At 40.8% G+C, this 288,358-nt stretch overlaps 1 protein-coding gene across 2 annotated transcripts; it reads right to left on the reverse strand.

The window, feature by feature from the left end:
• Positions 1-50,411: 50,411 nt before the first annotated feature.
• On the reverse strand, positions 50,412-192,986 carry GLRA3 (glycine receptor alpha 3). 2 transcript variants are annotated; one of them, XM_074951174.1, is made up of 10 exons: positions 192,475-192,986; positions 165,236-165,363; positions 154,100-154,167; positions 115,217-115,440; positions 108,050-108,132; positions 88,175-88,312; positions 71,766-71,980; positions 67,764-67,910; positions 61,774-61,893; positions 50,412-58,069 (listed from the first exon to the last, which is right to left on the reverse strand). In XM_074951174.1, exons 1-10 carry the CDS (start codon positions 192,558-192,560, stop codon positions 57,800-57,802), a joined length of 1,479 nt encoding a protein of 492 aa, XP_074807275.1. In that variant the 5' UTR covers positions 192,561-192,986; the 3' UTR covers positions 50,412-57,799. The 2 variants fall into 2 exon arrangements, with proteins under 2 accessions (XP_074807275.1, XP_074807276.1); XM_074951175.1 differs by lacking the exon at positions 61,774-61,893 and having other exon boundaries at positions 50,413-58,069.
• Positions 192,987-288,358: the final 95,372 nt, after the last annotated feature.

Raw genomic sequence — 288,358 nt, forward strand, 5'->3', positions numbered from 1 at the left:
GCTCTGGGTTTGTGAATGTGTGTGTTTCTGCACACATTCAGAGCCCCTAGAGTGCCTACTCCGGGTTTGTGAGTGTGGACGTTTTCGCTCACAGTTTTCTCAGGGCTTGGTGCGGCGGTGGCCACTGAGGAACTGGAGTTGTGTTTGCATGGTTGCAATACCTTGGCATCGCAGGTGTTTTCAATCCTTGGTTTTTTATTCACAATCCCTAGAGCGCCTGTTCCGGGTTTGTGAATGTAGGCGTTTTCGCTCACAGTTTTCTCAGGGCTTGGCGTGGCGGTGGCCGCTGAGGAACTGGAGTTGTCTTTGCATGGATGTTTTTTACCAGAGTGTTTTGTTTTGTCCTTGGGTTTGACGTAAATGAGGTTTGGACTGGGCTGGTGCTTCATCTGCACTCTTGTGCTGTTTTGCGTTGTTAAAGGTCTCAAAGCAGATTCCTGGTTCTTTGGTGGTTCTCGGGGAGGGGTCCTTGTAGCTCCCACTACAGCCTTGTCAGAAGGGCTGCATATGCCTGCTTGGGGCAGGAGGGGGGAAAAAAAGCATTTTACAAAAATGTAACTTTGCCAGCTTTCTCACCCACATCTATGTATGTACTTAAAATACAAAACCTCATAAATTAACCAGACTAATAAGCAAAATATATTTACCCGGCTTCATCCATCCATCTGTCACTGATACTTGTGAATTTTTCTTTTCAATTGTCTCTTTCCTTTTTCTTTTGAGCATTTTTACCCGCTCAAGTTTTGACCGTGCTGTAAAGCAAACAACATTCTAATAAAACACATGAAACTGTCTAGTAAACTTTAAAATAAAATAAAATAATATCCATTAGAGTGTTTTTTCTATTTAAAAAAGTCATAGCTTTAAAACAAAATAATCCATTTCAGGCTGTACAACAATCACAGGTTTTGAGTTTATTTCTACCACTTTGAAAACAACCCCCACATATATATATATATTTTAAAAATACATCTCATTTTGCAAAGTAAAAACCCTGTTAATTGGAAACACACCATCACCATCAGTTTGTAGACATATACTTTTTAAAAACCGCCTATGTTTTACACACACACACACACACACACACACAGTTTAAAACACTGTTTGCAACAAAATACTTTTCAATAAACCCACATGCTTTTAAAAAGATCCCTGGTTGTTCTGGCCCCCGCCCTGCCCCAGCCATGTGTGCTTGGGGTCTTTGGGGTAAGAAAAACAAGCCAAAATGTTAGTTAGTATTAGCTCCCAAATCCCTATTCAACCTATGTAATACCTGAAGTTATTAAGCACAACTACAGTTAAAAATGGTTTTTACCTTGGCCTGGTGATGAACTGCAACTTAAAGTTACTGGCTCCATGCTAAACAGATCACACTGCAATACAGATATGCACCATTATTTACTAAGATAGCATGGCCAAAAAATGGCATTATATAATATAGATATATTTTCAGAGTTAAAAAAAAACCCAGGGAACATACCTCCACTTGCAGCCCAGCAGCAATTCAAGAGAGTTTCTGTTGAAAGAGACAGTCTCCAAGCTACCTGAGGTTTTGTTGTTTTTTTTTTTACACCATCCTAACTCTTTTGTTTCAAAATAGTTAGCAGGTTGATTGGATCACCCCTCCCTAGCATTCCCTTTTGTGATCGGGGGTGGGGAATAAGTTTTTCTGCACAATTGGGCTGCTTTTCTTTTTTTTTCTTTTTTAAGTTCAAATACTTTTTGTTCCCCCCACCCTGTAGGGCCTTTTTGATTTACACAATCCCTGGTTCCTAGCCCCGTTACAACCCCATCCCGACAGTCACTTCTTAAGCATTCATTTACCTGAGCGTTCATCTTGTCCACTAGTGACTTCCCCGAGCTGCGATCACCTTCCTCCTCCCGGGGGGTGGACAACAAGAGGCCATCACGCTCATCGTGGGGCCCCACAAGCGGCTGGGTTTCAGGGTCCGGGGTATCCATCAACGGCTGGGCCAAAGGGCCCTCCTCAGAACTCTCGCTGATGTAGCGCTTTCTCCATACAAGTCCAAAGGCCTTCGGGGCTAAAACAAAGTCCGAAGTTCTCACGGGGGTGGTGAAGGAGTCCATGTTTCCACGATTTCTAAAACACGCGCTCTTGGTAAAAGACAGCCTCTTCTGCCCGACGCTGGGCCTTATGGGGTGATGGTGCTGCGCTCTGATTGGCAGAGGGGTCATACGCCCCTCTTCTGGGTGGTTCACCCCATCCCAGAACCTGCCCTATTTTGGTCAAATCTGCTCTCGGGCCGGCCTGATTGGTAGAGGTTGGTGGGAGGAGTTGTTAGAGGGGTCACACGAATCATTTCCGGACGGGTCACCCCGCCCCCGGAACTCATCCTAATTGGTCAAATCTCCTCTTGGTCCTATCGGAACAAAACCCCTCCTGATTGGTAGCGGGGGTGGGGGGAGGAGTTGTTAGAGGGGTCACAAGACCCACTTCCAGAGAGGACACCCCCACCCCGGAACTCGCCCTGATTGGTCAAAGCTCCTCTCTGGGAGGTCCTACGGGGCAAAACCCATCCTGATTGGTGGGGGGGGGAGGAGTTGTTAGAGGGGTCACAAGACCCACTTCCGGAGAGGACACCCCGCTCCGGAACTCGCCCTGATTGGTCAAAGCTCCTCTTGGGGGGGGAAGTCCTACGGGGCGAAACCCATCCTGATTGGTAGAGGGCAGTGGGAGGAGTTGTTAGAGGGTTCACATGACATACCTTGCTTCCGGTCACGTGGCAGCCTTGACCCTGGAAGTAATACCCCATGGGGCAGGACTTCCGGTGGGGGGGGGGGCAGAGGTCAAGGGGTGGGGTTAAAGGGGTCAAGGGGTGGGGTGGGTGTCACATGACACACCTTGCTTCCGGTCATGTGGCAGCCTTGACCCCGGAAGTAATAACCCATGGGGCGGGACTTCCGGTGGGTGGGGCTAAGAGGTCAAGGGGCGGGGCTGAGGGGTCAAGGGGCGGGGCTGAGGGGTCAAGGGCGGGGTCAGGGTTTGATTGATGGTAGGGCCCTTATACTACTAATGACATGTCATTTGAAAATTTAAGCTAATTGGACTGAAAAAAAATAAGGTTACGTACATACAACAAAGGTCAACACTGAAATAAAATCCTTCAAAATTATCAAAATGACATATTTCAGCTGACCCCAAATGAAAACCTTTTGACTCATGAATCTTTTTCAAGTTTTTGAGTTTTTGTGCTGACTCGAGATGGGAAAAAAATCTCAAGCTCTCAAAAATATTAACGTAATGGGAAAAACCTTTCCCACCTAGCTCGAGTCTTAATATGAGAAATTGTCTTTTTCTGTGTAAGGCTGAGAGTACAGAGATCAACTGATATGGTCAGCATAACAGTCACTAGATTTGAATGTTTTCAGTGGAGAGACCTAGTGTAGGCCACAATCCAGAAAAGAATTTAAGCATGTACTTAATTTTAAACATGTGAATAGTCTTGTAAACCTCGTCTTCACTGGGGAAGAAAGGTGTGTTCTCAACTCATGATAGGTAATGTAGTAACTAACACAAGGTAAAAATCTTTGTGAATACAAGGCAATTTGTTGGTTTAACATGAATTAGCAGGTTGAGGTAAATCCTAGGCTCCTCCATTCTCTTTACCTTGAGCTGCTAACATATGAAAAACTAGAAACTGCCTTGTCTTCACTAAGATTTTACCTTTTGTTAGTTATCACATGCTACCTAACGTGAGTTGAGAACACACCTTATTTCCCAGTGAAGATGTATCCTATAAAGAGTTTGATTCTGTGGCTATGTCTACAATAGGAGCACTTTACCAGTATAGGAATGCTGGTATAGTATACTGGCAAAGTGCTCCTGGTAAAGATTCAGCTACTCAGACAAAGCAGTGCTCGATACCAATATAGTAAAACAACCCCACGCGAGTGAAACAAGCTATACCGGTAAAAGCTCAGTTTTGCTGATATTGCTGCATCTACACGAGGGAATTCTGCCCATCAGAGATCACACCTCTTCATATCCTTGACTAATATAGCTACACAGACAGAAGTCTATAGTGTAGACATAGCCTAGGTCTGGCAAAACTCAAATTCATTTCAGTAGTGCAGATCAAGCAGAGCGCCATTTGGACTCACTTGAAATTAAGCACGTGCTAAATGCTTTGCAGGACCAGGGCCTAAATTGTGGCATTTGTGTCCTCCATTGGTCTAATAAAGCCCAAATCTGATGATACAATGTAAAATATGCTCATTTTCTCAGATTTTTGCCCAAAGGGATGTAAAACATATGTTTTTGTTTAATTTTAGATTTGTTGTGTGTGTGTATTGTCTCTTTACCTTTAACGCCAGTTAGTTTTCTGGTGTTCTTGTTGAAATATGCATGTGTCTGGAGACAGTTCTGATGGGGACATTTTTAGAAACTAATGAAGAAAGTCATAATGTTGTCACAGGTCAGACAAATGGGCACTGCTAGAGCAGTATAGGAAAGTGGCATGAGTTGGTCCCTCAGCTCTAACCAGTGTTATCAATTCTTTATTTTCAAGATGCCAACAAAGCTCAGAAAAAGGCTAATATTACAGGATGTCTTGCACTTAAGAGCTGGAGGGCCTAGGGCTATGTACTCCTGATTACGAAGGAACCACACCTGGATTAGATCAGGTGATTCCACTGTAAGAACATCAGGCAGCTGCAGGGGTGGGGTTGGGTTGTAAAAATTGCCAGAGGTCTGTCAGTAAGCTGGGGAAGGGATGTCCCTGATTGTGCAAGACCAGCAGGGTAATTGTTATGTTTTTGTTTTCAGTTTTGGTTTGTTGTATTGGGAAAATGAAAAAGGAATGAAAGCCTGGCCAGAGGGGCCTGTGAAACTGTTTGCTTGGTGGGAATGTAATGGAAAGGCCCTGAAGAGGGAAGAAATTGTTAGCAAGGCACTGTAGAGGCATCTATGGCCATTGAGGGGCACATAAGAGTTGGCTGACCCCTGCTACAGGCAAGATTCCAATTGCTGTTCCTAGAACATGTGCCAGGAGCAATTAACAACATTTTTGCAGTAGGTAACGGTTCAAGCCTAATTTTACAATAGCTGTCTAATGAGGTGACAGTTCTCATTTTTTTTCCTTTGTTATGAAAGAAGGAAAACAAGCAATAGGAGGAGAGATCTTATCTCACTATCCTTGTTGTTTACAAGTATGGGATACAGCAATAGAATATAGATGGGGAAGGATACTTATTTTGTACTTTAGACAGGAAGCTAAGGGAGGTAGCCTTGGTAGGCACTATCAATCAGGTTGCACCTTTTCTGTTTTTTATCATGTAGTGATAACCTGTAATTAACAATAAAATATTAGCCTCATAGGCCTATAAGAGAGAAAATACTTCCAAGGGCAAAAATAATAATAATAATCATAAAAACATTTCAAGGAACAAAGTCATGTAATTTTTCTTCATCTAATTAAAAAAATCAAAATATTCCAATGTACATTAATGCAATAAATTGAAAAAGAGATTTATTGCTTACAAATGGATAGCCCAAGAATAGACAGGTTAAATTAAAGACTATAGAAATGCTACATGTAATCCTATCAGCTAACTAGGCCATCTAATTTCTGGCAAAAACATATTTTTGGAGTCTGCCTTTCACATTAGGGGCCCACTCAATTATCAGAGGTTTAATTACCTTAAATATGCATTTTGATAGTATATGAATCATTATGACAGACAATACTTGAAGAATGAAGAAATAATACACAGTGTTGGAGTAGATACTCTGAAAGTTCTGTTACTTAACTATGTCAGTATACATCACGGATAAGGTTCATATTATTTGTTTATGGCCAGATTCTGTGTCTGTTAAAGTCCTTGACAGTTTTGTCATTTACTTCAATGGGAGCAATATCAAATTCTTTGTGAGTGATGTTGAGTGCCTGCAGTTTCTGAAGGCTGAAGAGTTTGTCTGTGCCTTCATCGATGGCTTTAAACAGTAGTCCAAGAAAAGAAGAAATGTAGAACATATAGCCCACTTCAAAAGAAGCAATCATTTTTCCTCTGCCCATCTGGAGTACATGGTTCAGTGGTTCAGTACCACACAGAGTATTTCATACTTATGAGGAATCTATAGAAACTCAACTGTTGTTACCCCTGATACCCAAGTTCTAAATCCCTTTTTTCCTGATAAATTAATGTAGACAACTATACCAAGATATGACTATGTAGCCAGGAATTTTTGAGTTCTGGTGATAGTGACACAAACACACTGCTTTGGGCAATCTGGGGCAAACTTTGCTCTGATGTTGGATGTGTACTTAACTGGGGGTTCCACCTATTGCAAATGAGATCTAAATTTAGCTCCCTGAATCTTATTTTATTTGTAAAATGAGGATAATACTTACCAGCCTCTTGTCTTATAGGGATTAATTAATGTTTGTACAAGAGTTCAGACACATAAGGACTGATCTTCTCTTACATTGGTTTTACACTGGTGTAACTCCATTGACTAGAGTGGAGTTACACCAGTTACTTTGGAGTTACTTTGATGCAACTGAAAGCAGAATCAGGCCCATAAAGCACATGATATAGTCTAAATTTGATTTGAAATGTTATGTAATGTTCCCATTGTAACGCATGCTGAATCATATAACGTCATTGTGGAACTGGAGTCATGCTCTGGCTTTGTCATTATAATTCTGTAAATGATCTTCTCTACCAGGCTTGGGGGGAAAAAAAACAAGCCAGGAATTTAGGGCTAGATGTTAAAAACTATGTAAGTGCCTAATTCGCATTGATGTCAAGGGAAGTTAGGTTCCCAAATACTTCTTTTAAAAAAATCTGGCCCTTAGTGATATTTCTTCTTGTGACAGAAAGCTGCGAAAAATTATTTAATATATCAATGGTCACACTATAATGGTAGATCTATGTAACTGAGTAAAGTGATTTTTTTTCTTAAAAAAAAAACAAAACACTGACAGTTGCTGCAGCCAAGACTACAATTCTAGAAGACTGTCCTCCGAGTTGATCCAGTCCAAGCATTTTTCAAATGCTCGCTAGAGTCCTTGCATTAAGCAACATTGCCTGATTGCTGCATGCAAGTTTCATATATCTGAATGCAGTGTCAGATGTGGCTGCATTTTTACTGAGGTCAAGAAGTGCAAGGCCAGTTTTGTGAATTTGTAGCTTATACAAAAGCAGTATCTATCTGTGTACCCAAAAGAAATGATGGAGAAAAAGTTAAGCCGTGCTAAAGGCATTAAGGTGATAACTGTTTCAGGCTCTGCATCTTCTTCCATTTAATGCTGGAAATACTTCATTCTAACTTCAGTTTAAACCCTCTGATATTATAATACCTAATTAAGATTAGTCTTTCACAAAGCAAAGATTCCAGCATTCACTTTTATTTTGGGGTTTATGTATATAAAACAAAGGTTTAAAATAATTTTATTCTGACCCATGCTCAAATTCCCTACAAAAAGTATGCAGACGAATAGTCTTTAGAGCAAATATGAAAAAATGTGAGGTTTTTCAAATATTTTTGCTAAAATTATAGTAAGGGCCTGATCCTGAGAAGTGCTGAGCACTCCCAATGGTCAACACCTCTGCCTCAAGCCACTTTTGTGTGGATTACTATGTTTAGCTTTCTTTAGTGACCCATGGTTGAAAAAGGCAGACTACGTGGCTTGTTCAAGGTCACACATCAAGTCAGTGACATAGCCAGGATTAAAACTCAAAGTTCCTAGAACTGAATGATTTCCTAAAAAAAGTGATATCGTACTAGTAATTTTGGTTAGTTTGTGTATTGGCTAAGTGTTATCACTAAAATCAGTCGCCATAGGATCACTGGAAAGAGATGGAACCAAATATAAAAAGAGTTGGGTAAAGTTCCAACACAGAGTGGATCCTTGCACTGGTGCTCTGCCTAGCACTCTTGAGGCACTGAGGATTAGTATGAGGTTTCAGACCCTTATGGCTCTGCACGTTTGCTTGGTCATTGGACAGCTTGCATTTGCTTCAATTTGTTTTTAATAAAAGACTTTGAGAAATTTCCTCCCCGTAATGATATCCTTGGAATTGCAGAAAGGATTCATGAGACCCTTTTGGATGTTTGCTAAATATATAGATGGAAAAAAAACAAAACAAAAAAACTCCCCAAACCCAAATGCATGTGATGCTAGCATATTCTGTTATGCTGCAAAGCCAGTATCTGTGACCTTACTTGGCTTTTACATCTTTGGATGATACAGATAATATTTACTGAATCAAGCCCAGAGATGAAGTTATACATCTCTTTTGGAATACATACATACACTTGAGTCAGAGTTTGGCATATGCTTATTAAAGTTCAGATGAAGGTGACCCAAGTATCTTTGTGAAAAGACATCATTTCACTGATTGCTGCCTCACTACACCGGTCATGTTTCTCAATATACAGAGAGCAACCATATGGCTTTCCCTAAGAGACTCATTTTGAATTAAGAGAAACACAATAAGAAAGAATAAAGTGTCAATGAGAAAAGTGTTTCTCCCTTACACCATTCTGTGCCATTTCTTCCCCCAAAATGTCAGCTGCCCTGGCAGTTAGAGTTTTTAGAAATGTAAAGATGCAGTACAGAGAAATCAAATTAAATGTTGCGTATCAGAACACACCATACTACTCCCATTTGTTTCTGCAGGATACAGTTTTTATTTTTATTTTGTTTTATTACTCTGCAAATGTGAAAGCTAATAAATAACATGGAGCCATTTCTTGTCTGAGACATCCCATGCCACATATCTAGTCACAACCCCTGAATCATCCTTCCCAGCCTTTCTAAAATCCTAGATTCAGTACTGCTCTATTAATTAGCCTTCCCATCCTAACTTTTAATTTTATTCCATAAGTTTTATTGACACATTGAATGGAAAAATATCACGCTGCTTTACACCCTGATCTCATGACTTGTTTTGTGTGTGTTCATGTCAGTGGGACTTGGGCCAGCTGCAGAGGTCCAACTGCTCAGAGCAAGTTGGAGAATTGGGTACCTACTTTATAAAATGATACAATTTTACAAGAAGAGGGAACCCACTCCATTTATGTAAAATGGACAACTCTTCAGGTAGAGATGAAATGGTTATAGGCATCATAGTAGTTGTAAACTGTATTAATAATGCTCAAAATACAACTTGACAATTTTTTTCCAAAATTGGGACAGCAACTACTTTGAAAGGAGTGAAGCTTGAGTGAAATGGCATTGAACAGGTATTCGGAGTGAGTTACTTACACAGTGGAAAGTTGGATGGGAAAAAACAACAAACTGAAAGGTATGAGGTGGAGCACAGGACATGGAAAAGTTACATTCATTTTGCATACCCACTGAATACCAAAATGGTGCATTCATGATACAGTACTTTACTGCTCCACTCAGCATCTGAATGATGTATAACTTATATGATCATTTATACCAAACAATCTCCATGTAACTTTATTGACTTTGGAGTTACACTAGAAGTTTAGTCTAGGCCCTGCAAGTGGATGAAGATGCACACATCTTGTGCAATCAAAATGGACTTCTTAGCTCTGACTGCCAAAAAGGCAAAACATAGCCCTCTCTCAGGGCCTTATATACACATTTCTAATTAATGTGTATGTTTTTGTTTTGTAATGTGTATGATGTGCATGTGTATATAAATACATTAATAAATATCAGTATTTTGGAACTAGACATTATTGTGATTGTGTACTTCAACTGGGAGTGCTGCTGGAACTGTAAAATAAACAGTGCCGAACATAATGGCTCCTAATACTGATAGGGACTTGAAGATGCCTCTGTAATATGTATACATCATAATATTAAGATTGCATATGTTCATTTCACATCTGTTCTTGCTTTGCTTTCCATATGAGCCTAACTGAAAATGAGTTTGTCTTCACCCAGAAATCATATATTTTTTAAGGATCCTATTAATATGAAGATATTTGTTTATTGTAATGGATTTCTGACAATGATTAGCTCAGAAAACAAACAGTTTACATTAAATAAAAGATCTTGGAGAGGAAGCTATTAGCTCAAGCAGTATAACCTTTAGTTCTGGAACATAGCTGACAAAATCCGTTGAACATACTAGTGATTTCATATGTGCTTCTAACAGTGATAACAAAGTGTGATTTGAAACATATGGTCAGCACCATATGAGAGGCCAAGATAAATTTCCATTTTTCTTTGTTTCAGAGGAAACAAAATTATCAGCAACTGTCTTAATATCCTGTTTTTTATGGCTACAATTTAGCATATTTCTAAGTCCATTGGAAACACTTTTTTGGCACCATTGAGTACAAATTTATATTAAAATCATAACAAATGAACTTAAACTGATCTTTTCTTTTATACTAGAGACATTGATTTATATAGCATTGAATCTAACGGGACTAACTCTAACTTTAAATGATAGATGTGCTTACATTTTTTAGCTGAAAAGAAGTCCATATGAATAACGTCTATTTTTGAAAATTTATGCACTGATATCCTTCATCACACACTGATGCATTCTGATGGGTTTTTCAGGATGTAGGTGGAATTCTTCACCCAATTCTCCTTCTCCACATATGTGAGGCAAGGCCATAGTGAAGTGATGGGCAACCTGTGGTCCATCAGGGTAATCTGCTGTGGCTCATCCGGGCCGCAAGACAGTGTTTACATTGACCGTCCGCAGACCTGGCCACCCGCAAGTCCCAGTGGCTGGGAATGGTGAACTGTGGCCACTGGGAGCAGCGGGTTGCCATGCCTGTGGACGGTCAAAGTAAACACTGTCTCGCAGCCTGCCAGCAGATTACACTGATGAGCCTCAGGTTGACCACCACTGCCATAGTGATTGTCACAGGTGGGGTAGCATTTAAGGGAGAGATGGACTTATCCCCCACCTATGACTTATATGCTGCCTAGTAGGTGATCGCCTGCTGGTTATTTAGTCCGTAGTTAAGAGGCAAATAAGCAGCCCAGTTGGAGGAGAGAGACCTCGATGGAGGTCCTGGCTCAAGGGAAAAGGACCTGGAAATGTCCAAGCAGCAAGAGCTGGTTTATCTGTTTGATTTATGTTGGACTGTTTTAGTTTTGAGAAATAAACCCATCCTTGAAGAAAGAGACTGAAATCCTGTAAGCTGTTGAACTATTTTTAATGCACTATGTTGGCCTGTTGGTTTACAGTCCATCTCTACCCAGAACAGACTCTTCAGAGAGATGACCTTTTATGACTCCTCTAATGCAATCAGAGTGTTCCGGGTGTATGAAGGCAGCAGTAGACCTGAACATGGCAAGAATGGAAGGAGAGTAAAGGTCACTGGCTTCTCTTTTATTATATCAGTAGGGAAGTTGATGTACTATATTTAGAATTTGGATCTTATGTCTAATTGCAATCAGAATAGTCAGAATAGCATGTTTTTTTGATTCCTCTATCTGTAAATATATATATTTAAAAGTCACATGTAGTTAGCCAAGAACCTTCTGGCTACATGTGATAGAGGAACCAAAAGAGCATGCTATTCTGACTAAGGGCATGTTGTAATAATTTGGGCCTACACTTTACCCTAACTGTGAGTTTACTGTGAGAAGTGAAAGTTCATTAAATGTCACAATGACATAGAATGATACATTTTGATGGGGGAGGGGGAGATAGAAAAGGGAGACAGACTGAATTAGTACAAACTAAAAGGTCTACTGATATAATTCAAGGACTGTGTTAAGATCACGTGTGGTAAACAAGAAAAGTGTGGGACCAGAAATCAATGAACCAAAATCGGTATGTTGGAAATTAGGTCTAATTGGTGAACAAAATAAAGGAGGATGGGCTATTCCACCCATCACTCCCATTTTGGTCTTCAAAACCAACAAGAAGTGATTGCAACAGTTTGAGAGGGAAGCAGCAAGCTTTACCACCATCACTGCAACCCCAGCCCCCATCTCCTGGAATCTCTTGTGACGCTATTGGGCCTTCTTTGTTTTGATCCTAAGAGATGTCCAGACCAGACGGGACCAGAGGGTAGGACCTAGAAGATATTGCCACATCCAGTGGCTTGCTAAATCCCAACCATCATCTGGGATGTGAGACTTTGTCAGTTACCTCCCCTACCCGCACATCTACTGTGTCCTTTTCCTTCCCCAAGTTACTTTTTCTCTCTCCTTTTGCCTTCTGTCTAATAAGAGTTTGGCTTAGCTGGCCAAGACTGTATTTTAGAAAATTGACCAGAAAGTTTGTGACCAGAAAGACGCAACTAAAACCGATAGTCTATACAGCCTGATGGTGGTACAAGTTTTCCAGGTGTTGGAATGGCTGACAAAACCGTGTACCATGCCTATGTGTCTCAAGCAGTGAGGTTACAAGTGAACATCAACACCAGCAACAGAAAAGGCATTTTCTATTTTTTCTGTTCCTTTTCTTTCCCCTTTTTTGTGTGTGTGTCTTGTTTTGTCTTCTAGGATCAGACTTTAACAGCAGCAGAATCTCCAGCACATCTCAATTAACTTCTCTTTTATCCAAAAGGACAGGTATTATCATTTCTAATCCAAGAGACGGTCAGATGAGGGGGGTTCTTTCTTAAAACTCTCTCCAGCTGAAGGGAGAATATTGAATATTGTTATAATGAAAGCCTTACTTAATACTTTACATTTAAAATGTTTTAGCTTTTTTTTTCCTTTTTCTGTAACTATAATAAAATGCCAGAAGCAGATAGGAGTGGAGGAGCTTCATCACTGCCCTAAACACCAGAGGCGTAATGGTAACACGATGATGACAAAATGTTAAAAAGGATTTTTAGTAGTGTGTTTGCCATGGTATTAAGCAGGATGGGGTCTCTGTATTCTGAACCTTGCTTAAAACTGTTTAATATTGGACAATTTTAGGATTATGTTAACACTTTTGACTCCCTGGGCCCATTTCCTCCATCAAAATCAGTACAATAGGCTACTTTAGATAATGCTAAGAAATTTTACTCCAGATTTCATGTATATATTTCTCGTATTTGTAATCCTAGATCTGAGGTTACAGGTCAGGCCCAAACATAGAGGGGGAGTCAAAGGAATATTTTCCAATTCCAATTAAGAGGTTGTTAAACCGTTGGGGAAATTTCAACCAACACCTATAAAAAACAGATGCACTAATGATATTTCACTATTTGGGGCCAAAATCTCTTAAGAAAAAATTGTGAAATTTTGACTCCATCAAATCTGAACCATAGCCTAAATATAACTCATGTAGGATAGAAACACTGCTTCCTCTAATCAGCTGTAGAATGAACGTTTGTGGCTAATTCCATCCACTTTGAGAGGCCTCTCAGCAAAAAGGAATATGAAATATGGATCCGGAGAGCTTAGTGGAGAATGGAAGTGCAGCAGAAAATACTCAAATAGAGTTCTGACTGCAATTAGCCATTTAAACACACAAATACAGCAAAATTCTGGAGACCTCCGGGATCTAATGGTTGCAGGGGGGAGATGATGTATTTTCAAAAGTTATTTTTTAAGAATGATACATATGATCTGCCTATAGCTGGACTTTGCAGAGTCAATGAATTCAGAATAGTATCCAGCTGGTATAGAGGTACAGACTTTATCTCTATCATAGTTAAAACAAAAGTTGATCCATTGGGCATAAGGACTGGAGAAGCTTACTGGTTTAAAATATAATAATTACAAAAAGAAGGCACTCTATTAAATTAAAGTCAGAGCTATTCAAATGCATGCTAACAGGCTGCTGTGGCCCTAAAACGTGCCCTTGAAAAGTTGAATGTTTACTGCCATTGGCTTTAACTCTGTTTTATTTGTTATTTGCTCCATAGGGGCTGGCACTGAGCATACACTGCTCCTCCTTGACAGGCGCAGCCTGCACACCTCTTTTCTAATGGTGTTGAGGAAAAAGAGATTGAAACCCCCAGAAGTTTGGTTACTAGCATGCCTAAAATTGACATGATTGTGTTTATGCATATGATTTAAACACTACTCTACAATCCCACATGAACCGGTGTTTTGTAGGGGTTCAGGCTTTCTGGGTTTCCACAGCTACCATCTATGAATTCTAGGCATCGATTCATACAGCATAGTGTTCAACAGTATGACATTTGCATCCTAACAGGATGAGTGTTCAACATCATGACAAAATAGGAAGCCTGCAGATCTGAATCTGATCACGTTCAGGTTCTGTTCAGCAAATTCCTATCTGCCATATTGGAGTGGGCTCAGATTTCCTCTGATCTGTTTGTCCAGGCTAAAACACCTTTTGTCTATAGTTTCAGTAAAGTCCAAATTCTTGTTACCCTGTCAAAGAAAGCTATCAGGTTGGTTTGACATGATTTGTTCTTGACAAATCCATGCTGACTGTTACTTATCACCTTATTATCTTCTAGATGTTTGCAAATTGATTGCCTAGTTATTTGCTCCATTATCTTTCTGGGTACAGAAGTTAAGCTGACTGGTCTGTAATTCCCTGAGTTGTCCTTATTTCCCTTTTTATAGCTGGGTACTATATTTACCCTTTCCAGTCTTCTGGAATGTCTCCCGTTTTCCATGACTTCTCAAAGATAATTGCTAATGGCTCAGATATCTCCTCAGTCAGCTCCTTTAGTATGCTAGGATGCATTTCATCAGGCCCTAGTGACTTGAAGACATCTAATTTGTCCAAGTAATTTTTAACTTGTTCTTTCTCTATTTTAGCCTCTTCTGTTCCTACCTCATTTTCGCTGGCATTCAGTACGTTAGACATCTAATCACCACCAGCCTTCTTGGTGAAAACCGAAACAAAGAAGTCATTAAGCACCTCTGCCATTTCCACATTTTCTGTTATTATTTCCCCCGCCTCTCATTGAGTAACAGGTCTACCCTGTCCTTGTTCTTCCTGCTTCTAATGTATTTGTAGAATGTTTTCTTGTTACCCTTTATGTCTCTGGCTAGTTTGATCTCATTTTGTGCCTTGGTCTTTATAATTTTGTCCCTACATACTTGTTTATATTCATCCTTTGTAATTTGACCTAGTTTCCACTTTTTGAAGGACTCTTTTTCTGATTTTTAGATAATTGAAGATCTGGTTAAGCCAGGGTGGTCTCTTGCCATACTTCCTATCTTTCCTACGCAGTACCATAGTTTCCTCTTGTGCCCTTAATGTCTTTTTGAAAAAACTGCCAACTGTCTTTTATTGTTTTTCCCCTTAGACTTACTTCCAGGGGATCTTACCAACCAACTCCCTGAGTTTGCTAAAGTCTGCCTTCTTGAAATCTATTGTCTTTATTTTGCTGTTCTCCCTCCTACCATTCCTTAGAATCACGAACTCCGTCATTTCATGATCACTTTCACCCAAACTGTCTTCCACTTTCAAATTCTCAAGCAGTTTCTCCCTATTTGTCAAAATCAAATCTAGAACAGCCTCTCCTGTGGTAGCTGTATCCACCTTCTGAAATAAAAAAATTGTCTCTAATACATTCCAAGAACTTATTGGATTATCTGTGCCCTGCTGTGTTGTTTTCCCAACAGATGTCTGGGTAGTTGAAGTCCCCAATCACCACCAAGTCCTGTGCTTCGGATGATTTTGTTAGCTGTTTAGAAACATAAACAATACTTGCCTGAAAAACTGGCAACACTTCTTCTGAGAAATGTCACATGGAGTTTTTCACCATTTTAGGAGAATGAGCCCTTCAGAAGCAAAACACTCAGTTTGCAAAAAAGCATGCAAAGTATTGAATTTTTACTCTATCTCTTTCTTCAAATTGGCAGATTTTTTTACTTGGAAATAAGTTAATTGATCCAACGGCTCTGTTTTAGGAGTGGAAAACTTGAGGAAAAGTGGAAATTTTCAGCTACATGAATCTGATATTTAAGGCCATAATCTTGCAAACTACAGTTGCTAAGCATCTGGTTAAAGGCACCCTGGCAGCTCCAGTCAGGACTGCTGACTGGGTGGTTAAAAGTCTGGTCGGCAGCACAGCAGGACTAAGCCAGGCTCCCTGCATGCCCTGGCTCTGCGTGGCTCCATAAGCTGTCAGCATGTCTGGCTCCTAGGTACAGGGGTGGCTACAGTGGCTGTGTATGCTGCCCCAGCCCTGAGTGCCAGTGCCAGTTCCGGTTCTGCAACTCCCATTGGCCAGGAACTGTGGCCAATGGGAGCTGCAGAGGTGGTGCCTGCAAGGGCAGGCAGTGCCACAGAGCCCTGTGGCCCCTCTCCTTAGGGGCCAGACATGCTGACCACTTCTGGGAGCCACCTTAGATAAGTGCTGTCTGGACAGAGCCCACATCCTGAACCTCCTCCTGCATCTCAACCCCCTGACCCACGTAGGAACCGCATCCTGCACCCTAACTCCCTCCCAGAGCTCACACCCCAACCCTCTGCCCCATCCCTAAGCCCCTTCCAGCACCCCAAACTCATCTCTGGCCCCACCCCAGAGCCCACACTCCTAGCTGGAGCCTGAACCCCCTCCCACATCCCTCTGCCCCAGCCTAGAGCCCCTTGGTCTAGCCTGGAGCCTCCTCCTGCACCTCAAACCTCTCATCCCCAGCCCCACCTCAAAGCCCACACCCCCAGCCAGAGCCCAACCCCTGCCCCAGTCCCATGAAAGTGAGTGAGGATGAGGGAGAGTGAGCAGGGACAGGACCTCAGAGAAAGGCAGAATAGGGGCAGTGCCTCAGGGAAGGGGTGGGGCAAGGGTGTTTGGTTTTGTGCAGTTAGAAAGTTAGCAACCCTACTGCAAACTCTTACTTGCATATTTAACTTCACTTGCATGACTAGACCCAATGAAGTTACATGTAAGCATTTGAAAGACCAGAGCCTAAACTTGTAATCACGATAGCAGTTTTCAGTACATTTTTATTCTTAAATATAAAAACTCCTTTTGCCTGCACAGTAGGTTTCAGAATTGTGAGGGACTAGAGATCCCATGGTGTGACAAACATTCAGCTTACTCTCTCTGGGAATTGTTATATATATTTTTTTACTATAGGACAAAAGCCTGAAAGACTCCTTTTGACTTCATTGGACTTTGGTCACCCCTTCTACACCCAAAGTACTACTTTTGTTTGTCAGTAACAGGAAATAAAACACTAGTGAAATGTGACAATATTTATTTAAAGTATTCTTGTAAATATTTCACATCTACTTTGAGATTAATTGTTGCTCCTGTGTGTTGCACATAGTCACTGTGCCAAATTCTGTTAGCAAGGTAAGATTTTGCAGACATCCTCAAGTTTCCTCTCTTCCATTTCCATGGTAGCTGTTGTCACCATAGAAAATACATCCCTTCTTTCAGAGAATATGGTTGTAGGGAATTTGTATAAATGTACATACGCGGGGGTGTAAACTATGCTATTTTATGTAGTAATAGTACTACACCTTTTATCCAGAGAGTTTCAAATTCCCTAGAAACTGACTTACACATTTCCAGATATTTTAATTCAGAAGCCCCAGATTCTTTGAGTGTTTTCCCATATATTTTTCACTGACTGTGCATCTGTATTCTGTGCATTAGACTTCTGAGGCCTGTGATTTACAGTGTCCACTGGGGGCCATGCCTGCACCTTGAGAGTCCTTGTGCCTCCCACTTGATAGCAGAAAGGGTAAGGTGACCCCTAACTATCACTCAGTTTCTCCTCACCACCTGGGGCTGCAATTTGGCTGTAGTGTCTGAGTCTCTTCACTCACTGTGCAGCCATAATACCCTTTGCAAATAGTTACTGTTAGTTAAGGCCACAATCCTGCAAACAACTTACCTGCATGCTTAACTTTGCTCTGCAAATTGGTAGTTTAGTAATAAGATTAGTGTAGTGTTTCCATTTTCCTTCTCCCTATTTTGATTTAGTCTCTCACTTTGGAAACTGGTTTCCTGCAAAGACTGCCTGGTACCAGGTTCTACCTTCCCTAGCAGAACAGAAGTCTCTAGAGTTTGAAAATTGCCCCTGTTGCAAGGCAGTAATTGCCTCTTAATGATGGTCCCACCAGGTGCCTTGTATAGGGGGAAAGACATTGATGACAGGAAGAAAGGGAAGGAGGAGGATCTGGGGAACTACAGGTCAGTCAGCCTCACCTCAGTCCCTGGAAAAATCATGGAGCAGGTCCTCAAGGAATCAATTCTGAAGCACTGAGAGGAAAGATTAGGAATAGTTAGCATGGATTCACCAAAGGCAAGTCATGCCTGACTAACCTATTTGCCTTCCATGATGAAATAACTGGCTCTGTGGATGAGGGGAAAGCAGTGGATGTGTTATTCCTTGACTTTAGCAAAGCTTTTGATACAGTCTCCCACAGTATTCTTGCCAGCAAGTTAAAGAAGCATGGGCTCAATGAATGGACTATAGGGTGGATAAAAAGCTGGCTAGATCATTAGGCTCAACAGGTAGTGATCTCCATGTCTAGTTGGCAGCCCATATCAAGCTGAGTGCCCCAAGGGTCGGTCCTGGGGCCAGTTTTGTTCAATATCTTCATTAATGATCTGGAGGATGGCATGGATTGTACCCTCAGCAAGTTTGCAGATTACCACTCCTCCCAGAGTAGCGTCAGATTCGCAGGAGGATAGGGATAGGATACAAAGGGACCTAGACAAATTAGAGGATTGGGCCAAAAGAAATCTGATGAGGTTCACAAAGGACAAGTGCAGAGTCCTGCACTTAGGATGGAAGAATCCCATGCACTGCTACAGACTAGGGACCGAGTGGCTAGGCAGCAGTTCTGCAGAAAAGGACCTAGGGGTTACAGAGGACGAGAAGCTGGAGATGAGTCAGCGTGCCCTTGTTGCCAAGAAGGCTAACAGCATTTTGGCTGTATAAGTGGCAGCACTGCCAGCAGATCGAGGGACATGATCATTCCCCTCTATTCGGAGCTGGTGAGGCCACATCTGGAGTAGTGTGTCCAGTTTTGGGCCCCACACTACTAGAAGGATGTGGAAAAATTGGAAAGAGTCCAGCAGAGGGCAACAAAAATGATTAGGGGGCTGGAGCACATGACTATGAGGAGAGGCTGAGGGAACTGGGATAATTTAGTCTGCAGAAGAGAAGAATGAAGGGGGATTTGATAGCTGCTTTCAACTACCTGAAAGGGGGTTCCAAAGAAGATGGATCTAGACTGTTCAGTGGTAGCAGATGACAGAACAAGGAGTAATGATCTCAAGTTGCAGTGGGGGAGGTTTAGGTTGGATATTAGGAAAAACAGTTTCACTAGGAGGGTGGTGAAGCACTGGAATGGGTTACCTAGGGAGGTGGTGGAATCTCCTTCCTTAGAGGTTTTTAAGGTCAGGCTTGACAACCCTCTGGCTAGGATGATTTAGTTGGGGATTGGTCCTGCCTTGAGCAGGTGATTGGACTAGATCTCCTGAGGTCCCTCCCAACCCTGATATTCTATGATTCTACGACAGGTGCTCACTTTGTAAATTGTTCTCAAAGAAAATCCAAAAAGCTAGGGAGACAGCTGATGGACAAATCCATGCATTGCTCCTCAGACCCCACGATCTCTGGGGCTGAATATCCGGAGCAATTTTTTACAAGTTTTTTCAGATGGACATCCTTCTCTGCTGCTAATAGCTCTTACATCAGGGGAAAAAAAGCTTTCAGATCCTCAGGGGAAGAGATCTAGCTCTCCTTCATGGGACTCTAGCTCAATTGCTCCTCACCTCCAAATCTTCCCGTTTAACTTCAGAAAAGGATAGTGCAAGGCCTAAAAAGGATCCCTCTGCAACTTACTCGGACTCCAATCACTGAGCCTCAGTACAGATCTCCTCTGAGTCAAAAACATAGCCTAGTATCAGCCACATGGCACCAAAGTACATGCTACTGCCACTTTCACTACTACTCCATTACCAGTGCTGTCAATTCACCTGACTTCAGTACCAGCATTTTCAGTAAAGGAACTTAAATGGCACCAGGAGACCTATCTGTCTTCGTGGTACCAGACTCTTAGCTAGCACTTAGGTACCCCCTCCAGTGCTCAATGCTTCACAGACCTGAGTACCAACTATAAGTCACATTCAGTGAGGGTTGGAGTACCAAAACAGAGCATTGTGTTATGGAGATAATAGAACTGGGATACTCCACCCAGTTTCTCACCCTTCCCACCCTTTCCTTCCTTAGCCAAGAAATATTTACTAATTGTGGTCAACTCGCTGTAGGTCTTTTTGCAATGCCAAACAGCAAAAAATATTTAGACACGTGCTCCAGTGGAGGTCAGGATAATAGATCCATAGATTCCAAGGCCAGAAGGGAACACTAACTTTCTAATCTGACCTGCTGTATACCAGGCCATAGCGTTTCCCCCAAATAATTCCTGTTTGGACTGGAGCATATCTTTTAGAAAGTCTTGATTCAAAAGTAGCCAGTTATGGAGACTCTGCCATTAAACAAACTCCTAGCAACTACCGCCATCAAATTTGGCCACTGCTTGTGAAACACCATCAGTGGAATATACATGGAGAACCACTTGAAGAAGAAACAGACACTTACTTTATGGTATTACTGTGGTTCTTTGAGATGTCTTGTCCATACATATTCCACAATCCATCTGCCTTCTCCACAGCTACAGAGTCTTGTAACATCTGGATTCTGTATTGGAGAAGGAATGGCTGGACAGCTGGGGTTGCCCTGCCCTTGATGTCCTCTGGTGGGAGCCATGAGGACACTCAGGGTCCAAGCATGGCCTCCAACAGACACTATTGGCCAAAAGAATCTGAACTCAAGTGCACAAGGCTCATACATGCCATTAGTAGCACATATATGGACAGCATATCAACAATACTCACAGTTACTGTAAGGTAAGTAACCTGTTTCTTCTTTTAAATAGAATTATTCCCCTCTGTAACTTTAAATAGAGAGCAGCTAATCTCTTTAAATTTACTTCCCTATCACCAGCACGGTGGTGGTTTGTCATTAAGGTGCAGTACTAAACAGGGATGTGTGGCTTCTATTTACAGATTGCAAGATAAAGGGCTCAGCCTGTTCAGGAGAAAGTTCAACTGGTTGCTGAAGTACAAATATACTCACACAACAAAAACTCCCCAACAAACTACAAAAAGAAAGTGCCACTACACCTAACACTGCCAGAGAGAGTTATAGAAATGACTGTGTATTGGATAATGCCCAGTTTACATCAGGCTGTGTGAATTTAAAATAGTCAAAGGAATCAACTGCACTATTACTGCAATATCTAATTTATCAACTGCATCCGTTTCTAAGGGTATATCTGCACTTCAATTAGATTCCCATGGTTAGCCTGTGCCAGCTGACTTGGGCTTGCAGGATTGTTTCTCACAGCTCAGGCTAAGGGGCTGTTTAATTGTCATGTAGATGTCTGGGCTTGGGATGCAGTCCGAGCTCTGGACCCTTCCATTTTGCAGGGTCCCAGAGGCTGGGCTCTGGCCTAAGACCAAATGTCTACACTGCAATTAAACAGCCCCTTTGCCCAAGCCATAAGAAACAATCTTTGTTACTAACAGCATATACCTATGTGTTCTTGTTAATCCCTTTGGCATAGAGTGCTCAAAGAATCGCCCAGTGAGTTTCCATGTTCAGAACAAGAGGTTTTTATTGGGTTTGCAGAGTCTTGTGAAAGGTTCAAGCAGATTTTTTTCTCTTCTCACACTTCATCTCCTTTTATTTATAAAGGAGAGGAAAACAAATTACATGAAGCAGACCCTCGGTGAAGTTAAAGAACATTTACAAGCAGCTTTTTGCTCTCCAGTCCCTAGGTAAGTTTCTTCCCCCTTCCAGTTGTTTGGCTAGTGGCTCTCTAAACTTGTTGCCAGGACAGCCAGCCCTGCACTGGAGAGACTAATCCTTTGCTGCCTTGCACCCTGTGTAGATATTTGCACCAGTGCAAAAGGGGTGTAAAATGCTACCAAATCAGAATGGTAGCATTTTATAAGCACTTTGCAAAACTGTGACTGACTACAAAGGGATCAAGGCCTGGGGGAAATAAGGCCCAGAGAGCTCTGCTCACCTCTTTGTACCCTGATTTACAATATATTCCATCTAATCTTTTTGTTATCAAAGGGCTAGTGAGTTTTTATTTCTCAGTTAGACACAAAACACCAATCCAATAATGCTAAGCTCTAATTCCAATGGATTCAATAAACCATTCAGGTATTAACGTAAATAATAATACAGTTCCTTATACAATCAATAAACCTTTACCCCTTTTAAATCCAGGTCTTGAGCCTCATAAGAAAGAAATCCAGATGAAAAGAGCAAAAATGTTCCCCCCCCCCCTTAGAATTCCTAATAAACTGTTCCTCCCGCAGTCATTCTACTTTCCAGAGGCACAGAGTTTGTTCCTGATTTTCCTACTCTCAAACTGCAGAATAGCTTAGGTGTTAGGGCAGGCATGTTTGTTTACAAGGGGACAGACAGGGACAGTTTTAACTCCCTCTTCAATTAATTCTTGTGATTTCTTCTGAAGATGATCACTAATGCTTTCCTTCAAGCTTTTCCTTCATCTGTAATTGCCCTGGAAGATGGAAAGAGAAGAGGAAAAAAGGACAGGCTCAGATCAGTTATAATAGAGAGCTGAGATACATTCAGACCAGGATTAAACCGCTAGGTCAGGCATATACATTGCCTACAATTTCTTTTAGGCTATGGCCCTGATTCTCTACTGCCTAAACACCTCATTATTCTGATTTGGAAGCATTTTACCACCCAGCTGGCACAAGTGTAGTGACTATACTGGGTGCAAGGCAGTGGAGAATCAGGCTGGATGTCTTTTTTCTAGCTCCAGTGCTACATGAGGAGCCCCTCATACCGGGCCAAAAACCTTTTTAAGATGTTTGAGTTTGTGCCAAAAGAAGCATGGTTTTATTTTGCCTGAATAAAAATTTGGAATGCTACTTGGTTTTTTCCATGTGCTCTCTGAAATAGAGCTCTTAAATATCATCAGTAACCCCTGACATGCAGATCCATTTGGCAGGCCCCCAGAAGAAAGTCATTTAAACAAGTAGTGATTTTTACACTGTTTTCCCCTTAACAGTAGGAGTGTACAATAAATTTTGAAAACCCACACATGTGGACACTGAACTTTTGTCCTAATATTAATACATTGTAGCTTCCAGCTGACCTCAGTAGACTGTGGAATGAGCTGAGGGCTTCTTTGATGACAAAGACGACAAGCAGTCGGGACAGTATGGCAGACTGAGCAGGATCAACAGGGAATGATCCAGGGGAAAGACCTTGAGTGGCCAGAACCTGGGGGAAAACACAGGACCTATAACGGTGCTGGGTAGCCCCACAGTCTAGCAGAAACACTTATGGGGGTAGGGGCCTGTGGTATACTTCAGGTGGGGGCAGCCTGGGCACACTAAATGGCACTATCTGGTGATGGAATATTATTACCTAGGCTGTTTCTACAGCAAGACCAGATAGCAGGATTCCATTCAGAAAGTCAGGGAGGCCTGGCCATGGGTGGTACCAGTTCGGTTGGAGGAACAGTTGTTAAGGGACTTGCAGACTTGGGTTGTAGGTACACTTTTGCTCGGAAAAGTCAGTTAGGGTAAATAATCTAGACCCACATCTCCCAGTACACATCTCATATCAATGGCAAGATTCATGTCTACCCAACAGCAGAAGTCAAAGGTTCACAGTCAGAGAGCTCAACTGTGTATCAGGGTGATGAAGAGTTTCCCTTGGCCGATATTTCTGGGGAGAGACTGGTTAGATTTCTCAGTCCTCATATGGCTGGGACTAGAACAGCCCAGGACTGAAGGAGTCTGAGGTCAACCAGAAAAGGAAATAAGAGTGTTAGGAACCAGAGTAAAGATGGCAAAGAGAGGCTGAGATGGATAGCATGACCATTCCCAAGGACTGACTCAGCAGCTTAATAAGTGTAAACAAGAGTTGGATGATGTAAGCACCTCATGAGGTGGTGAGGATAGAACATTAACCAGCAAATGGTGGTAGAAGAGGAATGAGACCAGGTTCAGGTAGAGGCTAAGGAAGAGTAGTAACAATGCTTTATCCTGCAGAAAAGGATAGGCTGACCTCAGACAGACAAGAATCAATGAATGGAGGCTAATTGGAACCCAAACTCAGTAGTGTACCATAGGGACTGTAAAGGAGCAGACTCACCCCTGCAGCACCTCCTGCTGGTCATTGGGAATTAGCTCTTTTCCAGCTTAGAGCACCCTCTGCAGGCCAGTGATCCACCACAGCTCTGGCCCCCCCATGTCCCTCACAGACCCCAGTGCCCCTTTCTCTGGGGTTCTGCCCCCTGGCAGTACCCCCACACTCTGCCTCTGGGTCTCCCCTTCCAGGGAAACCCCCAACCCACTATCCCCACCTTGCCTCAGTCTGGGCTATTGCCAGTCATCACTAAGCCCCTGCTCCCTGGGACAGACTACAGTGTAAAGGCCACCCATCATAGACAAGGGGGTTCAGACCTGCTGCTTTCCTCTACCTCCCAGTACCTCTATGGGCCTTGGACCAGGCCCTACAGCCTAGGGAGTTGCCAGCCTCGAGCACCCCCGCTCAGCCTACTCCTTCCCCAGCACTGCATCACCCTCAGTACCCAGCCAGGCCCTACTCTCTCCCAACCTGGAGGAAAAACTCCTTATACTGCTGGCTCACAGCCTTTTTATACAGGCCAGCTGGGGCCTGATGGGGTGTGGCCCAGCTGCGGCTGCTTCCCCAATCAGCCATCACCAGCCACAGCCTTCTCCAGGGCTGCTTTTAACCCATTCTATTTTAGGAGCAGGGAGTCACCATTGTTACAGGGATATAAACAGAGTGTTAGACCTAGTGAGGAACTGTGGGGACCCAGAGAGAGTCCCAGACTCAGCAAGGTACTGTGGAGAGCTAAATGGATTTCTAAAGGGTACTGTAAAAGCCCAGAGTCCTAACAAGAGCCAGATTGGATTCTGCATTAAGCAAACTAGTATGGGGACTCAAACAGAACCACCCCAACAAACAGAGGCCCAGATGAAGGGTCAGGAATAGAAATAGGATTCTGGTAGGGGGAAGGAAGTAGTGGATACCCATGTTATGGCTCCTATCCTGAGGACTGGTGAGCTTATAGCTTGACTGGAAGTGAATGCAAATTACAGCACCTCCAACTCAAGAAAGAACAAATTGCCACAGATCTCTTGTTCACTATGCAGGAAAAAGGATATTTACTTCTCATAGCTCATGAACTTGAGACTAAAGTAGAAATTCTACACTCAGACAGAGAAAGGCCTCTGCATGCAGGGACCTTGCAGTTTTCACTACTTGGACTTCATGTTGCTTGTGTCCAGTGAATCTGGAGATGTGACTCTGACCCCACTGTATAAGACTCTGGGTGACTGAGAGTAGGGGTTTGTGCTGGAGTGACTGTCACCTACGACTGGGAGAACACTTTGTGACCTAGAGGAATTTAGGTGAAATGCTGTGCGAGGCGTTCATGATATGGTGAAAGATTAAGGGGAATGTTTTGGTTAGGCTGGGGAAACTTTGGGATCATGAAGTGTGTTATAAAGAATGTCTTTGTAAACAGAACAGAGAAGAAACAAATTTGTGGGGTTTCATTCTCTTTTCCTCCCTGAAAAGAGGGGAGGTGTGTCATAGGGTCCCTGGTCCCTGTGAGTAGAGCTGAGTCAGAGCAGGTGGGCCCATTCAAGTCAATTAAAGCAGGCTGGTCTATACCTGAGCCTACAAAAGACTGGAAATGAGAGGTGGTGGGAGGATGGTTGACGTAGGCTGAGCCTGGGGAAGAGAAACAAAGCCACAATGGAGTGGTGCTCATTCCAGGGGATGGTACCTTAAGCAAGAGGCTAGGTGCTCAGAGAAGCAGCCCTGTGGGGGAACAGCTCCAGGAAGGGAGCTGAGCTGGCTAGAACTGGGAAGCTGCCAGAGCCAGGAGTACTAGAGATCCCTAGGAGAGGTGGCCCTGAAGTCTGAGACAAAAGAGTAAGGTAAAGATTGTTCTCTGTTTGTTTACTTGTCTGTCTTAGGAAAAGAAGCCAACTTTAAGGAGAGTGGGAATGGCAGTGTGTGTGCTTGGAAGCTGGGGAGAAGCCCTGCCCAATGACACTTACCAGGAAGTAGATTGCTCTCATTTCTGTTTATGGACATACAAGTGAAAATGGGGTAAAGAGTTCCAGTGACTGTGGTGGAAGGGCATTCCATGTTCCTGCTGTTATGGTATGTGAGCTTGCTAAGTCACCCCATCATATGATGACATGGATGCTGCCCTTTTGAAAGCCTACCACTAATTTTGTCCATTTGAGTTTTTCTTATAACTTACAGACCTCTATTATCTCTTTTCAATGTTAGTTCTATATATTAAGTCTATTTGAGTCTTTGCTGTCACTTATGAAAGTTATGATAGTAGTAAATTATTTCTCTATATTAGGTATTCATAAGGTACCTGTCATCTTGCCTTGAGTGCCAATCATTTAGCACCCGTGAGTACATTTTACGTGGAATAGTCTAGCTATGTAGTCAGAGATCAATAAAATATTATTAAAAATTACATATTGTCAGAGGGAAATCTTGCTATATTGGTTGCCAAGGGCACACCAAGCTGAACGTAGGTTTTTGGTTGCTATCTGCCTTTAGCTGCAACTACCCTCAGCAATGAAGGCATTAATAATCTTGAATTTACAGTGAAAGTTCTTTTGAACTAAATTTGTATTAGTGAGGTTAACAGGATTCAAATTATTACAATAAAATATGAAGGGGATGAATAATAATTAATCTTTTTAATGTCTGCTTAATTTTTTTTTCTTCCAGCTTCATTGTAGCAGAACAGATTTTTTTTGCAGTACTTTTCAAAGCATGAGTAAGAAGCAGGCAGACATATAGTATTCTATGTGAGCTTTGATATTCCTCAGGTTTTTTTTGTAGTTGCAGCTTTAGTAACTTAAAGTGAAAGAATAAAAATTTGGCTACTGGGCCAGGGAAAGGTCAAAACAGATGTTAAAAGGTGAATCACTTTCAACAGTGCCATGTTGCTCATAATTTATAAATTGACGGTTACAACTGAAATTAACATTTTGAGTTAATCTGTATTCTTTTGCCTTCAGCTATCATTCTTGAAAAGTGAACTCCTTTGTGACACTAATTGTACAAGGAAGCTCAGCCACTAAGCCAGAAAGGTCAACTTTTTCTTGATAACTTTTTTTCCCTAAGTCCTCTTATTCAGTAGTAGTTTTACATATTTGTATTGTTAACACGTTTATAACAATTATGATTTAATGATGCATTTATAAAATCAACCAAGAAAAGTTCATTTTAAACAAATTATTACTTCAAAGGGAGTTGAATATTGATGCATCAAACTTAATTTCTAATTGTTCAGATGATTAAAGGAATCTATTGTTGTAGGGGCTCTGATCTTGCTGTTTGATCCAGATGATCCCTGGTGTTCATGCAGCACCCCTTTGAAATCGGCATGGTTCTGTGTGGCCCCACTTGCATAGACTCAATTGTGGGATCAGGGTGTGTGCGTGTATGTTTTAAATAGTGTTGGAGCCATGCTTCTGCTGGAATGCTGTGAGGGAACCACACCCTCAAGGCCATGTCCTTGCCAGCCTTTATCACCAGGAGTTTCCACTGAAAACAACATGAAGGCCTCTTTCCAAGGCACCAGTGCTGCGCTGCCAATATTTTAACTAGGGACTCTAGCATCAAAAGTCCTCTATACCTTGTGGAAAAACCTCACTGAGTATGTGTGAGACAGAGAATGAAAGACTGAGAAATCTACTCTCCTGCCTTCATTGTGGAGCTTTTTTGTTTTAGTAGGAAGACAAATATCTTACATTAAGATGCACTTTGCTAGAAATGTTTATAAATTCTTCCTGAAAAATACTGTTAATATAGCTCAATTTCCTGCTGAGGAGTAATGTGTAAGTCAGCTGCAAAGGGATGATTTAGTAGTGTTGGAAGATGGGGAGATCTCCCCCTGTAGTAGCGATGTCACCCTTGAATCTTCCTTTCAGCGTGGTGGTGGAAATTTAACAAGGGTCTCTTCTTCCTCAGTCGTAGGCTCTGAGTGCATTGCTTTTAGATCACTCCATAGATGGAGATTAGCATTTAAACTTCAGACTATTGCACGGTAGTACACTACCATTGGGCAACTTAGCTGCCTCATTGGTCTGTGTGTTGGTCTAAGGCCTACACTATGAGTTAATGTTGGATTTAGCAGCGTTAAAGCCGAATTAGCTCTGCATCCGTCCACACAACGCAGCCATTTTTTTTCAACATAAAGGGCTCTTAAAACAGATTTCTGTACTCCTCCCCAACAAGGGAATTAGCGCTGAAATTGACATCGCCATTTTGAATTAGGGTTGGTGTGGACGCAATTCGAAGGTATTGGCCTCTGGGAGCTATCCCACAGTACACCATTGTGACCGCTCTGGACAGCACTCTGAACTTGGCTACACTGGCCAGGTGTACAGGAAAAGCCCCGGGAACTTCTGAATCTCATTTCCTGTTTGGCCAGGCGAGCTCCTCAGCAGAGGTGACCATGCAGTCCCAGAATCGAAAAAGAGCTCCAGCATGGTCCGAACGAGAGGTACTGGATCTGACCGCTGTATGGGGAGAGGAATCCGTGCTATCAGAACTACGTTCCAAAAGACGAAATGCCAAAACATTTCAAAAAATTTCCTAGGCCATGAGGGACAGAGGCTACATCAGGGGCACAACACAGTGCCACGTGAAACTTAAGGAGCTCAGACAAGCATATCAGAAAACCAAAGAATCAAACGGACGCTCCAGGACTGAGACCCAGACAAGCCGTTTCTACGCTGAGCTGCAGGCAATTCTAGGGGGGGCCGCCACCACTACTCCACCCCGGTCTGTGGACTCTGATGATTTTGCAGATGAGGAAGATGAGGAGGAGGACGAGCTTGGGGAGAGCACACTGTTCTCCCCAACAGCCATGATCTTTTTATCACCCTGACTGAAATACCCTCCCAACCCAACGAAGCCGGAGAAGGGTCCTCTGGTGAGTGTACCTTTTTTAAATAGCATACATGCTATAGAAACAAGTGTTTTTTAATGATTAAGTAGCTCTGAGGACTTGGGATGCATTCGTGGCCAGTACTGCTACTGGAAAAATCTGTTAACATGTCTGGGGATGGAGTGGAAATCCTCCAGGGACAGCTCCATGAACCTCTCCTGGAGGTACTCTAAAAGCCTCTGCCAAAGGTTTCTGGGGAGAGCAGCCTTACTCCGTCCTCCATGGTAAAACACTTTACCACACCATGCTAGTAGCAAGTAATCTGGTATGATTGCATGACACAGCCTGGCAGCGTATGGTCCCAGTGTTTGCTGGCATTCAAGCAACATCCATTCTTTATCTCTGTTATCCTCAGAGTGATATCGTTCATGATAACCTGGTTGAAATAGGGGAATTTAATTAAGGGGACATTCAGAGGTGCATGTTCCTACTGCACTGTTTGCCTGTGGCTGAGAAGAAATCCTTTCCCGCAGTTAGCCACGTGGTGGTGGTGTGGTGCATTTGTGCTGAGCTGTTCGCGTATGGCTAGCAGGGATCTTCCCTGATACCAGCCAGGCAGTGGGGGGAGGGGTAAAGTGATCATCCCAGAGAATTGGATATGGGGAGGGGGTTAGTTTGGCTTCTGCTGCTGCACGTTAACAGGAAAACCACAGCACTAAATGGTCAACTCAACGGGCTTTGCTTGCTATGGGAAAGGAGGGCGCTGCTGTTATAAAGGTTGCAGAAGCCGAAAGACTATGGCTTACCATGGCCTCCTGCAAGCCGAATTCTGTTGCCCGGCACTGAGTGTGTGATCTCTAACACCAAAGCCGCAGGCACTCAATATAAGATGCAAAATGTGACCTTGTACCAAACTCACATGTGCTATGTAATGTGAATGGTGTTGTTCACCGTGAAAGAGTATAGCCATTGTTCTGTAAAATGTATCTTCACTCCTTTTTTCCTCCAGCAGCTGCAAATGTTTCAAGCCTCCCTCCTCCATCCCAAAGGCTATCTCAGATAAGGCGGCGAAAAAAATGCACGCGCGATGACATGTTCTCTGAGCTCATGCAGTCCTCCGGCACTGACAGAGCTGTGTGGAGGGACACAATAGCAGAGTACAGGACAGTGGCCGATGAATGTGAGGAGAGGTGGCGGTAGGAAGATCAGAGGAGGCATGAGGCAATGCTGGGTCTACTGTGGGATCAAACGGACATGCTCCGGCATCTGGTGGAGGTTCATGAATGTCAGCAGGATCGCAGACTGCTGCTGCAGCCCCTGCTTAACCGCCCTCTGTCCTCCAAGTTCCATAGCCTCCTCACCCAGACGCCCAAGAACGCGGGAGGGGAGGAGGCTCCGGGCACCCAACCACTCCACCCCCATGGACAGCCCAAGCAACAGAAGGCTGTCATTCAACAAGTTTTGAAGTGGCTTTTTCCTTCCCTCCTACCCTCCTCCCACACCCCACCTGGGCTACCTTGTGAGTTATCTCCCTATTTTTTATAACCAATTAATAAAGAATACATGTTTTTTTAAATGATAGTGACTTTATTTCCTTTGCAAGCAAGCTGTGATGGGAGGGAGGGTGGCTTATAGGGAATTCAGAGGCAACCAAGGGGGTGGGTTTTCATGAAGGAGAAACAAACAAGTGTCACACAGTACCCTGGCCAGTCATGAAACTGGATTTCAAAGCTTCTCTGATGTGCAGCACTTCCTGCTGTGCTCTTCTAACTGCCTTGGTGTCTGGCTGCGCGTATTCAGCAGCCAGGCGATTTGCATCAACCTTCCACCCCACCATAAACAACTTCCCCTTACTCTCACAGATTGTGGAGCACACAGCAAAGCAGCAATAACAATGGGAATATTGATTTCGCTGAGATCTGAGCGAGTCAGTAAACTGTGCCAGCAACCCTTTAAACATCCAGATGCACACTCTACCACCATTCTGCACTTGCTCAGCCTATAGTTGAACAGCTCCTTACTACTTTCCAGGGTGCCTGTGTATGGCTTCATAAGCCAGGGCTTTAAGTGGTAGGCTGGGTCCCCAAGAATAACTATAGGCATTTCAACATCCCCAACAATTTTTTTTCTGGTCTGGGAAGTAAATCCCTTCCTGCAGCTGTTCAAACAGACCAGAGTTCCTGAAGACGCGAGCGTCATGAACCTTTCCCGACCATCCCACGTTGATGTTGGTGAAACATCCCTTGTGATCCACCAGTGCTTGCAGCACCATTGAAAAGTACCCCTTGCGGTTTATGTACTGGCTGCCCTGGTGGTCTGGTCCCAAGATAGGGATATGCATTCTGTCTATAGCCTCACCACAGTTAGGGAATCCCACTTCAGCAAAGCCATCTACTATCACCTGCACATTTCCCAGAGTCACTACCTTTGATAGCAGCAGCTCAATGATTGCATTGGCTACTTGCATCACAATAATCCCCACAGTAGATTTGCCCACTCAAAATTGATTCCCGACTGACCGGTAGCTGTCTGGCATTGCAAGCTTCCACAGGGTTATTGCCACTCGCTTGTGATCGCTGAGGGTTGCTCTCATCTTGGTATTCTTGCGCTTCAGGGCAGGGGAAAGCAAGTCACAAAGGTCCATGAAAGTGCCCTTACGCATGCGAAAGAATCATTCCAGACCCGCAACACTATGCGGTCCCACCAGTCTGTGCTTGTTTCCCAGACCCAGACTCGGTGTTCCATGGCATGAGCCTGCCCCATTAACACCATGATCTCCAAATTGCAGGGGAACGTGGCTTTAGAGAAAAGTGTGTTCATGTCCTCAACACCGTGCTTCCGTCGCCTCCTCGTCTGGTTTTTCAGGTGCTGGTTCTGCATGATAATGCATGCGGTGTTTACAGTGGTCATAACTGCTGCCGTGAGCTGAACAGGCTCCATGCTTGCTGTGCTATGGCTTCTGCTTCTGCTCGGGGAAAAGGGCACAAAACGATTGTTTGCTGTTGCCCTGACGGAGGGAGGGGCGACTGACAACATGGCTTACAGGGAATTAAAATCAACAAAGGGGTGGCTTTGCGAGAAACTGAATGGCCCCCTCAAGGATAGAACTCAAAACTGGGTTTAGCAGGCCGTTTATTTCACGGAGGGAGAGAGGAGAAAATGAATGCAAAACAAATCTGGTCTATTTCTTGTTTTGATCCACTTCATCTATCTTAATACATCTTGCTGGCAGCAGACTGTGCAGTACGACCATTAGCCATCGTCATTTCCTGGGTGCTCGGCAGAAGGCGGTGCAGTATGACTGGCCATCGTCATCTCCTGGCTGCTCATTAAAAGACGGTGCAGTAGGACTGCCGGCAGGGCTGAATACCCATGAGACAAAACTTAAAAGGGTAATGATGTGGCTGAGTCACTCCCATGTTTGCCCAGGCGCCCCTGACCTCATCGAGGTTGGTTAAAAGAGCACCCTGGACTACATCGACAATGGCTACCTGTCATACTGCATTGTCTGCTGCCAAAAGGCAATAAACTGCTGCTGTGTAGCAATGCAGTACCGCGTCTGTCAGCACCCAGGAGACACATGGTGACAGTTAGCTGAGCGGGCTCCATGCTTGCCGTGGTATGGCGTCTGCACGGGTAACCCAGGAAAAAAGGTGCAAAATGATTGTCTGCCCTTGCTTTCATGGAGGGAATGGGGGGCCTGATGATATGTACCCAGAACCATGCACTACAATATTTTAGCCCCATCAGGCATTGGGATTTCTACCCAGAATTCAAATGAGCGGTGGAGACTGTGGGATAGCTACCCACAGTGCAACGCTCCGGAAGTCAACGGTTGCCTCAGTACTGTGGATGCACTCCGCCAACTACATGCACTTAGAGCATTTGCGTGGGGACACACACAATGGACTGTATAAAAATGCTTTCTACAAAACCGACTTCTATAAATTTGACCTAATTTTGTAGTGTAGACAAGGCCTGAGGCTATAGGCGAAGAAATTCTTTGCTGCCCTCTATTAGTGAATCAAAGGAAGAGACAATGAGCAAACCTTATTTGCATGTGTCTTACCCACCAACCCAATGTGAACATTTTATGTGTTTGGTTTAAAATTCTCTCTAAATTTGAGCTGTATGGATAAAGAAATTTCGTTATACTTATTGTGTGATTAAAAAATCAACAGAATTGGTGTGCCCTGAGTACAGAATCCCAATAATCAAAATCTCAGTCTTGCACAGCTCAATAGTGAGCTCAGATTTAAGCCAAACAGAAGTGGGTTAGAAAGTATGAATTCCTGCTGGAAAAGAATCTTCTCCGTGATCCTATGGACTATTGAAACCCTCTTCCCCTTTCACATTGTAACAACAGAGCTGAATGAACTGTGGTAAGCATTCTCCCTGTCTGGTGGCATTAAGGCTGAAATCCTATAACTGGGTTAAAGGTGGAAAAGGACAAACTCACCAAGCAAGCAGCAGTGTGCCCTACCCAGTACTGCTTAAATTATCACTGTAGCTGGATTAGGTGATTAAGCATCCGTGCCAGACCTGGCTAGAAACTATTGTGGCATGGTGAAGTATGGTACAGAGATAATGTTTCAGTGGGAGATGGCAGAGAGGTGGCAGCAAGGTGTCGTCATGGAAGTCAGACAGCATGCTTGCTAGGGGCTGGAAATGAACCTGAGTAGATGTCCATACTCTGGGACTTCACTAACCAGTGACAGAAAACTGTGGGTGTGAGACAGAGGGGAAAGTGATGTATTGTTTATGCTGTCAGGTGGGGAAACTGAAGTGAAAGACTACTGCCAGAGAATCTGTGGGGATGACTCTTTTAATTATATTAATTTGGGAAAATAGTGTTCTTTTCCCCCTTAATAAAGATTTCCTTGTCTTGTACACAGACTCAGAGCTTTAAAGATAGAAGGTATTGCCTGTTAAGGGCACCCAGTTTTGTTTGTGGAGACTTGAGCCAGTGGCTTTTGTTAACTTTAAGAGGAAGTCCTAGATATTTGAACATGACTTTTAGTTGCCAACAACACTTGGCAGAAGGGTGTTATATTTATTTTCTGGTGTGAGGCGGGGATAGCAACTATGGCAGTATTACACATTAAAGGGAAGAGGCAAGAAGTCATAGGGCTTCACTTTGTGATATTGGTGTAAATCTGGAGCAAGTCTGCTGAACTCAGTAATGTTGGTGTGACAACAGAATCAGGTCTATATTTGTCCTCTGTTGTGTTCTGTTGGAAATCAGCTAAGCTAAGAACTTAGCCAGTTGCTGTAATGATCAAGGCCCATTGTGTTCTGCAAAACATGGTGAGAATTGATAACACATCTTCACTTTCATAACAACTTCTGTGAATAGGTTTTTGATAATTCTGTAAACCTTGCAAATCTCCATTATCTCACATTGTTCTGCTTCAAAACCATATGGTAACTTCTGTCATTTAATATCTAATTAGAGTTAACTACATGTTCTTTGGGAAAAACAACACTTGATCTTCCTTGAAAACCATGTAAATGTGACCCTGGGGTCTGACTAGTTGGGCTAGGATTCAAATTAACTCCTCAAGACTAACTATGGTCTAGGTCCTTACATGGGTGAGTAGACCTCAAAGAGATCGGAAGGGCTTCGGCACTTCCCCCCCCCCCCCGCTATCTAATTGCAGTCTGTAGTAACTGAGCCCCTAGGAAAGATACAATATTGTTTAACTGTGTTCCAACAGCCCACCTACAGAGTAGTAGACTTGCCAAATGCATTAGTATGCCAGCTTGTAGACTTCTTTCCCTTGAGTACCTGGTATTAAATGTTTTAATTCTGCTAGAAGTCGTGCACATAGCAAGTAAAAGTAGACTCCAGGTGAGCTTGTCAATCAGGATATCTCAAACCTTTATCTGGGAAACCGGAAAAAATGGTGATTCCTCAGGAAAGTTAATACAACTAAGGTTTGTTTCATCCCTTTTGCAGAGTCCCTTCTCCCCTCCACAGAGGGACCTAGGGTACAGAATATTTTTGTAGGACTGTATTTTAGGACTTTGCAATTCAATTCAATACTGGAGGTTTGGGAAATTCCCACAAAAGTAACTTATTTTCATACAACTTCGATCTGCAATATCACTTCATCTAAAAAAAAAAAAATACCTGTGGGCATTTTTTCTCCATTTTAATCACATCTGTAAGATATTGTATTTTTGTTAAATAAATGCATGTGTATCATGCTTAACATCCAAAAGGCGTAAAATAAACTTGATTTGTTTGATTTTTGGTTAGTAGGTTGTACTCTGAGTTTAGACTGTAATTTTGAAAAGCTGAGAAATGACTTCATCATATAAGATACAAATATTCTCCGAGTAAGCTTCTATGCTTCATGTAGGGGTGTTACAAGATTAATACTTTTAAATCCATTATGATATTTGTGCTGCTATACTCATTTATATTTATGATAATTAGGGCTGTCAAACGATTAAAAAGATTACCATTTATTTAAATTTATGGATGTTTTCTACATTTTCAAATATAGTGATTTCAATTACAGCACAGAATACAAAGGGTACAGTGCTCACATTATATTTTTGATTACAAATATTTGCACTGTAAAAAAAAAAACAAAAGAAATAGAATATTTCAATTCACGTAATACAAATACTGTAGTGCAATCTCGTTATTAAGTTGAACTTACAATTATATACAAAAAAACCTGCATTCAAAAAATAAAACAACGTAAAACTTCAGAGCTTACAAGTCCACCCAGTCCTACTTCAGCCAATCGCTCAGACAAACAAGTTTGTTTACATTTTTTTGGGAGATACTGCTGCTGAAAGTGAGAACAGGCATTCACATGGCACTGTTGTAACTGGTGTCACAAGATATTTATGTGCCAGATGCACTGAAGATTCATTAGTCCCTTCATGGTTCAACCACCATTCCAGACAATGCGTGTCCATGCTGATGACGGGTTCTGCAAAAAGAAAAGGAGTACTTGTGGAGCCTTAGAGACTAACCAATTTATTTGAGCATAAGCTTTTGTGAGCTACAGCTCACTTCATCGGATGCATCCGATGAAGTGAGCTGTAGCTCACGAAAGCCTATGCTCAAATAAATTGGTTAGTCTCTAAGGCTCCACAAGTACTCCTTTTCTTTGTGTGTGTTTACCTACCTTAAACTTTCAAATAACTAACTAAACATTTATTAACTAAGAAATAGAGATAAGATAATTTATTAGAGGGTTGGCTGTAAGTGTTGTCTTCGGTGTGGGAGCTGAGGTGCAACTGACTTGGAGTAAGTGACTGGTCCTCTGGAACTGAAAGTAACCTGAATATTGCTGTAATAGACTATTTACCAAAAAGGCTAGCTTACCTGGATGGCAAGATAGATCAGAGTATCCAAGGGGACTGTCAGTGACTCCATGTTAAGGCTGTTATGCCCAAGGAGTTCACACTTGATGTTTGGTTGGTGAAATCTAAGTATAGAACTCAACCAGTTTGAGGTTTATGCTCCTGAGCCACTCCAGACCGCTTGACAGTGACATCAATAATACATACCTAGGCAGTTTTTGGAAGAACATTGGTATTCTATAAGGTTGGTCCCATGGCCAGTTTGCAATGTGAGTAATGTAATTCTATGTACTTAAATTCCCCCCTCCATTTTCAAATGGAAAAGGTATTCTTCGCTCGCTATCCTAAACCATTGTGAAATATTGTCAAGGTTCCTCCCCCACTCTGAACTCTAGGGTACAGATGTGGGGACCTGCATGAAAAACCTCCTAAGCTTATCTTTACCAGCTTAGGTCAAACTTCCCCAAGGTACAAAATATTCCACCCTTTTGTCCTTGGATTGGCCGCTACCACCACCAAACAAATACTGGTTACTGGGGAAGAGCTGTTTGGACACGTCTTTCCCCCCAAAATACTTCCCAAAAACCTTGCACCCCATTTCCTGGACAAGGTTTGGTAAAAAGCCTCACCAATTTGCCTAGGTGACTACAGACCCAGACCCTTGGATCTTAAGAACAATGAACAATCCTCCCAACACTTGCACCCCCCCCCTTTCCAGGGAAATGTTGGATAAAAAGCCTCACCAATTTGCATAGGTGACCACAGACCCAAACCCTTGGATCTGAGAACAATGAAAAAGCATTCAGTTTTCTTACAAAAAGACTTTTAATGGAAATAGAAGTAAATAGAAATAAAAAAAAAAATCCCCCCTGTAAAGTCAGGATGGTAGATACCTTACAGGATAATTAGATTCAAAACATAGAGAACCCCTCTAGGCAAAAACCTTAAGTTACAAAAAAGATACACAGACAGAAATAGTTATTCTATTCAGCACAATTCTTTTCTCAGCCATTTAAAGAAATCATAATCTAACACATACCTAGCTAGATTACTTACTAAAAGTTCTAAGGCTTCATTCCTGGTCTATCTCCGGCAAAGACAGAATGTAGACAGACACACATACCCCCTTTGTTTCTCTCCCTCCTCCCAGCTTTTGAAAATATCTTGTCTCCTCATTGGTCATTTTGGTCAGGTGCCAGCGAGGTTACCTTTAGCTTCTTAACCCTTTACAGGTGAGAGGAGATTTCCTCTGGCCAGGAGGGATTTTAAAGGGGTTTACCCTTCCCTTTATATTTATGACAAATATATTTGTCTAATCTGCCCTAGACACTGTTTAATGGGTGCCGCATTTAATGAGGGCGTGAAGTTTCTGGGTGTAATCCTGGCCCCATTGAAGTAAATGGGAGTTTTTCCATTGACTTGAGTGGGATCATGATTTCATTTTGAGGTGATTTTGAGCTGACCATTTACACCAGCTAAAGATCCCCTTCAATATATGTGTGTGCACTTTGCATTTCTGTTGAGTGCTAAGTCATAATCATATCTATTTACTAAGTACTTTGAAATACTTCAGGAAAAAAAGGCACTCTAGAAATGTAGAACAAGGCATGTTCCTAACTTTCATGCTTGTTGTTAATCCAGTGTCCAAAACTCTGCTAGGCACCAATAGAAAGTCCTTTTCCTGAGGTGCTGACACAGTGAAGAAGATGACAAAGAAGGGGTGGGAAGGGAAGAAGGGAAAGGTTATGAGTTTGCAATAAGAATATTTTTTTTCTAATCTTGCTTGACTCTGCATACTAAAGGTTTCCATGTGGATTTTTTGTGTGTCTCCTCCCCCCGCCCCAAGAAATACACTCTTGACGGTAGTTTGGTCTGATTGGTAAATACAGTTGCACCTAGTGTCTAAGTCAGTGACATCCCAATTCCCATTGAGGTCAATGGACGCCTTTCCACTGACTTCAGTGAGGTTGGATTTGGCCAGAACTGCTTGCTTCTACACTAATTCAAATTCAGATGCTGCTGCTGAGTATAAATGTCCTCAGAACCCCAAAGTTGTTAGAGCGGTAACTTGGATAATTGTGTTTATAATTCAACATTAAGTATTTACACCAGGTAACAGTCACAGGCCCTCTGAAACACTAGTTATACAAAGGATGAGTTTTGCCCATAGACTTCAGAGTGGTGGTTTATCTTTTAAGATGAGGATCCAGGAAGGTGATATTTCAGGTTTTTTTTGAAGCAATACTAATTAAGTTCCAGAGATAGAATAGATATCAAACTACTACTGCTTTTTATTAACAACTATATACTGTTTAATCCAAAGCCCTTCTAGAATGAATACACACACGTTCCCAATCACTTCAGTGGGCTTTGGATAAGTCCGATAGGACCGTATTTGGAATTACACAAGCAAGTTTGAGAGCTAATTCTAGTTCGGGGGAGATTCACAGAAACTCCACCCACTAAAACTGTATCCAAAGGTATTAAGTTGTGAGCTTTGCATCAGAACAAACTGTCTCATAGGCTGATCTTACCCTAACGATGTGACATTATAGCCTAGCAAATTGTGAAAGCTGACGAATACTTTCATGGGTGGCTCAGATGCAACACGTCATACTGCATAGCTTGCAGCATACTTGGCAATTTCATATCCTCCAGACTCACCATTAAGGTTCTTTCTCAAAATGATTTCTCAGCATGCTCAGGTATTCATATTATTTAAGGAGTCCCCAGAAGGAATGCCCTAACTTAGACTGGCATTATCCAAAGACATATTACTAATGCCTCTGTGGGAGTGAGAATAAGCCAGATATATTCCATCAATGCCTACTATCTGGACCAATAGTGTTATTTCAGAGAACCAGGAATGCCCTAGCCCTTTTACTACATGCTGCATCAGCTATTGAAAGTGGAATTCCATTTGCTATTGCCCCATCTTATTACAGCTGCTTACAGCAAGCCCAGCACTTTCTTCCTTCAGCAGTGCTTAACTTTGCTTCACTTTTTTTCATACAGGATGTATTTGGTGTTACTTGAGCAGAAAAATGGCAAATTTGGGAAGGAAGAGGCACCGTATGCTAGAATAGATTTAGGGGTACAGAAAGCATGCATTTGTTGGGTGCCTGTATATCTACTAGGATACAACTGGCCCATTGTCCAGAGTATTGGATAGGCACACTGTTAGAAACTAATATGCATACACATGCAAACCGTTTTTCTCAAGCATTGAATAAGGCTGGTACCGTATAGTGCATTTCATAAGTACTACCCATTTCTGCTACAACCTGTGTTAGCTCTACAGGATCTGAATAAACAGCTCAGGCCTCAAACTGAAGCAAAAGCTATTAGTTGTGAGATTGGAGGAGAATTTCCTGGATGAGCTGCACTGCTGCTTAATAGGAGTCTTGCCATTGACCTTAATGAAAGCAAGATCACATCTCCATATGACAGTGTTCTAATGCAAGAATGTGACACAATACCTTGCTCTTGCTCTATCCAAGAGGCAGGGCCGGCTCTAGGTTTTTTGCCGCCCCAAACTCAGGTGGGGCTGGGGCTCGCAGGCGGCACTGGAAGCGGAGGGAGTGATGTCACCATCTCCTGCAGGGGCTTTACCCCCTTCCCCGCCCGACTGCGCAGAGAAGCCCCGATATAAGGGGTGGCACAAGGCAGCGCAGCAGCCAGGGTGCAGATGAGGCAGCGCAGCCCCGGCTCCCCGGCAGGACTCGCCCTCTCCTCCCCAGATAGCGGCTGGGCCCTGGCAGCTCAGCATCCCGGGGCTGGGGCTTCCCCTTCCTGCTGCGGTTGGGGGCGCGGCGCCCTCGCCCCATCTAAGTGGCACAGCTCCGAGAGCGCGACTGCCCCGAAAAAAAAAGCATGGCCGGAATGCCGCCCCTGGAAATATGCCGCCCCTGGAAATATGCCGCCCCAAGCATGTGCTTGCTTTGCTGGGGCCTAGAGCCGGTCCTGCCAATAGGAACAGTGAAAGCCTCTAAATTTGCGTAGACAAACATTTTGTCCACACGAAATAGGTAGCCGTATATCTGCTCTGTCAAATCTTGGGTTCATATGCAAAATCTATTATGCATGCAAAATTGCACCTCTGTGCTATGGTGATTGGCTCACTGTGAAAACCTAAGACAGAAAACCTTGAGAGAGAAAATTACACTTGCAAACTTAGGAGCTCAGCTGAAAAATTTGGCTCTGAATCAGGAAAATATGATGGAAGAAATTATAATGAAAAACATTACCATTTTCATTGTGTTGGTGAGTGAATTTTGTTTAGGGGTTTTCTGCATATGCCAGAAGTAGCATGTGTCATGTTGCTATGGTTGTCATGGTAAAATATTCCATTGAAAGATAAAAAATGACTAACCTTATACAAACCCATAGGGCAGTAACTATTGGCTGCATCGTGGCTTTATTTGTGCAGTACAGACTCCTTAGCATCAGAGAGGAAAAGAGAGTAGAACTAATCCTTTAATTACAGAATTTTTCAAGTTCAGGAATCTGTCTTGAGGTTTATAGAGCACACAGCAGCACAGCATCTAGGTGATGTTTGTGTGAATCAGTGGGAGCTTAGGGAAACCAATGGGGGGATGGATCGGAATAGATAGTGTGGGAACCTCTATCTATGGTGCTTTATGGCTATCATCATTATACTAGAGCTTGATGCCTCATAATCTTGAATGTATTTATCCTCACAACATCCCAGTTAAGTAAGGAAGTGCTATTTTCCCCACTTTACAGATGGGGACAATGGCAGAGCTGGGAATTGAGCATGAACCTTGGTGGAATTGAGCATGAACCAAGGCCCAGCACCCTAACCACTGGGCCAACCTTCCTCTCCTAGGCAGGGACAGGCTGGAAGCAGGAAGCCAAGCAGTATCAAGATAAATGAGGTATGTGGAGTAGGAGTATAGAGATTTGATAGACAATGGTCCAGAGGATGTACCTTTGATGGCAGGTTGAGTGGAGGAGCTGCCACTGTGTGAGATATTCAGACTGATGCAGGAGGACAGATATTCAGAGGGTGAGTGGAGGTGCAGAACCATCTCTGAAAACTTGGCTTTGTTGTAGAAATGATTGTGGCACAGTGGGGGGTGCAGCTACCCATGGGTCAGAAAAGTCAACCCTGAGATGCCATCCTCCTGGTGTATTGTCATTAATAAAAGACTTAATGAAAATAGCTTCCAGCATTTTTAAAATTAACTCTAGCATTAATGGACTGTTCATAAGCCTGTTCAGCTGTGACCAAGTTTGAGTATATGAAGGCATTTATTTAAAGGATCATTTCCACACTTCAGCAGACATTCAAAAACTATTTTATCCAAGGCACATATAACTGTTATAAATCTTTTTTGTATTTCCTTTACCCACAGTGCTGATTTCCATATTTGTGTGGAAAATAACTTGCCTTTTGTACTCAGCCCCCTCTTCCTTGTCTTATTCAGTGAACCCCACAAACCACTGTTATTGACTGCAAGTCAGCATCGTGAAACTGGTTGTGATGTCAAACACTCCTTTTGAGTCATCAATGAACAAATCAGGTAAAGACAGATTGTGGGGGAGAGGGGAAGGAAAAGCTCTGAGAGTTTGATTGGATTGTGGTGAAGTGTTATGAACAGCTCCCTAAATGTGGCAATGGTTATATAACTTCTGCCAGACAATGCGTTGACTGCAACTAGATTCTGTGTAAATGGTCTCCATGTCCCGTGTTGACTAGTATCCATATCATAAAAACCACCACCAGAGTTGGCAACCTTAATAGCAATTTAACCACAGAAGCCAAAGAGTTTATCCTCAACTTTTCAAAGTACTTTCAGGTGAAATTTGAGGTACATTGACAAAGCAACATGGGAAGTCGGTACTGCTGCTGCTGCCGCCCATGTTGTACCTGTTCTGTAGATAAATAGGACATTTTAGCCTCTCTCTCATGACTGAATCAGGCAAACATCCACAGCACTAAGAGCCAGATCCAAGACGCACTGAAATCAACGGAAAGATGTCCACTGACGTTTTACTGGGCTTTGGATCAAGCCTTAAATTCACTGAAATTTTTGAAGACTGTTTTGAGCAACTTCTTTAAATCTGCTCTTGGTTTTCTGATTAAGAGGATTGCAATTAGTTGTTCAGCTTTGATTGTTAGATACATTTGTTCTTAAACTACTTAAAGCTTTTGGGTTTTACAAATACATCTATTGTATAAATTAAATATATCAAATGTAACACTTTACATTTATTTGTTACAATGCCCATGGGTCTGGCTTTAGCAGAATTAATATCTCAGTTCTGACAATGATATTTAACTCATTTTATTAGATTTACATCACCTTGAAAACTAGCTATTTTGAAAATAGTGCTACGTAGTATGTATAGTGCTTTATCCTTTCTACCTCCCTTCAATAATGAATGTTAGTATTTGGAATGTGTACCATTTTTACTGTAGTTTATTTAATTTAACTAAAACGGGCAGGCATAATACTCATGAATAGATATGAGAGAGAGCCATCTTGTGGCTCACCCATAGTGTTACTGACAAAGACTCAGAACAATGAAGAGTTTGCGGAGAATGAAAAATGTGAGTTAAATGAGGAGGAGCCACATGTTTAATTCTGAAATCACTGAAAATTTGATTAAAATGTTATTTACTAACTGGAAAATGACAGGTTTCAGAGTAACAGCTGTGTTAGTCTGTATTCGCAAAAAGAAAAGGAGTACTTGTGGCACCTTAGAGACTAACCAATTTATCTGAGCATAAGCTCTGTAGCTCACAAAAGCTTATGCTCAAATAAATTGGTTAGTTTTTAAGGTGCCACAAGTACTCCTTTTCTAACTGGAAAATGAGGCCCTGTGATTCATTATGTGATTAAGTTAAGCAGTACGACCAGCAAGCCTAGGAGAGTGATATAAGGGTTAGTTTCCTATACGATTAATCCTAGAAGTATAGAACTGGAAGGGACCTTGAGAGGTGTAGTCCACTCCCCTGCACTAGAGGCAGGACTAAGTATTATCTAGACCCTCCTGACAGGTGTTTGAAGGTTTTGATTTTTAGCAACAGGTTAGACAGTGATGGAAATTCCACAACCTCCCTAGGTAATTTGTTCCAGTGCTTAATCACCCTGACAGTTAGGAAGCTTTTCCTAATGTCCAACCAAACGTCCCTTGCTGCAATTTTAAGCCCATTGTGTCTGTCCTATCCTCAGAGATTAAGAAGAACAACTTTCTCCCTCCTACTTTTAACAAACTTTTATGTAGTTGAAAACTATTATGTCCCTTCCCTCAGTCTTCTCTTCTCCAGACTAAACAAAGCCATTTTTTCCAATCTTTCTTCATGGGTCATGTTTTCTAGAGCTTTTTGTTCTCCTCTGGACTTTCTCCAGTTTGCCCATATCTTTCCTGAAATGTGACCCTGAGAACTGACATGATACTCCAACTGAGGCCTTATCAGTGTGGAGTAGAATGCAAGAATTACTTCTTGTCTTGCTTACAATAATCCTGCTAATACACCCCCCCCCCCCAAAAAAAAAAATTTAAATTTTATTTTATTTTTTTATTTTTATTTGCAACAGTGTTACACTGAATCATATTTAACTTGTGATCCACTATGACCCCCAGATCCCTTTCCATGCTAGGCAATCACTTTCCATTTTGCATGTGTGCAATTGATCCTTCCGAAGAGGAATACTTTGCACTTGTTTTCATTGAATTTCATACTATTTACTTCAGACCATTTCTCCAGTTTGCTCAGATCATTTTGAATTTTAATCCTATCCTCCAAAGCACTTCCAACCCCAGCTTGGTATCATCTGCAAACTTTTTAAGTGTACTTTCTATGTCATTATCTAAATTATTGGTAAAGATATTGAACAGCCCCAGACCCAGAACTGATCCCTGTGGGATCCGCTGTGAACTATTGATAACTACTCTCTGGGAACGGTTTTCCAACCAGTTATGCACCCACCTTATAGAAGATTCATCTGGGCTATATTTCCCTAGTTTGTTTATGACAAGGTCATTTGAAACAGTATCAAAAGCCTTACTAAATCAAAATATACTACATCTATAGCTTTCCTGTATCTACAAGCTTGTTAACCTGTCAAAGCTTTTAGTTTGTCTTGATGCAATTTGTTGACAAATCCATGCCACTGTTACTTATCACCTTATTATTTTCTAGGTGTTTGCAAATTGATTGCTTAATTATTTGCTTCATTATCTTTCCCAGTACAGAAGTTAAGCTGACTGGTCTGTAATTTCCTGGGTTGTCCTTATTTCCCTTTTTATAGATTGGCACTATATTTGCCCTTTTTTCAGATATCTGGAATCTCTCATCTCCCATGAGTTTTTGAACATAATTGTTAATGGCTAAGATATGTCCTCAGTCCACTCCTTGAGTATTCTAGGATGTATTTCATCAGGCTCTGGTGACTTGAGGCCATCTAACTTGTCTAAGTAATTTTTAACTTGGGGAAAGAACAATTTTAGCCTCATTTTCACTGGGGTTCACTATGTTAGATGTCCAATTGCTACTAACCTTTTTGATAAAACTGAAACAAGTCATTTAGCTTCTGTTACTCTTCTCCTTCCCCCACCCTGCCTTGTTATTGAGTAACAGTCCTATCCTGTCCTTGGTCTTCCTCTTGCTTCTAATGTATTTGTAGAATGTTTTCTTGTTACACTTTATCTCTAGCTAGTTTAATCTTGTGTATTGGCCTTTCTAATTTTGTCCCTACATGCTTGTTTGTTTATATTCTTCCTTTGTAATTTGACCTAGTTTTTGTAGGACTTTTTTTTTTTAAGTTTCAGATCATTGATGATCTCCTGGAAAAATGAGGGTGGTCTTTTACCATACTATTTATCTTTCCTACACAGTGGGATAGTTCGCTTTTGCACCCTTAATAATGTCTCTTTGGAAAAAACTGCCAAAGCTCTTGAATTGTCCGCCCCCCCCCCCCCCCGGTTAGACTTGCTTCCCATGGGATCTTATCTTCCAACTCCCTGAGTTTGCTAAAGTCTGCTGCCTTGAAGTCCATTCTTTATTGTGGTGTTTTCCCACCAATCATTCCTTAGAATCATGAACTCATCATTTCATGATCACTTTCATCCAATTTGACTTCCACTTTCAAATTCACAAACAGTTCCTCACTATTTGTCAAAATCCAATCTAAAACAGCCTCTCCCCTCGTAGCCTTCTCCAACTCCTGAAATAATAAAGTCTCCAATGCATTCCAAGAAATTGTTGGATAATCTGTTTCCTGCTGTATTATTTTCCCAACAGATGTTTGGGTAGTTGAAGTCCTCCATGATCACCAAGTCCTGTTCTTTGGATGCTTTTGTAAGTTGTTTTTTAAAAAAGCCTCTACCCCTTGTTCCTGGTTAGGTGGTCTGTAATAGACCCCTACCATGACACCTTGCTTTTTACCCCTTAAACAGAGACTTTCAAAAAGTCTGTCTCCTATTTCCATCTCAACCTCAGTCCAAGTGTATACATCTTTGATAAAAGACAGCTCCCTTTTTCCCCTGTCTGCCCTTCCTGAGCAAGTTGTACCCTTCTATGCCAATATTCCAGTCATGTATTCAATCCAAGTCTCTGTGATGCCAAATATGTCATAGTTGTGATCATTCACTTGCATTTCTTGTTCTTCCTGCTTATTCCCCATATTTCTTGCATTTGTATACAGACTTCTAATACACTGATTTGATTTTTCCCTCTTGTCTCTCTCCCTTGTCCCTGCTATAATGGCCCATGCTCCTTCCCAGAGTCTGTCCCTTCTCCAGTCTCCACAGTTTTGACTTCCCAGTGGGCTTTTGTCTCCTGCCCTCATCAAACCTAGTTTAAAGCCCCCCTCGCTAGGTTAGCCAGTCTGTATCCAAAGATACTCTTCCCCTTCCTCTGCAGGTGGTACACATCTTTGCTCAGCAGTCGTCCTTCCTGGAACAGCATCCTGTGGTCAAGAAAGCCAATGTCCTCCTGGCAACACCATCCACACAGCCAGGCATTCACCTCCCAGGATGCATCTGTCTCTGCCTGGGCTCCAACCCTTGAGCAGGAGGATCAAAGAGAATGCCATCTGCACCTTACCCCTGGAGCCCTGTAGTCGTTTCTCATCTGCTTGGGGTCATACCTCACGGTATCATTAGTGCCCACATGGATGGGTAGCATGGGAGGGTAGTCAGAGGGCTGGATGATACTCAGCAAACCCTCTGTAACATCTTGGGTATGGTTCACTGGCAGGCAGCAGGACTCCCATCTATCAGCCTGGCATGCTATCCTGGGTGCCTCTGTCCCTTTCAGAAGGGAGTCACCAACCACCACTACCCTACGTTTCCTCTTGGGAGTGGTGACCACACTCCTCTCAGCTTTGGGGGTACACAGTTTCTCTTCTTCCACCTTTTGGGGGTGATTCCTCATCACTCATTGCCAGAGCAGCATAATGGTTCTTCATCACTATGGTAGGTGCGTTGGATGTAGGGGTGGAGCACTGCCTGCCATCAGAAGTAACTAGCAGCCAGTGTCCTCCCTGTGACAGAGCCATATCCTCCTCCTCCAGTGGTGTGAGCAGACCACTGAATTGCTTCCTCAGCCTTGGAGGTCTCCATATGAATACTCTTGATGAATTCCTTGTGTGTACAGATACTCATCAGCCCAGCCTCCTCCTCCTGTAGCTCTCCCACCTGTTTCCTGAGAGATTCCACCAGCAGATTCCTTTCACGGTAGTCAGTCTCCTGACCCTCCTTTTCTGTGAATGGAAAGGCAGGCCACAGTCTCTGCAAATCCATACCAGGATCTGGGTAGAGGAATCCATGGTCAGGTTCTCTGTCTGGATATGGGTTCAGGTGGTGGAGAGCGGAGCTGTGTTGGCACTGGCAATGGGGCCTTTCCTAAACATAGTGATTATATTATGACTTCCTCTTACAAACTCCACTGCTGTTGTCCCCTGTTTGCTAGCTTCCCTTGGTTACTTAGCCTCTGGCTTTTAAGCTTTTCTGTCCTAGGTCAGTCCTATCCCCTCATTAATCACACAGGGGGAAGGTGATCACAAGGCTGATTGAGGCTGATCAAGGGGACAAAGGCTCAAATGGTTGGTCCCCAAACACACAATCCCAACTGACACTAACTTTAACCTGAACAAGAGAAACTCAAACAGCCAAAATAAGACTCGCCCAAAGATTAGTATTCAACATCTTGTTCACTAGGGGATCTCCTTTACTCCTTCTCAAACTCCCCTGTTTGCTAGCTCTTATTTAAAGGAATTTAAATGTCCTCTTAGTTTAAATAGTTTCAGCCTGATTTGTTATGCTGGAAGGAGGACAGGAGACACTGGATGTGGTTTAATTAGTCCACAGTCTTATTCCTAAATGTCTGGGATTACCTGATGGATAAAATTGTACAGCACAGGTAATCACATAATCCCTTTCATATACCCAGGGGGCTATTCATAGCCCTCCCTCTTACCCATCCTGGTCCCCAGCCAACCCGTTACTAGAACTTGCCATTCCCCTCTCCCACCCTTGAATGAAGATTGGTCGAGTGACTTTATCTGATCAAGGTGTGATACTGTGTATAAGAAAGGTGATGATTTATATCCCTGTTACCACTGTTCCACAATTTCCATAAATCCTGTACAGAGTATGTCATATAAGTTAAGTTTGATTACCCTATTTATATGCACATATTATCATTGTATCTGAAGTTTTGAATATTGGCTATGTATCTGAATCGCAAACCTGTGTGGTTTTCCTGGGTGACACCCCACAGACTTACATCGGGGCTGATAGCTATATGTTGGTCTGTTGAGGACACTCAGCTCTCACAATGAGCCACTGAAGAATCTCATCCTGCCCAGTTGGTCTTCCTGCAGATGCTTCAGATAGCAAGGAGCCAATGGCCACCCAGTGATTCAGCAAAACATGAGCCTATTACATACCTCTTCATGTGACTCTGGTCTCCATTTTGGGCCAGTAACTTTCTATACACAGGCTGTGGGCTTTGTTTTGGACAGTAAATTTCTATGCACATGGCAAAGGATATAAAAGACACCTGAGATGCCTCCATTTTTCCTCTTTCCTGCTCTAATTCTTTGGACTGTGGATATACAACTAAAAAGAGTGTCTTGAACTAAGGACTGAGGACCTTCCAATCTTTTGGAAGTTACCAGAGAGACTTTTGCAAGCCAGCAGTCTTTTCCATCACTGCTACAAACCTGATATGAGGACTTTGCAATCATTGTATGTATCTGTTAACCATCTATAAGTCTTTTTTATTAATAAATCTTTAGTTAGTTTTAGTAAGGATTGGCTGACAGCATGGCATTTGGGTAAGATCTGAGAAACATTGACCTGGGGAAAGTGTCTGATTCGTTGGGATTAGTAAGAATCTAACATATACTGAATCAGGTTTTCAATAACCTCTCACTATGTTAGACCTGTTTGTCTGGATGGGAGCCATGGGCTGGAATGCCTAAAGGACTGGGTTTTTTTGCTTCTGATTAACCAGTGCAGTACTGCAGAAGTTCTTTTGTTTCTGGCTTGGTGAATCTAATTATAGAATAAACCATCAGTTTTGGGGAATTGTCTGCCCTGAGTGTGGCATTCTCAGTGTAGTCCATCCCAGGCACCTGGTATCAACATATCCATTCCCTGCAAAGTACCTGCACTGGCCTGCTGCTCCAACCTTACATAAAGAGTTGCAACATCATAGCCTAATCCTCCTTTTTTGTTTTTTTTTTTTACCCCCATTAAGTCCCCAACCCACTGTGGTAAGGTTAAAAAACCCAACCTTGCCCTAGCAAATCTGGTGAAAAAGGGGAAAAATTCATTCCCATTCTCCGCCCCCACCCCCCAAGAAAAAAAAAAAGGAGCAAATATCAAAAGCCCTCTGCCAATCATGACAAAATCTGGTACTTTAACTATTTTCAGGTGTGGGATGGTGGGTGTTGCTCCACTGGGTCCGGATGAAAACAGAGGTCTTTTATTGCACAAATGGGGGCATAAATACTATCTTCCAGTCAACTAGGGGGTGAGAGGATTTGTGTCAGCATCTCCATGCTGATCTGGTATGAAGCTGCCTGCCATGTAGCAGGTAACTCTTGCCCCTGACTAGCCAGACAAAAGCCCCAACCACTTAATGTGTGGTGAGGTCATTCTGATGTCATTGTAACTTGTTCTACACTAGTATAACTCCACTAACTTACAAAAGGCAAGTTATTCAAGGGATTGTTTTAAAAAGCATGTGATGCTTACCAGACCTATAGAATGTCTAATGAACAGGTATTTTTATGGTGCCAAGGATTGATGCAGTGTTGCCTGGTGCTCTTCACAACGGGTCGGGTTTATATTATAGTCCAGCCTTTCTGGCTTGTTAGTGAGCTTGATCCAAAACTCACTGAAGTTAGTGAGAGACTCCCAGTTACTTGAATGGGATTTGGACTAGCCCTATAGTACTGAAAGGGTTTAAATGGTGAGGACAAGTACATAGGATCTGACAACATTACAGGTGTGGTATGTGGGTTTTTTTTTGTTTTTTGTACTAACAATCAAATTGGTGAAATACTTCATTTTGTCAATTACAGAACTTGAAGTATAGAATGCATATTGATGTGATAAATTAAAATATTTCTTAATTAAAATTTTTAAAAAATCCTGGTTTATTTTCACTGACATAAATAGATGAATTAGAATGTCTGGTTCAAATTTATGACTCAGTAGAAATTTCCTAATTAGGGGGATTTTTGTATTTGCTTAACTCTAAAATTTGTCTTTCATACAGCCTCAATACATCATTAAAAGAATTGTTCCCCTGTTTACTAATGACTCATTTTAGTCCTTCTAGTGTCTGCAGAATCCTATGTTTTGTTACTAGCAATCTTCAAGTGGCTTACATTAAAAAGGAAGTGTCTTTTTATCACTATAATATCCGTTCACAACAGTATTGCATTACAGAAGTAGAAAAAATGTTGCAGCCCATCAAAGGCCAATATAATAAGAGAAATGGTTCTTTTTAAAATATAAATTAGTGTAGTAGGGCAAAATTATTCCTTGAGACGCACGTAGACTTCAAGGACTATGGATCAGGTCTTTAGATCCACTTGCTGGGGTCACATTTAGGAATTCTGTTTTCCTTACAAACACAAATAACCTATATTTCTCAAAGGGACATTCTGTGTATGCAGGGAGAGCAGAATATTGGAGTCAAGATCTTCTGTGTGGATCAAACAGAACTGATATCTGAAAACATTGAGCAGTATCCTGAAAAAAAGTTAGCTTTATTTTTTTTAACAAAATATCTACAATCACATGAATACCATAAACTGCACATGTTCTAACACCTCTGTCTGCAGAGAATGTTAGCTGTAGTGCTGAATATAAGGTATTTATAATACAAAGGAATTTAATTAAATTCATGCATGTCACTTCTTTATAGAACTTTACAAAAAAGAAATGCTTCTAAATGAAAACTGCCATTGTCTTTTTTTAGACAGAATTCACAGGAAGATATGTTTAAAAATTGACAAGTAATTAATACACTCATATTAATATATATTGATTTAGCCTCTTAAAAAAAGCTTGGATCACTATCACACAAGCTACTGTATATAATATTTTATGTTGAAAGCTTATGGCACAATTTCTTCATATACAGCTCACAATTACATATCCATGGAATGTCAATATTTACTTTAGTCCATTTAACTATTAAATTCATTCTATCATACATTTTAAAATACAAATGTAAGAAATGTCTCTTGCATATTTCACAAAGATGAAAGTGAAGAGTGCAATAATCAAGCATGTCAAGAATGCAGGATGAGCTGACACTCTCTTCTAGCATTACACTTACTGCTTCTAGCAATCTAACCTGCTTTCACAAGCCTGCCGAACTGATAATATTTCAGGAACTACTGTATGTAACGCGTTGCCTGAAGGCACCATTTCTATAACTATTGCAAAAATGAAAAATCTACTTCTTGTTAACAAGCAGTTTAATTTGTGATTTTTTTTAAAATATATTTTTCATCTTAGCCTTTTAAAAAATGTTACGCTTGTCTGACATAATTATCTTTATAAATCATGTGGCATCTTGTACAGTAAGATGTAGATAAAAATACTTTGCTAATTTACAGGGGTATTGTAAGAATTCATTAGCTTGTTCAGCAGTTTAGGGGTATAAGGCCAAATTCTGCTCTGTTTGATCAGATTAACTCCTACGATAGTCTACATGAGAGCAGAATTTACACATAAAGGGCCAATAAGTGCTAAATGTAAATACTAAGTGCATCACTTTCTTGCATCCAAGAAGTTTAATTGGGCTTGGTTATCATATGAACTCATTTTCATCGACTACAAAATTATTGCTAGAAAGAATACATTTGAATCCTTCTAGGGTTAAGGAAGACTTTCTTTTGCTGTTCTGAACTGTGTATGAGTTTTACTCTTTTAATCTTGGTTTCAACTACATTATCGAACAGTAGTTCTGGAATTTACCATGGTACAAAGTGGAAGCATTTCTTCATTCCTGCAGTCTAAAGTGCATATCTGAATTGCTTAAACAGAAGCATATCTAGGGTTTTAAACTGGACTTCTCTTAAAGCAGCCTACAAGAAAGGTGCAGCAAAAATTACAAAAGAGAGAAGCAGAGAGCTAAGAGATGGCAAACATGTCAGAGAATTCAGAGGGAGACTATAAACGGCTGATATAGCACAAAAGAAAAAAACAAAGTTGTTTGTGACTTCCACCAACACATTTAAAAAACTGGTGTCTGCTGTCAAGGTTCCTTGAAGCTACAATATGGTGATAGTAATGAGTTAGTTTAAATCTGCCCTTGAATAGATAACATAAATAAAAAGGACTCTATTTTCTTCTTTTGCCCCCCATCTTAGAAACATCAGGAAACTATGAACACTAATGTTTTCTTATTGGAAGTAACTATTAAAACCAACATGAGGTTTGCTTTGTTTAGGTTTCATTTGTGCCAGCGTGTGGCATTTAACCATATTCTAAGCTGCTACACTGAGGAATTTAACTGAGTAAGGCCCCACATTTGTGATATTGCAGAAATTGCAAATCCTGCAATACTAGGCTTTCACTGCAATTTTGATTTTAATTAGCTTGGTTTGAACAGTCCACAATTTTGTGTACATTTTGAGTATGTAATTAGCACTGCTCTAACATTCAGTGCCTATAAAATGTAAAAGGCTAAAGTGACGACTTGATTTCTACAGCAGTTGTGTAAGACTTTGTCTTCTGAATTTTATATTGTACCAGTCACTTTTTTTAAAAAAATGAATGTAATATAGTTACAGCAAAATGTCTGGTTATATATATTTTAAAAAATAGCTGCCATAATATAATACTTGAGTGTTTTATATTGTTCCAGCAATTTTTTCTCTTAAATATGTCTAATCTGGCTTTTCCAAATTACCACTAGCCATAGAGGTCCATTATTACTTTTCCACGTCTTGGCCACAACTCAGTGGCAACTTTATTTTGAAGATCATCTCGTGATTCAATTAGCACCTTAACTATGAGTTAGCTGCTTAAAAAATGAGGAGGCCTGTAGCTGTTTGAATACAATGATACACAGATTCATTTCCACTGAATGCATCCGATGAAGTGAGCTGTAGCTCATGAAAGCTTATGCTCAAATAAATTTGTTAGTCTCTAAGGTGCCACAAGTACTCCTTTTCTTTTTGTGAATACAGACTAACACAGCTGCTACTCTGAAACAGATCTCCTGGTGCTTCCTCTCTTTTTTTTTCCTCAAGAATGGAGGGTTTTAACAGGTGTTGTGGGCTGGAAACTCCAGTCTTCAACCCCCTGAAGAAAGCAAGTTCCAAGATTGTGCATCTCAGGGCAACCACCTAAGGAGCAAGGTCCTTCTGCTACACTGCTTTCTGTCCTTCCCCACCCTTTGGCTTAGTGCTCCTGAGCCGCGCAGCCATAGGCTCCTCTTCCTGCACTTCTGCCTTATTCCTCTTCCTGTGGGGTCTAAGCAGCCTAAACTCTCTTTACTTCTTCATGGGAATCTGCCATTTAAAAGGTGAATATGTAGAATACAGCATCTATTCTAAGGTCAGTAGTTTGCCCCAACACACTGCACTCCAAATGCATGGAGGAGATCCTGTGCCACTGTGGAACATGAGGAGCGTGCTACGTGATCACGGCTTCCTTTTCCATTATGCCTCCATCAGCTCTATGAGAATGGATTTCTTTCTACCTGTGTAAATAGTCTGGCACATTGGGCCCCAAATTATTTCTCTAGTCTCAGTGCATTACTTTGGCCCTCTAACTTTAAGTTACATGGCACAACCACAGAAAGCAGGAGTACACAAGCTGGCTTGCAAACAGTGTGGAAGGGACAGGGCTTTATGTGGGCAAGAAGCCTGCCGTCCTTGAGTGGTTAACCAAAGGCCTCTTAGGTTAGCAGTCCTGGCACTCTGGAGGGCACAGGGACACGACAGCCAGTGCACTGGGGGCAGCAGATTAACATCTCTGGGGCAAGGAGAAGCTTTGCCTGAGGCATAACAACTAGGGCTGGTTGGGGAATTTTTCAATGAAACTTTTGTTTTTGGCCTGAAAGTGCTGATTTATGAAAGCTGAAACTTTTCATGGGAAAGGTTCAGTTTCTCAACTTGCAAAAAAATCCAATTTTTTTTCTTGAAATATATCAAAATGAAACATTTAAACTTTTAGAAAGGAAAACTTCCCAGTTTCACCATTTGAAATGACTTTTTCATTCAGCTAATTATAGTTTTTAAATGGTCAAAATGGAAACAAAACATCTTGAAATCATCAAAATATTTCAGCTGACCTGACCTGATTTTTTTAAATTTATTTTATGGGGGGGAGGGGGTTGGTTCTTGAACACTTTTCAATATTTAACTTTTTCCTGTCCCAAATCAGAACATAATTTTGAAATCCATGAAAATTTTTGTGCATAGGAAAACAGTTTATCAGAACTCAGCAGGAACCTCCTCACTACTCTTCCTCTGACTCTGTACTGCCCCCTACCCACACCTGTGGCATACCTATCCCAATCTTTTCCTTAATATTTGAAGTTTTTTCCAACATTGGTTTGCCCTGGGTGTAGGGTAGGTGTGTCTTGCTGTTTTGTCACCCCCTCTCTGTAGTCCCTCTCTGGCACTATATCAGTATAAAAAGAATCAGTTTTAAGACTAAGATCATCCTAGCTGATAAGCCCCTGGCTCTGAGAGATCGTTCCTGGATTTGTGTGGTTGGTTGACATGCCTGTTGGTATTTTGGACTCTTTTTCCATAGGCACTAATGGGAGCTGGTATTTTGTGACATGAGACAACTTAAAATCTTACTTGACAATTCTGTCATCTTACATGATTTTTTACATTCAATGGAATATGAATACTTTAAAGTAGCCAGTCAGCAGTTTGCAGCTTAAACAGTGCCTTTTGCTGAAATAAATGTTTCTTAGCTGATTGAAAAGGCCTCTGTTACATAGGCAATTGTTACCATAAGGATGTCATAAAAAATGTAGAGTTGTCTTCTGGGGGAGAAATCTTGACCCCATTGACTTCAGTGGGGCAAGACTGCACTCCAAGTAGTTAACTAGAAAAGTCACAACTTGCTGGATGATTGTTTCGTAGTTACAAAATAAATCACTGTAGTTTGTCACTTCTGTCTCAACCATTTCTGTTCTTAGTACCATTACTAAAGCAAAGACATTCCAGAAATATTCCAATAATAGATTTCTCCTACTTTTAAAAATATAATATACAGAACTATAAATATATAAATTTAGAAATACTTTTCAATCTTCTGAAGAAGTATATACTCCCTTCAATACATGGCTGCCATCAGTATCAATGTAATACGCTGCCTGTTGTCACATATTAGATATACATCATTTTAATCCATTAGGGATGTCTGAAAAGCAATCATACTGAAGGTTCATGGGTTTACAATGTATATACAGTAGTTGCTAATGTAATTACCATACAATAGTTGCAGAAATAGTATGCTACATGGATTTCCCCTCCCCTCCCCCGCCCCAGTCACTCAGAGGAGGAGGGTGTTCATGGATAATTTATTGATCTTATCTAGCTCTTCTCTTTTTCTCTGTCCCGCCACACAATTTTGACACTGTTAGTACCTATTCCATTTCCTATCTTGCTCTCAAGACTTTTCATCTTCTTTTTTTTTAATCTGATAACCTCTTTTCTAAATCTTAGTATTCTCCCACTGTTGAAGGTTTAACTTTGTAATTTTATTATTCGGCTCTGTCTTCAAAATCAACTTGTGTATACCTAAGATTCAGCCTATTGGACTTCTTTGGAAAGAATGGATGAGATCCCCAGCTGGTGTAAACTAGTGTAGCTCTAGGGACTGTGTTTTTTTCCAGCTCAGGATCTGGCCCAGTACACTTTATATACTGATTCATCCAGAGTTCCTTTATTGGTATTGGAGGGGAAGGTCATTGTTTTACATAGGCAAGATAAAAGAGTAAAAGACAAGCATGGAGAATCATATAACATTTTATGAATGCCTCATGATAATGGGCCCAATCCTACTCCTCTTGAAATAAATGGGACACTTTACCACTGAATGAAATGAGCTCAGAAATGCACCAACAAATCTTTCCAGAGATTATAATACTTAATAGTTTGCGAGAGACAAAAGCTACTTGGCCAGGTTCTCACTCTTGTGTATATAATACATACGCGCACAGAGGCACATATGAGAGTTAATGAGTTCAGTTTTTCTGGACAGGATATATAAATTTGTGAAAATTATCACATAACAATTGTTCTAAATCAATTTTATGCATGATTGGGGGTGGGAGGGAGAAAACCTAAATAGGACCATATTCAAAATTGAAGAGGGTTATGCAATTGTTTTCTGAGACAATTTAGCACAACCAGATTGCCATTCTTTTAAAAATCCCCCTAGCTAATCCTCAAACAAAACCAATGTTGTGTCCTAATCTTCAATACAAGGATATGTTGCTATGACTAGTTCATATGCAATATGCCTCTAGTAATGCAGCAGATGTTTGCTTCCAGCTGTTTTGCTTTTATGTATGCACTTTGAGCAGTAACAAACCAAAAATTTTAAATGTGCTCAAAACAAAGAAACTTTTCAATAATAAATTGTTTTAGCTATTGGATTTCATTACAAGTTCAAAGCATCAGGTATGCTCTTGCCTGTAGCTGTCTATAGGTTTCCACATTTTAGAACAATTTTTTTTGCTTTTCATTAGAGAAGTGGCAACATTATTTACTGGCAATTATTATATCATTTAAAAAAATCTAATGTGTAATAATTTGAAAGAAGCAATGAATGTAATCTATATAATTCTAAGTAGGGAAAATTTGCTTCAACAGTTTCAATTTCTTATCTTTTACCATGAAGTGCAGCAAAATAAAAGATTGTCCTGATATATTTTTAGAAGAACTGCTTAATGTTTTCTAACTATTTTCTGCCAGTGTCTAAGAAGTCATGTCAGAATCTTCTCATTGAACAAGTAATTCATAGTAAGAAAAGACTGACCTGGTTATCTTTACGTACTTGTATATAACTTTCACTGATGATAATGGAAGTATCTGTGCAGAAATGTTGCCACAGTCGGCTTCAAAAAAGTTCATAAAAGTTACTTTTATCATAGATACTGTCTAAGTGACTTTTCCCTTTTGCTTTGTTTTTTTAATGTCACTTTTCACATAAACTTATTTTGATGTCATTTTTAATTGTCTGGCTTGTCTCCCCAAATACTGTAGTTTCTGAACAGTTACCTGATGAGAAAAACATCTTTTTAATCCTTTTGATTTTTATTTTCTCTTTCAGTTTATCCAAGGGTGATTGTAAGTAATTAAAAGTACTTGGGGGCAACAATCCTTTAAAAACAGTACCTTGTTCCCATTGTGATAGGCATAGCACCAGAAAGTTTGACTAGTGGGTCACTTCAGACTGGGCAATAGGTATTTGGTGCTACTTTGGGCATTAGATTGCATGATTTTTAAGCTCCAGGAGGACCATAATTCATTTATGAAATGCTTTGTATGAGTAAGTTTTTTTTTTTAATTTTTTTTCCCTTTTTTTTTTTAAAAAAAAGAACCCCAAAATATAATTTAAATGTGTCCAGTGCTCATTACAAAACCCCATTGTCTGACAACAAGAAAATGTGTTTGAGCTCTAAAACTCAAATCAGTAGTTCATTACTAATGTGTAAACTTTAAAGGAGGGTTAGAAATTTGAATATAATCTGTTACTATCGGAGCCATCTAAGACACGTTAGACCCATTTTGTAATATCCTTTAAAAAATACGGTTGAATTAAAAAAGTGTAAGGAACTTTAAAGAATACTGTACAATTATACCACAATGTAAAAGTATGTATAAACATGTTGGCAGTAAAGCTGTAGCATAATGTTGTGATTTTACTATGGAAAAGTTGATTGATTAGTTAGTATGAAGTAGAAACTTAGTAATAGCAGATATATCTTCATTGGGTGTCATTCTTCATCTGTCCAATAGTGACTTTGCATAGCAAGTCAAATGGGATCTTTTTCTTTGTGCCTTTTAACTATCCCAGTGAGCATCTGTATGCACATTTGTAATGGAAAACCTCCTGCTGAACATGCCAGCCCAAACAGTATGTACTAGAAGCCTTAATCTTGTTATTGGTGAATGTCCTCATGCCTAATGATTTTATAGATAACCCAATAAAAAATGTTGAAAATCAGAAAGGCTAATGGGAAGCAAGCTCTGGAAATTGTATCAATTTTCTTGGCTCGGTCAATGAATACCTTCCTCATTTCATCGTGGCTTTTTGGTGTAGCTTGAATGGGATTATTTGGCCCCTTTGGAGTCACTCCATCTTTTGCTTGCAGACATGGCCCCATTCCATAGGCTGTAAAACTGAATCGACTTTCCCTTACCTCATCATCCTACAAGAAAAGTAAGAAAGTTCTTCAGTTACATAGATTTGTCACCTGCTGAAAACAAAGTTCTGAGTCCTCTCTTCAGTGGCTTCTTTAACCCACCACTTTATATTTGCTGGATGACATATTAGTCCCGTTGAAGTCAATGGCAAAACTCCGATTGATTTCAATGAGGGTGGGATTTCACCAGCTGGCATTTTTAAATACATAATCTATTCAACTTCCCTTCTTTCTAATGATCTGTGATTGGATAAATTATAAATTTACTCTATTCTTTCCCATTTAGGGCCCAATTCCCTGGTCTTCAACCAGGCAAAACTCACGTTGCTCTTTTGGTCATTTGTACTGTACATAATGTCCAGAGGCCAGGGCCCCATTTTGCTATCATAGTACATATATAACATGTTGACATCAGTTAAATTAGTGGGAATTCTGCCTGTTTGAATACTGTCTAATTAGTCTATTTTTTACACCTTATTTCTATAGTTACATATAGCTATATCAAATAAAAATAATAATTTTTTAAAATGAAGGTAAATTGTAGGTTAAATGTTATAAGTAGAGAAGGCTAAGGTACAGGGATCAGAACTAAGGACCATGCTCTTTGCAGTTTCTCCACTGTACATCCAGAACAAATCCACTGATGTCAATGCAGTTATTCTGGATTTACTCATGTGTGCGTGAGAATTGAATTTGGTCCTAAATCACACTGACTGGAAAGAAGAATTATATACATACATGGGGATGTAGTACATGTCCAAAGAGGTGACTTTCATTTTGTGAGCACATTTTGCATCACTACTTACCCAGTTATGGGTACCAGGTAGGGAGAGATGCACAGGCTCAAATTTGATGCTGTAACTTACTCTGCAGGTGCAAATATAGATATACAAATTGTATGCAGGAACTGAGGCCAGGTTGAAAACTGACTGAAAGTATATCCCAAAGTCTCCTTTACCTTCAGGCTATGTGTTTCTTCTTCAATACATAGCCTACCAAAGAGTAATCCAATTACTTTTGAGGAATTCACATTTGAATTAATTTTAAACTCTATTTCTTGTTCTTATCTGATCTTGTTTTAGTGCTCTATTACCATATGCTTTTAAGATCTCTGAAATGCAACAAAATAAAAAAAATAAGTATTCACGTCTTATTTCTCAAATAATTATGTAGTCCAGGAAAGCTGTTGCCTTAAAAGAATAGAAGAAAATAAAGTTACAAATTAGACTTTGGAGGAAGCTGGTTTTTTGTTTTGTTTTTTGTTTTGTCCTCCCCCACCCCCATCCCATGAGAATTTTTGAGTTTTCAAAAAAGCTCCTGTCCTGAATTAGGTTGAAATGGAAATCTTAATTTTTTTCATGAACCAAAAATAGAGAGAATCCTATCAGATCAATTGAAATGTTTCATTTCAAAACATTTCATTTTGATTTAGACTTTTAAAATATTTTTTCCTACAAACTAACTTCTAAACCAAAAGTCCTTCTGAACCAAAAAACCTGAAGTTTTTGTTTTGAAAATGTCAAAATGGATTGTCTTGAAAATTTCAAAGCTTGTTGTTCAATTTTTTTTCAAAATGAGAAGTTTGTCAAAACCATTCCTTTCTTGTGAACAGTTTTGGTGTTGACAAATCAGTGTATTCTGGAAAAAACAAAAACATTCAGTTAAATTGAAAAGTTTAGGCTGACAGTCACCTCAGGGATTTTAAAATCTCAGCAATAGAATCTGCAGGTAGAGCTGTTTGTGAATTGATCCAGCCAGAGTCCTACAACACTGGTGTAAATGGTTGCCATTCCACTGAAATGTGTGTTTTTTTTGTTTTTTTTTTTTGTTTTTTTTAATTTTATACTGTTGCAATCCTATAAACTTATTCACAGTTCTCTGTTTTAATAACACTTCTATACCGGCTTTATTGTAATTAGTAATGCACTCTAGTAAACCAAAAAAAAAAGAAAAATTAACATGAAAGCAAGAAAACAGCAGTTGGTTAATAGAACATGGGCATGAATAACAGAAATATAAAATGATGGCAGGGTGCAAATGTTATGACGTGATTAAACAAAACCATTTTAAACTAAGTAATCTGGTACCATTATTTCTGTTGTCTGAAAACCTGGGAAATAACATCTTTGTTACTTGTATACTTTTAATAGGTGAAATATGAAGTGCTAAATTCATCTTGTGTGACTGTTGACTTCAGTGGGGTTACATGTAAGATGAATTTGGCCAATATATTTTTAAATGCCCAGAATCTGATGACTAAGGGCCTAGTCAGCCCTCCATATACTTGCTACTGGATATAGGACTTACCACAGTGAGTAGTTCCATTGACCTAAAATAAGTGCTTGATTTCTTGGAGTAGTAAGGACTGCAGGATCAGGCTCTAAAATGGGACATAAGACTCTGTTTTATGTTACTAACTAAAATTAATCTTCTGAATGCTCCTTCAAAGATATTTGAGATAATTTTATTATTTTCGGATAACGCTGATGGTTTCATAAAAAAATCCACCTATGTTGCTTCTCTTTGAAATATAATAGGGTTGTGTCCCTGACCATCTTGGCAATTATCCATTGATGGACCTATACTCCATGAACTTATCTAATTCTTTTTGAACCCAGTTTTTATATATAATTAAGTGGACCAGCTCCTCAGCTGGTGAAGCCACTCAGTGGGAGGTACACTGATGTACACCACCTAAAGATCTGGACCATAGAATATCCCATTCAAAAATGCACTGAATGTTGGTTTGAAAAATTAAGTCTTCACTTTAGGATGTAACGAGGAAGCAAGTTTTCTTTTCTTTGCCTTTACCTGATTGTCTGGTACATCATCTTTTTATGTAGTTGATAAAGAAAAAAATGAATTAACACTTATTTGTAAAAGCCTTTGCTGAAGTTTTAATATAAACAAGAGATTTTCATGTATACTGATTAACAAATTAATCATTAAAACGTTGTTCAAAGTGCAGTTGCATATATTTTTATTAGTATACATATTTTACCAGCTCTTTAAAAATTATAGTAATTAACGAGTGCTCCTAGCTGTAGGTAAAGATTTTTGAAACACAACCAGAATTCTTAGAGTCTTGAAGGCAATGAGCTGGGTTGGTTTATTTGCATATCAATATCACTATATAAAATACCTAGGCATAAAATGATCAAAATATTTAAATTCCCTTGGGCTCAAGATGTTTTCTGTTTTGATATATGGTTTAAATAATTTACTCTTCCTCAGGAATAACAAACATACTTGCCGAAATATTTTCGCTATAATTTTTGGCTGTAAGTAATACTAATTGTTTTAGGATGTATTTGTAACCTTTGAGTTATTTTTAACATTTTAATGTTTTTCTCTCCACATTTTTTTGCAGAAAGCATTTGTAGTTGAAACCTGAATCGGCTTTTTAAAATATGTATCCAACCAAGTTATTTCTCTTAGCTCTGATGGAACCTTTTAAGCCTTCTTTGGAATAGCAGAATGTAAAATTTTAATTCCCTGTTTTAATTCCAGATGTACACAGGTCAGTATTGACTACAGAATTAACAAAACAGGTACCTTTTTAATAACACTTCACGTCATCACATACAGGTAATAATGAAGGTTAACGGAGTCCACATGGGGGAAAACATCAGTTCAGACAAAAGAACAGGGCCTTTGTTAATGACTGGGTAACACATTATAACAAATGGGACGACATCTACATAGTTTACCCTTAAATTTTTACTGTAGATTTGAGCCAAAGTCCCGTCTATAGGTTCTGCACTTCTCAAGCCATTGCTACGTTGCAATGATTCATTGATTTCATTTCCATCAAGCACTCCCCCAAAATACTTTCATCAAAATGGGAGGGAAGACCAAAAAGGAAAAAGCAAAACAAAGGAAAAACAAAAAAAGAAATGTGATTATCATTAAAAGGTATAATCAATCTAGTCTGTGCATCTATTTTCGTTAATAAAGATACCATGATCTTTAGGTCTTTGAAAACAGAATAAAAAGGTTGAATATTCCTGAAAAGTAAGTACATTGCATTAGAATTTAGTTTAAAAATAGAACTGTATTTTTCAGTATATGTACAATATTCCTCTGTGCTTGCTTCTTTTGAAATATCATCAAGAAAAATAAGCTCCATATCGACCAATTATATATGATGCTGCTAACTCTGCCTCTTCTGTTGTCTTTCTGCTCATTCAGGTGCTTTCAAAACAAAAGTTTTATAAATTAAGTGGTTTTTAATTCTTAAAAAAAAAGTTCAGATCAAATAAATTAAAGTTTATTGAAAATGATTTGTTGAAGGACAGATCTTGCACATCTGATTTGGGCAAAACAATCACTGACTACATAAGGACTATAGCAGCCATTCTCAGGTTTGGAACATAATGTTTATCTCCAATTTCAGGGATTGTGTTTTTTAATTCATGTAATACTTGGCCCAAAGGTGGGTAATGTTTTAAAAATATTTTATAATGGACAAAACAATTTCAGTCAGACACTAGGATGGGATGGAGTTAGAGAGTAAATCTCTTATCATTTCCATCCTCTCCACTGCATCAGTGATAAAGCTGAACACCCTTTTGTCTGTTTCTATCACAAACATCTGTGCTTTTCTTCATGCTTCTGTTTTATGCATGGAATGTTCTCCAGGATTCTATCCAAAAGGCCATTATCCACTCCTTCAAATCCATCCTCACAACCTACTTCTGCTATGATATCTATCAGGAAGGCAACAATGACTAGGATACATGGCATGTTGGTTTAGATGCTTGAATGGAAGTAGGATTGGGACACACACACACACACACACACACACACACACACACACACACACACACACACACACACACACACACACACACACACACACACACACACACACACACACACACACACACACACACACACACACACACACGTCTTTTTCTGTTCTTTCCCATGAGAGTTGGATTGGGCCTTCAAAAACAAAATCGCCTTTTAAATAATTTGGAACCAAAGGTAAGATCACACACCTGAATAATTATCTCCATTACAATTGTCTCCCTTCCTCCTTTTGTTCATCACTCTCACTTGTTTCAATTGGTCTCAAATTAGACTGTAAGGCCTTCAAGGAAAGGACTTCATTTTCATATATGTTTCCATGCAGGGGCTGGTTGTGACTGGGCGCTACCACTAGAGCTAGTTGATGATAAATGGAAAATATTTTTGTGAAAATTGTCATTAAAATTTTTTCATTAAAAATGAATTTTGAATTTTTCAACCAGTTCTAACCACCACAATATAAATCATCACAGTAATGTCCAGATTCTTTTGCCGAAACAATTTTTACATCTAGATTTTATTTTGAAAAATGTTGCAGACAGTTCTTAGAGTAAACTATAGATTTGTAGTATTAAAAAATTAAAACAGTGAAAGCTTTGAGCCACATGCTTTTCCTACCCAGAAAAATCAAGTGGGGACTAGAGAACACTGATTCCACAAATGGAAAGTCATTTTGTTAGAAGGGGGGGTTCTGTACCCTATGGAACTGGTAATGTTCCATCCTTGTAAGCCTGTCAGTGTCCCAAGATTGTAGATGGACAGGATTGTCTATATGGCTTTTTCATCCCTAAACACTCTGCTTCTATAATCTACCTAGGAAAAAGAATGGCAGCTCTAAATTGTCACAAGAGAGGATTTAAAGTCAAGGAAGTCCCTTCAGGTTGTTTGAACACCTATCCTGGTATTTAGTTTCTCTTCATTCTCCTGTTGATTTCCTGGTCAAATAAAGGTCACTGAAAAAGTTTTCTTCATACGATGCATCTTAAAGAAAGAAGTCAAATAAAATCTAATCCCTGAGAATCAGTCAGAACCTTTGCCAAATGAGTCAAAAATGTACACAAAGCTTTATAATCACTAGCTAAAGTAGCTGAGTGGGAAAGTGATAGGGGAAACCAGCATAACAGCGTTAAAGTGCACTTATTAATGTACTAAATACAATTGCACATAAATTTCACGTTTAGAAATTGTAATGAAACAATCATAATGTTTGTTCGAAAGAATGTTTAACTCTGTTTTAATCCAGAAGATTTCAATGGTTTTTGTTAGCAATGTTAGTGATCAATCAAATGTTTTCTCAAGGAGCAATGTTCTTTGAGTAAATGTTTTAAAGTTCTTTTTATAGCTGCCTGATAAGAAAGTGTTAAATAAGGCTGTAAGAGAAGGGATATTGACAGAGTTATCGCCAGACCTGCAAGCCAGAACTAAGTCCAGAGATGGGTTTGGAATCGGATATAATCGCAATACCAGTAGCATCCTCTGCTCACCAGCCACAAAAAGCATCAATGTCAATTGCAAATAGAATTGCCTGCCTTCCCTTATAGGAAAAAAAAATGGACTTCAATAGAAAAAAAAGGAAACAAATTCTGGGGATGGAAAAATGCAGTAAGCAGAGGTTAAAAAGGGGATGGGTAGATTTGTGGTTGTTTGTTCGTTTACATGCCACTAAAATGAAACACAAATTCTTTAAAAAGGAAAAAAAGTAAACCCAAAAACACAACAAAAGGAGAAAATGCACACACCAAGTGATTCTTAAAAAAAAAAAAAAAAGAAACAAACAAACTAGAACCATCAGAGTAATATTTCGCAAAAGTGGTTAACATGTTTGCTTTTTTCAATCATTCACCTTTTCAAGTGTAACGATTAGAGTATGTATGAAATTTTCAGTTCAATGCACAGAACAAGGAAATCCAGGCATAGAGTAGCTAGAGAAATCAATGAATAAAATGTAGGAATATTTTTAAGAATAACTAAAATTAAAATGACAAAATACTTGAACTTTTTACTGTGGCATTGATTTTTCTCTGTAATTGCTCTGTATGTATGAATGCAATTAAATTGAATATTGTAATTTCATGTAAATTGCTGAAATAAGTTTGTCTGCCTCATCTAATGCTAAATATTTTAAAAGTTTGTTCATACTGGTGTCACTATACTCTTTGCCCTGTGCTGCCTTGGAATATGCACACACACACCTCTTACTGACTTAAATGTCAGTTTTGGCTGAATATCTTCTGGAATTTGGTCCTATATTGCAGCCTCTGAGCCCACTTTGAGCTCACTGACACCAGTGTGTAGCAGAAGTAATTTCAAGGAGTTAGATTGGTGTAGGAGCAGTGTGAAAGCAAATCAGGCCCAGGAGGTGTTTGAGTTTCAAAGGCTTGTACCTGCAAGGCTCTGAGCATTGTGGTCTGATACATCAAAGCACAGATATCAATGAGACTATGCTTGTACTTTAAGTTTAGCACATGTTTAAGTGGTTTTCTGGACCAGGCAAGAATGTTCAGCCTCTTGTGAGTCCATCTCCAAGGCCTTCGAATTGGATTAACTGCTGAAGAGGTGTACTGGGGGAAGCTGAAGTCTTGCTTAAAAAATTGGAGATGTAAATAAAGTTAGTTTGATTCTAGAGGAGGAAGGAAATATATTATTTCACCAGCCTGTGCCCTTGTGCTTAGAATACCAATCTGTTTTTCACTCTGATTTTGATCATGTAGTGAAAAGACACTATTTGAAATTAATTAAGTAAAATTAGCATGCCTGACATCCAGAGTAAACCTTGCTTTTACAATATTTGGAAAAGCTTCTACCTGTGGGAAGCAAGAGAAATGGATCAAAAAATCATCACATAATGGATCATGCAATATAACTATTAATACTCCATGATGCCTTAATGTTTACCTGACCTGCACTCTTTCCAGTAATCCATCTCAAGCCCACCACTAACACTTTAAACCTTGAAACGGCTTTTAGAGAGCTGCCATTATTTCAAAAATAACCTGCCACAAAAATGCCTTTTCTCCTGTGTGGCCGGGGGAAAGTGCACTTCCTGTTAGTCAGCACAACATACAATTTCACCCCACTTTCTTCCTCATGTTCAGTCAGGGCCAGATCCTGAAAGCCCTTGGTAGGGCTGAGCCTCAGTGGCCACCAGACAAAGCCCAGTATTGGGTAGTGGTAGTTACCAGATTCTATGAAGGCATCTTCTTGGACATGAATTTGAATTGTAGTCAAGGGGGGCATTAGCCACCCACAGTAGCACTTTCCACCCTGGCACCTGCAACCTGAATCCTGCCCTACTGCAGAGGGAGGGGTGGGGAGATACTGGAGAATAAGCCTGCTCCACCCTGCACCAACCCCACAGTGTCGGCTCCTCTCTTGGGGAGTTGCAATGCCACTCATATTTGGCCTGGCTGCCCCTCTGTCATGACAGTGGGTTTGACCAGGCCAAATTTAAGTGAGTGGTGGTGTGACCTGGTGCATGGGTTTGCAGCACCTCTCAGGTTTGGCTCCCTTGGTTTCATGATAGCTGTAGATACAGTTGAACCCATGGAACAAGGCTAAAGCTGTCCCTGGAAAATAGTTACATAAAATATAGGAACTGGGCCTCAGGTGAGTGAAGTTTTTGAAAATGCTGGACAAAGTGCATGGCCTTGGAACAAGCCATTGCAAGCTTTTTTTTTATGTAAATGCTAATCTTTCCCTACAAAACCTTACCATTGAAGGGCTAGCTCTTGCACACAGGAATCTCCAGGCATGGTGTATTGTGTAATAGAGTTATAATATGTTGGCAGTATAAGGGGAATAAGCTGATAAATCACTTTTTGCTTGTGACCTAAATAATAATTTGAGCCCAGGTCTCCAGGAATGAAAGACTCTTGAGCTAATTGACATGCTCTCCTTTAATACAGTTTGAAATCTGATACACAGCAATATTCTGCATAATGGCCTCATCCAACTCTTGTAAAAGCCAATTAAAGACTCTTACTGACTTCAGTAGAAGATAGATCAGGTACTTGAAGAATGGCCAGGGGGAAAAGTAATGTCTCTACCATTTTCCCCTATTAAAAAAATATCTGCGATGAGTAGTGGAAGTCTAACTCACATAGTTGAGTACTGTGGCCCAAATCCTGGAAGTCTTTACTCAACATTTACTTTGTTAAGAGAGGGCTTACAGGATTTGACCTTTGGGCCTAGATTGTGCCAACTCTACTCGTGATGAGTAGTAACATACTTCACAAGTAGTCCTAATAGATTCAACTGAGGGCACAGATCCTCTGCAGATCAGAGCTATGTTGAAGTCAATTGATATTTGTATGACCATTTATACCACCTGAGGATGTGACCTCCACATGAGCACCAGATTGTGCCACTTTTACTCAAATACTATGATGATGAAAAACGGACTTAGCTGAATTTAACAGAAAATGTACTTTCCACTAGCAGCAAAACTCATAAAAGGTGAACTTTTATCAAAAACTGCATTTAGATCAGATATCTCATTAGGGCTCAATAGAAGTCCTTAGGGCGAAATTAAGAAATGATATTTAATAAATCTCCATGCAGTTTTGTGTGTGCCAGCAACATCCACAATCATGGAGAACTTTGACAGTTCTTTCACATGGTGAAATTCATCCCTGGACAGTGGGGCCTGCACATGGCCCACCCATACTTTAAATCCTCTTAATCCCTCTTTTGAGGATTTAAGTAGGATTTGTGTGGTGTGTAGTCCTTGTGCTGATACACTGCCCAGGGTAAATTTCATCCTGTTACCATTTTATTTGTATAGCCACTTTAAGCAGTGCCATCCTTTCCGACCAAAGCCCTTTTCTTTGTGCAAATCCATCTGTCTGTCTCAAAGATGTAGGTATTGCTAGGTTGCACTTTTTTTTACCTTGTTCTTCTTCCTCTTCCGGCGGAATCTCAGAAGCTCTTTATGCTGCCTTGACACAAAATTTACAGCTGCATACTCCAGAAGTGCAGAAAATACAAAGAGCAGGCATACTGCCATCCAAATGTCGATAGCTTTGACATATGAAACCTATGGAGAAAGAGACTGAAAATATTAGAAACACAGATGTGAATTTCAGTATCTCATAATACCAGGGGGAAATAAATTAGCGTCCCCAGACCACCATGCTATTTTTACTAAAGAAGCACTAGCATGAAAGCTGCTTATATAACAAGAGGACAAAAGATTCAATCTTTATTCCTCACAATTTAATTTTGTGGAAAAATATATTTCTTGCCTGTTTATGAGAAAATCTTTGCACTAATGATTAGTACTTCATTAACATTTCTTCATGATCTGCTATACATTGCTTTTAACCAAAACCTCATGATATAAAGGAAAAAGCAGAAAGATCATGACATCTTAATTTCTGGATGTATGGTCCATTTTCTGCTGACATCTGCTCAAGGAGCACAAAGGGGGTGGCATGTGGCTAAAACTGACCCGCAAGAAACTTCTCTGGCATAGGGGAACTCCCCATTAGCCTAAAGCTAATGAAGTTTAGGGGCTGTGTTGGAGAAAGAAGAGGTTGTAATAAAGCAGAACTCTGTGAAATTGAACATAAGAATGACCCTAGTGGGTCAGACCAAAGGTCCATCTAGCCTAGTATCCTGTCTTCCGACAGTGGCCAATGCCAGGTGCCCCAGAGGGAATAAACAGAACAGGTAATCATCAAGTGATCCATCCCCCGTCGCTCATTCCCAGCTTCTGGACACTGGGTCCATTCAAACAGCCCCTTTGCTGTAGTAACTCTTGCTAGCTCTGAGGAAGTGCACACTAGCCCTGTTCCCTGATGTGCTGCTCCTCTCCTGTGGAGCACAGTCACAAACACAATCTGACTTCGTAATCCAGGGCCTGCTCCTGATCTGACTGAAGCCAGTTAGGGTTCTGATGTTCAATCCTACCAGAATCAGACCCCAAATATGTGATTTAAAATATATGGTTTTCTCAGATATAATAATAATTTGTTCTCTCTTTTTTTTCCCCCATGTGTATGTAGTGTAACTATTTCCCCCGTTGTTGTAGCTTTTAGTTTTCTATCTCCTAAGTATCTATTATAGGGCTGGATTTGCGAGTTGCCAGAAAAATAATTTAATCTGCCCATTTTTTTTTAAGTGGGTCTAAAGATTTGCATTATCACAATACACTGGGATATCTAGTTTTGCATACAGCTGACGATGCTGCAGTGTTCCTACTTCTGAAGTTTAAGTATGCTGTTCTCAATCTTATCTATATGTGTCAGCCAGTGTATTCTCTCTAGCTACTATGTGACTGTTGTGGGGGTGGAGGAGGGATTTTGGAGGTGCCTTGTGGTTGAAGGTTGGGATTGCGGCAGGCTTCCCTTTTTGGGGTGGGTGGGTGGGTGCTGGTTTCTTTGCATGTCAAAGGCGGCAACTCTAGGCCTACCCCATTTGTGAGCATAACTGTGGGAAAGTAAGAGTTTTTATAAAGTATTACAATAACTTCCAACAATAAATCTAGATGGAGCAAGATGCAAAGGGGAGACAGACTGACCTAGTTCAAACAAAAAGGTCTACTAATATAACCCAAGGACAGTGTTAAGATCATGTAAACAAGAGAAATGTGGGTCTGGAAACCAATAAACCCAAATTGGTGTGTGGGAAATTAGGCCTATTGTTAGACGAAACAATGAGGATGGGCTGTTCTACCCATTATTCCCTTTTGGGATCCTTAAGAGAAGATTTTGGGTGGAAATTGAAGGTGGATGTTGGCTGACTGAAAGATGGAAGAATAGGAAGGAGTGAGTTTCACCATGATGGCTGCTACCCCCCTCCTTTTCCTGAAACCCTGGGATCCACTGTAATAGCATTGGTCCTTCACTGTCCTGATCCTGAGATATCCTAACCAGACCGGGTCTGAGAGAGGGATCCAGATGACATTGCCATGTCCGCTAGCTATGGCTAAATTCCAAATACCATTTGGGATGTGAAACTTTGTTACACTTCCCCACAACTTCTGTGTCTTTTCCTTCCCTACCTTATTTTCTGTCTTTCATATCATCCCTTTGCCTTCTGTTTAATAAGAGTCTGGTTTAGCTTGCCAAAGCTGCATATTTTGCAACACTGCTCTGAGCCTGTGACCAAAGAAACAGTTAAAAACAATGCCTCAAATAGCCTGATGCTGGTACAAGTTTGCCAGGTATCAGAGTGGCTAATAAGATTGTGTGCCATGCCTGTGTTTCTCCAGAAGAGAAGTTGCAAGTGAGAGTCAACACCAAAGGCAGAAGCTGCATTTTCTATCATTACTGTTTGTTTTTTCTCTCCACTCTTGTGTGTTTATCTTGTTATGTCTTCTAGAAGACTGGATTGGACTTTAACAACAACTCCAGCCCGTCTCCACTTTTCCTCCCCCCCCCCCCCAAAAAAGAAGAGTTATTACCACATTTAATACTATCTAAAAGACTCTGTTTGCAGTTTAGTTGTAGCCATGCTGGTCCCAGGAGATAAGAGAGACAAGGCAGGTGAAATAATATCTTTTGTTGGATGAATTTCTGTTGATGAAAGAGATAAGCTTTTGAGCTTAAAACAGTCTAAAAGACTGTCAGACAGGGTTTATTTTCCATTTATAGATCCTCTACAGTGAAAGGGAACAAGTATTCCTTATATAGTTTACATTTTAAATGCTTTCACTTTTTTTCCCTTTCTTTTTGTATCTTTAGTAAAAATCTTTTAAACCTTTTATTAGTGTTTGCCATGGTACTTAACTGACTGAGGTCTCTATATCAAACCCCAAACCTTTGGTGAAAACTGTTTAATATGGACAGTAGAGGGTCATGTTCACACCTTTGGCTCTTTGGGCCCATATATTCCATCAAACTTAATACAGCAGGGCCCTACACTGTTGGACACTAAGCTTTCTCTGCAACCAAAGGCATATTTATTTTGATCGGTGGAAAAAAAGGACTGGCTTCAACAACCAGGAGAATAACATTTACACAAAAACAAGAGGGGTAACATCAAATATATTACATTATTCCCATTAACTTCAGTGGGAGTTCAGGTTGATTAGTCTGTCCTGTAAAAGAAAACTTTTAAGTAATGACACTTAGGCAATTTAAAAACGGACAACATAAATCTGTCTGGGGATTTCAGCCATGCTGATGACAGACACCTTTGTAAAACACTTTGGGCTAGATTGTCACCCTTACTCAGCCAGGCAGTCAGATTGTGGCTCTGGTGGTGATACTTGTGCAATACTCCTCACTGTAAGAGGATGGCGAAGGGGTGGTCTGAGGATGAGCCCTGGATCCATGAGAATAGCTGACCAGATGCACCTATTTCTCTTTTCATGGAGGAGCTTACTAACTCACTGTGCCCCCAGAACCAGGGTGGGGAGCTGGAAAGAGATTGTTATTCTGTAAGTCATAATTTTTTATTTGGTCTCTCTGTGGGAGAGTACAGCTACATGCTTCCCTTTTACTCACAGCAGACTGTGAAGCTGCAATAGTCTCAGTATTTGCTAAATACATTGGCTTATATTGCAACCAGGAAAGGGACAAACTCATCTCAGACCAACACATAAAAGTCTGAGCAACACTAGTGGAGTGAATAACACTTTCTTCAAGGTTCAAAATCTGTACCATTGAAGTCAATGTAGTTAAGCCAGCTGAGAATCTGGCCCAACAGATCAGTTGGTAAAGAAGTAGAATGTGTTCTGTTGAATGAAAAATTAAAAAAAACAAAAAAACCCTAGATCAAAGTGGTTTATCTCCCTTCTGTTCATCCTTAATGAACTAATGTATCTCTTAAGAAGAAGAACACATATTGTAAAGGTTATTGAAGGCCTCTGACAGCCATATAGGGTCATCATTTGTACTCACACAGTGATTCTGGTATAATACAAGCAAAGCAGCTTTTTGCCTACCTTTGGAAGTGAGGCTCGTGAACCTGAACTTTGTGTTGTCATGGTCAGTACAGTTGTTATACCTAAAGCCACTCTGGCTGGTGCTGCATCCATATTGATCCAAAACGACACCCAGGAGAGAATGACAATCAGGAGACTCGGTATGTACATTTGAATGAGATAGTAACCCATTTGCCTTTCAAGATGGAATCGGACTTCAATGCATGTAAACTTTCCTAGTTGTAACCCAAGAAAAAAAGTTTCATGAAAATAGGGAAGCTATTTTTGTCACTAACACACACTCTAAATAAAACATTTATATGAGCAGTTCAACTAACTTGTCTTCTAGTGGCGTTACAATTGTTTTGATTGATCTTTCAGCATACATAAATTTCCCCATCACTATCGGAAAATCTTTTTGGAGACAGAGAAACTGAACTTCCAAAAAGTTTCTCTGCTTTTAGAATTCAGTAAGCTGCTTTAGAGTTGTGCTTCTTTTGAAAGTAACGATCACACTAACCATAATGGTCATAATGAGCAACAGGTCATTTTCCAACCTTTGCCATCTGAGTTACTATTTGGAGAGATTGCCATCTGCAGAGGGATGTTGTGCTCTCCTGTGCCATCAAACTTGCCATCCCATGGCTCAGTTTTAAGTTAAATTTTATTTCTCAAACATAACCTAAAAGCGAAAACTGGGGGATGAGGATGGCCTTGGGTTAATAATTAGAGTTGTTGACAAGTTATGTATACCTCAGCCCCCTTCCAAAATGTTCTAACTTGAAAACCTAGTTACCAAGGTTTTCAAAATGGAGCTTCTAATTTGGACGTTAGGAACCTGAATAAGTGGCTTTTTCTCCCCAAAGTGCTGAGAACCCAGCAGTTCCCACTGACTTGATTAAAAGTGAGAAGGAAATATATTCACCCGTGGAAGTAGAATATCACTGTTGCCACCAAAAAAACCCCAAACAAAACAGTGCTAATGCTAATGCTCCTATGCCAGAATTTGTCACTGTTCCTGACCTTGTGGTGTTCTCCTTTTGTAATTCCCTTTGTTTCTACTAAATATTAGCATTTGAAGGCAATATTGCTGATATATTTATTGACAGCAGAAATTATATTTCACAATGGATCTCTGTGATTATTTGAATGAGTGCATTTTAATCATTCTGGATTTTGGATGGATGCATTTATATTAATATTATTTAAAAGGTGTGCAGTTATTCCAGAAGATGTTGATTTTGCAATAAGTTATACCAATTATTTTTTCTGACCCACTTTTACCCACGGGTTTATACAAAATCCCATGCTTATTATCACATTCATGTATCATCCTGTATTATCTTTGTACTGAAACAGTGTTATTTGAGAAATCAATTTCCAAGCTGAGTTAAAATTTCTTACATACTCCACTTCTGGACAAATTAAATGGCTGGTAAAGTGTATCATTTATTTTTCCTTAAGGTAGCTTTGTTATAAAGCCATTAATCTTGTCTGTAGATTTTTGTAGTAAATTTCATGGAGAGTAATCCTTATTTCTGTGAAGTAACACAAGTGTCTAGATTTAAGTAAGACTATGGTGATGGAACCCAACTGTCCAATGCAAAAATCCTATTTTAAAACTAGAGAAAATAATCTTAAGGAGTTTTATAGCTACCAACTCAAACATTCGCTTCACTCATAATCTCTGTCTGTGACTCCTAAAGAGAATTCTCTAGTACTGCTGATTTCTCTAGCAGCCCAATCCTACCATAAAACCCTGGCACATGCCTTGCGTTGCTTCAACTTTTTCAACTGCCCCTTCTTTGGCCTCTCTGATCCACTGGTGAAATCCTGGCCGACTGAAGTAAATGGGGAATCTTGCCATTGACTTCAGTGGGGTCAAGATTTCACCCCACATCTCTCCCTCCAGTCTATTCAAAATGCTGCAGATAAAGTCATCTCACTTAGCAGTTTCACCTTTCCATCCGCATACTTGAATATCTGCACTGGCTCTAAACTTTTGCATCCTTGTATTGAAGGTTCTGCACAACTATGCTTGTGACCTTTGCTCTGAGAACTTAATACTCCTTAACAGTCCCCTGGTCTCTTTCTCCAATCAGCAATCCCATGCTTTTTCCTCAGATGGTCCTCTTTGGATAGAAAACCCACCCAGCTTTCATATGCCATACAACCTCATTTTCCTTTTTCCTCTCAACTCCCTTCTTTTGTCTCCATTTTCCAATCTTGACCTAGGTATCTCATTTCTTATTAAAAGATGAGTAGGGGATAGGGATGCTCTGTGTGCGAAGATAGCCTCGCCTCTCTGGCCCTGCCAATCACAATTGGTAAGGAGGAGGGCTTCAAAAGGAGGAAGCTGTAGTCAGCAAGGGGGAAACCCTGAGAAGGGAATGATTCTTGCACCAGGCGGAGGAGGAACCTCTATGCCAGAGGGACCCCCCAAAAACTCCAAGGAGTCCAATGAACCCCAGAACCAAGCCCAGTAGGGAGAGACTGGTGTGGTTACCTGGTTGTTAAGGGCTCCAGTAAATTTGCTTCCCAAACACCCTGAAGTAAGGTTAGAGCCACTGACCTTTTTGTTGACCATAGGAGGAGCTTGTTCTCTGTTTGCATTTTTGCTTTCCCCCACAAAGTAAGCAGGCCTGCAAGGATGGGGCACATTACAAGGACAAAGGGGCTGGGGCCTGGACCTCGCTAAACCTGTGTGGGTCAGGAAGTGTAGGGATAAAGTGAGAACTGCCAAAAGCCAAGCAGAGTTGAACCTTGCAAAGGGAATTAAAACCAATAGGAAAAGGTTCTATAGCCATATAAGTAAGAGAGAATCAAGGAAAGAAGAAGTTGGACTGCTAAACGCTGAGGATGGGGTGGAGATTAAAGATAATCTAGGCATGGCCCAACACCTAAACAAATCCTTTACTTCAGTTTTTAATAAGGTTAATGAAGAGCTTAGGGATAGTAGCACAGTGGCTAATGGTAACAAGGATACGGAGGTAGAAATTACCACATCTGAGGTGGAAATCAAACTCCAAACAATTTAATGGGACTACATCTGGGGGAGAGATAATTTCCATCCAAGATTCTTAAATGAATTTGCACACAAAATTGAAAGCCCAATAGCAAGGATTTTTAATGAAATCTGTAAACTTAGAGATCATACCCCATGACTGGAGAATTGCTAATATAATACATATTTTTAAGACGAGGTAGGGGTGGGGGGAGTGATCTGGGAAATGACAGGTGTGTTAGTTTGACCTCAGTTGTTGTATTAAAGGTTTTGGACAAATTTTAAAAAAGAAAGTAGTTGAGGACATAAAGGTGAACAGTAATTGGGATAAAATACAAGATGGTTTTACAAAATGTAGATCATGCCAGACCAACCTGATCTCCTTCTTTGAGAAGATAACTGACTTTTTAGACAAAGGAAATGCAGTAGATCTAATCTACCTGGATTTCAGTAAGGCATTTGATGATTTCCCTTTTGGAACTATATCCGTTAAATTGGAGAAGATGGGGATTAACATGAGAATTGAAAGATAGATAAGGAACTGGTTAAAGGGGAGACTACAATGGCTAATACTGACAGGTGAACTGTCAGGTTGGAGGGAGGTTACTAGTGGAGCTCCTTGGGGATCAGTTTTGGAACCAATTTTATTTAACATTTTTAAATAAACCTTGGCACAAAAAGTGGGAGTGTGCTAATAAAAATTGTGGATGACAGAAAGTTGAGAGGTATTGCCAATATAGAGGGGTACTGGAATATCGTACAAGAAGATCTGGATGATCTTGTAAACTGGAGTAATAGAAATTGAATAGTGCAAAGTGCAAGGTCATGCACTTAGGGACTAATAACAAGAATTTCTTCCTATAAACTGGGAACATATCAGTTGGAAGTGACAGGAGGAGGGGACGACCTGGGTGTACTGGATGATCACTGGATGACTATGAGCCACCAATGAGATGCAGCTGTGAAAAAGGCTAATGCAGTCCTAGGATGCACCAGGTGAGATATTTCCTACAGAGACTGGAAAGTGTTACTACCATTATACAAGGCACTGGTGAGAATACTGTGTGGAGTTCAGGTCTCCCATGTTTAAGAAATATGAATTCAAACTGGTAGAGGTGCAGAGAAGGGCTACTAAGATGATCTGTGGAATGGAAAACCTACCTTATAAGAGGAGACTCAAAGAGCTTGACTTATTTAGCCTAACCAAAAGAAGGCTAACAGGAGACGTGATTGCACCCTTTTAAATACATCAGAGGGATAAATACCAGGAAGGGAGAGGAGTCATTTAAGTTAAGCAGCAATGTTAAGTTAAGACACACAAACCCTTGGGGGGAGGGTGTGATTCACCTTCCTCTGCAGCATGGGGCAGGGGTCACTTGCAGGTTTAAACTTGTGTAAATGGTGGATTCGCTGCAACTTGAAGTCTTAAAATCATGATTTGAGGACTTCAGTAACTCAGGCAGAGGTGAGGGGTCTACTACAGTAATGGGTGGGTGAGGTTCTGTGGCCTGCAGTGTGCAGGAGGTCAGACTAGATGATTATGATGGCCCCTTCTGACCTGAAAGTCTGAGTCTATGAATTGCTTGTTGCAGGGGGGCCCAACCCATGTAGGGTGGTGCCCCAGAGACACTTCTTTACAGGGAGGTTAAGTGGGGGTGGAATGCTGAATCTACAAGCACAGCAGAGGCAATAACTGCTGCTGTCATGGAATACTGTGTGTGCGCACAAAGTGGTGCTTTGCATCTTCTCAGATGTATGCATGCTTCCACCGTAATATCAGCACTGGTACTGACATGGAGAGGCAGGATTTCACTGTTATCAGCATCAATGCCGGGATTCCCTGGTTGGAGCACGTGTGTATATTGAGAGAATGAGGCCATGCAGGCCAACCACTGTGAAACTAGCACGGAATGTTAATATTAGTAATGTTTGTTTCCTGAATGCTGCCAGTGTAATGACTCACACATGCTAATGGCTATCAGGGTGATGGCAGTATGAGGGGCTTTTGTGGTAGTACCATGATTGCAGGCACTTACCAAAAAAACCCCCCCACCAAAAAACCTCAGCTGGCAAAGAAAGGGTATTGAGACTAAGTGACTAATTATGCTCAGGGGGCAGGGGGGGCGGGGAATATGAAACCGAATGGAACTAGGAGGAAGACACTTCTATTGGCTATTGATATTGGAGTCAAGAGTTAACTGTTTGTTAAGGAAATTTATACAAATAGGTACTTCCACAGAAAAGAACTTGGGACCCAAAAGGCCACATCAAGGCAAAGATTTTAACGGTATCTCGCATTGTAAAAATAAAGGGCCTAATCCTTCCACACAGAAGTCAATGGGAGTTTGAACATTCCAGCCTTCAAGGGTATGTTGACACTGCAGCTGGGAGAAAGCTTTATTAAGCCCACCCAACTCCCTTGGGTGGCTAGCCTGAGTCTCTGCTGGTGCTGCAATGTCCACCCTGCTATTTTTATGTGCTAGCTCAAGCCCCAGATAGTGAGAGTCTGTCTGCCTGAGCTGGGAAGCTTGCTCTGTGCTGTAATGTAGATGTACCCCCAGAAAGTAGATATTGCTAGCACATCTGGACAGGCTTTCAGAGTGAACACTGCTGAGTAGGATATGTAGGAAAGTCATGTTGAGGACTTTAAGATGTGAAACCCAATAGGCTTTCATCTCCACCAAACAGAGTAGATACACCAGTACTTGGAACAGTGAGTTTTTTGAGTACGTCAGTTGAATCTCTTAGAATGACTGTAGTGATTAGAGCTAGAAAAGCTGTCACTCTTCCCCTGGCAGCTCCACATACAGGAAGTTTCCTAGTACAGTTATTTTCTTCATGTGTGGCCCTGTTTTCCAGCGTCATTCACCATCTCTGGTATTCTTATTTCCTTTCTTTGTGTTCTTCATCCCATCTCTGTCTGGCAGCATTGGTATTACACAGTTTGACTCAGAGATAGAATAGGTATAGCTAGCATTAGAGACCCAAAACTCAAGCCACAGCATAGCTTTTCTCAGCCTCAGAGAGACTGAATTGTTCAGACAGAAATTTCAGTATTTTCATGTTTCAGAACCCTTGATCTAGATATCCTGAATTGAGATGGATTGTCAGGAGTCTGATAGCTGGCAGTACAAAAGTCATATTGGAATCTCCAAAACTCACCTGTCAGGTTAACTCATGAGAGCACTCAATAATTTGAACTACTCTGCTAAGTTCAAGTGGGATGAAGTAAGAGATTTTTCTTTAAGTCCTCAGAGTAGAATAATATCAGAAATATATGTTCTCCAGCAGGTGCTAAAGTATATAAGATCTTGAATTCCGCCTGGCTACAATATCCTGAGTGAGCTGATTTACACTGAGGCCCAGTTCTGTTAGATATGCAGTTGGTGACAGCAGATAAATATTGATTTAAGTGGTTGACCAACTCCTGGCTGACTGTAATTATGCTAACTACAGATGGCTGCTTGTATGAACAAAGTTTTCTGAAGTGCTTGGAGGTGTACTCAAAATGCCCACAATGCTTAGACTACAGTCATTAAAAGCCTTACTGTGTAATTGCCATTGTACTGGGACATCATCTGGATGCTGTCTCTCTGGCCAACTGTGTATTCAGATAGTCATCTGACAGAATAAGGGCTGGGTACTAATGGAAAATGTTTGTTTGTTTTTTAAATCCCTGTTGTCTCAAAGAAAGGCTGGGTTTTGTTGCTTTGATGCCAACATATCTACCTTAAACAAAGAACAACTTTCAGGTTTCAGCATTATTACTAAAGGTGGACTTGTCACTATGCAGCAGGAATCACATTTTGGAGAAAATATTTGCTGGAGGGGAACTGATATCTAGGGTACAATAACTTAATCAGTTGAACAAATCCCAATTCCTCCATAATATAGAATGGCTTGTCCCCCAACACCATCATTTTCCCTATTGCACTAGTCACCATACATACATATGAAGAAAAGATGCTCGCTGCTCCAAAGAGCTTATAAGCTAAATAGAAGACAAGAGACAACAAGTGGATTCAACAAATGTATGGCAGATGGACAGATGGAGCACAAGTAACAGTGAGATGATTCTGATTAATGTAATAATCCTACAGGACACCAGCTTCCTGAATATCATCAGGTGTTTTGAAGGCATCATGGCATAAGTGAGTTTAAGGAGACACTTGAAAGCAGTTAATATAGTGGTTCTGAAGGCTTTGACAGGGAGTTTCTCTCATGCACAAGAGAAGCATGGGAGGAAGCATCTATGTGCTTGTTAGAAAATTTGACAAATGTGTAATCAAAGCTGGCATCACTGATGAAGCAGAGGCAGGGTTGATAGCTCTATAGCATGTGAGACTGTAGATGTGTGGGTTTGCTAGAATACTCATTTACATGTTACTTGCTGTTAGATGCTTTGAGAGTGTTTTATAAGCAGTGGAGTACCTGACTTTTCAACATGTGAAATATCAAAAAATTACAGCTTCGCAACACTTAGCTGTGGCTGAATTACCATCCTAGAGAGAACCTCTCAAATGATGATGCTTCTTTTCTCACTCAACTTAGCTCACACTGGAACCTCAAAGCAAATGAGATTGGAATTCTCAAAATGTTACGTGATTGGTCACATTTTGAATACTGTTTAATCAAATCCGTGTGTTCAGCTGATGCAGGATACATGCGTGCCAATCTGCTTTAGTAGTTTTTTATGCTTACACTCTGAGAGGCCTAGTTCTGCCCTCATAGCTATTACTTCTAATGACTGAAACTGTGAAAAGCTTCACCTTTTTACTAACAAATCTGTTTAATACTGGCATCCTTATCACGATTGTACACAGCTGAAATGTATTAGATCATTTTTCCTCTGTTTTCACAAAGTCCACTGAAGTTAATAGAAGGCTTTCCAAACTGCACAACTTAAATCCAGAACTGGGCCTCGAGTGACTCCAAATGCCTTCAGAGAACCTGGATTAGTGTATTAATCAAAAGAGTTCCATTTCAGATTTGTCTGATTTTAGAGCTGTTTGGAAAACACCTTTTTTTCCTGCAGAAAATTTTGAGGTTTTGGCCAAAATTGGAAACCCATTTTTTGCTAAAAGCTGAAATATTTCAACTGAAAACCAAAATTTCAATCCTGAAATGCTGCCTCAGGAAACTGTAGTTTAGATACCTCATGTTCTCATTCTCCTCTATGGGCAAGGCTCCCTGGCTGGACTACATCTTTCATGGTGCATGATGATCTTCCCACTTGGTGAGAGAAAGTGACAGTTGTATGGCCACAATGCGTCATGAGAGATGAAGTCCAGCTGGGGAGCTTGGCCCATGTAGGAGAAATGGGAGCATAAGGTACATAGACTACAACTCCCATGAGGCACTGCAGCAACATTTCAGAATCAAAATATGTTGGTTTTGATAATTTTTGGATAAAAAAATCAAAATTTTCTATGCAAAGCAGACACTATTTATGAAAAAATGTTATTTAGCTGAAAACCCAATATTTCATCAAAACACACTTTCAATGGAAAATGTTCAGCCAGTCCTATTAACATGTCTCATCAGCTTCAGCATCAACATATAACAAGCAACATTCACTTTAAAGAACAGGACATGAAAGAAAGGAGAATGGAAGAAAAATGTGTTTCTAGAGGGGGAGATTTTCAAAAGCACAAAGATAAATGGCAGGTAGCTGCCTACCTGGTCTTTGTGCCTTTGAAAAGCTCCTATTTATGATCTGGAGTTTGTCTTTAACCAAGAATTCTTAGTGAAGAAACAGGCATGTGGTTGTTGCATCCATGGTGGTACATGTACAGCTTTGTCCAAATGACATACAGGTGTTTGATTTCTTTTTCTATTGTGTAGCCAGCCAGCAGCAATCCGTTTTTGTTTTTTTCTGTGCTGTTTTTAGTTTTGTTTTTTTGGAAGTAGGGGCAAAATGAGCTGAAGTCCATGAACAGACAGTTGCCGACTGGCATTAATCCTCCTTTGTCAAAAGAAGATCAGTTGCTCTTAGTTTCTTTCTTCACTGAACAATTATCAGTGTCACTATTAGGCAAATGGGTTAGCTGAGTTTACTATGGTCAGTAAAATACTTTTTTGCTCAGAATGACATGCAGTTGTTTAAGAGTTATTCTGTTCTTGTCGTTTCTGAAATGCTGCTTAACAACATACCACCTCCTCCTCCTCCTCCCTTGTCAGAAAATTTCATAAGGAAAACAAAACAACTTCTGAAAAACAATTAATTAATCATTAAGGATTATTTAAGGTTACTCAAGTGCATACACCACCAGGGCAACCACAAAAAAGCCTGGAAACTAGTTAAGTCTTCACCTACCATTACAATTTACAACCATGATTTCATCTTTATCACACTTCATTGTCCACAACTACTCACAAAACATATGCCAGTCTCCCTTCATGGAAAACATGCAACCCGTAGCTTTGGCCTTGCAGATTTTTTAGAAATAATTGTTTACTGATTGCTCAGATAACAAACAGATATAGCCTTAAAATGGATGGTTGGTGTGTGCGGTGCAGATTTTAAGTTGTTTAAAAGTCGTGTTGGATGGAAGGAATTGTTTTAAATGGAAACAGTTTGTAGTGAGGTTTACAATTTGGGGACATTTTTGTTTGTAGAGTGTGATAAGGAAGTATGGTGTGTGTTATTCATTTTTTTCCAGTAGTTGGAACTTGTCTGTGGTCAGTGTTAAGTCTGCATGTTTTTATGTGACCACGAAGGGAGGACGCATGTGTGCTGTAGATGGTGTATTATGGACGAGTTAATGTGAGGAAGGCAAAACCATCTCTGTAGGTTGCAAAAGTGGGTGGGAACTGAACTAGTAATTTTCTGGTTATTATGCCTGTGTTGGCATCATATGTTTTGTGGAGCAATGAATGGGAATTTTGCATATCGCTGGCAACAGTGCCATGCGGACCCAAAGGGGAGTGAGCAGGGATGCTGCTGAGTGATGGTAGCACTGTTGGAAACAGGATGAGACAGGCCATTGTTATCGTCTGTTTTTGGAATTATGTTCCTATATTTGGAAGCAGTTGCAAGTTCCCAGATGTTCTGAAGTATCTGTACTTAGAGGGGTAAATTTTCTGTTACACATGGAGCACCCAGGAGACTCGGACAAGTCTGCTTCCGCGTACCATGCTGAAACATCACCAGTTAATGTTAATACATCTCACAGGTTGTCTCCTGATTGTGTTATTTACAGCAAACCTAGGCCTTGTCTACACTACAAAGTTAAGTCGACTTTATCTAATTTGACCTTGAGCCTCTGAATTAAGTCGATTGTGCATGGTCACACCATGCTCATTGTCTCGATGGAGTGCATCTTCACTAGCAGTGCCTGCATCAGTGCACAAAGCGGTGCATCGTGGGTAGCTATCCCAAAGTGCAACTTGCCACAGTGTGTTTTGGGAAGTTTGTGCAATGCCTTATGGGACCAAAACATTGTCTCTGGGGAAAATGGGAACATTGCGTCGGCATCCTATGATGCATTGTGCTCAACAGAAAACAACCCAGTGGTTTTTGCACCTTAAAACTGCTGTGCATACCCCAGAAGCATGGCACCGCCTTAGTTGTGCGCTCTTGCTGTGAGCATTTCAAACACCTCGTGCCTTCTCCTGCAGTATTTCCAGAGCCAAAGTAGGGTCCGCTGCACAAACATAGCGATGTCCTGCAAGCAGCCCTGCTCTAAGCCTCTGAAAAAAACAATTCACAGTTGCTGCTGGCAGTCACAGAGCAGCTCACTCTGAGCGTTGTTTCTGGTCCAATGAAACAAAAACATCATTTTGCAGGTATGGGATGACGAGCAGAGGCTGCAGAACTTTTGAATGCGGAAGGCCACCTTCCAGGAACTTTGTGCAGAACTTTCCCCCGCCCTGCAGTTCAGCAACACAAAAACGAGAGCTGCTCTGACAGTGGAGAAGTGAGTGGCGATCGCTATTCGGATGCTTGCAACGCCAGACAGTTACCGGTCAGTGGGGAATCAATTTGGAGTAGGTAAGTCAACCGTGGGAGCTGCTGTGCTCCAAGTGTGCATGGCCATTAATCGACTTTTGCTACAAGGAGTAGTGAGTCTGGGAAATGTGCAGGACATAGTGGGTGGTTTGGCCATAATGGGGTTTCCTAATTGTGGTAGGGCGATAGATGTCAGGCATATCCTCATCTTGACACCAGGCCACCTTGCCAAAGAGTACATAAACTGAAAGGGATACTTTTCAATGGTGTTGCAGACCCTGGTGGATCACAGGGGACATTTCACCAACATCAACGTAGGATGGGCAAGAAAGGTTCATGACGTGTGAGTCTTTAGGGACTTGGGTCTGTTCAAAAAGCTGCAATCTGGGACTTTCTTTCCAGACCACAAAATGAACATTGACAACTTTGAGATGCTATAGTTACCCTGGTGGACCCAGCCTACCCCTTGCTCCCATGGCTGATGAATCCCTACACCAGCCATCTGAACAGCGGTAAGGAACGGTTCAACTATAGGCTCAGCAAGTGCAGAATGGTGGTTGAATGTGCCTTTGGTATTTTCAAAAGGCGCTGGAGGAGTTTACTAACAAGGTTGGACCTCAGTGAAGAGAACATCTCCATGGTTATAGCTGTCTGCTGTGTGCTCCATAATATATGTGGGGAAAAAGGGGGGGAAATTTTCCGCAGGGGTGGGCAGGTGAGACAGATCTCGTGGCAGCCATTTTTGAGCAGCCAGACACCCGGGCAATAAGAAGAGCACAGCAAGGGATTCTGTGTATCCACAAGGCTTTGAAAAGCCGTTTCAATAATGAGTCACAGTAAGGCAAGCTGCTTGTCTGCACTGTGCTTTCCTAAACCTTCACCTGGCTTGTATCACTGTCCTTGTAAAGCCAACCCCCAGCCCAAGCCCACTGCTTCTACTCAGTAAAGAACAATTATTTCTCAGATCCATTTACTTTATTTAACAAACAAAGTAAAAAGGGAGAACAGAAAAAAAAAAAAGTAACCTTGGGGAAAAGGGGTTGTAAAGTTGGAACGAGAGAAACATTTTCATCTGTGTAACGTAACACCTCATTCCAGACCATCAGAGGGCTGGGAATGGGTGCCTTCTGTTCCTTGTACCCTCCCCCTGAGTTAAGTGAAAGGGATAATGAACTTTTCGCCCACACCTCATGGAACGCTTTGGGGAGGGTGATTCTGTGCCAAGCAATGCTGGCTGGCTGTCCACCAGAGTCTGCAGAGGGACTCGACCCTCCTGCTTCTGTTCAACCAGACGCCTCAACATGTCTGCTTAGTCCCTCATAATCTGAAGCATCTCATCCTGCGCCACATGCTCTTGCTCATTGGAAGCTTTCCTGCTCTCCATGTCCATGTCTAACTTCTTGGACAGCGAAATCCTCCATGCTCTCAGCTCTGTGTCAGCTATCTCGGAGGCGTTCGTTATCTTGGTGAACATGTCCTCCCACGTTCTCTTTCTCCTCCTTCTAATCAGTGAAAGTCTGCTTTCAGGTGTTGATGACATGCCGAAGGACACATTTCCAGCTGTCAGTCATGGGGAAAAAATAAAGGAGCCATTTTACATGAATAAAATGTTTCCATAGCAAGGCCGTTTTCATAAAAAACCCCAACCCTTATTACACTAGGTGCAAGCCATTACATAATCAGAACCTGTAACCGTTCACTGTGCCGTTTTGCTGCTCCAGCCCTGGTGAGTAGGCCCCCCCGGCTCATGGGTGACCTCACTTTTAATGAAGTTTATGGAAGGCTCATGTCAGGAGCAAAGGTATCTAGTTGAACAATGGCCCTTCCCCATAGCACCACAGGAAGCTGTTTACGAATGGCGGGAGGGGGATCATTTTCACTCCCAAATTGTGGAATCTCTCATGAGGGGCCACAGTCCCCTATCAGCCACTTTAAACTACTTGGCGACCCATGCCAAGCACAGTAAAGGCACATTAGCGCCCGTGTGGTCTGGCAATCCGGAATGTGCAGAGGTGGGGTAGGTCTACATGCCCTTTTTTTTTTTTTTTCCTTTGTAAGAGTACTTTTAACAAGAACTTTCCCTGTTTCCCCTAGGCAACCCTATGTGATATCAGTCTCCTGAGGATAATACAGGCAGAAAGGAAGTAGATGCTGCAAGCGTCTGGGTATAGACCCGGTCCTTATGCTGCTATGCTGTGTACTGGAATAATGCCAGCAGAATTAATTCAGGAGTTGCATGGGAAAGTGTCCTACCCTGGTGGAAGAAATAAGACTGCCCTGAGCAGAAACCTTCATCAAAGGATTGCATAGTATCTCCATGAAAGTTTCCTAGAGATATCCCGGGCTATCCCAGTTCATGTAAACAGTCTTTTCTGGAAGGGCCTTTTGTAAGCAGAGAACCACAGTACCTCACTTTTTCTTCAGAATAAACGTGCAATCCACCGAATGTGTGTACCCGCTCAAGTTTAACTGGACTTTGATTGTAACTGTATACTCACCAGAAGTGCCTTACCTGGCATCACGGTCAGTCACTGTAATGTCCTGCGACCCACAGGGCTCCAAGGTTAAAAATATTTCCTGGCTCTCGGGGAGAATGGATCCATTCTCCTCCTCCTCCTCCTCCTCCTCCTCCTCTTTCTCATCTACCATATAGTCCTCCTTGTTGTCCCTAGACTCTCACAGCTGTGAGGTGTCCACGTTGCTTGTGGGAGTGCTGGTAGGGTCATCCAAGAGAATCACATGCAGCTCATTGTAGACCCGGCATGTGTGGGGTTCAGCACCAGAACAACTGTTCACCTCCCTTGCCTTCTGCTACACTTGGCGAAGTTCTTTTATTTTCACATGGCACTGCTGTGTGTCCCTCGCGTAGCCCTTCTCCCCCATTCCACTAGTGATCGTTGCATAGATGTCAGCGTTTCTTCTGCTGGATCGGAGCTCTGCCTGCACAGACTTTTCTCCCCACACAGCGATGAGATCCTCCACCTCCTGTGCAGACCAGGCTGGAGCACATTTGGGGCATGTAGTCTCCATGATCAGCTGTGCTCAAGCTGGCATGTTCCCAATGTTGATAGTACAGGAAATGGGAAATCAAAAATTCCTGGGCCTTTAGCAGGGGAGGGGCTGTTTCCTGTATACCTGTCTGCAGTGCAGCAGAGTTGAGAATGATCTCCAGAGTGGTCACAGATGAGCATTGTGGAGGCCAATTAAGTCAAATTACACAACACTGCATGTGCACTACCTCGCAGTCGACCCATGAAATCAAATTATCACTACGCCTCTCGCAGAAGTGGATTATAGAAGTTGACATTAGAGGCAACTTAGGTCGGCAAAAAGGACCCGTTAGTGTAGACACATACATTAATAGGTCGACTTAAGGCGGCTTCCTTCAACCTAACTTTTTAGTGTAGACCAGGCCTCAGAAAAGAGCTTCATACCTTGTGTTGAAACTACATCTATATTGAAATGATAGCTGGGCACTTTTAGCAAATGCTATCTGCAGTTGTGAAGCATCTTTTTTGAATAACCCTTTTAATCTATTCTGATGTATGCTTGGGTGAGAAGCTTCAGTTTTCAAAAATGATGATCAATTATTTCTCCTCCTACTATCTTTTTGATGGAGTATCAGTGCACAGGTTCACATTACGAGTGCCCTAGATAAACAAGGAGTCCTTAAGCGCAAACTGCACATAAGCGGTCACATATTAGCATAACATAATGAATGGAAATGAAAAACTCGGGTTATTGCAGTCTCTTGCCAGTGACTATTATTGCCCACACAACAGTGGATAATCATGATGCCAACTTTAAAAAAGACAAAAGATGGAAGGTCTAAAACAGCCTCCCCCATCCTCCTCAAAAAAACCTTCCAGTCTTATGGAATTAACCCCATGATGAAGACTGGAAAACAAACTAAAGCCTCCAGGCTAGACTGTGAGCTGGACCTCCTGAGAGGCGTATCCTGAAGGCACAGGCTGCGGGGAGTGGACACAAAGGTGACTTTTTAAGTTATCTTTGTGCTGCCCGGGTTCTGCCTGTGCTGGGGAATAGTGTGCCTCCTGATATAATGCAGTCTCCCCACAGTTGCCTATGGGCTGCTCCTCAGTCTAGAATGGATAGGTACTGACTTCCTCTCTACCTGGGAGGTGGGGGTGTGCTCCACCTCCCACCGCCCCAGGCCTGCCCCGACTCCACCCCTTCCTCCAAGGAACTGTTAAGTAACAGTCAACATATTTAGGTGCCCGAAATATTATCCCTAATTTTGTGCCATACTTCTCAGAAGTCCATCATTTGAAGGGACATGATTCATGTCCCAAAATTAACTACATCTCACACAAATTGGGTGTTCTCTCACATTAATTGTTCAAAATTATTTCCATCACAAATAAAGAAGAGGGAAGCAAAGGTGTTAGGGCTCCCCCGACACACACTCACACTCACACTGTCTCTCTCTCTCTCTCTATAAAGGAATTGAATCCCACAATAGTTTGTTTCCTGCATGAATAATTTTTTCATGGACCTCAAAGACTCGAAGTCTTTGTCAGCCATTGAATCCCACATTTGGGCCTTGGCAGGTTATGTTTTCTTCCAGTTTCCCCATTAATAATAACAAGGTCAATAATACTTTATTTACTAAAAGCATAGTGGTATTGTCTATAGGAGTACAGTCGAGGGACGCAAGCTGGAACTTGTGAGGGTGAGGAATAAAGTCTGCTGACAGCATATTTCCTACTTGTTAAAATAAAAAATAAATGGTAACACATGGCAATTTCCTGCAATGTACTGGACAAACCTTATTGAATAAAGAGTAATGATTGGGAGCACCAGAGGGTGGTTGGTTTTTTTTTTTTTTTTTAAAACAAAATTAAAAAAAATGGTGAGGGTGGAATCCTGGGGGGTTTAGCTTTTGCTCTGTATATTTTTAATAAAGACTGTACTTGTGGATTGAGAATTGGACAGTCACATTTTTATACAATGACAAATAATAAATAAGAATGACAATTATACTTTTATTATTGAAAAAGCAATGCCTAGTATTTCCTATATACAGATTTAACCACTGGGACACATCTTTCAAATAATTCTGGAGGTGATGCAGTATAAGGCCCCAATGCTGCCAAGGACTCTATGCAGGAAGACTCCTGTGCCCATGTGAAACCCCACTGAAGTTAATGTGGCTCCACACAGGTGCAAGGTTCTGCCCTTTTGCAGAACAATGAAGCCTGGCTGACCCGTCTCTGCATAACTGATGTATTTCAGATGTCCGTCTTTCCTAAATAAACTTTTATAAGAACATTTAGAAGTCTTTTCAACCATGAGGCAACCGTTTTGTTTCATTATGTTAATACTTTAAGGGCATGGTATTCTGTGTGTGGTGTAGTGTTATAAGATTCAGATGAGTTAAATTATGCATTTAAAACAACAGAAACTAGCAGCAGCTGTCTTTCCAGCTGTAATGGACTAAGGAAACTCTCCTACCTGTATTGTAATGTTTGGTGCAATAACATAAATCTTTCTCTTCTTTCAACAGAAACTGTGGTAGAGTGAGCCCTTCTGCTACCTGTACAGCTCCCTTTTCTTGCCATTCAAAAATTAGATCGTTCATTGTATATCCAACTAGAAAAACAAACAGAACAACAACCCATAAATCTACTGCAAAGTTTTTAAAATACGTGCGATGCACCAAATACCAATATCCTACACAAATTATATGAGACGAGAAAAATAGTAGGTTCCATTATATCAGTCAGCCAAAGGGGATCAGCACTCATCTCAATCAAGCCGATCTAGGCTGACAGTTATTTATGTGGATCCTCCTGAAAACATATGGCCAAATAGTTGGAGAGGGAGATTTTCAAAAGTGCCTAAGCCAGTTGGATGCCTAACTCCCTTGGTTGCTTTTGAAAACCTCACCCTCTACTATGGAGAGTACAGGCCCATTGATTTAAATCTTGTCAAGTTGTAGTGTAATTTTGAAATAGTGCCTTAAATGCTCTTTTATTTTTCCTGGATCTAAATTGCTCAGAAACAATTTAGGCCACAATCAGGTGGAGGTATACAGGTGGAATCCAGCAAGTCTCTTTGCAGGATTAAGGCCATAGTTGGTTTGAGAAGACATTTTTGTTTTGAAGCAGGTGCAAGACCAGAAGAAAAACTATTGAGATTAGCTACCAAATCACTATCAGACTGTGATAATGTTCCTACATACCTGCCTCCCTATCCCCACAGCTGTATGTTAAAAAAACAAACAAAAAAAGCCCCGTGTGTATCATAATTGTAGCTTTAGGAAGGTTCCTGTATAATTCAGTCCAAGTAGCTGTTCACACAGAATCAGTGGTGTAACAATCCGTGTCATGGCCAGACAGTGGAAATATTAACCCAGGGCCAGATTCTGGCTGATTGGTCAGCAGGTGGCTAAGTTGAGGGAGAGCACAAAGAGCTACGCATACAAACCATGCCTAGTAGCAGTCTGGAATCCCATGGGAGTAAACAGCCCCTACTCTCTCTGTGCACAGCAGGTGTTAACTTTCTGAAGGTAAGTGGGGAGGTGCAAAGTATGCGTGGGGGCATGTTTCTGTCATTGCTCCCTCCCCTCACCCCCTTGTTCCAGAACTGGCTGGAGGTGAATCTAGGAGCATGTGGTACCCTCTGTGAGGGCAGTGGAGTTACTGCTCCAGCATGCCCTAGGAGCTGCTAGAAGGAATAGTAGTAGAATTCCTGCTGGGATTTCCAACCAGAGAACTGAACCCTCCAAATCCTTCCCCCCCACCCCCCACCCCCCAATGCTGAATTGTTCTCTAAATTTCTTTCTAAGGAGCTGATGGAGTTCTCATGATTTTGAACTCTGCATGCTAACTCCCTCCTTCCCACCCAAAATAAAATATTTGAGAGTAGCCTTTCCCAAAACCTAACAGCCTTGAACAATAGGAAAATGGAAATTTGAACACAGATCCAAATTTCACAAGTGGATCCTTTCATTATGATGGACTGAACCACCAGGGACTTTAGGTGTTCAAACTCCATTCTGGTATCTGAATTATGTGGCTTCAACCCATTTCTACTTTTAAAAGTTTCTTAGCTTTTTTAGTATGTTGACTTAATCAGATGCAAGAAAGACAACAGGCTATTCACATCAACCACAGAGAATTGGAAAGGTCTTTTAATCTTACAATATATGTTCAAAATTTTCTTCTAGGTAACCCTTCTCTTCCAAACATTGAAATCTTCTGAGTCTCAGTCAAGGAAATTTTTTTAATTACTTCCTGATGTGTGAGAAAATCCATGGGCTTTGTCCCCTTCACCATTCAGTGACCTAATTACTACTTGTCTAAGTGTGTATATCTAAACATTGCTCAGTTATAATGTAAGTCTGAGTTAGCAGCTGAAAGGAATGTCTGAGACAAACCACTTATTGTGTACTCTAACCATACAGTGTTCATACATCACACTAGTTAAATCCTTTTAACGCAGTTCGCCATAATTCTCAACACTTCCGTGCCTCCACCTCTTCCTCGTGTTTCCCTTGGGCAGCATTGTATACAAATGCTCCACAAACACTCCGTGTCACAATTATTTGATTAACTTTTATCTTTGAGGGGTTCAAGGAGTGTGTTAAAGGACAGACCACAACATTTTATTTGAAGTAGACACATGACCTACCCATAGTTAAGATTAGACCTCGTGTCATAAGAGTTCATTTTATTTCTACATTACATTTGTGATTAAACTCTTATTTTTCTGTCTTGTTTTACCACACATGACATTCTGTAACATAACCAGCTTTAAAATCCACCACTGATGGCTCAAAACTATGAAACCTCAAAACTATAGCTCCTATAAAACTTTGCATGCATTCAGACAAAAAACATCTCTGTGTATAAACAGATTATCATTTGAATCATGTACATTACAGCTAGGAGAAATATCCCCAGAGTAAGTCATTGAACTGACAAGAAACAACTGCTGTGTCAAAATGTATTTCACTAAATCAAATTCATTCATTTATAATGCATGTTTTTAATTAATATCTACCTTGGCCACCTATTTTTATATTATACAGTATGTTTAAAATATTAACAATTTATGCTAAGTGTTGATATATTTTTTATTATAGTTTTTCTGTTTAAATATACAAATAATATAGCTTTGGCTTTTTCCAATATTACAAATATAGTTTTATAGCTCTAAATTATATTTATAAGATAAATTATATATCAAAGTGCAAAAGACCAAATGCAGAGGCGAGTCTAAATTCATGTAAAGGAATCTAAAATGATGGAATATACACAGTCTTCCCACCTCTATCTAGACTAGATCCCTTACTAATGTGTAACTTATACCCTTTTTATTCATTGCCTCTAAATTTGGTCCTCTGAGTTAAGGTTAAAATGGTGTAACTCTTATGTCATGGGGTGATAGGAAGGTACAAGTTATACCATCTCTGACTCTTAGATTAATTTATACTTGGTTTTGAATTTTGGCCAGTGAGCAGGGTACACTTTAGCAGATGCCCTTGTGTTGTTGACAGCATATTTCCTACTTGTTAAAATCAAAAATAAATTGTGACAGATATAGCAATTTCCTGCAATATACTGGAAAACCTTACCAAATTAAGTTTAAGTATCTTACAAGTTCACTATATTAAAATACAAATTTATCCCCCTGGTTATTCAAGATCTCAGCCTTTTGAAATTTTGCCATCAGGAGGGGATTTTTGTCTGCTGCTCACTTGTTATGTGAGGACAAGATCAGAGGCCCTAACTGTATAAAGGAGTGACTCAGAGAATCATGGGTGTGACTATTCTGAGCTAATAGCTTTTAACTTGTGACCACAGGAAAAACCCCTTGGTTGGGTTTGAAGAACTGACTCCTACCAGAGTCCTTGTTGCAATTGGAATGATCTCTGGTACGCTTATTAACATGCATGTAAGTTTTTATTGTTTTTAATATGTTTTCTCTGTAATACTTTCACCTTAAGAGTGAATGTGCTTGCTTAGGAAAAGCTGGTAACTTATAACTGTGAGCAATTATGCTGCTTATAGCCTCTGAGGAGAAAAGCAAAGCAGGTTGCTCAGGCAGTCTGACTTGCTGGGGAATTTACAGTGCAGCCTGAACTGTGCAGTCGGAACATACACTGGTCAGAAGGGAGAGAGACCTGTATCTCCATTCAAGAGAGGTGATGCCTGGGTAGCCAGAGGAGGTGATGACTGCGGAGCTAGAAGCCTTAGAAAGGGTACCCTTGGTAAATCATAGAGGGGGAATACAGGTGCAGGTGTCCTGAACTGTGACATAAATAAATTGGACTTTTCAGTTTTGTTTTGTTTTCTTTTATTTACTTCAGAAATTCCCATTTGCTAAGTAGTTATTTCTAGTTCAGTATAGCTCTGAACCTGAAAGAAAGGGGAGGCAGGAATAGTGACAGGAGGATCTGGTGTTATTTGTGGAGATGAAGCAGACAATATGCAGTCCATTCGTAAGAGTAAGTCAATTGTGCAAGAAAAAATCCAAACTCCAGAAAGAGGATTGTCCAGCAGCATTTTGAACATTCGGGAGCTAAAAATACCTAAATGCCTTTTGTCTCAGAATTCCTTCCAGAAGGAATAGTAACGTAAGGGGTAGCTGAGTTTCCATGATACCACTGCAAGAAAAATATTCTTGAGCCTTGTTGCATTTTGTGAAGAGTTGCTGAAATGACAAAGGAAATAGAGCACAATGATGGTGACTAGGCTGTGTGTACTGGACGTGAAGAATAATATTCTTTTTAATTTGGGATATACCGATATCAGAGACCTAGTGGCTGCCATTAAAATGTCAGAAATTGTAGTGTAATAGCACTCAGTTTAAGAACTCCTATGCCATAGTATTGGATGTGGTGTATGAAATAAAACCTGATGTATAGATAGAAACAACTGTAGTTACTGTGTGAGATCTATTTTACAAACATAGTCCCTAATTCTGTAAACATTTATGTATCTGAGTAACTTGAAGGACCTGAGTAGATATCACTGGGTTGAGTTCAATGAGACTAGTCACATAATTAATGTGACTCATGTGCATGTATTTTCAGGATTGGGGCCAATGTTTGTAATAATAATAATTATAATTTAAAAAAAATATATAAATTCCAGTAGATGTGGCAACAGAGCAGGAATCCCTATAATGCACTTTGTATGCTCATTTCAATAAAGACATATTTTAAAAGTACACAGAACTACTTGCTATGCAGGAGTAATGTACCGTCTATGAATAGGAGTTATTTAAGTTAAGGGCCCATATTGGCACAAGAAGAAATGGGTTTAAACTGGCCATCAACAACTTTGGGCTTGAAATTAGACAAAGGTTTCTAACCATCAAAAGAGTGAAGTTCTGGAATAGCCTTCCAAGGGGAGCAGTCTGGGCAAAAAAACCTAACTTGTTTCAAGACTGAGCTTGATAAGTTTGTGGAGGGGAGGGCAGGGGAGGTTGCCTACAGTGGCATATGGCCAGTGATGAGCTGCCAAAATCTTAACAACGGGTTCCCTCCTCACCCCACGAGGGGGTCATTGCCCACCCCCACCCCCCAGGACTCCTGCCCCATCCAACTCCTCTGCGTTCCTTGATGCCCGCCCCAGGACCCTTGCCCCATCCACCCCCCCCCCGACTTCCCCCAGAACCGGGCAGGAGGGTCTCGTGGGTCACCGTAGTGGGTGCCCACCCCACCCCTAAGAGCCAGAGGCACCTGCCGGGGGACGAGGTGGGAAGTCCCAGCGGTGCTTACCTGGGGCAGCTCCCAGGAAGCATCCGGCAGGTCCCTCTGGCTCCTAGGGGCGGGGGAGTGTAGCTGGGGGGAACAGGGGCACAAAAGTGGCGCCTTAGGCACTGACTTCCTGGGTGCTCCAGGGCTGGAGCACCCATGGGGAAAATTTGGTGGGTGCAGAGCACTCACAGGCAGCTCCCCATGCCCGGCCCCAGCTCACCTCCGCTCTGCCTCCTCCTCTGAACCCACTGCCCTGCTCTGCTTCTCTGCACCCGACCCCGCTGGCTTCCCGCAAATCGGCTGTTCGGGAAGCCGGGGAGGGCTGAGAAACAGGCTGTGGCTTCCCACTCAGTCCCAGGGTGGCGGAGGTGAGTTGGGGTGGGGAGTGGTTCCCCTGCGCGCGTGCCCTCCCCACCCCGGGTTACTGCTGCGGCGCGGGTGGCCCTCCTCGCACCCCCCCCCCGCCTGAGCTCACCTCCGCTCTGCCTCCCTGGGCCTGAGCGGGAAGCCGTCGCTTGCTTCTCAGCCCACCCCAGCTTCCCGCGTGAACAGCTGATTCGTGGGAAGCCGGGGGGGCGGAGAAGCAGAGCGGGGTGGCGCATTCAGAGGAGGAGGCGGAGGCGGAGCGGAGGTGAGGTGAGCTGGGGGTGGGGGTGGGCCGGGGAGCTGCCGGTGGTTCTCTGCAAGCATCAAATTTTCCCCTTGGGTGCTCCAGGGGTGGAGCACCTGTGGAGTCGGCGCCTAAGGCGCCACTTTTGGCCGGTTAAATTTAGAAGCCCTTTTAGAACCGGTTGTCCCTTGCGGAACAACCGGTTCTAAAAGGGCTTCTAAATTTAACAACCGGTTCTAGCAAACCGGTGTGAACCGGCTCCAGCTCACCACTGCATATGGCCCATCTGCTACTACTATTAGCAATTTTTTTTTTTTAGAATCTAAAGTGGCATCTTTTGTTTTTCTTCAAAACAAAGAGGAACCCCAGTGCTAATGAGGGGGCAAAAGATCTGTCATGAGTGAGCAATTGAGGAAATAGTGACAAACTAGGAGGACTTGAAGTGTATATTTCCAGGTCTGGATCTTCTGAGAGGTCACCTAGGAAGAAGTCCTATGCAGCAGTCACAGCTGACCAGGCTTGAGCTTCTGGGTAATATGTGTGGGGAAAGTGGACATGTTTATAGGTAGTTCCCAGAGGCACAATAGGGGAAGAGGTCATTCCCAGTCTCACAAGTATCTTTCCTGACGCCAACCATTAGAGGATTCCAAGCAGCCCTGCAAAGATTAATGAAGGCCCCATTTGAAATGGCAGGGCCTTTCTGCTTTTGGGGGAAGGACTTACCTTGTTCTTTACTGATACAGGACTGGGAAGAAATGAGAGAGTGGGAACCATTAAGAGTCAGGATGACACAGATGGGGACATGAGCACTGGTAATGTGGGCAGGCAGTCAGAGATGGGGAGGGGAAAAAAGAAACTGGGGAAGGAACATCCACAGCCATAATTGTTTTTTTAGGAATCCCAGTCTCCTGGGAGGAACTGGCAGGCTACATGTATGGCAGACTCTATAGTTGGGAAGCCGATTTTGATGTGTTCAACTTCAGAAATGGGAGAGTTTTTCTTGAAATCAGACAGGGAATGAGGGGATCCAAGGAGAGTGAAGGTGGCTGCCACTACCTGAATCACACAGCGTTATCTGTTTCAACAGAGAATCGTTTTTCTGTATTAGGTGCTGTTGCAGACAAGGAAGAGCAGAGAGAGATGTAACAAGTGCATTTATTTGGGGAAAAGAATGCAAGGGTTATAGAGTTTGATTAACCTGAGAAGGAACTGTCAGGGAATCTGGGGACTCAGGAGGCCCTCTCGTTGAGAATAATGAGCTAGTTAACAAGAAGGTGACCTTTTTGATTCATAGGGCCTGATACTTATGATGGTGCAGGGTTATTGTTTTATACTTAAGCATTATCAGAACTTTGGCTGGGAAGGGTATTATTATGGTTTCTGTTATTTTGGAGTGAGGTATCGTTGTATTACCATCTATGTTACCATCAGAGTCAGAAGCTGAGGAAAGGGTTTGTTTGTTTGTTTGTTTGTTTTTCTTCCAAAAAAAGGGGATCTTCAGCTATCAGGAATCGGAGGCCTATTCCTCTTTTGAACATGGATTATAAAATTTTGACTTCCATTCAACCCAAGAGGGTAGGGGAAAATAGCAGGGAAATTATTGCAATCCAGTCAATCTAATGCAGTTGAAAGTCATACAATGGCAGATCTTGTGTAAATTGTGGAAAGTATTTGAAAATGGGTGAACATGGTGATTGTGAGAACGGTAGGGTTATGTTTTGGCCTCGGATCAGGCCAAAGCTTTTGATCAAGTGAAACTGTCTTACTTATGATTGGTCCTGTCTCAATCTGGTATACCCTCACAGTTTCTTAACTGGCTACAGATTTTGTACAGATTTCATGCACTATGTATTCCTTTAGTAAATGGGCGAAGGAGAGAGGCTATACAGATACATAGTGGGGTAAGGCAAGATTGTCCTTTGAGTCCATTGTTATATATATATCTTTTTTGATCTTTTATTGTGGGCAGTCTGTGATATCAGGGGTTTCAGGTCTTAAATGCATGGATTAAGGGGGAGATGACTTTCACTCTATCAATGACTATTTTCACCCATGGATGATGTCACAGTGGTTGCAGGCAGTACAAAAGATAGGGACTTTTTTGACATTGTAAACATTTAACAGCTGCAGCTGGAGTAGAGCTTGGGGGGATATTTTGGGGGGAAGATGACTCCAAGTGGGCTCTTTCCATGTTCTTTGTTTAACACACTTGGTGGCGGCAGCATAGGGTTCAAGGACAAGGCAAAGTTTGTACCTTGAGGAAGTTTTTAACCTAAGCTGGTAAGAATAAGCTTAGGGGGTCTTTCATGCAGGTCCCCACATCTGTATCCTAGAGTTCAGAGTGGGGAAGGAACCTTGACAAGGATACAGAGTGGCAGATATTTCATAGTATTTGGTATGCCAGAGGTAACTTTCAAGGAAAACACAGAGAGAGGCTGCTGCCAGGAAGCCTGCTCTGCATCAGAGAAGACAATGGAACACATTTTATTATTCTGCTCCTTTATCATCCACAGCTGGGAGATGATGTTCTCAAAGCTGCAAGTCCCACTGTTGTGCAGCCAGACTTATGAACAACTGGCTCTTGGACATTTTCACACACCATAGGATTCGGCATCTTCCTCGATAAGGAAGGTCAGACATTTGCAGCATATTTTCTTTGAGAAGCTGGCAGTTGTTAGTTAATGCAATGGTTTTCTACTCTGTGTCAAAGCTGCTGTTCAGCCTGATTTTAGGCACAGAACGGCTTACCTCAACCTCTAGTCCACACTATCTGTGCACTCAGTCAATTGCTGGCAATGGCAGAGGAAAAAAATACAAATGAGTTTGGTGGAGTGGTGGTCGGCATGGGGGTGGTGCTAGGATACCAAATTAACCTTCTACTTTTGAGGAAAAAGAGTCAAGGCTGGCAGGGTTTGGCTGATTTCTTTTTGTATCCATGATTTGTCCTCATTGTGACTGTAATTTTGGAGTTTTGTTTTGAAGTTTTTATTTACACACACACACACACACACACACACACACACACACACACTCTCTCTCTCTCTCTCTCTCTCTCTCTCTCTCTCTCCCCCCCTCCCCCCCCCCCCAAAACCCTGACCCCAGGATAGCCAACAGCACGGTGGCTAGGACACTGCTGGCCTGGGAAGTGGCGAGCAGAGGCCCATGTTCAAATCATCGTCTGACTTATGTAGTGCCCTGGTGAATACACTAACCACTGGGCTATTGGCTATTCTGGGGTGGTCTCATATTTATCCCAAGGCAGAAAAGGAAAATTTATGAAATCTCAAGAACGTGTGAGGGATGAGAAAACTAAGTTTTACCCAGCTCTAGAAGGGACCTTGAGAAGTTCCCGAAGATACACAAACATGCAGATAAGGAAGTTGATACAACCTAGGCATCTGAGCCTGAGCATCTGAAAGGAAATTAATACCCAAAAATGGTGGCACTTCAGTGAGCCACTTGTTCTGCATTACTCTTCAGACTCAGTGTCCTGTCTGCCAGCAAAGTTTCTCCAGGAGCCATGCTATTCTATTTGTTTTGCCTTCTCCAAAAATGGTAAAGTTGCATAGGCATTATTGCTTGTCTCACCAGCATTATCTCCCATATTGATATCTGGCCAAAAATACATTGGCTCTCCATCCTCCCTTCCATGTACTTTTTTAAAAATGGCAACTGATACAGGGATGAATTTTGAGTTTAACTCGCTTCCCCCAGGGAAATCTCCTCCCTCTACCCTTTACTTATTACATGTCCTAGTTCTCTTGTAGCTTCTTGGACACAATCTTATTTCTGATTGGGTGGACAAGTTGAACAACTGTCTTCTGGAGAGCACACCATTGGTATGGGTTATCTGCAGAGGACAGTAAGAGCCAGATCCAAATCCCACTCAAATCAATAGGAGTCTTTCCATAGACTTCAGTGGGCTTTAGAGCAGTGCTTAAGTACCTGTTTCCTCATTCTTTATGGAGACTAAGCATGCTACTTCCATTGCTATCTCCATTCTTTCATTCCAGCTTTGCAGGACACAGATCTGCAAACTACACATGTACCTGCTTCTCCGGTACTGCAGCATGACATTCTGCCACTGTGTCAACAGGATATCTTCACTTCCTTTTTTAGTGTGACAATTTGACAAAGATCATATTTATTATTGGTCTTAAGAAACACCAGGAGTGCAAGGGCTGGGAGTGTGGCGTTACAGACAGGGGGGTCAGCTTTCATTTTGAACCAAACACTCAAAATAATACCATTTTATTGTTCTTCCTTTCCATTCAGTTTGATAACTACACTGCATAGGCTTTGAGTAATTACCAATACTTTTTAATAGAAATAAATTCATCCTCCTGGAGGGTATATAAAGTTGCTTGCATTAAAAAGATCAACATAGAAAAGTGCGAATTATGCCTTTTTGTTCTTTCAAAGGCAAAATTCTCCTCTGAGTCATGTTGTAGGGTTTTTGTTTGTTTTGATTTTTGGGGTGTTTGGGTTTGTTGTTATTTTTACCACAGTCTGAATGGCTGCTGACTGTACTGCCTTTTATCCACTTGCAGACATCCCAGGGATATCAATGGGAGTTCTTCATGAACTTTATATAGCTCTCCACACTACGGAGAATTTTGCCCTTAATTTGGGTATTTTGAATGGGACACCTCTGACTTTTTAAATCACAGACTGAAGCACTTGTAGCTATTTGAGGCTCTTTCATTTATTCGGGTTCAGAATTAGTAAAGCATTTGCTAGCCACGGCATCATCCATGAAGCGAGACTTTAAAAGATTTACTATGAACAGGTTTTAAATGTTTTTTCAAGAAAAAGACTTAGGAAAACTTTACTTGTACAGGCTAAAGCAGTGTGTTCGGTCAGTTAAAAAACAGAGGGGGGGAAAAAGATCGTGGGGAAAACTTATTTATGATAAACCTATAAGAAAAGAACCAACTGACTTGTTAAATTGACTTGTTAAATTAAGCACTTATATTACAACAATTAAGCTAGCAGCGCGCTGTGCTTGCTTAAATATTTAAAATGTTACCTTACCCTCACACACAAATAAGTCTGCTTTCCCCTCAGTCACGCATGCAACTCAGACACATTGTTAGATATTTGTAGGGTGTTAACACTTACTAAACTTCCTCTGACTGTAGCCTGACCAGATATTCTTTATGTAGCTTGCAGCAAATGATTCCCAGAAGGCTTTAAGTGACTCTCCATTGTGGAAGTATTTGTAACTCTTAGAATAAAAGTAGTCGCTACTCTTTAACTTTTGTGATTACGACACAGGAGAGGTAAGAAACTGAAATCCTATTAAAGTATTTCTGATGCAGTAATTGGGAAAATATGAAATTCATTTTAGCTTTTAATCAGTAAAAGTTATTATATAGAGTAATCCCATTTGGAAGCATATGTTACGGTGAAGAGAGACAAGTATGATATTGTTGCCCCTTTGGCCCGAGGGGCTAGCCTATATTCACGGCCTTACAGGGTAGGAGAAGAAAATGTTAATATGAATCAAAGAATGTACACAATGTCCTGTTTCCCCAAGCACAGTAGAAACAAACAGCCAGCAGTTTCCTTGCTCCAAAATCCTCCTGTGCCCCTCCAAAGAGCTCTGTGCCCAAGAAGCTCCATATCTCAGCCTCCTCTCAAGGTTTCTTCTCCTCTTAACACCCGAAGCCTGAAAACCATACTCCTAGTCCCTGTGTTTTTAGTCAGGGAAATCCCTATCATGGCTATCAGCAGGGAGGCCACAGCTTCCACTATTTCCCCCTATATGACCTGGGTCTTCGTGACCTGGGTTCCAATGTAGAAGCAATGGAGCAGTGAAGAGGGGAAATAGCTCATGCTTTTATCTTTACAAAGAGCACAGAAACTGTTCTGTGTCAGAGGTGCTGCCCCCTGGAAATATTCTGCTTGCTGCAGCACACAAGTGGGGATTGCTCCCTCTGTGCTTTTTAATGCAAATCCCCAAAAGGGATTGGAAAGGTGAGTGTCTGGTTTTTCTTCCCCTGCAGCACCAGTCAAAGAAACTAGCCAGCTTCAGAGAGGGGAACAAAATGCTACAACTCAGTGGATGGCACAATATGTGATCTGCCTTTATGCTCTCTGAGCACAGGCCTTCTCAAGTGACCTCTCGGATAGCATGGCTCTACATCGTTCCCTGCTTAGTGCTGTGGTTAAATGCTACAATCTAGTCCTAAAATATCAGCATTCTGATAGGAAACCAAAATATAAAAGGAAAGAGTGGGCCATATTTTCCTCTTGGGGACAATGTACAAATAAAGGGCCGGTCCCTGACCAGCATATATCAGCATAGCTTTATAAACCTTAATGGAGCTAAGCTAACTTACCCCAGCTAGATCTGGCTGGTAATTTATTTTTAGTTAGTGTCATTTTAGGCAGTTTAAACCTGATTGTCCCCCATGAAGGTTACTCCCAGATAGTGGAAAGGCAACTCCAAAGTTCATCTCAGAGTTTACTACACATCCTTCCACAGGGTGGTTGGGAGATGACCCCATGGAGGATAAGCAAATGCTTATTTCTCCATAAACTGCAGCTCCTTGGAGACTCTGTGACTCCGAACTGCCAATGATCTTTTCCATTATGCTATCCCCTTTTCTGCAACAGGAGGCTCCTCTGCTGGTTGCTTTCCTTGTAACATCCCCTGTAATAGGCTTCCCACCCACAGCAGAAGAACCTAAGTAAATTAATCTGGAGTGGTTGAGTATGAATTCGTTTGGTAGAGATTTCACCAGATATATTTCACTGGAGCAAGATGTGATTTTTCCCATCTCCTAATATTGGGCTCTCCATTGTAAAAATCCACTCCTTTCCTTTTCATTAACAAACACACAACTGGTCTCAAACACCCACAGATCTCTAGTGTTTCCGTACAGAAGAGTTCCGTTTGGCTAGACATTTGCCTTCCAGTTCTCCTAGTCACAATGACTTATCTGAGTTCTGCTCTCATTATTTTTTATGATTACTATTTATGGCTCATGTTCAAGAGTAACCTTGGTTTGATGACTGAATCCAAACAATCCTCTAGGCAGCCAGTTGAGGTAAGAAATACCATCATTTTGATCATGGTGATTTTTAAAATTTTCCTGCAAGGCAACCCAAAAACGTGCTTGCAGAAAAGAGGAAAGAATGAGAATCTGCCTGTAGATTATAATTCTAAAGATATGGCAGATGTGTGAACTTTGACCTGAGACCCAGTGTAGAATCAGTGGAGCAGGCCAAGGATTTTACGTGTTGATACGTCAGGGTTCAGCCTAAGAAATAAAGTGTTAAATCTGTAATTCTTTCTTTAACTCTATTATATATTCATTTCTTTTTTAAATGAAATAATCAATTATGCAGCTCCCTAAGGGCTAAATAAATGGACCAATACCACAAAAAATCCATATCAAGAGAAACATTTCTTGACAAATCTTACTGACGACAATCTTGTGCCATCTCTACTATGTTCTTCTTTTAGGGATGGGAGATGGTTTCAGATCACAAGGTTAGTCTACAGGTCCCATGGAGCCTGACTAGCTACAGGAAAATTAAGCACCAAGCCTGTGGATCCCTGTGAATACCTGCTCCTTCGCATTGCCCTCTAAGCCATTCTGATAAAATGTCTCCCTCTGGAGCTGTGCCACCATGGTCTCCTGCTTTGCTTATGTCCTCCCCTACCTTAAGAGGGCAGAGAGTATAGTTTCCAGCAGAATCCCATGTGAATATGTTGTTGGGGTTGGAGGAGCACATGGCAATAAGCAAAGCTGTTCCCTAGCTCAGTCCCCACATGCCTAAAACCCAGCACACCCGTTCCATGCCTATAGATCAACATCTGTGTAGTGTTAATGTGGAAGAGTTTCTATGGGGTCAAGCACCAGCCCTGGATTTGGTGACACCTTTTTTCCCTTTTGAGAGATCTTTCTGCACTGGATGGGAGCTTCTGGTCTAAGATTATGAACTTTCTCCTCTCTGCAGTCCTGTTGCCTCTGTATACTGGTGTTTAAATGTATAGCTGAAGCATTCCTTTACAAATTCTTCTTGTGACTAAAACACAACAGGTTGGATTGCCTCCTCTCACAGTAAAGCACTTAGAAGGAGATCATGGGGAGTAAATCTCTTTCATGGAGATGGAGTTCCTCACCATTGTTATATCTGGGAAAGGTGTGGAGATGGTTTCTCCACAGCATAATACAGGCACATGGAGGTCCTGTGACTCCATAGCTACTCTGGCCCCCATGGTGGCCCTTTTCTCTGGGCATGGCTGCTCCTGGTGGGAGTACAATCGGAAAGACAATGCAATCTCAGAATGGATTATCAGCTCTGTATGGCTGGTGGTGGAGAAACAATATGCACATTCCATCCTCTCCCAGGCCTGCCCTTGGCCTGACCACTCCTGTCCTCATCTGCACAAACTGTTTTCTCCACCTGTCTGGTATCTGGACCCATAGAGTGCTCTCCACAGAGCTCCAGAGAGGAAAGAAATGATGCTGCTCAAGCAGCTGAACTTTTCAGTGCAGGAGGGGGGAATTCTCTGCATAGGAGAACTTCTTTCCATGCACATCTCAGTGGGAGGATCTTCCCCTAAAAGTCTAGATGGTGGGTTGGATTAGCCTTTATTGTCTATAAAGACTGAGTAATTAAGGAACTATAAAAGGGGAAAAAGTTATTCATTTTAAACATTAAGGGATATATTCATTAAAATAATAATCCGATAATGGAGGCGTTTTCATACTTCCTTACATATATTTGTGTTTCATGCTCAAGTTCTCCCTTGTTAACAGGCCTAATCTTTACCTGAGCCAGTAGCTTCCTTTAGTTATTGCTTAAGGTTCTAGGAATATTACAGTTCACAGAAATTCATAAAACAATCTAAGCAAGGTGTCTTTCCCACTCACTCAAAACAACATTAATCCATGAATAAATGGAATGCAGTGAAGTATAATAAAAGATAAATTTAACAAGGGAGAGACACAAAAAGCTCCATTAAGGGGAAATATTGTGCTGAGGAGAGATGTCACAAGAATAAAATATGTTTCTAGCTATCATTATTCTATATATTGTTCAAATAGAACAGAAATAAAATTATCAGGGAGGCTCTTGAGCTGCCCTGGCATGAACACTGCTCTTTTCGTACTATTGTTATCATTCATTTATTTTCCTCCTTTTTAATATATAGTTTCCTAGAATTGGAGATCAGAAGGGACCATTATGATCATCTAGTCTGACCTCCTACATAACCCAGGCCGTAGAGTCTCACCCAGTAATTCCTGTATCAAGCCCATCATTTCTCTTTGAGCTACAGCAGGTCTTTTAAAAAGATATCTGGTCTTGCTTTAAGGAGATGGAGGGGAGCCCCAACCAGTTTATTTCAGTTGGTAAGGATAAAGAAAACTATTTTTCAGTAAGAGTTTGGTAAAACCCATTCTTAAAAAATTGCAAAAATATTTGCAATTAAAAAAGTCCTACACCACCTACTGATATAAATAACGTATGTCACTGTCCCAATATCACAGCTGTAGATCCAAGGGGTTGGAGAGACCTTGGGAATACTATCTCAAGGGCTGCTGAAGACTGAGCATGTCACCAAGGAATGGTTTGGGGAGAAAAGTTGTAAACAAGAGCTGCACTTAGAGCCCTCCATGCAGGGGGAACAACAGCAGCTGTGGTTGAGATTCTGCTACTGAGCAGTAACATTATTTCACAACATGCTCATGTGTACTTAAGAGAGATTCCAGTAAGAAATGAGTTGTACATGTTGCTGCTTGCTGTTCTAAATAACTGTGAGGCCTGAAATCTTTGCTCAGGTGAGTAATCCTTATGGAAGTAGTCTCATTGACTTAAATGGGACTAATCAAGCATCAGCACTACTCAAATGAGTACGGTTTGTAGGCTCAACCCGGATGGAGGTGAAAATAAGGAGATGGAAAAATAACTGTCCAAAACCATTTCTGGTTATTTGTTATAAGAAAATAACCCTGATTGTTCCAGCTTCATCCTCATGAAGTATTAACAGAAAAATCAAGTTCTTCTCTATATTTTGAGTTTATAAAGAGGCCATCTAGTAAACCCACTAAAAGTCTTTTATTGGAGAGGAAAAGAGCAAAGGCATATTGTTGGTAAAGGAGGTGGTTAAATTCAAGGCACAGATGAACTGGGCCATATTTCTTTCTTTCTTATAGGGAATGAGGACCTCCAGAATCCATGCTAATTCGTTTATGTGCTACTGTTTTGATTTTCCGTGGAATGGTAGTGAAAGTATTGTTTAAAATGCTTTGACTTAAATCGTAACTTGTCAGTCTGTCTTAACTAAAGGACAGCACAGATCTGCACCACTGAAGGAGCATCTCAGAGAATGAATTATGACAATTCCTGTTCCGCTTCTCTCTTGCTCTTGGTGGGGATTAAGTTACCTCATCCCTTTTCATGGAGCAGTTTACGTCCTGAAAATCCGAGCCAGCTGATCTGGCTGTCAGACAGGTGGGTGGAGCCAGGGCTCCTCACCACCCCAAACGTGCTCACTTGATTGCAGTGGGGCAAATGGGGCAACAGCCCCTACTCTTCTGCCTACATCTGGAGTCAGAATCAGATCAGGACGAAGCAGGGGAGCAAGGGGTAGGGAGCATGAGGGGTATGTCCCCTGACTTCCTTGTGCAACCAAGTAAAAGCTATGACAACATATCCATTTTTGAATAAGTTTATAGACCATTTACTGGTGTGACGGGAAGACTGTGTATTTACAGAAAAATTAATTTGTATTTTTGTACCACTCTTTACCTTTGTGAGTATCATCTGGGTGTGCCACATGATTATGCAACAGGGGATTTACTCCCACTGAAATGGATGATTAACATGAAGACTTCAGTGCAAAATGTTCTGCTGGAAATTAAAACATCAATAGTGCTATTCAGCTAATAAGTGTTTGTTGGCTCCCTAGGGTGCAGTTTGTGAGAATTTGTAAGTTTCTATAAAACAAAGCAGGTTCTATTGCATAAGAATGTTCAGATGCTGTATTATCTATGCTTACTATGGTCAAAAGAGAGGAAAAACATAGGAAGGTTTTATGAATTTTTTTAATCAAGTAAATGTTTCAAGATTGTATGTTAAAACTCATAACTTTCTGAATGCAAAAAGAGGTTTTAAATTATTTTTTTCTGTTTGTTCAGTGAAATGTGATTTTTGTTTGCTTTGTGGAAACATTCTTATATAGAGCAAATGTACCTGGAATATGTATGCGCGCCAATATAATTGCCTCCTGGTAACATTTGCTGTAGTTACACTTAATTATAAAAGCCAGATCATGGCATCAGTTGTTAAAAAGATTTCCCATTGTGCTCAATGAAAAGTTCTGTGTAAACACTGATTGTGCAGTATGACCTAAAGTGCCTTGACCTTTGAAACAAGTAACTAAGGTTGCCATTCAATTTTTTTGTCAGGAAAATTCCTGTTCAACTCAGCCATTAATCTGACATTCAGAGACCACTTGACAATATTACCATCCACCCACTGTAATGAAAGGCAGGACTAACTTTCAAAATCACCTTGCAATTTGTTTTTTAAAAGCCTACAATAAAATCATACAGCGAATAATTTTGACAGATTCAGTGATGCTGAATCACCTCCCAATGATGTTTGTTCACCTTTCTCACTGTCCCTCCCTGTTCCAATTAAAAAAAAATTAATGATGCCTCTTTCAACCCTTTCAAACCGTGGTTTTGAAACACTGTAAGAAATTCATCCATCAAGTTAGGCATTTGTTTTGCTTCTCTGTCTTAATATTCTAAATAATCCACTATGCACATTCTAGATACAGGAATCTCATTAATACTTCTACTTATGAACATTTTAATTCCAATACTAAAAATATAAAGCAAAGAGCATATTATAAGATATATATTTATCATTTTTGCTAAATATTTCTGTCTTTGTGTATCACTACATTTCACACAATTCTTAACTGACTCATTTCTCATCAGTGAAGGCTCTCTCGGTATACATCATCCCCTCTTGTAGAAACACCTTCAGGAAGGGGATGTGGGGATGAACTCTCTTCCAGACATCACATCCAAATGATCCCATAGTAAGGGTAGGGTTTGTCCCCTTTGCAGAAAAGGCCATCCCTAAACTCGGCAGAGACTAGGGGAGGTCCAAACCATCTGTGTGAGTATCCAGTGCCTCTGCACTAGCTCAAGTTAAATCCCAGGACCTTAGAGTACCTCTGCAGGTCCTAGAGCCGAATGGGGGGATGGTTTTGTGGAGGTAACTAAGCACCTTTTTCTCACAGCTGGAGGGAGTTTTGTGAACAGAGGCTCCCCTCCATTTATGTATCAATGGGGGAGTCATCTGGGCCTTGATTATTTTTTTTTAAAAATTAGCATGGGCACAGTTTAGATTGTGGAAAGAAATAATGCTCCGACATATTCACCTTGCATTTTGTTTTAATGGACATCCTGAGGTAGATATTATGCATAGTATATGGGGAGTTGCGTTATCAAGCATCATTTTTGTTTCACATGAGTGGTGGCTATTTCACATGAGTGGTGGTTAACTTAAATGTACTTCAACTGAACTGTTCCTTTAATCTGAAGTCTTAAATCTTTTTCCAATTAAGGAGATATGTATACTCAAATGGAGGCCTAACAAAGATAGCATATAAATTACTTCGACTAGTATGCTTGCTTTTTCCAGGGTGGAATTATTAGAACATAATAAATGCTGTGTTTTGTGTTAAAGCTTCACTCTTTGTATATATTTTAATGCTTTAAGTTGAAGAACTTAATACCACTAGGCCTTTCTTTCCCTACTGTGTTTTGTTGGCTACATTAAATGGCAAGCTGGTTATGTGGTACAAGTTCCATTGAGTCCATCAGTAAGTCTTCATTATACAGTCCTTTGATGTCAGAAGAAGTTTTGACTTGATAAAGATCAAGGGGCATATTTATGTTCAACTGATCTCTACCTGGATGGTCCCTTCCATATGTAGATCTCTGCCACCCTTATAGAGAGGGCTCAATATGCTGCCTTTTCCATGGATCCTAGACAGGATGTTCTGTGGATTCAAGGAGTTACATGGGTTGAGAAGGTGGGTGGGCTGAGGGATGGAGTACGTGGGGGATGCATATCATCCTATCTTTGCCAAGTGCAGATTCCACTATAAATACAGCCAAAGGATGTATTTCCTTTCCACAGCTCTCTCCTCTATGTTGGGAAAATCCCCCTTTTAGGATGATCCCAAGGAAAGCCAGAGACATGGGAATCTAATGGGGACATTGTAGAGCTACAGAGCTGGGCCAGATCAGAGGAGCAGGGCCTTGTATGGATGACTCTTGACTCTTTTCCTTCTGGATCCCCATGGATTTCAGGGTATTCACAGAGTGTGTAGACTAGTGTCTCACTTTATTTTGTTGGGGTACCATCCTTTCCCTGCCAACTCTGAGTAAAGACTTTAGAAAGGGGCCTTAGTGAAGAAGGGGCCATATTCTGATGTTACTGACATTTGTGTAATAGAAACAAGAATTTATGCAACATACAGTGTTACATTTTTTAAAAATGAACAGCATTCTAGGAAAAAATACTGCATAGGCATGCTAAAAACTGAATACTATAATACTGAAATGCAGGCCTCTGAAATCAGGTTGAATTTGTTAAACTGGAAGTACTCACCAAAGCTCATATTGTAGAATAATGGAACCATTCTGAAATAATTCCACAAACCTCTCAAAATAAATAATACTTTACAACTTATGGACCAGAATCTACAACCCTTACTCATGCTGAGAAGTAATTTACTATCTGCATAATACTACTCAAAGGATGGCAGACTCTGGCCCTTAAGAAGTTTTTTGGATTCAAGCAGTGCTGTATATTGTATGGGAAGGCCATAATTGTACAGAACATTAACAAAACATGCTTATTTTTAAAAGGCAGAATTCTCTATATTACCACCTTTTCTATCCCAGCATGTACTGTGATCTTTATACAGTTATTCGTAGAAGAATACTTTGTTCACACTTACAACTTTCCAGCTGCATTATACATGTTTGCACATCCATTGGGAAATTTTTGAGATCCATTGGACAGGACAGTATTAAAGTCAATCTGAAAGAATTCAAAACCATTATTAAAAATATACCTCTAATACCATAGGGGGACATAGAACAAAAATGTTAACACACCTGTGGTTAGTGGTAGTTGAAAATAACTCAATGTATTTGTAAGAAACACTCTAACAACTATGAAAACAATTGAACCATTCTGACTCTCTTGTAAGAATCCTGCTTTGCATTTGTGATTTAAAAAGAAAAGGAGAGTCAAAACATAAAACTAATCTAAAATATTATTTATTACAACCATATTCTCAAACTCAGTGGGTATTCCACAGAAATGCGTTGACATTTTTTATATTACTATAAAAGTACAAAGATATTACAGTATTTCATATCCTTGGCATACAATTTACCAAGTCGCTCTCCCCTACAGGAATTACATAACAGATGAGAGGTGCAACTCATTCTGGCAGAGTAATATAAGCATTTGTATCTTAAAAGGCAATACAGTTAAATTCCCAACATGAACATGTTAAAGGTGATGTTTCGGGTGTCAGTATTATACCAAAGGAATGCACCTGTGATTTGAAACTGCACAAACCACTTGCATTTTGTGGCATAATATTTCTAGTAAACCATGTTGCAGTTCTATAGGCACTAAACTTATTTTTAAATATGAAAATAATACCATAATTTATATTTAGTGTGATACTTGTTAGGGATAAGAAAGAAGAGATGCACAGAGAAAGAAAACAGTCTTGCTTTCATAGTTCCTACTGTGAATCATATCATGGAGATATTTTATTGGCCTTTCAGTTTTTGTGCAGTTTCTTTGACAGCATACTGTTGAAAATTATATAGTATGGATCAGATTTTGGCTAGTCTTTGGGTGGGTGAGTAGCTGCCTTACAAGGACCCTTCCTTCCATATGCTCCTCCTATGCAGGAGTCAGTCAAAAATATGCAGAGGGACTGTTCCCTAATAGCATCTCTTGAGACACAGATCATCCCAAAAGGGGCACAGAAAGGTTGAGTCTCATTCCACCCCTCAAACTCACACTGGCTAATAGAGCTAGTCAGCCATAGAAGGTAGCAAGGGCAGCATCTTCCGGGCATTCTACCCTGGTGTGTTGGGAAACTCTGGAGGCAAACTGGACCTGCTGTTTCCACTGAGGTGGTGCAGTCCCTCACCACCTTCTGCATGGGGCAGTGCTATAAGGTACTATAAAGCCCTATCATATGAAGCCCAGTTCAGCAAAGGACTTAAGCATGTTTTCAAGTCCCATGGAAGTCAATGAGTTGCTGCTGCTTTGCAGTACAACCCCTTTACACCACTCTGGCAGTATAAAAAGGCCACAAAATGTAATGCATAGTGTAAAGATGCCTTAGGGTAAATGGGAATCAGGCCCAATGACTTCAGTTGATTTAAATAGAACTTAAGCACATGTTTAAAGTTAAATATGTGCTTAAATGTTTTGCTGACTTGGGGGCCTAAGCAAGAAATGGTAAAGGCTTATTTGGTAATGTAGGCCTTTCTTGCTAATGCAGGATTTCTTTCCCCCCCAGAATACTGTAAATTAGCGGTTCTCAAACTTTAGCAACCCAAGGACCACATTTTGATTTAAAATTGTTCATAGTCCCCCAAGTTCCCCACTCAGCCCCAGGCCCTGCCCCCACTCCACCTCTCCCCGCCCCTGCTCCACGCCTGCCCCAAACACACCCCATCTCCGGTCCTCCCCCGCCCTCCCAGCCTTTCCTGCGTGCTGCTGAACAGCTGTTCCCTGGCATGCAGGAGGCACTGGGAGGGGGCTGTAGGAGTTGATCAGCAGGGCTGGCAGCCCCAGACTTGATTCCTTCCCCTCCTTCCCAGTGCCTCCTGCATGCCACAGAACAGCTACTCCCTGGCGTGCAAGAGGTGCTGGGATCAGTAGGGCCCATGGACCCACTGGAGTATGCTTGCAGACCCCCAGTGGTCTGCAGACCCCATTGAGAAACAATGCTGTAAATCTGACTTTATCCAATCTAATTTGCAGTGTTTCCAGGAATTAGGTTTTCACCTCTTTCTTTGGGGTACTATTCCACAGTCTAATAGGCAGCTTTTTATGATCCAAGACTAATTTATCAGTTATAAATTGCTACGAAGATACTAATACAGAAATATTAAATTCAGTGATCAAAATATGAGTATAAAGTATTCTGATTGATTCTACGAGTAATGATACTATATGTAATCCAGCGGAAATTACTCATAATAAATAAATACATAAATAGTGGTGCTGTTATAAAGTGGACAGTGCTGATTGTAAAAGAGCTCTGTGTTATTCTGCTGATTAGACATAATTGCTAAATTAAAGTTTAGTATTACAGTACTGTGACAGTGTTGGGCCAGATGGCTATAGGAGAGTAATAGCAGGCAGATATATTAGCCCCAGGCTAAGTAGGTCCCTTTTCCCTGAGTAAGGTAACAGGGGAGGGTTTTTTTTTTTTTTTTTTTGGCACCTTATAGACTAACAAATTTATTTGAGCATAATGTGACAGGGTCAGGCCAGATGGCTACAGGAGAGTGAAAGAAGGCAGATATATTAGCCCCAGGTTAAGTAGGTCCCTTTTCCCTGAGTAAGGTAACAGGGGAGGTTCCAGAACAATCAGGAACCTTCTGGAGACAATTAAGACAGGCTGATTAGAACACCTGCAGCCAATCAAGAAGCTGCTAGAATCAATTAAGGCAGGCTAATAGGGCACCTGGGTTTTAAAAAGGAGCTCACTTCAGTTTGTGGTGTGCGTGTGAGGAGCTGGAAGCAAGAGGCACTAGGAGCTGAGGGTGAGAACATGGACTGTTGGAGGCCTGAGGTGTACAAGCATTATCAGACACCAGGAGGAAGGTCCTATGGTGAGGATAAAGAAGGTGTTGGGAGGAGGCCATGGGGAAGTAGCCCAGGGAGTTGTAGCTGTCGCCCAGCTGTTCCAGGAGGCACACTAGACAGCTGCATTCCACAGGGCCCTGGGCTGGAACCCGGAGTAGAGGGCGGGCCCGGGTTCCCCCCAAATCCTCCCAACTCCTGGTCAGACACAGGAGGAGTCAACCTGGACTGTGAATTCAGAAAAACGGCCAAGCTGAGGGTTGCAGTGAAGCTCCAAGGTGAGCAAATCTGCCAATAAGCACAAGACCCACCAAGGTAGAGCAGGAACTTTGTCACAGTACCTTGAATTAGAACTAAATGTAATCAACCTTTTTTAACTTCATTTGGATCCACGCAGTGGTAACATTCAGTTAAGAGAAAATGTAATAGTGTCAATTAAGAGCATCTCTTACAGGATTTCTTCTTGACCCTTACACAAAGTATATTACTAAACTCTCTTATCCCAGATGCATGGTAACTATACCAGAGTGATGCGATGTCTACACTATAGGTGCTATAGCAGTACACCTACAGTGCTGTAGCTGTCACTGTAAGCTTGTAGTACAGACTGTAGCAAAATAAGGGTTTTTCTGTAGCTGAAGGAACTCTACCGCCCTAAACAATGTTAGATGGACAGAAGCATTCTTCCATTGACCTAGCCTCATCTACCCTGGGAGTTAGGTCAGCATAGCCATAGTACTCAGGCCTGTGGATTTTTGGCACCCCTCTGTGCCATAGCTGTATTGATCTAAGTTTTAAGTATAGAACAGACCTGAGAATATAGACAATGGATGTGATCCCTGGATTCCTTTTCCTCCCAAAAGTCCCATTGACTTCATATGAAGTTTGCTTCTGCTTGAACATATGTACTATAAAAAGATCTAAATACCAATTTCTGCAGAAATAGCACGCTGAAAAGGTTTTATTATCTATTGCTGAACACTTGTATTTTTAATTATACACGTTTACTTTTAGCCATACATTATTTATTTAGGCTCCATGCCAGCACTTAGAAAAGGCTTGCAGGGAGAAAGTGATGCAAATGACCTTTCACTGTGACTACTTTGTTTTACAATCACATCCCTGCAACTGATCAGAGAAAGATGCTGGCAAAAGTAAATCTCTGTAGCTACCGATACAACCAGAAAAGGTATGTAAATGTAGCAAGTAGATTGTCACACAATGACCTCTCATGGAAACATCTGTCGGAGGGCAAATGTAGATGCAAGGTCTGCAAGTTTTAAGGCAGGAGGACACTGGCAGCATTACCTGACAATGATGGTAGTGGTTGATGTCTGAGATGAACAGCTTGCTGTCAAATTCAACAGGTCAGCCTGCAGAAGGCTAGGTGCAGTGTGAATAAGACTTTCCAGCACCTTTGTGCCCCTCACCCAGAACTCTGGGGTCAATCCATTTTGGCCTCAAGAGCAAGTTAGAGTTGGAGGGCATGAGGTATTGTTCCATTGGCCATGGATCATTAGTACACAGAATGTTTTGCCCATGCCCCTTCCCATTTTTGGTGCACTGTGTGCATGGAGCCAGGTATGCCAGCTTTACAGCACTTTGGGGTCCTCTGTAGGCAGGGATCCCCTACAGAAGAGGAAACCACAACTGCCCTGTTACGGAAGGTCCCCATTATGGGGGCTGACTGATAATCTGACCCCTTGTCTTTACTTTTCCAAAAAAACCCAAGTCTAAATATAAATTCTAATTTAAAACAAAGTCTAAATTGAAAAGTGGCTCTTTCATGGTTACTAATGTATATATGTGACTACATTCATCATTCACTTCTGGTCTGCATATGTTATTCACTTGCAATTACGTTTGGTGGAAAAAGAAAACTCAGCACTTTAAAGGTTGTCAACGTTCTCTTTTGAATGACAACTATTTCAGAATTACCTTGTCTATATTCAACAAATGCAAAACTAACTTAAATTCAGATGAATACTCATCTACATGTTGATTATACAATTTTGAGTCTTTTTTTATTGACTGGGTCTGTTGGTCCTGTTGAAATTTTTTGACAATTAAATTATGGTAGAGTAATCACTGGAATTACCCTGGCACCATAAGAATTCTATGAACTAATTGGAGTTTCTCTCAGCACAATGAATGTTTGGTTTTATACCTTTAGTACAGTAATGTATCACATTCTTTTCAGTGTGCATTCAAACTACTCCATTCTACCTCATCTAGACAAGACAGACCAAATCCCATTGAAGTCATTAGCAAAACTTTCAGACACTTCAGTGGAGCTTGGATTTGAGCCTTAAATCCAACTCTGGGCCTTTAATCCAACTCTTGCCCTTGCCAATCTGTGCCATATGAAATTAGGAGGGGGAATCAAGATGGTTCAGAATGATAGTGTCTGAACAGATTTCAAGAGCCATCTTGCCAGTGCATGTCAGCATGAATTAGAGAATATGGAGATGGTTCATGCAGCAGTGCTCCTTACTTGTGCTCCAGAATGGGAGTACTTTGTGCCCCCTGACAGTCAGCTGTCAATGGCCGAGTGCATGCAAGAGAACGGGGGTCCTGACTATTTCCACAGACTGGCCAACCAGACCTCCTTGAGACATAGAAATGCTGTTGGAAAAATTTGCCAGGCATCCCACCTGCTAATCAAGACAAACTGCTGCCCTGTAACATTGGAAGGAGGGGGACTTCCTGAGCACTCTTCCCCCCGTTGTGCACCCAAACACGAGAACAGCATTTTGTCCAGACTTCTAATATATCAGTTTATATGCAGACTCCTCTCTTTATCAGACCAAAAGGCCCCACAGTAGAATGCAATACCCTAAAAGCCTGAAAGGTGAAACACCAAATGAAAAGAGTACATTTTGCTCCAAAATGTACTATCATAAAACAGAGGGGAATGCTGAAAAATGAGTTAAAGTGCAGTTGATCAAAATTTTGGCTGTCATTGTAAAATTGAATTGCTATTTCTTATGGCAATGGTGATAGATGTATTTTACAAATAAATCTGTCAAGTAGATTGGATTTTTTAGGACACAGGAAACTGTAAAGTGGAGATTAGTGTAAAACTGGAATGTAATGCAAAGGAAAATCAGGTCCTAGAACTTCACTCCTGAAATGCTTTATTATTGACTTCTAGTCCTAATTTGTGAAATACCACATGTGACACTGAAATCACACCTTTTTGATTACTATTAGCTCTCCCCCCCCCCCCTGCACACACACCTCAGTTTCTACAAGTAATGGGTGATACCTTAAGAAGTGTTTAGAGCTAAAAACCAATTACATACACCTTATGAAAGCTTCAACGCCTAACTTTCAAATGGTACAAGGCAGTCATCTCTAGTGTTAAGGACTGAAATCAATGTTAGGTGCCTAAATACCTTTTGAGGTTCTGGATGTAAGTGTTTAGGAGAATACTGGCTGCTACAGTAATGCCAGAGCAGAAGTGGGAAAGAGGAGAAGAGAAGCAAGGCGGTAATCATCAGAGTAACTTGATTTTGTCAGTATTCGTTTTATTACGCGTTAGGTAGGTACAACTTCTCAAAAGTTTCACAAAATGTAAAAAAAAAAAAAAAAAAAAAAAGTTCATACTTCTGTCTCCAAGATGCTTCCCCCTCCCAGTAATATGTGAGCAGCTCTTTGAGCACTATGTGGCTACTGATATATTAAACTGTTCCTAGTTTCCACCTTTAAGAGCAGCTACAACAATTAAGTGAAGGAAGGAGGAAATGCCTGGGGGGATAGGACTATGTGAAAAGCATCATCTCTGGTCTCCTGAACATTTGTGATCATAGAAAAATATTTAGAATGAAGGCTAGAACTTGAATCAATTTATAGTCCTGCCCAAATATTAATGCTCAGGAGGTCTGCATTTTCTCACTGGCTCTGCCAAAAACTTCCTGTGCACCCTTGGGAAGCCACGTAATCTCTCTGTGATTCAGTTCCTCACCTGTAAAATGGGAATAATAATTCTTTATTTTTTTCCATAAGTTATTTTGTCTATTTAGATCATAGGCTCTTCAGGCAGGGGTGATCTCTTACTATGTGTAAATAAAGAGCCCAGTATAATGAGGCCCTGTTCTCTGTCGAGGCCTGTGGGTGCTATTGTAATACCAATTCAGCACTCAAAACTCACATTGACTTCACTGCATAATTTAATTGCACAATTAAATAACAATTGGAGATATTCGGTTCCAAGTGTCCCTGCCTGTTAAAAGTGTTTTTTTTTTTTAAAAAGATTCCTTTATCAGAGACTCACCTGATAGAATAAAGAACATTTCCATTTTTGAAAATTCGTAACAACTTGTTGTCTGTCGTAACTTCATGAAAGTTGGCACCTTTTTCATTAGCAAAGAACAAATCAGGTTTCCAAATAGAATCCAACATGGATGGATCTAAATCCAAAGAGTCATCTGGATATTCGCTATATGCAAGGCGTGGATCATTCCAATTCTGACGGAGAAAGATATTCACTCGGTAATCCTAAGTGAAAGACAAAACAGGCAAAGCTTTATCAAGGATATGGGCTTTAGCTTTTATTTTATCACTTAGCTGTGTAATCCCCTAACCTTCAATAGATGACAAATGATTTATGTCCATGAATGCCAGCATGATACCTTGCTTAATAGATTCCAAGGCTAGAAGGGACCATTGTGGTAATCTAGCCTGACCTCCTGTATAACACAAACCTTACTTGTAATGATTAGTAGTTATACAATAGGTAATAGCAAAGGTACATTTCAGGACAACTGGAAACAATCATAACTAGGGATACATTAAGGCAATGGAGGGCTGAAGCTAGACCTCACCTCAAACTCCACCCCATAGTGCAGTTCAACCCCTGCTTGGGCTATAGCACATAAAAGTAATTTGCTGGTGTTGTGTGGGATCTGCCCCTTCTCATCTTTTGTAGGCACAACATTCTCCATCTCCCTCTTCCTGTCTTCAGGCCAGCTGGGTTGTGTCCCAGAGAAAGAAGACTCCGCATCACCCACATAGAGGACTCTGACCCATGAGATGAAGGATATGTCAGTGATTAGGGCACTGATCTTGGCTTTTGGAGACCCTGGTTCAGATCCCTGTTCTGCTACATATTTCCTGGGTATGTTATTTCATCTTTCTGTGCCTCAGTTCTCCATCTGTGAAATGGGGATAGTAGCATTTCCTTGTCTTACAGGGTTGGTATGAGGATAAATACAGAACTATGATAATGGGGGTCATAATATAATTACTTATGATTGACAGACTAGGAGAAGGCATCATCATCATGACATAATGGCAGCAGGAAGACTTACCTTCACTACACAATGACCATATTGTGTTATTGGAGGGCACCCTAAAAGCAACAGCTGTCAGAGTTGAGATGCATGGAGCTGTTTAAATCTTTCCAGTTATTCTGGGCTGTCTGCGCAACCTGGCAGAAATTGCTGTTGCAGGTATAGTTGGGCTCTTATTCACAACCACAAAGGCTAGAAATATTTTATTTAAATGAAATCTAAGATTGTGATCTCATGTGACTTCAAAAGTTGACTTCATAGGCATGGACCATACTGCTTATGCCTTAATCCACCATTGGTCGTAACATGATGTTCTTAATTTTCTTCAATAATATATTATTGCAAGGACTTTTTAAATTAAATCAAAGACAATGCTGTCAGGTGCACACAAGCAATGTACATTGCAGATATGGAAAACACAGCATTGTCAGGCTACTGCTCTAACCACTACACATCGCAACTTTCTGAAGGTTAAAGTCATCAAAGGATTTAATGCTTGACTTGAATTCCACACCATCTTTTTCATGTGACATTGGTATAAAGGGAAGCAGTTACTAATATAACAAAAGACACAATTTAAAGTTGGAGACTGTCATTCTTTACAAAACTGCAATATTTTTAGTTTGATTCTGGGATTAAACAGTCTCCAGCTGAGTGACGAGGGTAAAGTACAAAAATGGTCTCAGGAAGCAATAAAGTATTGGTAACCAGCTCATTCTGATAGCCTTTACATGTTGAGTTGAATTGTATGTCTTTTTAATATAGCACATTTTTATGCATTTTACTAAGAAAGGAAGGGAAGTTAACCTTCGAAAGGGAATTAATTGAGGGAATAAGAAAAATCCACAGCTACTTAATTTTTTATTAGATCACTTAAATGGCAAAGTTGTAGGCTTATGTTTGATAATATCATTAAGACACATGGCATAGCTTCAAATTTGGAGAGATTTATTTTATAACATCTGAACAGCTGTCCAAATTCCTAGATAAATTATGTTAAAAAATTGTAAGTAGGAAATGTCTTAGGAATGTTCAGTAAAAAGGTTGATTTATCAGAATATCATTCAATGTTATGTTTCCATGTACCTATCTTTATAAACTGCATATTTGGGTAGTCTCAAATCATCACTTCTGCGGAAACTATACTGTCAGGGATAGCTACCTCTGGAGTCCTATTGCAGGTGCTCAGCATTTCCAAGGATTTGACCCTTAATTTATTTGAAAGCATGTTTTAAGCACAGTTTTTGAGGTTTGGTATTATGGTATCTGGTAATGGTGTTAAGGGTCGTGTTTATATAATTAAAGGTGATAGATGCAAAAGGACCTAATTCTCCAACACTTACACATCTGACTCCACGATTAGCTCTGTTGTTATAATTGGAAACACTTGTGGAGTAAGGTGCTACTCAATGTGAGTAATAGTGGATAAATCTGACCCACAGACTACTAAAAATTGGGCCCAAATCCTCAATGGCAGCCTGATGCTTAATGACTTTTGAGGGTCTAGGTCTTGATCACCAGTGTCTTTCTCCTTGATCATCAGAGGCTACCATAGAGATAAGTGTACACTTGAACCATTCTGTCAGGACCTACTTGTCTATCCTGATAAAATTTCCAGACAAAAACAGTATACTGAAATACAAGATCAGCTGGAGGATAGAACTAATTGGATGATAAAGGAAAGCGTAGGTCCTCTACTTAGCAGGGAAGGAGAGCTAATAACTGATGACATCAAGAAGGTTAAAGTGTTTAATGCCTATTTTGCTTCAGTGTTCACTAAAAAGGTTAGTGGTGACCAGATGCTCAACACAATTATATTAAGAAACAAGGGGGAAGACACACAAGACAAAATAGGAAAAGAACAGGTTAAAGAATATTTAGATAAGTTAGATGTATTCAAGTTGGCAAGGCCTGATGACATTTTGTCTTGGGGTACTTAAGGAACTAGCTGAAGCAATATTGGAACCATTAGTAATTATTTCAGGAACTCATAGAGGACAGTTGAAGTACTAGAGGACTGGAGAAGGGCAAATGTAGTACTTATCTTTAAAAGGGGGAACAAAGAGGAGGCGGGGACTTAGAGACCAGTCAGTCTAACCTACATACCTGGAAAGATATTTGTTTAATAATTTATTCCATCACTTTGTAAGCACCTGGAAGATAAGATCATAAGAAAGAGCCAACATGGTTTGTTAAGAATAAATTATGCCAAAACAAATTAATTTCCTTCTTTGACAGGGTTACTGGCCTTGTGTATGGGGGGAAGCATTGGACATGATATATCTTGATTTTAGTAAGGCTTTTGACATAGTCCCATGGGACATTCTCATAGGTAAACTAGGGAAATGCAGTCTCCATGAAATTACTATAAACTGGGTGCATAACTGCGTGAAAGATCATTCTCAAAGACCATGTTCATGTCAAACTGGGATTGTGTCTCTAGTGAGGTCCCACGGGGGTCAGTCCTGATCTGGTACTAGTTAATATTTCATTAGTGACTTGGCTAATAGAGTGGAGATTATATTTTAGACTTGCAGGTGCCAAACTGGGAGGCATTCAAAGCACTTTTGCGGGCAGGATTAGAATTCAAAATTATCCTGATGAATTGGAGAATTGGTCAGAAATCAACAAGGTGAAACTGAATAAAGATAAGTGCAAAGTATTTCACTTGGGAAGGAAAAAATCAAATGCACAACTACAAAATGGGGAATAATGGGCTAGTAGTATTGATAATGAGGTTGTGGGAATAATAGTGGATGACAAATTGAATGACTCAACAATGTGATGCAGTTGTGAAAAAGTCAAACATCATTCTGGGGTTTATTAACAGGAGTATTGTATGTAAGACATAGGAGGTAATTGTCCTGCTCTAGTTGGCACTGGTAAGGCATCAGCTGGAGTACTGTGTCCAGTTGTGGGCACCGTACTTCAAAAAAGATGTGGACAAATTGGAAAGAGTCCAGAGGAGAGCAACAAAAATGAGAAAAAGTTTAGAAAATCTAACCTCTCTGCAGAGAAGTTAACAAAATCTGGGAATGTTTAGTTTTGAGAAAAGAAGACTGATGGGGGACTTGAAAAGTCTTCATATATGTTAAGTGCTGTTATAAAGAGGATTGTGAACCATTGTTCTCCATGTCCACTGAAGGTAGGGCAAAAAGTAATGGGATTAATCTGCAGCAAGGGAGATTTAGATTAGATATTAGGAAAATCTTAAACTCTGGATAGGCTTCCAAGGGAGATTGTAGAATCCCGATGATTTGAGGTTTTTGAGAACAGGTTGGACAAGCATCTATTAGGGTTGGTGTACATTTACTTGATCCTGCCTCAGCAGAAGGGCCTGGACTTCATGACTTTTTAAGGTCCCTTCCAGCCCTACATTTCTATGATTCCCAGCATGTGTGTAAAAGCCTTCTATGACAAAATCAACCATACATCCATGTCATTAAGCATAAGGTTGGAGCAGTATGGGTGTAGTACTAATCTTCATCCATTTTAATATTACTGCTAGTTTAGGGCCAATGCCCAGCAAGTGCAGAAATGGAGGAGAGTGAAAAAAGTCTCCATCATTTGCACAGTGGCTGCAAACAACCCTGAAAACAAAGGCAGCTCCTTGCTAGTACCTTTGTGGGTGACGTCTTCCCTTCCAAAAAATGGCAGGGTGGAAGCAGGACTGTGGTTTTTACTCCTTCCTAGGTGTAGCACCAGCCTTTTTCTTACTCTGAATCTGAAACTGAGACCCTAGGGACAGATTGTGGTCCATTCTGCGTGCCTGTGTAGGGAAATATAGGGGCATAAGGCATGATCTTACTCCTCTGCCCATACTGTGGGGAGCTGTGTGTATGGAGAGAGAGACCTCTTTGGGGGTTGTCGTGCCCCCCCCATCCATGCATATGAGTTTGAGTGAGCAGAAAATGGGAGGAACCTGGGCTCTGTGCCCCCAGTTCACTGGCCAGTGCAGCTGTGCCAGCATGCTGTGGGGATGTTCACTATGCTATGTATAGATCTGGAGCAGAAGAAAATTGGGAGGGAGATTGTGAATCTCTGCGAGACTTTAGGCAGGGCTCGTAAAAAAGTCATTATTTAATTCTTATTTATTGCAAGTAAAACATGTTTGTCTACTTACTTTACTCTCCCCAAAGAGGGTACAATGAGAAATCAATGCAGTTATTTGTGGAGTAAGGTGCTCCTCCATGTGAATATTGGTAGTGGAATTTAGCCCTAAATGTTGGTGAGTGAAGGGAAGTTGGAGGGGAGGTTAAAAATCCACAGTGAAAAGTATACACAAAAGAAGCAATGGTGGAAAATAAATAATCTGTTATAGACTACATTAACCAATGCTGAATGTCAGCTTGTCTCAGTAGCCCTCTCAAGCTGGGATCAGATTTGTATTGGTTTAACTTGCATGGCAGTCAAAGAACATTCAGTAGTTATCCTCTCTCAAAACTATTAATGAAGCAGTCTCATTTTCAGATATCAAAAATCAAACTGTATAAAAAAGGTTATCCATTTTACTAGAGCTTCATGAAGGACAAACAAGTGCTCATTGTTCTGAGCTAGTAATTACACAGTGTGAGCATGAGGTGTAAATTCTTTAAACAGGTAGTATGTTTTTGTGTAAACAAAGAGCAGAATTCAACTGCCGGCATTGATTTGTTTTTCTCTGTGGATTACTAAATAACACTCTTCTATAGTTCCTAATTTTCATAACTGAAAAAGTTGGCAGGACCCCTTCAGTTCCCACTTGCTACTTGGGCATGGGGCCAATCCTGCCCCCTTTGCGTAGCATAGAAAAGTCCGTGCCGAGGAAGTTTCTCAAGTATTGAGGCAGGGAGAAAGCCAGGAGGGATGATTTCTGTGGAAGGACAGTGGAACCACTCTGTGGCCACCTCTAACACCTGAAGGCTGCTGTAATCCCTAGAGCTCCTGTGCCCTGGTTTTTGTGGTGTACAATGGCTGATAGATACCGTCAGTCCTATTGTCCTTCCTTCTACCCCTATAGCAAAACTGTACTTGCAGTGTGTGAGAGAGACCATGTTAGGACATCAACCGAACCATTACAATAAAATTTATACATGCAATAACAAATTCCTTGTTTGTGCATATTTCTTCAGTAGATGAAACAAAATTGGATGACTAGCTAAGTACTATTTGCTAACCTGTGACTAGGTTGATGCAATCAGTGTGAGTATATTAAGTCCTATCTAATAAGGGACTCTGAAGTCTAGGATGCCTTTGAGTTGTGTGAAGTGATAGAAACAGCTACAAGCAGGCTGGAAGCTCTCTTTTTTTAAAAAATAGAATATCACTAGGTTCAAAAATTCAGTCTGCTACCATCCAATTTTTAAGTTCTCAGCTATTTTGACTTTTCTAATTACAGCCTTGCAACAATAAGGCATGTATCTATGACATGCCAACAGTCCTAGGCCATTATGCTATCAGAGGTAACTCAACCAATCATCACCCAATACTCTACTGCTAATTTGCATTCAGCAGTTTCATTGGTTGTATGAGGGCGACTGCACATTTAGTGGATTATTTGGCCCAACTACCCCATCCATGCAACAGCATGGGCAAGATTTATAGTGCTCAAGCCTTTATAAGGTCTGTTAACTTCTGATTCACTATGCTGAGGTACACAGTACTACCTTCTCGCAGTATGGTAAATGCCAGAATGTTGACTGTCTCACTGGAACTTGGTGATTTATAAAGAATTCATTAGTTTATCAAATATAATGTCTAGCTTTTTACAAGCCTTTGATAAAGCACAAGCATACTAGGCACAATATTTTCTTTTGGTTAATTGGTTGTACTAATTCCAACTCTAAATTACTGAAATAAGAGGCAGGGTTGGACTTTAAGTGGCAGGCTACAACTTTATTTAACACTGTTGAGGAGTGCTATGTCCCCCACTCCCTAATCACATATATCAGGCATTTAACTGAGTCTAGTGTGGTTGTCAGGACTCTCACCATACAATCAATAAATTGGGGTAGAGCCATCTGGGAGCTGGCCCCTTTCATCCTTATCCACACTGAACACTGGCTGCAAGTTGCAATGAGCTGAAACAATTTTACTTACCCTAATGTTAAACATTTTAACGTTGTAACCTAACAGTGCCTCCATAATGGCTAGAAGAAGGGGGGAAAAATCAGACCTCCTGCCAATTTTGTGCAATGGGAAAAATTCCTTCCTGATCCCCAAATGGGCAATCGATCAGACCCACAGAATCCTGAGTAACACAGCATCAACATGATATTAAAGGAAGAGTGGGGTAGCTCACCAGAAAAAGGGGCTTTTATAAAGCCCAGGGAGCTTAAATAGGCAAGGAAGGTGCTCCACAAAAGCCAATTTATAAGCCCATCCCCCCATTTCCAATGGGAAAGGAGCAGACTCAAGGAAAGGGGACAGACCTTCTGCCCCTTCCCCCCGCCCCCCCATGGTCACTGCATCCCTCCCCTGTGGTTGTTCAAATGTCCTCTCTTGTTGACTGCATGGGTGGGGCATTTTACTACTTTAGTTGGTGACTGATGAGCACAGGCACAAATGCAGTAGATATAAATAGTTTCTTTCTTTCTGGGTACCACAGCTCATATTAGCTGATATTATTAACAAACCTGTACCCTCCCCCACTTCTTCCTACACCATTGTTTCTGTCAGGAAAGTAGTTGCTTTCCAATCCTACACAAGCATCACTTTAGCAGTGAAGTAATCTGACTCCTTCTCCCACTTTCATGTAGGCAACAAGTGAAACATTTTAAACAATAGAAAATCTAACATTGTCCTCTCTCAAATGGCAATGACACTCTGGACCAAACTTTTACCTGACTGACACCCTGTGCCATCCTGCTAAAGCCAATGGAAATACAGGAAGTGTATATCTTGGCAGAATTAAGCCCTGTGGGCTATTTTTGCAGTTTTTATAACAAATTTGATAACCGTAAACTCTGGCTTAAATAAATTGTCTAGATTTCCTGCTAGATTATCCTGCTTGACAGCTCTGGATAATCAAATGCTTTGTTTATCTACAGGACAGCAGCAGGGCAAGTTTCCTTGCTAGCATGCCTCAATCCTGACTGCTGGGGGACTTCCTTAAGCAGTAACAGGAGTAGTTCAGTCTCCATGATCCAAGCAGTTCTTGTCTTTTCTGCTGTCTGCCAATTAGTGCAAAGTATGGTGGCAAGTTTGTGAGGTGGGGCCAGCAACCATCCCTTAAATGGGAATTGTGTTTAAGCTCTACTGGGTTGGGTTGAATTATGCTGGTGACCTCCAAGCCTTTAGCTTGGAGGTCATTAGCAAAGCCCTGAGGCAGCCAATCTTTCATAAGCATTAATGTTACACCTTCAACAATAATGCTTGCCAGTATCTGAGCAGTAAAATATTGCTCAGTAATTATTGTCTGAAGTAATACCATATATTAGTCAATATTTTTAGCATATTGCTTTATTATAAAGTGATAGTAATAGACTTGATAGTACTGTGAATGTACAGCATTTCTAAGGTGTCACTAAAGTTATAATTATATATTGAATACATCACTATGCTTGTCACTTTATACATGTAATTACAATATTTCTGTTCACTCATGTAAGCATTGCGGTAGTCATCTGTAGTGAGGATACTTCTTTGTGAAATTAAACTCTCATTGTATTTGGGATCCTGCCAGCTCTGCAGTGATAAGTGTATAAAGGCAAATTTGCAAAATTTCATTTGCAGATCACCTGCACACATTCTTTATGGACACTATCATCACTTGCACCAAAAGATCACATGTACTTGCACACAGATGGATCTTTCCCAGTATCCTGCCAGCTTTAGTTTCATGTGCCATTAAAATTTCATCTTATATTTCTATCCGAACTCTAAGCAGGAATTTTAACTTGTCTGATTCAAAATGAAACAAAGGTACATTTGCTTTGTTGGTGCTAGGTCACAGCAGCATTTTAACATGAGAAGCTTGTGGAATTGCAACCATCGCCTCTAATACAAAAGTTAATAGCATTGTGGGAAATGTACTTCAGAAGAGTAATTGTAACTTTGCTATTGGTAACTATGCCAATTGTTAGCTCAAATCCATTTAAAGACCTCACTCAAGAAAACACTTGAGCATTTAGTGCTGGTGAAGTCACCTAAAATTGCATGAAAGCAGATGTATTTATGTAGATCTAATATTAAGATTTGTAATATTGGTTTTGAACAATCTCTAGAAAGTTAACAAAAGACTCAGGGGGACAGATATTTTTCCTTTTTTATTCCCGTATGCCATTCACATCAATGAATTTTGCCCAGCATGTTCACCAATTATGAAATATTTACTGAAACCCTTTAAATGAAAATGATTAATATTATATAAAAATCAAAGTCCAGGTCTGGATTCAGGCTTCATTACAAATGCAAAATGTTTTAACTGAAAGGATCCTGGAGTTCAAATGACACTGGACTGTTCGATGGTTTTCGATCAACACCATGTGAAACTTTCAGCTCACATGGTTTTAAATCCAAAAACTCTAAGCAAAACTGTGTGGGGTGAGGGGAGGAATGGTGGCATGTGAATAGAAATTGAAAAGTTTCATGTTCAGGGTTGGGAACTGAAGTTAAATCACTTATATTCAGAAAAAGTTCTCTGTTTTAGAGATTTTCATAATTTCATATAATTTTCATTTAATGACACAAAATAGGACTGAATGCTGCTCTCAGTTATATTGGTGTAAACCTGGAGAAACTTCAGTGATGGAAATGGAGTGAATCTGGATTTATCTCAGTGTAAATAAGATCAGAATCTGGCCCTCTACTGCTATAAACCAACAGTCAAGGGACATAACTCTTCCAGCCTCCCTCCCTCTGCCCCCATTTTTCTCTCTCTCTCCTTTTCTTCACATTCTTTGGGCACCATTTTGATTGACCTTTCATTGCTGTAGGAGTAGTTGAGAAGTTGCAAGAAACCCCTAGTAGTTAATTATTTTTAGGGGTAGTTATTTATTTTTTGTCAAGGTCCAAATTTCTTGGTCAAGGTATAGTCAAGGTCCAGACTTCAGAGAAACATTTTTCACACTGAAATAACAATCATGATAAGTAAATAATTTTTTTGCAGTCCATTCAAAAGCATCTGGAGGTATGGATTTGGATCGTGGTCTACCTACTGACTTCCCCTGCTCTACATAATGCCAAGTTTTCACTACTGAGTAAACTATCACGAGTGTCATTAACTGGTTCCATTTTTGGTGGCTGCAGTGCTCTCCATTTTAGGACTATTGCCTCAGCTACCTGCAGTTCCCCCACTGACCACTAGAGCTGCACTGTGCTACTTGTGAAATGCTATCCGCTTGTCGGGCAGAGTCTCATAGCAGGTGCTTCATAGTAGAGCTGCTTTTTTCCTCTCAGTAACTGAGCTTGGTAGCAGTGGCCTCGCCAGCCACACACCTGTTACACTGCAGCAAAGGAATTAACTGATGTAGGAGCCTAGGGGCAAAGCATGGACAGGAGCAATCTGTGCAGGCCAGGCCCCTACCCTGCCATTGGTAGAGCAGCTTCCTCTGCCGATTCAGGTGTGGAGGGCTGGACTCCATGGGGGCCTGTAAGGGAGAAGTGATTGAGGGAACCTGGGCAATACAGTAAGTCCTCCAGGAAACATAAAGACATCACATTTCCTGTATACTCTAGATGCAGTCTTTGGGTCCCTGAGTCACGTTTACTGCTGGGGCAGAATGAAACACAGCAGCCCAGACAGGGCAGTCACAGGCTGCAGCTACACAGAGCAGCAGAAAGTCTTTTTACCTTGTGTCTGTACATAGTGCCTGTTTGTTATAACAACTTTATGTTGACACAGGTCTCTGCTCATCAGTATGATACTGTATGGGACCAGCAATAGAAGGCACAAGGTGCTGGAAGCCACGTTGAGAAAGTTAACATTGTAATGGCTACCACAGAGCCTATGCAACTGCAAGTAACTCCCCTAACTGTCCTGAGAATCGTGGAAAAATGTTGAATGTGCCTGGAAACCTTTCAAACACCAATTTGAATGGTATATGAAAACCACGGGGGCAAATAAACTGGAGGAGGATGAGGAAAAGATGCTCTGCCCTTAATGGTGGCAGGCACAGAAGCCCTAGATGTATACAATGTGGTAGGGAGATGAAGGAGGAAGCTTTGCAGAAATAATGGAAATGGTTGGGGATCTCTGTGTCCTTAGTAAAAAGGTTATTTATGAGGGACAGATGTTCAGAACACAGAATGAAGGGGAAGTTTGTCACCGATTTAAAATTAAAAATCAGTCCTCTGAATATGGAATATTTAAAGACTCTTTCACTGAAGACCTGATTGTCCTGGCATGTAAAAATTAAAAAGCGTGTGAATGGTTACTCGGGAGTATGAGTCTGACACTAGAAAGGGCAATACGTATGTGCCAAGCAGCAGAACAAAGAGAAACTCCAATAAAAAGCTGAGAGAAATGCACAGAGGTCATGACTGTGATTACTATAGCTAAAGTAGCAAACAAAAAGTTCACAAAAATGAAATTGTTCAAAGACAGAAACATGGAAAGCTGGAAATGATCCCAGTGATGTAGCAACCAGCATGAATATAGGAAATGCCTATCACCGGGGCAAGTATGTAGAGACTGTAATAAACCAAACCATTACATTAAAATGTGCAGAGAAGGCAAGGAAATATAGGTATTAAGTGGAGGAAGGGATTCCACAAGTGAAGAGGAAGAGCTGTTCCTAAGCTCAATAATAGAGGAGGCTGAAAAGTCAAAAGATTAGCTAATTAAAATTTGCACAAATGGCACTTATGACATACAAGATAGACTCTGGGGAGACAAGTAAATTAATTACAGATACTGAAATAGAGAGATGCAAGGAGCACAAAAAAGTGGAAGAATCAAATGGGTCTGAAAGACTATACTAGAGGAACAGTTCCAGTGTTGGGATAGTACACGCTGACACTTAAATGCAATGGGAAAATGATAAAGAGTTTGTGGTGGTATGCAGAGGCAAGCAAGACCTCTTGGTCCTACATACATGTGAGGTGCTTAGTCTCATTAAGAGGATGCATGCCATAGAGAAAGAGAGAAAGACAAAGAACCAGACGTATGAAGCTGTAGTCACAGAAAATGGGTACTTCCAGTAATATACAAGATATGGTTAAGAGAAGATAAGAATCTGGAGTACAGGCTAAATGAAAAGCTCTACAAGTCTTAAGAAAGGAGCTAGAAGAGCTGGAAAACATGACAGCAAATGTTATCATTAGGAGAATAGAAGAACCAACAGGTTGGGTTCACTCCTAGTAAATGTAGAGAAAAAAGCAGGGAGACCACCACTGTGTATGGATCCTAAAGAGCTGACCAAAAACATAAAAAGAAACACTTCCACTTGCCCACAAGAAGTGAACTCATGTCTGAAATGGCTGGAGCCAAATTTTTCAGCAAATTAGATACAGTGGCAGGATTTTGGTTGATCCCCTTGGACACTAATAGCTCCAAAATTGGCAGTTTCAAAATACCATTTGGAAGATACAGCTTCCTAAGACTGCCTTTCTGAATATGTTTAGCTTCAGAAGTATTTCACTGTACAATGAGCCAGATGTTAGAGGGTCTAGTGGGAGCAAAAGTGTACACTAATGACATAATTTGGGGCAGCACTCCCACTGAACATTAGGAATGACTGAGAAGAGTACTGGAGATTGCAAGAGCTAATAACCTTAAATTGAGTAAGATCAATGTCAATTTCAAACAACAGAAATAACATAGTTGGGAGAGAGACTGACCTAAAAAAAAATCTTGCTCAATGAATCAAAGATTCAGGCAGTACTGAATGCTAAGACCCAAGGATACAAAGGGATTTAAAAGGCTGCTAGGCACGTTGAATTACATCAGCAAATTCATACTTAGCTATACAGCTTGCACAATTCACCTAAGACATTTCCTGCACAAAGGCACTGAATGGACATGGATGCCAGAGCATGAAGGAGATCAAGGATTTAAAGCACATTCTGACATCCACTCTAGTGCTCCAATTTTTTGGCTCACTGAAAGACATCAAACTCTCCCCAGATTCTTTGAAAGGAGGGCTGTGAGCAGTACCGTTACATGGAACATATTGGTTGCCAGTATCATATGCATCTAGGGCTATGACAGCCACAGAAAGATGTATGCACAAATTGAAAAAGAGAAACTGGGTGTGGCATATGGATGTACAACATTTCATTACTTTCTGTATGATTGTAGCTTCAAAACCAAAACTTATCACAAACTGCTGCTTGCAGTGCACAAAAAGGCACTTGGAGAAGCACCACCAATGATACAGCAACTACTTTTGAAAATAACAGATGTCTACTAGGCACCACTTAGTAATGGCAGACATGCTCTCAAGAGCATATAATCCACTTGCCAATACACAGCCTTATGATCTGGAACAAGCAGTAAACATACTTGTGAACATGATAAAAGTATCATGCTATATACTCAGCCATAGGGGCTGAATGAGAGATAGAAACAGATAAAGATGAGATGCTGCAAGCTGTGATACTAGCAATAAGTAAAGGAGGAAAAAAATCAACACTCCATCTCAATATCCCAACTGTAAACAATAATTTACCAGTGATCTCCAGAGTGTTCTTGAAGGGAACAGATCTTTGTTTCCTGATGAGAAGGAAAATATTGGAATGAGTTCATGAAAGGCACTCGTGAATGACTAAATAAAAAATCAGAGCAAGAGAGATGGCCACAGATGAAGACAGAGATCAAAGAAATAGTGAACAGGGCTGGAACATGTCAGAAGTTCAGAGATTCCTGGCAGAAAGAATCAATGAAACCACACAAACAATTTGTAATTCCACAGGACAAGGATGGAAGTGATTTGGCCAGCCTGGGAAGACATAATACCTGGTTCTGATGGACTTCTTTACCAATTTCCCAGAGGTAGTCACACTTGAAGATACCAGAGCAGTAACAGTTAAATCTGTATTTGCACATCATAGAATTCCACAAACAGTAACAACTGACAATGGACTACAGTTCAAGAATAGAGAATTCCTGGACTTTGTTAAAATATATGACTTTCATAAGGAGACATATAGTCCCAGATATGGATTAGCTGAATATAGAGTACTATAGTGAAGAACTTAGAACTTGTCCAAAAAAAATGGATATAAGAGAAGATTCATATTTAGTACTACTCAATATTGAGCTACACTGCTGCAATGTGGAAAGGCACCTGCTGAGCCCCTCGACAACAGATGTATAAATATTCAATTACCAGATATAGGACAAAAACAAAAGGATAACTAAGGAATCTGTGATAGTGAGGAAAAGACAGGAAAAGTACAATCAGACAAAATATTACAATAAAACAGCAAGACCTCTTCCACAGTTAATAAACAAAGACTTGGTGAGAATTTGGCAAGATGGGCACTGGCCAATCAAAGCTACAGGGATCAAAGAAGAGTCACCTGTCTTATACTCAGAGAACGTAGATAAAGGCAAAATCTTACAAATGAATTGTAAGAATCTGCTTGTCATAAATATAAAGGGAAGGGTAAACACCTTTAAAATCCCTCCTGGCCAGAGGAAAAACCCTTTCACCTGTAAAGGGTTAAGAAGCTAGGATAACCTCGCTGGCACCTGACCAAAATGACCAATGAGGAGACAAGATACTTTCAAAAGCTGGACGGGGGGGAGAAACAAAGACTCTCTCTCTCTCTGTCTGTGTTGTTGTTTTGCCAGGAACAGAAAAGGAATGGAGTCTTAGAACTTAGTAAGTAATCTAGCTAGATATGCATTAGATTCTGTTTTGTTTAAATGGCTGATAAAATAAGCTGTGCTGAATGGAATGTATATTCCTGTTTTTGTGTCTTTTTGTAACTTAAGGTTTAGCCTAGAGGGATTCTCTGTGTTTTGAATCTGATTACCCTGTAACGTACTTACCATCCTGATTTTACAGAGGTGATTCTTTTACTTTTTCTTCAATTAAAATTCTTCTTTTAAGAACATGATTGCTTCTTCATTGTTCTTAAGATCCAAGGGTTTGGGTCCGTGTTCACCTATGCAAATTGGTGAGGATTTTTATCAAGCCTTCCCCAGGAAAGGGGGTGTAGGGTTTGGGGAGGATTTTGGGGGGAAAGACGTTTCCAAGCGGGCTCTTTCCCTGTTATATATTTGTTAGATGCTTGGTGGTGGCAGCAATAAAGTCCAAGGGCAAAAGGTAATGGTTTGTACCTTGGGGAAGTTTTAACCTAACCTGGTAAAAATAAGCTTAGGGGGGTTTTCATGCAGACCCCTCCCATCTGTACCCTAGAGTTCAGAGTGGGGAAGGAACCTTGACACTGCTTAAGATACCTGACAATTTAGTTGAGACAAGTGGTGTGAGAGCAGACAAACAGATGAAAACAATTCACAAATGGACCCTATTATTGACCATGAGACTGAATTATCTGTTACACACAAAGACTTGCGGAAAGAAGGCGTACAGTATAGCAGATTGGGAAGACTGCTGAAATGCCCCAAGGGACTGCTCGAGAAATGGTAGGGTTGTGTTTAAGCAGCCTGAAGAGTTAAGTCAGTTATTGCATTTATTATAGTTTTAGTTTAATGCAATAGTATTTTAGTTCAGTAAAGGGATCCAAAAAGAGAAGATGTGCTGTAGAGTAAGTCCTCTTCCTGTATACTCTTTATGCAGTCTTTGGTTTCCTGTGACACACTTCCTGCTAGGGCAGGAAAAAAAGCCCAAGACAGGGCAGTCACAGGCTGCAGCTATACAGAGTAATGCAAGTTTTGTACCTCATTTCTTTACATAGTTCTTTTTCATAATAAAAGGTTTATCTCGACACTAGTCTGCTTATCAGTAAGATACTAATAGAACCTGCTGAGGAGGATGACGGGGAGGAATGAGACTAGGACATCCCAGTTCATGTAGTGGTTGAACCAACTCGAGGAAAATGAGACCATGACAATATAATGGGCTGGAACTTGCCCTAGGAGAAGGTGTATTGGGGCATTATATTGCAGGTGAAGGGGAGCAGAAGTGCGGGAAACTATTGGAGAATTCCTGCCGGAGGAGAAATGAAGTGTGACAGAGTGGTGGGCAACAGCAGCTAAGTCAGTTCATCAATCACTGCAATTCCAATTAGTCAACCCAGAGCACACCTGACTATGGGAGTGCTAATCTGGTGATAGACTGGGGTGGGCTGGAGAGAGTTAAAAGGCCAATTAACTCATTAGCCCAAGTGCTACAAAAGGCACAGGAAAGAAGCCTAAAAGGAGAAAGAGGATGAGTAGAAGAGTCAGAGCTGTGCTGTCTCTTATCTCTGGAGTTGATGGTTATATGTTACTGATAGTATGAGGCTGCATAGACTGTAAAGGTGGCAGAAAAAAATTGTAAATCAACTGCATGTCTCTGAGCCATTTGTGGGACTAGAAAGTAGTAGGAGCAAGTCTGCCTGGCCCTATGGGGTCAGAGAAGGAAAGGATGTTAATCAAAGATTAAAAGGGGAAAATGGAGCCTGTGTCAAGATGAAAAGGGGGAGTCCATGCATTTGTGTGGGTAGCTTGTTAATTTCAGATTGAATTCCCATCCTGATATGTTTATATGCACACATGATAGGCAAACTAGGTTCTGTGAAGAGTTCAAAAACCATGACTCACTCAAAAATGCAGTTAATGGGGGGTAAGAAGTGTTGTCTCATAATTCTTGAAACTATAGGATAGGCAATACTGTCCCTGTGCTCTCTCAGCCTGAAGACGTCTGAAGCTAACACCCCTGCTTAGCTTCTCCACAGTAGCCAGGCAGGGGTTGGCAATGACTCCCCAGCGCGCTTTCCAACATATTGGGCAGATGCTGAACCCTTTCAGATGAGTGTGGCCTCTTCACTACCTCCATTCCCCAGAGCTCCAGGAAGCAATGCAGCTGCCCAAGGAAGTCTTTGCTTTAGTAAGTTCTTGAGGATTTAACTCCCACTTTATAATACTGAAATAATATTTTAGAGTCATATTGTGCTATTTGTTTAATGGAGATTTCTGTTTAAAAGCTAATGGCCTAGCATTACCATGCATTAGCTTATTTTAATGATATCACAGGATAGGACAACGGTATGCATTGTTTTCTGTGTTATGAATAAAGCTGATGATTCAGTAATCTCAAGCCATGAATTCATTCTCCTCCTCTTCTGCCAACTATGCTTATGTGACAGTGTGGGAAATATGTATATGTAAAACTTATGAATTCTGATTGATTTTATGAACTCTGTATCACTGGTCCTCTGTGTATTGAATCAGCCATTTGCTGACATGGACAATGTCTCATATCCCACATCTTCTCTGGAAGCTGCTACAGGATAATCAAAAAGTTGTTGACATTGAGTGACATTGCCCTGCCAATACACTGGATATTCCAAACAGGGTGGCTAACCTGCAAGAAATGATTTTTTTTTTTCAGTCTGGACTTCCTGTGTTGGGTCACCAACCACCTGATCATGTGGTGGGGGAAATCTGTTCACCCGAGGGGTGGATTGCAGGGACACCACAGCCAAGCTGGTAACAGACTAGGGTCTGCATCTGTGTGCATACTTGGAGGTTTGAGGCTAAAGAGACAGCGCCTAAACTCTGACTACCTACAGCAAGCCAAGAGCATGTGAGACCCAAGTATTGGGTTCAGGAAAGCAGCCTAAGTGTCTAGCAGGAGGGTGGGACTCATTAGGGTTGTAACAGCTTATATACGTGTACAAAACTCAGCAGCTTTGTTTGTAGTAGCACTTCCCCTCCCACCCAAAAGCCACATTTCTCTTATAAATATATATTTTCAAGTTCATCTGTCAGCATTTCAGACATATAGGTATTTTATTTTATTTTATTTTCCTTTCCATTGCTGATAGCTGTAGATAACATTAGCTTTTTATTTGGGGTCTGAAGCTTTTTAATTCCTGGCTTCAAATATGACCAAAATTCTGACATGTTGCCCTCAAGAGCATTCTCTCTCCCTCCTAACTAAAAATAACCTACAAAAAAAGGATAAATTCAGCTTCTTTATTTAGCTTTCTATTCTACGGTGTGCCTCGAATATCCACAAAGCTATCATCTCCCTCACAGTACCACCCTTTAAAGTGTTTAATCTATCCTGTTCCTTTTTCCTTTTTGTATTACTTTTACTGGTTGCATACAACAATTAGGTAAACTTTGGCTGGTGTGGTTTCTCTTTCTTTCAAAAACAACTTTAGTTCCTTGAACTTCATCTTCAAAATCCTGTGACCCTTCTAATTTTAATATCATTTGTTCAAACAGGAGGATCACAATAGGCTATTTGCCAACACCCCTCAGCAATTCTCTCTCTCGCTCTCTCTCTCTCATTTTGATGTAATATTGTGGAAATGAATGACAAAATTATAGTGAATGAAATATAAAGCAAATGACTGGCTATTTCTTAGGGAGATTAAAGCTTTGAATGAGTGCAGTAAAATGTATTTTTCTGTGGGGGGAAAAAAGAACAATTAAATCTAAGCTTATCTCACAATTTTTAACCAGAGTTCCCTTTTTGCAGTGTGCATACTTTCATGGTTAATTATAGCTTGAGCTAATTAATGTAATACTAATCAATTACTTTACAACAGTAACCAAGATAAAGATGAGTTCTGTATCAAGCCAAAGAATATTTTGTCTTTATCATACTAGATGCAAGAGAGGTACAATGTGGGGACTGAAAAGATAAAGACTGATGTAAAGAAAGATTCTTTACTACTATACCTCAGAAGCTGGTATGTCACAAAATACATTCATGGATTTAGTTCTTACTGGCTAAAATTTCTAATACTGCTACCTTGGTCTCTAAAAAATATGAACCTTGACATGCTTTTTAGTACTGCTTTGATTAGTATAATTAGACAGGCTGCCCCGTGACTGATTAGGTTTTGTATAATAACCTTTCCATTTTGCACTTCAAGTAATCTAATTATTCTAAGTAAATTGATGGAGTTTCCTTAGTTTTCCCTTGCATGTGTGAACATTTAGGGCTGGACCCAGTGACTTCAATGGACTTTGGATCAGGCCCTTAAACAACAGAAACTCACTGTGCAAGTATTTAAACCCAGGCAAGCATTTCATAGCTGTGGGATTTGCTGTTTCTTAAATAAATTTCCATAATCAAGTGAATGAGGAAGGCTTCCTAAGAGAACTGCTTCATTCATTAGGCATTTTAGGAGACTGACCTGCCTGAGAGTGATTCTGTGGATCAGCTTGTTGTGCAATGTTTGACTATAACCAATGGCATATTCAGCATACAGTGTTATGCTTAGAGATTGGGTATAGAGAGAAAGAGTTCACGGTTTATAAGCATTTCTCCCTAATACACATCTACCTAATCAAGAGAACACTGCATGGTTGGCCTGCCTGTACCAATTGTGCTGAGTTGATGATTTTCAGCACTCATGGTCTTCCTGCAGGCAGGATGCAGCTTTTCAGAGAACTTCAGCTCACTGCCTGGGACTGAGAGATTAATTGATCTCTACCACTGATAGCTCTGGAGTATGGTAACTTCTTTTCCAAAATGCTTGTGTCAAAGGGTAACTGGCCTGGAGATAAAAGAGAAGCCTACAGAGAAGTTAAGGGGTCAGGAGAGAAAGAGGGTTCCTTTTCAGCCTGCTGACCTTTGCCAGTCTAGGGGAAAGGACACAGCTGAAGCTGAGTGCTACAACTGGCCTGAATTATCAATGTAGAACCTAGAATGAAGGCTGTGAGTTTTCTACACCTTGGGTCAGGAATCCATGTGAGTTAGCAGCCCAGACCCCTACAGGGCTGCTGTGGGATCCCTGAATCAAAGCAAAGGAAGAGTTGACTTTAGTGAAGGAGTAGTCTGAGTAGCTGTAAGAGACTTAAAAAGTGAGATCCTCTAAAGGGGAAAATCTTAAAGTATTCTGGCCTTGGAATAACTTCTTACAAGGGCTACAGAGGGCTATGAGGGACCTGAGAGCAGTGAACCTGCAGGACCCTATCATTCCACAAGGCAGTGCCCTTACCTGGCTCTCTGTTGCAGCTTCACTTCTATGATATGTTATTTCTATTCCTTAGCTTTTTTAATCAACAGAAGCTGGGCCCTGACACAAAACAGTGTTCACACACCAACACTGTCTTGTCACCATGAATCAATCTAGCTTGGCACAAAACATGACTACTTACTGTTGGAAAAATCAAGCAATGGCAACTCATATTAAACCTCTTGAGTTGGAAAGAGGGCAGTACAGCAAGTGTTAGTTGAATCCAGGGGTGAAAGTAACTAAGTCCACTTACTGGTATGGAGTGGGGCAGCTCTGGCCCCTGGAAGGGGCGGGGCCTTGGGTGGCAGGGGCGGGGCTGGAGTGGGGTCAGCATCCCCCAGCCAGCCCTTCCAGTCCGGCTGGCCCAGTTGGCCTGTCGTAGCAGCAGCAGTGGCCGGAGCCCCGGGCCCTTTTAAATCGCTGGCCCCAGGGCAGCTGCTCCCTTTGCCCCCCCTGCCCGTCGGCGGCCGGGGGGGCCAAAACGGACAGGAGCGCTGCAGGGTCTGTTGCCGCAGCCCCACCGATGGGGGGGGGGGGCACAGCAACATTAAAGCGCCGCGGCGGCAAAGGATCATCCTTAAAGTGTTGCTCCGGCAGCGCTTTAATGTCCCTGCCCCTTTCGCCTCCCCTGTCGGCGGCCCTGCTGGGACGGACCCTACCGGCAGGGCCGCTGACAGGGGGAAGGGGCAGTGAAGTTAAAGCACTGACGCAGCAGCGCTTTAAGGACGGTCCTTTGCCGCGGCAGCGCTTTAACGTTGCTGCCCCTTTCCCCCACCCCCTCTGTCGGTGGCCCTGCCGGTATGGACCCTACCAGCGGGGCCGCCGACAGGGGAGGCAAAAGGGGCAGGGACGTTAAAGCGCTGCCACGGCCACGCTTTAATGTGGGCTGGGTATGGGTCGGTGTGGGTTCTTACCAGTACGCAGTACCGGCCCCTACCGGCTCACTTTCACCCCTGGTTGAATCGGTCCAATAAAACATTAATTATCTTTGGCTTATAGTTCTCACAGCAGTTATCTCTGAATCTCTACCTACCACTTTCTGTCACACCAGATAACTACATTTCGTCTTAGCTACCTGGTCAGATAATCTTAGACCTGAGATGCAGGTGTTCTCCTTAGATTCCAATTATGGAGCTCTAATGCACTTCATTATCTGATCTCTGACTGGTGTGATAAAAGCACAAAAAGTGTCCAGGCTGCAGCTAATCAGATATTAATTCAATCATAATATCAAACATTAAGATGGTAATAGATTATATATAGGTAGACGAATATCCTTAGTAAAGTTTTTCTACAGACTGCTTTCCCTGCCTTTCATAGTACCATGCTGAAGTTTCCTGGGCTTACTAAAGTGTACAGTGAATGTAACTTTTAATTGAATGTTGGTTTCATGTAAGAATTATCTTTCCTGAAATAAATGTTTTATTCTCAGGTCCTGACTACACACCATATTTAACTCCCAGCTCTTATTTTAAAAAGACTGACTAACATGGCCGCTACTCTGAAATGTGACTAACCCTGTGTAGCCAAAGATGGGGATTGTTGGTGCTTATTCAGGGGATAGTCATTGACACAGAGTCAGATTAAGATTGTGTGGAATTCTAACTTTCAATTGTTTGTTCTTTAACTTTAACCTTAACTTTGAATTCAAAAAAAGTATATTACAATATTCTAAAAATGTTGCTGTAATTTAACCTGGTATCTCTTTAAAACATTATTTGTAATTTAATGATGTTTTTTCCTCTAGGAATTGTCTTAGATTTTAGAAACAATTTAAAAAAAAAACACCCTAAATGTGTGGACAGGTACTCTTTTTATATTTCCTTCTGAAAGAGAGACTATATTTGCTAGAATTGTGGAATAAAGACATATTCAATGTGTCATAGCAAACATTCTGCCTGTATGTATGCATTTTACAGGACAGCTGCATGGCTTAATATTTCATAATTCAGAGACAGAACTAATAAATATTGTAGCACTCATATTTGAATCAAGGGTTTTCTTTTATTTCACCACCAATTTTTTTTCAAATATAAATTAAATTTTGCTTTAATATTTTGAAAGTGTTGATTATCCAAGTAGGATGTGATTTCCAAAGCACTTAGTGATGGTCTATCTCCACTCCCATTGAAGTCAATGTGAGTTTTATTATTGACTTAATTGGAAGCAGAATCAGGCCAACACTGAGTGATTTTGAAAATTTCACCTGTAAGGTCAAAGATATAATTGTGCACAATTACAAAGCACAGGTGATTAAATAAATGGTTATGTCCACATTCCAGTATTACTAGCTTTATCACCTGCCTTCATTAGCACTGATCCTAAGTATTGTTGCCACTCTTACAAACGTTACCCAGAAGAGATGGGGCTCCTTTTTGGTTGGTTCCATTCCATTCCTGCTTCCATTTTTCTGTTCCTTTCATGGAAATAGGACTATTTCCTTTGTGTTTTTCTTGGTTAGTTAAATTCTGCTATAGCCATAAATAAGTTGCTGGATGTATTATTTACAAGCATGGTATTATAAATATCTGTCAAGGATGCCTAAAGCCTAGGATAGATATTTTTATTAGTTGCATAATCAGAAAGTACTGTATAATAGTAATAATAGATGTGGCAAACACTTTCCTTGGAATATAGGGGAATATCTGGGGAATATATTTTTATCACAGTACGAACATAATTCTTGTTATTAATGGAAGTTGTGTGTTCATAACTCCCAGTGCAGTGGGATTACACTAAAATCCCGCTGTAACATGCTCAGGTTAATTGAGCTAAAACTGAAAAATGACAGCAGCTTTTACAATGGTTTTAAATTTTGAACAATAGTGGCAAGAAATAGAGAAACATTTATATGACAATTTACACAGCCATACATAATGTACAAAATGGCTATGTCTACATGCACCTTTGCCACATTTCTTAGTGTACAAGTAGTAGCTTTTAATGCACTAGCAGGTGATAGACTCGTCATAGAATATCAGGGTTGGAAGGGGGTCATCTAGTCCAACCCCCTGCTCAAAGCAGGACCAATCCCCAATTTTTGCCCCAGATCCCTAAATGGCCCCCTCAAGGGTTGAACTCACAACCCTGGGCTTAACAGGCCAATGCTCAAACCACTGATCTTATCCCTCCCCCCCAATGATGAGTAGTCACTGATAAAGATACTGCTGCTCTCACATCTTAAGGTACTTGTGGGTAGCTGACAAGTTGAGCTTTTCTGAGCTGGGAGGCCCCATGGTGAAGGGAGGAGTTGGGAGTGGGGGAAGGTGTAGGTTTCTTTCAAGCCCATGCTCACCAATGCAAGGACCACTTGCAAGCTGGCCTTAGTATACAAACTACACACTGTCTAATATGGCAGTCAGACTTGAAATTTTGTCAGATGACAGACAATAACAATACTTAACATGTATCACTTTTCACCTCTAGATTGCCAAGATGTCTACCAAGTTGAGAAGCTTTATCAGCCACAATATAGGTAGTACTGTAAAATTGAGGCAATGTTCTATAAAATGAAATGGGAAAGTTAAGGTATAAATTCTATTGTCTGATCTTTCAGGCAACTTGGATTTGTACTTCTGCCCCTTAAAATTAATATTTAGACAGCAGATGAAAAACAAACAAAAATATGAAACTGTTAGCCCCCCCATAAATACAACGTCTGTGTTTTATCCAGGCAATTCTAATAAAAGACAATGAAAGTCATGTAGCTAATACACTATTCAACACAAACCTTCAAAAGACAGTACATAAAGGCTAAAAGATAGTGTGTATATCTGTCTGTCTGGGTTCGTGGATGGCCCCCATTACTGTAGTGTCTTAGCATCTTGGCCTTACACCTTATTTATAGTGACTCTCTATCCCATCCGACTACCAGGGCCTGGATGCAGCATTGGAGGCCATCCGACTACCAGGGCCACTGGAGGCCATTGGAGGCCATTCACCCTGAAAAGCTCATAGGGATGTCAGGCACTTTTTCCTTTCCAACAGCTGAACGCTCCAACCCCTGCTAACTCAGTTGAGAAAGGTTATGTCTTGAATCTAGATCCCACAAGTGGTAGCCCACCACAGACCAGTAAACAGTAATACAGGCCATAACTAATCCGGTTGTGGCAATAAATCAGTTTTCATAGGTTACTATAAAGTTACATTTTGAGCCACAAGTCAATAGACTTACAAACAGTGTAAAGACTACTTTTTTATAAGCATGGAAATAAACACAGGATCATTTGCTCTCCTACAAAGAGCAGTTTTTTTTAAAAAATATTAATTTTATAGTTGAAATAAGGTAACTAAGAAACAGTACAAAGTATATACTGGTTCTCACCCCCACCCCCATACACAAAACTGATTCACCCCCAGTCACATATTGCTGCAATATCATTAATATGGTACGGAAAAAAACTCAGATGAATGAGCATTTACCACAATTCTTTTAAATCAAGAGGCTACTTTTTACTAAAAGTTTACTGCAAACTTTTTACTATTTATTACCAGACAAACCATGCCTGAGTGTGCTCTTCAGTGTTTTCCACTAGAATATTTGGCTCAAGCTATACAAGCCCCTGAAGTATTCACAGTATTATTGTAACAACTACTAGTGTTAAACTTATTGTTGTGTTGGCAGTATTTCCAGTGTTTCCTTTTTTTTAAAGGTTAATAATTCATATGTAAGACAAATTGTTCCAGGCTGACAAGAATACATTTATCACATAATATAGCTAAACAACAGGACAACAAGCCAAGTGTGGGGCCAGAGAGAGAAAAGTAGTAGGAGTTGAGGAAGATGGGAAATTCCTGATTTACTACATTCAGAAACCTTTGACTGCACCCTTAGAAAGCTTTTAGAAAGCGCCACTGAAGCTGTTTTCCTTGCCCCTATCCACCTACTCACCTATTTGCATCACATGTGGGAGAAGCAACCACCTGCACATCTACCAAATGGATTAGGGTATTCCCCAGTTGTGGGGAGAGGTGAGAAGAGTGGGGCATCAGCAAGGGTGAATAGTTGTTGGGAATGAAACCAAGGATTCACCTCAAAGTTATGAAGTGTAGGTAGTGCTCATTTAACTTTTGCATGCTGGTCCATTCCAATACTTCCTAGGGTCTGATCAGAATCAATCAAAACACATATTTCCTATATTATGTTACATTTGTGGATTAAATATTATCCATACCATAAAGCCTTCAAGGACTTTCAGTGTGTGCCAAGAATTGATACAATCTGGAGCAGCTTGAAAGACACACACAGATCATAGTAGCTCTTATAGAGCTTTAAAACTTCAAGGAAAGGTACATAATGCCTCTTCCTGAAGCCATAACAATCACATTTATGAACACACTGAGAATTTCCCTTTGAAAAGAAAAAATAAGAAAATCAATTTTAACTAGGTCTTGTATAGCATTTGTTACTTTTCTTTTTTATAATGGCTATAAATAAAAACGTTTACTTTTTTTTGGTATGGGGCTCATTATAAACAAAAGTTTTAAAATGTATTGACAGGAAGTATTATAAGCAGAGCTTATCCAAAATTATACATCTTTTTCCACATAGTCTGGCTACTGAAGCTGAATATCCAGAAGACAAAAATTAACAAAACAGAATACACTGAAGACATAACTTTATTTTTAAATTTAACTTGGATTTTAAGGTAAATCAAACTGATCAGAGGAGGGGAATTCAGAGAGACCACTCTATAAATACTCATTGTGATCTAGTGTAGGCACTGATAAGCTCTTCCATCATACGTGCACAAGGAAAGAGAAACAGTCTCTGAATGTCCTGTCCTTCCTTTTCTTATTTTTAGATTCACCTTTAACATCGCTCTAAAATACTATAGCTTTTTGTGTTAATGGAGTTTCGGTAAATTGTAGGTTCATGCAAAAACGAAAGCCAAAAGGTATATTCTTATCTGGATGGAGGAGATTTATGGGTTTAAATATCTACTAACGCTAATAGGAGTTAAGGGCAAAAATCCCCATACATCAAGATGAGATTAACACCCATTAGCTAAATACACACACACAAAGACAGCTATGCTAAAGACATCTGAAAACTCATTTCCTTTGGCTTTCATTTTTACATACATAATTTTGACACTGGTATCATTGTATTAATAAATTTAAAGAATGTTTTGACAGTTTGGTACAATAAGAACTATAAATCTATATTAGAATAAAAATAGTTGCTAGACAAAAACAAGATAATACACTGAATTAGCCTGTTGTGCACTGATAACCACAAATCCCAGAATATGATATGCACAGGATAAACCAAAAGGTATATCCACGTAACATTATAGAAAGGTCCTAGTGCAACATGAAAAATATTTTTTTTTACAGTAGAGGTGGATATATTTAATCCTGGGATAAGCCCATGTTATGTTTTTGTACTGCTCAGTAACATCTGTCTCAGTTACTTATATGGCCTCCATCGCTGTCATACCTGGCTGTTTCACGATCTCTAATGTATTTATTCTCACAGCACCCTGTGAGGCAAGGAAGTCCTATGAGCCCAATTTCACAGATGGAGAACTGAGGCACAAAGAGGCTAAATGAGTTGCCTAAAATCATGCAGGAAACCTGGGGCACAGTGAGGATTTTACCCCAGGATTCTCAAGTGCTAGGTTAGGGCACCTAACCACTGGCCACCTTTCTTCTTTAATGCTAATTAATAATGGAAAACACACATTTACTGCTCTAGATTTTTAAATCCTACAGGTGAAATAAAAAAACAATTCACAGAGAAGGCATATGATTTGTTTGCTATATCTATTTCACTTTCTAGCTTGGCCTTTTTAGATATCAATGGTATCATCCATGTATCGTTATTCTCCCCTAGCTTGAGCACACACATTATAGCATTATTCTTCATTAACTTAAGTACAAATCTAAGCTGGGAGCAACCAGGAAAACAGACATGGACCTTTATCTAGTTGTACGTGGAGTTAGAAAAACTCAGAATTTATGAAAACATTATTGATGCTCAAGCTCGCTTCCTTCTATTCTTTAAAGCTATTATGTTCAACAATTTAATGAATGCAGAAACTGAGAACTTGTGCATTAGAAAAATGTGTGCCCTTTTTTATTCTTATGGGCTCAACATTTCTTTTTTCTTAAGGTCTAACCCCTTGAAGAGGCACTCAGCCCAAAGGAGATGCTAGCCCACCCACTATTCCCACTACAGTTAATGGGAGTTGAGGGTGCTGAACACTTTACAGGATTAAGTCCTTAGATATAACCTCTAGAATATTTGAGCCCATATGAAATATTTGGCTAAATCAGGTTTGAATAAATCAGAGGAAGAAACTGGGAAAGTGACTAATCCCATAAGACAAAACTGAAGAAGTAAAAATGCTAGTTAGGTGGAGGTTGGACAAATGAGAAAAGTGCCATTTTTTTCCAGCTTGCTTTCAATGCTGAATGCAAGTGGAAAAAAGAGCAGGGATTCTGTGAGTTTTTCCAAGCAAATAGTTTTCAGCAGATCACATCTCTGGAAATCAGTTTGCAACTGTACCAATGATAAACTCAAAGATGATCTAAAAATATGTGTTTGCTGCTAAAGAGAGGGAACTATTTCAGAACATATTTTAGTGCGGAGTTGGTCTTTAAAATGAACGTTGGTACCATGTGAAAGAAACATATTACTCTACTCAGAAATTGTGAGAACAGCACAGATGCACTAATAATGTGAAGGATGTATTAATGATCACTGAAATCCTTATCTGATGGAAAAAAATAAAAATTATTAAAATGTAAAAAAGAAGATATAGTCAATATGGTTTGATTCTTTCAAGGGATAGTTCAGTGGTTTGAACATTTGGCCTGCTAAATGTAGGGTTATGAGTTCAATCCTTGAGGGGGGCATTTAGGGATCTGGGGCAAAAATTGGGGATTGGTCCTGCTTTGAGCAGGCGGTTGGACAAGATGACCTCCTGAGGTCCCTTCCAACCCTGAGATTCTATGAATTAAAAATGTAAACCCCAGTGTAGAATACAAATACTATATATTAGCTCTCACTGTTGCAACTACTATGGTAGTGAAGGCAAAATTTTGGGGAAAACCCCTAATTACAAATTTTTCCATATTTTTACTAGAAACCTCACAGTTCAACTTTTCTAGATAAAAAGAATGTTTCCCATTTCATCCTTTAAAAAACAGCAAATTAAAAAGAGTGCACTATCTGATTGCAAATTAGATTAACACCCATTTGTTGTGGCATCTTAATTAATGTGCACATTTTTTGAAGTAGAAGATGAGTGCATTTTTAGACACTTTTTCCTTATATATGTGAAGTGTGTGTGATATGTCTTGTATGGAAAAGGAAGATAAAATGAAACTGGCAGATTAGAATGCAGGTTCAGCAAGAGGATTTGCACAGATTAATCTGTTCATGTAACAAACTGAGCAGCTGCTGGCCCAGTAGAATTTGAAAGACCTTTGTCTGCATCTGACTCAGTGACCTAGGCTAAGGACTGCAAAAGCAGGATCATGATACAGAATACGAAAAGATAAATAGCACAAATTTCAAACCTAGTGCAAGATCAAACTGTAGATTGCAGAAGTGATGTTTCTATTTGCCCTTCTAGAAGGGAAAGATTTAATTATCAGAGTGCAGGAAAGGAAGAATTAAAGGCATTTCTATAGCATGTTGAATCTGGAAGGTGACCTGTATTTCAGGTTATGGGAATTGTGATCTAAAATGTGCAAACTAGACTATTCTGCATTATTCACTGTAAACACTAACAAATTAAGGGATCTGTTAGGTGTAATGTTGTACATGTTTCCGCCAAAGGAAGACTCATTTCACAGACACTAGTGGTTACCAACTCAACAGACTCTATTGTACCGAAAATCTGGGAAACCTACCACGAGTATCATTACATACATATAAGGGAATATTGCCTTCGCAGAAATAGATATGCTCAGCTGTAAGAAGGTCAGGCTGATTAAACCGAAGAAGTGGATAACAGATGACGTAATGTTGACTGGTCAAAAAACATGGTACACAATGTTTTTTTAGTGAAAAGCACATCTTGCTTTTGTCTATATAATATGCCAGGCTTTAACGGAAGGTACTGCTAGCAGCAAAAAAGGCAGCTCACCCAATTCCTACCCATAGTCTGACTGCATTCCTATTTGCAGCTAGACTCAAGAAATATCCATGACCAGAAGTTGGCAGGAATAAGCAAGAGAGAGAGATTCTTTAAGGATGATTAGCTGCCTTGATGGCATTTGCCATTAGACCTCTTTCCAAGAGTCTGTGTCAATGCACTCTTAGCACATGTATAATTAGTTCACTTAGAAATATTTTAGCTTATTTCTGTGCTAATATCAATGTGCTCTTCTTGACATTTAAAATCCTTTAAGAAATTTGGTGAAAACTCTCTTCTTTTTGGTCAATCATATTCTCAAGTGCTAAATGAGATTCGTTGATGCTGGCTTACTTCTCTTCCCTATAACCAACTACACCATATTTGCTAGTCTTTGCTTCATCCCCTTAGCACATTCCTTCTCTGAAACTCAAAACCAGAAATGTCAATGATGAGGCCACCCTCATTCTTTAAACTGAAACTGAATAATCACTTTTAATTTTTAGCTGGGCACTTCTGATTGCTGTACATTAAATTGTGTTACATCTCTTTAAAAGTATCTTGATATATCTTAGCCTGCATTTACACAGTACCATATCATGCTATCATGAGAAACTTTGTGTATGAACAGGGATAGTATGGACACTATGGATGGTATGGACACTCCATTATCTTTTAAGAGTTGTTGCCAACGAGTAAATCAAACTGTACTAAAACTTTTTAGCCTCCCAGCACTCAATCCTGCAAGATTCTGAGCACTCTGGCCCTAAGCCAGCAAACCACTTACATATATGTTTCAATGTTAAGCATATGGACAGTCCATTGACGCATCGCATTTGTGAAATTAAACATGTGCTTAAGTGCTTTGTTAGATGAGGGCTACAGTTCTCAGAACCATGCAAGATCAAGCCTTTAAGTCATATTTAAGTCTGAGTTGCACAAACCTATAAAGGCACAATGGCCAGAACTGCAGAATACCACTGAAGACATGCTACTATTGTGTATTTTAAGAACAAACACCTGCTCTTAATTTAATAAAATGAAATGGATTTAATTCAATGTAATTTCCAATCATGAAGTGTTTAGACAATTAGGTAAATTAATGGGATTGAATTATAAAATGCTTATAGTATGTTGTGCTTCTAAATCTAGAAAGAATATTTTTATTTTGAAATATTTTTGCCTATTGCTATCATTGCTTCGCTTTTAAAATTCCTGGATCACACAATAAGGAATACAAATGGTGGGGCCATGTTTGTTTGTTTGTTTGTTTATTTTTAATCAAACAATAGGCCAAATTTGGAAGTCCTTACTCATTTCTCATTCCCTCCCTACCCAGGCAAAGCTCTTATTGATGGGAGTCTTGATGAGTAATATATGTCAGGGACTACAATCCTCAGCTGGTATAAGTCAGTATAGTTCTATGAGTCTGGTACCAGGACTGGGCCCAATGCACAAACAATACACAAACAAACGGCAATTATTTGACCATATTCATATACAAGTCTGAAAAAGTCTGTCTAGAGTGAGTTCCAATTAGACCTTTGTTAAATCAATGTATGTTACACCAACTTAGGCTCCCTTAGACTCAGTTAGGGTATGTCTACACTACGAAATCAGGTCGAATTTATAGAAGTCGTTTTTTTAGAAATCGGTTTTATATATTCGAGTGTGTGTGTCCCCACAGAAAATGCTCTAAGTGCATTAAGTGCATTAACTCGGCGGAGTGCTTCCACAGTACCGAGGCTAGCGTCGAATTCCGGAGTGTTGCACTGTGGGTAGCTATCCCACAGTTCCTGCAGTCTCCACTGCCCATTGGAATTCTGGGTTGAGATCCCAATGCCTGATGGGGCTAAAACATTGTCGCGGGTGGTTCTGGGTACATATCGTCAGGCCCCCGTTCCCTCCCTCCCTCCGTGAAAGCAAGGGCAGACAATTGTTTTGTGCCTTTTTTCCTGAGTTACCTGTGCAGACGCCATACCACGGCAAGCATGGAGCCCGCTCAGGTAACCGTCACAGTATGTCTCCTGGGTGCTGGCAGACACGGTACTGCATTGCTACACAGTAGCAGCAACCCATTGCCTTCTGGCAGCAGACGGTGCAATATGACTGGTAGCCGTCATCGTCATGTCCGAGGTGCTCCTGGCCGCGTCGGCCGGGAGCGCCTGGACAGACATGGGGGCAGGGACTAAGTTTGGAGTGACTCGACCAGGTCATTCTCTTTAGTCCTGCAGTCAGTCCTATTGAACCATCTTATGGTGAGCAGGCAGGCAATACGGATTGCTAGCAGTCGTACTGTACCATCTTCTGCCGGGCAGGCAAGAGATGGGGATGGATAGCAGTCATATTGCACCATCTTCTGCTGGGCAGGCAAGAGATGAGGATGGCTAGCAGTCGTATTGCACCATCTTCTGCTGAGCAGCCATGAGATGTGGATGGCTTGCAGTCCTTCTGCACCATCTGCTGCCAGCCAAAGATGTAAAAGATAGATGGAGTGGATCAAAACAAGAAATAGACCAGATTTGTTTTGTACTCATTTGCTTCCCCCCCTCCCCTGTCTAGGGGACTCATTCCTCTAGATCACACTGCAGTCACTCACAGAGAAGGTGCAGCAAGGTAAATCTAGCCATGTATCAATCAGAGGCCAGACTAACCTCATTGTTCCAATAAGAACAATAACTTAGGTGCACCATTTCTTATTGGAACCCTCCGTGAAGTCCTGCCTGAAATATTCCTTGATGTAAAGCCACCCCCTTTGTTGATTTTAGCTCCCTGAAGCCAACCCTGTAAGCCATGTCGTCAGTTGCCGCTCCCTCCGTCAGAGCAACGGCAGACAATCGTTCCGCGCCTTTTTTCTGTGCGGACGCCATACCAAGGCAAGCATGGAGGCCGCTCAGCTCACTTGGGCAATTAGGAGCACATTAAACACCACACGCATTATCCAGCAGTATATGCAGCACCAGAACCTGGCAGAGCGATACCAGGCGAGGAGGCGACGTCAGCGCGGTCACGTGAGTGATCAGGACATGGACACAGATTTCTCTGAAAGCATGGGCCCTGCCAATGCATGCATCATGGTGCTAATGGGGCAGGTTCATGCTGTGGAACGCCGATTCTGGGCTCGGGAAACAAGCACAGACTGGTGGGACCGCATAGTGTTGCAGGTCTGGGACGATTCCCAGTGGCTGCGAAACTTTCACATGTGTAGGGGCACTTTCATGGAACTTTGTGACTTGCTTTCCCCTGCCCTGAAGCGCATGAATACCAAGATGAGAGCAGCCCTCACAGTTGAGAAGCAAGTGGCGATAGCCCTGTGGAAGCTTGCAACGCCAGACAGCTACCGGTCAGTTGGGAATCAATTTGGAGTGGGCAAATCTACTGTTGGAGCTGCTGTGATGCAAGTAGCCCACGCAATCAAAGATATGCTGATATCAAGGGTAGTGACCCTGGGAAACGTGCAGGTCATAGATGGCTTTGCTGCAATGGGATTCCCTAATTGTGGTGGGGCCATAGATGGAACCCATATCCCTATCTTGGCACCGGAGCACCAAGCCGGCAAGTACATAAACCTCAAGGGGTACTTTTCAATAGTGCTGCAAGCTCTGGTGGATCACAAGGGACGTTTCACCAACATCAACGTGGGATGGCCGGGAAAGGTACATGACGCGCGCATCTTCAGGAACTCTGGTCTGTTTCAAAAGCTGCAGGAAGGGACTTTATTCCCAGACCAGAAAATAACTGTTGGGGATGTTGAAATGCCTATATGTATCCTTGGGGACCCAGCCTACCCCTTAATGCCATGGCTCATGAAGCCGTACACAGGCAGCCTGGACAGTAGTCAGGAGCTGTTCAACTACAGGCTGAGCAAGTGCAGAATGGTGGTAGAATGTGCATTTGGACGTTTAAATGCACGCTGGCGCAGTTTACTGACTCGCTTAGACCTCAGCGAAACCAATATTCCCACTGTTATTACTGCTTGCTGTGTGCTCCACAATATCTGTGAGAGTAAGGGGGAGACGTTTATGGCGGGGTGGGAGGTTGAGACAAATCGCCTGGCTGCTGGTTACGCGCAGCCAGACACCAGGGCGGTTAGAAGAGCACAGGAGGGTGCGGTACGCATCAGAGAAGCTTTGAAAACCAGTTTCATGACTGGCCAGGCTACGGTGTGAAAGTTCTTTGTTTCTCCTTGATGAAACCCCCCACCCCTTGGTTCACTCTACTTCCCTGCAAGCTAACCACCCTCCCGTCCTCCCTTTAATCATTGCTTGCAGAGGCAATAAAGTCATTGTTGCTTCACATTCATGCATTCTTTATTCATTCATCACACAAATAGGGGGATGACTACCAAGGTAGCCCAGGAGGGGTGGTGGAGGAGGGAAGGAAAATGCCACACAGCACTTTAAAAGTTTACAACTTTAAAATTTATTGAATGCCTGCCTTCTTTTTTTGGGGCAGTCCTCTGTGGCGGAGTGGCTGGTTGGCCGGTGGCCCCCCCACCGCGTTCTTGGGCGTCTGGGTGTGGAGGCTATGGAACTTGGGGAGGAGGGTGGTTGGTTACACTGGGGCTGTAGTGGCAGTCTGTGCTCCAGCTGCCTTTGCTGCAGCTCAACCATACACTGGAGCATACTGGTTTGGTCCTCCAGCAGCCTCAGCATTGAATCCTGCCTCCTCTCATCACGCTGCCGCCACATTTGAGCTTCAGCCCTGTCTTCAGCCCACCACTTACTCTCTTCAGCCCGCCACCTCTCCTCCCGGTCATTTTGTGCTTTCCTGCACTCTGACATTATTTGCCTCCACGCATTCGTCTGTGCTCTGTCAGTGTGGGAGGACAGCATGAGCTCAGAGAACATTTCATCACAAGTGCGTTTTTTTTTTTCTTTCTAATCTTCACTAGCCTCTGGGAAGGAGAAGATCCTGTGATCATTGAAACACATGCAGCTGGTGGAGAAAAAAAAAGGGACAGCGGTATTTAAAAAGACACATTTTATAAAACAGTGGCTACACTCTTTCAGGGTAAACCTTGCTGTTAACATTACATACATAGCACATGTGCTTTCGTTACAAGGTCGCATTTTGCCTCCCCCTACCGCGTGGCTACCCCCCGCAACCCTCCCCCCTCCCCGTGGCTAACAGTGGGGAACATTTCTGTTCAGCCACAGGTAAACAGCCCAGCAGGAACGGGCTCCTCTGAGTGTCCCCTGAAGAAAAGCACCCTATTTCAACCAGGTGACCATGAATGATATCTCACTCTCCTGAGGATAACACAGAGAGATAAAGAACGGATGTTGTTTGAACGCCAGCAAACATACACTGCAATGCTTTGTTGTACAATGATTCCCGAGTATGTGTTACTGGCCTGGAGTGGTAAAGTGTCCTACCATGGAGGATGCAATAAGTCTGCCCTCCCCAGAAACCTTTTGCAAAGGCTTTGGGAGTACATCCAGGAGAGCCGCGAATGCCAGGGCAAAGTAATCCTTTCACATGCTTGCTTTTAAACCATGTATAGTATTTTAAAAGGTACACTCACCGGAGGTCCCTTCTCCGCCTGCCGGGCCCAGGAAGCAGCCTTGGGTGGGTTCGGGGGGTACTGGCTCCAGGTCCAGGGTGAGAAACAGTTCCTGGCTGTCGGGAAAACCGGTTTCTCCGCTTGCTTGCTGTGAGCTATCTACAACCTCCTCATCATCATCATCTTCTTCTTCGTCCCCAAAACCTGCTTCCGTGTTGCCTCCATCTCCATTGAAGGAGTCAAACAACACGGCTGGGGTAGTGGTGGCTGAACCCCCTAAAATGGCATGCAGCTCATCATAGAAGCGGCATGTTTGGGGCTCTGACCCGGAGTGGCTGTTCGCCTCTCTGGTTTTCTGGTAGGCTTGCCTCAGCTCCTTAAGTTTCACGCGGCACTGCTTCGGGTCCCTGTTATGGCCTCTGTCCTTCATGCCCTGGGAGATTTTGACAAAGGTTTTGGCATTTCGAAAACTGGAACGGAGTTCTGATAGCACGGATTCCTCTCCCCATACAGCGATCAGATCCCGTACCTCCTGTTCAGTCCATGCTGGAGCTCTTTTGCGATTCTGAGACTCCATCATGGTCACCTCTGCTGATGAGCTCTGCATGGTCACCTGCAGCTTGCCACGCTGGCCAAACAGGAAATGAGATTAAAAAGTTCGCGGTTCTTTTCCTGTCTACCTGGCCAGTGCATCTGAGTTGAGAGTGCTGTCCAGAGCGGTCACAATGGAGCACTCTGGGATAGCTCCCGGAGGCCAATACCGTCGAATTGTGTCCACAGTACCCCAAATTCGACCCGGCAAGGCCGATTTAAGCGCTAATCCACTTGTCAGGGGTGGACTAAGGAAATCGATTTTAAGAGCCCTTTAAGTCGAAATAAAGGGCTTCATCGTGTGGACGGGTGCAGGTTTACATCGATTTAACGCTGCTAAATTCGACCTAAAGTCCTAGTGTAGACCAGGGCTAAGACTCATGCCTTCTTACCTACATATAATGTACACTCCCGCCTTTAAAAATAACCTTTCATTTTGGCTCGCTGAGACTGAAATGACCAGGAATCTGAGTCCACATGACTTTAACTCACATTCTAAGGGAGCAGAAGATATGAGTGTAAAGTCAAAGCAACTAACTGGAGGTGTAACAAGGTAGCCTACTTTAACTCATACCCAGTTCTTTCACTTACACCTTCTGGCTCCTTAGATTCCCTTGCATATCAGTCTAAGGGGATCCACTGGTATTGCAGAACCTACCTGAGTGTAAAGAAGCCAGATATTCATTTCACACCCGGGTAAATCTGATATAACCTCAATGAAATCAATGGAAGTGACAGTATAAAAATTGATATAAGTAATATGGAAATAGACTTCTGGTTTCTAACGCATCACCCCTGAATTAAACCAGTTGTCTCTTGTGTTATACATAGCCACACCAGCAAAGGGAGCTCAAAGATTTTGATCACCTTAAAAACCATAATACATAGATACAATATAGATTTCCAGTATATTGATACAGTATAGATTATAGGCACATTGCTAAAATAATTCCTGTAAACATAGGCAAATATCTTTAAAACAAATCCATTAGATTAATATACATTTAGAGGTTTAAATTTCCAGAGATGCTTTCAGATATCAATTAATGACTTTCCTAATTTGTATTTAATTTTTCTCTTAAAATTCTTTATGCAAAGGTTGGAAAGAAATACTTGAATACAATTTTGGACATTGTGGTTACAGGCCTTTAAATTGTCTGTATACATCATGATTTAAAATAAATACCAAGAAGAAGGTAACTGGTCAGATGTGTTTCACATAACTTGGACAGAACAAACAACAAATACTGTAGTAAAATACTGTAAGATGACTCCTATTCAACACAGTTCCATAAAAAAAAATCCAGTTTGTAATAAAATGCCAGATGTTATTATTGTAACGTTAAGGTATAAACACTGTCCTAGTTTTCAAGAGCTGTTCGTCATCGCTGTTCATCATCACAGGTCACAAATAAAGTCATGTGTGAGTGCTCATATTTTAAAATGACTGATTTCATTCCAACAAAGTTCAACAACTACTGACCATAAGTAAAAGTCTTCTATGAGCAGCATCAGTGCATAAGTTACAAACAAATTACCAGTATTATGGAGTATCACCAGTTTCTATGCAATCTAGGTTGCAGTTTTTTGTGCAGCCTTAACATGTTTGCAGATGGCATTACTAAAAAAGTTAATAAATACTATACCATGATGCTGACAATGGGCACAGTGAGGCTTATAGAGGCAGTATCACTTGCTACCTGTAAAGTGATGTAGCCAGTTCCTCTCCCCACCACCCTGCCAGCACACTATGGGTAGGAGAAGTAATGGTCCTCCCCTTGCCTAAACACACCCTATCCAGGGATTGTGTGCTTTGCGAACACTCTTTCTTAGGGCATAAATCTGGCCCCAAATTTAGTGCTATTTTCTGGATAAAAGTTGGCTTGTCTGAAGTCCACATACTGCACTCAGTCTACTCATAGAATTGCCATAGCTATCAGTGGTGTTTCTGTCCATGGATCAAAAGCAGTATATGTTTGTAATTATATTAGAATGTGTGTAACTGCATTGGAAATTACACAGTGTTCTATCTTTTCAAAAGGGCTTTAAAAACATCAATCGATCTGTATCTCTGCTACATCTGTACCTCATTCTACAAATGTGAAAGTCAGGCATGGAGAATGAAATAGACTTGGCAAGGCCACATAGCAAATCAGTGACCAAGCTGAGATTAAATGCACATGGTTTTGGCTCCCAGGCCTGCAATCAGTACAGTAGACCATCCTGCTCTCTGAACTGACATTAAATAAAAGCATTTCTGTGTATACGCCAACACAAAAGATGTCAAGTTCATTAACAGGTGTAAATATTTTAGAAATGTTTGATAGCCTCTAAATGGCTGTCAATGTTTGTAATATGATACATACATAAATGAAAGAAATGGGAAAGCACTTAGTGTGACTTCCAAAGTTATTTTCATTCTTTTCTCACATTTTTTGTTTAGGTAAAACCCTCTCAGAAGCCAAATTTCACTGAAATTTAAGGGCTAAATTCTCATTTCCTCTGGAAAGTCCAAGCAAACAGCTCCTGAAGAGTGGATTTGTCCTTCCCACCTCCTAATTTGTGACTACTACTGTATATAGTAGCAGCTGCAGTCTGCTGAACATCTCCTTTCGCAGGGAGGTTAGCCAATGAATTTGTATAGTTTGCTTGCTTACTAGGCATAAGCCTACCTGTCCCATGGCTTCCCCCAAATTCGCCCTCTGAGCTGCTAAAGAGAGATATGCCTGAGTACTTCTCCACAGCAGCTAAAGATTAAATAATCCTGGTGCTTAATTTGTGCCAGGGTTGAGCCCTGACACCTCTAGGTTTGGCAGTTTATAGCCCTGGCACCTCTGGGCTTGCCACATCAGTTATGAAAGTAAAAAAACTTGCTTGAACCCTCCCCCCCCGATCTCTTTCATTACAAATTAAGCACTGTATTATCCCCCATTCAACCCAAATAAGTCTCTTTGGCTGCTGGCCCTTGAAACCTCTTCAATCTGCATAGGATGCACATTCATAGAAAGTGCTCCCAATTTCCCATCAGAAGCCACAACATTAAGGTAGCTTTCTACCTAAAAGATCAGTTTACTGTGTCACCAGCCGCCATAGCCTTCTAAGGCTTTCAGTGTTCAGGCAGCTATGGATATTTTTCTGGTGGACTGGAGTCTTAATATTTGATTTTCTTTTGTGTAGTCTATACATTAGTGCCACATTTCATTTATAGTAAATAATACTTTACTGAAAATAAAGACATTCATCATGTAAAATGTATGCCCCCATCTGTTATATAAAATGGAACAATAGCATATAACTAACAAAGTTACTAGATCCATAAATTGTGCTAGTAGAAAGGTAAAATGCCATAGAACATAAACTTTTTAATTCAAAAGTTTAAAAAAAAAACACATATTATGAAATTTCATTACAACTATCACAGAAGATATGAAAAGCATCTCTGTTGGCCCTCACAAGTGCATTCTTCATCCTGGTAACAGTAAAATGATGGATTTTCTACCAGATAAACCAACTATTAAGTTAAATATTCTATTTATTGATTTTAACCATAACAAAAATGATTTCCTCCTCAGTTTAGTTCCAAACTAAAACAAGACCTAACTTCTTGTTCAGTTCTTTGAGTTACTTTAAGTTGCATTTTAAATGTTTTCTGAGGTAAAGTGCCTTACCATGGTTGTCTCTGCAATGGATCCAAAGCTGTTTATAAATATGTTACATGTGACATTAACTGGAGGGCCTGAAAAAGAAAAAAAGTATTATGTGACAATCAAAATATATTAACAGACTAAACGATGATAAAAACAAAGACTCAATCACTTGGGAAGAAGTAGACTACATTCAGGACTTTTTAAGTGATGCGGGAGTGTGTGCTGTTATTTTAACAGTTTAATAGATTTTTTCAGTTCATTTTTTTTCAAAGATTCATTAACTGTCCTATAATTTGTAGGAATCCCAATTAGGGCTCAGGAAAGAGAAGGGAGCTCATCAGGTCTTGAGGGAAGATGCCATGCAAAAGTGAATGTGCTTTTTGTTGAATTTGTACTATGTCATCTAAAACAATGTCCGTTTTAGTACAACTGAATATACATCATAGTCTTTCACAACAACCAGGAAAAAAGTAACTCTTTACTTGACAGATCTGCTATGTCTGAAACCTGTTTACTGCTTTTAGTAACAAAGGCACATTATTAGAGCTTTTTGCTCCTGTTAGCTGTGTTGGCTATTCAGTGCTAAGAAAAAAATAAGTTAGATTCTATTCTGCGACAGCCACAGAAATGGCACTCACCTGCCTCCACGGGTGAGGAAACTTGATAGGGCTGGCAGTGAAAGAGGACAGTCCCAGCAGTGAGCATCTGGTACAATTGGCGTGAATTTTTCAGAGATGATGTCCGATACAGGCACTAACATATAGCTACAGAATGTGAGGGAATGGTCTGGGCAGGAGTTGTGATACCAGACATAGTGGCTGAGTGGGGTGTGACCAAACTAGTTGCTGGCACCCCTTGTGGCCAGTTTCCAGTGTGGTTAAAAGGATAAAATAAAATGATTCTCAGAGGTAAAACACCTTGGATTTTAGTGATGGCCTTGGGCTCATGGAATAGAGTGGCATTTGGCCTTCACAGACTGAGGTTATATCTTGTTGCCTTCATAGGCAAGGTCCCCACCCTTCTGCACTCTGTCCCCCTTGCAGAGGGGAAAGGAGTATGCTAGGACTCAAAGCAAGCTGAGACCTTCGGGCTAGGCTGAGGAAAGCCTACCCTCAGTTACGTATAGTATGGGTCATGGGTAGTACTCCTCCCCGTGTTAAAGTTTAACAGAAGTTGCGGCATGCCACTTAAAGCCATCCATGTGTAAATCCTCATTTCACTGCTGTGTCCCTATTAGTTGTTCAGGATCCATTCCTGAAAACATTTACTACCAGGCATAGTCTTTCTACTATGAGTAGCTCCATTGAATACAATCAACAATTATTAACTTGCCCTGAATTTGCAAAGGATCAGTAATGGCAGAGCAATGCTTGTGAGTCTGATAGCTGACTTGAGAGCTGAATCATCTTCTCGTGCAAAAAAGGTTTTAAAATAATGTTAAACATGGCATTATGGGGTTTAATATTATAGTTTCTCAATTATTTCCATATCATAATTACTCTGTTAATTAGTGAAATTTTTTCTTCTAACTGGCAGCCCAATCATCAATATTATTATTTAACTCCGTTTGGAATTTGAAAACCAAGCTGGCTTCTTTTCTTGTTTCATATGATTACCAGTAGTAAGGATCCCAGATTTGGAATATAAGAACCAATCCTGCAAATTTACTAACAAAAGTAGTGTTGAACTATCCAGAGTAATCCCACTGAAGTCATAAGCAGCTCTGTCATTGCTGATGCTTCACTGCTCTCTGACATCAATGGGACTACTGCAGTAATAAATGTTTGAAGGATCAGCACCTTCATTAACAAAAAATTCTGCTCATGGTGCATGAACCAGAATAGAATCCAGCTCTCCTTTTTCTCAACTGTATTGGCTCTACAGTGAAGTACAGAAGCAAAAAAGCACTAAAATATCTCTCTCTGTTTACTTCACTGAGATGAGTACATACAGGAAGCAGATCTGTTGGGTAAGAAGGTAGCAATTTTTCAGTTAGTCACTTTGAATATGATGGCATTTAATTTACTAATTTAAAAATTTAAAGCTGCCTTATCTGATGTTTCAATGTAAGATATGACTGGGGCCAAGGAAGGGTGCAAGTAGTGGGAAGGTGATTTCACGGGATCATACTTAATGGCTGCCACTGGGTAGTGAAGTTATCCAATGTGTGTGCACAAGTAAATTCCAGTTCAGAGGGACATCACATTTTTATATACCTGTGCATTCTATCATTTCCAATTCAATACGCTCCTGTCTACTTCAAAAGATAACCCTATGGAATTTTATAGTGTACCCAATGGCATATCAGTTATTGAAGAAAAAGAACAAAATAATGCACAATTCCATCCTAGTAAATTGAACTAAACAATCTAGGATCACTTAGGAAAGTGATACATAGACTCACAGATATTCAGGTCAGAAGGGACTATTATGATCATCTAGTCTGACCTCCTGCACAATGCAGGCCACAGAATCTCACCCACCCACTCCTGCAATAAACTTCTCACCTATGTCTGAGCTATTGAAGTCCTCAAATCATGGTTTAAAGACTTCAAGGTGCAGAGAATCCTCCAGCAAGTGACCCGTGCCCCATGCTACAGAGGAAGGCGAAAACCCCCCAGGGCCTCTTGCTATCTGCTCTGGAGGAAAATTCCTTCCCGACCCCAAATATGGCGATCAGCTGAACCCTGAGCATGTGGGCAAGATTCACCAGCCAGATACCCAGGAAAGAATTCTCTGTAGTAACTCGGATCCCACCCCATCTAACATCCCATCACAGGCCATTGGGCCTATTTACCCATGAATAGTTAAAGATCAATTAATTGCCAAAATCATGTTATCCCATCATACCATCTACTCCATAAACTTATCGAGTTTAATCTTGAGGCCAAATAGGTCTTTTGTCCCCTCTGCTTCCCTTGGAAGGCTTCACTCCTCTAATGGTTAGAAACCTTCGTCTAATTTCAAGTCTAAACTTCCCAATGACCAGTTTATATCCATCTGTTCTTGTGTCCACATTGGTACTGAGCTTAAATAATTCCTCACCCTCTCCGGTATTTATCCCTCTGATATATTTAGAGAGCGCAATCTTATCTCCCCTCAGCCTTCTTTTGGTTAGGCTAAACAAGCCAAGCTCCTTGAGTCTCCTTTCATAAGACAGGTTTTCCATTCCTCGGATCATTCTAGTAGCCCTTCTCTGTACCTGTTCCAGTTTGAATTCATCCTCCTTAAACATGGGAGACCAGAACTTCACACAGTATTCCAGATGAGGTCTCACCAGTGCCTTGTATAACGCTACTAACACCTCCTTATCTCTACTGGAAATACCTCACCTGATGCATCCCAAGACCGCGTTAACTTTTTTCACGGCCATATCACATTGGCAGCTCATAGTCATCCTATGATCAACCAATACTCCAAGGTCCTTCTCCTCCTCCATTACTTCTAATTGATGCATCCCCACTTAATAACTAAAATTCTTGTTATTAATCCCTAAATGCATGATCTTACACTTCTCACTATTAAATTTCATCCTATTACTATTACTCACTCCAGTTTACAAGGTCATCCAGATCCTCCTGTATGATATCCCAGTTCTTCTCTAAATTGGCAATACCTCCCAGCTTTGTATCATCTGCAAACTTTATTAGCACACTCCCACTTCTTGTGCCGAGATCAGTAATAAAAAGATTAAATAAGATTGGTCCCAAAACCGATCCCTGAGGAACTCCATTGGTAACCTCCCTCCAGCCTGACAGTTCACCTTTCAGTATGACCCGCTGTAGTCTCCCTTTTAACCAATTCCTTATCCACCTTTCAATTTTCATATTGATCCCCATCTTTTCCAATTTAACTAATAATTCCCCAAAATGCCTTACTGAAATCTAGGTAAATTAGATCCACTGTGTTTCCTTTATCTAAAAAATCTGTTATTTTCTCAAAGAAGGAGATCAGGTTGGTTTGGCACCATCTACCTTTTGTAAAGCCATGTTGTATTTTGTTCCATTTACCATTGACCTCAATGTCCTTAACTACTTTCTCCTTCAAATTTTTTTCCAAGACCTTGCATACTCCAGATGTCAAACTATCAGGCCTGTAGTTACCCGGATCTCTTCCCCCCCCCACCCCTTCTTAAAGAGATGAACTCTCCAATCATATGGTACAACCCCTGAGTTTACAGATTCATTAAAAATTCTTGCTAATGGGCTTGCAATTTCATGTGCCAATTCTTTTAATATTCTTGGATGAAGATTATCTGGGCCCCCTGATTTAGCCCCATTAAGCTGTTTGAGTTTCGCTTCTACCTCAGATAAGGTAATATCTACCTCCATATCCTCATTCCCATTTGTCATGCTACCATTATCCCTAAGATCCTCATTAGCCTCATTAAAGACTGAGGCAAAGTGTTTGTTTAGAGATTGGGCCATGCCTAGATTATCCTTAACCTCCACTCCATCCCCAGTGTTTAGCAGTCCCACTTCTTCTTTCTTTGTTTTCTTCTTATTTATATGGCTATAGAACCTTTTACGATTGGTTTTAATTCCCTTTGCAAGGTCCAACTCTACTTGACTTTTAGCCTGTCTCACTTTATCCCTACATGTTCTGACCTCAATAAGGTAGCTTTCCTTGCTGATCCCTCCCATCTTCCACTCCCTGTATGCTTTCTGCTTTTTCTTAATCATCTCTCTGAGATGCTTGCTCATCCAGCTTGGGCTACAACTCCTGCCTATGAATTTTTTCCCCTTTCTTGGGATGCAGGCTTCCGATAGCTTCTGCAGCTTTGACTTGAAGTAATCCCAGGCCTCCTCTTCCTTTAGATCCATAAGTTCTTCAGTCCAATCCACTTCCCTAACTAATTTCCTTAATTTTCGAAAGTCAGCCCTTTTGAAATCAAAAACCCTAGTTGCAGATTTATTTTTGTTAATCCTTCCGTTCAGTTTGAACTGAATTAGCTCATGATCACTTGAGCCAAGACTATCCCCTACAACCATTTCTTCTATGAGTTCCTCACTACTTACCAAAACCAAATCTAAAATGGCATCCCCTCTAGTCGGTTCAGCAACTACTTGATGAAGGAATCCATCAGCTATCACATCTAGGAAAATCTGAGCCCTGTTATTATTATTATTGGCACTTGTCCTCCAGGTCTATATCTGGGAAGTTAAAGTCTCCCATGATCATGCAGTTTCCATTAATATTTACTTCATTAAAAACATTAAAGAGGGCTCTATCCATATCCATATTAGATCCCGGCGGTCTATAGCACACCCCAAGCACTATCACAGGGGACTTTTCTTCCCCAATGTGATTTTTGCCCAGACGGACTCTGTCTCATCCATTCCATCACTTCTTATTGCTTTACATTCTACCTCATCATTGATATAGAATGCTACTCCACCACCTTTACCTTTATTTCTGTCTTTCCTAAACAGCACATACCCTTCAATACCTGTAGTCCAGTCATGACTACTATTCCACCATGTTTCTGTTATCCCTATAATATCTGGTTTCACTTCCTGCACCAGTAGCTCTAGTTCCTCCATTTTGTTACCTAGGCTCTTCGCATTGGTGTACAAACATCTTAATTTTTGGTGTTTGGCCTCGCTCACATTCTTTACCCAATTAGGCATGGACATTCTACAGCCAGGGAATGTCCTTTATTATCATAGGTTAACAAATGTTCCTGCTTTCCTAAGTGATCCTAGATTGTTTAGTTCTATTTACTAGGATCTGAATCTAAATTTCTTAATATGATAAGTTAATGATACAGGTAGGAAATAAGAGGTGAGAGAAAAACAACAACATTTTAACTAAGTTGGGGTTGATAGCATGTGGAGTGTATTCCTATATTTTGTCAATGCACAAAGGAGAAATGGGAAGTAGGGACGCTTCTGTGATTCAAAACAAGCAGATTATTATTAGATGGAAGAAACCAAATGGACTTTAAAAAATTTTAATTAAGTAAAGCAAACTCCAAAGTGGTGTCACTTGCCATATAAGGAATGGCTAGGCCAGATGGGTTAGAATATGCACCCAGTATGGATCTTACTAGATGCTACATGAAATTCTTTTAAAAAGAAAAAAGTATGTCAATTTGTATCTAATGAAAATTAGAATTGTTGCCTATATTCTACGTCAATATGAGAAGTCCCTCTGTGGTAACTGCTAAACTGTTAGGCTTTATTCTGTCTAGATAGTGCAAGTCTAATCCTCTCACAGAATGTTGAGAATGGAAGGATTCTCACTTGACACTTCCACATTCAGATTTGGAGATCTATTGTTGGCTGGGTCACTGTTACTCTGACAGACAGGAAGAGAGCACTCTCTTCCCAGAGATTATCAGTATCAGAGTCTCCCTGGGTTGATTTAAAGAGTGAGGAAAAATTGCTGCATTCTAAGAAGTGATAGCAGGCTTAAGTATGTAGAAGATGGAGGCTACTTGCGGGGGAGGCAAGCTTGTTCCTACAAAGCTCTACATACAAGAGAAGCAACATATGACAAGAAAGATGGAAATAGTCAGATTGAACAAGACTCTTCTATCTCTTCCCAAGCTCCTGCACAAATTTGTTTTCTATATTCTCCAAAATACCAGGATGAGTCAGCTTTATCTTGTTTAACCTTGAAGAAGAAGTGCTTGCTTCTGTGACTAACTCAGAGTGAGGTGCAGGGAGAACAGGAGAATTCAGGAATGACAAAATGGGGCCAAGTGTCCTCTATGTCAAAACTTTATGTTCTTTTTGTGTAGTGTTCCCACTTGACCACCAAGTGATAAGAACAACTAACCCAAGTATTCCAGAACAGTATATCAGCTTTGAGAAACAGGGAAACACTGATTTTAATATTGTAAGTCAGAGTTACATTTAATACTTAAACATGTACTGTGTTTCCAAAGTATAATATTGTTGCCCTCTATTGCACTTCAGTGGCTATCTTAACAATACTTTCTCAGTGTTATGATGAAATACCTAATAAATAACTTTTGACTGATGTTTTTAAAAATAGTTATCGTTTAAAAGTAAACCATTCAATATTAAATTTTATATTAAGTAAGGCATCATGCTACTGTAAGTTTTCCTCAATCAGCAGAGATGTTGGAAATTATAAATCAAGTAATGACTGTAACGTTATCTGATTAAAATATAACTACGTAGAGAATTGTTGCTACCACTGTTATATAATTGCAACAAATCTTATGCAAAGTGTGTCAAGTAAGGTGTCACTAGAAAAGTTATGATTTGCTAAGCATGATTATGCTATTTGTATGCATGTATCATTTTTATATTTGAAGTAATGAGGATTGGCTCTATACCTGTATTTTAAATATGTTTGCTCCTGTGGAAACTCCCACAAGGTATTTAGCCTGCACACCTTGAAGGGACTATTCAAGTTAAGTGGCCCATCAAGGGACTCACAATGGACCATGAAAGACTCCCATCCATGCCTGATGGACTTTCATGTGAACAACTAGAGAATAGGCAATGGCCTTTGCTGTGACTAAGCGAAATCATGCATGGACATGTAACTTGCCCATGTGACTCCAAACACCATTTTTCTACCTGTATTTTTCCACTAGCTTTGTTGAGCACTTTGTTTAAAACAATGGATTTCCCTCTACATGGCAGAAGCTATAAAAGGCCTTGGAAACATCTCCATTTTGCCTCTTTCCTGCTTAAACCTCTGGACTATGATGAACTTGTACTAATGGGAGAATTCTAACCAAGGGAGTGAGGACCTTCCAGTGATTTGGAAGCAATCAGAGACTTAACAAGCCATCAGTTTATTCCATCACTGCTACAAGCCTGATCCAAGAACTTTGCATTTATTGTATGTACTTGATTCCTTTAACCAATTTTAACTACTCTGAAACTTTTCTTTCTATTTTCCATATATAAATGTTTAGATTTAGATACTAAAAGACTGTCAACAGCACCATTATTAGGTAAGATCTGAGTTGTATATTGACCTGGGTGTGTGGCTTGTCCTTTGGGATCAGAAGAATCTTTTATTTGATGAAATTGGTTTTAAAAGATCCACTCATCTTTAAGACTAGTATTTTTTGTGGAGATACAAGAACAGGAATGCCAGGGGAAACTGCTTTTCTGAATTCTTGTTTGCCAGTGTGGTGAAAAAGTTTACTTTTGTTGCTGGTTTGGTATATCTTATGGGAGAATAACCACCAGTTTTGGGGTGTGTCTGCCCTATTTCTCAGCAGTTTGTCCTGAATTTGGTATTCTCAGTTGTGACCCCTGGAGGCATGGTTACAATGACCCATTGCATTATTCCTGAAATAGGAATGTGAAGGGATGAGCTGTAGCTATGTACAAAAGGCATGTTCATGACAAAGAGCCTGATCCTGAACTCCTAACTTGTTGAAAACTCTGTATTCAGACACTGACAGCTTTGAATAGATATGGACTTCAGGATTGGACCCAGATTTGGAAGACAGTAATGCATTCATACCTAGAGCTTTTCATCACAACTGTAGGAGTGGAAAAAACATAACGGACTCCAAAGGCAAGAGTTCCTCTCCTCCTTTCATTGAGTGAGGCACTTCCTATGGTCAATTTTGGCATAGTCTTAAATATTCTATAACTAGAACAAACTTTTACCAGGGATTCTTCTCTTGTATTTTCATCCATACCCAAAGATGTTTCAGAATTTCCATATTTTAGAGTTAGAACTAATATTGCACCTCTTTGAAAATACTGCTTAATCCCTCTCTTCTATTGAACAAAAACATGATTATCTTGTGTATTACTTCACAAACACAAAGCAGTCAGAAACAAAGTGTAATTATGAAGACTAAGTATGACATGCAGTTGGTAGTCAAATAATATATTATCTGCAGTGTCTAGGAATTTTAATGAAAAAAGATTCAATTTCCTAATTATACCAGGGTTGATAGTCTGGGATTTTATACTAGTACTTGTTTCATATTTTAATTGTTGATAAATTACAAAGTCCAAATGGCAGGAAGTTCCACTTGTTCTTAGAGTAATAATAGCAAGAAAGTGGCAAAGTAGTTTAAGGAGATATTTATTTTTAGCGAACGATCTGAATCTTTCTTGGCAAATTTATTCAAATTGCTTAGCTGTCTAGAAAATTTACAAAGTACACTTTTAAGAAACAGCAAACCAATGCTGAATTAGGTTTTTGTCTCTTTACATTCAGATGGTTACCAAAAAACTCTCCCAGTCCTTTGAATTATATATTCAAGAAGCATAATACTGAATCCACTATTTTCTAAACATCTGCCCCTTCTACAAAATAGCCTCCTCAGAAGATTGTGATTGCATGGTGCCCATGACAAATTCCAAAATCCAATCCCCAAAGGAATTGCTAAGCTATAAGATCTTTGCTTTTATATACTCACCCATGGAGCTTTAGAAGATTCAAAGAAAAAGAGGAAAGAGATTGCATTGCTTGGTCTTATTTGCCTGAGGTCCTCTTTTGTGCAGCACCTTAGATTTAAAGTAAAGCTGTGCAGCACAAAAGAGGACCCTGGGCAAAAAAGACCAGGCAATGCAATCTAAAACTTGAAATTTACATGCTAAAGGGAATAGCTATGGTATATAGTTGAGAACACCTTTAATAAGGAGGCAAATAAATAGAAAGATTCCACACACACACAGGGAAGTAATCTTTTAAGTGGAACTTATCTGTTGTTATTGTGCAAGTTCTGTTTTACACCCAGGGTTTTTTTCCTCCTAAGCAAGAAGCCAATAGTGTCTATTCTCTGAGGGATGCAACTGGCAAGCAAGCAAGCAAACAATCTCTAAGGAAATTGTTTCATAGCCATAGCAAACGTATATTGATAAAAATAATACATATCTTTCTGGGTGGTTTGTTTGATGAATATTTTCTATACACATTTGTTGTTTAAACTAAGGTGTCAGGAATGTATTCTGAGAAATGTCACCTCTACTCACCTACTGCAAGATCCACGTTTCCAGATAGAAGTAAATCATTTGAGATTAGTTTTATTTACTGTTCCATTTTTTTAAGGTTGGTTGACTGGGAAGCAGTTTGACAGACAAACTCATTCTTCTCTTGCCAACCAGATCCACTGGGCAAATCATGGCAAAGGAAAGTAAATAAATAGCATCCAGGACCAATAACTTCAGGGATTTAGCTAGTCAAGTTTCTGAGCACTGGTGAAATTAAAAACATTTTAAAATGCAATGATGAACAAGAGGTGAGACTGAAATGGGTGGTGAGATAGATGACCTGAGAAGGTAAACATGGAGGGAGTCCTGGCTGCTGATTGGAAACAGCCTCTGGCAGAAATGGAGATATTTTCTGTAAATCAGGTTATCATGAAAAGAGAGGACAGAACACCTCCTGAAAACAGGAAAAAGGGCACTAATGAGGAAAAATTAATGCAAAGGAACACTAGTATGGGGCTTTATTTGCAGGAGATTTTTCCCTCCACATACAATCTGCATTTGAAAAGTATTATTTTATTTTACTGAAGGTACAAATGGTTAACTTGATTAAAAATATTTTTAAATTGTTTCATAAATTTATCTAGAATTCTTAAATTCTGAAAGGTTAAGAACCCCCTCTCCCCCCCCCCAAGTTTCAACATTCTACCTAAGCAAATAGAGGGTCACAGAGCTTGTTGGAAGCCTATTAAAAGGGTGACAGAAGACTACTGGTGAGCCATGGGTACAGTCAGTGACAGGAGGAGGATAGCGCCTAATGTTTTCTATCTTAAATGCATTCACCAACTACACAGTACGCTTGTTATCATTAGCACTAGTATTACAGTGGTCCTAGATGCTGTACAGACATACAGGAAGTACTTTGGTACTAATTATTTAGATTCATGCACATCTCTATTTGATTCATGAGCATACACCAGAAATATGAAAAAAAATGTAGCTGTGAACATCTTATGTGTTCCTTTTAGTTCTTTAAATTATACTATATACATATCAAACTAAAATATTAAAAAGAATACTCAACTTTAGTAGCATTTTGGCACCTACCCAAACTTCAAAACAATAGACCATGTTTTTGCTGAAATTTGAATGATCAAAGTCAAGGTTAGCTGAGCATGGTTGAGTACATTTGTTTTGCTTTTAATTTTTCTCCAAAACACACATTTACACCAAAGACAATGTTAGATTAAAGTGAATTAGTTTTCAAAATTACCTTTGAAATTTGGTCTGATTCTTGCATCATAGCCTGACATCCTACCCATTAATTTATCCAGGAAATCAGATGGTGACATTGGCATGCTACGAGATCTTGCACTGTTTGTTTCCTTTGTGGCTACCAAACTAAAAACAAAAACAAAACTTTATTAGTCATAATTTTTAGTAATAATTAAGTACCTAACAACTTAGTCATTTTGTTCATCAGTATTAAAGCAGATCAATTCAAAGGTAAAATTGTATTTTTAAATTAAACATTAACAATAACAGAATTATTTTAATTTGGATATGGGAAAACAGTATGCTCTTATTATATCCATTGTTAGATATCTATTTTTTTCTAAATGTCTGCCAAACTGCATTGTGATCACATTTTTTGTGTGTTCAGGATTCTCAAAATTAACCATATTTCTAATCAACCCTCATTGATTTGTTCCACAAAATTGCAATAGTAAATAATGTCAACTACACAAATATCTATAAACCTGGAATGCCATGATTTGGAAAGTGCTCTGTGATTAATCTGTTTAACTGGGTTCTTTATAATGGAAACTTGCATTAGAGAAACTTAGATTGGGATCTTTCATGTTACTTTGAACAGACACACCCCTTTTTTGTACCATTGATTGAATGTTTGATGGTGATATCTATGCAGATGAAACCAGGTAATTCATTGGCAAATTTATTCCATAATATTATCAATGGAGGTTCATTTTTCTTTAAAAACAGAAGTGACTTCTGCAGTGGAAGAAAAAAACCTAATGAAAGGAACTATCTTAGGGCAAACTTCTCCTCTCAGGTCCACATGGCAAATGTCATCTCCTATAGTCTGCTCTGTCTAGATATATGAAACTCCCATGGACATCCTAAAGGGTGCTCTGCTCATATCAAGAGAGCAGAATATAAGCACAGAGATCAACCATGGGGATCCTAAAAAAATAGAAAATTAAATCAAACTGGTAAGTAAATATATGAAATTATAGATATATAAAATTATTGTAAACAACTGATCTTTGATATTCTGTGAAACTATAACAAAGTGTCTGGTTCTAGGATCCTGAGAAAAGATGAAGAGTTCTTCTGAATTACCCTGATCTCAGATTTTAGGACAGTGCATAGAGAAATAAATATCTTCTGCTGACTCACCCTGATGTCAGACAATTGAGTCCTATTAGTGTCAGCTGATTATCAGGTAAGGATTTAAGTGTCTCTTCAAGGCAGAAGAAACTAAGGGTAGGAATGGAAAACCCATAGGAACCTTCAAAATCATTAAAATCTTGGGCTGAGGTTTATGTAGCTTAACAATAAATGAATCCTCAGCAAGGGAGTAAATTTGGACCAGCTTCTGTATGTATACTGCTTTAGGAGAAAATTGGGAATACCAGTTTGTTATAGAAACTTTTGTTTTTTCTTTCAAATTAAAATGTCTGTGGACCCATTTATTTGTCCCCTAATTATTGACTGCATGGCTAAAACACTTCTGAGGTCTTTAGTCATATGTCATTCTCCTGAGTAAGCACTGAGGGATTTTGTTCTTTAAGAATAACTTCACTTGAGAACATATATTTTAAATAAAATTGTGTGGACAAATATTAGTTGAACAGTAAAACACCTGTTGAATTCAATAGGACCAGAACTGGTAGGTCAAAAGTGGGGTCTTAGGTCTTGGTAGCTATGCCTACGCTGAAGCTGGCAGGTATGATTCTAAGCCTGGGTAGATCAAGCAGTGCTAGCACTGCTTGATCTACCACACTAAAAATATTAGTGTGATGCTGAGTCCAAACTCGGGTGACTAGCCTGAGTCACTGTCTGTGCTGCAGCATCGAAACTGCTATTTTAGTGCACTAGCTCTGTTCAAGATGTCGTGAATCTGTCTAACCATGCTGGGAATCACACCTTCCAGCTGCAGTGTAGTCATTCCCAATGAGCCCTAACTGATTTAACTCTGGGCTTGTCTACGTTAAAAAAACGTTAAGGTTGCAAAATCAAACACTCAAAGCTCTTCTTCATAAATGCCAGAATAAAAATGGTCTGTGAGGCATTATGATGCAATCTCCAATTACATACTCACATACTGTATTTTCCTGCCTCATTTGGTGTGCAGAATGGACAGTACACTGAGAAAGAATCAGGGTTGTGTAGCAAATGAGGCTGTTGTCTGTAGTATTTCCACCTCATTTGTGGTAGTGGTTGGAAGTCATGTAGTGAATGAGACAGGATTGCAGGAAGAGAGAGATCAGCTGTTTGTTGAGGTTTCCATTATGTTGGATTGCAATATCATAAAAACAGCTATTCATGCAGGACTGTCATTGCATCTGAACCAGAACTGAAAAATTGGTGCCTGCCTTTTGTGGATCTAGTATGGAAGCAAAAGCAAGGGGATAGCTTCTGAATAAGGGATTTAAATATGATCCCTTATCTCTCAGCTGCAATTTAATTAGAAAGGGTTCAGATTCCAGGTTCTGTTTTGACCCATTCCTGAAAAGAGAATACTACATCATATGGATATAGTGAGGCCTAAAGTTTATAAAACACTTTGGAAAAGTCAGAAGAAAAATAATACTTTAATAGCACTACATATTTTCATATACACATGTGATATTACATTAAAGCTTTGCACTTGTATAATGCCTTTCATGTCAAGATCTGAAAGTTCTTTAAAAACCTGAATTAATCGAATAGCGTAATACCATTGTAACATAGGCATTATTCCTATTTTACAGACTGGAAAACAAACCCAGAGAGGGTACATGACTTGCCCAAGATCACACAAGAATTGTGTGGCAAGGCCAACAATAGAATCCAGTTCTTCTGGTTGTTAGTCCTGTACCTTAAAAACCACATATACTGTAGGCCTAGTCATTTTAATAACTCCATTGCAGGTCACTTTTACTTATTGTAACACTGGCTAGTGGAGCAGTAGAAAATACTGTTAGAGGCATGGTATTTTTGGACAGGAAAAAACAAACAGTACAGAGGAAAAATATAAGGAAATAATGAAATATGTATTGCTCCTGGATACTCCACTGTTAAGAATTCCCCAGTTATGTCACACGTTGTCTCTAAAAATAAGCCTCTGTTTGCTAAGCAGCTGCACACTATGAATATATTCTCCCTTCACTCAATATAAATATAGCTCCCATTAGTGTTAATGGGAGCTCAGCACACACATCAACAAGAGAATAATCTTCCCTTCACTACACACAGCTACTGTACATTGGCAGGAATGACTTTCTGCATATCTACAGGGAATACAGATTTTCTTTTGTTCTATGAGCTGGTTCTTTCAAGAATTTTATCTCTCTCTGGTTCCCCAATGGCCAGGGTTATAAGAATTTAGTGTGATCAAAACTTTGCATTCCATGGGACATTCAAAAGCAAGGTACAAAAGATTGTTGCATAAATTTAAACAATGCAACTTTAAGTCACCAGCCTATGAGAGAAATTTAACACTAATTGTTTTTTCCTAGACTTCCCAGTGCCTCAGCTTTTATCGGAGATAGACCACCATTAGGAGTAACAGTGAGAGTAGTTCAGTCTCCATACCTATTCACTTCCTGTTACTGGGACTATCAACATGGGTACTAATTGTGATGGTGGTTGTGTGTCATGGATACCTGTCAGCTGTATTTAAACATAGCTACCAAACAAACCAGATGGTAAAAACTTCCAGCTTAGGGCCAGATTCAAACCACTTATCTAGTTATTTATATTTCTTGAAAGTATCTTGGATGTGGGTGTTTGTAAGCTACAGCTGGTCAAATACCTAACAACTGATTTGTTATATAAACTATTGGACAGAAGGGAAAAAAAAGTCAAATAATGAAACTGAAGCATAGTATTTGACCAGTTCTATTCAAAATATAGAACCTAAAAGAGTGGTGGTGAGGGGATTCTCCATCCAAATGACTTGCCACATTAAACAATCCTGACTAGAAAAGTGGACTTTCCAACAACATGACAATTACTGTTGTCCTCTGACCACTCTCTCTCTCTCTCTCTCAGCTGAATTGTGGTGGCTGTGCACTCCACTCTGGCAAATAAAGGATTAAAAAGAGCTTGGAGGTGGGATTGGGCCCAATTTCATTTCAGTCCCAGCTGAGAAGAAGGGACTCCCTAAAACCAGGCACAATGCAAAGTAGGAGGAAGACTCTGGAGTGAGGGGGGGGGGGGTTAGAGAGGCTGGGAATGGCCAGGAGGAAGCTCCTCATTAATGTGCTGGGAGGAAGCTGCACAAGGAGACAGAACTTCAGAGCAGCAGTAGCAGAGGCGGCAGCTCTGTAAGAGAAATTGATAAACAGGGGAAAGGTAGGAGCAGCCCAGGGAAGCAACAAGAGATTGTAAGGAACAATCCTTCCCTTCCTGTTATGAGCTGGATGAAACCTCATTATGGGTGGAGTCAAAATCTGGTTCAAAGTGATGCATGAATGTGCCCTTCAATTAGATAGTTATAAGAGGAAGGTAAAGGGGCCACACCTACAACAAGGCTTAATAGTCTGCCCAGAAACTAGCACCATGTTAGCGGAGAGATTCCGCTGGATATTGTGACCAGGTGTGTGAAAGAACACAAGAATAAAGAGAGAGGCAAGAAAACCAAGCTATAGCCTGTGAGCAGGATGTGACCCTGGAAAGAGCTAGAGACAGCTTTTGGGTTGGCTAAAAAAACTTGGGGGCTGGAAGCTAAGAAATTGCTCCTTTTGTTGTGGGTTCCTCTTGCATTTGGAGAAGCAGGACTTTGTACATTTCCTATAAAGAAACAAGATTGCATCAAAGAACACCAGACTTCATCAATTCTACTTCTAACTGGAACATCCCCAGTACCCTGACATTTGACTAACTGCTTGAATCCGAAAAATGGCAACATGCCTCACACAGTGTTCCTGGGATGGAACTCAGAGGAAAGGATGAGCCTGGGTTCCCCTTCCTCAGCAAGTAGGGACATTCAAACCTCAGGAGTATGAGGCAAAGATCAACAAGCCCCAAACAGAGGCAAAGGGCCTGACACAAAGGCCCATCAGATTTTGAGTATTTTATGTTTGTATTTTTCTGCTAATCTGGAAGGGGAGCTGAACTTGAAAGATGATCTTGCTGGATGGCTGGGCCACAGAAACTGCAGATTACCATAGAACCAGAATAGCAGAAAATAGAGGCTGCTAGAATACAATGCATCCTAGTTCGAGGGAGTGTTGTTGCAGTGCGTTCCCCCCATTATGCCATCCTTCCCCTAACAACTGGAAGAAAAGGAGATGAACAATACAGCTTGCCTTGAAGGTCAACAAGACTGGGTTTTGACAGAAAGAAAAAGGGAGAGCATCCCAAAATAAAGGATCTTACATGGAAAATATTTCACCAACATACAACTCTGTTTTGAATCGAGACTGTTAGCTCAAACACCTTGCTGATTCCAATGACAATGAAATTACACAGGGAGAGAGAAGGTCCCTCAAGTAGCCAGGACCCAGACTCTTTAGAACCTTTCAAGGTCACGTTCAGCATCCTAATCACCACTTAGAAATTGAGAATTGACTTACTAATGATCTATAAGTACCAACCTAGAAAGACCATTTATGATTAAAAAGATAAAAGGCACAACAAGATCCAGTGACTGGATGCTGAAATTAGACAAGTTCGGGTTAGAGATAAGGGGCATGTTTTTAAACAGTGAGGTAATTAATCATTGTAACAATTTGCCAATGGATGTAGTAGATTCTCCATCACTTGACGTTTGTAAATCAGGAGTTGAATGCCTTTTAAAAAAAAAAAAAAAAAAAAAAGCTCTAGCTCAACTATAAGATGTGGGAATGATGCAGGAATTACCGGGTGAAAATCTTTGGCCAGTGCTATACATGAGCTCAGACTTCATTATCGTAATAGAGCCTTATGGCCTTAAAATCTAAGGCTCTATAATTGTCAGCTGGGGCAGACTGACTCAGATTTTCAAAAGGATCATAAACTTGAACATCAGATTTAGCAGTAGGCAAAAACTGAGATGTAGATGTGCAGATGGTATTTGGACTTACAAATCATGCAGTTAGGTGCTTTATTAAGCTCTAATAAAAGTGTCCTATTTCAGGCATATGAACTTCTGAAAATTTGTCTGGAAAAGAACATCCTTTACTGCAATTTTGATAGTTCCATTTCCCCCTCAAAATATCTGTGAAAATATTACATCATAGTTGCTGTAGTTCATGCTACAAGCCTTTTTTGGCTCCCCCCACCCCCCATTTCTATTCAGAGTGGAGTACGGTGTCAATCTCAAATTTACTGAAAGGGATAACTTTAGGACTCTGTGAGCCGTTGTACCCCAATTAGTTCCCTCAGAATCTGTCACACCTCTGTTGTGAAGGACAGTATACAAAACTATTAAACAATTTAATTTGTGGCTTCATTGGTAGTTTCCTCTTTCTTTTCTGATAAATTATTTCGGTATCGTCTTTTGGAAATTTTATGCCTATATTTGTACTGTGTGTCAATTTATCCACTTCTTTATCATTATGATTTTTGTCATCAGAAAATCATAGCTTCTTTCTCCCCCCATTAGCATCTAAAGAACAGAGTCTTTGAGCCATTGAAAAAGTTATGAATATTTGTGTTTTAAAGTACAGTGTTGACTGCAGAACCATCTTGTGATGCTGCTGTGCACATAATAATGGATCAATGGCTTTTTCATTTTATTATTTAGCCTGTTCCTTGGAACAGCAAGTGTAACTCAAGGCCCTGGAGCTATGAGAACTTTATTTTGTGGTTCATTTTATTCTACTGATCTTTGAAAGCTTTTAATACAGTGTATATTAAAAAGGTTTACAGAGGAAATTAACTACATATTCATGGGGAAGTGACTATGCAAAAGCGGCAGCCAGCCATTATGCACTCAATTGCATCTCACAAACAGCAGTACCACAAGCATTTCTGCAAATTAATCTGAGCTGATATTAATTTATTGGATCACTCATGATTAAAATAAGGATTACATTGATTTAATCCCAAGAATACGTCCCTTGAGTCTACGGTTGTAGTGAGTATAATGGTGACAAAATTCATCAATATAAAAATGTGCCTAAGAAAAGAGAACACTTTCAGCAGGTCCTTTTTTAATGCAATCCTCCAATCTGATTGCAACTGATTAGTTCTGCACAATCATATTTTTTAAATATCATTCATAGTTAAGCAAACTGGTTTGAGTCATTAACTGCTGCATAAATAATCTCTAGAGACTGATATAATCAAAGTTACTGCATGATTATAAAACTAAACTATGGAGTAACTAGTGATCCATGCTGATAAAAGGCATGAAAACATCATACAAGAAAACTGTAAAAGGAGTACTTGTGGCACCTTAGAGACTAACACATTTATTTGAGCATAAGCTTTCGCGAGCTACAGCTCACTTCATCAGATGCATCTGATGAAGTGAGCTGTAGCTCATGAAAGCTTATGCTCAAATAAATTTGTTAGTCTCTAAGGTGCCACAAGTCCTCCTTTTCTTTTTGTGAATACAGACTAACACGGCTGCTACTTTGAAACCTGTAAAAGGAGACTCAGTAATAGCAGATATACAACAAAAACAAATGTTATCTACAGTAGAAATAGTCAGTATTTAAACCTTCGGTTTCTGACTAACATGCAGATTGGATTTTTGTTGATGTTGATTGGCTATGTGAAGTCTGGGCACCTATTTGACTTTTCAAAGTCCATCTACCCCATCTTGTCAATTGGTGGCTGCAGATGTGTGTTGTGTTGAGCCAGCTCTGTGCAGATAGCTGGCTCGACAGATGTCAATCCAACTGCCCAAAGAGACCACAGACTTGGTTCAACAGTGAAGACGCTTAGCCAGGTTTATAGTCAATGAAGCATGATCCTAGCTCCCCAATTCAATGTCTACAGTTACACTAGTACATGCATGCTTGTTACAATGGACTCGGCTCAGTGAACGATGGGGCTTTCCATTCCCTCCTAGGCAATGGAAAGACACCACCTCTGTGACCCCTCTTTTATACATTGATGTAAACAAGTTACATATTGACCCTCTGACATGGTTAGTTACCACCATTTAATTCATACATCTTGGTTCATTCAAAACATCTCTGTCCATCACCCTGTCATCCTGACCTTATCTTTCAGATGGATCAGTGTGTCTTTGTATCATCTTTGGGGAATGTGTTTACACCATATCTTGGTATCACAGTGCTCTGGCACTACCCTTCTGGGATGTGTTTACGTGAATACTTAGTGCCTTGGAGTGCTTCTCTTTTTGTAATGCCAGCCATGTTCTCCCCAAGTTCATGTACTGGATAGCGAACCTGCAAGCAAGCATCTACTTTGTAACAGGGCCTGACTTTTGCTCATATCTTGACTCTTGCTAACTTTGCTTTATCTCAGCAGGGCTTAACTTTTGTTCAGGCCTTAGGCCTTACACCAGGCCTCTCATACTACACCTCATGTCTCAGGCTCTCTCTTTCTATACTCTTTCCAGAGTATACTACACTACAATTCTACAATCAAAGAGAGCAACTTTGGCTAAAAATTGATCATGGATCAATGGTGATATAAAGGCATTAGAAATTTTAAAAAAATATCCCCATAGTGGAGGGAAAAGGGAAATAGATAGCAATCAATACAAACTAGAAGTTATGAAAGTGAAGAAAATTGATAAGGGAACCTAAAAACATCAGGGCAAAATCCATGGCTGGCAGAGATAAGGACAATTAAAAGGATGCTTTTTAATGTATATTAGGAACAAAAGAAATCCTAGCAATAGTATCCCCATTGCTAGATGGAGATGCAAATTGTTAATGATTCAGGGGAATGATAAATAATATTTCTGTTCTGTATTTGGAAAGAAGCAGGATGATGTACTTGTATCACATGAGAATGATGACATACACTCCAGTCCATTCGTAACGGAGGAGAATGTTGGACAATATCTGCTAGGGAAAAATATTTTTAAAATTAGCAGGGTTGGATAAATTTCAGCCAAGAGTCAGTAAAAGAGTTGGCTGAAAGAGCTCTCATCTTCTGATGTTAATTTTTAATAAAACTTGAAATATCAAGGAAATTCTAGAAGACTAGAAAAGTGCTAATGTTGTACCAATATTCAAAAAGTGCATGCCAGATGACTTGAATAACTACACGTCATTTAGCCTGAGATCAGTCCTGAGCAAAGTAATGGGAAAAAATGGTACATGATTCAATTAATAAAAAAATTAAATGATAGGAATATAATTAATGCCAGTCAACATGCTTTTACGGAAACTAAGTTTAACAAAACTGATTTAATTCTTGCATGAGATTACAAGGTTGATTGATAAAGGTAACTGCACTAATGTAACGTATTCAGTCTGTCGTAAAACATTTGTCTTAGTCCCACATAACATTCTGATTAAAAAGTTAGCACTATACTAGTGTAAGATCACGTATTAAATGGATTAAGACCTGGTTAACTGACAGTCTCAAAAAGTAGTTGTCATTGGGGAATCATCACTAAATAAGAGTAGTTCTAGTGGAAAAGATAAGACCAAGGGGGGATATGATAGAGGTATATAAAATCATGAGTGGTGTGGAGAAAGTGAATAAGGAAAAGTTATTTACTTGTTCCCATAAGAACGAGGGACCACCAAATGAAATTAATGGGTATCAGGTTTAAAACAAATAAAAGGAAGTTCTTCTTCACTCAGCGCACAGTCAACCTGTGGAACTGCTTGCCTGAGGAGATTATAAAGGCTAGGACTATAATAGGGTTTAAAAGAGAACTGGATACATTCATGGAGGTTAAGTCCATTAATGGCTATTAGCCAGGATGGGTAAGGAATGAAGTCCTTAGCCTCTGTTTGTCAGAGGGTGGAGATGGATGGCAGGAGAGAGATCACTTGATCATTACCTGTTAGGTTCACTCCCTCTGGGGCACCTGGCATTGGCCACTGTCAGAAGACAAGATACTGGGCTGGATGGACCTTTGGTCTGACCCAGTATGGCTGTTCTTATGGATTCCACAGGGCTCAGTACAAGGGCTGACACCATTCAACATTGTCATCAATGATGTGAAGTAAATATAAAATGACTGCTGATAAATATATATAGATGACACAAAGATTAGTGAAGTGATGAATAATGGTGGCAGGGCACTCATGCAGAACAATCTGGATCACTTGGTAGTCTGGGTCCATTCAAAGAAAAGGAGTTTTAATACAGACAAATGCAAAGTTATATCTCTAGGCACAAGAAGTGCAGGCCATACATACAGAATGAGGGGTTTGGGAATGTATCCTGGAAACAGGATACAGTGACTCAGTGAAGAACTGAGAAGAATTTACAAGAAACTGAAAATAAGCTTCCAGTGCAGTGCTGTGGGAAAAAGGGCTAATGAGATCCTTGGATGTATAACAGAGGAAGGAGGAGTAGGAAGGTGATTTTATCACTGTATATGGCATTGGTGAGACTGATACTGGAATACTGTGGACAGTGTTGGTGTCTGTATTTTAAAAAGGGTGTTGAAAAATTGGAGAGGATAGAGAAGAGAGCCACCAAAATTATTTGAGGGATGGAGAAAATGACTTGGGGTCAGAGACTTAAAGAGTATGATTTGTTTAATTTATAAAATAGAAGATTGACAGGTGATTTAATTAATCTATGGGTACCTTCAGAGGGAGAAAATCCTAGGAACTAAAGGGCTCTTTAATTTAGTGGAGAAAACCATAACAAGACCCAATGGCTGGAAACTGAAGCCAGACAAAAATCAAATTAGAGATTAGTCACAAATACTTTATAGTGAGGATGATTAACCATTGGAACAAACTACCAATGAAAGTACTTGATTTTCCAGCTCTTGATGTGTCTTCAAATCATGACTAGATGCCTTTTTGGAAGATATGTTTAGCAAAACACAAGTTGTTGGGCTCAATACAGGGGTAACTGGGTAAAATCTAATGGACTGCAAGACAAGACCAGATATTCGACATAGCTGATCTAATAATTCCTTCTAGCCTTAAACGCTATGAATCCTCAAGAGTTCTATATTACTCAATTCCTCAAAACATCTTCCTACATCTCCCCGAGCAGAAAAAAACCAACCTGCTGGTTTCTCTAGCTAAAGCCTGCTCTTACCCCATCTTCCTACCAAAACTGTTCTTGGCCAGTCTCCTACTCCCATTCTGGCATACCAGACACCTCGCTACCCCAAATCAGCATGCTTCCTGAGGAATTGCGTAGGAACTGCTGATGTCATTTCTAGAACATTATGCTTGCTGTGAGAAGACCTCCCACCCTGTCCCCATGCTTTAAAAAAATAATCAGCAGATCATTTTTTTTCTTAATGAAGTTGCACACTTCTTGTATTAAGGCAACAGGAAAAGCAGCGCCAGGTACAAGCATATACTTTAACAAAAAATACATTATGGAGGTAGATAGTTTTAGTCATGATTGCATTTAGATTTGTATGGGAAGCAGGATTAAAATACTTTTATTTCACACTTCATTAATTGAATTAGATCTCAAAAGTTAACCATGGCTTAGCTTTTCTGCCGTGTTAGTCACTCCGTGCTGTGCAGTCAGCAAAAAACAGTGGCTAGAGCTGGCATAGCTAGCCACAGGTAGATCACTCTAGCACAGAGGAGCGCTTCAGTGGCATAGAATTGGCACAACAGTATCTGGGCTGCCCTCCATCTATGATTTGTATGGAGCTGATTTGTATGACTGAGCAAGTTGGGGAAGGGCCAGGGCTTTCCTGCACTCTGTTATCTACTATTTATGTAATAATCTACTAGGACTATACAGAACTAGTGTAATTTAGAGCAGTTTGCAGGGAAGGGGATGCTGGAAGCAGCTGCCAGCTTAGGGAAGCTTGCAAGGGAGCAGGACCACTGGGATCTGCATACAGACTTTGTAGAGGGGCTATGTCTGTGGGAAGGAAGCCTAGCCCCCTAGGAAAACTATTGAGGAAAACCTCTACAAGGAGAGCCTCACTGATCTTTTCCTTCAGTCTCACTGTATGAGTTTCTCTATTGGATACACTACTGGAGCCACAGAAATCGGATTGATATTGCTTTGCACATGAGTTTGAATGGGTAAATACCTTTAAATTTTGAGATGATTCTTTTCTGTACAACTGCTCAAAGATTTTGCATGTTTGTACCAAGGTGCATGTTATGAAAAAGGAGTTCATAAGAGAAGCCGCACTCTGCATAGATATGTTTCACCACTGCCTTATCCTGTTAGCTGGGGTTGGCAGTGTAGACTGCCTGGCCTGATTTTTTGGGTTGAAATCAGAGAGTTTTCCTTCTCCTGAGCATGTGAGTGCATGCTCTCTCTCAACTTTTTTTTTTTTTAATAATGTTTTCCTGAGACTTCTCAAAATTTGTTTCATTTATCTTGCCCCTAAAAATCTGATGTCACTGGTATGCTATACAATATACTGAATTTACTGATACCATCTGTCAGATATTATAGTGGGTTTATAGCTTTCTGAACTATTCATCTTTGAGGCTGAAATTTTTCCATGTGTTGTCTCAGCCCAAAGGTGGATTTCTTTTATTTGGAAAATTTAAAGGGCAGGTATGACTATTGAAACAGTTTGTATAAATGAGATTGCACATGTATCCTTAGAAAAACCATCTTAATATCAATAATGTGAGGGAGGAAGAGCATTTTTTTTAAAAAAATCATATTTTAAACCACCTCTTCTCAATTCTTCTCGTCCCTGGTGTAGGAGAATGCCAGAGTTAGAAAGTGAGTATCCAGAGCAATGCTATGCTCTAATGATCCCTGCCAGCATAATGGTGCCAAGGGGTTGTTACAAATAAGTACAATTTAGAGCTGCCCCAAAGGTACTGCATGTTGTTCCAGGTGCATTCCTCAGAATCTGTCACTAATATTTCTGTTGAAAAGGGCAATATACAACTATTAAATTGTTTACTTTGTAACTTTGGTGGTGGTTTCCTCTATCCTTTCTGATACAATACAGATGTAATTTATTTTGAAAACCTTATACCTATACTTCTGCTGAGTGTCAAGTTATCCTCATCTTTGCCATTATGATTTTTGTCAGGTAATCATAGCTTTCTCCCCATGAGTATCTGAAATACAGGTTCCTTGAGCTATTGAAAAGGTTTAAAACACAAACATGTCTAAGTACAGTGTTGACTACAGAACCATCTTGTGATGCTGCTGTACACATATCAATGGCTTTTTCATTTTATTATTTAGCCTGTTCCTTGGAACAGCAAGTGTAACTCAAGGCCCTGGAGCTATGGGAACTTTATTTTGTGGTTCATTTTATTCTACTAATCTTTGAATGTTTTTAATACAGTGTATACTAAAAAGCTTTACAAAGCAGCTCAAGGAAATTAATTACATACTCGTGGGTGAAGTGACTGTACAAAGGCGAAAGCTGCAGCCAGCCATTGTGCACTCATCTGCATCTCACAAACAGCAGTACCAAAAGCATTTCTGCAAATTAATCTGAGCTGATATTAATTTATTGGATCTCTCATGATTAAAATAATGATTACATTGGTTTAATCCCAAGAATATGTCCCTTGAGTCTACGGTTGTAGCGAATACAATAGTAACAACATTCATCATTGTTAAATAAAAAGGTACATAAGTAAAGAAAAACACTTTCATTAAAAAAGAGCCTGCTGAAATCAAGCAATCATCTGATTGCAACTGATACCTGATAATCTGACACTATTTTCATATTGTGTTCTGAAAAGCATGGTAGAAAAATTTCTCGCTATGTCAACATCCTCATGTTTGATTCCTGTCCTACAGACAGTCTATCAATGAATAGTGACTGTGTGGACACTTACGTGAGGCAAGCACAAAACACATTAAATTCTGAAAGATTGGAAGCATAGAAGAAGTCAGAAAAAGAGTAGCTGAGAATGAGTTAGGTCCTGAGTAGGTAAAGCAAGGTACTGAAGAGGTCAGAGTTTATACCATAAATAAAGAACATTCTAAACATTGCTGTAGCATTTAACTTGAACCTGCAAAAAATAAATTCTTAAGGTAGCAAAGTCCCGTGAAATTCCAAAATGTGACAGCCTAAAGCAAAAAATAACAAATGCTAAAAAGAATACTTGTGGCACCTTAGAGACTAACAAATTTATTTGAGCATAAGCTTTCATGAGCTACAGCTCATCCGATGAAGTGAGCTGTAGCTCACGAAAGCTTATGCTCAAATAAATTTGTTAGTCTCTAAGGTGCCACAAGTACTCCTATTCTTTTTGCGAATACAGACTAACATGGCTGCTACTCTGAAACCTGCTAAAAAGAATGGCTGTGAAAGGATCCAAGGTAGGCCAATATAAATGCGTGTTCTGATTATGAATGAAAATCATAAGGACTACACATAACATGAAGGTAAAAGCTGGTTTCAGTTTTACAAAAAAAGTACAGGGAAATAAATAACAATAAATTTGTAACAAATAACATATCTGCAAATGTTATCTCTCCTTATTCACAAAGGGCTCGATTCACAAGAGGGACCTAGTGGACTTGACAGCCTCTCACTCTCTGCCGCTGAAGCTCTTTCACTTTGGCTCAGTGAATATTTAATGAGTTATACGGAGAGAGAGAGAGAGCGCGAGAGAATGAATGAATGGCTCTATATAGACCAGTGATTAGGGCACTCACCTCGGAGCGGGAATGGTGGTTCCAGTCCCTGCTCCAATGACTTATTATTTAGAGACAGTGGAACAGTGATTGAGAGCGACCCATCCCAGAATACTCAAAAGTTTAATGTGTAGGGCATTCACATGATAGGGAAGACCTGGGTTCAAATTCCCACTTCACATCAGGCAGAGGAGGGATTTGAACCTGGCTTTCCCATATTCCAGGTGTGTGTTTAACCAGTAGTCTATTGGGCATAAGGACAGCCTCTGGCCATACTTTGTGTGAGGTTGGGAGTGTTCAGAGCATGCCTACTTGATCAGGTGCCATAGTGGTTGGGGGAATGCCTAATCTGTGAATTCTGTCATAGTGTAGGTATAAATTAGGTGCTGCGCTTCTTGATGGTCTCAGGGTTTAGGTGGCTCTGTGAATGCATGCTGACAGAAATGTAGGTGTCTAGAGGATTTTAATGATTAAAAGTGAGGCATACTAGGGGTAGGCAGCAGATGACCAGTGGGGTGGTTTTATTATTATTTAAAAAAAAATAAATAAAAAAAACACAGTGGTGCCTAAATGTTGGACTTCTTGACACTTAAGTGCCTAAGTCTTTTGAATCTAGAGCAGAATGTTTGCAAACAGATTGTGGTGTTTGTGGGTAAAACCATTACTCGAAATCTTGAAGTTATTTTGTGAATTTTGTTTATCTTAGGCTATTTCTACACTGCACACTACTTGGGGAGTGTAACTACACACTACATGTGGTGTCAACATTGTGGTGTATAGCTACATGGCACTGAAAATATCTGGCATGGGAGTGGCAGCGGGGAAAGGCTTGGCAATGGGTAGCTGCTGGAGCCTTTCCCCACTGCCTCCCACCTGCCAGAGTTTCCCCCACTGCTGGAGCCATTCCCTGTTGTAGTCAATTAGTTTGTTTAATCGTTCAATAGAGGATTTATTGTTGTGGTTTAAATGTCAATGTGTAAATGATAGTTTAAGTAGGATAGTATCATAGAAGTATAAGGTTGATAAGCATTTACAAGTAATGAGCGTGTATTAGGTATACTGGCAAAATAAGGCTATAATGCAAGTCCTACACGCTGAAGTCTGTAAGATTTCAGCTTAGCCAGACTAGGCCTAAGGAGGGTTGACATAATTTACCAGTAAATTTACAAGGTTATTGTAAAGAATGTACCCATAGGTAAAGTTCAGGAAAAGTATGCGACAATGTACCCATCTAGACCATGAGACAGCTGATTGTAAAATCATAGGAAATTCCACTGTCACTGCAGATTACCATGGTGATGTGCATACATAAACGCTATCAAGAATAAGGGGAACTAAGAGGACAACCTATGAACAGCAGGGCACCCCAAAGTTTACTGGTTGTGGCAGTACAGATAAGGAAAAAGGGGATGGAACCCTTATACATATGTGTAATGTAGTAGGTGTGGTCATAAGAAGATAAAAAGGATTCCGTGGTATGGATAGGCAGGGGAGACCTAAGCAGGAAAGTATCCCCTCACCCCCACTGATGACAACCTGATTCGATGATCTCTTGGGGGATGTAAGTATGAATACAAAGCTGGCTATTCCATTGGCTTTCTCAAGTTTTGTATATGTGTTTGTAACATTGATTATCTGATTGGTGAGATTTATATTACACACAAAATTTGTTACTTGTAGCTGCGTTTGTGGTCACTGTATGCATTCTTCATGTGCTCCTATTGTTTTCCAACCTAAGAAAATCCCTCAGAGTGACTCTCAGCTGGTTGATCTTAAAACTGTAGCAGCCCAGGAGATGGTCTCACTCACTAGGGATACTGTGAGACCATACTGTGGTTTAACACAGAATAATATCAATTCAACTTAAATAAAGGCTAGGGGAGAAACTCCGGCAGTGGGGAGGCAGCAGGACACTACATTGTTAAAATTAGCAGTGTACATGGAAGTGGCAGAGCTTGGGCAAGCAGACAGAAATGTAAGGTACATACCCACATGGTTCAGGAATGTCTTTACTTGCCTAAGAAGTACCTCACCATTTACACTGCTATTTATACCCATGCTAGGGAGGGCATGCAGTGTATGTATTCTACATGCTGTCGAAAGGAGTATGCAGTGTAAGCATACTTTTTGACTTGCTAGTAAAAGACAATTGTGTGAAATAGTTACTGTTCCCAAGCTGGATGAGTAAAACTCTTTAAAAATAGGCTTCTGCCATGAATGCTGACAGGAGAATTAATAATTCCCTGTGAATAGTAAAGTATAGTAAAGTAAAGCTACTAAAAATTGATCTCACAAATGTTTGTGGCAAGGGAGTTCAAAAGGGGCATAAACTCAGTAGAGGAAAACATCTTAAAAAAGACAACTATATTCTCAAAAGAAAAATGGCAGTAATCTCTGAACTCTGAATGAGCAGCAATTAAAATCACTGAGAAAGACACAGGAAGCTAAACCACCTGACTGTACTGGGGGTCTGTGCACTTGTCATAAATATAAAGGGAAGGGTAAACACCTTTAAAATACCTCCTGGCCAGAGGAAAAACCCTTTCACCTGTAAAGGGTTAAGAAGCTAGGATAACCTCACTGGCACCTGACCAAAATGACCAATGAGGAGACAAGATACTTTCAAAAGCTGGACGGGGGGAGAAACAAAGGCTCTCCTCTCTGTGTGATGCTTTTGCCGGGGACAGAACAGGAATGGAGTCCTAGAACTTAGTAAGTAATCTATCTAGATATGCGTTAGATTCTGATTTCTTTAAATGGCTGAGAAAATAAGCTGTGCTGAATGGAATGTAGATTCCTGTTTTTGTGTCTTCTTGTAACTTAAGGTTTTGCCTAGAGGGATTCTCTATGTTTTGAATGTGATTACCCTGTAAGGTATTTACCATCCTGATTTTACAGAGGTGATTCTTTGTTACTTTTTCTTCTATTAAAATTCTTCTTTTAAGAATCTGAATGCTTTTTCATAGTTCTTAAGATCCAAGGGTTTGGGTCTGTGTTCACCTATGCAAATTGGTGAGGATTTTTATCAAACCTTCCCCAGGAAAGGGGATGTAAGGTTTAGAAGGATTTTTTGGTGGGGAAGATGTTTCCAAACGGACTCTTTCCCAGTTATATACCTGTTAGACGTTTGATGGTGGCAGCGATAAAGTCCAAGGGCAAAAGGTAAAATAGTTTGTACCTTGGGGAAGTTTTAACCTAAGCTGGTAAAAGTAAGCTTAGGAGGTTTTCATGCAGGTCCCCACATCTGTACCCTAGAGCTCAGAGTGGGGAAGGAACCCTGACAGCACTAGAGAAGGAATCTCAGCCAGCCCCACATAGAAGGGAGAGGCAATTTTGGGTGAGCTGGGAGCCCTGCCACAGGACCACAATTAAGATCAGGATCCAGTGCCTCAGAAACCATATGCAGGGAGCGCAGTGAGATTACCATCCCATTCCAGCTCCCAGGCTGGAATAGCAACTGCAAAGAACTTCACTATAGTCTCAGGTTCTCCCCATGGGCTGTGAAGGTGAATTCTATCTTCCCAATCCCATTATCAAAGTCATTTTACTTGAGCTTTGTGGGTGGATGAATTACTTTCACCCAAGGGGAACAGCACAGCAAAATGAGCTAATACTAGCCTAACGAGTGGAGGGAGAGGGAAAGAAATACTAAATAGTACCCATTAGCAAGTAGGAGGAGAGGAATTAAATTAATTATGACTTAAAAATGGCTAACATATCAAACTCCTTTTTTAAATTAACATAAAAATACAGAAACAAATTGGACAAGTAGAAAGCAGTGAAGAGGAGTTACGGGAATACTGTACTTGGAAAGTATAAGCAGGTGCAAATCAGCCAGCTTGGATGACATGCATTGCAGGGTGTTAAGGGAATGAACTGATTAACTTACCAAATCAATGTTAATTATTTCTGAAAAGTCACAGAGAACTGGGGAGGTACCAGAAGACTGGGAAAAAAAAGCAGATATGGCATCAATCTTGGGCGGGCGGGAGTGGGGATACAATTACAAATTGAATGAAGGAGATCTAATATATTTCGATTTTGGTAAAGAATGTAATGTATTTTCACAAAATCGTGCAAAAATTAAATTTGTATGATCCTGAATACGTGTAGACCTAGCCAGAACCAAGAATGAAAGCAGAAGAAAGAAAACAGAGGTTAACAATGGACAAACTGTACATTCAAAGTGGCCTTGTAGATAATATGTAGTTGGTAGATAAAGAATAGTAAGAAAGAAAGGAATGTATGACGGCTTATAGCTGTGGCCTTGGATGTAGTACAGCATATGAACAGCTCATGATCTAGATGGGGATTACCTACAAAACCTTGGACCAATCAGAGTGCCTGATTTGATGTAGACTGGAATGCGCATGTGGTAGCATGTTTCAGAATATGTACAAAAAAGGCTGTCAGGCTCCTTGCTGCAAACCCCATCTCTGGCTCACAGCTGGGGCTGTCACCCTGGGACAGGGAGCTCCCGCTATTGCAGCCTGACTGCCCCCCAGGCTCTCCAGTGCCACCTCTGAGCTAGGCTGCCCCACGGGCTCCTGGCTCCTTGCTCCAAATCTGGCTGCTGCCCAGGGTCAAAGCTGGGATCCCAGTTGGCAGCATGGCTCAGAGCAGGGAGCCAGGAGTCCAGTCGGCAGCCTTGAGGAGCTCCACCCAGAGGTGAGAGCCTGTGTTCTCAGCTCCTCCCCCCCCCCCACACACTGCCCCATTAAGTCGGTGGAAGCGCTCCTGGTGAGGACACGTACCACAGACAGAAAGGGTAGTGTGGACAGGAAAAACTGCAGTAATTACTGCAATGGCTGTATGTTGACTTTTCAAACAGGTCAAATTAAGTTAAGTATACAGGGGTGCTGGAACAATTTTTATAGTGGGGGTGCTGAGAGCCATTGAACCAAACTCTAAACTGTGTATGTAATAGAAACCACTTCAAGCCCTTGCTATAGCTTTGCTGTATGCCAGTAAAGAAAATTGAGGGACAAACTTGGAGCCAAACTGAGTCCTAGGGAACCAGGAGGTTGAGGTCTCAGGAAAATTCCAATAATATGAATACTACCTGGTGGGCTGAATGATTCTAATCATTGGACAATGATAAATGGGTAAGTATTGGACTAGAGGGAAGATGCCGAGATCAGTGTTAGGTCCCATCTTATTTAACATATTCATTAATATTTTTAAAGAAGGGGTAGCAGCACCTGATTGAAATGCACAGATAAAACTAGGTTTCCATTGATTTGTAGATAATTCAAATTTTCCAGGAATTGTCACACTTCCTTTTTATTAACCATTTTACAGTCTTATCTTTTGCTCCATCTGTTCAATTTATGCTTTTTTACATTTGTACCCAATTGAAGTCTCAGTGTCTCATTGCTTCTCATTTCCTGTTACATGGGCTATCTGAATAAAGCAATATTGGATCGGTTTTCTTCTCTGTGTGTGTTCTTTCCAAAAACCAACATAAAAGTCTTATAGTATGCAACATCATCTTAAGGCCAAGGTCAAGTTAGTGCTTCAGGATACTGCTCAGAGTGACAGGATTCATGCCAGAAACTGACAGAAACCAGAATTTCTAATGTATGCACTGAAGCATTTCCCTTAACTGAATAAGTCAGTGAAAATAATGCTAAGGTTAATAAATGATGCTGCTAGCTTTTCATGTTTCCAGTGAAATTGGTCCACAGAACCACACATACATACAAACACACACCATATCTGAATGATGTTTAAAATTTCCTCCAGATACATGGCTTTACTTTGCTTTCCTGATCTTGCTTGTGTTACCATCTTACGTCTACTGTCCTCTCAATTGTCAGCTCACTTTTCTCTGATTCATACTGGGAAGTTAATCAATGAGAATGTGCTGGATGCAGGGATTATCAGGCCCAAGTGCATTCTTGGCTGTTTCATGTGCAGGATGCTTCACCTCCTGAAGGCTATGAAAAGGGTGACAGAAAAGGACATTTGCCCACCTACACTCTGTCCGCAGTTACTTTGTAGAGAAGCCTCCTGTTTGAAAATCTGAGCAAGCATTTTTGTGAGTACAGTTGAACTACAAGTGAAAATCTGAGCACTATCACCTCCAAACGCCTGATGTGCTCCTATAATTTATTTGTATTGGCTCAGCATTGTTATTATAGTTCTTCCCATTATAAAATGACATGTTTTAGCCTATTATTACCAGCAAGTCACCACTTTTCATCATTTTACTTCTGTCTAGCAGGGCACCTTTAGGCAGCTGGTTCCTTGGTCACTAAATTAAATTTAGGTAGCTCCTGAGGATGGTGCATCTTTCAGTCCACAACCACCTAGAGCATGGAAACGCCTATCCACTCCTGATTGTAACCAACGACAATGCAATTTTAAAACAATTATATTAAAAACCTGAAAGGAAATAATATGTAAGCTGTTTTGATGCTTTGCAATAATCAAGGTCTTTTGTACTCCACAGTATGCTAGACCTAAATTCCCTGGAAGGTTCCTGGATTCTATAGATGGGAATCTACAGAATCTGCTGGGGCAAATTGGAAAAGAGTGTTTTTTAAAAATATAAAATAAATTTATCACCTTAAGAGGCAACTTGTGATTGGGATAAGCACATTTGCTGGATATTTCTGCTAAATGATCATCAGTAAAACAGTTATGGGTGACATTTCTAATGTCATCTTAAGGTTTAAGAGTAAACAACCAATTTAAATGAAATTCACACCTCTGAGAGCTACTCTGTCAGGCTTTCTGTAATCTGTGCAAGAGAACACTATTACAGTTTAGGCTTGGTTCATGTTTCTAAGGTTACCTTGAGAGCAGGACACATTTCTTTTAAATAAAAGCTGAAGTTTTGGAGTTCAATTCTGTACTAGGGAGGGGATTCCACAGAAAAGTGCAGGCTGTTAAATTTCAGAATACAAAAGGCCCTATCAACAGTAAGTGGCATATTTATTTAACATAGAATCATAGAATATCAGGGTTGGAAGGGACCTCAGGAGGTCATCTAGTCCAACCCCCTGCTCAGAGCAGGACCAATCCCCAATTTTTGCCCCAGATTCCTAAATGGCCCCCTCAAGGATTGAACTCACAGTGGTTTGAACATTTAGCAGGCCAATGCTCAAACCACTGAGCTATCCCTCCCCCCATAAATATGCTAATGTATTTTTAAAAGTGTGTTAAGTATTCATAAAACTGTAAATTGTGAGATTGTGTCACTTGTGACACAGATCAATATTCTTGTAAATGTACATGGGATGCATTCCGATATCTAAGAAAGTGTTTTTAAATAAGAGCATTCAAATAATATATTCCAAAATTAGTTGAACAACAAGGGACTTGATCTCTCACCTGTTTTAATCTAAGTTTAACTCTATTGATTTAAATGGCATTTCCTCTAATTTTCATCAGTGCAAATGAGATCATAATCAGGCCTGACACATCTGGACCTTTCTGATTTAGGAGAACAATCATTAAATTTTTCTTCAAACAGAATCACAGTATTCCTCTTATTATTGTTTGTATCAGTTAGGTAGGAATGAAATAGGAAATATTGAGAACAACAACATTAGCACAGCAAGAATTAAAAGGTGCATGTTAATTTAAATTTCATTGTAATTTTAATTTAGTTTTCCCATATATTACTGTACAAACATATTTCTTCCTTCTGCTTTATAAAAAAAAACAAAGGTAGGATCTCAAGATAGCAGTTTCTTTACAAGTTTATTTTAAGAAATGAGGAACAGCAGGTGAAATCCTGCCCTCAGTGAAGTGAATGGCAAATAGCAAGCCATTGACTTGAATGGGGGCAGAATTTCACCTGGCATATTTAAATTACCGTGTTCATTGATAATAAAGTCCTCTCTTTTTCTTTGTTTTGTAAACTACAAGGCAATCCACCCACATAGGGAGTCCAATTGCTCTGCCTCTGTGTCATTGTCACTTGTCCAGTAGGATCTAGAATGAGATAGTCTCTCCTTTGAAAATAGCTTCTGGTTACCACAGACTAGGGTTGGAGATGAAAGGCTCTGTACTTCATTACCCTGAACTATTAAATTTCCATTTCTCTGCCCCCAACACAGGCACATCCATTATGATTTTAATAAATTCATTCATTGAGTTTGCAATACGTGGATCTTTAATTGCTGCTTTATAAACATCAAAGATGTCATTCTTTGCTTCTTAAACAGCTACTGAGGCCTTACAGGCAATTCTGATGGCATCTCATATTATATGAACTATTTTCTTGTATTCTACTTGGCATTTTTTTAAACTACTAAGACTATTTGCATGAAGAAAGGTTTGTTGGTGCTGCTATTATTACTCATCTGAAGTCATACTTCTCCATAACATAAGACTAATCCCCACAGTGGTTAACTATAGGCCCAGTCACATCTCTGGGATATGTAGCAAAAGGCACTCTCTCTGCACAGATCCTGCTCTCTAGTGCAGTCAGGGACTTCCATGGTATGATTCCTCCTCAGAGAAAAGAAGAAGGGGTTAGTGAACAGGTTGAGGGAGGAGTGGATAGGCAAGAGGTGATACAAATCTTCCTGCTCCCTTTCCGGGGGTTACTTGAGAAGTATAATAAGTGAGAAGCTATATTACATTTTCACAGCTCCGTCCCTTCACTCCAGATAATGTGGATAGCTATCATCTCCCCTTTAAGGAGACCTCGGAGAAAGGAACAGTTATGGGTGTCCTGTTAGGGGCTTCAGTGGAGCCACTCTGGTAACAAGCAAAGGCCAGAGCTACTACAGAGTGTCCAGACTCTACACAGGTGATTTTGATCTCCTCCTGATCTCATGGGATCCATTCAGATGCACAGCCATTTTGACTGAGCCCTATTAACTGTGAAGGGTAAATTCTACTCCCTGGTAGAACAGGGAGAATTCTCCACAGGAGACCCTCATAAATACTTCTTCCCCTTCAAATCTCTCCTCAGGGGTTCCCTGTGGAAGTGGGCAGTCTGGACTTCTAGTATTATCAAGGGTTCTGATTTTATTTTTAGATAAGTAGCAGGAGCAGATATAGTCCTAAACAGAGATTCTACTTTACTCTACTTACATGTGGTGACTCAGGGCATTTTACACTAAACAATAATATTACAGCAAAAAATAAAAAATAAAAAGGGAGTACTTAGTTTAGACTTAAAAATTGAGAATTTCTAATTTCCTGAGTTTGAGAAGCAATTTCCAGAGAGGTGTAAACAGAAAAAGCCTTGATTCATAAAGATAACAGCCCTGTTGCAAGGATTGTCATGAGTTGCTAATGGAACACTGAAAGAACAATTCTGAAATACATGAAAGGCCCAGTCCCTAAAGAAGTTGTTTAAATGATAAGCAGAATTTGAAAATCTATGAAGAAATCTACTGAAAGCTCATGTAAAGATTTTTAGAGAAGTTGAGTGTATATTTAAAGAGTCTTGCTGCTGAGTTCAAAATGAGCTTGAGTGTGTTGATTTGTTTATAAATAAGACCACTAAACAAGGAGTTAAAATAGTCCCATCTTATAACTTTCATGCAATAATAAACAAGGACAGAAACACATGGAAGATATGAAAGCAGAATTGTCTCTAAACTGAATGCTCTTCAAAATGTATACAAAATAATAGTGCTGCATATCTTTTTTGTCAAGTTCCATAAACTACTGTCAGAAGTAGAAGACCTAAAATACACCACTCCCATTATACACCAGCTGTATTGTTATAATAATACATAGAAATAGTTATACCAAATTTCTATTATGAAAATAATGTTGTTTTACTCTTCTATCTGCAAAATAGCTTTCAGATGTCAGCTTATATAAAACAGTTATCATACAAGAGTCTATTTTTTTTATATTTCTGATTACAAGGGACTTGAAAATGGGATGGAAAATTATTTCTTTCCATAAAGAAATCAGATGTCTTCTCTTTTACAAAATATACCAGAATGTGGACCTTCAGCATCTAACTGATGAGAATAACAAGCTTGCATTTAAATAGTTCATCTTAAAAAGGAGACTTTTTTTTAATTTGGCATGTACTGAAAATATCAGTTTTACCCTTCTCAGAGATGGCATCTAAATAACATGCAGATATAGTACTATCACAAGGTAAGACATTTAAGTTGCTTCTACTGGAGCACTTAACTTAACCTCTCCCTACCCCTGCCCAGAAAAAAAATCCCACAAAAATTCAATTGAGGTAAGAAAAGTTAATCTCTAATATGGTTTAAAAAAATGAGAACCTTTGTGTCATATCTGGAACAAGTGAAATCATTTAGGGGTCAGTTGTGCTTAGAAGGCACAGTTCTTCAATAAAAGTACTGTATAAGACCCCATTCCAGTGGATCTCTATAAGTGATTGTCTCTCAAAGGGAAGACAACATGGTAGCAGTTTACCCCCCATCTGCCCAGGTGTAAATGATTACACGAGGTGCAAAGCAGGGGAGAATTGGTCTCAATGACTTCAAGAAAGCAAAACATCTGTGTCAACATTTTAACAGGTTTCATGCATCCGATGAAGTGAGCTGTAGCGCACGAAAGCTTATGCTCAAATAAATTTGTTAGTCTCTAAGGTGCCACAAGTACTCCTTTTCTTTTTGGGAACATTTTAACACACCCTCATTTGGACTTGGTGAACTGGGCTGGTCTATATCCTTTTGGGATGGCTGGTGATGCTAATAGCTCAAGTCAAGAGCAGTCTTTGTATTCCAGAGTGCATAAGGGCTGCAAATTCACCCTGCCCCTAACTGGGAAATAAAAGCTAGAACCTTCCTATGCACTCCCACCTCCTAACTGCCTTCACAGCAGCCATACACAACATAGCTTCTAGATTTTTGTGCATAATGACCATGGCTATTCTTAAAAATGATCATTTAGCTGAACAACCCTGCTATTTTGAAAACATTTTTGTTGCTTTAAAATGGAAAAAAAGTATACACATGCAATGCAAAGATGTCTCTCTACAATCTGAACTTAAATATGAGTTAACTTGCTTGAGTAATGTTTTCTGATCTGATGCTATAAAAGAGTTATCTGCCTTCCAAAAACATATTTCTTCTCTTTGTAAATAACATATGTTTTATATTATTAAATAAAGAGTTGGTTGTTCATTCAGTAGTATACTGACATTTAGATAAATGTCAAGGAAATCATGATCTATTATTAACCTTGAAATACAATAATTGATAGTACATTTCTACTTATAATTATACTTCATTCAGTATATTACAGCCCATATGGGTCCATCCTCCTACTCCATACATTAAATATTAAAAACTACAAGAAAATGTACACTCTCTACTGCTCACTCTCCCACACAACACCAAATAATCCCACTTCATGTGACCCAGTTTCTTAAAATCTGTTCCTGTTTGCAAAGGTAAAGTAAGATAACAATAAATACTACTACATTCTACATGTTGATTCAATTAACCTAAAACTACCTAAAATGAATGTATATTCACCATCACCACTGCCTGGCGCTATACATAGTTGTGTGTTTATAAATAATCCCTCTGCATGTTATCACAAGAGCATCTAGTAACCTATGTATTACATTTTTTAATTCTTTCCTGCACCTTTGAAAAAAAAAAGTAAGGATATGACACTCATGAATACCCTGCCTCTGTGTTATGTAAGTTGTATGTATTTATGCTTTATTTTATTGCTGTACAAAACTAACATTCACATATTTCTGACCGGTTTAATTCTAGCAGAATATTCTAGCAATAAAACATTAAAAGGGTGACCTCGAATTCTGGTTTTAAAATGTCTATAGTGTGGGGACTTTTGTTTGCTTATGTGTTTGCTTGCCTTTTAAAATAAATACAGAGATTAATGGAAGAGGGAGTCTAGTTTGTTCCAGAATGTAACCACCACACTTAGAGAACTTGAGAAAAAGAATGTTTGTGTTGATATCTTATTAGTTGATCTGAGAAAAGTGCGCTGGGCAATAGTGAAAACACCTTGTGCACTAGGATGTCCTCTAATCTTTTCTGCTCAACTCTTGATTTATTGTTCTGTCTGTATCATACACTACACAAATTTTAGAAAGCCCAGCTGCATAGTACACCAAGTAGGTAAACATCCTGGAAGTAACTCTCGAATCAGTTTTCTCTCTCCACCTGGCTATCATTGTTCCTGTTTCTGCATGAAAGTTTCATGACCTCATAAAGTTCCCAAATTAGATACCCTATACTAATTAAAATAAAAAATAGTAGTAACTGAAATCAAATGTATTCCAAACTCTGAATAAACTTCGTGGAACTTTATATATAGCTCTAAACTGAAGAATTTTAAAGAGGTAAGTGTTGCATTTTCCATTTAAAAAGAGAGAATGTAACAAAACAGAAGCTAACTGGCCAACTGTGCAAGGGGAAACCCCAGCTCTAAATAAAACAAGGAACCTTACATTGTAAAATGAAACTGAAATCCAGCGTCACTCCAGTATCTCAAAGTTACCTCAGACACAAATCCCATACATTTAATTGTCACTGACAATGAGAAGGCTATTGAAGGCTAGACATTTGTGGCGAGTACGGCTGGAGAGGCAGCAACAACTGTGCATCATCCATGAGTCCCAAGCATTTCAGCTGTGCAAGAAAAACCGCTGGGGGCACGTTTGCGATCTCCGTTTCCCACCCTGGAGGGACTCACCTGAGCAGAACTGCAGCTTCCCACAGATAAAATCCCGAAACAGCTGCACGAAGGTATCTAACCTTGGCCATGTTACTACGAGGCATTCACAACCTCCAGAGCAGACGTTTCCGAGTCATGGAGGATCCAGAAAGGGTGCCAAGGAAATTTGTTCAGTCTTGGGAGCTGTTGGAGGAAACTGCCGGGACGTCAGCACCCTGGAGAGCTCCCTGCGGCAGTGCTGCACCTGTAATCCCACTGGCAGGGAAGTTTTAGTCTGGGGTTAGTTATTCACCGGCGCCTGGCACTTGGCCGAACATTTTCTGGTGGTGGCGTGGCTGAGAACCAGCTCGGTAGGGTTTGTATTTTTCATTTAAAGAAAACGACTGTTCCAAAAGGGGAAGATCAGGCAGAGCAGAGGCGGCAGCTTGCGCTCAGCTTCCCTTCCTCCCTCCGCCTCCTACTAGCCGCCGGAACCCAGCTCTCCACATTCCTGAGCAACTGGAATGCTAGGACCAGCTGAGAGAGGGAGGGAGGGAGGGCGGAGACCAAGCCCAGGCAATGGGCTGCCCACAGCCACTCAGGGGAGCTCCCAGACAGACTGACAGCCGGGCTAAGCAGCACTGCAACAGAGGGGGGTGGATAGGGGAACAGAGGAGGTTGATCCCTCAGACGTGTGTGTGTGTGTGGGGGGAGCTGATGTTTCAGGGGGTGGCGGTGGACAGAGAGAGGATCCCCTAGAAGGAGATGTCTGGCGGCGGGGGGTGGGGGTTGACCCTGAGGAAGAGGATGAGAGGATGGTCCCACAGGAGGGAATGAGGGGGTGGTGATCCTTCAAAAGCGGATCTGATGTGGGGAGCAGTTAGTCCAGCCAGGAATGGGGTGGGCCATTCCCCCGCCCCGTTGTTCTTTCACCTCCTTTGCATTCACTACGAGTATGAGGACGGAGCCATCTGTCCTAGCTGCTGTCAGAGCCCTCCTCAGATTAAACGCTGGTAAAAGAGCTGCTGCCTAGCCGTGCCCCTCTGCCCGGCGTTGGTGGGGCGGAGGGGAGAGGGGCGTGCAGGGGGCGGGGCGTGCAGAGGAGGGCGGTGTCCCAGGGGCTTGGGAGGGGGAGGTGTGTGTGTTCGGGGGATTGCGGTTGGGTTGGGGGACGGGCAGGAGTGTCCAGGGACGTCAGGTGCGCAGTGCATTGAGCCCTGGGCAGGGCGAGTGGCTCTTTGCGGGAATGGGCGTTGAGCTATGCGCTGGGGGCAGTGGCTCTCCGGTGGCTGGGAAGAGCTGTCCGTGGTAGTTTCCGCCTTCAAAGGCGCAACCACTGAGGAGATGGGGAATCATGTCGCCCCGGTCCCTTTTCATCCCAGGTGATGAGATGGGGTGAGAGGGAGCCTGGAGAGGGGGAGTTCGGAAGGGAAGAGCGCTCTTGAGCCAGGAGGTGTGGAGACCTTCAGTCTGGGGAAAGGGTCTGGGGAAAGCGGGGCGAGTGAGGGAGAGACAGGTGGGGGGGAGAGAGGGAGTGAGAGAAGAGCGGGCTAAAGGAGAAGGAGCGAATGGCGAGTAAAGGGCGGTGCGAACATCTGTGGCTGTGGATGAACCTCCGTGCGGGACTGGGGGGGGGGGCGGAGGGGGGCAAAACGAGAAAGAACCTTAGACGAGGGGAGGCTGCCTGTGTTGGGGCTGGGAGAGTGTGTGTGTGTGCGCGCGAGCGTGCCCTTTGTGTGTGTGTGTGTGGGGGGTCTCTGTAGCAAGCTCAGTCTGGACCGGGGCGAGGGGGAAGCCCTGCAATTGTACTCGGGGATGTATTTGGGGCTGCGGGAAGGAGCTTGTCTGAGCAGGTTTTGGGGGAGCCTGCTTGTGCTGGTGCATGTGTGAGTGAGGGGGGGCGGCAGTGTGTGCAAGAGGCAGGTGTTGGGGGATAAGACAGGCGAGTGGGTTTGCTCTGGTGTGGGGAGGAGGCAGGACAAGGTGAAGGAGGAGGCAATACAGCAGGCGTGAGGGAGAGCAGAAAGGGGGAAAGGGTGCCAGAGAGGCGAGGGAAGGAAAATGGGTGAAGGAAGAAGAGAACAGCGCGTAAGAAACGGGGGGAGGGAGGACACACAATATAGAAAAATAATATGGGGGAGGGAATACACTGAAAATGACAGAAGAGAAGATAAGGTAGTAAAGGAAATGGGGGGGGGGGAATAAAGGGAAAGAAGAGATTGAACCACAGCCTTGAAGGAGATAAGACAAGTTTGTACTTACTAGAAAGGATAGGTACAAAATGATGCATTAACCACATTTTAGTTACATTGTTAAGAGAGGGATAAGATAAAATGTGCTGTTCGGCCATACATCCTCCTTGTTCTTTTTCTGTGGTTGCACCTGTGCCTACTTTTGCTATCACCACGGCAGCTGCCCCAGCAGGCACCATTACATAGTAATACCTCCCACCTCATTTGCTAGAACTGATGTATGTCGCTCCACACCCAAACATACTTCGAGTTAGATGCATTGTTGGGGGGCACTCTAGAATGTCATCTGCTTAAACTGACCCTTCCCCCAGGTTTTCTTTAAAATGTAACAGTTAAATACGAGAGTGGAGGAGCAAGAAGATCGGGGGTCCTCTAGCATTAACACACCAAAATTTTAGTCAGTGCCAAAATAATTGCTTTGCTTCTTAATGCTAAGGAAACCTCCTTTTCTTCCAAGGTCTGTTCTGGAATTAACGGGATGTATTGAATTAAGGTGTAAAGTGCATGCACTATATTTTCAGAACAGTCACGTTTGACTTTTTTCTTAATATAAGCATTTAGTGAAGCTCTTTCTCATTGGTACTGTTTAGCTTTACAACCCTGTGCACTTCCACGCTTAAATTGTCCTACTTTTCCCCAAGGGATTCAGGAAGATGCATTTTTCTTATAACACTATTTATAAATATTACCACAATGGGATCTCTAGTATCAATAGTTCTATACATGAGAAGTACATTAAGTATGCATAGTTCAAATTCATAAACATGACAGGAGGGACACGTACATTCTAATATGGTTTAAACAGTAACTTCTGTATTTCACCATTTGCTTTACTGAATATAAACTTTAGATACTATGCATCAACTGTTTGTTATGAATCTCAGAGCTTATGAAAGTTGTCACATTGACACTGTTGAATACTGAAATCTTCTCCTTAGTCACAAAAGAGACATAGTATAGGGAGTGGCAGTATAATCTTCCCCACACCACAATGTTACTCAGCACTGCTCTATAGCCACAGCCTACCTTTGGTGAAAGGAGAATTCAGTCTCAAAGTTTGTTCAGTTCTTGGACTTTTTCCTAAAGGGATATGTGTTTGTGGTGGTTTTTATCTATGTAATGACATATAGGGTCCTTGTGATTATAGTATCTTAGTGTTTCCAAAATTATTTTTAAATAACAATGAACAGGACTTTCTTCTTTTTCTGCCTGCAGGAATAGCTTAGCAGGTTGTCAGCATTTTTCTTTTTTCCATCTTCTTCTTCCTGAATTGGCAACTGGTTAAAAGATAGGAAACAAAGGGTAGGAATAAATGGTCAGTTTCAGAATGGAGAGAGGTAAATAGTGGTGTCCTCTGGGGGTCTGTATTGGGACAAATCCTATTCAATATATTCATAAATGATCTGGAAAAAGGGGTAAATAATGAGGTGGCACAATTTGCAGATGATACAAAACTACTCAAGATAGTTAAGTCCCAAGCAGACTGTGAAGAGCTACAAAAGGATCTCACAAAACTTGGCAACAAAATGGCATATGAAATTCAACATTGATAAATGCAAAGTAATGCACGTTGGAAAACATAATCCCAACTATATATATAAAATGATGGTGTCTAAATTAGCTCAAGAAAGAGATCTTGGAATCATTGTGGATAGTTCTTTGAAACCATCCACTCAATGTGCAGCAGCAGTCAAAAAAGTGAACAAAATGTTGGGAATCATTAAGAAAGGGATAGATAATAAGAAATAAAATATCATATGATCTCTCCATAAATTCATGGTAAGCCCACATCTTGAATACTGCATGCAGATGTGGTCCCCCCATCTCAAATATATATGTATTGGAATTGGAAAAGGTTCAGAAAAGGGCACAAAAATTATTAGGGGTATGGAATGGCTTTCATATGAGGCACGATTAATAAGATTGGGACTTTTCAGCTTGGAAAAGAGACAACTAAGGGTGGATAATGATTGAGGTCTATAAAATCATAACTGGTGTGGAGAAAGTAAGTGTTATTTACTCCTTCTCATAATACAAGAGCTAGGGGTCACCAAATCAAATTAATAGGCAGCAGGTTTAAAACAAAAAAAAGGAAGTATTTTTTTACACAACACACAGTCAACCTATGGAACTCCTTGCCAGAGACGTTGTGAAGGCCAAGACTATAACAGGGTTCAAAAAAGAACTAGATAAGTTAATGGAGGATACGTCCATCAGTGGCTATTAGCAAAGATGGGCAGGGATGGTGTCCCTAGCCTCTGTTTGCCAGAAGCTGGGAATAGGCAACAGGGAATGGATCCCTTGATGATTACCTGTTCTTTTCATTCCCTCTTGGGCACCTGGTATTGGCCACTGTTCTTTCCCACCTCCCCTACATGGGAGAAGACTGTGAGTAGAGCTGTTTTGGGAAGGATACGTTGAAGAAATAGGTCTTGATTTTAGGTGGGTTTTTTTAAGCACCAGCAGCTTCTCTCTAGGGAAATCTAGGAAGAACTGGTGATGGTTCTTCAGTCCAAACACAGTACTAGCTATCATCCCTCTTTGGCCTACTTAAGATTCCAGTTCAACAGAGCACATATGCAGATGCTATTCACTTCAAGAGAATTAAGTGCATGCTTTGCTGAGTCGGGTCCTAATATAGGTTTGTTCTGATAACCGTGTTGTTTTTCTTGCATGTTACTGTTAGCCAGCCTACCTGTTCTTAAAGCTTAAAGCTGAGCGCTTAACAAAAATAGATTTTAAAATTTTCTACAGTGCCTTTTAATACTTCTCTGGGCTCTTTGCGGGTTGGGTTGGGTTGGATTTTTTTGGGGTAGGGAGGTGAGCCTTGCCTGAATGGTCGCATGTAAACTTGACTTCTACTGTATGTGACAAAGAATACTCCTCTCTATCAAAAATGTTTCCTGTAAATTTACATAAGCCTCAAATACATGGGATCAAAGATCATATAAGAATATTATTTTATGTAAAACATTATATTCTGGAGTGAAACAAGGTAATGTTTTTTTATTAGATCAATTTCTGTTGGTGGAAGCTCTTCCTCAGTTCTGGAGAAGGTAATCAAAGTGTCTGAGTTAAATATCAGGTGGAACAGATTGTTAAGCATAAGTAGTTCACACATTCTGTAGGAGACCACTTAAAATGAACTGAGCAATTATGCGTTAGCAGGCAGAAGGTGTTACACATTGTTGTAAAGAGCCATAAAACTGTCTCTGTTAAGTCCATGGATATTAGTGTGCAACAGAATTACACACTACATAGATACGCCCTAAGAAGGCTTTTGTGGGCATTCGGCCCAGATCCTCAAAGGTATATATGCATCTAAATTTGAGGATCTGAGCCTTCTTCCCTATTTTTATAAATCAGCTGTTTAATCATTGGCTATTCTGTGCTTTTTTAGAAAAAGAAGGGGAAATTATGAACTTTCTAAAAATTGGATTGGCTGATAGAACTTGTATATTAGATAATGTAATATGTACATAAAAAGATGATGAGAGTATGTTCTATTAATAGCTTACAGTTTCAAATATAAACATCCCTTCTTCACCTCAGCATTTCTCCAGTAAGTGCTAAACTATTAATGGACCACAGATTTGCATTCTATTTATATCTTTGCTTAGTTGCCTTTATATATAAGCGTACATCTTCCAACCACCATGACTAATACGTAAGTATGCTGTACTCAGGTATTTAACTAGACACTTTCACAAAGGTATTTTTAAATATACACCTGTTATCTACACACCCTTACCTTGTGTTCTTTTTGCTTAGAGTGCCAAGTCTGAAACCACTGTTCTTTCTAAGTTCTGTACATCTTCCCATTACAGTGGATCTACACTAGCCTTTCTCAACTAAAAATTCCCACTGTTATTCTCATAACTCCAAAAGTGGGAGTGCAAACATAGGCCATCTAGTTGCATTTTAACCTAGGGGTTAGTTTAGAGGAGTTACAGCCTCTCAAACTACTCAGAGCGGCTCTAGAGGACATGATGGTTATAACACCAGTAGCCACTTTAACCTTGTCTGCACTAGAGCATTAAATCTGGAAAAGTGGTCTCTTTCACTCCCTCCAGAATGAAATCAGCCAATACATCTCTCAGAGAAACTAGTAAAACTCTCCTAATAGCCTGAAGAAAAGCTTTCGAGCCACACAGAGCTTCTCTCCCTCACCAACAGAAGTTGGTCCAATAAAAATGTTACCTCACCCATCTTGTCTCTCTAATATCCTAAGACTAACATGGCTACAACTACCATGCATACACACAGTATGACAGTCATTTCTCAATCTACTAGATAGTCTTTATTTATAGAGTTTATAAGGAAACAATGAATAACATATATACAACTGGAAAACAGTGAAATAAAATAGACCAAGCAATTAAACAAAACATCATACTTTAGAGACCTGCTTAAAGTTCTTTTTGGTTAGCAGAAACCTTGATTGCAAGGAAGACACAATCTAAGGAATTATTGCCTTGCAGCTTCATGTCCAGCAGCTCTCCTTATCACAGTCACAGAGTAACTGTGATATCCCCACTCCAGTACTTTCTGGAAATGAAGGATTCTCTTTGATTTTAACCTTTCATTGCATACTGAAGTTTACTGTATAAATAGATACATTTTCTTTCGGTGACTGTAACTTCCACACTTTATAATTGGTCTCAGGGAACTGGAATATGCAAAAGGCAATTGCATCACTGACAAAATACATTATATACAAAGCCATATTTGTTTCTGTCTTATCCCTCCCCTTGCTTCATCCATTTTGGATGTTTGTGTATTAACCACAAAATATATTCTATTTTTATGGTTGAGTATTTAATAATAGGTCAGAGCTTCTGGGCTTTCACACTTGAATGGGTTATACCCTTGGGAACCTGCTTACAGAGAAAGCTAGACTAATTAAAATAACTCAAATGTCTAACTCAAACAAAGGTCTAAAATAAGAATTAATGTCATAGTCCATCACAACACCCTATTTAAACACTGTAATGTATCCAATTGTAGTAGGTATGTTAAAAGACAACATGCCAGTATCAAATCTTCCCTGTCATTGTGATATATGTATTTGTGACTGTGTCAGCTGGGAAAACAATCTAGCAGTCTGATGTATATTTTGTGTTTAAAGAAACCCATTGTGCTTTTGTAACTGCAAAAGTGAGGTTTTCTTTAACTCTATAGTGCTTTTAAAGCAAAGAGCAATTCTGGTCATTCCATAATATGTCAATTTAATAGATTCATAGATTGTAAGGCCAGAAGGGCCCACTGGGATCATCTCATTTGCTCTCCAGCATGACATAGAGCATAGCATTTCACTAAATTGTTCCTGCATCAAACCCATGACTCAAGGCTGAGCTACAGTGTGTTTCTTAGGGGGAAAAGTCCAATCTTGATTAAAGAGTTCAAGTTATGGAGAAACTACTATGTCCCTAGATAAATTGTTCCAGTGGTTAATTACCTTCACTGTAAAAACAAAAAGGAAAAGGTACCATACTTCTAGTCTGAATTTGTCTAGCTTCAGCTTCCAATTATTGAATCTTGTTATGCTTTTGTTTGCTAGATTAAGAAGACTTCTACTATCAGAATTTTTTTCCCCACATAGGTACATCTAGGCTGTGATCAAGTGACTTTTTGGGTGACCAGGGGTGGCCAAACCTACTGACCCTCCAAGCCACATATGATAATCTTCAGAAGTTCAAGAGCTGGGTGCACCTATTGGGGTTTGGGGCTTCTGCCCGGTGGTGGGGGTAGGGGCTTTTGTCCTGAGGGGAGGGGAGGTCTTGGGGCTTCAGCCCTATGGGAGGTGCCTGCCAGGGCTCAGGGCTTCAGCTGAAGCCCCAAGACCCCTCTCCTGACAGGGCAGAAGCTCCAAGCCCCACCACCCCTTCAGGGACAGAAGCCCCAAGCTCCCTACCCTCCAAGTGTGGTAGGTGGAGAATGGTGGGGTATGAGGGGCTCCCTAAGCTGCACTTGAAGTGTGAAAGAGCCACATGAGGCTCATGAGCCATGGTTTGGCCACCCCTGTAATAGACTGAACTTCTCTAGTCTGTCACTGTAAGACAGGTTTTCCAGACCTGGAATCATTCTTGCAGCTCTTTTCAGTAATCTTTCAAATTTGTCAACATCCTTTTTGAAACCTGAACTGGGCGCAGTATTTTAGTAATGGCCTCACTAATGCCATATATAGTGGTAATGACACTGCCCTATTTCTTCTGAGTATTCCCCTATTTATACATCCAAAGATTGCATTTTCTCCTCCTAGCCACCACATCACACTGGCAGCTCATGGTATGTTTGTTATCAACCATGACCCCTAAGTCCCTTTCCAAATCACTCCTTTCCAAAATACAATTCCTCCACCCTAAGTGTGACCTGAATTCTTGGTTCCAAGATATATCATTTTGTATTTAGATGTATTAAAATGCACATTGGCAAAATGACTCCAGCTTAACGTATGATCCAGAGCACCCTGTGGAATTGACTTTTCCTTATCATTTGCACAGCCTTGTTCACTGCCAACAATGGGTAAGTGTCATAAATATAAAGGGAAGGGTAAACACCTTTAAAATACCTCCTGGCCAGAGGAAAAATCCTTTCACCTGTAAAGGGTTAAGAAGCTAGGATAACCTCGCTGGCACCTGACCAAAATGACCAATGAGGAGACAAGATACTTTCAAAAGCTGGGAGGAGGGAGAAAAACAAAGCGTCTGTCTCTGTGATGCTTTTGCCGGGGACAGAACAGGAATGGAGTCTTAGAACCGAAGCTGGTAAAAGTAAGCTTAGGAGGTTTTCATGCAGGTCCCCACATCTGTACCCTAGAGTTCAGAGTGGGGAAGGAACTTTGACAGTAAGTGAAACTGCATTTCTCAAGGTTCTGTGTGTCACTGCAAAATGCATGTTTGCAATGTTGTTGTAGCTCTGTTGGACTCCTGACTTCTCTATCCTCATCCTCAGAAGGATACCTGCATAACACCTATGTAGTGTGGCAAGGACTACTATGGGGGTGTAATTTCTAAAATGCTCTAACATGTTTGTGCTTTAATTGGTCTTTGTAGACCTGTACTTTACATGATTCTGCACTTTTCTGACAGTTTTAAGCAATGACCCACCAACAGGGATTTTGGGCCACTGGATTCTTGTAAGTGCAGACTCAGTAGCCCATTCCACCATCATTCTAGTTTCACCAGCCTAATTGAGAATCCTGTGTATGAAATCTCTGACAAGAGTTTTAACAAATGACCATTAGCTTTGAGACTGAACAGTAGAACTCCATTATCTCTCTCATTGTTTGCTGTTGCAATTGAACCACTAGTCATATCCATTCATGCACAAAATGAGATAAAATGAATATCAACAGAGGACTTAATACATAAAATACTATTTTATGGAGATGGTGTATTGCTATTATTAACAAACCTAGAAGAATGTATATCCCCTTTGAGGCAGGTAATGTTTTAATATGGAGCAGTCTTGGGATCCAAAAACTAGGCTGAATCCTGCAAAATTTATTAATGAGAGTACTTCTATCGAAGTAAATTATTTATACATTTGTGGAAAGTATCAACAGTAAAAAGAATAAGGTATTGATATAACTTTATATGGAACTGTATTACTTTCTTAAGCTCATGTTTCTTAAGCTGCAGCTACACTAGCAAAAGAGATAAGACCCAACCTGATCCCTATAGTACCCTATGAGGCCCTCACCACTGTCAATTCACTTACTATTTTCATTACCCTTTGTTTCTGCTCTTTCAGATGGCTTTCATGTTCATATGATAATGACCCTTCTGCCGTGAGGGCTAGAAGGCAGAAAACTCACTGAAGATCCCTTTGCTGAGATTTCCTAATATCTCTCAATTCAGGGACATGGACAAACTTGTTTTGTTTGGGACAGGGAGTGGGGACTAGCGTTAAAAATAATAAAATAATAGTTTTTGAATATTGCTTTAATTAATAGTTTTGTGCGAGGAGTAAATTTATTCTTTTTTAATTAAGTTGGTTAAACAAGCATGCATGCATGATGGACACTCAGTGTTTCCTTTATTTATTAATGTAATCCTTCAATTTTTTAGACAGGGATAAAGACCTGCCCCTGCCCTGCCCCAAACTCTTAGTTGTCTATGCCCATGAACTTCCATCATGGTATACAGAGGGAAACTACTCAGCTGTCCTACTCCCAAAATTTGCAGATCCCAGGATATTACTGAAATATCAATTCTCCTTCAAGTGGAGTCCTTGACAGTGAAGTTTCATTGGAGCCCTTCTTATTCCCCTTAATCCTGTTGGCCAATATTAACTAACTGTACTTTTTACTGACTTAATATATCATCTCAAAGTCTTAATGGACTCATAATAAATAATAATAATTAATAAATGATCATTAATAACTAAATATTACTTACATAGCATCACAAATTTATACTGACTTTGCCAAACACAGAGAAAGATGTGTTTAAATGTAAGATTTGCATGCTTGCTTTCTTTCTTTCTTTCTGAATAAACTCAGATTGTTGATCAGTCCTGTATACAGTCACACTGTTTCTTGTTGGTCACTTTCTGTTCTTTACATTTTTATTTTTCAGAGGAACTGTAGGATGTTGTGACTTAATTATGATATCTTTTAATATTGTTCCCATTGCACCTTATTCTGTAAAGGCCTTATCTCTTAGCCCTGGTCTACACTACGAGGTTAGGTCAAATTTAGCTGCATTAGGTCGATTTTATAAGTCATGCAGGTACACAACCAACCCTGTTCCATCTACCTAAAGGGCTCTTAAAATTGACTACTGTACTCCTCCCTGATGACGGGTGTAGCACTAAAATCGACCTTCTTGGGTCAAATTTGGGGTAGTGCAGATGCAGCATTGTGCAATTTGATGGTATTGGCCTCTGGGAACTATCCCAGGTGCTCCAATGTGACTGCTCTAGACAGCACTTTCAACTCTGATGCACTAGCCAGGTGCACAGGAAAATCCCCGGGAACTTTTGAATTTCATTTCCTGTTTGGTCAGCGTGGCGAGCTCAGCAGCACAGGTGACCATGCAGTCACAGAATCTCAAACAAGCTCCAGCATGGAGTGAACAGGAGACACTGGATCTGATTGCTCTATGGGGAGAAGAATCTGTGCAGGCAGAAGTCTGATCAAAAAGAAGAAATACTAATATATATGCCAAAATCGCACAGGGCGTGGTGGAGGGAGGCTACAACAGGGACACACAGCAGTGCCGCACGAAAGTTAAGGAGCTCAGACAAGCCTACCAAAAGACAAAGGAGGCAAATGGTCGCTCCAGGTCAGAGCCCCAGACATGCTGCTTCTATGATCAGCTGCATGCCATTCTAGGGGGGGGACCCTACCAGTACCCCACCACTGTCTGTGGACACCTGCAAGGGGGGAGTCTCACGCAACACGGAGGAGGATTTTGTGGATGAGGAAGGAGAGGAGGAGGAGGAGAATGTGCAGCAGGCAAGCAGAGAATCCATTCTCCCTGGCAGCCAGGACCTTTTCATCGCCCTGGAGCCAATATCCTCCCAAGGTGGGATCCCCGACCCTGAAGCTGGAGAAGGCACCTCTGGTGAGTGCACATTTGTAACTACACTATAGGGGTTAAAAGCAATTGTGTTTAATGCTTGATTTGCCCTGAAGAATTGGGACGCATTCGCGGCCAGTACAGCTACTGGAAAAGTCTGTTAACGCATCTGGGGATGGAGCGGGAATCCTCCAGGGACATCTCCATGAAGCTCTCCTGGAGGTACTCTGAAAGCCTTTGCAGAAAGGTTCTGGGGAGGGCTGCCTTATTTCATCCTCCATGGTAGGACATTTTACCATGCCAAGCCAGTAGCAAGTGATCTGGAATCATTGCAACACAAAGCATGGCAGTGAATGGTCCTGGGTTTTGGTCGCATTCATGCAACATTCAGTCTTTATCTTTCTGTGTCAGCCTCAGGAGAGTGATATCATTCATGGTCACCTGGTTGAAATAGGGGAATTTTTGTAAGGGAACAATAAAAGGACCCTGTTCATGCTGGGCTGTTTGCGCTTGGCTAAAAGTGATCATCCCAAAGAATAGCCACGCGGTGCAGGGAGGGGTATGCTGAACATCCAACCCAAAATCACAGGCCCTCCTTTTAAACGGTAAACCCAACCGGCATTGCTTGCTAGGGGAAAGGAGGGTGCTGCAGTTTGAAACCATTCCCACATGTTATGAAGGTGGAAGAAGCCAACCCCACATCATACCCTTTGGTTTACCATGGCTGCCTGGAAACTGAATTCTGTTGCCCAGCCGTGTGTGATGTGTCACCATACCAGCAGGTGCTCAATATAAAAGGCAAAATGTGACCTTGTACCTAAAGCACATGTGCTGTCTACTGTGAATTGCTTGATTCACTGTGAAAGAGTCTCCCTTTTGTTCTCAGAAATGTATCTTCTTAAATTTTACTCTCCCTTTTTATCCCTCCTGCAGATGTAAATATTTCTATGCTCCTCGTGTCAACTCCATCCGTGAGAATATTGCAGATCTGAAGGCAAAAAAACCGCACTCACAATGACATGTTTTCTGAGCTCATGCAGTCCTCCTGCACTGATAGGGCACAGCTGAATGCATGGAGGCATTTGATGGCAGAGGCCAGGAAAACCTTTGGTGAGCATGATCAGAACACTCAGGAGGAGATGCTGAGGCTAATGGGGGAGCAAATGGACATGATCAGGCGTCTGGTGGAACAGCAGAAAAGGCAACAAGAGCGCAGATCACCACTGCATCCATTGTATAACCGCCTACCCTCCGCCCCAAGTTCCATATCCTCCTCACCCAGATGCCCAAGAATGCAGGGAAGAGGCTCTGGGCACCCAGCCACTCCACTCCAGAGGATGGCCCAAGCAACAGAAGGCTCATTCAAACAGCTTTGATTTGTAGTGTGGCTACAATAAGCAATGTGGCCTTGTCCTTCCCTCCTCCCCCACCTGACCTGGGCTAACTTGTCAGTGATCTCCCTTTTTTTAATAAATGAAGAATGAATGGATTCAAAACAATAGGGACTTTATTTCCTTTGCCAGCTGTGGTCGAAGGCTGGAGGGGTATTGGCTTACCGGGAAGTATATTCAACAAAGGGGGTGGTTTTGCATTAAGGAGAAATACACACTAGTGTCACACCATAGCCTGGCCAGTCATGAAACTGTTTTTCAAAGCCTCTCTGATGTGCAGCATGCCTAGCTGTGCTCTTCTAATCTCCCTGATGTTTGGCTATTCAAAATTGGCCATCAGGCAATTTGCCTCAACCTCCCACCCCGCCATAAACGTCTCTCCCTTATTCTCACAGATATTATGGAGCACACAGCAAGCAGCAATAACAATGGGAATATTGGTTGCGCTGAGGTCTAACCTAGTCAGCAAACACCGCCAGCGAGCTTTTAAACATCCAAAGGCACATTCTACCACCGTTCTTCACTTGCTCAGCCTATATTTGAACTGCTCCTTACTACTGTCCAGGCTGCCTGTGATATGGCTTCATGAGCCATGGGAGCAAGGGGTAGGCTGGGTCCCCACGGATAACTATTGGCATTTCAAGATCCCTAATGGTAATTTTCTGGTCTGGGAAGTAAGTCCCTTCTTGCAGCTGTTCGAACAGCCTGGAGTTCCTAAAGATGCGAGCATCATGCACCTTTCCCTGCCATCCCACGCTGATGTTCGTGAAATGTCCCTTGTGATCCACCAGTGCCTGCAGCACCATTGAGAAGTACCCCTTGTGGTTTAAGCACTGGCTGGCAAGGTGGTCCAGTGCCAAGATAGGGATATGCATTCCGTCTATCGCCCCACCACAGTTAGGGGAACCCATTGCAGCAAAGCCATCCACTATGACCTGCACATTTCCCAGAGTCACTACCCTTGTTAGCAGAAGGTCACTGACTGCCGTGGCTACTTGGATCACAGCAACCCCCACAATAGATTTGCCCATTCCGAATTGATTCCTGACTGATCAGTAGCAGTCGGGCGTTGCAAGCTTCCACAGGGCTATCGACACTCGCTTGCCAACTGTCAGGGCAGGTCTCATCTTGGTATTTCTGTGCTTCAGGGCAGGGGAAAGCAACTCACAAAATTCCATGAAAGTGGCCTTATGCATGCAAAAGTTTTGCAGCCACTGGGAATCACCCCAGACCTGCTAGACTATGCAGTCCCACCAGTCTGTGCTTGTTTGCTGGGCCCAGAATTGGTGTTCCACTGTGTCAACCTGCCCCACAGCAGCCATGATGTTCCAATTGCCACATCCTGTGCTTTCAGGAACATCTGTGTCCATGTCCTCCTCACAATCGTCCTCATGCTGGCATCTCCTAGCCAGGTTCTGCACATACTGCAGGATAATATGTGAGGTGTTTACAATGCTCACAACAGCAGCGCTGAGCAGAGCGGGCTCCATGCTTGCCATGCTATGGCATCTGCATGGGTAACCCAGAAAAAAGGTGCAAAACAATTGTTTGCCATTGCTTTCAAGGAAGGAGGGAAGAAGGGTGGGGAGACTGACGACATGTACCCAAAACCACCCGCGACAATATTTTTGCCCCATTAGGCATTAGGAGATTAACCCAGAATTCCAATGAGCAACAGAGACTGTGGGGTAGCTACCCACAATACATCACTCCATGAGTCGATGCTAGCCACGGTATTGAGGACTCATTCCACCGACCTACTGAGCTTAGTAGGGACATACGCAATCGACTATATAAAATCGCTTTCTAAAGATCGACTTCTATAAAATCGACCTAATTTTGTAGTGTAGGTGTGTCAATGGGAATCTTCTATTGACTTCAGTGGGCTTTGGATAAGGTCCTATGGCCCTGACTCAGCAAGATATTTAAGTATGTCCTTAAGCACCATCGACTTCAATAGGATTTAAGCACATAAGGTTAAACACATGCCTAAGTACCACCCTGAATAAGGACTATTTCCTGAATCAGGCCCTTTAATTGTTTCTCCTTTTGTGCTTAATCTGTGTTTTCTTGGTTTCCCTTACTGATTTCAACTGTTCCTTGAATCTTTGTATTTTTTCCTCTGGAAAGAAAATCAGCCTGCACTTGATACAATGTAGCCCTCCTATTTATTTAATTAAGTCAAATGAACATTTCACAGGAGATTACCTTAATTCTTCTGATATCCATTCTATAGTCAAGTTATATTATTTAGTCAAAAAGAATCTCTTCACTTCACTGTCAACCTCCAGACACTTCTGCCTCTTCCTCTCTGAAATCCCTTAAGAAGTGGCCTCAGAATTAGTCCAGAATGTTATTTTTGTTATTCCATAATGGGGAACTACAGCTATCTCCTCTTGAATTCTGCCTTGCTTATATAGCTACCCTCACTTTTATCAAGCATCTTATTTCCTGGGAAAGATTATTCCGAATTGCGTTTTCAAATCTGGAAAAAAAAAAAACACACAGGTTTTCCATTTCCTCTCATTGCAAGTGCACAGACTCTAGAACTGATCAATTCCGGAGAATAGGGTTTTTTTAAAAAAAATCAAAAATGTATTCTCATCTAGCTCCCAAACATTAAAATGTATAACTAGTTAGCAAAATCCTCCTTTTTTCTGTAAGCAAGTTCAATATGTTTCACCCTGTTCGGTTGTGATTTGTTTATTTTTAATACAATTTTTGCTATATCAATCTGGTATATTGGAACATAATTATTTGGCCTATATTGTTTCCAACATGATTTTCTTCTCAGTGACTCAGCCAAATATAGATAAATAAAGTGTTGTTTAATATTAGTTTGTTTAGGAGTGAATTATGATTCAGTGGACAACAAATAAGGCCTAGATCCTCAGGTGCACTGAAGCAGTACTTGATACTACTGGTGAGGAGAGAACATAGGGGAATTTCCATCACCTTTTTGTCATCCTGAGCCTGAAAGCAGCCTTAGGGATACTCTAGCTTGGTGCTATTATGCCACCTGGGATCTCCAGAGCTCAGCATGCTCCAGCCATGCCCTCTCTCTCCCCAGCACAGCAGCAGCAAACCTTTCATCCTGCCGAGGCCCAAATATAAGATGCAACATGTAACAAAGGCCAGAACGGAAGGACACAAAAGAATGATTCATGCAGGATACTTAAATGTTGTGGGATTTATTCCTTTAGTGTCCTCTTTCTACAACCTCAGCTTCACGGTTCTTTATTTTTCATGGAAATAATTTTCAACCATAAAAGTGAAGGGACCGAAAATATGTGTGGAATGTAGTTAACTCTAGACTAACATGAGTGACAACCATTGAAATGAGGGACATGGGGCTGGGAGAGGGGCAGCCACTTGGCAAGACAAATTTATTTCTCTCCTCTTAAGACAATGAAAAAGGGGCTTAGCAGGGGCAAGGATCTAGCCCTCAGAGTAGAAGTCTCATAAAGGCATCTTTATCTGATGGCTGGGTTATATATGTTGTGTATCAATTATTTGTAATTAGATTTTGATTAGAGTGTCTTTCTGTATGAGAAAGCAAGATCATAGCTGACTTTTTGTATTTTATAGCAGTTTTATTTAGAGTATTATAATTGAAATGTTGTTTGTCCCATAAGAATTAGATTGTTTGCCTCTAGAAGTGGTAGGGTTGCCTTCAGATCATGGAACTGAAAATGTTTAAGTTCCTAGTGTGAGATAAGTGTTTCCAGTTCAATGGTCTTTGCTAATCTCTGTCTTTTTTTTCTTTTTGCAGACTAAAGAATCAACTGGCTTCTGAAAACAAATTTCACAATATCCTTTGATGTATTTTTATTTATATTTCTTGAATTATTTAATTTCATGTAATTATTAAGAGCTGCCCATTTGACTTACTTTATGATTAGTCCCATTGAAATTGATGGGATGATTCAGGGAATCAGGTACTACTCTACAAGAACCAAAGTGGCAGTCTCTGCCCCTAAATAATTGATGAATAAACTCTGATTTCTATAAAAGGCATCATTGCTTCTCCTTGACCTGGACAGAAACTTACCAGGGAGAAGATTTTAAAGGATCACAGGTCCTGGAGCATAAACAGATATTTTGAAGTTACATTAACGAGGCTGAAAAATGCATGTTACTCTTTGTGCATAGGAATGCTTAATTGAACCTTTCCTGTAAAACTTCCTTGGTAACCAAAACCAATATGGCCAGCCCTATTTTGCCTTCTTACATCCACCTGTTATTTGCTTTTTCTGTTACAACTCTCTCTTCTGACTCCTTGTCAGGTACTTGTCTGAATTAGACCATTTAATTAATCAGAGTCAATGGCTTTAATTAAAATAATGTGATCAATCATTTTTACTACAGTTTGTATTGAATACAATGATCAAGAGCTGATTGTAACTGGTTTCCAAATTGATAGCTCTGGGGTCAGATTGCCTGGTGCATTATGGCTGCTTTTCACTGCACTGCTGGTGCGATCTGGCTCTAAAGCTAGTGTATCAGCCCCACTAAGATCCTCTGTTGCAGCCACTGTTATCTTAGAATAAGCATGATCCCTTATGCCACTCCCACTCCTATCTGCTATCAAAGCAGGGGAAAAGGGCATGACTGGTAGAAATAGGGGTGGTGGAAACACTTCTATGTTGCTCTAATCTCTAGCTGCAGTTTTGGCTCCTTGGCAGCTACTCTATATTTACATTTGGCACATGTGGATTCGCTCTCTACAGAGTGACAGCAGGATTAGTGTATAGCACACACACTGATACAGGACAGCTGTAGAATAGAATCTGACCCCTGGTGTTCAAATGCAATCAACTGACCTTATTTTATAGGTTATATATTTGAGGTCAGGGGGAGTTTTGAGTTTGCAAAGAACGAAGGATCAGCCCCCTCAGTGAGTGCTCTGAACAGCATATTTGTATATGTTGCTGGAATCATATCATCCCCCAAAGGCTTTTAGGAACCAAATTGAAGAGTCTGATTCTCCACTGCCTGACAAATTGTGCGTCCATTTTTACCTATGAAGAGTGGGTATGAAATGCCACCATTTTGATGCAGTAGCATTTTACACCCACTTTGCACGTATGTAAGCAGCTACACAAAATGCAAGGCATTGCTGAATTAGACCCACTGTATACAGCACATCACACCATTAGTTTTACTTTGGTCACTGAAAAGCCATGTTAGTGACAGCAGCTGTCAGAAAATATATTGTCCACTGGGTTTTTCTTCTCTCTGTCAGAGTCAATAATATAGAATCATGTCTAGTTTTCAAATAAAGAGAAATATATTCAACATTTTACTATGGCTGCCCTCGAAAATTGCCTTTTGTATGGTCCAAAATAAAACACTAACTAATCAATTTCTCTGTCCCTCAGTATTAATGGGTGCTTTTCACAGTGACACTGCATCTGAGCATTATCTGGACAAAAACAAGGCTATGCATACATATTGAGTAAAATCTACTTATGTTTTGAATTTTATGAATTAATTATTATTAGGAATAAGTACTCACAAGGCTACAATTATTCAGCAGTGAAGTTTTTATTTTAAATCAAAGATCTGTCACAAGACATTAAAACTCATCTTCATATTACACCAAAAATAAAATCCTCTACCAAAGAAAAAAGTCTCTGCGGAAACCTCCAACGAGAAAACTTCTGCAAGGAAAAATACCCTTGATGAAAAGTTCTGGTTAAATGCATCCGTCAGTGACTTTCTAGACATAATCCCTGCTAGTTCTATCTTCAGGTGAGTTTCTAAAGTGAGACTGGTATAACTGCAAGCAGACTTTGAACAGCCAACAGGTGAATTAAGTTACTGTTACTCCCCCCAATTAAGTTTAACAAGATCATTTATAAAACTGGACCCAGCTGTTTTCTTACTTACTTTGGCTCATAAGGGGCTATCATGTCACAGTAATTGGAGTGTTTTTCCCCGGTGGAGAACTGTAGGAGCTGCCTTATGTTTCTGAAAGGTATCTGTTTATAGTTTGTTTTCAATTTACAGTTCAGAGCATGTTGTCTTGATGTAATACCTTGAGTGGTGGGACTTCCACTGTTTCCTTTAGGGGACAGTTCTGTATCCTAAGAGATCTTATTGCCAGGAAGCTTTCCCTTACTCCTACTTTTGTATTCTCATTTAAACAATTTCTCTCCTAACCTATAGGTCTCAATCAAGCCACTGAGTTTCCAGAGGTTTTAATGTTTTATGTGCTACTTCCCCCAACATTCCTAATGCACCACTTTCAGCTCAAAGTGCACATGGTGATTCTGCAGTAACTGTAGCTTGTCACTCTCATACAGCAGTACCCTTCTCTTCCCACATGATGCTGAGTGGCCAGCTCACTGTTTCTCTGTACTCTGATGTAGCTACTAGATGTGTGCTGGCTGGCTAGAAGCCCAAAAGTGTCCTTATACTTATTACGCTTTTTGTATTGCCGCTATATCCTTGCTTGCCTGCCTGGCTGTATGGTGTCTCTCAAATAGCTGTGCCCCATGCTGTGAAAGCCTGTTGGCTAATACAGCTCAACTTCCCAAATGTTGGCATGCTAAAAATATCTTTAGACTGCTTAGATTCCTAACTATTGATTTCTTAGTCAAGCTACATGCACTTACCTCCTTTGTCTCACCTTGCAATTCCATCTATACAGTCCCGTAATAGCATTCTTTTATATAGCATCTTTCATACTAAAAGATCCCTTAGCAAATTGCAAATTACAAACACTAAAATGCAGCTGCATCTAGGATAAACACCTCTCAAAGGCAGCTTGTAACAAAGCAATTATATAGTGTTCAGTGTACTAGAAAGCACATTTCCCACTGCAGGAATAATTTTGCACTTATTTTTTAAGATGAGTTTTGGTATTCTTTGGCTTTGATCCTGGATTTTCCTTACACCTCATGTAGAAGAGTGCACAAGGTGATTGCATTCCAGCACAAGTACAGCTAGAGGATATACAGAGGCAGAAGTTTGGTTATGTGCTAGGAGCAGCCCTCTATACTGTGGGGTGGCAACTCTCAAGTGTCTTCTGTGCCTGCTTTCTTATTCAAAATACAAAGGATAAACCAAGAGTGTGGTATGGGTGCATATGAGGAGAAAAGGGCTTAATGCAATCATGCTAATGAGGCACTTCACTATCAGTTCTCCTCTTAAGCTTATTCCCTGCTACTAGGCTACAGTAACTTGACATGGGGACAGCAGTTTTTGATAATGCACAGTCAGGTTGCCTTGCACTCTACGCTATTTATCCTGTACTTGTTTCACACCTGCTGTCTGTGGGATTAAGATATATAGTCCTTGGAGCCCCTTTAACAGAATATTGCTCCGAGATGTGCTACTCAAAGTCTGTCCTTCCTCTGTTACTGATTCATTTCATGCAACTCCTCTTTGCCCATAAATCCCTTCTAGTTGCCCTCCAATATGGATGAGGATGGAAAGCTCAGTGTATCATGCAGATGCAGATTTAAAAGGGCATAATTTACTGAGCATGTAGCTACTGACTTAACATCAAGGCTGCTTGAAAAAACCTTTGCACTGTTTAATGCAAAGATATAACATTTAGCACCCATGTCAACTTATGTCCAGCTGTTAAAATAAGCAGATGCAAACAAGTTTGGGAAAGGTTTCAGAGTAGCAGCCGTGTTAGTCTGTATCTGCAAAAAGAAAAGGAGGACTTGTGGCACCTTAGAGACTAACACATTTATTTGAGCATAAGCTTTTGTGAGCTTTTCTGTTGCAGAATTGCCACCCTTAAGTCTTTTTACTCTACAAAATGTTTGGGTAGAAAGCAGATTATTCATCGGGTTTGAAAGGGAAACAAGTAAGGCTATGCCTATGCTACGAGCTAGGGGTACAGTTTTTAGCTAGCGCGCACACACTCTCACGAGCCCGATAAGAGCCAGTGCAAGTATAAATATCAGTGGAGCCATGGTAACGCAGGCGGTGGCACAGTTTAGCAGCGCTGAACACCATGGGTATATCCCCAGCATGGCTGAACAGTGCCACTACTGTCCATGCTATCCTGGCTACTCTACTACTTATACTCGCACTAGTGCTCATGTCTGCCTCAGGCTGTGAGCTAGAGGTGTCATTCCCAGCTAAGATACACCTGAATTACTGCAGGTAGTTTAGAAGGCTTTTCTTTCATAAAAGTTTACCATCTCTCAGGGCACTTACCTTTTCTATGGAGTTCCACAAGTTACTACACAGCAGACCGAGAGGGAATTGTTTACATGCACTTTTAAAATATAAATGTGCATAATATAAAAATAACCACACACACAGAAAATTTGGCACAAGATGCTTTAAATTTGTCTTCCATTTGCTTAGAACGTTCTATCTAACGACGTACATATATGGCTCCCTTTACTTTAGTATCTGAGTACCTATTTATAATGCACTTAAAAGAGACTTATTTTAAAGTCATTTATTTATCTCTTAATTAGCAGCAGTATTGTTGAAAGTAGTGTCCCTTTAAGCAGTAATGGTGCTCTGAGTAAGACTTACAATGTTTGACTGTATGAAATGATTTGTGATTAGTCTACACATTTGTGTCCCATGATTAATTTTTATATTTGAACATGAGCCATACTTGAATTTAGTTCTCAAAGCAAAAGGGGCAGAGAAAATGCTTGTGCTAATACTTCTTACTGTTCAAGTAAATGGGTTACATATCCTGTAAGAAAGTAGTAAGTCCTTCTGAAGTTGGCAGTTCCGAGAAGGCATTCACTACATCGGGGGTCGGCAACCTTTCAGAAGTGGTGTGCTGAGTCTTCATTTATTCACTCTAATTTAAGGTTTTGCGTGCCAGTAATACATTTTAACGTTTTTAGAAGGTCTCTTTCTAGAAGTCTTTAACCTATAACTAAACTATTGTTTGTAAAGTAAATAAGGTTTTTAAAATGTTTAAGAAGCTTCATTTAAAATTAAATTAAAATGCAGAGCCCCCCGGACCGGTGGCCAGGACCCAGGCAGTGTGAGTGCCACTGAAAATCAGCTCGCGTGCTGCCTTTGGCACACATGCCATAGGTTGCCTACCCTTGCACTACATCATATAGTAAAGAATCTGCAAGTAAATCTGAAGATGTTATTTTAGTAATAAAATCAATAACTTCTCATTAATAATGAATGACTGCTTGTAAGGTAGCTACTACCTCAATAGATCTCCTTCCAACCATTACAAATACTTACTTCATTATGCCTTACTGTAGGTCCTTTAAATCTATAGGTATGTGATTGTATTAATAGACAAGCCAGTTTAAAAAAGGTATTGATTCCCTACAGTGATACTGTAAACTTTGCATTTTTTAACTTGTAAGTCTCTTGTACTGTAGAATATTTCACATGTAACTTGTTATAGGCTAAAACTTTCAGTTAGAGTGCTTGTCTACACATTGTACTGCAGTGCGGGACGGAAGTGTGAACTGAAGAGCTTACCAAAATGTTGCCCATTAACTGCCCCATGCTGATGCTGCCAGCATGAACTTTAAATTTGCATGAAGGTGCCACAAGTCCTCCTTTTCTATTAACATAGCCATCTCTCAAATAGGCTATGGTTACTTTGTGCAGGGAGGGATTGGGGTGAAGAGAGACTGTACATAGGGAATCTGCACCTGGTAATTCTCTGGAATTCAAGTATGCACAAAGCAATGACAGGTGGCAAGGACAAGAATAGGATCAAGACTTCCAGGACTCTGTAGATCTCCCTGCAGAAACAGGCTGCTTGAGTCTCTGAGGGGCATTAGAGCAGCTGTTCAATATTTCTATTTATTTTCGTAATTTGGTGTGTGGTCCCAGACCTTATTTACTGCATACCAACAAAACCCTGCACTGAATACAAGATTATTAATTTCCTCCTATGTTCTTTCTTTGGTGCTCAACACTGTAGCATACGAGTGTCTTTCAAACATTAATTAACTTATCTTGAAAATGTTTCTGGGAGATGGAGCATCACTATCTTCACTTCAGAGATGAGGAAATGAGGTGCCCCAAACCACTGACATTGAGGCTAACATAATAAGTAATTTCAAGTGCCTCAATGATTAGGTGCCCAACTTGCAACACAAGGTCTGTTTTGTCCCCCCCCCCCCCCCCCACCAAGGTGCTGAGCTCTCAACTCCATCAGCTTCAATTGTAGTTGAGTACTCAGTTCTTCTTAAAGGTGGGCCCTAGGGATCTCAGGTTAACACTTATACTTTCTAAACTTCATTTTAATGAAGGCAGATGTTGACATATATTTACAGCTATTAAATAAGCACACTAGGAGTGGTGAGTGGAGTCAACTTAAAGTGATTTTGTTCATTCCTCCATCTGTCTCCTTGCATCCAGCTACTACTTATGCAGATTTCTAATTTTTCCTCAAAGGGTATGACTATAGTAATTTATGCTGCCATGTAGTCTATAGGACAAACTTTAACACTAACTACCTGATCTTAGTAAAGATTTTAGAAGATTTATGAATACATACAATGTGTCTGATCTGTGCCAGCCTGCTTTTGGGTAGTGAGGCTCACATAGGTCCAAATTTCTAACAATCAGATGATTTTAAAATCTGTATCTCCATTTTCAGAGGGGATCTGACAAGCTGTTCAGGATTACATGAGTCAGACACCAATTACAGCCTGCCACACACCTGCAGCAATTTCATATATAGGGTCCTTGGTTAACTATTTCAGCAGAACAATTAGCTAAAGCACTGAAAATATTTAATCAGGAATTTGTGGAATAAAAATAGGCCATTGGACTCACTCTACTTTCTCAGGTTTCAGAGTAGCAGCTGTGTTAGTCTCTAGTCGCAAAGAGAAAAGGAGTACTTGTGGCACCTTAGAGACTAACAAATTTATTTGAGCATAAGCTTTGAGCTACAGCTCACTTCATTGGATGCATTCAGTGGAAAATACAGTGGAGAGATTTATATACACAGAGAACATGAAACAATGGGTATTACCATACACACTGTAATGAGTGATCACTTAAGGTGAGCGATTATCAGCAGGAGAAGGAAAAAAAACCTACCTTTTGTAGTGATGATCAAGATGGGCCATTTCCAGCAGTTGATAAGAATGTCTGAGGAACAGTGGAGGGGGGTGGGGGGAGCATAAATATGGGGAAATAGTTTTACTTTATGTAATGACCCATCCACTCCCAGTCTTTATTCAAGCCTAAGTTAATTGTATCCAGTTTGCAAATGAATTCCAATTCAGCAGTCTCTCGTTGGAGTCTGTTTTTGAAGTTTTTTTTGTTGAAGAATTGCCACTTTTAGGTCTGTAATCGAGTGACCAGAGAGAGTGAAGTGTTCAACTGGTTTTTGAATGTTGTTATCCTTGACGTTTGATTTGTGTCCATTTATTCTTTTATGTAGAGACTGTCCAGTTCAGCCAATGTACATGGCAGAGGGGCATTGCTGGCAAATGATGGCATATATCACATTGGTAGATGTGCAGGTGAATGAGCCTCTGATAGTGTGGCTGATGTGATTAGGCCCTATGATGGTGTCCCCTGAATAGATATGTGGACACAGTTGGCAACGGGCTTTGTTGCAAGGATAGGTTCCTGGGTTAGTGGTTCTGTTGTGTGGTTTGTGGTTGCTGGTGAGTATTTGCTTCAGGTTGGGGGGGCTATCTGTAAGCAAGGACTGGCCTGTCTCCCAAGATCTGGGAGAGTCATGGGTCGTCCTTCAGGATAGGTTGTAGACCCTTGATGATGCGTTGGAGAGGTTTTAGTTGGGGGCTGAAGGTGATGGCTAGTGGCGTTCTGTTTTCTTCTTTGGGCCTGTCCTGTAGTAGGTGCCTTCTTGGTACTCTCCTGGCTCTGTCAATCTGTTTCTTGACTTCAGCAGGTGGGTATTGTAGTTGTAAGAATGCTTGATAGAGATCTTGTAGGTGTTTGCCTCTGTCTGTGGGATTGGATCATAGAGCTTGGCTGTAGACAATGGAGCATGTGGTGTGGTCTGGATGGAAGCTGGAGGCATGCAGGTAAGTATAGCGGTCAGTAGGTTTCTGGTATAGGGTGGTGGTTATGTGACCATCACTTATTTGCACCTTAGTGTCCAGAAAGTGGATCTCTTGTGTGGACTGGTCCAGGTTGAGGTTGATGGTGGGATGGAAATTGTTGAAATCATGGTGGAAGTCCTCAAGGACTTCTTTTCCATGGGTCCAGATGATGATGTCGTCAATGTAGCACAAGTAGAGTAGAGGCATTAGGGGACAAGAGCTGAGGAAGCGTTGTTCTAAGTCAGCCATAAAAATGTTGGCATACTGTGGGGCCATGCGGGTACCCATAGCAGTGCCGCTGATTTGAAGGTATACATTGTCCCCAAATGTGAAATAGTTATGGGTGAGGACACAGTTCAGCCACCAGGTTTGCCATGACATTATTGGGGATACTGTTCCTGACCGCTTGTAGTCCATCTTTGTGTGGAATGTTGGTGTAGAAGGCTTCTACATCCATAGTGGCCAGGATGGTGTTTTCAGGAAGATCACGATGGATTGTAGTTTCCTCAGGAAGTCAGTGGTGTCTCAAAGATAGCTGGGAATGCTGGTAGCATAGGGCCTGAGGAGGGAGACTACATAGCCAGACAATCCTGCTGTCAGGGTGCCAATGCCTGAGATAATGGGGTGTCAAAGATTTCCAGGTTTCCATAGATCTTGGGTAGCAGGCAGAATACGCCAGGTCAGGGTTCTAGGGGTGTGTGTCTGCAGATTTGTTCTTCTGCTTTTTCAGGGAGTTTCTTGAGCAAATGGTGTAGTTCCTTTTGGTAAATCTCATTGGGATCAGAGGGTAATGGCTTGTAGAAAGTGGTGTTGGAGAGCTGCCTAGCAGCCTCTTGTTCATGTTCCGACCTATTCATGATGACGACAGCACCTCCTTTGTCAGCCTTTTTGATTATGATAGAGTTGTTTCTGAGGCTGTGGGTGGCATTGTGTTCTGCACGGCTGAGGGTATGGGGCAAGTGATGCAGCTCTTCCACAATTTCAGCCCATGCACGTCAGCAGAAGCACTCTATGTAGAAGTCCAGTCTGTTTCGACCTTCAAGAGGAGTCCACCCAGAATCCTTCTTTTTGTAGTTTTGGTAGGAAGGTCTCTGTGGGTTAGTATGTTGTTCAGAGGTGTGTTGAAAATATTCCTTGAGACGGAGTCAGTATCCGCTATCTCTGTTCCAATCAGCTGTGTGGTTTTTGTTTCTCCCCCCCTCTCCCCCACAAGTCCTTACACCAGCTACTGTCTCAAACTCATTGCTCTTTGCCTCAATTTTTGTTAAATACTTCCAATTAAATTGCTTGTGAAGTCTCTCCCAGTGTTAAGTAATTGATCATGTCACCAATAATTTTATCCTTTGAAGTGTCTGGAGTCTGTTTCCCATTTAATTACCTATTACAGAATTCTTGAGAGAAGTCACTATGAAACTTTATTTTTATTTGGAAAAACAGGGAACAGTCAGATTGAGTTAATAATAACGCATAGCATGTATGGAACTCTACATTTTAAGAGCTTTTTAGAAACCTAAACTGAGTATTCATCCCAACACCCCAAGAAAGTGAGTTAGGATTATTATGTTGTGTGCCTGTTTGCCTTTCTAGAAAACCCGAACAAGTGGCTTGTCTGAAATGACACCATGAGTCTGTAGCAGAGAAGTACTGACCCTCTCTCAAAAATACTGCAGACCCATGGAGAAGGATTGCAAGAGAACTATAGAATATCAGGGTTGGAAGGGACCTCAGGAGGTCATCTAGGCCAACCCCCTGTTCAAAGCAGGACCGATCGCCAACTAAAATCATCCCAGCCGGGGCTTTGTCAAGCCTGACCTTAAAAACTTCTAAGGAAGGAGATTCCACCACCTCCCTAGGTAACACATTCCAGTGCTTCACCACCCTCCCAGTGAAACCTAAACCTCCCCCACTGCAACTTGAGACCATTACTCCTTGTTCTGTCATCAGCTACCACTGAACAGTCTTGATCCATCCTCTTTGGAACCCCCTTTCAGGTAGTTGAAAGCAGCTATCAAATCCCCCCCCTCATTCTTCTCTTCCGCAGACTAAACAATCCCAGTTCCCTCAGCCTCTCCTCATAAATCATGTGCCCCAGCCCCCAATCATTTTTGTTGCCCTCTGCTGGACGTTTTTCAATTTTTCCCACATCCTTGTAGTGTGGGGCCCAAAACTGGACACAGTACTCCAGATGAGGCCTCACCAATGTCGAATAGAGGGGAATGATCACGTCCCTCGATCTGCTGGCAGTGCCCCTACTTATACATCCCAAAATGCCATTGGCCTTCTTGGCAACAAGGGCACACGGTTGACTCATATCCAGCTTCTCGTCCACTGTAATCCCTAGGTCCTTTTCTGCAGAACTGCTGTCTAGCCATTCGGTCCCTAGTCTGTAGCGGTGCATGGGATTCTTCCGTCCTAAGTGCAGGACTCTGCACTTGTCCTTGTTGAACCTCATCAGATTACTTTTGGCCCAATCCTCCAATTTGTCTAGGACCCTCTGTATCCTATCCCTCCCCTCCAGCGTATCTACCACTCCTCCCAGTTTAGTGTGATCTGCAAACTTGCTGAGGGTGCAATCCACACTATCCTCCAGATCATTAATGAAGATATTGAACAAAACTGGCCCGAGGACCAATGCTTGGAGCACTCCTCTTGATACCGGCTGCCAACTAGACATGGAGCCATTGATCACTACCCATTGAGCCTGACAATCTAGCCAGCTTTCTATCCACCTTCTAGTCCATTCATCCAACCCATACTACTTTAACTTGCTGGCAAGAATACTGTGGGAGACGGTGTCAAAAGCTTTGCTAAAGTCAAGAAACAACACGTCCACTGCTTTCCCCTCATCCACAGAGCCAGTTATCTCATCATAGAAGGCAATTAGGTTAGTCAGGCATGACTTTCCCTTGGTGAATCCATGCTGACTGTTCCTGATCACTTTCCTCACCTCCAAGTGCTTCAGAATTGATTCCTTGAGGACCTGATCCATGATTTTTCCAGGGACTGAGGTGAGGCTGACTGGTCTGTAGTTCCCAGGATCCTCCTTCTTCCCTTTTTTTAAAGACTGGCACTACATCAGCCTTTTTCCAGTTGTCCAGGACCTCCCCTGATTGCCATGAGTCTTCAAAGATAATGGCCAATGGCTCTGCAATCACATCTGCCAACTCCTTTAGCACTCTCAGATACAGTGCATCCGGCCCCATAGACTTGTGCTCATCCAGATTTTCTAAATAGTCCCGAACCACTTCTTTCTTCACAGAGGGCTGGTCACCTCCTCCCCATGCTGTGCTGCCCAGTGCAGTAGTCTGGGAGCGGACCTTGTTCGTGAAGACAGAGGCAAAAAAAGCATTGAGTACATTTAGCTTTTTCCACATCCTCTGCCACTAGGTTGCCTCCCTCATTCAGTAAGGGGCCCACACTTTCCTTGACTTTCTTCTTGTTGCTAACCTACCTGAAGAAACCCTTTTTGTTACTCTTAACATCTCTTGCTAGCTGCAACTCAGGTGTGATTTGGCCTTCCTGATTTCACTCCTGCATGCCCGAGCAATATATATATATATATTCTTCCACTTCTTTTAAGCTTTTTTGTGTTTAAGATCAGCAAGGATTTTACTGTTAAGCCAAGCTGGTCGCCTGCCATATTTACTATTCTTTCTACACATCGGGATGGTTTGTCCCTGTAACCTCAATAAGGATTCTTTAAAATACAGCCAGCTCTCCTGGACTCCTTTTCCCCCTCATGATGTTCTCCCAGGGGATCTTGCCCATCAGTTCCCTGAGGGAGTCGAAGTCTGCTTTTCATAGAATCATAGAATATCAGGGTTGGAAGGGACCCCAGAAGGTCATCTAGTCCAACCCCCTGCTCGAAGCAGGACCAATTCCCAGTTAAATCATCCCAGCCAGGGCTTTGTCAAGCCTTTTTCCGAAGTCCAGGGTCTGTATTCTGCTGCTCTCCTTTCTCCCTGTGTCAGGATCCTGAACTTGACCATCTCATGGTCACTGCCTCCCAGGTTCCCATCCACTTTTGCTTCCCCTACTAATTCTTCCCGGTTTGTGAGCAGCAGGTCAAGAGCAGCTCTGCCCCTAGTTGGTTTCTCCAGCACTTGCACCAGGAAACTGTCCCCTACCCTTTCCAAAAACTTCCTGGATTGTCTGTGCACTACTGTATTGCTCTCCCAGCAGATATCGGGGTGATTGAAGTCTCATAGAATCATAGAATATCAGGGTTGGAAGGGACCTCAGGAGGTCATCTAGTCCAACCCCCTGCTCAAAGCAGGACCAATTCCCAATCAAATCATCCCAGCCAGGGCTTTGTCAAGCCTGACCTTAAAAACTTCTAAGGAAGGAGATTCCACCACCTCCCTAGGTAACGCATTCCAGTGTTTCACCACCCTCCTAGTGAAAAAGTTTTTCCTAATATCCAACCTAAACCTCCCCCACTGCAACTTGAGACCATTACTCCTTGTCCTGTCCTCCTCTACCACTGAGAATAGTCTAGAACCATCCTCTCTGGAACCACCTCTCAGGTAGTTGAAAGCAGCTATCAAATCCCCCCTCATTCTTCTCTTCCGTAGACTAAACAATCCCAGTTCCCTCAGCCTCTCCTCATAAGTCATGTGTTCCAGACCCCTAATCATTTTTGTTGCCCTTCGTTGGACTCTCTCCAATTTATCCACATCCTTCTTGTAGTGTGGGGCCCAAAACTGGACACAGTACTCCAGATGAGGCCTCACCAATGTCGAATAGAGGGGAATGATCACGTCCCTTGATCTGCTCGCTATGCCCCTACTTATACATCCCAAAATGCCATTGGCCTTGTTGGCAACAAGGGCACACTGCTGACTCATATCCAGCTTCTCGTCCACTGTAACCCCTAGGTCCTTTTCCGCAGAACTGCTGCCTAACCATTCGGTCCCTAGTCTGTAGCGGTGCATTGGGTTCTTCCGTCCTAAGTGCAGGACCCTACACTTATCTTTATTGAACCTCATCAGATTTCTTTTGGCCCAATCCTCCAATTTGTCTAGGTCCCTCTGTATCCTATCCCTCCCCTCCAGCGTATCTACCACTCCTCCAGTTTAGTATCATCTGCAAATTTGCTGAGAGTGCAATCCACACCATCCTCCAGATCATTTATGAAGATATTGAACAAAACCGGCCCCAGGACCGACCCCTGGGGCACTCCACTTGACACTGGCTGCCAACTAGACATGGAGCCATTGATCACTACCCGTTAAGCCTGACAATCTAGCCAACTTTCTACCCACCTTATAGTACATTCATCCAGCCCATACGTCTTTAACTTGCTGACAAGAATACTGTGGGAGACCGTGTCAAAAGCTTTGCTAAAGTCAAGAAACAATACATCCACTGCTTTCCCTTCATCCACAGAACCAGTAATCTCATCATAGAAGGTGATTAGATTAGTCAGGCATGACCTACCCTTGGTGAATCCATGCTGACTGTTCCTGATCACTTTCCTCTCATGTAAGTGCATCAGGATTGATTCCTTGAGGACCTGCTCCATGATTTTCCCAGGGACTGAGGTGAGGCTGACTGGCTTGTAGTTCCCAGGATCCTCCTTCTTCCCTTTTTTAAAGATTGGCACTACATTAGCCTTTTTCCAGTCATCCGGGACTTCCCCCGTTCGCCACGAGTTTTCAAAGATAATGGCCAAGGGCTCTGCAATCACATCCGCCAATTCCTTTAGCACTCTCGGATGCAACTCGTCCGGCCCCATGGACTTGTGCATGTCCAGCTTTTCTAAATAGTCCCTAACCACCTCTTTCTCCACTGAGGGCTGGCCATCTACTCCCCATGATGTGATGCCCAGCGCAGCAGTCTGGGAGCTGACCTTGTTCGTGAAGACAGAGGCAAAAAAAGCATTGAGTACATTTAGCTTTTTCCACATCCTCTGTCACTAGGTTGTCTCCCTCATTCAGTAAGGGGCCCACACTTTCCTTGGCTTTCTTCTTGTTGCCAACGTACCTGAAGAAACCCTTCTTGTTACTCTTGACATCTCTTGCTAGCTGCAGCTCCAGGTGCGATTTGGCCCTCCTGATTTCATTCCTACATGCCCGAGAAATATATTTTTATACTCTTCCCTGGTCATATGTCCAACCTTCCACTTCTTGTAAGCTTCTTTTTCATGTTTAAGATCCACTAGGATTTCACCGTTAAGCCAAGCTGGTCGCCTGCCATATTTACTATTCTTTCGACTCATCGGGATGGTTTGTCCCTGTAACCTCAACAGGGATTCCTTGAAATACAGCCAGCTCTCCTGGACTCCTTTCATGTTAGTCCCCCAGGGGATCCTACCCATCCCCTCCCTGAGGGAGTCGAAGTCTGCTTTCCTGAAGTCCAGGGTCCATATCCTGGTGCGAACCTTTCTTCCCTGCGTCAGGATCCTGAACTCGACCAACTCATGGTCACTGCCCCCCAGATTCCCATCCACTTTTGCTTCCCCCACTAATTCTTCCCGGTTTGTGAGCAGCAGGTCAAGAAAAGCTTCCCCCCCCCCCCCGGTTGGCTCGTCTAGCACTTGCACCAGGAAATTGTCCCCTATGCTTTCCAAAAACTTCCTGGATTGTCTATGCACCGCTGTATTGCTCTCCCAGCAGATATCAGGAAAATTAAAGTCGCCCATGAGAACCAGGGTGTGCGATCTAGTAGCTTCTGCGAAAGAGAGCCTCATCCACCTCCATCCCCCTGGTCCGGTGGTCTATAGCAGACTCCCACCACTACATCACTCTTGTTGCTCACACTTCTAAACCTAATCCATAGACACTCAGGTGTTTCTGCAGTTTCATACCAGAGCTCTGAGCAGTCATACTGCTGTCTTACATGCAATGCAACTCCCCCACCTTTTCTGCCCTGCCTTTCCTTCCTGTTTCCCATAAGAACCAGGGCCTGTGATCTAGTAACTTCCGTTAGTTGCCTGAAAAAAGCCTAGTCCACCTCATCCCCCTGGTCCATTGGTTTATAGCAGACTCCCACCACAACATGACCCTTGTTGCTCACGCTTGTAAACTTAATCCAGAGACACTCAGGTGTTTCTGCAGTTTCATACCAGAGCTCTGAGCAGTCATACTGCTGTCTTACATGCAATGCAACTCCCCCAACTTTTCTGCCCTGCCTGTCCTTCCTGAACAGTTTATATCCATGACAGTACTCCAGCCATGTGAGTTATCCCACCAAGTCTCTGTTGTTCCAATCGCATCATAATTCCTTGACTGTGCCAGGACTTCCAGTTCTCCCTGCTTGTTTCCCAGGCTTCTTGCATTTGTGTATAGGCACTTGAGAACTTGCTGTTTGTCCTGCTTTCTTAGTATGAGGCACGCTCTCCTGCTTGTGCTTCCTCCTGGTGTCCCATGTCCCCACTTACCTCAGGGCTTTGGTCTCCTTCCCCCAGTGAACCTAGTTTAAAGCCCTCCTCACTAGGTTAGCGAGCTTGCTTCCAAACATGCTCTTCCCTCTCCATTAGGTGGAGCCCATCTCTGCCTAGCACTCTTCCTTCTTGGAACACCATCCCATGGTCAAAGAATACAAAGCCTTCTCTCCAACATCACCTGCATAGACATTCATTGACTTCCACAATTCGATGGTCTCTACCCAGGCCTTTTCCTTCCACAGGGAGGATGGATGAGAACACCACTTGCGCCTCAAACTCCTTTATCCTTCCTAGAGCCACGTAGTCTGCAGTGATCTGCTCAAGGTCATTCTTGGCAGTATCATTGGTGCCCATGTGGAGAAGCAGGAAGGGGTAGCGATCCGAGGGCTTGATGAGTCTCTGCAGTCTCTCCATCACATTGTGAATCCTAGCTCTTGGCAAGCAGCAGACTTCTTGGTTTTCCCGGTCGGGGCAGCAGATAGATGACTCAGTCCCCCTGAGAGAGTCCCCGACCACCACCACCCGCCGCCGCCTCCTCTTGGGAGCAGTGGTCATGGAACTCTCGCTACGACAGTTCATCTCATGCCTTCCAATCAGCAGAGTCTCCTTCTGTTCCCTTCCCTCAGATGTATCATCTAGTCCACTCTCTGCATTAGTACCTGTGGAGAGAACATGGAAATGGTTGCTTACCTGTATCTGCGCTGCTGGTACACGGATGCTCCCCTTTCTTCTTCTGGAGGTCACATGCTGCCAAATTTCTTCACCATCCTCCTGTCCCCGCTGCGCAGCTGCTCTGAATCTTCAGAACATTGTGCCGATAGAAGCATATCCTGACATCTGTCCAAGAAATCTTCAGTTTTTCTTATGCAACGCAGGGTCGATACTTGTTTCTCCAGACCTTCAACCTTCTCTTCCAATATGGAGACCAGCTTGCACCTTGTACAGACAGTCGCTTCTGTCCTGTGGAAGAAAAACAAACATGGCACATCCAGTGCAAGTCACAACAGCTGAACACTCCCCATCCATATTACCTTCCTTCTACGAGCTTCCTCAGGAGTTGTAGTCACTGCTCAGAGAAGCCAGCAAGATGTAAGCCTCAGTGGGCTCTCCCCAGGCGAACTCCCTGTGTTAGCCTCTCTGCTGTTTTGCCGCTCAACTGGTTCGCAGCTGATTCTCTTTTTATAAGAGTCAGGCCCACTCAAGGCTCACCTGGAACAAAGCACTCCCAATTTACACTTTTTCAAACAACCAGTCAAGCACAGGGTCAAACTGTCCCCACAACAGACACTCACCAACACAGCCTCCCTAATGCAGCCCTTAGCATACCTCCTCTCAGACAGATCCCAGGCAAACTCCCTTTGTTAGCTTCTCTGCTGTTCGCCTTGACCTGTGATATTGCTTTTTAGAGTGACCAGTGTAACTTTAAAAAAGTAAGTAAAAATGAAAGCGGTTCAGAATGGGTGACACACACAGTCTGCTATGCTAGCAGAGATTTAAAGATGAGATAAACTGAGCAGCTCATGTTTCATTGTCATAATAATAAAAAAAAAAAGTCATCCAATGAAATTGGAAGGAAGTGAACAGGGAAAAAATAGTAACTTTAACAGATTGTGTAATTAACCTGTAAACTCATTGCCACAGGATTCCAGTGACTCCAGATATGAGAAGATTCTAAGAAGGAATACATAGTTACACACAGACCCCTTTTTTAATGTATAAGGAAGTGCGTGCGTGTGTACATAAATATAAAAAAACACCTTATACCTCAGTGTATAAAGCCAACCATTAGCTGATAAGAGCTTGCATCTTTCTGTGAAGCAGCTGATTACTGACAGGATACATGAGCTTCTGTTCTAATCTGCTATGGCAATTCCTGTATTCCTAAAAGGCCCATAAAGATGCCATATAACGTGGATTTCAAGAGCAGAATAAATCTAGATTAAAGTTGTGTGAATAATGGACTTTTTTGGTTCAATTTTGAGTATTTTAATGTTTGATTAAAAAAGTTTCCTTCAAATTTTTTTAAACGTTTCAAATAAAAAATCTAAACAGAAAAATGAAAATATCAAAACAATGTCTAGTTTTGAGAATTTTTTTTACCTGAACAGTTTGTCAAAACAATTAGGAATTTGAGGAAATATTCCAGTGTGACTGAATCTGCACTTTTCACATCATTTCAGCTAAAAATGTCTCGTAGCTCTAGTCTTAAGTAGCTTCATTAGTATAAGAAATTATTCCAGCTTGATTTGCAGTGTGAGAGCAGAGTTTGGTCCATAATACACAGGTTATACTAGATCTGTGTATTCTTTAGGTCTACTTCCAATTTTCTATCTGGAAATGTAGACCTTAGTTCAGGAATTAATTTAAGCATGTGCTTAAGTTTCATCCCTATTTAGGGCATCAATTAAGCACATGCATGATTTTAAGCATTTGCTTAAGTGGGGACTGCAGAAAATTAAGCACATATTTAATTGCTGTCCTGAATGTGGATTATTTTATGAATCAAGGCCTTTAGAAATCTAATATTATAGCTGAAATTACCAGTATTACACAATCAGTGCTTTCAATTCCTTGAAACTGGCTGAACCATGCTCACATTGCATGTCTTCTCATGCTACTCTCAGAATGATGAGCAATCTTAGAATCAATATCACTGACCTGAAAAGGAAAGCTTTCCAAGAGGAATGTGGTGTTCTACACTAATATATTTTACTAGTGTTTAAAAACTTCTGGGACACGTCCTCCGCTTAATGTTAATGGAGATATGACCATTTCTGACTAAGAGTTCCACTGATTCACACAAGATGAGGATCTGGAGACTCCATATAGGTGTGTTCTTTATTAATAGAATTTTATAGATACACAATAAATATTGGAAATCGTAAAGATGGTTGCAATAGTGCTCATATGTAAATGAAGGAATTTGGCACCAAATGTTCAAACTTAGCAAGTAGTAGTAAATCAAATAATATCCATCTGATCTCAAAATGGTAATTTTATTTAAGGTCTATACTCTTCTAGGAAGGGAAATTTGATACTAATATGGAATTATGGTTCTCTACTACAGTCATTTATCAATAAGAAATCATGTGGTAATTCCTGGGTGCCATCACTTGTTTCAGATCAGGTCACTTGTGTAGGTGCCTATGTTCCTTATTCCATGCCTAGATTTAGGCACCCGCTCTTGAAAATATTGGTCTTCAATGTTTGATGTGATCTTTCAGTTTTTTTCCATTGTCAGTTAATGAATAGCGAGTTAACAAACACTAATTATATTTTACAATATAGGCTGTTTTAAAAATATCTTCAATCTTGTGGTTATGGTGCTCCTGATGTTATGCACTATAATGCCCTCTTCAGGTGACACTTGCTCATGGAGATGTGTTCAAAACTTTAATTAGCCTTAACTGTGTCTGTTCTGACATTATTAATCAGTTCCTCTAATTAGGTAAGCTTTATTTTCTATTGATAAGGGTTTATTAAGGTATTCTCTAAATCTCCCAAATAAAATTGAACCATTTTAGATAATCATTCAATATCTTCTAGGAATAAGAAAAGAAATATTTTTTTTCTGGATAATCATAAACACTTCCTCCTTCTGGTATAACTTTGGTCTGCTAAATTTTTGCTCTAAAACAATCTCTTATGTAGCATAGAAAGACAGCTCCTGTTTGTTTGCATCAAGAATTATGGCCTATATTTTTGTTAAATACTATAATTAATGGATTTCTCACAAATCATTAAATAAATTGATGATGATGACCTGTGGCTTTTTTATGGTGACCTGCTAATAACCTCTTTACAGCTGGAAAATATATATATTTTCCCCATCCCAAGCAGCCAGATGCCTTTAATCAGGACTGTACAGGGGGAGGGAGTGATCTGAGAATGGAGTTGCTAGCAACTGAAATCTACCTAGAGACCAGCACAAATTACTTGAGAAAAATCTTCAAGCCTTATTGTCAACACGCAGCTGATTATTGCTTTTAGTCTTCTACCCACTACAAAGGGAGGGAATCTGAAAATTAAATGTGATTCCCTGGCTATCTGAAACATGTCATGTCTGTCCCTGATTTGGCTTCCTCCTATGCAAGGCACGCTACTACTTTTGAGTTGGAGGCATAGATAATGGTGGCCAGAGGGTGGGGGAGAGAAGCCTAATTCTTTCACTGTGGTGATTGGGATAGCTCTTGGTTTCCTCATGGACTGTTTATGAATAAATCAAACCACTCCAGTGCTTGCAGTTAATATCCCTGAAGAATTTCACTGTTAGTGAGAGGACTCTGCTCTTAAGAAATCACACTTACTATCCCTGATAAAGCTGTTCTTATTCAGTTGTTCTCAATCTGTCACCTTAAAATTCTCTAGGTCTGATGCAAACTAACAAGTCAGTGATGCCTAGTCATGCCCCTTGATTATCCTATCATACATTCAATATTGGTTATTTTTCAAGGACTCCTTCTGAATATATTGATTTAAGTTTGCTTGTTCTTTTTCCCATAAAATCACTGACTGTAGTTCATATACCTTAGCAATTGTAAGGGTTGTTTTTTTTTTGATGGCTATTTATCTGTATGTCTCAATTTCTTATGTTTAAATCAAATATACATGGACTATCTGCCTTTTGTTTTTCTAAAAAATAAAACAAAAAACCCACAGTATTAACTCTACAATGCCATTATCTGTCTTCAATTTTCTTCTGATTGAGAACTTGTAGTGATTGTTATTAAATTGCCTATAAAAATGTACTGTACTTTTCAGAAGATATTGTCTTATTTTTCCAATTCTTCTTCCTGTGGTTGGCTGGTAGGGGAATGGGTAGATTTATTAGAAGAAAATGATGTTTTCTGTGTTTGATGCTTCCTATTTCTGTGTTTGAATCACATGTTTGTCTAAATGTGTAACCTTCTTTTATTAACTTGCAAACTGGTATATGCATATGATGTTCCAAGGAAAGTAACAACCTCTGCATTATTGAAGGGAAGCTCATGGCAAAACTGAAAGGGCCCATCTCCTATTCCTGAAACAGTTGAAAGTCCCACCATTCAATATACAACGGTGCCATTAGGAGGAAGATGGCTTGATCCTGCCAGGTGTTGAGTGGTGCAGAGTGCCCTCAGTAAGTTCCCACTTACCTTAGTGGGAGCCGAGGGTGCTGATCACTTCTTAGGAGGTACCTAGCGTACTTCAACCTCATCCAAACTTCATGGAAATAGAGACTTTCCATTGACATAATGGGCTTTCAATGAGACACCTAGGTTTCAGTCCTGCAGTGTGGGTAAGCAAGATAATTATCAGTATGAGGATGGCAGACTCAGACCTTGTGTATGAAAAATAACCTAGGTATTTCAGTATGCAAACAGATACCTAGGTCTGCAGTTACCTGTCTGGGCATTTGGGGGTGTGTGTGTGTGTGGTTAAAACAGGAATATTTGAATTCTTGCTCACCCATTGTTTGCATGCTTCTTTGAAATTTGATCCCTAAGTAATAAATAGTTAGTCAGAAAAGTTTCATCATATCTGAGTAAGGGATGAACATCATTCACATAAACCCAAAAGTTTCACTTCCTTAATGAAATTTACTTCTATTGGCCTGAGGAGCAAGAATTCCGAGGTTACTGTGCAGTAAAACCTCTCTGGAAGTTAAGTCCAAGCTATAATACTAGATCATTTTAATGTAATTTTTAAACCATTTACTTTTGTTTCATGTGAAATTATTTTAACCCTGCAAACAAATTATAGGAATTTTAGTCCTAATACAGCATAAATTATAAAAATGATCATAAGGAAGGAAAGTTGTGTTTTTTTTTTTTAAATATTTCAAGTGTATCTGGGGCCACTAGTCTTAGTCCATCGTTTACTGTTTCCAACGGCTCATAATTTTCTGGAACTTTCTCTTTGTAAACTGAGGATTTGCAGATCTAGGCTCTGTCCAAAGATTTTTTCAGGAAAACATCCGGAAAAGTAGTTTTAGCCATTTGAAAGTAATAGGAGATAGCAGGAGGGTCAGGGAAACCTTTTTTCCACCATAAATTTTTTTTTTTTGCAACTTTCTGTGATATAGCTGAGAGATTTCTTCTTCTTCTTCTTCTTCAGAAGGCAAATAGTGCTGAAAGGAGGAAGTGCCTTTGAGGGTCTGATGGAAAAGTGACCAAGACAAGAGTGTCCAAAAACAGTGTCCCTTTTTGGACAGAATTTTACAATGCAGTTGACCTGTTTAGGTCAGGTCTTCAGTGAAATGAGGCTGGACTCCAAAGGTATCAATTCGCTGCATCTTGTCAGTATGTGATTTTCAGGAACTATATGCCATACACAGTAGTAGATGACAAACAGATGTGGTGATCTAATCAGACACTAATACTCCTGCATAAGGGACCAGAGTTAATGTTGTATGGGCAACCAGCATTTCCTGATTTTTAGTGCTTAATTATGCATTCTTGAATATCTACTCATTGTAGTAATTTCTGTGTGCATGAATGTTTCAGAACAGTACCTCAGTTACAGAAACAAACGTTTATTGTTACTTCCATTTCTCTTACATTTTTATGGGCCCCTCACTCAGCATCTATTTTAGATGTTAAGAATTTTTGAGTGGGTCCCTACAGGCATATTTTATTAACGTATGCAATTTTAAGTATTCTTATCACTTAAAGCCAGGCATATTCAAGTGAGAATTTAAAATGTTGCCTTGCCCATAGTCTGGCTTTGCAAATGACATTCCTTAGAACAAAAGGACCGATTATTTCAATGGAATAACAAAGATACAAAAATTTTTTTGTACTGAGTTCTATGATCATTGAGCTGAGACTAGGTGGCTCCAAAACAATAGAATATGAAGCCTTTCACCACTAGGTCAATAGGGTAGTTTGAGTGCAGGCTGAGTGGTGACTGACAGGAATAGATTCACCTCTATTTGCACCAGGCAGTCTGGTTTGATCTTCCATAGTGGGGGATCCTCTCTTGAGGGAAGGATGATGGTAGGTCTAGCCAGGCACTGCACTGAAGATTCTCTGGGAGGCAAAGATGACCCATGTCTGCCAATAGTAGGGGCGGGGGGGGAGAGTGAGGACAGCTGGCTTCAGCAGTGCTAATGTGCATGCTAAATTCATGTGAGCATGCTCAATATAAGGCACGCAGCAAATTTGGGTGGGCAAGTGACCCCACATCCTCCACCTCCACACAAACGTCACCTCAGTCTGGAGGAACAGATTTAGTTTTTGGTGGCTTACTACTAGTCTTGCCAGTGGTGGCCGAAGTGGGAATGTGCTGAATCAGTAAATCACCAGCTGGCTCTGGTCTGCCCCACCAGTTTATTAGGTTGCTTTGATCACTTGCATGCCCCCTGGTGAATAGGAGGTTAGGATGACAATATATCACTACAACCTCCCCCCCGGCATTGTTTCCATTGTAAGGGACCTGAATTCTAGCTTATACAGGTGGCAGCTGCCATAAAGCTTGGGGAATTTGGCCCAATACTGACTGAAATACCCAATTTGCCTATCACAATGAAACAAAAGCCAAAAACAAACCTTTCAAAGCAAAACAATGTCCTAGATAATTTTAAAGATAAAAGGGTATAATCTCTCGGAGACACCTGACAAGTATTAAGTTCTTTCATTCCAGAGAGAAGCATTCTCTGCTGTGTTCTAATTATATTGTACCAACACATGTAAAGAGGGGCCTGCCCAAAAGCATTTACCTTGTCTCTCTTCCTTGGATTCTAAAGAAAAAAAAGGGAGAAGAAAAGGGGTAATGAGATTCCTTGGATACTACATGTGTGGGTTTTTTTTTAATCTTGGTGGAATGATAGTGACAAGTCCTCACTGCACCCTAAAATTAAGCCTTGTCCATTATCCATTTCTCTTGACCCCTCTATTTGGAGCTAGAGGGTTACTTCCCTCTGCTGATCAAATGAGATGGTGAAGGCTCCAGTATCAGCCTCTCACTAAGCCATTCGTTCTGTGTGCATGTAAAATGTTTTATTTAAAATGGACTTATAATATATAAAAGGCATTTGAGTCCTTGGAAGTAAGTGTGTGTGAGAGACTACCTAGCCTAGGAAGAAGTAAGCCATGGACTGCAGGGTGGACTCTAAGAGATCAAGGGAGCTGGAGCTCAAAGGTGGCTGGGCTGATTTGTTGCCAGATCTTGTGTGGGTCAGGGAACTGATGATCTAGTCTGCATTATTATACAGGAACTTAGCATATAACAGTGAAGACCAGTCATCCTGGTGATGGTTGGTGCAGCATCATAAACGTTGCTCTAGGAGCTGGTTTCATAGATACTAAGGTCAGAAGGGACCATTATGATCATCTAGTCTGACCTCCTGCACAATGCAGGCCACAGAATCTCACCCACCCACTCCCTGCGAAAAACCTCACCTATGTCTGAGCTATTGAAGTCCTCAAATCGTGGTTTAATGACTTCAAGGAGCAGAGAATCCTCCAGCAGGTCACCCGTGCCCCATGCTACAGAGGAAGGCAAAAAACCTCCAGGGCCTCTTCCAATCTGCCCTAGAGGAAAATTCCTTCCTGACCCCAAATATGGTGATCCGCTAAACCCTGAGCATATGAGCAAGATTCACCAGCCAGATACTACAAGGTTCGACAAGTGCAGAGTCCTGCACTTAGGACGGAAGAATCCCATGCACCGCTACAGACTAGGGACGTAATGGCTAGACAGCAGTTCTGCAGAAAAGGACCTAGGGGTTACAGTGGACGAGAAGCTGGATAGGAGTCAACAGTGTGCCCTTGTTGCCAAGAAGGCCAATGGTATTTTGGGATGTATATGTAGGGGCATTGCCAGCAGATCGAGGGACGTGATTGTTCCCCTCTATTCGACATTGGTGAGGCCTCATCTGGAGTACTGTGTCCAGTTTTGGGCCCCACGCTACAAGAAGGATGTGGAAAAATTGGAAAGAGTCCAGCAGAGGGCAACAAAAATGATTAGGGGACTGGAACACATGAGTTATGAGGAGAGGCTGAGGGAACTGGGATTGTTTAGTCTGCAGAAGAGAAGAATGAGGGTGGATAGCTGCTTTCAACTACCTGAAAGGGGGGTTCCAAAGAGGATGGATCTAGACTGTTCTCAGTGGTAGCAGATGACAGAACAAGGAGTAATGGTCTCAAGTTGCAGTTTAGGAGGTTTAGGTTGGATATTAGGAAAAACTTTTTCACTAGGAGGGTGGTGGAGCACTGGAATGCGTTACCTACGGAGGTGGTGGTGGAATCTCCTTCCTTGGAAGTTAAGGTCAGGCTTGACAAAGCCCTGGCTGGGATGACTTTTTAGTTGGGGACTGGTCCTGTTTTGAGCAGGGGGTTGGACTAGATGACCTCCTGAGGTCCCTTCCAACCCTGATAATCTATGATACAGAAAATTCTTTCCTGGGTAACTCAGATCCCACCCCATCTAACATCCCACCACAGGCCATTAGGCCTATTTACCATGAATATTTAAAGATCAATCAATTACCAAAATCATGTTATCCCGTCATACCATCTCCTCCATAAACTTATCAAGTTTAATCTTAAAGCCAGATAGATCTTTTGCCCCCACTGCTTCCCTTGGAAGGCTATTCCAAAACTTCACTCCTCTGAGTGGTTGTTTCCATTTGGACATTTGACTAAGAATGGTAGGCAGAGGACAGGTGTGCATGGACCACACAAGATGTAGGGCTTTGTGTCAGAAGCAGGAAGGGAAATGAGACACTTGATCTGAGCTGAAATGATCAGGAAGCCATAGAAGTGGATTACACTGTTTATCCAGAGCCAGGTGGCATTCCCTGCATGGGGGAAAAAATTGGTCATTTTTGGAAAAGTGATCCACCACTGTCAGGATGGTTGTGAAACCACTGGATTCTGGTAGTTCCACCAAAAAGTCCCAGGAAATGCCCTCTTGGGGCTGAGATAGGGTGTTCAAAGGTTGGAAGAGACTGCAGGGAATCTTGGTGTGGGCACACACCTGGCAGGAAGTGACAAAGACATCTGTTGTGCGGTGCATATGGGGCCACCAGAAGTACTAGCACATTAATAGTCAGTTTTTATATTGCCCCAAGTGTCCAGAGAGAGTGGAGATGTGACACATTTGAAGATCTTCCATTCACTGGTCCTGGGGGGTACATAGAAGCTGTTTCGTATGAACATGATCCTTTCACGGATGTCAACTGCCATCTCATCAGGTGGAATTCCAGAGACACAGGCAGAATAGATAAGCATGAGCAGATCCTGGTGGTGGGTCATGTTGAGGAAATTATGGGACTTGAAAATGTGGTCTGGTTCCAGACTAGGGCCTTGTAGGCTGGAGCCATACCTTCAGTACAAGGCATTGGCCTTGCTGTGTCTAATTCCAGTGCAGTAGGTCAAGGCAAAGTTGAACTGGAAGAAGAATGAGGCCCACTGGAGCTGCCACTGGTTTAGGGCCTTAGCCCTGCACAGGTATCCAGGATCTTGTGATCTGTAAACACTAGGACTGGATGCTGGGCCCCTTCCAAATAGTGGCACCACTCTTTTTGCAGGTGGTCTTAATTGCCAAGAGCTCTTTGTCCAAGATCCCATAGAGGAAGGTTAGCCCTGCTGAGTGAAACTAATAGTAGGTGATGGGGTGCAATATTTCCTTGTCTGTGTGCCTCTGTGAGAAGTTGCCCCCAAGCACTATGCTAGAGGCATCTGCTTCCACAATGAAAACTTGTGTTGCATCTGGATAGGCCAAAAGCAGAGCAGTGGTTAAGGCAAGCTTTATCTGCTTGAATGCAGCTGAGCCTTGGGCAACCAATGGAACTGGGCTTTCTTCCGAAGTAGGACAGTGAAGGGCTCAGTTTGTTTTGAAAAATTTGAGATGAACCTCTAAAAGTTTACAAACAAATTGTAGATCATGCACACTGTCGGGGCTGTCCACTAGTGTGCAGCCTGTACTTTGTGCCGTTCCATCTTGATTCTGCCTGGGGACAGGATGAAACGCAGGATCTCACTTGAGGTCTGATGAAAAGCATGCTTTTCAAGTTGTGTGTGGAGATTATGTAGTTGTAGTCTCTCTAGGACTGTGTGGCCGTATGTGTTGTGATGTCCAGATCAATTGTTTAAGTATGCTGCTACAAACTGGTCCAGTAGGTCTCGTAGCACATCATTAATGCCCTAGCTACATTTCAGCATTTCATTAGTCAATCCAAATGACATGACTAAATATTCAAGTGATCATAGTGGGTTCAAAATGCAGTCTTCCACTTGTCACCCCTCTCAGATATGGATAAGAACATAAGAATGGCCATACTGGGTCGTACCAAAGGTCCATCCAGCCCAGTATCCTGTCTACCAACAGTGGCCAATGCCAGGTGCCCCAGAGGGAGTGAACCTAACAGGTAATCAAGTGATCTCTCTCCTGCCATCCATCTCCACCCTCTGACAAACATGATGAAAAAATAAGCTCCCTGGAGATCCAGTTTAGTGAATATGTAGGCAGCCCCACACCTGGTCATGGGCAACTAGACCTAGTGGTCAAAGCCAGAGTCCACACTCATGAGACAGGAATTGAGTCAGCTGAGTCATGATTAAGGCTAAGATTATGTCATGGAATCTGTGACTTCCAGAGACCTCCATGACATTTTCTGCTTCAGCCTTGGGGTGGCAGGGCAGGAGCTGTCAGTTGGTGGGGGGCCTCTGTAGCTCTCAGCTACCTCAGGAAGGGGGAGGAACCCAGAGCTGTGGTGGTGATAGGTGCTGGACCCTCTCTATTCCCCATTTCCTCAGTTATTAGTAAAAGTGAGGGACAGGTCAGAGGCTTCCATTAACTTTTGTTTATTGCCCGTGACTCAACTGTGACTTTTTTTACTAAAAATAACTGACAAAATTTTAACCTTAGTCATGATACCAGGAGATCAGAAGCAGGAGACAAACTTGATTGGAATCTGTGTCTGCCCCAGTCAGGATACCATGGGGTCAGAGGCAGGAGACAAACTGGAGGTTAGAACCATGAATCCAGTGCTGGGTCAGGATGCCAAGAAATCAAATCTGGGAAGCACAAGGCACACAGCCCTGGTGTTCAGACAGCTTTCTGTTCCTGCTGCTGTCTCAAGTAGGGCCAGTGGGACAATCAGCTTCTTTGACTCTGCCAATAAGACCTTGGGTGGAGCTTCAAACTAGGACTGGGTTTCATGGGTCCTAGGTAAGCAGTTGTTATCAGGATGCTAGGTGGAGGGTGTGGCCCCACATTTAAGACATGTGGGTCCTGACACACTGATATGATCCCCTCTGTCCATTGTGGAAAGCTTGCTGGAATCTTACTTTTTATTATTTTCTAGAGCATTTGAACAGCCAGATAACCTCACCAGTGGTTCATCTAGTTCAGTAACCTTCTACAAAAGTAGCCAATATCAGATGCTTTAGAGGAAAGTATGAAGCTCTAAAAATTTGCAGATCCATGACTTTATTCATTTTTGGACCAGATCCTCACGGATACACTTTGTAAATTGCTACTGTAGAATAATGCCATACCCTTTAAAAAGTGGAGTACTTTGTATAATTACAGAATGTTGTAGTACCAATAGAAAAAATGATCTCCTTGGTTATATAGTTTGGATTAGCAATGAAAAATACTTATTGCTAATGAGGAAGACAAGCAAATATACCTACATCAGTTTGAAGAAAAAATTACTGATCAGCTTCAGGTTTCCTGAATAATTGCATCAGGAGAGAAATTAAACCAATCTAATCAGTATAAGAAAGAACTGGAGAAACATAGAATGCAAATGCAATCTGAAAGTGTGCAGTAATCATATCAGGTGAAAAAAACAAGAACTCAAATAAACTTTTCACATTAATCCTGCATTTAGACACCTGCAAAGATTGTTGTAATGGAATGTCACATTAACACTGATTATGATCATCCCATAATCAAATTTGCCTGCTACTAGAAGGCTATTTAAGCATAGCTGAAAAACTTGCTTTAACATCTGAATAGTCTAACTTGTAGTGTAGAGGCATCATCACTTAGAATATGGAGTAACTTGTTCATTTACTGGCATGCACATAAAATTAATGAATGTTACCACCAAAAATTAATGCTAGAGCTCACTGTTAACTAGATTTTTAAACTATAACATGCTAGGCACTTGGCTACTATGGAGATGGTAGGGGGCATAAAATAGCAAATTAGATTGAGACATTACCACTGTAGGGCTTGATCCTATAAGCATGCCAGACTTGAAGCTCCTGCTGGGAGTTTAGTATGTGGAGAATTAATGTGAATCAAGCCCTATAAGTAACCAATGGCCCGATTTTTTTTTTTCTCATGTTGAAGTCAATGGGAGCAGGTTTGGGGCTAGTGGCAGGTAGCTCTAGAGTCACGTGGGCTTTCTCTACATCAGGAAATGTTAAACCTTAAGTTTAACTGTGAGTAGTTCACATGATGCCAAATGCCACTTCTTGTCCACAGTGATTGCAAAGTAGTGTCACAACCTCAGGGGTTCCCCTGAGGAAGGCAGATGAGTACTACATGTTGCTAACACTGTTGCAAGCATTGCAAATCACTTTGGGGAGGGTCAAAGGTGTGAATGGGGAGTGGAAGATTCTTTTGCAGGCTGCAAGAGGCCAGGGGGAAGGGGAGAGAGCAGAAAATGAGTTAACGCAACACTGCAGCTAGCAAGCTCAGTCCGACGATAAGACGCTGGCCCAAGTCCAAGGTCACGGGGCTAGACAAGAAGTTTATCTCTCACCCAGCCACAGCCAACCATAAGAAAAACCAGGCTGTAGAGATGGAAAACACAGGCGAGATGACGAGGGAGGAGCAGAGCTTCGCATCCCTGGAGCTGTTATGTTTTGGGAAAGCGAAGAAGACCCTAGAAAGTTGGTTGGACTGGCGCACAGAGCACCAGGAACTGAGGTCGTGGAATGGAACACCCCCCAAAGGAACCCAGGACTTAAACCCTCGTGCGAACTGAAGTAATTCGGACATCACAGCGGATCTGGACAACCTGTGCACATAGGACAGAGCTCATGAGCACACAGGTTTTGTTGCAATGTGGAATGAAAAAAAAATCTTGAAAGTTTCTGCAAAATAGAATTGGTGTCCTGTGTTCATTTTTAAGAACTGACCACTTAAAATGCTTTTAACTTTCGTTTGCACATATCAGTTATTTTTGGTGCATAGTTAAAAAATCAAAACAAACTGATATGTTAAAATTTTCCAAACTTTTGTTAGATTATGTTCCCAGATTAGTTGCGGAGTAAATAAATATAGGGACCAAGAACTTTTTTTAATGTTGTATTTTGCATATCACATGAGAGGGACGCTTAATTTGGACTAAGGCATTTTAGTTTATGATCACCTCACCTCATCGAGGGCCATGATCATTCCCCTCTATTCGGCATTGGTGGGACCTCTTCTGGAGTACTGTGTCCGCTTTTGGGCCTCACGCTACAAGATGGATGTATGAAAAATTGGAACAAGTCCAGCAGAGGGCAACAAAAATGATTAGGGGACTGGAGCATGTGATTTATGAGGAGAGGCTGAGGGAACTGGGATTGTTTAATCTGCGGAAGAGAAGAATGAGGGGGGATTTGATAGCTGCTTTCAACTACCTGAAAGGGGGTTCCAAAGAGGATGAATCTAGACTGTTCAGTGGTAGCAGATGACAGAACAAGGAGTAATGGTCTCAAGTTGCAGTGGGGAAGGCTTAGTTTGGATATTGGGGGAAAAAGAATTTCACTAGGAGGGTGGTAAAACACTGGAATGGGTTACCTAGGGAGGTGGCGGCATCTCCTTCCTTAGAGGTTTTTAAGGCCAGGGCTTTGTCAAGCCTGACTGGTATGATTTAGTTGGGAATTGGCCCTGCTTTGAGCAGGGGGTTGGACTAGATGACCTCCTGAGGTCCCTTCCAACCCTGATACTCTATGATTCTATGTCAATAGACCCTCAGAAGTCTATGTAAATTAAAAAAAAAAAAACCATACATGTTGAACGTTCAGCTGGAAATCTTGCTCAATCCTGTTATAGATCAATCCTGCAGGGTTTAGAGCACTCTGGCCCCAGTCCAGCAAAGCACTAAAGCAAATGCTTAGCTCTAAGCACAAGAGAAGTCCCATTGAAGTCAGGTCAGTGGGTCAACTCCTGTGCTTACATCTAAGCATGTGCTTTAGTGCTTTGCTGGATTGGGGCCAGTGTGCTCAAAAATCTGCAAGGTGAAGCCCAATTTGGATTAACTAATTTCAGGAAACACCCACCCCTGACTGTAAACCCATCTTTACAAATAAGTCGTCATAGCCCTCATGTAGAATACATGTACACCAAAACAATATGGGCTTTTTGGATATATCTCAACTGAATTATGGATTTTTAGCTTCCCAGTTGCGAATAGGGGAATTTCAGAGAACTCTCACAACAGCTGGTGTCCCATAAGGAATTATTGGTGACTCAAAATTCCTCCAGAAAATAGAAACCATCAGCATTTAAAAAACAAAACAGCACTATGTGTTTCTTCTTGATCTGGCTCAGAATTGTGGAGTAGTGTTGGAAGGATTGTGTCCCAACCTTGGCTTCTTAAGAGGGCCTACTACCACCTACTGGAATTACATGTGCCTGCTGAACCAGCCTCTTCAGGGAAGGAAGCTGTATTGCCATCAAAAATATATATATATTTGAATGATCTTTTGGAAGGAATGATTAAAAAGTGAATGCATTCAGTTTCTGCTGCTGTAAAGGACAGGTTTCCAAACTATCATTTGCTTGGACCAGTTTTCACAGATGAAAATATCATAGGTTTCAGCACAGAAGCTGCTAAAGATTCATACATAAGGCAGAAAACATTGAACTGTGAACTCACTCCTCTACCTGTGGAAAATCTGAGACTGAACACGTTAAGCTAATCTTACTTTCATTAAATGTGTGGAGGAGACCTTTTATCAATATATATCAATACTTGGCATGAATTTAAATATCAAACACATTTTGCATTAAGTGCATGACATGATCTCTCTCTCTTTTTCCTGGATGTGCAAATAGCTAAAATAAAATTGATGATTTTCATATTTAATTGAATGGGCTTTCCCTTTCAGAAACTTGATATATTGAAATATATCATGCATAAAAACAGAACTGCAAACGGCTACTGGTTCCAAGCAACATAAATCAGAAAAAAATCAGTGAGGTATTTTTATTGTTAAAATTCTTAGACTAGCTCTTCATAAGCAATTTAAAGAGCTGGACACAATGTGTTTTTTCAAAGGTGCTAAGACTTCATATATCAATAGTCTATGGCAATTATAAATGCTCAGAACTCCTGCAAATGTGTTTCTAGGGCCCAATGTTCAGAAAGGGATGCCTAAATTCCATTCTCAATTGCATACCCACAACTGCATGTGCAAATCTGGGGGCAGATCCTCAATTATGACAGTTGATACCTCCTGGCAATCTGAAGCTTGGTGATTGCTTATGTGGTTGGTTATTAGTTCATTGGTTGCCTGAATAGCTATGAGCCTGTGTAATCAATCAAATTGCAACTTTGATTAAAATAACTGAGGTAAATTCAGTCCCCTCTGAAAGCCTGGAGGATATTTTGGAAGTAGAATCAATATGGTAAATGCAAATATAGAAGGGTAATGCATCCCGTCTGTGCCGTAGTCTCCACTAAAAGGGCTATTTCTATGACTTATCTTAAAATGGGTCCCATTTTTTCATTTCAGGGAAGGGACTTTCTACCATAATGGGGCCGTGATCTCATCTGAGGAGTCTGGCCACTACCTTAATGCATGAAATAACACATAATGCAAATTGAGTCTCTCTCTTGCTCTCTCCCCCAATATTAAGTGTGGCTCTTAAATCTGTAAAAGAAACAATTTCAACGAATTTTTTAAAATTCATGAATGATTGAGAAGATTAGTTTGAATTGATTTGTTCAAAATTGTTTATGAAATGTCTGAAAATATTTCTTGCTCTGTAGCTTGTTCACAAGCACACAGACCTCTTAATATCACAATTGGATAGAACACAGTTCCCTTGGTATTTTTTTGTGCTATTATAGGATCAGTTCACTAATGCAAATACTCATGATTACAAAATAGAAATTAGCTTTCCATGAATATTCTGAAGTAGCCTTTGTTTCTTTAAGCATTCTTGCTAGCTAAACTAATTTGCTATAATGCAATATTCATGAAAGCAAACACATCAAAGGGAAATTATTAAAATTCAAGGGATATTTAGTCTGTATTATATTGTACTCATCCAGCTCCAGTGGCTGTCTTCATTTTGAGAATAACCAAAAACACACACATGGCATTGGACAAAATGAGGGCATGATTCAGAAACGAACATGAAGGATAAACACACTTTGATACGTTCTAGTAAATGTGTAAAAGGAGGTGGCAGTTCACCCCATAGATGAAATGTCCATGGTGTATGTATGTAGGTATTAGCCCAGATCTTTTTGTCTGGCTGAGATTTACTTGGGGAGAGGGGGGTATGATCTGGCATGGGGTGCTAAGGAGGCTTTTCTTCTTTGGCTCCCTGATACTTGGGGCTGGCCAAGGGTTAGTGCTTATCATGTAGCTAAGACTGCTCCAAACTCTGCTTGGGTCTCCATGGTCCAAAATGGGCTGTTCTGGCAGCCTGGACTAACCAAAGCACAGCAGGCTGGGGCTGCAGGAGGTGGTGGTGTTAGAGCCATTACACCAACACTACATCTGTGATTTCCCCATGGCATAATGGGAATTCCAATGTGGCCAGATCTGCCAGGTTTTTACAGCCCATTTGCATCAGCAGAGATGAACCATAGCACAGAATGGGTGTCTTGGTGCCAGATTAAGGAATCATCACAACAATAGTCATACCCCAAGCTTTGCTTCACTTTTTAAAAAGTGGCTGCAAAGAATCAAAGTAACAACTAGAGAGAGTCTGAAACAATATCCCTGGGAATTGTGTGCAAACTCAGACTCCCTGCTTTGGGCAGCCCCAACAGCACCATCCTAACAGAACAGTCCCATTTCTGTATCTGATCCACAGGATTAAAATACTGTAGTCTATTCTATCTATGCTCCTATATCACCCTTCTCATTGTAGTACCTGAGAGCTTTCCAGTATTGCATTAAACAATGTGACTAATATCTGTTGCATGTGGTTTGTTCTCTTCTTCCATCCTCTCCCTGGAGAGACTTGTGTGCAGTGTGTTGTTTTGGCACGGCCTTTAGTGTTAATGCCTTGCTTTTTCTATCTTGCATTTGGAGCTGAAGGTGGTGAGACTTGTGGGAACTTTTGGTGATATTTTAAATATACTGGACCTAGGCCACTGAGCTATTACAAGAAAAGGAGCAAGACCTTGAATTTGACTCTCTAATCTATGGGGGGCATCTGTTGTATGTGGATTAGGTATTTAATTTTGCTATAGAGCTAGATAAAATATCAGTTTTATAGTCTTGTCTAGAGCTAGACAGAGTATTGCTGTTGATCACTTTGAACAAATGCACGTGCTTTTCTTTTCTTTTTCTAAATATTGTCTCTGATTTAAAAATTATTTCCATTGAAGCAGTGTCTGGAGTTTCAAGGGAGACCAGTGCCCTGTTGTGATAGGTACAGTACGAACACATAGTAAGATGCAGTCCTGGACTCAGAGCTTATCATCTAAGTAGAAAAGATAGAGGGTCAGAGAAATCCTCGTGTGTGCCGGGGATCAGGGTCGGAGTGTGGGGCCTTTGCCCACCCACCTGGCGCTCTTGGTGTGGAGGTTTCCCCTGCTCCACGGCAGGAGCCAGGCATGTGAGGCATAGCAAGCCCCCACTTACTGGCAGGAGTGCCAGGCGGGTCACCCACTTTTTCTGGGGGGCCCCTGAGCATGGGCCTCAGTGGCTAATCAGCAACTGGATTTAGGCCTTGAACAGTAAGTGACTCCATGCAGTGGTGTAGTGGACTGAGTTTTTAAGAGATGAAATTTAAGGCCTGTACTAGGACATAGAGGTGGATCTCTGGCCCATACACAGCTCCACTAAAGTCACAAGTCCACCTCCATGGAGTCGGTGGCAGTATCCAGGCCTTAAACAATAAGACTGAAACTACAGTAGCCAGCATTATCAGTGGATTATTATGTATTAGCAGCATCATTTGTTAGAATCCCTAGTTCTAATGACAATTAATTGCACATACACCTGGTCAAAATATGGGGAAAAAAGTTTCTCAGAAAATTCTGAAATGTCGTTGGCTGACTCCATTCTCTGTTTTTCATTGAGGTTTATGATATTTTAACTTAAATCAATTTTTATCAATCTTGCTCAAAATTTGCATTGAACATTTTTATTTGATTAAAAATGTAACTTTTAAGTAAGTGAAAATTACTGAAATCATTGAGCATATTTGTTTACAAAAATCTTTTTTAAAGTGTTATGATTTCAAACATGATTCAAATCCAGACTTTTTTTTCTGAGAAATCTGAAAATATTGACCACTGTTAATTACAGCATTTTGTTGTATTTGTGGAATGGTATCAATAACTAAAAATCATCATGAATCTCGGCAGAAGAGAAGAAAATACTTCACTACTTCCACTAATAGTTCTGAATTGAGTTAACATGCATTATTCACAATATCTGCTCTTCTTTTTATCAGCAATGAGACTAAAATAATCTGCTGAACTGCAGCTTGAAATGACAGCTTGCAAATTTCATCACCGCTGCACTCAATCAACTCCTTTTCCACTTGGGGTACAAAGTGCCATGCACTTCTTGCTGATTCATTTAATTGTCTCTTTAAATCTAGGTCAACTTCCAATTTCTGATTAACAAAACCTCAAAATTTCCATCCCCTTTTCTACCTTCTTTCCACTTTCTGGAGTGTTTTTTTCCAAACGCAATATCAACTTCAAATATTGTCAGTAAGTTTCTGTTTCTCTTCAGTTTTTGGCAGCATACCTGCGATGATAAAGGGAGGTGGGGAAACTTTCTTCTACAAACCTATGTGAATTGACATACTTTTAGTCCTTGCAACAGCTTTATGGTTCAGTGAGCCTCTAATAACTGAAAATTCCTTTGCTTGTGAAACATTTCCCACCATTAAATGGTACTGTTCTTGCTAGCTCCAAAAACACCACACTTTTTACAGCAAGTAATCAACTTTTCACCCATATTGTTTCTTTATCACCTGTTTTGTCAGGTCCTGACAAGAATCTGGCTACCAATCCTGAGCAACTCAAATTGAATAGAATTTGGTTCTACTGTATAAAGTGCCTTTAATACACAAAGGACTTGGCCCAGAGATTTAAAAAAAAAAAAAAACATCTAAAACATGTGGGTTGAAGAGGAAGTCGGCCACCTTTTTTGTCCCCATCCTTCTCCTTTCTCAAGTCATAAGGGGCTCTCTTCTGGATCAGGGCTATATATGGTGAAGGGAGAGGGACGCTGCAGCATTTGCATACATGGGGTATGCTCAACAACAATATCAACCTGTTTTATGGAGGAAGGGAATGTGTGGTTTTTTTTGTTTGTTTTTTGTTTTTTTTTCTGCATAGCAATTATCTTTTATTCCCTTTTTGAAGAACTCCACAAGACATCTAGACTAATGTAAATGAGCTGGATATCAGATTTACACTGCTGCATTTTCAGACAAGATATTTACCTCACCTATACTTCCCCTTAATTTTCGCAGTCGATTCCCTTTTCATCTAAATGTCAATTTTTAGATGTCTGTTTAAAATCCATGGGACTACTGTGTACTTTGTTAGGCATGTGCTTAAGCACCTTGCTGCTGAATCAGGGTCTTACAGTAGAATAAACACCCTGAACAAGTTGGGAGGTGGACTTGATTCTATAATTGATTTCAATTAGAGTTGGCCAGAAAATAGAATCATAGAATATCAGGGTTGGAAGGGACCCCAGAAGGTCATCTAGTCCAACCCCCTGCTCGAAGCAGGACCAATTCCCAGTTAAATCATCCCAGCCAGGGCTTTGTCAAGCCTGACCTTAAAAACCTCTAAGGAAGGAGATTCTACCACCTCCCTAGGTAACGCATTCCAGTGTTTCACCACCCTCTTAGTGAAAAAGTTTTTCCTAATATCCAATCTAAACCTCCCCCATTGCAACTTGAGACCATTACTCCTCGTTCTGTCATCTGCTACCATTGAGAACAGTCTAGAGCCATCCTCTTTGGAACCCCCTTTCAGGTAGTTGAAAGCAGCTATCAAATCCCCCCTCATTCTTCTCTTCTGCAGACTAAACAATCCCAGCTCCCTCAGCCTCTCCTCATAAGTCATGTGCTCTAGACCCCTAATCATTTTTGTTGCCCTTCGCTGGACTCTCTCCAATTTATCCACATCCTTCTTGTATAGAATTAGAATAGAATAGAATAGAAAATAGAATTTCTCTCCCACAAAAATTTCTAATGGGGGGGGGGGATTTCATCCTGAATCAGGACAAAAAGCTGAATATTTTTTTTTTTTTTTGATGTGAGGAAAAATTCTGAATAAATCCCTTTTGGGAGAACCAAAATGAAATTTGGCTTGCCCGCAGCTGCCCATCTCCCCGGGGAGCAAGCTGCCTGAAGAGACATCTGCTTGGAGATGTTGCTACATGGTAAAACAAGGAGCTGGAGAAGCCTGGGCTGACAGCTTACCAGACAGGCTGGCCAGCCTCCTGCTTGCCTAACTTCTGTCAAAAGTTTTGATGGAATTGACATGTTCCTGTCAATAACACTTAGTGTTTTCTAATAGCTTTTGGCATTTACGTCTGTATAACAGTTGGATGTGACTCCTAGATAAGAATATAGAACATACTGTGGTATTAAAATAATAATTTCCCTTGTAATACAGAGTTCAAAAATTAAAACTGAGATATAAAGGATCTGTGGAATGGCATGTGATGCATCTTTATAAATGGCCTGTCAAAAATCCTTTGTGTGATGCTTGTGGGGGCTTATATAAAATAAGTTCAATAATTTACTCAGAATTCTCCATATAATAGCTAATCTGCACATAATACACTTGGGGTAAATTGAATCATCTTGTGACTTTAGGGGTGTGAAAAAATAAATATTTGGATAAAGCCCTGCCTGTATTAAGGAAAATGTTGTAGAGCCTTATTTTGCATTGCCAAGCATATGCTAATTTATATCCACATCTAGAGACAGCCGAAGAGGGAGATTGAGGGGAAAAAAAAAAGCATAACTGTAAATGGTACTTCTTAGATGATTCCTTCCACCTTGGAGGAGTAAATAGCATAATAATTAGCTGATAGCTATAACAATATTCTCAAGCAGAAATAGGTGGGTTTTTTTAATAATTGTCTTGGCTATAGATAACAAAAGAAAGGAAACTTGGTGATAAGACCGGCCTTATGCCAAAGACCCAGATGAAAGCAGAACTAACAGAAAAAAATAATACAGGAGTACTTAATCTGCCTGGCAGGTGTAGCGTTAGGATGGTTTGAGTCTGCCGCTAACCGAGACAAACATGCAGCTAGAGGTGAAGCTGCCAGATAGACCTCTATGCCTATAGCCAGTTAGACAAATGAAGAGAGTCTAGAAACTGAAGGGGGAAAAAATTCTCCGCAAAATGACTATAGGGAGATGTGTGGAGTTTCTGAAGTTATAGGACACTTTTTTTTTTTTGTTTTTAGTTTGATGTACTGTGACCCTGTGCCTAGACGAATGAATAGTACCTAGGGTGCACCCAGACAGTGGCATGGTAGTTCAGATTTAACTCAACCCTATTTCAGAACCCATTCAGGTCACCTGTGCCTATGGGGTTTCTCAAATATATCTCTATCTTCCACTTCAGCTGTTAAATTGGAGTAGGAAGAAATGGTTCATTGCCAGATCCCATGTCTCCATAACCGTAACAAAATTTTAGAAATCCCTGAATGTCCCTAAATTTTTCATCTTGAGAGATTGCTTCTCTCCACGTTCTGTTGTGTGTCAGTTGCCATCTGGAGAGGTGCCTGAAGAAGAGTATCCTTGGTATGAAAGAGGGCAGTAGAGCTGCTTAGAGAAATTTTGATGATCTAGGATAGATATTTTGTAATGTCTTTCCAAATGTACTTTATAAATGAAAATTGAATTTTATTTGCTAATTGGAATAGACACAAATGTTAGTCTATTGCCTAATAGGCATGGGAGGGATATGAAAGATTTCCTGTTAATTTTCTGAATTATAAATTATTTTGTACGGAGTCATCTCTTTGATCTCTTAAGTGAGTAAGATTCTGTCCAGAATTTCCAGAAGAAATAGGTATAAAGTGGGATTATTTATGGATTGTGAAAGTGGCACTCGTGTTTTATGGATCATATAATTTTAATGTGTGGAGGGGGAAAAGTCTTCTTTATTCTAACCACTACAGAGCCATGGAGGCAGATTCTGATCTCACTTACACAGTTTTAGAACATCTTGTTGTGACTTGTGAACTGACTAACTCTGATAGGGAAGCCACTGATGGAGAATAAATATAGAACAACATGATGTACATTTTATGGATTACCTGCTCTAAACAAAACCACGCCCTCTAAGATGGTTATGTTAAAATTCTGCTGAAAGACACTAGAATGAATTTCAACACAGCTGGATGGATAGCTCCTTCTGTTGCTTAGGAACTTGCTTGTGATTAATGTGTGGACAAAAACAGTGAGATCCATGTGCCTATGAGTACAGGAAGAAGAACTCAAGGCAATTTGTGCAGCCCAGGCAAGGGATCTGGCAGGGTTGTGGTCCTATACTCTCTCAAATGCAGGAAGTATTCCCTTTCAGAGGTACATGGAACCCCAAAAGGGTGGGGTAGGGCTCTGACTCTCCCTTCAACATGCATACACTGGCCTGCAGACAAGGAAAACTGGCTGTGCCATCACAGCTTGCATAGTATCCTTTACACAAGGCTGTTAGGGAAGATTTTGGGGTTTCTTGAGCTACTTATAGGCTGGTGCTGATCTCTACTGCCCCCTACTTAGTCCACGGTTAAATTACACAACTTGATTCTCAATTACAAAGGCTGCCATGTTTCACCGATTTCAAGGCCAAAAGGGGGGACGATTGTGATCATCAAATCTGACCTCTGACTTCAAAATGTTAAGGCCACATTGGATTGAACTAGTAAGTAATGTATGATGTAGTATGTTTTTTTTTATTGTAGTTCTGCCTTAATACAATTTCCAAAAATCCCTGACACTTTAAATATTGAGGGCTCTGAAATCCAGGTCAAATGATCCATCTTCAGACAGAACTACGTGAATACCACACTTTGTTTAAATTTGTTTTAGTTTAGCTTTTCTTTTGGCAACCCAGTGTGCATAGTTATGTTCCAAGTATTTCCTCTCCTACTTTTTTCAGTGTTTGCAATAAACATGCGTTCTGGCGACTGTCACCTTTAATTTGGGATGTCTGCTGTCCTTTTGTGTGTAGGACATATTTGGAAAAAAAATCTATCTGTTGGGTTTAGTCATATCTGCCTTCAGTCTCTCTAGTATATTTTAAATGGCAAATATAACAATAACAATTACAATATAATTTTTTAAAAATGCTTTGTACTTACACAGCTCTTATGGTTCTTAATTGCCTTTTTAAAAGGCTGTCCTTTTTTGTTTTTTTTATAGCCTCAAATAGGCAACAAAACAAATAATTCAAAGCATCTTTTCACTTTAAATTCCTTATTCCTTTTCATTGTCCTTTACTGGTTATTTTCTTAAATTATTTAGTGTTTCAGCAATCCCCTACCCCAACTTTATTGGTTGCATCAGAGCAACTGAGAATCTAGCCCCCCTATGTCTTCCTCCTCATAAAAACTCCCAGTAAATGATAGTGTTCTTATTCTGAATATGACCTTTCCCCTCAGCAGCACAACTGGCTCCTGTGCTTGCAAAACTCAAATTTCTGTCTGGTTCAATGGTATGAACTTTAGCTTTGTCTTCAGGCCTTTTTTCTTTATCATAAGCCTGATGGGCACATTTGTGTCCACAGTGAAGAGTAAGGCTGCCAGGTCAACAGCAATATGCTGCAAACTCATGAAGCTGAAGAAGCTTGCCCCTTCCATCTTGCTGACTCTTTGAACAGTTCACTGAAATTACAGTAAAACTAATGAATATTGAGGAACAAAGTTTTACATAGCTTTATATTGAAATCCCTCAAAGAGTGTTACTTTTTCAGAGTAGTAGAGAGGCAAAGATTATGATATTTATTATACTTAAAATATAAATCAGACTCTCACTTGCCTATTTCTCACTATTTATTCTTTTTGCTCAGCAGCTGGGAAGAATAATGCTCAGGCAGGAATCAAAATATCTTTGCTGAAGTTCTTCTCATATAGGCCCTGATCCAAAGTCCCTTGATGTCATCAGGGAGGACAGTGGTGGTTCCTCCTGCCAACCCTGGTAAATTCACAGAGAAGTCTACAGAGCCTAATAAAGACCTTTGGGAATGTTAGTCTGATTTAAAGATGATGGGACGGGGTGAAGAGTTGGATGAGTTCTTAATATAGAAATGTTGCACTCCAGTGATCTTACCCAGGGTAAGATATTGACAGAGAAATATAAAACCTCTGTCATGGAAACCATTCCTTAAATGTGGGTTAGGGAATCCCTGGCAGTGCATCTACCAATTAAGATGAGCACCATAGGTCCTAGTCACCCCTGAAGAGGAACTGTTAACCAGTCAGGCAGCTCTCACTACCATGGACCCCCTCCTCCAACAAATTTTGAAACGAGACATGAGCAAAACTACACTGAGTTATGTTTTTCTGTTACATTCCTTCCCTTCCATCCTTCATCTGTATATCTTCTTTAAATGGTTAACTCGGAACAGTGATTCTCCCTCTCCCCCCTATGTGTCCCAAGTGTCTATCACACTGCTGTGTTATATTACTAGCCTGGCTCATCCCCAGGAGATGCAGGATCTGTGGATCTCCAACTGTGTGCACATCCCACCCCTTACTCTGAGTCCCCTACCAGTTTCTTCATGGGTTCAGTATCTGCATTGGTGGAGGGCTTTTACACTGGATGGGAAGAAGCAGGGAGTGCAAAAGTCACTGGGGGAATACACATTTCCCCCTATTTAGTCCCACAGAGAAGTCCCTGAAATAAATCTCTTCTCTATGCAGTATTCCCTGGGGGTACCTGGAGCCATGATGGCCAGGGAGATGGTGGAGGCTGCAGCTGATACTGAGGCATGAGGCCTCTGTGTAGGTGGTCCGGGGTCTGCTGTGGATCCTCCAGGTTTGGGGTGGGCCCCACAGACACTTTTCATTAGAGTCCAACCTGAACCCTGAATGTGACCATGTGAAGGGGTCATCATGGAGAGAATGATAAAGGACAATAAAAACACTGATGTGAAGCATGTAAAAAAGCAGGATGGATATAAGGAAGTACCAGTTCTCAGGGATGGCTCAAAGTAGAGGGACCAGATTATCTATTTTTATCACAGTTCCCGGATGTCCTCCCTGTATTAAGTGAACAAAGTCTAGTTAACTACGGGGAGGGGAGAAGAACTGTTAGTCAAAACTTTCTTAATCCACAATGGAGATGACTACAAATCAGTATTCAAAGCTACCTGCTTTTCCCACAGATTTCTATGCAGAATTAGTTTCTCCTTGTTGAAATTGCCTTCACTTCATGAGACTTCGATGTTTCCATTTTTATATCAGAGCCATTCATTTGCATAAACATGCTGAAAATCCTTCTCCTATTTAATAAATGGTAGTGCTGGCATTTTATTTTTATGCTCTTTCTAGAAATATTTCAGTCTGATATTTAGGAGAAACATAAGTGGTGGTCTAGTTGTTTGCTTTTTCCTATTATAAAATTTCTGTAAAGTAAATGACAATGATGATCAGAATATTAAATTAAGGTCTTGGTCTGGAGGGAGTAAACCTTCATATATCATGCAGCCTCTTCAGCCATGGAGTTATAAACTTGTCATAAATGAGTCATTCCATTCCTTGTAGTTCATGTGCTCTTGCATATGAGAGCAATAAGAATTATACACAGTTTCTCAAAGTCTGCCCTGTACCATTTAATAACACGTTAGCTACATTGGAATGGAAATATTTACAACAAAAATGGGGAAATGTCTTGGCAGTATTTTCTTTTCTTTTAATCCAGATGTTGAAAAAGCATAGTGGATGACCTATAGTCATCAAACGTATAATCTCTTTGTTTCCCAACGTTAGATTCTGAAAGGCACCTGTGATAAATGAGAGGGGGGTGGGGATAGCTCCCTTTTTGTGGATAGCCAGACAGTTAGCTATAGAATCCCTCTTGGTAGCTGTTCTCTACTAGCTTTACCTGTAACAGGTTAAGTCTGACTGCATGCATAAGTAAAGGGAAGTGAGTGGGCACCTGACCAAAAGAGCCAATGGGAGGGTTAGAACTTTTTAAAATGGGTGGGCGGGGGGAATTCCCCTCTTCCCCAGAAAACCACAACACACAAAGGGAACAGGGTAGCAGTTATGCTATGAGAAGCTGAAGGCCAGGTATGAAAATCAGAATCATACCTAGAATTACTTATTTGGAACCCAGATATGTAAGTAAATTAGAAAATGTGTAGGAAGACATGATTAGGTTTATTTTGTTTGTTCTTATGGCTTGTGGAGTCCTCTGTGCTAACCCCAGATCCTTTTGTTGCTTGTAACCTTTAAGCTGAACCCCCAGAAAATTATTTTGGGTGCTTAATTTTTGGAATTGCTCTTTTAAAAATCTAGCAATAGTCTGAGTTTTCAGATGTATTTTCTTTCTTGTTTTTAATGAAATTGACCTTCTTTTAAGAACAGGGTTTGAGTTTTTGTCTTCAGAGGTTTGTGCACAATTTTTTTTTTTTTTGGTTAGCTGGTGGTAACAGCTGATTTCTTTGTTTTTCCTTTCTCAGCTTTTCCCCAGAGGGGGTTGAAAGGGCTTGAGGATACCCCACAAGAAGGAATTCCCAAGTACAGCATCCTGGGTTCCAAGGGGTTTTGCATTTGGGTGCTGGCAGCATCTACCCATCCACAGTCAGAGAGAAGCTGTGACCTTGGAAGTTTAATCCCAGCCTGGAGGGCTAGCATTATTTTTTAGAATCCTAGCAGGCCCCACCTTCTGCACTCGAAGTGCCAGAGTGGGGAATCAGCCTTGACAGCACCATTGTTTCCATGACATCATATTATTTCTATGAATTTTCTTGCAAGATCTGTAAAGGAAAAAATCCATTATCAGCAGAAAACTGGTGTCATAGGCATGTCAAGAGATAATCAGAGCTTTTTTTAATCCCAGACGAGAGAGATTTTAGATTTATATTGCTCCTTTAACATGGGAAGATCACAGAACACTTCCCAAATTAATCAGCACTGATGTGTAGGATCCTCTTGGATAGAATATAGCAATTTGGAAGATACCATAGAGTCAACTGCCCAAGAGTGGAAGGAAGGTAAACTTTAATCAGGGACCATTGGGGAGGAAAACGGTACTGTTATCCAAAAGTACCAGAGAGCATTAGGACCAAATTTTCACCTAGGCTACCATGTCTCCATCTGTGTGGCAGCAGGTTTGTTCACACAAGACAGCAGAGTTCATAGTTTTTTCCAGACCTCTGATAATATGCATGATACAGTTTACATCCACAATTTGTTTGTACTTACTGTGTGCTCACATTGCATGTAGAAGTGCATTTTGCAGGTATATGTTCCAGCATTTAAGTCTGAAAGTGTTAGTGTAACCATTTTATGATTGAGTGTCCAGTGCATATAAAGATAGGGGTCATGTTTTGAAAATGCCCATCTCATTGCCCATCCATAGCAGACCTCAGAATTTGAATTATTTTTTTGTCTTTGCAGTAAGCTTCATGGAACTCATTTGAACTTTGGTTCCCATAAGCCCCTACATATCAAAAGTAATATTTTGATGTCTGAGACAACATCTATTTTTTTTTTCCAATTTAGGTTAGGAGAGGAGGATGTTTTGAGGGAAACAGATGATCAGCGAGATGCAAATCTATAAGGGAGGAAAACTAACCCAATGGTTATGGCACTGGCCTAAGACAAAGGATACCTGTGTTTAGTTCCTATGTCCTCCACAAACTTCCTATGTGGCTTTGGGCAAGTCACTTAATTCACCCTGTATCTCTGTAATCAGTAAAATGGGGATAACACATGAGGGTAAATCTGATTCTGAGATGCCCAAATTACTGCAGTGAGGGCCATATAAATAATCAGTTTGGAATATGCTTCTGTAGTCTGTTAAAGGTTTAATGTCTTTAAAGATATATATATTTATAGCCTGATCTCCAGCCTAACAAATATTAATGGCGGATGTTGACCAGTGCTTCACTGACTTGTGTTGTGAATCTGAACATTTTAGTGTTAATGACTATATTGTATATGTGTACTCCATTAAAAACTTATATTCTTTCTACACTCAAACATAAATTGAGGGGTTTTAAAAGAATTACTAGGTCTGACAGCATATGAGAGCCCATAAAATACTTTTTGCTTTTCAGGCTCACCTGAAAATACTGCTGTATCCATATTTGTATGCAGTATTTGCAATACTGATTTTTTTTAAAAAAAAGCCATATTGTTTTATTGCATCAAAAGCCAACTCTTAGGACATAAGTACTTTTTTTGTCCGAGCACATACCACACTCCGTGCTAAGAATGTACTGCATATAAAAACATTCAACATATAAGGAAAAAAATACTCTTAGGTATACATGTTCAAGCTTTTTTCCATTAAGGCCCTGATCCTGCACTGAGATGTATATGTTAGCATTGATGCCTGTTCAGAATCCCATGGACTAAATACCTACCTGCAAATAAGATCTACCTTTAATATTACTGTTTATATTTGATGGTCTACTCCACTTAAACACTATAAAGTCATATTGTACAAAAATGCGGTACTAGGGCATGAGGCTGCATGGTTAAATTAATATAAATATAGCATACACATTTTGTAGTGGTTCAGTTCTGAATTTGCAGTGAAAAGCTCATTATACTTTTCAAAAAATATCCAGGGGGAAGAACTGATCAATATGTAGCCTCTGATCCTGAAGTTCCTGCAGTCAGAATGATACACTCTCTGAGACTCAGTGAATTCAGTTGGGTTTTGTGTGGGTGGATGGTCCCCCTGTACGGATTCAGTTGCAGATCCGGGTTCTTCCTGTTCTGTCTCATTTTCTCTATTGTGTTCTATTTTGAAATGAAGGATTTTCTGTGTTGTAGTACTGATTTCAGACCTCCAAATTCTGCCCCCATAAACATGTAACACTCACATTGAAGTTAGATAGAAACATGCCACTCTCATCTAACATCTGAGTTTGGTCCAAAGAGTTTAATGAATTTCAAAGACAGGAAAAATAATAGCTTATCATAAATTGGAGCTGGCAAACTTCCAGTGATGAGGTTCTGTTCTGTAATTGGCTTGCATGGGACTTTCTTTGATAGGCTATTTGTCTGAATTAAAAATTTTCTTAAATAAGAATTGTAATTGGAGCAGATTCTGTTACTTAAGATTTGCCTTTCAGAAGTTATCAAAATTTTGAATACTTTTCTGCAGGGTCTTTAGATCCATCTTTGTCTTTAAACTTCATAATCTAACAAGGAAACAAAGATTTTATGCAAGTATGCATCCGATGAAGTGAGCTGTAGCTCACGACAGCTTATGCTCAAATAAATTGGTTATTCTCTAAGGTGCCACAAGTACTCCTTTTCTTTTTGTGAATACAGACTAACACGGCTGTTACTCTGAAACCAAAGATTTTGCTTGTTTCCTATTTTTCTTGGCTTCATGAGCCTGGGTTGGTATTCTCCATAACCTGCTTTCTACCCTGTAGTAATCTCCATAGTGGGATCTGTTTTCATAAATCACGTGGCTGAGAGTGAAGCCAACCCTCATAAAAGAAATAAGCATTGGCTTCTGCATGGTCCTGATGTTGACTGAAAATTTAAAATAAATAAAGGCTGTGGTGAATTCCATTGCACTTCAAACAAAATCTTGTGTTTTTTGGTGGGGTTTGAGGGGAAGTGGGCTTCTCTTTGGAACCGAACATCACCATGGTTAATGAAGTACGTTTTGCTTGTAAAGATGGTAACAAAATAAAAAGCAACTAGGTCCCAATTCTGAAATACTCATCCTTATTGAGGCAGGGCTTTCATTGAGGTCAGGGAGTGTTTTGCCTGAGTCAGGGCTTCAGGATTATGCTGATAGTGTCTCATTTAATGAATTTCAAAGAGATCCCATTTCATGGCCAGACAAATATTTTTGTAGTCTCTCACACTGAAAGTGAACACACTTCTTGTGCTCTTGATCCGGTTTGTAATGTTTTTTTTTTTAAATACTTTAAAGCTCATTGTGCAGGATAACGTTATAACTGAAATGAATGGAATATTTTAATTGAGAGGTTAGTGTGAAATATATAAATGCATTTTATTTGGATAATGGACATTTACACCATTATTTTGTTGGAATAGGTCTTTGTAAAGACTGGGTAAGACTGTTACAATAGCTATCAGCCTTTCTTTCCTTTATGTGAGCCTGTTTCCTGCTTGGTAACAACAGTACAGGACTTCTAATAATAGTGGAGATGACTATACATAAATATACCAATCAATTCTCAAGTCAAGTGGGGCTGGAGAAGGTGGTGACACAACCAAAGAGATACAGACGCTATAGTGGCTTGTGTTGGAGGATTCCACTCTTGCTACATGCCAGGGGATTTCAGCAAGCACAGACCATTTTGTGAATCTATGTCCCCTGGCATAGTCCAGCTTTGGGGAGAAGGTGGGGAGGGGAAAGGTGTTTCACTTCTCTCAGCAACACTTGTTCTGTCTGGTTTATGTCCCCTTTTAAAGTGACTGTAGGCTTTGTATATTCCTGCTACTTGCCCTGTTCTTAAGTCCCAGCTTTTAAAAATACACAATAGCCACACCAGAATTGAGCTCATGGAGAAAAAATGCAGAGTCCTTTTAGAACCTATCCTTGCAACAAAGCCCATTGCCAGCTGGTCCCCTTAATAGATATGTGGGCAACCATCATAGGGCCTAATCACATCAGCCACACTATCAGAGGCTCGTTCACCTGCACATCTACCAATGTGATATATGCCATCATGTGCCAGCAATGCCCCTCTGCCATGTACATTGGCCAAACTGGACAGTCTCTACGTAAAAGAATAAATGGACACAAATCGGACGTCGAGAATTATAACATTCAAAAACCAGTTGGGGAACACTTCAATATCTTTGGTCACTCGACTACAGACCTAAAAGTGGCAATTTTTTCAACAAAAAAAAGCTTCAAAAAGAGACTCCAATGAGAGACTGCTGAATTGCAATTAATTTGCAAACTGGACACCATTAAATTAGGCTTGAATAAAGACTGGGAGTGGATGTATAATTACACAAAGGAAAACTATATTTTCCCATGTTTATTCCCCCCCCCCCCACTGTTCCTCTCATGTTCTTGTCAACTGCTAGAAATGGCCCATCTTGATTATCACTACAAAAGGTTTCTCTCCCCACTTCCCCCCCCCCCCGCCCCGGCTCTCCTGCTGGTAATATCTCACCTTAACTGATCGCTCTCATTATAGTCTGTATGGTAACACCCATTGTTTCATGTTTGTGTATATAAAATCTTCCTACTATATTTTCCACTGCATGCATCCGATGGAGTGGGCTGTAGCCCATGAAAGCTTATGCTCAAATTTGTTTGTCTCTAAGGTGCCACAAGTACTCCTGTTCTTTTTGCAGATACAGACTAACATGGCTGCTACTCTGAAACAGGTTACAGAAAGCAATTGAATAGCAAAGTTGAGGACAAACCAGGGTTAGAAAGCCAGAGTCTACAGTATATCACAACCAGGGTCTGGAGCAGACCCAGGTAGGCAGTCTGGTGATTAGACAGCTCCTCTTTGACTTCCTGGGTTAAGTATTGGTATTGGCCAATCGGGAGTTGTGAGGGGGTCACCATTCAGGTCCTACTGGGTGGTACTTCCTACCATGCGCAGACTTTCAGGGTCCTCCTGTGGTGATGTGGAGGAGTCGGTGGCCCAGAACCCCATGGTCCTAGGTTCCAGCCCTGCAGGTTCTAAAACCCAGATTTTTTTTTTCCAGCAATACTACTACGTAGCCAATTTATTCCACATTTTGTAGTTTTTGCATTTGATTTTTGTCTTGTTGATTTCAGACCAGTACTCCAATTTGTCAGTTCTGAATTTTAATCCTGTCCTCCAATGTGCTAGCACCCATCTCAGTTTGGTGTCATCCGCAGATTTTATAAACATACTCTCCACCCCATTATTCAAGTCCCCAATTTAAATGTTGAATAGTAATGAACCCTGGATAGACACCCTGCAGGACCCCATTAGATACGTGACCCCAGTTTGACACCAAACCATTGATAACCACTCCTTGAGTACAGTCTTTCAACCAGTTGTGCACCTATTTTACAGTAATTTCATCTAGACTGCATTTCCTCAGTTTGCTGATATCATGTGGTACTGTGTCAAAAGCCTTACTAAAATCCATCCCTCCATCGCATGTCTATAGCTCCCCCTTGCCCCCACCTCCTCCATTAGGCCATAACCCCAACAAAAGGAAACTAGGTTAGTTCGGCATGATCTTGTTTTTGACAAATTTATGATGACTATTACTTTATCCTTTGTGCTTACAAATCAATTGTTTAATAATTTGTTCCAGTATCATTCCAGGTATCAATGTTAGGCTGGCTGACTTATAATTCTTTGGGCATCTTTGTTCCCCCTTTTAAAGATAGATAGTATGTTTGCCCTTCTCCAATCCTGTGGGATCTCATCCATTCTTTGAGCATCCGATGAAGTGAGCTGTAGCTCACGAAAGCTCATGCTCAAATAAACTGGTTAAGGTGCCACAAGTACTTCTTTTCTTTTTTCTTTTTACGAATACAGACTAACACGGCTGTTACTCTGAAACATTTCAAAGGTAGTTGCTAATTATCTGAAACAATCTTAGGACCGTCACTTAAGTACCCTATGGTGCACTTCACTGTCAATTTAACTAAATAATCTTTAGCCTGGTCTTTCCCTAATTTGACTTTCACTCCTTTCCCCCTTATTGTTAAATGTGTTAAGTATCTGGTCACAGTTTACCTGTTAAGACTGATGCAAAATAGGCATTCAACACCTTCGCCACCTTGATGTCATCCATTATTAACTCTCCTTTTCTGCTAAATAGAGGACCTACACCTCTTTCATCTTTTGCTTGCTCCTAGTCTACTTATAGAACCTCTTCTTATTGCCTTTATCCTGCTAGCTGTAATTCATTTTGCGCCTTAATCTTTCTGACTTTTGTCCCTACATGCTTGTAGTATTCTTTTGTACTCCTCCTTAGCAATTTGTCTGTTTTTCCCCTTTTTATAGCATTCCTTTTTGATTGTCAGGTAATTAAAGAGCTACTTATATCACCCAACTGTAATCACTGTCATCTAGACTTCTAACTTCACAGTGCAGATAATCACAGTGGAAGGGGTTACCAGAACAAATGGAGAGTATTGTATGCCTTGATTGCTCTGCACATGTTTGACATTGTTCTGTTTGTTTCATGCCAATTCTGGATAATTGTGAATAGACTTGCATGGCCGCAGGTGAGAAAGAGATGCAAGAAGCCTTTCTATCCCCTTCCACGCCTGCACAGATTCTAGAGATGGTCACAAAGACACTGTGGGGCTACTATTGATAGCAGAGCTAGCTGCATCAAAGGAGTGGGGAATAGTGACTGGGTCCATGGCCCCTCCTCCTCATCTGCCAAAGGAACGATTTTGATTCTGTGGGGGGAAAGTTTGCTAAAACCATCAGGCTGCCTGCTATCTCTGATGCTTTGTTAGTCAGGCCCAATACCCTTAGGAGACTGGAGCAGTACACCTCTGTATCCAACCCTACTACAAGGCTGCAGTTTACACACCAAGATCGCTCTGTGTACATGATGTAGTAGTAGTAAAAATATTTCTGAGAGAATTGCAACAGAGCTCAACCTTCCAAAATGTATAAATACACTTCTGATTCTCCAAATAATCAGAACATATGTCAGAACAGTTACTTTCTCCCAGAGCTTCCATTATGTATGTGCCTCTCCAAAGAATTTCTGAATTTAATAAGGAGGGCAGTCTAACACAATTAAATTGTTTTGACTTGCTGCTCCTCCCTTGAAAGCTGTGCAGCCTCCTGCTCCATGGTGATTTCAGTCCATTTAGCATTGTTTGAAAATGCGCTTCAGATCCTTTGGGCTAGATCCAAAGGATTAGATGTATAACTGCCACTTTAGGCATCTCAATCCAACTTTAGGCACCACTGGGATCCTTGAAACCCCTGCTCAGCTGCCTTCAACCCTGCAGGCTCCTATATTCCCTCAGCATCTAAGTTTCTGCTGGCAAAGTCCCCTTCCAGCTTATACTTCTGCCAGTGGGCATGTGTAATACAGCCTAAACTCTAAGGGTGCTGAGCTACTTGACTCCTTAACGCACAACTAAGCTTCACCAGGATTCTCAAGCTAGGCATTTCCTGCCTATCTCACCTGCTGGGCCTGACCTGAGAACCCCTACTGGATTAGGCCTCACTCAAAAGACAGCTGTGGATGACCAGATCAGGAAGGGTTGTGGCATAACTATGACTTTTTTTAATATCCTATAGCTCAGTGGTTAGGGCACTCACCTGAGATTTATTTTCAGATCTGTGCTGTGGCTCATTTGGAGCAGTGATCTGAACTTCAGTCTCCCGTATCCCAATATCACAGGCTATTCTGGGGTGGGTTTTCTGATTTTCTCCTGTTGAAGCTGTTCCATTATGTATAAGCAGTTAAACATGTATTGGGCTACAGCCCATTAATTCTCTAGCCCAGCTGTTAGCCCATTCCTTCTCTGTATCTATTTTCCCTCCCACTCTTTGTGGCCTTGTCTAGTTAGTCTGACAACTGATGGGGTTAGAGACTCTTACTATGGGTTTGCATAGCATGATTGACTTCTGGGACCTAAGAGATGTGGATTTCAGTCTTCTCTTCCTGATTCAAAGGTGGGAATTGAATCCATATACCCTACCTCCCAGATGAATTCCTTCATCTCCAAACTATAGAATAATTCTTGCTTTCTCTCTCTTTGGCCCAATGAATATTTATACAAAGTGGAACAGCTTAAGTAGGAGAGATGGAGAAAAACCAACTCCAGCATAGCCTGTTCATAACTTTCCCACAGAAAATTTTAATTTTGTGGAAGCTGCATTTTCTGTTGGAAAATCAGAAAATTACCAACCAGCTCTACTACTCCTTTTATAGAAAGAGATTGACAATTATCTCCTACCCAAAAGAAATAAAGATTTCCCTTTTAAATAACAATAAAACAAAATGAAGCAACTTGCAGGCAACTCATCATTGGGCTTTATTACAAAAAAATTAAAAATCAATATTTTTTCAATTTACTGTAACTAACCGATGTCTGCTACAAAATGGCTATCCAGCTCTACTCACCTACATTCCTCCAACACCCCAATATTAGGATGCAGGTTCATAGAGCCTTCCTAGATATAAAAATCTTCAACTTCTGGCTCCACCTGCACTACAAATGGCTCCTAAGTGCTCGGAGAAGGACTTGTGAATCCCCATACACACTCTCCAAGGTTAAGACTTTTACTTCCTGTCAAAACAAATAAAAATGTTTTTCAGCAAGGAGTGTAGCTGACGCACACATGCATAAAGTATATCCTTGCAGCAGTGATGTGTTTCCTGTTCCATTCACCTTTTCATCCTACCCCAGCAGATATTGGTCACAATCTTTACAGCCAGATTAAAATGCCAAATATAAAATACAAAATTGGTTAGATGCTCCCATGCCTCATACTGTTTCTGTACTTTTTGCATGACTGTATGTTTTATTACAATTAAATGGATTTTTTGGCTGTTTTTTTTAACAAATAAGCAATTTGTTTTCATTTTAAGTGAATTGAAGTTTTATTTATTTGCCTGATTATTATATACATTCTGTGTAGAGGCATGGAATAACTGGTGATGGGGGTTTTTATTGTGCATTTATGTGACAGAAAAGCTACAATCTGCTCTTAAATCAGAAAGAAACACTGAAGCATATAGTATATGGAGGGGTGACATTACTAGAATGTCAGAGACACAGTCCCACAGGCAGTCTAAGCATGACGGGCGCTGGAAGCATTCCTGAAGCTAATCACACAGATGTCATTGCTATAGCGGTTCATGAAATATATAAATTTGACTTTTGTGTTTTGTAAACACAAACCTCAGTTGTGGATACCTTTAATTGCTTTTAGGGACCAAGAAAGGAAAATGTACTATAGCATTACTAGGAGATTCAAGAACAAGATTTGAGTTTGCTACAGTGAAATTGGCTTGGCCTCTTAAGTGTACGCTACACTGCAGCTGGAAACCTGCTTTCCCGGGCAGGTAGCTAGCTCAAGCGAAGTTGGCACATGTCTAATGAGCTAAAAATATTAGTGTAGCTGGGGATAGCATGGGCAGCAGCTCAGGCTAGTTGCCCTAGTAAGTGCCCAGGGATCTGGGTGGGTATGTTTCCAGTGGCTGGTTCTAGCCACCACCCATGCTACCCCTGGCTACACTATCTTTAGCATGCTAGCTTGAGCAGAGCTAGCACAGATAAATCTACATAAGCTGGGAATCACACCTCCCACCTCAAATGTAGACCTACGCAAGGATGTGGTGTAGTTAGTGACCCACCATTATGTAGTTACTGAACAGTGCAGAAACTCAATATATGATCAGTGAGGGTGTAATTTGCATAATTTATTTTTAAATAACTTTCAGTATGTAAAACTTTGCCTCTGTTACTGCCCTTAGAACTACATCTCCATAAATCTATAACAAATATAGCTGCCTCAGTTTCTTGTCCCTCCCCTCTCTATTACCTTACATCTTCTTTCCTTTCTACCTGCTTATTGGTTGCTTTTTACTCCTGAGGAAGGTTAAAGTAATCTGCACACATACATAACAAGTAATTTGTTTTTAAAATTAGTCTTCAATTTTTAAAAATTGTTTCCTCCTTTAGCTTCAGAAACTGAGATGAGAGGGGGAGGAGATGTAGTTCAGTAACTCTTGCACGGATGCATGGTTCACCTGCTAACTAAATTTTGGATTGGTAAAATGCTCACTTAGACATGGTGAATGAAGGTGGATGATAAGGGAAAGGGAGGTGGGAACAGAGAGCTTTTAAAATGCATGTATTTAAAATGAACTTATTCGCATGAGTAGAGCAGATTTCAGAGTAGCAGCCGTGTTCGTATGTATCCACAAAAAAAACAGGAGTACTTGTGGCACCTTAGTCTAACACATTTATTAGAGCATAAGCTTTCGTGGGCTACAGCCCACTTCATTGGATGCATAGAATGGAACATATAGTAAGAAGATAGATATAGGTAAACACACAGAGAAAGTTACCTTTCCTAAGCAGTAGGTGACTCAGAAGAGAGAAGTCTCTAATTTCCCCAAGGTAAGTAAGAGGCATATTGGCAAACAAGTATAGAAAATTTGTTTTTGCTTCTGATTGTACACTAGTTGTCCTTCGTGTAAACGAAGGAGTTGATCTTTAGACCGCTGATCCTCCAATCAGCTCCATGCTCCTTTAGCCCTATAAAGAGACCCATTGAAGTCAATAAGGCCATGTGTGGATGTGAGACCAGTTACAAGATGGGGACCTTTATAAGTACTACAGTTGACCAACATAGCCCACTTTAAAAAAAGGAAAAAAAGAAAAAAGGGCGGGGGGAATAATACTCTGAACTCCCCAACACTCCAATACAGCAAAATTTAACCTGGAGATCACATAGCATGGAGGACTTACTTCAAAAACCATTGAGAGAGGATAAGTTTGTCCTCTTGTATGATATTCTATGTCCATCTAATTTGGTGATGTCCAGTGTTGCAGAAGACCCAACTTACAGGCAACTGGTATGTGTTTTGCATATGTCAGTAAAACTAACTGCAAATAATAGAGCTCATCCATTATTTCAATTACTCTTCCCTAATAACATACATACCAGTTTTTAAATGAAAGTAGTACAGAAAATACAATGTTCTGATCAACATTAATGTTGCTCTCAACAAACTGTTATGCTACAGAAGAACAGTAAATGCTGTTCCAACAACTGGCAAAATTCTCCCACTGTCTGTTTTGAAGGCACCAGTGATTCATTGTGTCACGTAAAGCTCAAGGGCTGGAATGTTTGGCGGGCAATTCTTTGCTTCCTCAATAGTACTGGAACTGTAAATCACCTCACCAAATTATAGAACATATCAAAGTGCAAGTCATTGAATGTATTTGTTTGAATTATTTTGATGCTGGATAAAATCTAAATTTAAAGTGACCAGCAGCAGCATGGGTTTTCAGATTAGTTTACAGTGAACTGGTTTACTCAATGCAGCTTGCATGTCAGAATTCTGGACAATGTTATGTTGCCTGAAAATATTTCCTCATGTTTCCCTGACCTAGCTCCAAGACGAGACAGCGTCTCTTCTTTTGCAAAGCTCTAAATGTTGCTCTAGGGCAAATACTAAAATTGAGAAGCTTGCCACTGGTCCTGTCTTTGGCTCATTACTGCAGGTTTACTCATCAGAACATAAGAACGGCCATACTGGGTCAGACCAAAGGTCCATCCAGCCCAGTGTCCTGTCTACCGACGGTGGCCAATGCCAGGTGCCCCAGAGGGAGTGAACCTATCAGGTAATGATCAAGTGATCTCTCTTTCCTGCCATCTGTCTCCACCCTCTGACAAACAGAGGCTAAGGACACCATTCTTACCCATCCTGGCTAATAGCCATTAATGTACTTAATCTCCATGAATTTATCCAGTTCTCTTTTAAACCTTGTTATAGTCCTAGCCTTCCTAACCTCCTCAGGCAAGGAGTTCATAGGTTGACTGTGCGCTGGGTGAAAAGAACTTCCTTTTATTTGTTTTAAACCTGCTGCCCATTAATTTCACTTGGTGGCCCCTAGTTCTTATATTATGGGAACAAGTAAATAACTTTTCCTTATTCACTTTCTCCACACCACTCATGATTTTATATACCTCTATCGTATCCCCCCATTGGGCTCATCTTTTCCAAGCTGAAAAGTCCTAGCCTCTTTAATCTCTCTTCGTATGGGACCTGTTCCAAAGAAAACAGGGAAGAGGAGGCAGTATTAGTGGTATTCTAGGTTTAATAATACAATTACAGGATTTTATACACCTTGTGATGACCTATATGGCTAGTGTCAAAATCTAGAATGGTTTTACAAAGCAATGTCTTGTTAATTTTAAAGGCTTTTTTGCAATTCTCCTGTATAGAAAATATTGGTTAATCTGTGCAGGGCATGGAAGGCTCACCAGGGAATTAGAACTAATAACATTCAGCAGCACAAGAAGGGCATAAATGTTTGTAGTGCGTTATGTAAAAGGAAAAATAAAATTCTCAGCATTTCATAACAATGATGAGAACAAGACTTATAACTGTATGACTTCCAGACAAATCAAGCCATGCAGTCTCTGCAGAACATGAACAGAAGTGGGAAAATCATCCTCACTTTCTAGTCCTCTTCAAAAACTCCCATTCTAGTTCAACTTTTAGACAGAAGATACTTCTTGGGTTTTCACATCCCTCTCTGCTAACAATTTTCAGAATCATGAAATTTCATCATCTTTTTTTTTTTTAAGCACAAAATCTCTCTCAAAAAAGAATTGGCAACATATATTGCATTATAGTTGGTGAAACTTCATTCATCTCTTTGCCCAGCCCTGAACTGTAGCATCCTGGAACCAATTTCACTCTAAAGTGCCCTGTAAGCAATTGTTGTGGTTGTAGACCTTACCTTTAAAACTTTGCATTTCCTGAAGAGAGATGTCCTAGAGTCAAAGGAAAAAGGACTTTTGCATATGAGGGAAAATATTCTTTTAATTACAACTGCCTTGCTGAAATAGTGGAATTTCACTGTATTTCAAATCTCAGATACTGAATCTTGCAGCAAATGTGGGATTCAGTGAGAATAGCTCGTATAAGAAGTAAATTAAAGTACAACAGCTATCAGTAACTGAACCTCTATAGATATTAAGAAGCTGAAAGATAATATGCTTCGATGCTTACATGATACAGAGTTTCAAAGAGATTTTTTTTGAAGATTTTTCTCTAGGGCTCTTTAATTTCTTCAGTGCTGCCAGATTCAAGGGCATTGAAAAGACACTTTCATCTGGCAGAAACTTTTGTTCCTGGCACCTACTTACCATGATGAAATGCCCAAGATAGAGAGAATAATTGGTTGTCATTAGTCTGAGTCTGCTAGGTAAGGTGATTGAAGGTTAGGCAAGAAAGATGTAGGTCTGTTATTTGAGACTGTTGCCATGAGTAACTGGCTCAACCATGTTTTAAAATAATTGAAGCTAAACAGAAGCTGGTTTTATCATAAATATGAAAATACTGCACAGAAACAAATGAAAAGCAGTATGAAACTTGGGTGCATAGAACTTCCAAGAATAGTTCCAAATCTTAGTCAAATATAATACAGCAAAAATGTCTATAGAAAGTCACAGAAACCTTGGAAATAGGTGGTTGTGTTAAAATAAATGTTCCTCACAGCCATGCAACTCCATTTACTTGTTAGAGGGGTCATGGGCTTACATCTTGGAAGGCAGTAATCCTAAATGAGGGAAATAAAATCCAGTTGTGACAGTCCCTCTGAATTTGTCAGTAATAAATTTTATAATTCCCTTTAACTTGATCAAATGAGTCCTGTCTCTTTAAAGGCAGACAGTGGGTTGGCCCCAGGTCGACACTTTAAGCAAGGACAATTAACATAATAGGTGGTCACAAACTGGGGATGGAGTGAAGGAAAGCTTTCTTTAGAAATAAGGCGTGGAAAGTGTACAAGAAAACAAAGTTTTTAAACCGCTCGTTGAATGCATTGATTCCAATGGGGAGAGTTGCTTTGTTACAAATATGACAGGCATTCACCTCTGCAGACACCTGGAACATACTGCTTTGGGGGCTCGAGGACTGATATGATGAGTCAGACACATCAGAGTAATGAGAGACGTATCATAGCATTGGAAATCAGATGTGGGAGGGTGGGTGGGGGAAGATGACACTTATCTTCAGACTGAAGCTGTATCTGACAGGCAGCCAAACCTGAAGGGGGTCTGACAAAGGGCAAGCTGGAACACAGAGACAAGTAGGTATTTTAACAACCTATATATTGGTTTGAGTTATAGTATGCATTACCTAGCTACTACTCTTGTTTAAATCTGACAATTTGCCTATATTCTTAATGTGTCCTATTTCAATACAACTCCTCTGCTTTTAGGCTTTGTTTGAAAGCTTCAAGTCGATTATGAAAATTTACCTTTTAACCTAAAAGAGATTGAGAAGGAAGGGTGTCTAGGGACCACTATGCTCAGATTTCTTAATCAAATGGACTAGACTAAGGGATCCTCTCTCACATACAGCTTGTAAGGGCTGTGGTTGCAGGGCCAGATTGTGCTAGGCTAGGGATGGTACTGGTTGCATGCACATCATCTACTTCCTTCTATGTCCGTGTCACAGATATTAATCTAATCCTCTATCTGCCTTCCTCTGTGTCCCCCAATGTGGAATCTTGGAATCAGCCACGTTCAGGGAGTCCCTGGTAGTGGACCATCTATGGAACTTCGTGGCTGTGGCTAAGGAGGTGGAGGCCTTGCTGAAGGGCCAGAGCTGCTGCAGAGGCACAGAACCTTCATGTGGATGGCTATGGTCTCCTGCATATCTCTCAAGACTGTGCAGATCCTTGAGGATCCACTAGGTTTGGAGACCGGTCTGACGGGTCTCCTTTGGAAGGGGAAGCACCTCTTCCCTTTCTTCATTGGACAATATGGGTAGAGATCGTCACAAGGGAATCCCCCAGAGATTTCCTCCACAGAGACCCTCCTTTGGACTTTCTTTCAGAGGTGGAAATGATCTGGGCCCCCATGATGCATGAGAGATACCTAGTGTGACACTGATGTGTTATATTTCACTTAGCACTTATATCTGGTAGCAAGGTGGTAAATTAGTGTACACATGTGAAAGACCCCTTATGAGATTCACTGTGGATAGTAACGTGTGTCCTCTTTACTGGCCTGGATTTATATTTTGTTTTGTTTGGATTGGGATGGCTACATCAGCAGCCATTCACCTAGAACAATCCCTTCCAATTCATGTTCTTCAGGCCTTTCCGATAGGTCATCCATGTTTTCACCTTCTCTTGCAATATGCTTTGGCACCAGCACTAACCTGTCCTACACATCTGTAAGGCTATCTTCTTGTTTGCCATGTCATTTTATAGCACCTGCTATGTGAGGCTCTTAAAATACTTTACAAACATTAACAGCCGCAAGGTTCTGTGAGACGGCAATATTACCTCCATTTTACTGGTGGGGAAATGATGGCACAGGTGAAGTGATTTGCCCAAGGCCACATAGCAAGTCAGGGACAGAGCTCAGATTATAACTCAGGAGTTCATGACTACCAGTCATGTGATCATTCCTCTACACCATACTGCATTAATGCTCTTTTGGCTACATGGATCCAGTTGCAGGATTGGGGTTATCCTTGCCAAGTCACAAGTTTTAATACTACCATGCCAGTTATCTTTGCTTTCACTATTATTATTTTATTTTATTTTATTATACACAGCTAGCCATAGATGTGGATGACACTTGGTGGACAAAGCCCCAAAGAGATTACAATATAAGGCCATGATCCTGCAGACGCTTACTCCCAAGCATAGAGACAATGGGAGTGAATGGGTTAAATCATAGTAGTAAGGGCTAGATTTACAAAAGGACTCGGGTACCTAACTGCCACCTGACTGGCTAGTCTACACCCAATTTCTGTAATGTTTTGACTATATTGATTGAGAAATCAGTATAATTAAAGCAATACAGCCCCGAGTGTGCATGTCATTATCACAAAGATGCCAGAATAAGCTACTGTGGCATAAACAACTTTGTTTCCTGGTTTTAATAATTGTTTGTTTGTTTTTTCCCTTTTGCGCCTGCTCTATCGGACCCCGTGCTGAGTTAGTGTGGCACTGCACATACTCCCTGCCTCTAAGTTTTCCTTCTTAGAAAGCCAATAACTTCAGGCACTCTTGACACTTGATTCAAAAATATCATTCTTGGGGCTGGTTTCATTATAAAACCTGATACAAAAAAGTCCCAAACATAGTCTCCAATTCTCCCTCTTCTTGGGCAGCACCTGCTTTCTGCTCTCTGCAGTTTTCCCAAGAAACTTACTCCAGTCTGCTGACTCTCTCACCAGGACTTTCCTGATTTTCTTCTCCTCGCTAGGTTGTTCCCTGATCTTTTATAGATCCCAGGTGTGCCCCACCCTCTTCATGGGCCAAATTGGAGCACCTGTCTGGCACAGGAGATCTGGACCTATGTCACTTACTATGTCCAGGAACCCTGTGACAGCTCCAATGTGTATTTTTTGTTTTTCTAAAAATTTTTTAATCTATTTAATATATAATACTATAATATTTTAAGTATTATATCTTTGCATTGAATTGGGTGACTTGAGATAGAAAAGGATTCGGGTTGGAAAAGGAACTCAATCTCCAGTCCTATAACTTGATCCCACATGGATACAGTATCTGCCCATATAGAGTTGTGTGCAGGATGAGACAAGAAAACATAAATTTTGGATAGCACATGTTGAGGCTTAACAGACTATATCCCCTAGTACTGCCCAGGCACATGATCGCACATACCAGCACTACAGCCCTCTGGTTCATAAAATTTATTTGGAAACCCATTTGCTCCAAAATGAAATCATTCTACTTTAAATTAATTGTTAGAAATTTAAGCTTTTTTTAATTGCAAGAAGTAGCTAATCAGCTGAGCCCAAGAGAATAATCTCTGATACCAGGCCCCTGCACCCCACCACATTCTCCAGGTCTTGCATGCAAGTGTCAATTTCTTGAAGAGACTGAGTCCATGTTTATTTCAAGCTATAGGAAGGCCTCATAACACTAATGCTATTTGGTTATGTTTTATGAATGCATTATATTGATTTTTTTGAATGGCTTGTAGATCCAGTTAATACAGCTCTTGAGATTCCATAATAAATGATGTAGAGTCAGTTATTGAGTGCCTTGAGGTAACAAAGTCCCAATGAGCTACTTAGAAGACTTAAAGGTCTATTATAAAAGAAGAAATGACTTTGTAAAATAAAACCCCAGATTGCTTCCTGAACAAAAGTTGAATGAAACAAACAATACATGGGCACTAAGAGTTCTAATTACCTGTTTTTGTATCATAGGGAACAATTCTGTCCTTTTAGAGACCTATATGTCCTCTATAGGCCTTAACCATCTTTCAAGTATCGGGGGTAGCCGTCTTAGTCTGTATCCATAAAAACAACAACGAGTCCTGTGGCTCCTTAAAGACTAACAGATTTATTTGGGCATAAGCTTTCGTGGTTAAAAAACCACTTCAAATTGGAGATGCAGGCATTATATAATGACACATGAAGAGAAGGGAGTTACCTCACAAGTGAAGAATTAGTGTTGATCTTAACCATCTGTTATCTGTAAAGTAATTCACTCAGTTTAAGTACATTTTTTGCAGAGGTTCTAAACATAAGAACAGCCACATTGGGTCAGACCAGTGGTCTATCTAGCCCAGTATCCTGTCTCCCAAAGGTGGCCAATGCCAGGTGCCTCAAAAGGAATGAACAGAACAAGGCAATCAAGTGATCCATCATCTGTTCTCTAGTTCTAGCATCTGGCCGTCAGGCTTTTGTAAAAAGCTGACTTACACATGGAAAACTAAGCAACAAAGAGAACTTAAATAACAGGTATACAAGAATAAAGGCTGTAGTGCTGGTATGTATCAAGAGTCGTCATGGTCAAGAGCATAGGACAATGGCCTGGCAGTGAGGTGACTTGGATTCCATATGTGGCTTTGCCACTGACCTGCTGTGACTTTGGGCAAGTTACTTTTCCTCTCTGTTCCTATCCTTCCCGCCTTTTGTCAGTTTAGATAATATACTCTTTGGAGCAGTGACTGTCTTATTCTGTACAGGTCCCAGGATGATTGAGCCTAAATCTTAGTTACAGCCACTAAGAACTAAGATCATATAAATCTGCACCAAAGTTATCAATGTGAACAACCCTGATTTTGGGATACATTTTGATCAAGATCTGGATCTAGACTTTGGGCTAGATCAGCAATTTAATTCTTAGTGCAAAAGCCTCTTTCCTAGTATCCCCCCTCAAATGAACTAACTTGTGTGAGACACTAAATCAACTTCCAAAATCAATTTCCAGCATTCTGAAAGAAAATCGGACCCAAATCTACGTATTAAATATAACCAAGTAAGGTAAGGCATTCAGGAGGAATATACAACAATTTATCTTCAAATATAAAGAACTCATTGCACAGCTGAACCAGTAATGATCCATGGTCTTGCATAGAACAAAGTTGTTACTGTGTGGAGACAAGCAGTGGATATGGGATATGGCCTCGGCCTAGCTCACACATCTTTTCTTGTCTTCTCTCATCTTCAGTGGATGCTTTAAAAAGGATAATTCTTCAAGGAGTTTTTAATGAATAATCATAGACTGCTAAGTAAAGTTTTAATTCAGCATAAAAATCGGTTTCAAGTCAGCTGATTCACTCATCCCTAATGCTGTTTGGGACCATGGCATTTTGCAAAGCTTTTGGATCATGATTGTAGTTAATGAGTGCTAAGCACCAAGGACACAATCTTATGTGGTCCCCGCAACTTCTTTTAGTGTTCATTAGAGTTAGATGTTCAACACTTCACAGAACTCTGCTTCTGTGGGGGGCCTCTTGGGATGAAGTCTTGGCCCTATTGAAGTCAGTGGTGAAACTCCTGTTGACTTCAGTGAGGCCACAATTTTACTGACACTGAAGACAAAAGTTCTGAAAACCAGCAGGCACCCATTTACTACCTGCCATTAGTTTTAACAACTCTTCCCCCAAAATATGTGTTTCAAAAAACTACTATGAAGTATCAAAAAGCCTTTCAGCTTGAACCACATTCATGAAGTAAGTCTGGAATCTTATGATTTAATAAAATACTGGGATTAAATATTTCAGTGAAAATCCAAACTATGGGCCAAGCCCTATAATCCTTCCTCATTCATAAGTCTATTTCCATTCAGTGGAATATTGATCAAAGCATAACAAGACTGTCTGTCTGATTTGACCCTCCCTGTAAATATGTTCCTTTCTACGAATAAATGACTTTCTCTGATCCTGTAGATTTAAGAAATGCACTGACAATAACCGGGTGTTTTTTATTTACTTGTGCACCATGTGTTCAACAGCAGGAGCATTTCCACATGTAAATAAAGCTGGAAGAGCAGTCATGAGTCATGCAGTCAATGTGATCAGAATGTGATTGAGTTAACTTACTGTGCTGTACTGGTGCATAAAAGTTAGGTGCTGTGGATATGAGTAATCTCCAAGAGGGATACAACAAATAAAACTGAAATTATTTTTTCTTTCATTCAAATAAACTGTACCAGTTTATACATGTTTAGGTTGTCTGAAATAATGGAAGATCTTCACTTCATTTTAAAATCCTAAATGGAGGGTTTAATCAAGGCAGTCTCTTATTCACAAATATTGAGAAGTTCCTTGCAAAAGATTTTTTAGGGAAACTAGAGACCATTTCCATGAAGAGATCCATTAATTTTGTGTAATTAATACTAGGCATCAGTGAGTTCCAATAATAGAAATAACCATAAACTCATTCATCTGTGCTGTAGCTTGACCGGTTCGGTTTTTATATTAGGATGTTGCTATATGATATTGAAAATAAACTTATATTTTCATGACTTGGATATTACAACAAATGTTTTATCTCTCACTGGCCAACCTCTTGTGGCCAAAAAAAGAATTGCTATTTGCATAAATCACTTATGGATGGTGCAAGAGTGTCCATCTGTCTCTCTCACTTGTTGTGGATGGAAATCTCAATGTCATGGACTGCATTTTCCAGCTTAAAGGGTCAAGGGCAGGAAGTGATCATGAGAGATCCTGGCAGTACATGGAATTGGTTAATACACCTCTCTCCCTGGCAAGAAGGGTGGTGCTTAGGATGGTGGTCCAGGGGATACTGGTTTCGCTCTCCCTGCATGAGAATAAGTGGTGTTCCATTCCCCTTGCTCACCTTTCAGCTTGTCCCTTTCATGTTATAATGCAGGAGACGACAAAAAATAGGATGGCTTGGATAAAACAAATAGGACCATGTGGGTGGGAAGGAGAGAGTGGCTTTGGGCGGGGGGAGGAAATGGCAAGTGGATTTTAAGGGGATGTGAAATTTTGCAAGAAAGTAAAAAGAGAGAAAGTGAAGATGGAGAGTGTTTAGGGCTGAAAAGTGCCATTTAAGATTTTTTGAAATCAGTCTTGCATCCCAGAGGGATCCCAGTATATTTGATAACTTTGATCACCTGAACCCAGAATTGATCTTAATTTTTTTGATCACAATACTCTACCTCAGTGTCAATGCATTTTAAAATGTTTAATTATTATAAAGGCAATTACAGAATTATAGCATCTAAAAATGTGCTGGCCACTTCACTAAAAATATAGAAAGACAGTACCTGCCTAAACAGCTTAGAGTCTAAATTAAAGTCTTGCTATCTAAATTGGATATAACAAAGAGAAGATATCATTAATTTATCACCCACGAGAATGGTGAATTATACTGCATAAAATGAACCCTGTTTCTCTGTTCAGCATTTATAGTTTATTCCCATCTCAAGATAAAGTAACTATGCAGTAAATCTCTTAAATTTGTGTGTTCTGCTGCATTTCAAAGCTCTGGAATAATCATATTATTCATGTGTAATTTATTTGCACTCACTTTGCAAAGGAGATGATGAATTTGTGTAACTATAAACAAATTTTATATTTTGCTTTTTTTAACCTGCGATTTGTTTGAGACAATCTGGAGTTGTATGTTGATGGCACAACCAAACCAGTGTGCTATATACCTGGGAAAGTGATCCACCAAGTGTATACAGTGCTAGGACAGAGACACTGACAGATGGAGCATGTTTACAATCAGTCTCTTTAGTGTTGCAATTTCCTAAATCCCCAAAGTGTTTGATGGAAAGCAGCACAGTGTACAAGAAGCACAGTGATGTTTATTTCCCCCCAATGCTCTGAAATAGCTTGTAATTAAGGCTTGAATGTCTGAAATTACATTTAACTAGCATCCGTCTGAAACTAAGATCTTAAGAAATAGATTAATAAGAAACTGGAAAAATAAAGATTAAAAAGAAATCCAGATTCACTTGAATTAAACTAGGTTTCAGAGTAGCAGCCGTATTGGTCTGTATTCACAAAAGAAAAGGAGTACTTGTGGCACCTTAGAGACTAACCAATTTATTTGAGCATAAGCTTTCGTGAGCTACAGCTCACTTCATCGGATGCATTCAGCTGTAGCTCACAAAAGCTTATGCTCAGATAAATTTGTTAGTCTCTAAGGTGCCACAAGTACTCCTTTTCTTTTTTTGAATTAAACTATTTAACAATCACTAACATAATGCAATACTGACTAATTGGGACTTAGTTAGAGTTGAACATCTCACAGCTTACTTATTACTCTTCCTGTTCCATTGCAGCCATCTTGCAGCTTTCCAATCTGACATTCTGGGGTGCAATCCAGACCAGTGTGGGTTTGTGTCAACACCTTCCTTGAAACCTGTGGTGCCTTACAATGCTTTGCTGCAGTAGCTCCCAACCAGGGCCTCTCACAAACAATAGGTAACTCACACTGAGAGTCTGTGTATAGCTACAGCCTGCTCCAGTCACACTCTGGTTTCCACAAGTCTTGATTACCACTTGCAGGGTGACCCAACACATTCCCAGTCCCAGTCCCACTCCCCCTCCGATGTGTGTTCTGCACTGTTCAGCCTTCTCCTGGACACTTCAAGTATTTTAGGTACATTGCCCCTTTATGAAGATCAGTATACAACCGTTGGCTACTTTAAATGGAGTTACCAACACAATTTAGTTAAATACAACACTGGTTTAGTTTTGATTTAAAGAATAAAACAAGTTAAATTAACTACAAAGAGTAAAAGTATAAGGCATTAAAATAAAAAATGGTCACGAGAGATAAAATGCTTTCTAGTGCTAAAACTTAACAAATGGAACTTAGTTCAAGATAAAATTTTCACCACATGCTCACAGCAACAGGACTGACCCAATTTCAGGTCAGGATCTTTCCCAAAGTCATATGGCTGCTTCTTTTGCCTTAAGTGAAAGAGAGGGAGCAAGAGATACCTTGGGGTTTTTTGCCCCTTACTTTTATAGTCCAGTCCCCCTTTAAATGCATTTTCCAGAGGGTTTTTTCATATTCATAGACATTAAGGTCAGAAGGGACCATTATGATCATCTAGTCTGACCTCCTACACAATGCAGGCCACAGAATCTCACCCACCCACTCCAGTAGCTCAGATATAGGTGAGGTTTATTGCAGAAGTCCTCAAATCATGGTTTAAAGACTTCAAGGTGCAGAGAATCCTCCAGCAAGTGACCTGTGCCCCATGATACAGAGGAAGGAGTAAAACCTCCAGGGCCTCTTCCAATCTGCCCTGGAGGAAAATTCCTTCCTGACCCCAAATAGGGTGATCAGCTGAACCCTGAGCATATGGGCAAGATTCACCAACCAGATACCCAGGAAAGAATTCTCTGTAGTAACTCAGATCCCACCCCATCTAACATCCCATCGCAGGCCATTGGGCCTATTTACCATGAATAATTAAAGATCAATTAATTGCCAAAATCATGTTATCCCATCACTTATCGAGTTTAATCTTGAAGCCAGATAGGTCTTTTGCCCCCACTGCTTCCCTTGGAAGGCTTCACTCCTCTGATGGTTAGAAACCTTCATCTAATTTCAAGTCTAAACTTCCTGATGGCCAGTTTATATCCATTTGTTCTTGTGTCCACATTGGTACTGAGCTTAAATAATTCCTCTCCCTCTCCAGTATTTATCCCTCTGATATATTTAGAGAGAGCAATCATATCTCCCCTCAGCCGCCTTTTGGTTAGGATAAACAAGCCAGGCTCCTTGAGTCTCCTTTCATAAGACAGGTTTTCCATTCCTTGGATCATCCTAGCAGCCCTCCTCTGTACCTGTTCCAGTTTGAATTCATCCTTCTTAAACATGGGAGACCAGAACTGCACACAGCATTCCAGATGAGGTCTCACCAGTGTCTTGTATAGTGGTACTAACACCTTCTTATCTCTACTGGAAATACCTCACCTGATGCATCCCAAGACCACATTAGTTTTTTTCACACCATATCCCATTGGCAGCTCATAGTCATCATGTGGTCAACCAATACTCCAAGGTCCTTCTCCTCCTCCCTTACTTCTAATTGATATGTCCCCAGCTTATAACTAAAATTCTTGTTGTTTATCCCTAAATGCATGACCTTATACTTCTCACTATTAAATTTCATCCAATTACTATTACTCCAGTTTAAAAGGTCATCCAGATCTTCCTGTATGATATCCCAGTCTCTCTCTAAATTGGTGATACTTCGCAGCTTTGTATCTGCAAACTTTATTAGCACACTCCCACTTTTTGTGCCGAGGTCAGTAATAAAAAGATTGGTCCCAAAACTGATCCCTGAGGAACTCCACTAGTAACCTCCATCGAGCCTGACAGTTCACCTTTCTGACCCACTGTAGTCTCCCTGTTAACCAATTCCTTATCCACCTTTCAATTTACATATTGATCCCCATCTTTTCTGATTTAACTAATTCCCCAAGTGGCACCATATCAAACGCCTTACTGGAATCTAGGTAAATTAGATCCACTGCGTTTCCTTTGTCTAAAAAATCTGTTACTTTCTCAAAGAAGGAGATCAGGTTGGTTTGACACGATCTACCTTTTGTAAAACTATGTTGTATTTTGTCCCATTTACCATTGACCTCAATGTCCTTAACTACTTCAAAAAATTTTTCAAGACCTTGCATACTCCAGATGTCAAACTAACAGGCCTGTAGTTACCCGGATCACGTTTTTTCCCTTTCTTAAAAATAGGAACTCTCCAATCATATGGTACAATCCCTGAGTTTACAGATTCATTAAAAATTCTTGCTAATGGGCTTGCAATTTCATGTGCCAATTCCTTTAATATTCTTGGATGAAGATTATCTGGGCCCCCTGATTTAGCCCCATTAAGCTGTTTGAGTTTCGCTTCTACCTCAGATAAGGTAATATGTACCTCCATATCCTCATTCCCATTTGTCATGCTACCATTATCCCTAAGATCCCCATTAGCCTCATTAAAGACTGAGGCAAAGTGTTTGTTTAGATATTGGGCCATGCCTAGATTATCCTTAACCTCCACTCCATCCCCAATGTTTAGCAGTCCCACTTCTTCTTTCTTTGTTTTCTTATTTATATGGCTATAGAACCTTTTTACGATTGGTTTTAATTCCCTTTGCAAGGTCCAACTCTACTTGACTTTTAGCCTGTCTCACTTTATCCCTACATGTTCTGACCTCAATAAGGTAGCTTTCCTTGCTGAGCCCTCCCATCTTCCACTCCCTGTATGCATTCTGCTTTTTCTTAATCACCTCTCTGAGATGCTTGCTCATCCAGCTTGGGCTACAACTCCTGCCTAAGAATTTTTTTCCCCTTTCTTGAGATGCAGGCTTCCGATAGCTTCTGCAGCTTTGATTTAAAGTAATCCCAGGCCTCCTCTGCCTTTAGATCCATAAATTCTTCAGTCCAATCCACTTCCCTAACTAATTTCCTTAATTTTTGAAAGTCAGCCCTTTTGAAATCAAAAACCCAAGTCGCAGATTTATTTTTGTTTATCCTTCCGTTCAGTTTGAACTGAACTAGCTGATGATCACTTGAACCAAGATTATCCCCTACAACCATTTCTTCTATGAGGTCCTCCTTTCTCACTGAAACCAAATCTAAAATGGCATCCTCTCTAGTCGGTTCAGCAACTACTTGATGAAGGAATCCATCAGCAATCGCATCTAGGAAAATCTGAGCCCTATTATTACTACTAGCACTCATCCTCCAGTCTATATCTGGGATGTTAGTCTCCCTTGATCATGCAGTTTCCATTAATATTTACTTCATTAAAGAGGACTCTATCCATATCCAAATTTGATCCCGGCGGTCTATAGCAAACCCCTAGCACTATCACAGGGGAGGCTTTAGTAGTTTTCTTTCCCAATGTGATTTTTGCCCAGACGGACTCTGTTTTATCCATTCCATCACTTCTTATTTCTTTACATTCTACCTCATCATTGATATACAATGCTACTCCACCACCTTTACCTTTTTATTTCTGTCTTTCCTAAACAGCACATACCCTTCAATACCTACTACTACTATTCCACCATGTTTCTGTTATCCCTATATCTGGTTTCACTTCCTGCTCCAGTACCTCTAGTTCCTCCATTTTGTTACCTAGGCTTCTCGCGTTGGTGTACAAACATCTTAGTTTTTGCTGTTTGGCCTTGCTCACATTCTGTACCCGATTAGGCATGGTCATTCTACAGCCCGTATGACCTACTAGACTGGTATCCACACTGCCCTTCCTCCTTATGTCCACTCTCCTACCCACAGCTGTATCCTTTCTTGCTTTGTTTTCTTCCCTCTCAATGCTAAAATCAGGCGTGGAGATTACCAGGACATCTCCCAACCATCTCCCCCAAATTCCTAGTTTAAAGCTCTCTTAATCAGTTGTGTCAGCCTCCATCCTATAAGTTTATTTCCTTCCCTACTCAGATGAAGTCCATCCCGACAGAACTGTCCTCTGTCCATGAATGCCTTCCAGTGGCCACACATCCCAAAGCCCTCCTTATAGCACCACTGCCTGAGCCATCTGTTGATAGTCATAATCTTGTCACACCTTTGTTGCCCTTCTCCAGGAACAGGTAGAATCCCACTAAAGATCACCTGAGCCTCAATTTCCTTAAGCGTCTTACCCGGCCTAGCATAGTCTCCCTTGATACGTTCCAGTGAGAATCTACAGATATCATTTGTTCCCACATGAAGGATAATTAAAGGATTCTTTCCTGCTCCCTTTAGGATTCTTTTCAACCTCAGGTCTACATCCCATCTGTTAGCACCTGGAAGACAGCACACCCTTCTATTCTCTGGATCAGCTCTGGTTACAGGCCTGTCTATTCTTCTCAGTAAAGAGTCCCCGATCACATAGACCTGCCTTTTCCTGGTGACTGTGCTATTCTCCAGTCTATCCCCTGTTCCCTCTGGCTGCAAGTTCTTTCTATTCCTATTCTCTCTTGTAATCCTCTTCAACCCATCCTGTATCTTCCTGGGACTCATATTTGGTGTAGTTTCCATTGACTCTTCTTCTCCTATAGGACTAGCCGCTCTTCTCTTCTTCCTTGCCCCTCCACCTTCAGTGACCACCTGCTGAGCCCCTCCTTCATTTTCCAACTCTGCAAACCTATTCTTGAGCTCTATTTCTCCTTCACTAGCCCGTCTTTTCCTCTGCCTGGTTCTTTTAGTCACATGCGTCCACTGTCCACTTTCCTCACCCAGCAGTCTCCCCTCAGAATTCCTCAGTCCTGCTTCCATCTGCAAGTCTAAGCTTTTCCCTTCAGCTACCTCATGTCTTTGCTCCATAATCTGCTTGAACCCCCTTCTAAACTCAACCAGACTTTCCACCTGCATCTCCAATCCTTGGATCTTTTCCTCCATCAGCTCTATCAGACGGCATTTCATGCAGACAAAACTCTTACCAGATACCCCCTCCAGGATCATGTACATACCCCAGCTTCCACATCCAGTCATCCTCATTGTCTTCCACTACATGGGTCACTCCCACTGCTGCCTCTGTATCTGTCATAGCCTTCCCACCTAAATCCTGTTAATCTGGGAAACACGAGCAACACCAGAACACCACCACCCACAGCAAAAACAAACCCCAAACAAGCACCACAAGATAAACTCCCACTGAAACTCCCCTGTTTGCAGCTCTGTTTGCTAGCTCTTGTGCCGCTACAGCTGTAGTTCATTCCTACTGTGTGGCTGGAGTTATGGGGTCTTATGGTGAAAGAGGTTTCATGCTGTTTGATAAGATGCAGATTTGTTTTTCTGTCCCCGTATCCCCATCCTTGCTAAAAAAAAAAATGATCACCTGCTATGTGATTGCCTAAAAGTTATAAACATAAGATAGAATTAGGTCTGAAATGCGTTTACCAGACATGTCTGGGGAAACCAGTTTCTCAAAGACAAAAAGGTTTCAAACTTAATGTATAATGTTTCTACACACATTTCATCATATTATTGACCAGTCAGTTATTAGTTTTGAAATGACACCTCACATGGTATATCTTGTGCTAAGATTATTACAATAGTGTGCATGGTGTGAATAGGGGGATGCATTCCATCACATAATCTTTCCAATTGCTTTTCTGCTAGCTCACACTTGCAGTGATAAGCAAAGCTGGTATATGCTTATAATTACCTCTGCCCTATCACCTGCTTCTACTGGAATGTTGCAAGCATGCAGTCCAATATTACCAGGAAAGCCCATCAATATAATAAACTACAATGTGTTGGTTGAATATTTTATTTTAACTTTAATTATAACATCAGTTTTTTCTTTCAGGAGCTGACCCTATATATGAAAAAGAGAGTCTCTCAGACCTTACCCAGGGCAAATTCTTACTGACTTCAGTGATAGTTTGGGCTGAGTAAGGATCTGGCTCATGAAAAGTCACGACAGATGAGAGATTCTTCTTGCAATGTGCTAGGGACAATATACTTATAGAGATGAGAGACAAGATGGATGAGGTAGTATCTTTTATTGGAGTAATCTCTGTTGGAAAGAGAACAGAAGTTGGTCCAGCAAGATACTACCTTGTGTCTCATACTCTGGGGTCAACTGGACTACAGGAACACTGCACGCTTATAAAAGCACCATTCTTAACCTGTGTTGAAACTTGGATAGTGGATGGCTCATTGGCAGAAGAATAAAGTGCTTTACATCTCTAGGCACTGGTTTCAACTCTCACCATGTCAGAAGCAACTGAAATGATTGTCATCTGACTGCTATTTTATTACCAATGTGTTTCACATAGGCAGTCTCAGCATATATTTTTGAGTGCCCATTAAACAGCACAGCTGGAACAAATTAGCACCAACGTTAACAGTCTCACCAGAGAAGTCAATATTTGAATTGCCATAGAGACTGAATGATCCTTTCACATCTGGAAGTGTTCTCTGAAAGTCTGTACCAGGGTGGGGAGATATAAGAAACCTTGCAGCTGTGTAAACTGCACACTGGGGGGAAAAAAGTTAGTTTTGGCTGATGTTAGATTATACAATAGTATCAACTCATAGTGCATCCTGTTGTAATTTGGAAATACTGCTCTGGGTCAGATTATACATTGCTTTTTAGCAGAATAAATATGATACCTGAATATTCTCCTTTCATAAACCTAGACGTTTCCTAGAAGTGTGCTATTGTAGAAGTATTTTTCAAGAGCAAAAACATAAACTTCTTTTACACATCTTTGTCCCGCTGCCTATCATTCCTCAATTTCAGTTATCTGGTAAAAAAAAAAAAAAATCACAAAATCAATAAGCAGTACAGCATTTTATTCTACTGATCATAAAGCCTGAAGCTGTGAGCAACAAATGTCAATCAGGACAAGGGTGGATGATACCTTATCAATTTGTTCTTAATGTGTATCTTCAGTGGCAAAGACAAGTAGCAAAGAAAGAAAAATGATTGTGGCCCAGAAAAAGAACATTGAAGAGATGTAGAACATGCCTTTATGTAAAGCTCTGGTCCATTCTTTTTTAAAGCAACTTCATTTTACCTCCATTATTTAGTTGAATATTACTATACATTCAAAAGTTTTATTCTAATTCTGGGATATTTCAGAAACATAAAAATAAAAGCCACACCTGTTGCAGAAGTAATAATTTTACATTTTATAAAAAATGAAGCCCTGTGTTTGTGAAATAGAGAAGTCCTAAATATAGAATTAGATTTTATGTTCTGGAATTAAGGTCTGAAAATTCTCCAATGAGTCATGGTTGGGGATGGCTTTAAGGCATGGCCGCTGCTTCCTTTAGAGCAATTTCATTGTAAAAACTCTTTCCATACAAAGAGCTTTTATTTTTTTTAAATGGTAAGAAAAAAATGGAAATTATTTTAAAGACCTCAGGTATTAATGGAAAAAATATTTTTAGGAAGAGACCTTTTTCTAAAATCACCCCTGTCACTTTGTCTCCAGATGAATACTTCTTGCAAAGGTCTATCACAGACTAAAGTGGTCTCTCCTTTGATTTGCCACCAATGTTTCGAGATGTTAACAAATTTTAATATTTTAGGGAGCAGTGTATATAAAAGAAAGGGGAGTTCAAACTCTAAATTTAGAATCTTTTATAGATTTTAAGTTTGTTTTCCATGTAATGGTTTATTGGTTTGATCTGACTTTAGATTTTAAAAATATTAGTTCTTGTTTTTCATTTACCATTAATATCTTTTTTTTTAAAAAAAGCAGGCTCTTGAAAAAGATTGATGTAATGCCAGGACTACTTCTATCTACTGTCATTAGTGCTAACCCAATTTTCACTTTGTTTCCTCCTGATGATCATCAGCAGTCAACGCATAGCAGCAGAAGATAACAGTGGTGAGAAGTGCAAAAAATTCCTATATTACAATGTTGGGGATCACCTGGTGGCTACTCCTAATATCCACCAAAGGGCAGCCAGATGGCTGAGAAGTTGCCCAGAGATTGTACCTCTGGATAAAGGGATGTGACCTGTGAGTAAGGTGGAGGAAAATTGGTAGATCTGTCTAGGGCGCAGTCCTGAATGATCTCCTCTATAACAAAACATGGCTGAAGGAGCACACAATATAGTAGTCAAGGCCTGCGTTAAATAGCTGTCCATATATGCAAAGTGACTCTGCATTTCTCTCAACTCTGTAGCTGACTGATGTCTGCAGCATTTCACAAATGTCACCAAATATTCCAGTTAAAAAGTAGATAGTAGGATGAGTAGTGTGGGGTGTGTTGTTTACTGTATTTAACTCTCCTCATGCTGCTGAATGTCATGCCTACAGATTTTTGATTAAAATTATATAGGCAGTTGATCTTGCTTTACAAAGGAGCAAGAGATTAAATTATACTGAAATTTCTCCTCTACCATATTCCCCAAGAATGGGCTTTCTAAGTAGCAGATACAGCCATCTGAGTTAAAAAATTATGAATCACAATCCCCACAAAATCATGAGATTTAAAAAAAAATGTATTGGATCAATTATGGTTTTTGTTTTGGCTTCATGAATGTTGTACTGAGGAAACTGTTTTATTCTGTCACCTAATATGTCAATGTTCACGTGCTTATAAATCAAAGTTTATAACTTAGCTTCACTTGATATAGCTTCTGTCAAAATTTCAATAAATCCATGAAGCACAGAAATTGTCCCAGTTTTTGATATACCACCTTTGATCCAGCACTGATTCACATTTCTACAAGAATTTCAGGTGCTATTATTTACTGAATCTCAAGTATAAAATAGCTCTGCCAAACATTTTTTTGTTCTGATCTGGAGTCTTCAAGTCACTCTCACTTGCTTAAATTAATCAATGGTCTTTGTGATATGACCTTTTGAAATAGTGAGAACAAACTTGATTAGAGATAAGTGAATAATTCACAGTGAATAATGTGATGAATTTATCCTTTCTGCACGTGCAGTGTTCTCACAGAGACTGATTTCGGTGACATACATTACTTAAATTTATTGAACAAATATTACTTCAAATATATTTTATTCTGTGGCTTGATTACTAATACATAATATGTGAAATCCAAGTAGTGTTGGTTTTGATTTATCTGCAATGTCATATATTGTAGTACCGTTTCAGTTTCATCACTGAGTAAGTACTCCTGGTGCAAACTTAATATTCAGTTGCCACAAATACTCCTGTGTGTAATTTTAACACTTGTGCTAGTAAATCTCAGTTTCTAAAATGTCCGTGGAAAGCGAACATACATGAGCAGGACTAAATCAAATCCGTTAAACATTTAAATATGCATTTACAGCAAATAGTTTGAATTATTTGCCTACTTCTGTTTGTTAATGGTCATATTTGGTAGATCTTCTATAGTGATGATCGCATTAACCATGTCTTTATGGCATGATTATGTTAAGGAAGGCCTCTGCTCCAAATGTGTTGGGATAGACACCTTTTTATCATTCTCTTCCTTCTACCCACACCCTTTTATTATCCTCTCAGATACAACAACCTGATTTTGAAAGCTGGGAGGTGAAGGGGGAAATGTAGTGGGGAAGGCTTTGGTGGTGGAAAGTTTTGCAGAGAAGGGGAGAGAAAATCATTCCACACTTCCTTTGTTGGACAATCATCTCTTTCCTCTTCTTGGATGAAACCTAAAAGCTCATTGTTGAATGTATAGACTTTAAGACTGGGATTATTCGGTGTGTAGAGTTCAGAGAGAGTCTGGAAAATTTGTGGTAGATGCCACTTGAGCTTGAGCCACTTTGGCAAATTTAATGGTGTTGGAAGTAGTTTTATAATTAAGAACCCACTTGTCATGCTAACTCAGGTCACTATTGTTGTTGTTTTAATTTCTTCTTGTTGGACCAGTTAGCCATCATAGTTAGTTTAATTTAAATAAGTGACTTCCCCCAGTACTGTTAATGATAATCAGTATATAACAATGCCAAGCCCTGGCATACCTGGACTCAGCGCCTACTGAAGGCGATAGGAATATGACCAAATTCAGCTACTTCTGTCAGGGCTAAATTTGGCCATACAAAGGTAAGAATAAGTAGGCGAATGGGATGAACTTGACACAGTGAAGTAGTTGCAGTGAGTGGTGTTTCCATAGGACAGCACTTGGAAAGGCGATGGTAGCAATGGTAGGGTTCACATTGGAAAATGCTTTTTTTAGGCCTGTGGCAGAGTTTTGCAGTAGTGGGAGGGGTGTGAATTGAAGGAAAAGAGAAGACCTGCATATATGCAAAACAGAAGTTGGAGAGAACATGAGGGAGAAGGGAAAGCTTGAGAGCAGAGGAAGGACGTTTGGATGCAGTGACTCTTTTGGGCCTGGCAGCTGAGAAACATGTCAGAGACCTAGGGGAAAAATGTGGTATGAGTACAGAAAGGTCTGTCTTCCTCAAAACTTTTGAAACAGCATTTTAAAGGAAACCAGCTCTAGGAGAGTTATCCTGCCATTGGGGTTAGAAGATTGAGAAGACTTTTTTTTTTTTTCCTACAGTATGATTCAGATCTTGTTTCTCCTGCATGAAGAATATCATCTCCATATTCAAGAAGTTCTAAATATTTCAGAATGACTTATTCAAGAAGACTCATTATAAATTGGATTGGATTGTTTTAGTACTACAAATCATTTGGGTGATATTGTTATATAATGCATACTCGTGAAAGTTTTTGTTTGTTTGTTTCAACTTTGAAAATATCCTTATTGGAGATCCCATTTGGAAATATTTTTCATGCCCTTTTAAGAGTATTTGAGGCCTTATTAAAAATTAGAGGCTATTTTCATGTGAGGTAACTTTCCACACATGCACACAAACTGGATTGATACCTCAGACTCTTAGGATTACAAGCGGCAGAGAGTCCTGTGGCACCTTATAGACTAACAGATGTATTGGAGCATAAGCTTTCGTGGGTGAATAACCACTTCAGATGCATGCAGTGGAAATTTCCAGAAGCAAGTATAAATATGCAAGCAAGAATCAGGCTAGGGCTAATGAGGTTAGTTCAATCAGGGAGGATGAGGCCCTCTTCTAGCAGTTGAGGTGTGAAAACCAAGGGAGGAGAAACTGCTTTTGTAGTGGGCTAGCCGTTTACAGTCTCTGTTTAATCCTGAGCTGGTGGTGTCAAATTTTGCAAATGAACTGAAGCTCAGCAGTTTCTCTTTGAAGTCTGGTCCTGAAGTTTTTTTGCTGCAGGATGGCTACCTTTAAATCTGCTATTGTGTGTCCAGGGAGGTTGAAGTGTTCTCCTACAGGTTTTTGTATATTGCCATTCCTAATATCTGATTTGCGTCCATATATCGTTTTACGTAGGGACTGTCCAGTTTGGCCGATGTACATAGCAGAGGGGCATTGCTGTCACATGATGGTGTAGATTACATTGGTGGACGTGAGGTGAATGAATTGGTGATGGTGTGGCTGATCTGGTTAGGTCCTGTGATGGTGTCGCTGGTGTAGATATGTGGGCAGAGTTGGCATCAAAGTTTGTTGCATGGATTGGTTCCTGAGTTAGTTACTATGGTGTGGTGTGTAGTTGCTGGTGAGAATATGTTTCAGGTTGGCAGGTTGTCTGTGGGTGAGGATTGGCCTGCCTCCCAAGGCCTGTGAAAGTGAAGGATCGTTGTCCAGGAGGGGCTGTAGATCACTGATGATGCATTGGACAGGTTTTAGCTGAGGACTGTATGTGATGGCCAGTGGAGTTCTGTTGGTTTCTTTCTTGGGCTTGTCCTGCAGCAGGAGGCTTCTGGGTATAAGTCTGGCTCTGTTGATCTGTTTCCTTATTTCCTTGTGTGGGTATCGTAGTTTTGAGAATGCTTGGTGAAGATCTTGTAGATGTTGGTCTGTGTCTGAGGGGTTGGAGCAAATGGGCCCAGGCTCCGCCCCCCACCTTTGCCCCCCTGATTAGTCATTGAGACTGGGAGACAACAGAGACTGTGCAAGGAAGGATAACTTCTCCTCACCTCCCTCGCTGGCTTATGATGAAAATGGCTCACTAGACTGTGACCCGTCTCGCTAGACAGAAGAGTTACATGGAGGGTCACAGTGAGCCTCTGAGGCTAGCGAAATCTGCCAGGAAACACGGGACCCACAGAGGCAAGGTCAGAGCTTTGTCACAATACTTATATAAATAAATAGGTACAGATAAAAATATCTTTGCCACTTAAATTCGCTTGTGACTTCTAAGTTAGTGTATTTAATAAATCTTTTGGGAAGGAGATAGGAGTCAGACTGTTTGTATACCATCAAACAGATTGAGATGTCCAAATATGGTTTCCTCCTTTTCAGCTGGACATCATATTAAAAGGAAAACTGAGCTATTTTCTGCCCATGGCGGGATTGTAGGAGCATAACGGAGGAAAATTTTTTAAAGGTTCAACTAGAGCTGGGTTTTTAAGTGAAGAAATACTGATAGTTATAACCTGAACACACACTTTTATAAAACTACATGATTCAGTGCATAGCTCATGAGCATACTGTAATGGATGGAAGCCAACTTCGATGATGATGATGATGATGATTTGAAGGTTAGCAGCATTAAATCAGCTAAATAAGAACAGAAATATGGGGCTTGCTCTGCAACCTGTACTCACGTTGCATAACGCTGAATGATGCAAATAGTCCCACTGAAATCATTCTTTCAAGAACTACATTAAGCACACCAATACTGTGGTGTCTGAGCACCTCAATTGTTAACAGACTTAGCATTGTCTGTGATGAAGGAAAGTAGCATTATCACCATTTTATACAAGAAAATTCTTCTTTTATAGGACTAGAAGTGTTTTTTAGTGTGGGGGATGGTTGAGAATTGGGCCCTGAATTAGTAAGTAAATTGTGTGATCTTAATATGGAAGAGGTGATCATAATAACGAGATGTTCGATATCTGAATGTGTTCAGTGTGAATGAACTGGAATTATCAAAGCTCCAAGTCTGTGCAAGCATGTGCAGTTGGTTCAAGTACACTGCTTCTCCTGGCACGCACGCCCCACCCTTAAAAAAAAACAAAACAAAAAAACCCAGTCTACTAAGTACATATTTGCTTCAAAATCCAGGAGTTGGGCAAGCTGAGGCTGAGCATCTGTGGTCATTGACTGTGTGCTAAACTGGGATTTCCAAAAGGGCTTTTCTGTTCTTCAGGATGAAGTGTTCTGTTTCACACCATTATTTTGTAGAGAGACTGTTCTGTTCTACAAGGTTAACAAAAATAAAATCTACAATAAATCTATCAAGTTGTACCTAAAGAAATGCCCTAGCAAATTATTCAACGGTAAATTGTATCACATTCATGCTGAACATTGTATTAGAGTTTCAGCTGTTTGTTAAAAGAACAGAACAGGAGATATATCAAGAAGTGGAAGGTTGGACATATGACCAGGGAAGAGTGTAAAAATATTGCTCGGGCATGTAGGAAAGATATCAGGAGGGCCAAATCGCACCTGGAGCTGCAGCTAGCAAGAGATGTCAAGAGTAACAAGAAGGGTTTCTTCAGGTATGTTGGCAACAAGAAGAAAGCCAAGGAAAGTGTGGGCCCCTTACTGAATGAGGGAGGCAACCTAGTGACAGAGGATGTGGAAAAAGCTAATGTACTCAATGCTTTTTTTGCCTCTGTTTTCACTAACAAGGTCAGCTCCCAGACTGCTGCGCTGGGCATCACAGAATGGG

Source organism: Natator depressus, chromosome 4 (assembly GCF_965152275.1).
Source record: "Natator depressus isolate rNatDep1 chromosome 4, rNatDep2.hap1, whole genome shotgun sequence".
NCBI classification, from domain to species: domain Eukaryota; kingdom Metazoa; phylum Chordata; order Testudines; family Cheloniidae; genus Natator; species Natator depressus.

Coding starts and splice junctions, on each gene's coding strand:
- GLRA3 (XM_074951174.1), bottom strand. CDS start 192,560: ATGCCTCGTAGTAACATGGCCAAGGTTAGATACCTTCGTGCAGCTGTT. Junction 108,133..115,216: donor AATGTTCTTTATTCTATCAG/GTGAGTCTCTGA, acceptor GAATTCTTTCAG/ATTGACTTTAATACTGTCCT. Junction 88,313..108,049: donor TATAATGCAGCTGGAAAGTT/GTAAGTGTGAAC, acceptor TTGTTTTTCTAG/TTGGATATACAATGAACGAT.